The sequence below is a fragment of the Engystomops pustulosus genome, chromosome 3 (genome assembly GCF_040894005.1).
Source record: "Engystomops pustulosus chromosome 3, aEngPut4.maternal, whole genome shotgun sequence".
NCBI lineage: Eukaryota > Metazoa > Chordata > Amphibia > Anura > Leptodactylidae > Engystomops > Engystomops pustulosus.
The window spans coordinates 162977797-163266154 of NC_092413.1; the positions used below are offsets into that span (position 1 = coordinate 162977797).

Consider the following 288358-nt stretch of genomic DNA (forward strand, 5'->3'; position numbering starts at 1 on the left):
CATAATCCCTTTTGTGCAGAGTTGAATACGTAACCTCAAACTTCTTATAAACATTTTATTAAAAGAAAGCCAAACTTCAGGTACATCTCATGTCATATGTGGCGTTCATGAATACATGCAGACAATGCTACGGGGTACAGCTTTTCAGACAGTAAAACAAAAGGTCTGTACGTAAATGGAATAACATCTAAAAACGTCAAATTATACAAGATCTATTATACCCAGGAGACCAATCCTATCAATTCAAGTGGATAAAAAAAAAAAATTAAACATTTTCTAACATGAAAATAATTTACAGTAGCTCTTTCCCACAAGATACAAACAAGTTACGCTATCGGAGATTGTCCAAGACTGAGGAACCTCTGTCACAAATTTTATCTCATTTGACGTGAGGGATTACACGGACTGGAGTCATATTATTGACTAAGTTATATTAAAGGGGTTGTCTATTTTCCGCAAATAAATGTTATAGTTTGTGTTAAGAATAACTTACATTTTTCTAGATCTCTGCTTGCTGTCATTCTATATATATTAAGGTTCAATGTTTACTTCTAAAAAATGGTCCCTGGTCATGTGATGTCACACAGGTGCATGGCTCGTTATATATCACACCTCTGATTACTTTGCGATATACTGAGCCGTGCACCTGTGTGACATCACATGACCAAGGACTGGTAAATCCACAGAAAGTAAACAATGGAGCTTCCTATAGAATGAGAGCAAGCAGAGATATAGAAAACAATGTGAAATTTGATACAGAAAGTATATTAGAAAATTGTGAAACTAATTATTATGCAAACAGTAAAATTTATTTGCAGCAAGTAGGCAACCCCTTTAATGAGAATTTTGTTATGGCGAGCTAAAGTCAAATGAAACTGTACAGTGAATACAATAGTGTGGAAAGTGGCACTTACAAAGCCCCCTAAAATATCAATATTTCATTCCTTGTACAAAAAAAAAAGATAAACTGATGATCCCACATACATTCTACCACATATCATTAAAAAACATGAACAAAGTGAGTCAAGATACTTAAAATATAAAAAAAATAAAAAGTAAAAAGGAAGAAAAAAAAAGATCAACTACATCAATCCATGAACATACAGGCATCTGTCGGTGATATCGGCATGGATTGTAAGGCTCATAAATACACTGCATCTCATGGGCTTTAAGGGTTCCTCAGGTTAACCCTGAAAGCAGCATTTTTAAGAATTTGTGTGCGTCACTTTGTCATCCATAATAAATATAAAAAGGTTTGACAGAAAATATTCTGCGTTAGCTGATATCAGAGCTATCGGAGAAAAAAAATTATGTTATCCACATGCTGCAAGATTTTCTAATTTGTGATACTTTATCGCCCTCAGACACAGATGAAATCTACAAGTGTCGAGGCGTCATAAGTCCGGAGAGGGGCTAAGTACTAAAGCTTTGAATGCAAAAACCAATCATTTAATATATAGTGGAAAAAATCCATATAAATGCTGTTACAAGGACCGCCAGGCAGCACTACATGGAGGTGCAATCTAACGTTGTATTACTATTGACATGACACATACTTGGTTGCCACCCCTGCCCTAACACATCAAAATCATTATCCTGCAAGGCTGTGACCAAGCAAACACAATGCTAGGAATTTAGAAAGCTTGTCGTGTACCAAGTATGTTTATTAATGTTGCATTAATGAAGTCAGCATGCCACACTTGTCTAGGAACTGTGGCACTATTTAGGGAAACTCATTAGCACTTCTGCTGGAAATCTGACAGATTAAAATGGAGAAAATACCGTGTTTGATGGGAATATTTCCCTTCCCCCAAGTAAGACCAGTGATCCAACATGCTGTGCACAGTAATGATGCTGACATTGCCTGTGTTCCCCATCACTAATACACAGTATAGACAGAGTCTGCAAACCTAGAAATAACCAGGCTCATAAACTAAAAACACAACATCAGTGTACATTCATTGAAAGACCGGAGCAATAGAGCTTATACGTACACATATATACAGAAATATGAAGAAAATGGTGGCTGTTCTTTAACAAAATGCATTAATAAATGCAATTACTGTATCTGTTCTCTAGGGACACTCCTCTATAAAAAATGGTCATAAGGAGATCCATAGATATAATAAGCCCACTTAAGAAAGGCATGCAACACATAGTCCACAGAATAAAATACATCAGTAGTGGATTTGGCACCAACACAGATTTACAATAAACTCTCTTTCCTAGTAGTGTTCCCTTTTTTTTAACACTTACATGAAATAATGGGAATATAGCTTCCATTTTAAATGGAATTACAAACGCAGACTGAACAATTTGTATGGTGTCATTGTGTATATAAAGCAAATCCCCCCCCAACGCTTTTCCTGCTCAGCAGTTTGTACAATGTTGTAATAAACACACATTACATAAAGCAGACAATAGATAAGGTGGTCTCGGTGTCACTCTTGTATAAGTGGGTCATATCCAACTAATTAAAGGGGTGTACACGGTTCCAAATGTAAGTCACTGTTGGATAGGTGATCCATATCAGATTCTCATAACCTCCACTTACCAGCTGCTGGAAACGGATGCACCGCTTGCGCTTCACAGGACAGTGATGTCACACCCATACGCCATGGTCAGTACTACAATACAAAGCGCAGTCGCTGTATGGCAGTGTGCATGATAAGAGGTAAAGAGATCTCCCAAGATTCTTCACTCTACTGATCACAGAATACCCCAAGATATATGAAGATTACTATGACTGATACAATACTCGTGTTTTCTCAGTTTCTACACTAGACGTACGTGTACCGCATGAACACAAACGGTTCAATATCACTGAAAAGAACATCAGGCCGTATTTGTCGGCGCCCAGGCCTCAATCTCATTAAAGACACAGGTCAGCGTCATTCTAGTAAGGAAGGTGAAATGCCATTACATTCAGGTATTGATATTTGCCGCTGAAGGAAAAGCACTTGAAGACATGTAAGGAAACAAGAATGAAAATACACATGTATCCTGGTTAAAGTGTGAAAGAGCTGTAACTTAACTTTTATGTCCATATGTTAAATAAATGGCATTATAGTAACAGGGAGATATATAGGTATTGAATCCTTGGTATAGAGTAGTGCTCGGCTGGGTGCCAGTACAGTAAGAGGCACTGCAGTGTCAGTAGCGAGGTACAGAACCAGAGCGTCCATCATACACATTCTTCTGCTGACATTAACAGGGGGTTAATGTATTCAAAACCCTCAAACTCTGACTGGTCAATCTTTCTCACCACATCCCTGTAAGAAAAAGAGAGAATCTCAGTAATGAGCTGTAAATACAGAGCGTAAAATACATTGCAATCACGCCAAGCAGGGGGGCTGATACCGAGATCAAATGCAAGCTTTTATCAATGCTAGCAATTACTGGTGTAAGGGAGTTTCCACTATCCAGTCAATCATTACACCATGTATGATTATAAAGGAGGTTAACATGAAATGTATTCTATCTGGGGAATAAAGTCTTGTTTGCACTGAATAGGACTTGGGGGAGGGGGGGGGGGGGGGAGAAAGTGCCAGCATGTGCTTATAGCTACAGACACTTTATTCGCCTTCATGGAAAAAGCTCTTACAATCGCGTCCGCACCACAAATAACCATTCTGCTTTGTGGAGGCCTCTCTGTAACAGTCCATGTAAGGTTTATGGGGGGGGGGGGGGGGGGGGGTGGATAAAAAGCCAAGGTAAAATATACAGAAAGCAAAGAAAAAGTTTACAAGAGAAATGCAACATAACATGTATTTACCTGTAAGAGAAAGCACAGAGAGCATTTAACGGGCGTCCACCACCTCCCAACTCACCCACAAGAAAAATATAGAATTGTGTAGAATTCTTAGAAAGCTTTCTAAACCTATATTTTCAATTTTACAATTATGTGTAATTTTGGGCAAAATCTAGTTTTTATCTTTAAGCAAATAAGCTTCTCTGTGCATCTGGAAGCAGGACTATGCTGCTGGTGCACCTATTCTCTTCTTTCTATGCTGTCCAGAATGAACCAGCCCTTTAACAAGGACTGACATATTTTGCAGACAGAAGGTGAAAAAAAGAAGAAGACGGGTAAAGTAGCACAAATGGCCACTTCTAAGGTGCACAGAGGAGCTCATTTGCATAAAGATAAAACTAAAATCTTCTGTAAAATAACAGATTGCTGGGTAACAGGGAAGGGGTGTCTGGACTTCTTATAATGTTGCCTATACAATGCAGGATTTACTTGTGGGTAAGCCGGGAAGTGGCAGACTCCCTTTATAACAACATTCATGGAGAGGCTTAGATATTGTGTCCGACTATCGACTATTACTCAGATCTGTAATTGCCGCTAATTCTACCTTGTGTACATACCAACAACTGAATGAAAATGTAAGCATATTATATAGTGTGTATGAGAAGATAATATCCTTAGATTCTCATTAAAATGCAAACATTCACTTCTACTTTATTATTAATTCTTGGTACAGGTTCACTCGTCTGATAAGTCAGGTTTTCATATCAGGCGTTTTTCATTAAACTCCTTCCCTTCTTCTTCCCACCACCTTCCCTGAAGGAGAATATTATATTGCTGAACAGTTGAGTTCACAGGTAAAATATTGTTTTCTTGCACTACCTGGTGTATATTGGAAAAGGGATTTAAAAGGCTGAATGTACTGCAGAGATTCACCCCGTAGGGTTCCTTATAAAAATCCTAGGAGCATGTGAGCCCCCTGGGAATCGGGGTTTTCTCATCTTATACTCAGTGTCTCACTAAGTCGTTCTGAATAAACCTTTACAGCCTAAAAAAGGGTATGAATCATGTCCTTCTAGCAGATATAATGTTAGCACTGATGTGTTGATTCTTGCATCACACTACTACATATGTTAAGTAATTCATTGTCCATGATCCGAATACGTCAGCAATTATTCATATGAAGAGCTGCCATCCAATAAAACATTTTCAGTGAAGGAAATATCAGACTAGATGCCCCAGTCATTTTTTGGAAGTAAATGTTATGACACTATCAATTTAATTGATTGCATAGTTATTTAAACACCAATGGTAATATATTTCATGAATTTTCTGATCACAGACTATTAAGGCAGTGTCCTAGATGCAGGCAGCATGTTATAGAGCAGTAGGAGCTGAGCAGATTATAAATAGTGTCCTAGATGCAGGCAGCATGTTATAGAGCAGGAGAAGCTGAGCAGATTATAAATAGTGTCCTAGATGCAGGCAGCATGTTATAGAGCAGTAGGAGCTGAGCAGATTATAAATAGTTTCCTAGATGCAGGCAGCATGTTATAGAGCAGGAGGAGCTGAGCAGATTATAAATAGTGTCCTAGATGCAGGCAGCATGTTATAGAGCAGGAGGAACTGAGCTGAGCAATAAGAAGAATGAAGGAAACATACTCATCATCAGGTGTAAGCTGAACAGGTTCATTTGTGAACTGTGCATCAAAATTATCCAAACCAAATTCTCCAGATATGTTGGGCTTGAAGGGAGGAACCACTTGTCTCTGCTCCATCTAAAAAAAATAATAATAAAAAAATCAATATTAACCGATTTAGTTTTAATTTCTTGGACATGGGTAGGACACCAATTCAAACACTACATTACCAACAAACTTTTACCTACAAATACGCTTTTAGGGAATTCTGAGCAAATAAGGCAAATTTCAATCGATCTGCCCAATTTAAGAGCAGGTATAGTCCAGTGCTAAATAATGCATCCACCTTTTCATCATACACTGTGGTTGTCCTGAAGGGTAAACAAGCATTTACTTTTGGAGTTACCCTGAGATTATAAAATGCAAATGTGACTGTACACGGAGTTTATATTTTGGAAATCATATTTCCAAATCAGCAAATTTTTTATTGACCTCTGGAATACTTCTAATGCAAAAACTATCAAAAATGGAGAACCCCTTTAAAGTACTTTAAAGAACCACTAAGTGCTTCCCTTAGTGGTTCAAGTAGAAAATTGGACAGTTTTTCAGCCTCAAATAGTGGAAAGCCTAGAAGCAGTGGTGCAACTGGACACTAACCGATGCCACTAAAGGTCAACTGAAATCAAGGACAGATTTACGGACACCTTAGTGATGGAATAGTTATGTATCCCATGATCTGTAAAGTGCTGTGGAATTTGATGGCTATGTACTATTTATCTCAATAGGACTAGGAAAAGAGGCTCTCTAGGACTTGAATAATCCTGATTATAATTTAAATCAGTGGGTTCATACCACTGTGACCCCATCAATAAATATAATGAAGGATACAGCCAGCAAGGTTTAAATTATGGAAAATCCCATTAAAATACATTTTACAGATAAAATGTGTATTGAAGAAACTTATCACAGAACAACTTTTGGGCAACAAGGAGTTTTTCTTTTACAAACTTTTCAGAACATTGTCCTATTGTTGATGAGCAGACATTCTAGGACAGTTGTATGATAAGCCACTTGGTTTTAATAACAATAAAGACTGAATGACCCCAAAAAGGTAAAAAAAAAAAATTAAAAATTTAACATGGATTACACAGATTGATAAAAATTCATGTACGTACCATATCCCAGTCAACATTACGGAAGAACTGGTGTCCCTGGATATCAGCGAATCCTGTCTGTGGATGACAGCCAAGACGGTCCTTTGGTTCCTAAAGGGGATAAAATCCAAAATACATTAATATGTTACTCACATATACATAGATTTATGAAACTGTTTTGTGAACAATGATTCTACGGTATAGAATATGAAGATACGGATGTTCCTTGGTCGGTAGGCTCACCTTATTCAGAAAGCTTTTTAAAACACTTGCTGCCTTTACAGACAAAGATCTGGGGATGCGGATTTGTTTTTCAAGAATAACTGGGGAAAAATATTAAATAAATGTTTAGAAGTAAATATATATTTCCTCCTATTGAAACATTCCACTTATTAAAAGCAAATTTACCATCAAAATCTATCATACAACCAGGCATCGAAATGATGGTAATTTTCTGTGGGTGTTTCCAGAGCCCCCCAGTGAAGTCTTTTCACTTGGTGTTACAATGGACAGAGCTGTTTTCCTCTCCCCCTGGCTCCCTCTACCTGTGTAATCTAGCAGAAGCAGGAAGTGCTGGGGGAGGGAAGACCTGCTCTGCTCATTGTAACAACCAGTGAAAAGGCATCACTAAGGGGCTCTAGAAACACCCCCAAGAGCCCTTCAGGATCATTAGCACAATTTTAAAAGTTTATTTTAGAAGGAATGAGGCCTTGAACAAATATAAGATTACCACAGTCACGGTGCCTGGATCTATGAGTAAGTGTCACTGGTTTATTATAGATTTTGATAAACATTTACACTGAAGTTCGAATTTTTTCCAAAGGTCTATAAGAAGTGATTGCAGCTGACAGCTTTCCAACATATTTACCCTTCCCTAAAGATAAAAAGTGGTGCAAATTCTACACCATCTCATATCAGATTTCATTCTCAGTCTTCTGGGAATAGCCACATACACACAACCGTGATCTGTCTTTGACTCATGGACTGTGGGATTTTACGAGTGACCACAATACAGAGGTTGGGACATCATAGAGACATGAGTCACTTCTTCCCTGCCGAACAACAGCACGAAGTGTTGTCATTACTGCAGGTGTCTGCAGGGACTCCTTGTATCATACAATTATCACGCTTGGAGTCCTATCCCTGACACAGTGGACAGTCCATGAACTCTGGCTAGTGCCTGGTCAGTACTTCCAGGACGGACCCTGGTCCTGTGTTTCTGGACCAAGACTGGTGTAAGAAATGGCAATTTAATAAAACTCTCCCATGAGATTCCCTTGAAGAAATGATCACCACAAAAAGATAGAAGTAGCACTGTACAAATACTTGATACTGAGACAAAGGTGCAACTTTCTCCTACAGAATCTACTGTCGACCCCCTTTACAACTCTAAGTTATCCAGGATTAGAAAAACACCTGCTTCATGTAGTATTGCAGCTCAGTGCCATTCACTTCTATAAAGCCATGGTTATCCAGCCCTCAAAGAGCACAGAACCTCTTTTGACATGTCAGAGCATAAGTGTTATTATCCAGTCACAAGTGTTGACATGGCTTGTACCTTGAAAAAGGAAATCCTCTGTGTTTTGGTCTGGATTGTCTGAACTCCCCACAATGTCGAAAGGTGACCGACCAGCCATCATCTCAAACATCAGGACACCCAATGCCCACCAGTCCACACTGAAACCTTTAACACACATGAATTAAAAGAGCAAAATCATAGGTCAGGTCTCCTACAGCCTATGTTTTTTATCACCAGCCTTATATAATGTGTATTCTTACCATAATCCTCTCCACGCAGGATTTCAGGTGCGATGTAATTGGGTGTCCCACAGAAGGTGCTCGTTGTGTCTCCAGGCCGTAAACCTTCCTATAAAACATAAAATCCATATATCCATGTATCAGAAACACATGTACAATCCATACCGGCACTTTAATGAAGTCTAGAGATGACATATGCTCCATGCATATAACTTGGCCATGGAAGAGGAGAGGCTTTAACACCAGACAACCATACTAACCATGTCCAGGGTTGGTCGATATTTTACCCAGTGCTGGCTGATAATGTGAACCCGAGAGTGACATAGGACCCTGTACTACACACAAGTATCCACCCACAGCATAATGGGAAACAAACCTCTCTTGGTTGTGACACATTAGAGTTTGTAGTTGACCATTTGAGTGGCAGAGCTGGAGCAGGTGGACATTTGGGTTATTTTTATCCTAAACAGTTTTTCAAATTAAAGAAAAACATTTGAAAGAGCAAGAAAAGGAACATCCATAATCTTTCTCCATCCTGTACATTTAGTCCACAGAGGTCTATAAATATCTGCAGTATTTACAGCGTGGTATATGCAGTGTGAACAAAGCAGAGCCACATAACAGCAACTAAATGACATAGGAACAATGCTGCGTAATGCCCCGTTTTCTCATTGCTGTGGAACATGAATAGGTTACTGCAGTCCGAGTACTAAGAGACAATGCACCCACTGGACTACAGGAACGCTGCATTAATGTGGTAAAGTACCTTCAGCAGGAGAGGGTGAGGGTCAGAACAGAAGATAAGGTGGTGATATCAGGAGCACAGCAAGGGAGATGTCAGGGAGAAATACAGCACAAGCAGCAATCTACAGCTGGAGAGCAGAGCTGGGGGTGGGGGTGGGGGACATGTGTGCACAGGGCTGTATTAATAAACCTGCAGGCACCTGACAATGCCAAAGGAAGAAAAAAAGAACAGGGACCATTAGAAGGTTATAATACAGCACGTGAAGGGGGATTCTCCTGAACAGGTCCTAATACTGAAGTTGCAAATATGCCATTAACAGAAACCTGAATAGGACAGGATTTATAGAATCCACAGAAATCTACACATGGGATAATAATCTGGCAAATCGGTGGATTTTCCAAGACTGTCGTTTGAAGGATTTTATGCAATGGCACATGTCAGCATTATCAGCTCCGAGGAGCCAGAGGGCCCAGTTAAAGGTCTCATCTCCCTTATATATGTGGAAGTATTAGATGAAGTGATGGTGACAGGTCTGGGTGGGCTTAGGAAACGTTTGTAACGCGACGTGGATGTTATTGATCTGGACCCCTGGAGTGACATACTGGCTTCAGTTGCCGCCATATTCCTCCCAGGTACTCCCAACTCTTTGTTCCATAGGGTTTATAATAACAATTCCTTTATATATATAGCGCACACAGATTATGCCGCGCTGCACAGAGTTTGCTAGTTCAGTCCCTGTCCCCATGGGTCTCACAATCTAATCAACTTACCAGTATGTTTTGAAGTGAGGGAGGAAACCGGAGGACCTGGTGGAACCCCATGCAAACACACAAGAGAACATACTAACTCTTTGCAGATGTTGACCTGGGTGTGATTTGAACCCAGTACCCCAGAAATGCGAAGCTGTTGTGCTAACCACTGAGCCACCGCTTACTACAACCCTGAGCTGATGCTGAAATTAGGTTATCGCACAGATGCATCTGTTCCCTTCTGCTCAGCTATTACACATGTATTGGAGATGTGCTGCACACAGACCTTCTGCAAATAAGGTCTTCTGTTTGCAGCAGAGGGTTTACGATTGTGGTTCCCAACACCTCCCTGGTTGGCATACTGGGTCTTGTAACCATCTTGCCACTTGCTAATCACTATAGACTGTGAATGCTGGATGCTGCACCCCCGAGGTACCTGTAAATCATATTAAAACTGCCGATGGGAAAAATACGGTATGTTGATTTGAAACGTGGTGCTGTGAAAAAAATTACAAAAAGAGTGGGGTGGCTATCATTTACCTTCTGTGTCCCTCCCTTGGCCACGTTCACAAAAAGGGTTTTTTCCAGAATGCATACACATTTCCCCCAAAACGCATGCTTTCAGGAGTGAACACATTTATCATTAGGTCAGCTGCTTGGGACAGCAAATTCATTAAAGTGGCTTGGCCCTTTAATAAACATTTTGACTTTTAAAAAACAAATGACTTTTCTGAGATTTTTCATGCCAAAAAAGCCTAGCATAAACAATGACAAATAACCCCCCTTCCCCAATATGTTTTTCATATTGGAAGAGATAGATAAGTGTAAAGGTATTGAAGTACAAGGCTAAAGACAGATACAGAGTTGCATATTTCCCACTTACACTAACTTGTATTGATCCCCAAAGTTGACCGCAATAAGACTACCAGAGTAACACATTGTTACATTAACCAATTATGCTACGCTAGGGGGAAATATAGTTGGCTGATGAAATGCAATCACTTCTGCTTCTGGATCAATAATCTTTTAACTTACTGAAGTGCAGATATAAAGAGTAGCCATCACAACCTGTTATAACAGAGTGATGTCATCTCATTGCTAACAACAATGAAAACAATGAGGTGAAAATTCCTTTCCAAGTACAGGGGCTAATGTAGAGGTCGGAAAGATACTCCCCATTTTCTGAGACTACCCTTTTCTTAAAAGCCAAACGTTTACTTACCTCTCCCTCTCCAAAAAAAGATCTACCATAAAAAAAATAATGAAAAATTGCCTTGTATGACATCTATAACCTATGCCTTCTGCTAAGGCATATTATGAGAGATGATGCCTCCTGAGAATAGCAAGTCAGATGATGCTTCACAGATATCAAGTTTCACTCATTTTGGTAATAGAATTGGGGTGTCTCTAGCATAAAAACACTTGGATATATATCTAGGAATTCATCCCCCATCATAAAAACCAATCTATTCTTTTCCATTCATAACTACTACTACCCGATCGCTGACATAGTGCTTGGCTTGCTTGGAGTGATTGTGGACACAGAAAGAGTTCGCTTGAGTGGACAAATACCATAAAGCATTTTCCTCACCTTGCACATGCCATAGTCAGTGAGTTTTATGTGCCCTTCAGAATCCAATAAGACGTTGTCCAGCTTCAAATCTCTATAAATAATTCCTCGCTCGTGGAGGTAGTTTAATGCCAGACTGATTTCTGCAGAATAAAACCTGGAGGGAGGAAAGCGAGAGTCTATTAACACTAGGAAAAACGGGAAACAAATGGGCTGATTTTATACCCCCAAACAATATATATTTCAATAGAAATAAATGGGAAAACGTTAGGTTTCTGTTAGAATGATACAAAAACGCACAATGCTCAGAGATGTGTTTCTCTCAACTGCAACCAAGATCATTCACTGGGCTTCCTCCATTTACAGGCCCATCTGAAGAAGTGCGGGCCTATAAAGCCGACCACCAAAGATGCTGTTACAGCCGATCGTGGCATTAGATTTGTGTCTCTATATACTTGATAAAGCTTAAAGAAGAGTAACTGTAAAGGTTTCCTTTTTTTTACAAATCAATAGCTCTTGGGATGTAACTTTGCCCATTATCTTTGTTACTTTTATGCCGCAGTTTCTCTGCTATCCCCCTCAGATTACCTCAGAGCTGCAGGAGCTTCCTCCCCATATGCTGACAAGCCCTAGAGTCCATAGTATAAACATTAGATAAACAAATGTACAGTTTCATGGGATACAGGAGCTGCTGCTCCCTGCTCATAGGGGAGGAGGTCATGTGACTGCAGATATCTCCTGCACAGAATAGTGAGGTACAAGATATCCATTGTTCCCCATCAGTCCATTCATCTACAGAACTTTGTTGGTCTCTCTCCTTTCCTCCTGCTCCCATCATGTACACAACAGTATCAGCTCTGTGCAGATAATCTATTAACCCTTAATGCTAACACAGCACAGGCTATACACTTCATGTACTTATGATTTCTACTACTTATTACATGCACCCTGCTCCTCCATGTGATGGAAGCTTCCAGCCTAGTCACTATATACGTATGTGCACTGTACAGTGTTGAGTGGATTTATTTGTGGGAAACTAAATGGATTTAATGCTAAATTACTTTGAGAGAGAACACAATGCATCATGGGATCTGTGGGCAAGCCTGAGGGCATAGACTGACAGACATTAGTCTCCGCCCACTTCACCTGTGGTGAGAAAGATTTTTGTCAAACACTTTCAGAACAGAAAATGCCATAACTTTGGAAAGAAAAGGGCGAACTGCACAAAGTAGGCATCATTCTGTTTGTTTTCAAAGGGGGAATCACAAAAAAATAATTTGGTAAAATCACTATAACTTTACAGTTAAGCCTTATAATAATAGAATAATAATCTTTATTTATATAGCGCCATCAAATTACATAGCGTTTTACAAATCATAGGGCACATATACAAATATAATATTTTATATAATAATTTTTTTCCCCATGTATTTTGTTCCCAAAATGCCTCAAATCTTTTTTACTGCTAATTATTATGATATATTTTTTTTAAAACATTCAGCAGAGATTCTTCTATAGAGAGTATATATATATGTGTCATCAGTTATAATGGGTGCTGTAAAGTGTAAGAAGTATGTTGCTGGCAACAGTATACGAGCTCTATGCAATGTCTGGTTAGTTAATGTTGCTCTCTGTGACCAGAGGAACCTGTAATGAGGTGCACTGTACTAATGCCACCAGAAAGTGCCATACTATTAATATAGATTTGGTGTTATCAGTTTTATTCAATTATCTTTATCACAATTTTAACCATGGCCACTAAAGTAGAAAAAGAAGATGATATTTCCATTTTTGTGCAGCTCAGAAAGCTGCTCACTAAACTAGGACAGTGTCAGCAGAAAGCGCAGGATTTCATGACAGGTCTATTATACTGCTGGAGGCTAAGATAAGGCAAAGAAACAATATTACACAACACAGATAAGGCTCCGTATACAACCCTGCTGTAGGTACCAGGGGTCTGTACTCACATCACCGGCTCGGACACTCTAATGTGAAAAATGCGCTTTAACAAATGCCAATCAAGACTGTTGCTTATCTACTTAAGAAGTTTTCATCTCTCTCAAAAGATTGTTCATCAAAAGACGACACTATGTGCCCATTAAAGTCGAGATCATCTGCAAATAAATGGCCTGTGGAGATTATCGTCCTGTGCATGAGACTATATCTGGAATATTTACCAACTACTCCAAGTGTGAACCCCGACTTGTAGTACTAGAAGATAACAATATAAGTTTTCTTTTTACTTAATAGCTAAGAAAAACAAACCTTGCGTGTTCCTCTGGAAGTTTCCTTTGACGTTGCATGTGAAACATCAAATCTCCTCCATTTACATATTCAATAACGAAAAACAGTCTTTAAGCAAAAAAAACAAAACAAAAAAAAAGAATAAATATGCAAAGATATATGATCACTGCAAACGTGAGACAACCTCCCCAGCCCAGCATGTGAAAGGAAACCACTACACTTATAGATAGAATAATAGTTTTCATTTTCATGCTTACTGGATATACTCGAGTATAAGCAGAGGTACCTAGTTTTACCACCAAACACTGGGAAAACCTATTGACTGGAGAATATGCCGAGGGTGGGAAATGCATTGGTCACAGCCCCCTGTAGTATGCCGCCTGCCAGCCCCCTGTAGTATGCCGCCTGCCAGCCCCCTGTAGTATGCCGCCTGCCAGCCCCCTGTAGTATGCCGCCTGCCAGCCCCCTGTAGTATGCCGCCTGCCAGCCCCCTGTAGTATGCCGCCTGCCAGCCCCCTGTAGTATGCCGCCTGCCAGCCCCCTGTAGTATGCCGCCTGCCAGCCCCCTGTAGTATGCCGCCTGCCAGCCCCCTGTAGTATGCAGCCTGCCAGCCCCCTGTAGTATGCAGCCTGCCAGCCCCCTGTAGTATGCAGCCTGCCAGCCCCCTGTAGTATGCAGCCTGCCAGCCCCCTGTAGTATGCAGCCTGCCAGCCCCCTGTAGTATGCAGCCTGCCAGCCCCCTGTAGTATGCAGCCTGCCAGCCCCCTGTAGTATGCAGCCTGCCAGCCCCCTGTAGTATGCAGCCTGCCAGCCCCCTGTAGTATGCAGCCTGCCAGCCCCCTGTAGTATGCAGCCTGCCAGCCCCCTGTAGTATGCAGCCTGCCAGCCCCCTGTAGTATGCAGCCTGCCAGCCCCCTGTAGTATGCAGCCTGCCAGCCCCCTGTAGTATGCAGCCTGCCAGCCCCCTGTAGTATGCAGCCTGCCAGCCCCCTGTAGTATGCAGCCTGCCAGCCCCCTGTAGTATGCAGCCTGCCAGCCCCCTGTAGTATGCAGCCTGCCAGCCCCCTGTAGTATGCAGCCTGCCAGCCCCCTGTAGTATGCAGCCTGCCAGCCCCCTGTAGTATGCAGCCTGCCAGCCCCCTGTAGTATGCAGCCTGCCAGCCCCCTGTAGTATGCAGCCTGCCAGCCCCCTGTAGTATGCAGCCTGCCAGCCCCCTGTAGTATGCAGCCTGCCAGCCCCCTGTAGTATGCAGCCTGCCAGCCCCCTGTAGTATGCAGCCTGCCAGCCCCCTGTAGTATGCAGCCTGCCAGCCCCCTGTAGTATGCAGCCTGCCAGCCCCCTGTAGTATGCAGCCTGCCAGCCCCCTGTAGTATGCAGCCTGCCAGCCCCCTGTAGTATGCAGCCTGCCAGCCCCCTGTAGTATGCAGCCTGCCAGCCCCCTGTAGTATGCAGCCTGCCAGCCCCCTGTAGTATGCAGCCTGCCAGCCCCCTGTAGTATGCAGCCTGCCAGCCCCCTGTAGTATGCAGCCTGCCAGCCCCCTGTAGTATGCAGCCTGCCAGCCCCCTGTAGTATGCAGCCTGCCAGCCCCCTGTAGTATGCAGCCTGCCAGCCCCCTGTAGTATGCAGCCTGCCAGCCCCCTGTAGTATGCAGCCTGCCAGCCCCCTGTAGTATGCAGCCTGCCAGCCCCCTGTAGTATGCAGCCTGCCAGCCCCCTGTAGTATGCAGCCTGCCAGCCCCCTGTAGTATGCAGCCTGCCAGCCCCCTGTAGTATGCAGCCTGCCAGCCCCCTGTAGTATGCAGCCTGCCAGCCCCCTGTAGTATGCAGCCTGCCAGCCCCCTGTAGTATGCAGCCTGCCAGCCCCCTGTAGTATGCAGCCTGCCAGCCCCCTGTAGTATGCAGCCTGCCAGCCCCCTGTAGTATGCAGCCTGCCAGCCCTTTAGTATATATTGCCTGCCAGCCCCCTGTAGGGTATTGCTTACCTGTAAAAAAAAAAGCTCCTCTTCATCGTCATGCAGCAGGTCCGCGACAGCGCTCCTCGCCTGTCTTCACGTGCGCCGCCACCATGTCCACGACAGCTCCGTGCGCATGGCTCGGTCGGCGCATTCTTTGATGTCAGCAGCGGCTGTCATCACAGATGTGCGCCTGCCGGGCCGTGTGCTTGAAGCTGTCGCGGACCTACAGCCAGCATGAAGACAGAAGAGGCGCGGCCACGGAGCTGTTGTGGACCTGCAGCATGAAGAGGAAGAGGCGTTGCCTTGACCATCGGAATGGTGAGTAGTTTATTTTTTGTATACCCGAGTATAAGCCAAGTGGGGTTTTTTCAGCACAAAAATTGTGCTGAAAATTTTTTTTTTTACTCAAGTATATATGGTAATTATTTTACTCTTATTTGTCATTCTACAAGCTTTTTAAAAGGATTTGCTGGTCATTTTACCCTATTAAACAACTAGCACCGTTGGGTAGGGTATGAAATGTCCTATCTAGAGTTCCCCCTTATGTGTGAAACATGTTTACCGATAATAAAAGAATCTCCTCCAAATATATGTGAAAATGAACAGATACATATTTTGCCTTGGACAACACAAAGTTTAGAGGTTGCATTAGAAGAGTAAATTAGGACTTCCCCATCTTTGGTTCCATAGTGCCTAGAATCACATGTACCTATGCTACTATAGAACCCAATATAGGTGCACTGGAAGAGACACTGACCCTGCAGCCTCAAAACAGGCAAATAAAACTCTGCTTATTTTCACATGACTTTTGAGGAGATGTTTTGTTTTTATAGCTAAATGGGTGAGATTTAACATAAAAGAGGGAATTCAGGAAAGGTCATTTCATACTCTACTGAAGGGGGCTAATAGTATAATGGCGTAAAATCTGGTGATTCAAAGAGAACCTATCACCAGGTTTTACCTCCACTAAACTACTACCACTTTCATGTAGGGTATTCCCCTTTTATATGAAATCTTATCCATTTACCTATAAAAAAATACTACCCCAAAATCCAGCAAATATAACTCTTCTCACCTCATTTTCACATTAAATGAGTCACGTTTCATGGTTGCAGGGGTAGTATAATTCAGAAGCCCCCATCTTATGTTAATTAGTACCTATTAACATTGTTGACTCATCTAATAGGAAATGGGATGAGAAGTCATATCTGCCCTACTTTTGAGGAAATTTCACATAAAAAGACAAAATTCTATAAAAGGACAATTAGTTTATTGGGCTAAAAACTGGTGACAGGTTTTATCAACATAGTACAAGTTATACAATTGTAAGTAAACAAGAAATTATGAGCCAACATACTAAATAGCCACCTACAGACAGAAAGAGAAAGAGAAAGAAAGAGAAAAAGAGAAAGAAAGAGAAAAAGAGAAAGAAAGAGAAAAAGAGAAAGAAAGAGAAAAAGAGAAAGAAAGAGAAAAAGAGAAAGAAAGAGAAAAAGAGAAAGAAAGAGAAAAAGAGAAAGAAAGAGAAAAAGAGAAAGAAAGAGAAAAAGAGAAAGAAAGAGAAAAAGAGAAAGAAAGAGAAAAAGAGAAAGAAAGAGAAAAAGAGAAAGAAAGAGAAAAAGAGAAAGAAAGAGAAAAAGAGAAAGAAAGAGAAAAAGAGAAAGAAAGAGAAAAAGAGAAAGAAAGAGAAAAAGAGAAAGAAAGAGAAAAAGAGAAAGAAAGAGAAAAAGAGAAAGAAAGAGAAAAAGAGAAAGAAAGAGAAAAAGAGAAAGAAAGAGAAAAAGAGAAAGAAAGAGAAAAAGAGAAAGAAAGAGAAAAAGAGAAAGAAAGAGAAAAAGAGAAAGAAAGAGAAAAAGAGAAAGAAAGAGAAAAAGAGAAAAAGAGAAAAAGAGAAAGAAAGAGAAAAAGAGAAAAAGAGAAAAAGAGAAAAAGAGAAAGAAAGAGAAAAAGAAAAAGAGAAAAAGAGAAAAAGAGAAAAAGAGAAAGAGAGAAAGAAAGAGAAAAAGAGAAAGAAAGAGAAAAAGAGAAAGAAAGAGAAAAAGAGAAAGAAAGAGAAAAAGAGAAAGAAAGAGAAAAAGAGAAAGAAAGAGAAAAAGAGAAAGAAAGAGAAAAAGAGAAAGAAAGAGAAAAAGAGAAAGAAAGAGAAAAAGAGAAAGAAAGAGAAAAAGAGAAAGAAAGAGAAAAAGAGAAAGAAAGAAAAAAAGAGAAAGAAAGAAAAAAAGAGAAAGAAAGAAAAAAAGAGAAAGAAAGAGAAAAAGAGAAAGAAAGAGAAAAAGAGAAAAATAAAGAAAAAGAGAAAAATAAAGAAAGAGAGAAAGTGAGACAGAGAGAGAGATTGAGAGAGAGAGAAAAAGAGATTGAGAGAGAGAGAGAAAAAGAGATTGAGAGAGAGAGAAAAAGAGATTGAGAGAGAGAGAGAAAAAAAAAGGAGAGAGACATTGTGTTCTATATTTATTCAGTCCATATCTGCAGCAGGAATAGGTCTGGGGTCAGCACAATGCAGCATTACCTGCTTTCTGTCTGGAAACAGGAGTGCAATCCGACAAGGAAAGGGTGATTTGAGGCTTGCTCAAACACATGCTTCTCTGTTTGAACCCAGTCAATATCCTAGACACATGAAAATACAACAATGATGAAATATCTGTAGAAATAAATAGTGCAGCACAAAGTTATAATCCTAGGTCAAAGATCCAAACAATGAAATCCTGTGCACAGACAACATCCGGCTATTTAAAGGAATCAGATACTTTTATTTTATTTAGTTCATTGTATTAATGCTTTATGTTCAGTTGGAACCAGGATTGCAGTTTCTCCAACTGCGTAGAGCATGTGCTCACACTGCTGTGCTCTTATCTCTATGCATTTAGCTTTCCTCTCTGCTCCGAGTAACAGCTCTAGCAAGAGGGATGGGGAGCAGCTAAATGCAGAAAACTAAGAACACAGCAGTGGGAGGAGACTCCGCTGAGTGCTCCAAGTGCAGCTACAATTTTGGAATATAAATCCATTTTCCCCGTTCAGCTGTTTTTAACATGCACAAAAGCACAAAAGGTATCATTGTGTAGATCTCTATGGCTGCTACCTAACACTGCCTGCAGCTTCGTATGGTCAAAAGTGCGGACATATTCCCTTTTAAAGGAGTCATCACATTTTAAGGAAAGTGAAAAATTCTGAGAACCATATGTCACCTTCCCTATCTCTATTGTGTACTGTAAAGAAGTGCATGTATCACGTCTGTTAAAGATGTTAAAAAACGGAACCTTGAAATGAAAGTCTTAAGACTTTTCTACTCTTGCAACCTAATGGCCGAGATCTTTGATTAAATGCTATGTTATGAGCGCGGTAATCTATACAGCTAATATAACCCACATTTATCCTGTACACAGGTAAGGCAGTAACATCTTCGTCTATAGCAACTAATACTCCATTGTAGATATGCAGGGCAGCACAATTCACAGCTATACCTTCTTACTCCCCATAAACATACAGGGTTTTCAACAGACTAACCGCTTTAAAATCCAACATGCCTAATACCTGTACACATTAGTCAACCGATCCCCAGAAATTGTCAGGTTCAGTTAATAATTTTCTAGTTCTACATGTATAGGATACTACACAATTAAAACCCCACGCACAGAATTGCTGACTATACAGCTGAAGTCCTCACTTTGCATAGAATCAATATTGTCTATCAACTAAGCCTATCAAATAAACTATACAACCATTATAAGACCTCCAAAGAGAAATATGATCAAACACAGATGAATCCCTGCCAAACCAGACTAATTGTGTGAAATAATTTGTAACTGAATGTCTTATCTTTCCCAAGAGACAGAAGGACTGACCATGATGTATTCCACAGGAGAAGTGCCGGGTAGGGGCTCTCAATATTTGGGACATATAAATGTTTGGTAAAGCACAGCTCACATATGTACGGGGGGGCAGCAGTCTCTACAAAGCGTCCTGATCTGAATGAGCGGCCAGTAGAGAAATACTGGTAGTCAGATAAGGAACACTATGATGACACAGAAACATAAGTAGATGAGTGTACATGGATCTTCTAGATTAGTGATTTGTTTAAGAATACCTACCTCATCATCATTCACTAATTCCTTTTTTACCACCTTCATTGCATAAATGCGCTCAGTCTTTTTCAGCTTTACCAGCAAGACCTTGGCATAGCTTCCTCTTCCAATAACTCTCAGCAGGTCAAAATCTTGCAGTCCTAGGCTGGAGGGGGGCTTATCACTGTCCCTGCTGTTCCTTGCCTGTTATATTATCGTTAAAAAAAAGAAAAAGATGTGCTTCAGAGGGAGCAGATTAAAGCTGCCATTTCATGTTACAGCACCATTTTGTTACTATTCAATCTCATCAGCCAGAGAAGAAGGGGAAAGCGGAGGAAGAGCAGCTTTCATGAAAGGATCCAGAGGACCCATGCCTCAAAGCTTATAGGATGTCTTATTGTAGAGCCAGAAAGAAAAGGGATCCACAAAGACGGTATAGGACCAAAGACTGCACGCTCAATCAGCTTCATTCAACGTATTACCATCAAAACCCGGCTTTCTTCACAGCATGAATGCATCCAAGAAAAGGGGGTTACAGCATAATTTCTCATTGCTCTACGTAAAGAAGTTTCATGACTGTGCCAGTAAGGTGCAGGTAAAGCAGGAGCACCTGGCATTTTCCATTGTATACAGGCAGTCCCTATGTTATGTATGCAAGTCAGAACAAGTATATTGTACTGTATCTCTAGACAAAAAATATTTTTGCCCCTGTAACAATTAGGTTTTCAAAATTGTATCTTTTATAGGACAAGGAAAAAGGAACATGAAAATTTTCCAAATGTGTATTTCTCCTCAAAGAGCTCAATCACTAATCCAGTAAACTATTCTCTAGGTAAATAATTAGCTTTATATCCTTATCTCTATATTCTATACAGGACCTCAGATATACTGCCTCACTGCAGGAGAAAGAAGAAGAAAAAAAGCCAGAGAAGCATATTTTCCTTAATGAAGTATATTACAAAGTTTACGATTATCACTTGTTCTATGCAGGACTGAATAAACTGAATGACTGATTGACTATTTTTTTTAAAAATCAGATTGAGCTCTATTGAACATTTAAACATTTGTATAAAATAATAAAGCACAGAATAAACCATCCACCGTCCCCATCCTGCAACCTGATAACCCCTCCCTCCAGTTCCAACCCTCGATAGCTCGGCTATCATAATCCTATCACAGAACAGTTCTTAGGAACTTATTGTTATTCTCGCCCGACAGCCAATTTCCTATAATTCCTCCACACACCCCAGCACAAAGAGCAACATAGTTCTAGGTAAATGTATACAGAACACCTTATCTATATGGTTGAGAACCCTATACCAGAAATTAGTGAGGAGTGGACGCCACCATAGCATATGAGCCATATCTGCGAAAGAAAGCCCAAATTTCAGACAAAATGCATCAGCTCAGACCTCTAGATCACAGAAGAATTTAGGTGTACGATAAACTCTGTGTAAGGCCTTATTTACACGGCCGTGTGCGTGCCTAGACCAGATCCTGGTCAAGCACAGGGCTGCGTGGGAAGGGAGGTGGAGTGAAGGATCCTCACCCTTCCTCTTTCCACTGAAAGACGAGCGGCTGTGCCACCGCCCAGCTTTGTCATGGTGCTGTGAGACACCACAGTTAAGGCCAATAGGGCCCAAGATATACATAATAAATACTTCAGAATAGCCCCTTGCAGGTTACTCTATTACTCGTCACTCGGGGTCCTAGATCCCTTTCCTACTTTGACAGAAATACGAAGCGGGACATTCTCCAGGAACTTGTCCAACAAAAGGCAGATAACAACCCATTCATGTAAGTCCAAACAGCAAACAACAAAGCACAATTGTAGGTGCACGCCTAACAGGCCGGGCTTCAGGTCCTCAGTAATAGAAAATAGAAAGAAGGCAGCACTCCAGGAAGATCAGGTGAAAAATTAGTGGTCCTCTTTATACCGTAACATGTTGTACATCAACGTTTTGGCTCAACACAAGCCCTTTCCAAGCCCGCGGCCCTTGCTGGCCACACATCGTAGGACCACGCCCGTCTACGGCTCAAAAAATGTCACCCCCTGTTGTGCCTCAAAAACATAACAGCAGCTGTATGGAAACTAATAATTTGTCAACAGATTTCCAATAGGGGCTCTGCTTTAGAAAAACTTTCTTTTTCATTTAAATTTCACTTGTGTTTTAGAGCCTTACATAGTCTTGTGCAGATGTAGAAAATTGGTGCATAGACAATGAAAAATAATCACAGCGGGGGAGATTTATCAATCTGTCTGCGCCAGAATTGAAGAGTAATTTGTGCCCCAAAAAAACAACTGTCTAAAATGCCCTGGGCCAAATTTATTAAGGGTTTTACACAGTTTTAATGAGCTTTCCAACTAGTATAAAAAAAAGAGGACCGGAATTTTTTAATTTTATTTTGGGGGAATTCAAATAGAACGTGCAAAGTAGAAATCAACAAATATGACAACTTCAGATTTATAATCCAGCATCAGAAACAGTGATTAATCTGGTGCAGCCGTGCACTGGTCTAATGTGCGACACATTGATCTCCAATCTCCTCGGTGTGCCCTACACTGGGGCACAAGCTGCATATTCCAAACTTTCAGCCCCAGGAAAATATCAGACTAGCAGGAAGTGTGGTCTCTTTATGGGAAAATAACATCAGAAACTGTAAAGACTTCCAGTAAAGAAGATGTCAGGCCGAGCAATTCTGAAAGCATGATCTCGCTCGATTCCAAGAAACATATCCAATTTAAGGTGCGCGGATAATAAAAGCAGCAGATATATGACAGGTCACTGTCGTCCTGTACAAGCAATGCATTTTTCTTCTTGTGGTGCAGCAGTGAACATACAATTACGGGCACAGAGCGTGCTATTATGACCCATTTCTCTTGTATTCATCTGGAGAGATGTCATACTCCCACACAAATGACCAAGCAATGTCAGGCTGCAAGCATTATAAAAACTCAAAATACAATAAAAAGTAAAAAGGTAACGCAAGTAAGCTATACCGCACAATAAGTAGCGGTTAAAATTACCTCTTTCTCCTCGCCGTCCTGGTCTATATTATTCTGACTCCTATGTCTGTAAGTGGATTCTGCAAACATAAGAAATTGCTGGTTTAATGCTCTTCATTCCCAGATTGTTCTTAACATGAATGTGAACTGTGTGCCAACGTAAGAACACTTAGGGACTGCCTTATTTTCCTGGGCTATGGAAAATACATAGGGAATTACTATGCCAGATGTGATACATATATTCCTATTTTCCAACATCTGTCCTATAGTTACTAATTTTTGCAAATTGGTAATTTTATGCAGAGTTTTGTCGTGAAAGAGGACGCCACTGTTGCTGAGTTTTATGCTGAAGCCCCCTAGGGTTCATTTTTCTTTTCCAGTATTTAGTTTTATGATGTAAAGAAAAAAAACCTCACACATGCAGCCAGTACAAAAATGGCGCATTCCAGCTGTATAAAAACCTATGCGATCGGTAACAAGCACCAAGTGTTTCGCATGTAAAAATTGCAAAACACATGGTGCTCCTTAGTGACCAAATGCATTTCACTTGAAACGTATCTGTGATGTGGCCAAGCCCCTCCCTGTTCCAAAACTGGTGAATGCGGCCTTAATCCCTTAATGACCAAGCCCTTTTTCGGTTTTGCGTTTTCATTTTTCACTCCTCACATTCAAAATCCATACATTTTTTATATTTCCATGGACAGAGCTGTGTTTGGGCTTGTTTTCTGCGTAACAAATTGCACTTTATAGTGATTGTATTTAATATTCCATGTCATGTACTGGGAATACAATATACTGCAATACTACTGTATTGCAGTACAGGCAGTCCCTAGGTTACTTACAAGACATGTTCTGTAGGTTTGTTCTTAAGTTGAATTTCTATGCAAGTTGAAACTGTATATTTTATAATTGTAACCCGAGCCAAAAATTGCCATAAGGACCAAGATTAACTATAAATTTTTATTGCAGACACCTTTGATAACTGTTACAGCCAATCATTGTAGCCTCAGACTAAAGTACAGTAAACTTCTATAGGGCCGTTTGTAACTAGGGGTCGTCTGTAAGTCGGGTGCTCTTAAGTCGAGGACCGCCTGTATATAGCAATATTACTGATGATTTCTAATAGCCTGCCATCTGCTGGCTATTACAGATCATTACATAATGGAAGCCTACGAGTCTCAATGAGATTGTGGGCTGCCATGGGAAATGATCGATGCCCTCCGATGGTGTCACAGGGGGGCGGAGATTGGCAGAACCCATGTAATGGTAAGTTAGGTGCCACGGTCACTTAACAGGTTAATTGCCACCATCAGTGCCACCGATCGTGGCAGCAACAGGCGGGCGTCAGCTGTATTATACAGCCGACACCTGCTGTGTATGGAGAGAGCTCAGCCTTGCAGCAATAGGGCAATATAGTTTGTCCCCGTGCGCGGTGTTAAAGAAAATCTACCACCAAGATCACGAATTGTAAACCAAGCACCCTGACATACTGGTGTGTGCCCCCTTTGGGAGGATCTGATCATCTTTGAGCTTCTTATGCTCTTGTATTAGCAAAAACAAGGCTGTAAAAAATATGCAAATTAGCCTGAGGGGCTCAATGTTTCAAAACTGTTAATAAAGCGCAGAGCCACTCAGATGATTTTTAAGGCCTTTTTTTAAATAAAAACAAGGGCATTAAAAAAAATAAAATAAGAGCAGAACCTGCTAGAGGGAGAACACACCTGCACCAAAATCTGCTTGGTTTGCAATCCTTGATCCTGGAGATAGATTTCCTTTAACATGCACAATCATAGTTCACCGCCTTAGGAGGCTACCATATAACAGATGAGTGGACCCCATCAGGCAGGTCTCTCCCGACCTGGACATATTGCCAGATTGGCTTCCGAACAGCCAATCCAGTAAATTAACGCTTCTAACAACAAGCCAAGCCAGTAGTTTGTCCAGGTGTACCCCTAGCCAACTATAGCCATGGTTAGCTGTTAGGGAACGTTAATCTGCTAGATTGGCGACTCGGAAGCCAATTCGCTGTATGTGCAGGTCAGGAGGAATATGCGGGAAAGCTAAAACTACACTTCGGATCCGCTCATCTCTACTCATTAGTTAGGTGACTGGTCTAAGCAGGATCAGCTGATACTTCAATGTATGTAGGTCTTTAATGTGCTAAAGCAGAATGGCAAGCATTTGTTACCATAATATAGTTTAACGTCTTTGTTACATACCTGGCTCAATTTGTGGATTCATGTTTGGAGTCTCCATAGGTATAACTGGTTCCTACAAAAAAAACAAAACACAAATTTATCATATATGCACATCTAAACACATGTATCTGATATGTATAGAATTGGGGCAGTGTATGGCCAAGTAATAAATAACCCACATCTGAAAACAACATGAATGGCAAGACACAGAAAGGCAGATGTATATGGGTGAAAAATATCAATTTTTATTAAAGAATATGTGAATCTTAAAAACAATTAAAAACCCTGTAAGAAAGGGTAGCAAAGCAGACATACTCCCCAGCATGGCAAAATTCATTATATAGTACTGAAAACACAAGTCTAAAAATAGTACAAATGTATACAAATACGGTAACTACTGAGTGGAATAAGAAATGTAACAAACAAGGACACTCAAATAAATAATAGCAGCCTTATGAAGATAAGGCAATCACAATCATGTCCAATATTGTAAACAATATACTCAATAAATAAATAGTATTACCGTACAGAGAGTGAGGAGCTGGGGAGAGCAGGGAGGCCACACGCGTATCGCCCGATGCACGGGCTTCGTCAGGGGATGTCTACCTGTTGTAGGTATCTGGTTTAAATACCTTGCTGCTCTGACACGAAACAAGCCGGCCACCCCCCCTGGGAGGTCCCACCCCCACGTGACATCATATCCGGTCATGCGCGGAGACCTGATCCAAGATGGTGGTGCGTTCCACCGGACCGGAAGTGGGGTGTGTATACCCAAAAAAGAACGGGAATGCTGCTAGTAGGCTAAAGGTTCCTATCGATATAAATTTAAAGCGAGCGTGTCCATAGTCGGAATGCATCAATTAAGGTAAGTACAGAGGTAGAAAACATTTAGCAACACAGGCAGAGATGGTCAGTCAATCGTGTACTGTATGATACGGCGGCTATAGATATTATTCGGCGCATGGTATAATAGTATATGACCAATGAGAAGGTCACCCATGGAGGTCCTAAAAACCATATGGTTTTACTTTATCTATGTGTACATTTTCGTGCCTACGACAGGCGCCGCATTGCCAGGCTTTTTCTTGGAATCTATATGTAAGACGTCTTTTGATATTTATGCCTTATTGATATACATACGCCGTCTATGCAATCTGCTCCAGCCTTGTCTTGTAGGATGCGGTTTCTAAGGATCTACATTTTACCTATATTTTCATACAGTCCTATTTATATGTAATATATATTTGTGTTTGCATTTTTCTGTCTATTACACATTTTTCGTACTTATTTTCAATTAGCAGTTTTCTATTGGGATACACTGGGTTTTCACATACCGTTTAAATTGTGACAGCTTGATTCACATTTATTTATTTATTTTTTATTTTTATTTTTTTTATTTTTTTTTGTACAATGGGTTTTACGTTGCGCTTTAGTTTATAATAATGTTTTATGAGAGGCGCCACTCACTCTATTCAACAATAGTAGTACATGACTCTCCTAGTTAGGAGGGTTATGTAACTTTTTGCAAAATGTTTTTAGGACCTCCATGGGTGACCTTCTCATTGGTCATATACTATTATACCATGCGCCGAATAATATCTATAGCCGCCGTATCATACAGTACACGATTGACTGACCATCTCTGCCTGTGTTGCTAAATGTTTTCTACCTCTGTACTTACCTTAATTGATGCATTCCGACTATGGACACGCTCGCTTTAAATTTATATGGATAGGAACCTTTAGCCTACCAGCAGCATTCCCGTTCTTTTTTGGGTATACACACCCCACTTCCGGTCCGGTGGAACGCACCACCATCTTGGATCAGCTCTCCGCGTATGACCGGATATGATGTCACGTGGGGGTGGGACCTCCCAGGGGGGGTGGCCGGCTTGTTTCGTGTCAGAGCAGCAAGGTATTTAAACCAGATACCTACAACAGGTAGACATCCCCTGACGAAGCCCGTGCATCGGGCGATACGCGTGGGGCCTCCCTGCTCTCCCCAGCTCCTCACTCTCTGTACGGTAATACTATTTATTTATTGAGTATATTGTTTACAATATTGGACATGATTGTGATTGCCTTATCTTCATAAGGCTGCTATTATTTATTTGAGTGTCCTTGTTTGTTACATTTCTTATTCCACTCAGTAGTTACCGTATTTGTATACATTTGTACTATTTTTAGACTTGTGTTTTCAGTACTATATAATGAATTTTGCCATGCTGGGGAGTATGTCTGCTTTGCTACCCTTTCTTACAGGGTTTTTAATTGTTTTTAAGATTCACATATTCTTTAATAAAAATTGATATTTTTCACCCATATACATCTGCCTTTCTGTGTCTTGCCATACATCTAAACACATGCAATGACCAAGATAGGTTTAAAAAGGAAAAAAAACACTTATTACTTACTGCTATTGTATGTCGTCCACATTCAATGCTGACAAGTTTGTGGCATTTCTTATGAACCAGCAGCTTACAGTTAATACATTTATAACCTTGCCGCCCTAGGCCCCATATTCGGTCAGTGCAGATGGCACAATGTGCTCGCTGGATAGAGAGAGATAAACACACGTTCATAGCAGCACTATACACTACTTATACTGTTTATATGCCGAAATAGTATCGTAGGGCACAATTTTCAAAAACTGCAGTTGACCAATTAAAATATTTTGCAAGTTGTACCGACCGACACAATCTTCTTGGTTGTGGTATCAAAAACTCAATTCTGGTGCAGGATGCCACCAAATGTTACAGAGTTGTACAGGGGTAATACAAAAATATGTCACATATACTTCACAAACTTACACTAAGCACAGTTGTAACACTTTTATCTACAATCAAGTCTTAGATTACTCCAAAATACTGACTCTGTTAAATCTCTTTGCTTGGAACGTGTGTCCATTTGCACAATAAAGTTTTCGCCACCTCCTTGCTCCACGGCGATAGATGGACTCTGATAAAACAATTTGTTACAAGAGAATGCATATTAATTATACAAAAGTGGCAAATTTATGTGTGTTTATTATGTATTTTTTACATTAGTTTTTTTTAAGAATAGAAACATATCATGCAAGTTGACCATTTAGACCAAACGCAAAACAGGGATTTCCATATCTTCGACTTTACAATTTGTAATACATTAACTACTGAAAAATGTTGTAAAAGTAAGTGGCAATAAATAGAGAGTTGGAAAGTTCCTCATACCCCTAAAAACGACAGGTTTAGGCCCCTGAACATGGCCGCTGATTTTGGACATACGCTAGCTGTTTCCCCATGTTGTTCTATGGGTTTTTGTCCATGACTGTGATTTTCATGGCCATATGTATAGGCAGAGATTTTTCCCCCAATTGTGATTCATAAGCATAAGGTCATAAGGTCCCAAACAATAGACCATGAGTCCCCTTCTGTGTCCTGATATTGCACACATTTCTTGGGCAGGTAAGCTTACTTTAAAAAGTCAATCAAATATTCTTGTTAGAATTTTTATCCACTTGCAGTTTCTTTTCCTGATAAGTGTCTGCACCAGCTAGTCTGTGATCCAGCTTTGAAGTGTGGACTTGACAGCTGGAAGCACATGACACACATTTTTAACTGCACCCAAAATAAAATTCACCTTTCCTTAGAAAAGCCACTTTTAAGACTTTTCCGCCAAGCCCCTTTGAATTGTCATTCTTCACTCTGCACATTCACAAAATCTATATTCCATGCAGTGAAATTGGTGAAAAACCACATTTGCGCCATTTTCTTGTGGGCTTGGTTTTTACAGCTTTTATTGTGTGTGCCATATTACATCATCTTTATTCTTTAGGTCGGTACGATCACGAGGATACCAAATGTATATATGTTTAATTAGGTTTCAATATGCTTAAAACGCTCACCGGGCCCGTGAGCCCTCTCCATATAGCGGCAGCCGACGTGTGACATACTAATACGTCATGCGTCGGTAATGGGTTAAAAGGGGTTGCCCAGTGATGTCACAACATAAGTTCTCTAGTCTGGTATATGGACCCTGGAGGATCTCTGGTGACACCCCATTAAGCACTTCATTAGCGCTTCATTAACATAAAGATATTAGTTACTTTTTATCTAAAGTACAGGCACAAAACTCCTGAGTAAACTTACAGCTGTAATCAACCTACTGGGAGCTACCAAGCAACATAAAAAAAAAATCTACCATCAAAATCAAGCATGATTAACCAGAGGCACTTAAATCGCATTAAATCCAGACAGTGTTGCAATTTTCTGTCATTACAAAAGTTTTAATAGCTATAAGAAAACCATGATTACCCAATTACATAAAAGTAAACAAAATATATAAAAATCTGCTGAGATTTCCGATAAATTCCATTAGGGCAAGAACAAGGCGGTGAAGGCTTGTGTGTCCAATATTTATCATTACTTTGAACACGCATAAAATCACATAAAATCAACTTACTGTCCTCACCGGTGCAGGGCATTCCAGGTCTATCGGGTACACAAGGAAAAACTGGAAATAAACATAAGACATGTCAGTAGAAGTACTTGTACATTACATCCTTTCCAAGTCAGGAGCTTGTTTTCTATTCTATACCATCAGTTCATTTGAGCCACAATGTAATGTGCGTTATGAATAACTATCAATAATCCAACCACGGAAGTCCAGTTCTCTGTATTGATTCATGCGACGCCACTTGTTGTATTTTTCTCACCGTGAATTAGCAGCTCAGAATCTTTATTTAGTTCATACAACCGGAAAGCTTCTTCTAGCTCAAGCTGTGAGGATACGGTGCATGGATCGCCTGATATTAACAAAAAGGCAAAATTACATTAAGAACGAAATATGAAACCACTGAAAATTATTTCTGTGAAGAAAAAAAAAAAAAAAAGGAAAAAACCCTGGAAATTACATTTAACCCCTTAGTGACCAAGGGTCACTGCTGGGATTTTTGAAAATGTTGGGTTGTCATAAGAACCAGGATTACCAATAAAACTTAGTTGCAGACACCTGTGATAACTGTTATAGCTGTTTAGTGTAGCCTAAGGCTAAAGTACAGTAAATTACCAACACCCAGAGGTCCGTTTGTAACAAGAGGTTGTCTGTAAGTCAGGTGTTCTAAAGTAGGGGACCGCCTGTATTCATATAGATCTTCTCAGAGATCTCTCTATACAGGCAGTCCCCTACTTAAGGACACCCGACTTACAGACAACCCATAGTTACAGACGGACCCCTCTGCCCACTGTGACCTCTGGTGAAGCTCTCTGGATGTTTTATTATAGTCCCAGACTGCAATGATCAGCTGTAAGATGTCTGTAATGAAGCTTTATTGATAATTCTTGGTCCAATTACACCAAAAATTTTGAAACTCCAATTGTCACTGGGGCAAAAGAAAATTTTTTTTCTAGAACTTCCATTATAAAATATACAGTTTCGACTTACATACAAATTCAACTTAAGAACAAACCTCCAGACCCTATCTTGTATGTAACCCGGGGACTGCCTGTACATTACTTTATTACACTACATTATTTTTTCCTTTTTTTAAAGCACATAATTAATACAGTTGAATTAAAAAAACATTTATAAGACACAAAATAAATTACATATTTTATATTAACATTACCCGGACAACCTTTAGAACACATCTAAAGGTAAAGATCATAAAAAACTAAAGCTCTCCTAGCAAAACACTGATTGATTGGAAATGCATGTACGATTGGGCTGAGCCCCGCCCTCAGACGTTTGCATTACGTTTCTAAACACAATACAAATGTCTCATGTGACCGCACCCTAAACTTTGAATTCAGATAAAATATTTTTAAGAAAAAAAAAAAAAAAGGATTATCAGTACTGTGATACATCTCAAGATATCACATCGCACTTAAAATTCTGCTATCGGTGCAACCCTAGTAATGTCAATCCATTAGCATTTTCTAGGTTCAGAGATAGAGGGTGCATGTACTTTTGCAGCTCCTCTGCCTTTAACTGATAGGCTGGACAGGGGCGCACATCAAATGGTCACATCACCTACACCGTGACACCTATAAATCTATTTAAGAGGAGAATCTTCCCTTTAATATTTCTAGCTCAAACCGAACTGTTGTGTTTAAAAGTCACATTTTTATTGCAAATTCAACAGTGGATGTCACCGCTTCGGTTTCACCTAGGAACACAATCCTGATATTATATAAAAAGGGAAGGAGCTCCCACTTAAAGTGGAATACTGTCATGACGCGTGTATACAGGCAGTCCCCGGGTTACGTACAAGATAGGGACTGTAGGTTTGTTCTTAAGTTGAATATGCATGTAAGTCGGAACTGTATACTTTATAATTGTAACCCCAACCAAATTTTTTTTGGTCTCTGTGACAATTGGATTTTAAAAATGTTGTATTGTTATACGAACCAGGATTAACACTAAAGCTTCATTACATACATATTTAATAACTGTTATAGCTGTTTATTGTAGCCTGGGATTAAAGTACAGTAAATTACCAACTTCCAGAGGTCCGTTTGTAACTAGGGGTCGTCTGTAAGTCGGGTGTTCTTAAGTAGGGGACCGCCTGTACATGGTAGCTGCACAGGGCAGGTGCAAATAGGTATAATGTATATAGCCGTATGGCAGTCGTGATGGAATGAAAAGAAGACACTTCATTAACACTAGCATTTGATTGGTGAAAAACCCTTATTTTTTTCTGATGCTCCATTTTCTTAATAATTTGGGCACATCTTGATAAAAATCATTTGTTTCCAAACTGAAATATACAGAAGCTATGGACTATAATAGTAGTACCATTTGTCTGGAGAAAGTTAGAGTTAATCTCCACTCCATGCTCCAGTCATAAATGTATTTGGTTTTTTTTACATTTTTTGTATAGATGACTTGTACATGCCTTCAACCATCCCAAAAATTAAGACAATCAACATTAAAATGGCTATATTTTTTATTTACTTGTAATGGAAAAAAGTGTAGCTTTCCTGGAGCTCCACAAAAGAGCAAATCTCTGCTTTGGGGTATAAAGTGTCTGGTAATTGATTGACATGTGATAATTTGTGTGCAGTTTTCCCTCACCGTGATAAGTCCTGTTAACAAAGTTAGCAGGTAACGTTAACCCTGCTAATGTGACGCTGCATCGAACACCATGCTAAGAATCGCACATAAGTAAAACACAACCCCCATGTTTCATCTTCTGTTAGCACGATGTTTAGCTGGTGTCATAGGTAGAGCTTGATGTGGTGTTAAAGGGTGGGGGAAAATCTTACACTTCTGCTTCTAGACCCCTGATAGCAGGTACAGAGGCCGGAGGCAGATTGTGCGATGCAGGTGAACAGTGAAAATGAACATGACACATTCTGTTTGTTTTATTTCTTATTACATCCACATTACAATTAGGAAAGCAAAAGAAAAAAAAAAGCAGAGTGACTATTCCAGTTTTTCCATCAGGAAAATAAGAGATGGATGAAACTACAGTCACACGATCACAATTCCATGACTGTTCTGGGACGGAAGAGAAGGGACTACTACCAGCGGAGTACAGATTAGATGGGGGGTTAGTCTTGATGGATTCGGCGCGTTCCTGCCCCGTGCCTACGCACCAAAGGCCTGCTCTAAAGGCCACTCACCACTTAATGTTCAAAGGTTTTTACTAAAAACTACACCAGGTGGGACTGAGGCCCAGCATATGATAAAACCAAACCTGTAGGGGGAGATTTAGGTTGAATTTGTATGTACGTCAGAAAAGGCATATATAGGAATTGTAACTCCAGCCAAATCATTATTTTTGGACTCTATGATGATTGTATTTAAAGAAAATAAATGGATTTGTTGTCAATGGAGACACCAGTGTGGATCTGCTCTAAAGCTTGTGAATGTGAGCTAAGCTCTCCAATTACATCAGGACTGGTCCCCCATCTAATCTATATGAGGCGTTTATTTCAAGATATTGATTAGAAAAAAAAAACCAAAAACTAATTTGAAAAAGCCACTTCATAACAATCATATTCCTTTAAGGCTACACACACACAACCTTTTTTTCCTGGCCGTGTGCTAACCGTACCAAATGTTATTTTTTAAATGCCCCCCTGTTTTCAAATGGAAAATAAAGTCAATCATTTGATAAACCGTATTTCAGACTGAAGTGTAATTTGGCCGCCCTGCAGAATATAAAACATGTGCTATATTATACCGGATTTGCAGCACATCTTTCAAAATTTCAGCGTACCCAAGCCAAATTCTCAGACACGTACAAATTACAATAGCATTCACGGCCTCTATTCTAAGGCAGCTAAATCAGAAAGTGTGTGATGACAAAGTATATTCAACAAACATGATGGAACTGCTCAAAGCTATTAATATATAATCGGTTACAACCAGAGACAGATGAGAAGATGGAGAAAGCTGCTCCATGGCTCTTGTCATGCAGTGAAGACAAACTGCTGTGCAATACATGTGAATGTAGCAGGGAGCATTGCATTCTACACATGTCCTCAGCTCATGTATATGCACACCATAAATTGTCAGGGCACGGTACACAGCTGCAGGGAGTTATAGGCCCACAAATTATGATTTGTATAAATCACATCGGGGCCATAGGCAAAGACCAAGCAACAACTGGCTTGCTGCTACTAGATAAAGCAACATCCATTAACTGTGCAGAAGAAATGGATGGAATAAAAAATACAGGAAGATTCCGACATCCTCATTATTATACGATACAACCCAGAGACGGGGAAGATACTCAGGGCATGCCCTGGTCCACGATGACAAACAGCATACTCTGGAACGATCTACAAATATCATACATGAATAACGCTAAAAATATAAGTAGGGTGTAGTAAAAATTATACAATCACAAAGAAATAGAAAAGAACAAGGAGATGTTGCTTCTTCCTGTGCTTCTATATTACTTGCATCATTTGCAAAATATTATAGTATAGAATATTTGTGTATGTTATGTAGAATTTTATTGAGGGTGATAAAATCCCACAATGGACATGCATCCCATATTCACAAGATAGAGTATGAACATATGGGGCCCTTGGAGACCACAAGAATGAAGAACATGCTTAACCCCATTTCCCCGGAGATCAGACACTTGGGATAGGCGTCATTGGGGGAGGGAGGGAAAGGTGTATTATGGGGGTCTATGTACCACAAGGGTCAAGTTATGGATGTGTGCAACTATTACCTTCTTCATCAATCCACTTCATTGTGAAGAGCTGCTCGTTGTCAAAGGCGCACATATCCTTTACCTCACTACAAAGCCCATCAAAGGTGATGCTGGGGTCAAAATGGGTGATCATGATGTCTCTGTGAACATAAATAAAAGCATTATATTAGTAAACAGTCAGAAAAAGAAAATCTATAAGTAAACCTACTAGATCAAAAAAAAGGGCATGTTGTATATTTCCATGTAATTCACACCTTCTGTAAAAGGAAATCATTAGATATGGGACCCCCTAAACCCCTAGCATGCCCTGATGCAGCTGGGGTTTAGGGTCCCAAACCTTTTTATGTAACCTGTGTCAGTGACAGCGTTCTGGAGATTCAAGATGGTAAATGTAGTGGAGGTGATGGGCGTCCCCTTTGGTCCCCCCAGCTAATGTAGCCGATGTCACTACACCTAGTGTCACTGCACATGCGCCTGGTGCTCAGAGCATGCACAGAGGAGCAATGGGAACTGACCTCAGTTACAATATGTGCTGTGCGGTCACGCTAGGGGTCACAGGACCCATCACCTTTACCATCTTGAATGCCGCCACGGACACAGTTAAGATAAGAAGGTATGGTCTAAATCCCTGCTGCATGAAAGCATGTGGGCGATTTAGAGGCCCCAAACCCAAATGACAGGTTTCTTTTAAAGCCTTATTTACGTGAAAATGAACAAAAATGACACTATGTACTTTATCTATACTTTTTATTGAATCCATTCACAAGGCAGAAACATATACTTATGTACACAAACATATACATGTAGGGGGAATCATACATGACAGATGTGTGATGCCATGCCCCTCCCTGTCCCTTAGGCCTCTTGACACATCTGTTGGCCGGCCACACAACCGGGCAAAACTACGCCAAGCCCGATCTTGTGTAGTTTTGCGTAAAAAATGCTTTTAGAAAGTGTGCAGATAGGGTGCAGGAGTGCCCCATGCCAGCCCAGTCCCCTCTACCCCCACATGAAAACTGGCGGAGAAGCCCTGGTAACTCTCCCCCCCATAGTCTGTGCTCAGATGTAGCTTGTATGTCCAATCCTGGAGGCAAACAAGTCAGACAACTTGTTAGTATAAGCATTTGAATCTGATATTATCATGAAAGTAAAAATATAAAACCAAATAACATAAAACAAAAATCTTCATGTTCTTGCGTGTAAAGAACCAGGGAAGCGTACGTGTTCCTCCAACAATGTCTCTCTTATTTACCCTCATTAAATACATCTGGATATTCGGATGAAAAGCTGCGTGGAGCACTCTAGAGGCTGCCAAGATACTAGGCACAATAAAATTGTAATAGATAGGCTTATAATATGCACAGGTCTTACTATGACTATCTGCTACGCTGTAGGAGTTTTGTTAATCCCCAGACACCCAGCAGTAAATGAAAAATTATGTTGGGGGTTGCGGATGGGGGAAGGGAATCCAGGATAACACATCTCTAACAGAATATACAGAAGCTTCATTATATATTTCTAAATGCAGTAAAAATAGGTTGTAATGTGATGTATATGATGAGCAAAATTTCTGCTCAGGTTACGAGAACTTCATTACTACTATTTTCTTTACACACACACACACACAATCCACTATTCTTGGAAAACTTAAGACTGCGCAGCACAATGTAATTTTTACTTCAATATAGACAACACTGTTTTTAGGTCTTATGTGAGTAGGGTATTGGTTTAGCTAAGTGAGAGGCTCAGGACAAGGACCGGGAAGTGAGAAGACTCAAAAACATATTATTTGCATATTTCCCATAACCCCCTGTGGAGCACCAATGGCTGTAAGTTTCCCCATGCTTGCAGGGGCGGACTTAAAGGGAACTTGTCACCAGAGAACTCATTTTCACTAAAGACGGGTTGTAGAAGCCCATTACACCTTTCTTCCTTTACTAAGCATTCGCATTACAATATAATTGTGTGTTATAACTTACCTTGCACAGTCTCCCCAAGGTTGCTTTCACACGTTGCATTTGCATTGCAATTAGTGAGGCCACATTCACATTGCTGTTGCCCGAAGTACCGTAACACGGCGGGCAACGGCAGCGCGCGGGGAGAGGAGGAGGAGATGAGCGCAGCACATCCCCGCCCCTCTCCATATGAACATATGGCGCACGGCGCCGTACCAAGGAGAAAGATAGGACTCCCGTTGGGTGCCGTGCGCCCATTGCCGTCTGTGGGGGACGTATATCGGCCGTATATACGTTGGCCGTATGTGGTAACCCCCAAGTCACCAGGATGTGCTTTTATTACATATTTTACACCCACTACACATAATCTAAACCTTTACAGCTTATGACAAATTAGAGATTGTAATTCCTGACCAGTAAGTGACCCATGGGAGATGAAAATGCATCCTTATCAACAATCTCATGACTCTCCCAAGCAGGTAATTACATCCACAGCATTCAGGAGTGTAAAAATATTTCTCCTCCAGTCAGCCATTATATTACCACTTCTTACAAGCCACTGCCATAAATAACCTCTTCTTGTGCCATTTACTAAACTCTCCTATTTTAGTAATTCCTTATACCGGTCTTGTTTTTAGATGTCTATGTGTAAACAATGTTTCAGAATGGTTTTCACAGAAAATAAAAGCATGTACTAGTATATTTCAAGAGTGTTTGCATATTTGGAAAAAAAAAAAGGTTTTGGTTGCTACAATGTTGTTAAAGGGGTTGACTGGGAGTGATAAAAAGCTGGGACCGCAGGCACACAAGACCCCAAACATGGAAGATGGCCACTAGCTTACATGACTTACATGAATGAGCATCATGTCACTAATTTTATGACACCCATGATGGACCCCCACCAATCTGAAATAAAAATCACCAAGAATAGGTCATCCATTTCGAAAACGAAGAATACCCCTTTAGCTCACATGGAATTCACTGGCATTTAGGACAAAATTGAAGTATGAGAGTGCAGTGGGGTGAATATTCTGTACTTCCCCAAAGATGGTGTTTTCTTTTAGTGTCAGTCACTCTATGCACTAAAGCAGCTGAATGTGACAAGGATTACAGTACCTTTCCAGGTTGTTACACTGTGTAGGATGCTGTATAGTGTGCAATCTAAATGCAATAGCTATAGACAAAAAGTCAGACCCACACTGACCCAATATCGATAGAGTAGGAAAGTAATGGGGAACCTTTCAGAGACCTAATGCCCAAACTACAACCAAAATCTTCTCTTTTTTTTATCACAAAGGGTGGGTTACCACGCTCAGTTTTTCAGATGCAGTTCTCAAAGCCAAAAGCAGGTGTGGGTGAGAACACATCATTGAGGGAAACTACGCCTCCTTTTTTCACTCCACTCCTGGTTTGGAAATCGAGAACTTATTACTCCCTGCTTTGCCACATATTTCAGTTGTATCGGCATCCTGAAGGCACCAATATCATTGAAAAAAATGAGGGGAAATTCAGATTATTACAGCTCCAGGGTTCTTCTGATCAGGAAGGATGTGCAGGTCTCCAATGATAATCCATCCCTGTCCACACAGTCTTGCTTCTCCCACAGTCCCAGGAATAGCACTGAAAGAAGCAAATCCTGGGCCAGCCAGGCCTGGACAAGTGCCCTGCATCACTCCACCTATCTATACCAAATGCTCTGCTGGGGCCTGGGTGCCCATAGAGATGGCTCAGAGTGCCACTTCTGGCACCCGTGCCATAGGTTCACCACCACCAGAATAAGACATGACTAGCCAATTAGTTGACAATCCCTTTAATCTTATTAGAATTATGAAAGGTATATCCCACAGCTTTGTAGATGTCTGCATTTTGTACACCTTCCAGAAAAGACCATAAGCAAAAAGGCAGAGGAGACTAATTACCATCTATGTTATACAGCTACAAATACCCATATCAGTCAGAGACTCAAGCTGCAAGCCTTTCTGTAATTTTGCTGAAGGGGTTAATGTGCGTCCTCTTCTGGGTAAGGTGAACATGATAACACAACCATATGGCAATGTACATCCAATTACAGCAGCTCCCCGGGATACCAGGCCCGGTGCAGCACCAGCACAGCGTGCTATGACAAGTCTGTTTATTCTTTCCCACCAGTTTCCTTCGTGCTGTTCTTTTCCCCCCTTTCTTTACGAGTATCTGCCGTTCCAGGCAAAATAATTAGACATCATTTTGCATTTTAAAATAAATTAGAGCAGCCTCCGACGATCTCTCTTGGCAGCGGTATCTCAGCCATCCGCATCAGCGCCAAAGATTCCTGCACTAGTGACACACAGCTGTATAGTTACGTATATGTATACAGCACCGATACACAATTTAACAACACGGTTTACACATAGCACATTTGATGTCAGCAACGCACTTCGCCATCTGCTGACCAGACAGAAAAACCTTGCCATTAAAACAGCAGAGATGTCACAATAACAAAATGCTACAAAAATGGACATTTGGAAGTAAATCTGCATAAAAAACAACCATTTAATACATCAAAAGCCAAAGTTTCCTGATGCAAAATGCAAATCACCTCTCCTCAGCTGTTGTGGTTCAAAACGCAATAAATACGCAAACAAAACGCATTGTGTGAACACGCCCCAAGATAAATCAAGCAAGACCAAAATCTTACAAACAAAAAAATCCTTTAAACTAGATCCACATCTCCAGACTTGTGATAAATGTCCCCCACTCAGCCCCCAATGTTTTGCATTTATACAATCCAAAACAGTGGGTGCTACTTGCCGATCGCCTGTGTTTTAACCCCTTCGTGTCTATGCCATTTTAGACCTTTAGGACCAGGCCTGATTTTTTAAATTTGCCCTGTGTCATTATAGGAGGTTATAACTTCGCAACACTTTAACATATCCAGGGGATTTTGAGATTGTTTTACCGTCACACATTGTACTTCAAAGTAATAGAAAAATTTTGATGATATCTTTTGTGTTTAGTTATGAAAAAAATTGAAATTTGGCAAAAATTTCTGAAAATTATTCATTTTCAAAGTTCAAAATTTTCTGCTTTTCAGGCAGATAGTCGTAGCACCCAAGTAACTTTATAACTAACATTTCCCGAATGTCTGCTTTATATCGGCATAGGGTTTTATGCATCCTCTCTCTTTTCTAGGTTGTTAGGAGGTTCAGAATTTTGGGTGCAATTTTTCTCATTTTTATGAAAATCGCCAAAACCCTTATTTAGAGGCACCTGCTCAGGTCTCAGTGATTTTGAGAGGCCTAAACAGCAGTAAAACCCCATGTATCACGCCATTTTAGAAACTACACCCCTCAATGTGTAAAAAAATCAACTTTAAGAAGTGTGTTAACCCTTTAGATGCTTCACATGGGTTAAAACAATATGGAGGTGTAATTTACAAGCTGTAATTTTTTTAGACAATATATTAATTTTGGCCAAAAATTAAACCATTACGAAGTATTTAATGACAAAAAACTCCACAAAGTTTGATACCCAATTTCTCCCGAGTATGAGGATGCCCCATATGTGGTGGTGACTGCTGTATGGGCACACGGCCGGGCATAGAAGGGAAGCTGCGCCATTCAGAACAGATCTGCAATGTCACATTTTACAGGCTATAAAATGTTTATTTTTTTTTTGTAATTTGGACATATGGGAGATTATTTTTTTTGTGGATGAGATCCACTTTTCAGGTACATCATTTACGGGGGGGCTCAATAGCCAATAATCAGATATTATTAACTCTTTCTTGGTGGTGGTTGAAAAAATCATTAATTCTTGTTTATGGTTTTTAGCATTTTTTTCGCCGGACGTTCACCATACCTTAAAAATAATTTGTTATCTTTATTCTACGGGTCATCACGATTACGGCGATACCCCATTTATATGGCTTTTTTATGGTTAACTTGTTTTGCAGAATATAGAACTCATTTTGTGAGAAATTTGCTTGTTTTTGTATCGCCATGTAACAATGGGCAGAACATTTATATTTTTTTGTTTACAGAGCTGGTTTATAGCTTATTTTTTGCGGGACAAGCTGTACTTATTCTTGGTATCATGTTGGGGTAAATTTTACTTTTTGATTACTTTTTATGCGCTTTTTATGAGGTCAGATGTGTGTTCAGTGACGATTTTATTTTATTGTACGAGTTGTAACGGACGTTGTGATGCCCAATATGTTGTGTTTTTTTGGTGATTTTCACTTTTTTATGTTTTATTGTATTATTGCATGGGATGGGACTTCAAGGGACTTTTATTCTTTTTTAATAATTTTTTTTAATTGCACTTTTTTTTTTTAACTTTTTTTTACTGTTTTATTTTGTCCCAGGGTGGGACATGAACAAGTGATCATTTGATCACTTGTTCATTGTAATATACTGCAATACTAATGTATTGCAGCATATTACATAGTCAGCCTATGCATTCTGCATAGGCTGACATCAGCACTGTTAGGGTCGGGGTATAAGCACGATCCTAACAGGCTTCTAGTGAAGGCAACCCTGGGGTCCTTATCGGACTTATCGTCGCTGCGATTCACCATAGACGCTGCGGTCACAATGACCGCAGCGTCTATAGGGTTAAACAGCCAGGATCTGAGCCCGGGTGATCGCCTTGACGTGATACTACGTCAAGGTGCGGGAACAACCCACATCCTATGACGTAGTATCACGTCAGGGTGCGCAAAGGGGTTAATGCAAATGCAATGAGTGATTGCATCCAAATAGACACTGGGGTGGCACATGACAGAGCCGATTACAAGTAATTGGGCTCCACTGGTCACAAGTCCATAATGAAACATATGTAACACCACCTTGATGCTTTCCTACTACGACATCAGGAAATAAAATCCTCAGCATTACTAATCAGAAAGACAAACACGTAATTACAATTTCACAACACCCTGAGCTCATCCGCTAACCTATTACATGACTCGCCCCGGTTTGATCTGAACAGGATCACACTTTCAGGTGTACAAAACAATAAGACCAGTCTGGGAAGGGCTCCAATATTTAATGCAGCTAAACAACAGGATTAGCCATTCAGAGCATTTGCTTAGGTAACCCTGACAATGACATCGCCCAGAGAAGACTAGCACTGCATTTCCAAATGTCAGTAACTTGTAGGAAGGCACTTTACTGGTAGTTTTACCAATGGACACGTTATAAACCTTTATATAGAAATGAGATGCTGCCATCTCCACGTTATCTGCATGCCATGAAACAGTAGCTAAAACTATTTCCACAAGAGGCATACACCGTTTTCATACTGGAAAATGCCATTGTCCCATTGAAATTGTAGGTCGCACAGCTTTCCAATGTCATACAAGTTCCTATCCTGACTCATCAACGAGCCAAAGTTCACAAGAACTCGACTTCCACAACCCGTCATGTGCTGGTAATAACAGTGATGCGGTATTCAGTAACATCAACCGTGTGAAGCAGTCACTGAAAGGAAAAGTTATAAAACACAGTGTCATTTATACTGGGATAGAAGCGTGACATCCCAAATGCTGCTATGAGGTTGAGGGTCATGTTGTGTGCCAAACAAACAAACAATATACCGTATATACTGGACCCGAGTATAAGCCAAGGCCCCTGATTTTTCCACAAGTAACAGGGAAAATCTATTGACTAGCAATAAGGCGGCGCACGCTATTATGTCAGCAGTGGCGACACCGCCGCATTATAGTGTGGCTCTGGTGGGCAAAGTGCATGGACGAGTCTCTGGCCGCTCTGTTACATGTGAAGAGAAGAAGGAAGTGGAGCTTCAAGGAGCATCGGGGAGCACCGGAAGGCAAGCAAGTCTTTTTTTCAGACACTTGAGCAGAGGTCGCACTAACATTTTTCCAGAAGGGTAAAAATACTCCTCTCACCATTTTTGAGGAGTATTTTTACCCGAGGAGGAGTATGAAAATTTCGGTAAAACACAGCATGCACAACACTACACTCCACTCACACAGCACGCACACCACTACACACAGCACGCACACCACTACACACAGCACGCACACCACTACACACAGCACGCACACCACTACACACAGCACGCACACCACTACACTACACTTACACAGCACGCACACCACTACACTCCACTCGCACAGCACGCACACCACTACACTCCACTCACACAGCACGCACAACACTACACTACACTCCACTCACACAGCACACACAACACTACACTACACTCCACTCACACAGCACACACAACACTACACTCCACTCACACAGCACGCACACCACTACAGTACACTCCACTCACACAGCACGCACACCACTACACTCCACTCCACTCACACAGCACACACACCACTACACTACACTCCACTCACACAGCACGCACACCACTACACTACACTCCACTCACACAGCACGCACACAACACTACACTACACTCACACAGCACGCACACCACTACACTACACTCCACTCACACAGCACACACACCACTACACTACACTCCACTCACACAGCACGCACACCACTACACTACACTCCACTCACACAGCACACACACCACTACACTACACTCCACTCACACAGCACACACACCACTACACTCCACTCACACAGCACACACACCACTACACTACACTCCACTCACACAGCACGCACAACACTACACACTCCACTCACACAGCACGCACAACACTACACTACTCTCCACTCACACAGCACGCACAACACTACACTACTCTCCACTCACACAGCACGCACAACACTACACTACTCTCCACTCACACAGCACGCACACCACTACACTACACTCCACTCACACAGCACGCACAACACTACACTACACTCCACTCACACAGCACGCACAACACTACAGTACACTCCACTCACACAGCACACACACCACTACACTACACTCCACTCACACAGCACACACACCACTACACTACACTCCACTCACACAGCACACACACCACTACACTACACTCCACTCACACAGCACACACACCACTACACTACACTCCACTCACACAGCACACACACCACTACACTACACTCCACTCACACAGCACACACACCACTACACTCCACTCACACAGCACGCACACCACTACACTACACTCCACTCACACAGCACGCACACCACTACACTACACTACACTCACACAGCACACACACCACTACACTACACTCCACTCACACAGCACACACACCACTACACTACACTACACTCACACAGCACACACAACACTACACTCCACTCACACAGCACGCACACCACTACAGTACACTCCACTCACACAGCACGCACACCACTACACTCCACTCCACTCACACAGCACACACACCACTACACTACACTCCACTCACACAGCACGCACACCACTACACTACACTCCACTCACACAGCACGCACACAACACTACACTACACTCACACAGCACGCACACCACTACACTACACTCCACTCACACAGCACACACACCACTACACTACACTCCACTCACACAGCACGCACACCACTACACTACACTCCACTCACACAGCACACACACCACTACACTACACTCCACTCACACAGCACACACACCACTACACTCCACTCACACAGCACACACACCACTACACTACACTCCACTCACACAGCACGCACAACACTACACTACACTCCACTCACACAGCACGCACAACACTACACTACTCTCCACTCACACAGCACGCACAACACTACACTACTCTCCACTCACACAGCACGCACAACACTACACTACTCTCCACTCACACAGCACGCACACCACTACACTACACTCCACTCACACAGCACGCACAACACTACACTACACTCCACTCACACAGCACGCACAACACTACAGTACACTCCACTCACACAGCACACACACCACTACACTACACTCCACTCACACAGCACACACACCACTACACTACACTCCACTCACACAGCACACACACCACTACACTACACTCCACTCACACAGCACACACACCACTACACTACACTCCACTCACACAGCACACACACCACTACACTACACTCCACTCACACAGCACACACACCACTACACTCCACTCACACAGCACGCACACCACTACACTACACTACACTCACACAGCACACACACCACTACACTACACTCCACTCACACAGCACACACACCACTACACTACACTACACTCACACAGCACACACACCACTACACTACACTACACTCACACAGCACACACACCACTACACTCCACTCCACTCACACAGCACACACACCACTACACTACACTCCACTCACACAGCACACACACCACTACACTCCACTCCACTCACACAGCACACACACCACTACACTACACTCCACTCACACAGCACACACACCACTACACTACACTCAGCACGCACACCACTACACTACAGTACACTACTCACACAAGACTACACTCACACAGCACACACAAGACTACACTCACACAGCACACTACACTCACCCGGCCTTGATCTTAAGTCCCGTCGCGGGGACAGCCCCTCTGTCCACATGTCTCCCCTGTGGCCGGTGCTCTCACTCCGGGTCTCTCCGGCACGCCCCTTAGTCACGTGCCCCGCTGAGCGGCCCGGCGCGCGCTGCGATCGCGCTAGTGACATTTCCCTCTTTTGCAGCTCGCGCCGGGCCGCTCAGCCTGTGCGCTACAGGGAATAATTGCCATGCGTTCTTTTACGCATGGCAATTATTTTGGGGGGTAATGGCGCCTCATCACGCGTCTATGACGCGTGGTGAGGCGTTAATGCGACCTCTGCACTTGAGTATACGGTAGTTATTATGAGATTACTGAAAGCCACTCCTACATTTTGCAGTAGAAATTGGTATTCATATGTAATATAGAAAAAAAAGTTATTTCATAATTAACACCACATAATTTGTACTCTGTCGTAAGGATACAATCAGATGGATTCCACTGTAGACTCATACAATAGAATACGCTGCCTGTTCCCCCCGACCCCGCTCATGACAGGGATTGGCTGCGGACGATGCTCAGGGCGTTTGCCTCAATAATGTCACTGTCCTTATATAGACAGTTATATCACCTGGTACTTCCCTGAGCGTACGCTCAGCAGAAGCGGGGGGAGGAGATTACAGCAGGCAGAGGGTGGATAGTGCACTTTGAACTAAATTAAAACAAAGCACAAGAGCTCAGGGGGAATTGCTAGAGCCCTTGTGGCAGCAGGGAGTACCGTATATATACTTCAGAATAAGCCGAGACCCCTAATTTTAAACACAAAAAACCTGGAAAAAACTATTGACTTGGGGAACACTTATCATAAGTCGGGAAACGTGTGTGTAGTTTTGGGAATTTTTTGTAAGCATTTGGGCATACCCAATTTATCTTCGTGGTTGATAGAGGAGGCAGGTGAGTCTGTTTGTTTTTGAGACTTTGGGCAGAAAAGTAGCACAGAAGTCTCAAATGTTTAAGCAACCCCCCCCCTACACCTGCACTGGACTAGAGTTTATTTGTGCAAACATCTGCAATTTTTCAGCCATCCACACTTGCAAGCTCATGACAAATCAGGCACTTAACTGAAAAAAACAACCTGGGTGTCATGGTAGGCTGTGGCGTATTCTTGATTTGTATCACTACAGGCAGTCCCCGGGTTACGTACAAGATAGGGTCCGGAGGTTTGTTCTTTTATATTTTATGATTGAAGTTCTAGACAAAATTCTTTCTTTTTCCCCAGTGACAATTGGAGTTTCAAATTTTTTGCTGTAATAGGACCAAGGATTATCAATAAAGCTTCATTACAGAAACCTTACAGCTGATCATTGCAGTCTTGGACTATAGTAAAGCATCCAGAGAGCTTCACCAGAGGTCACAGTGGGCAGAGGGGTCCGTCTTTAACTAAGGGGTTGACTGTAAGTCGAGTGTCCTTAAGTAGGGGACCGTCTGTATTTGGTGTTTTATAGTGTGTTACATGTGCATTTGTATATAATCATGTGTGTAACATTGACCCCTGGAAGTTTGTAGTCCTGGAATGTTCTACACTCCTCCAGAAGTCTTGGTCATTCCACAGATCCAATGGGGGTTTGCTGTACTAGGGTAATAAATTCCCACCCCCTACTAGGTGATAATTAGATTGCATAGGAGGTGGGGGTGGATTTGGGGGTGGGGCTGTTGTTTTGAAAACATGTTTGGGGAAGGAGTTGTTGATGAACCTCTGTCTGGAGAGCAACCTGCGGCGCTCTACCATAGGCCATGGCTGATATGCAACTTGTTTACTATATTGAAATAGAACTCAAGAAATATTGCTCAGTGCTCGTCTTCTCTGATCACGAGGGCTTTTCCTGACGATGACGATCTTTGTGAAATGGCAACAAAAGTCGCAAAAGAAAAAATGCACAAACACGCAAAAATAAATTAAAAAAAAAAAAACTGAAAAAGAAATGAAAAAAGTTTGATAAATGCCCCATGTTTTACCTTAAAGGATATCTACCACCAGGATCAAGGATTGCGCAGCACGGTGGCTCAGTGGTTTGCACTACAACATTGCAGCGCTGGGGTAGGAGTTCAAGTCCCATCCAGGTCAACATCTGCAAAGAGTTTGTATGTTCTCTCCGTGTGTTCATGGGTTTCCTCTCACACTCATAAACATACTAGTAGGTTGATTAGATTGTGAACCCCATTGGGAACAGGGACATATGGCAAGCTTTGTGTAGCGCTGCATAATCTGTGTGCGCTATATAAAGGAATTATCATTATTGTAACACAATACATGCTGGTGTGCACCCCCTCTGGCAGGAACCACTTTTCTTTAATTTGCTTATGCCCTGGTTTTTACAGAAAAAAAGGCTTTTAAAATTATGCAAATGAGCCTGAGGGGCTCCAGGTAACGTAGATGTTAATGGAGTCTAGAGCCCCTGAGGCTCATTTTTCATCATTTTAAAGCATTTCTTTCTTAAAGAGAACCCGTCATGCAAAATAACCCCCCTAAACTAAATATATTTTCATAAACTGCCATTAGAGAGCATTGCCTCTATCCCTTCATTGTCCCTCTACATGCCTGTAAACCTAAGCAATGAGGTCCTAAAGCTGTATGCAAATGACCTGTGAAATGTCCAATGAAGCATTAGCATATTCAAGCTGTCCACCTTATTCATGAGTGGGAGGTACAGCCACACCCCCAGTGCATGACTGACAGCCTGTATAATGATGTGAGGCTGTATAATGATGTGCTTCCTGGTGCTGGTGGCCACACCCCCTGCAGCCTGTGTGTGCATGTGTGTGTGTGTATAGGAGAGATACAGCAGCTCCAGGCAGCCATGTTATAGCAGAACATGTCAGATTCATGTGTAGCTGATGTCTGTGTCTCTCACCTGTATATTAGGAGGATGCAGCATGTCAGCAGATGCAGCACACACTAGCCATGCTTTACTATACATTACACACAGACATGAGCAGGGGGAGGAGAGGGGAGGGGTAACAGTGGTGACATCACTGCCTCTGACCATGTGATCAGCCTCATTTACACGATAAAAAATAGATGATTTTACAATGAATAATGTATGAAATAACTAGATAAAGGCTGGGATGGGATCCTTGTGACCTGCTCCAACAGGTAGAGGTGACAGGACTAGTGACACAGACCTGATGACAGGTGTCCTTTAATAACAAGAGCATAGGAAGCTTGTAACTATAAAGCTATAGTGATTTTACTAAATTATATGTGATTCTCCCTTTGAAAACAAACAGAACGTGGCCTCCTTTGTGCTGCTCGTCCTTTTCTTTCCAAAGTTATGGCATTTTCTGTTCTGAAAGTGTTTGACCAAAATCTTTCTCACCAGAGGTGAAGTGAGTGGAGACTAATGTCTATCAGTCTATGCCCTCAAGCTGAGGCCAGTTAGCTTGCCCACATATCCCATTATGCATTGTGTTCTCTGTCAAAGTGCACAGAGCTAATACTGCAGAAGACAAGGTGGGGGAAGGGCTGCAGCATGAGGAATAAGAAACTTCTGTAGAATCACAGACTGGGATGGAGGTACAGATAGGGAACAGGGGAGATCTTGTATCTCAATATTCTGTGCAGGAGACATCTGCATTCACAGTTTTGTACACATCCAGCTCCGCTACATTCACGGTCACATGGCCTCCCCCTCTGTGAGCAGGGAGCAGCAGCTCCTCCCCTCCCATGAAACCGACCAAGAAACAAAGCGTGGATTCACAGGGCTACTCTTTTGCATAAGTGTCTTTTTACTGCCTTAATAATCCCTGGTTGTTTATCAAGTGATTCAGCATTCCTGATACTTACTTTTGTGATGTCTGTGGACTCCCCATGATTCTTTGTTTACATCTGTTAGCACTAATGAAAAGGAGGAGGGACAGTGAAAAGAGATACACAGAGAGAGACGCCATGAGGATGGGTTACAGCAGTGAGGGAGGAAGTTCTATGTTTATGCAGAGGGCAGCATAGTGGGAACAGGGAAAGGCTGAAGTACTCGAAGTAGGCAAAAGGTACAAGTACATATACATGCAGAGACATGTCTAATGAAAGATCTAGTGAAAAGTGGCCAACCCCTTTAAAGTATAAAGGAAACATTTGCACCTGTTCAGTGCATTCCATCACATCTGGCTGTAGTCCACAATAATTTAATACAAAACACTGCTGCACCAAAAGGTAAAAAAAAATAAATATTATTTCAAATCATCAAATGACAACACGTTAGGAGGAGCTGTCACAGCAAGATTATTTCATCAGTTAGGCCGGTGCTACACGCACCGCTTTGTCTGCGTTTGAAAACGCAGACAAAGCCGCGCCTACTGGGGAACGAGCCGCCGGTGTTTTGTGTTAATTTTGTGAGCCAAAAGCAGGAGAGGTTGAACACACAGGATAGCTGTAAATCTTTATTTTATATCGTATCCATGTGTAGTCTCCACACTTGACGGCTTAAAAAAACAAACCGACAAAACGGATGAAGCAACTGAGGTGTGAACTGGCTCTTATTCCTTTTAAAACCATCTGTTTTGAACTGGTTTAATCAAACACTGCAGACTCCAAAGGCAATACCAGAACCACATTGCATGCAGTTCCCGGGTTACATACAAGATAGGTTCCATAAGTTTGTTCTTAAGTTGAATTTGTATGCAAGTAGAAACTGTATATTTTATCACTGTAGATCCAGACAACAAAATTTTTTTCCCCAGTGACAATTGGAGTTTCAAAATTTTTTGCTTTAATTGGACCAAGGATTATCAATAAAGCTTCATTACAGAAACCTTACAGCTGATCATTGCAGTCTGGGACTATAATAAAGCTTTCAGAGAGGTCACAGTAGGAAGAGGGGTCAGTCTTTAACTAGGGGACCGTCTGTGTATAGATGCTTTGAGGACCTATCCTTATTAACATGTATGAAACATCAGCAGGCTCTATAGAATAGAATCTACACCTCTATCTTGACAGAATCCTGAGTGTGAACATGGCTTAAACCAGGGGTCTCAAACTCGCGGCCCGCGGGACAACATTTTGCGGCCCCCACCTAGAAAAGCACCGCCCGCCGTGTATTCACGGCGGCGGTCGGGAAGCGCTGCATGGAGAGGGCTCACGGGCTGAGCCCTCTCTATAGCCGGTAAGTCTTTGCTGCATATTGCAGCAAAGGCTTACCGGTAACATCGCGGGTGCTTTCACAGCGATGGCTGCCGGCGATGCTGCCGGCAGCCTCAAAAAGATAGCGGCGCATGGGCGCCGCCATCTTACCTGGGATCGCCGCTCCCCTTGACGTCATCGGGGGGGCCGCGATCTGTCTCCATGGTAGCCTCGGGTCTTCCGAAGACCCGAGGCCATTTCGTTTTAACCCCTTCATTACAATGTGCTGATAGCACATTGTAATGAATGAGGAGGAAAATCCCCATATACTGCCATACTGTAGTATGGCAGTATATGATAGGATCGATCAGACAACCTAGGGTTAAAGTACCCTAGGGAGTCTGAAAAATAGTATAAATAAAAATAAAAAAAAAGTTAAAAAAAAAAAATTATAATAAAAAAACATTAAATTTCAAATCACCCCCCTTTCCCTAGAACTGACATAAATATAAATAAACAGTAAAAATCAAAACACATCAGGTATCGACACGTCCGAAAATGCCCGATCTATCAAAATATGATAACGTTTTTACAATGCGTTTAACCCCGTTACGGAAAATAGCGACCAAAGTCGAAAATGGCACTTTTTTGCCATTTTGAAAAATATAAGAAAATCTATAAAAAGTGATCAAAAGGTCGTACAGTCCTAAAAATGATATCATTGAACATATTATTAAATTTCGCAAAAAATTACACCACCCACAGCTCCGTACACCAAAGTATAAAAAAGTTATTAGCGCCAGAAGTTGGCAAAATCAAAAAAAATAATTTTTGTACAGGAGGTTTTAATTTTTGTAAATGTATGAAAACATCATAAATCCTATACAAATTTGGTATCCCCTTAATCGTACCGACCCAAAGAATAAAGTAGACATGTCATTTGGGGCGCTCAGTGAAAGACGTAATATCCAAGCCACAAGAAAATGGCACGAATGCATTTTCATTGCATTTGGAATTTTTTTCCTGCTTCCGAGTACATGGCATGTAATATTTAATACCATCATTATGAAGTGCAATTTGTTACGCAGAAAACAAGCCCTCACACAGCTCTTTACGTGTAAAAATAAAAAAGTTATAGATTTTTGAAGGTGGGGAGTGAAAAATGGACATGAAAAAACAGGAAAGGGCCCGTAACCGGTTAATCCCCTTCCCTCCGGTACTTGAAGAAGATGAAGTCGCCGCTCTGAACGCACTTGGTGCAGGTCAGAGCGGCGACTTCATCTTCTTCGATGGGAGGGACACGGGGAGGCAAGTACCGGGGTGAGGGAGGGGGGGATGGAGTGTCCCTGACTGGGCTCAGTGCGGTAGGAGCTTGGGACCCCTCGGTGCACAGGACACGTTCATAGAGAAAACACGTCTCCCCGCTCGGGGCTTTCCTTGCGCTGGGAGACGCCATGACATTTGAATCTGAATAATGATATTTTGTAAGCGCATTTTGTGTGGAAAACTTGATGCGGCCCAGCCTTACCCAGAATCTACCTCCAGCGGCCCCCAGGTAAATTGAGTTTGAGACCCCTGGCTTAAACATTAGGTGAAATCTTGGCCAATAACATTCCAGTGCTAGAAGAGCATTTTATTTGCTTTAATACCACAGTATTTCACCTTGTGAAGTCATGTGCTAAGGAATGTGGTGATTACTGACAGACCACAAGACCAGCATGTCTCACAGCAGAATTCACTCCCACAAGACGCTCCAGAAATAAAGGAAACAAACTCCTTCATTCCGTAAGCACACTGTACTTCGAGGGTGCAGTCACACGTCGCGTCTGAGGGTGATGGCACACGTAGCGTTTTGAAACTGTTTTTGGCCCGTTTTTAAGCAGTCAAAAAAATGCATGCGTTTTTGACCAGTTTCAATTAAGATAATTGGTCAAACCTGTGAAAAATGGATGCCTTTTTTTTTACGGACTGCTTAAAAACAGGCCAAAAGCGCATTCAAAACACCACATGTGCCATCGCCCTGACGCATGCATTTCAAAACACATTCCAACAGCTGAGATTTTCCCAATTAAACAGCTGTTAACAATTGCATTTACAAAACACAACCATTAACATGATGTTTACACAAGTGTTAACATTTGCACTTTGGATAAGTTTTAACAGCTGTTTATTTAAGCAAATCCATCACCAGCTGGTGGAATGCGTTTGGAAATGCATGTGTTAGATGCTACGTGTGACTGCACCGAGGGCGCATTCACACATTCCCCTAGCGTCGCGTTCATAACACGACGTTAGTGTACAGGGGGGCGGTGCTTGGGGCGATCGCATATTTGTTTCCAGAGAAACGCATGCGATCGGGTTATCAATCCCAAAAAAAAACATATGCGATTGGTCCGAGCCCCGCCCCCCGTGCTCTGGTGTCGCGTTATGAATGCGAGCGACGCTAACGAAACGTGTGAACACACCCTTAGGGTGAAGACACACATGGCGGTTTTGGGCCGTTTTAACTAAGTGCGTTTTCAGATCGTTAAAGACGCATGCGTTAAAAAACGCATCCGTTTTTTAAAAACGCATGCGTTTTTGTCCGTTTTTTCCCGAAATTGCGCAATGAAAAAGGGACAAAAACGCATGCGTTTTTAAAAACGGATGCGTTTTTTAACGCATGCGTTTTTTACGATCTGAAAGACACACGATCTGAAGACACACATGGCGTTTTTGGGCCGTTTTTACTAAGTGCGTTTTCAGATCGTTAAAAACGCATGCGTTAAAAAACGCATCCTTTTTTTAAATAATGCACGCGTTTTTGTCCGTTTTTCCGAAATTGCGCAATGAAAAATGGACAAAAACGCATGCGTTTTTAAAAAACGGATGCGTTTTTTAACACTTGCGTTTTTAACGATCTGAAAACGCACTTAGTAAAAACGGCCCAAAAACGCCACGTGTGTCTTCACCCTTATTTATTATTATAAAATGATTTTTACTTTTTTCTCACACCAGCAAGACCCGGTGTCCCGAAATCTTCTTCTGACGCGCCCCGTAGAAAGGTGACGCGTCAGAAGAAGCACCCTTTATGACCGTCGTAGAATCCCGATAGGGTGGTCATTAATGGGTTAAGGTGTTAAGACATCATACTGCATTGAATTGCATTTACAATTTTTAAAAAAAGTCATGTGCGACTACGACCACATCAACCAGAATTTGAGGGCTTCTTTACACAAACATTCTTGGTGGACTTGCGCTAGCACACACCCTCATGTATAACGGGGCTCACACAACACAACCTTGTGAGGTGACTGGTGTCATTTCTCCGGTCATTGGCGAGTGAGAAGACCTCACACTGTGGTGGAGTCATATCCGATACGATTGAGGCGACTCATCCCAAAGAGCAGCACACCCCATTTAATCACAAAGGGGATTACACAACTTCTGAGGTGATGCGGGTAAATCTATACATTCCATTTGCGCGAAGTTCTTAGTAAAAGGTTAGATTCACGTTAACCATGACAAAGCCTTGTGAGAAGAGAATGGAAGGTTATCAAGGGCGTAAGACCGGAGTGGAGTTTTATTCAGTGCTACAATTTCTTGGTAATGAGCTGAATAAAAGTCATACCACAGTCAGCTGAGGTTTGCAGCCGCTTCATTTGCAAACATACCACACAATACATGGGACCTTGAAACATGACACCTACAATACAGCACCAAGATGTGTAAAAGCAGCAAGTCACCTCCTCCCACGGGAATGACTATCCCGAAACTTACATTCCAGAATATACAAGAATGCGGCAAACCTATGAGACACCACCAGGTCACATAACAGCGTGGTAGAAAGTAACCCTGTGGTGGTAAGTAATCTAAGGTATAGGAGACACCCGATGTGATCTTGGGACACCTCCACAAATGTTTGTTTTACATACATAATTGTCTCCAAAGTTTAACATTATATTGGAATAACCTGACAACACCTATAAAACTTCCTAGCGTAAGTAACCAGAGCTAAACAAAGCACTCAACATATCTTCCTATTTAGATGTAGAGACAAACTCTTTATTTTTATTCATCATATCAAAACCAGATGATATGGTTAAAGGGGTTGGTCACCAATAAAGGACTTTACCATGGTAAGTATAAGATCTTATAGGGTCTTGTATAAGGTTTTTGTGGACCCCGGCAGAAGGGCTTGGTACTTCCTGTGATGGTAACATGACCGTAACTTTATAAGGGCAAGTATATGAGTGACCCTATTAGGGCAAAATACTTACCATGGTAAACTTTTGAATTAGTGGCCAACAGTAGCATATTATGGGAACAACAGGTATCGCAAATGTACCAAAGGCTAAAAGATGATGAATCTCTGCTTGTGCAGGCACATTACTGCTTGCTTTACATAGGTGACCTAAAGACCCCATTCTCATGTTTGCTGTGGTCCCCGAAACATACACTTACGACCCTTTGATCGGCTTTTTATTTTTTGGTGAAAACACTCCAAAAGGAGAAGTATTTTTGGAAAACAAATATGCTTCCCACTCCAGAGCGTCTCCCGTGGTGACCATCCATTCTCTTATGCCCTCACTCCTGGTCATAAACTCAATCAATGACCTCCGCAGTCTTGCTTGAGAATAGGATTGGCCCATGGGTGTCACCACCTACAGAAACATTACCCTAATGCAATTTCATTACATGATAAGTCCACAATATGACTACTGGGCCTTTACAAAATGTGTAGTGACACCGTGAGCTTGTTCCACCCAACCATCCAAAAAATATGACGATAACATCACCTCCCTTCCCCCCAAGCTGGTGTTCAGCATTTTGGACTTGGGGACAGATTTTAGTCAAGCCGTGGGTACAGCCAAGTCAGTTCCTCGGTTCGCTTCAGATCAGGCAGTCATGCAAATCCCAGGCTTTTATTTAACTTTAATGCTCCAAGTGTTTGTTTTCTTCAAAGGTAAAGGTGCCTACAGACAAGTAATAAGTCCACAAGGAACGGAGCGCACGCTAGAGAGACAAAACTGTGCTCAGCTGTACTAAAAACCTCAGAATAGGCCATAAAATACCCACATGCAGAGACCCAAAACCATGACCCATGTAGTATGCTGACCCCACACATGACTCATTTGAAGTGGTAAAAAAGACGTACATGTGAGAAAGCTTCCTAGAAGGTTTGTTCAACATTGGATGACCTTGCTGATAAATTTCTTTCAGAAATGCAATCATTTTTTCCATAAGCCGATGGCACAAAAACACCCCAGAACGGGAAGACCATTGGTTCTCCAGTACAAAGGTTACAAGTCGTGAGGTAATCTGGCTGTTCTGAATCTTTAGATTTAGACTTACAAACTAGGTGACAAAATGTCTTCGGCTGGACAAGATGGCTAAATATAAGCATTTTCTTTCCATAATTCTTACCAGCCATACCAAGAAAATGTAAAATTAAATGACCCCCACATTCAAATGAATGACCAATCATCCAATATATAAAGATGCAGTATGCTTTAGTGTTCCCCAACACGGTGCCGCACATACCGCTCCATACATGGGGAAAAGATAGGTCATATCTTTCCCCCTGTGTTACGGTCGGTACGCTGTGCATTTCAATGGAGACGGGTCACCCCTCCTCCTCTCCATCGCGGCCGTAGCCGTGTGGGTATACGTCAGTGTGCATGGGGCCCAAGACATATGAAAGCTGCATGCAGTTTGCAAAATAACACATGAAGGACTGTGAGAAAGAGATATGCTGAATGAAAACCTCTCCCAGAGTGCTCTGGACCTCACACAGGGCCGAAGGTTCACCTTCCAACAAGATAATGACCTTAAGTACACAGCTAAAATATCAAAGCAGTGGCTTCAGAAAAACTGTGACCCTTCCTGACTGACCCAGCCAGAGCCGTGACCTAAACCCAATTGGGCATCTTTGGAGATACTTGAAAATGGCTTCCACCAGAGGTCGCATTAACGCCTCACCACGCGTCATAGACGCGTGATGAGGCGCCATTACCCCCCAAAATAATTGCCATGCGTAAAGTTACGCTTGGCAATTATTCCCTGTAGCGCGCAGGCTGAGCGGTTCAGTGCGCGCTGCAAAAGAGGGAACTGTCAGTAGCGCAATCACAGCGCGCGCCGGGCCGCTCAGCGGGACACGTGACTAGGGGCGGGCCGGAGTGAGAGCACCCGCCCCAGGGGAGACAGATGTGGGCCACGAAACTGCTGCTCCGCGCACTGCTCCATCTCTACCTGCCTGCAGCTGCCTGCGTTTGTGATCGACGGGGCCTAAGAGCAGTGCCGGGTGAGTGTAGTGTGTGCTGCGCTGTGCGGGGAGTGTGTGCTGCGCTGTGCGGGGAGTGTGTGAGTGTGTGTGTGTGTGTGTTGTGTGCGGTGAGTGTGTGCTGTGTGAGTGTGCTATGTGTATTACCGAAATTTTCACTCCTCCTCGGGTAAAAATACTCCTCAAAAATGGTGAGAGGAGTATTTTTACCCTTCTGGAAAAATGTTAGTGCAACCTCTGGCTTCCACCAATGTTCACCATCCAACCTGAGGGAACTGAAGAAGATCTGCAAGGAAGAGGCAGAGGATCCCCAAATCCAGGTGTGAAATACTTGCTGCATCATTCCCAAGAAGACTCCTGGCTGCACTAGCGCAAAATGTGCTTCTACTCAATAGTGAGCAAAGGGGCTGAATACTTCTGACCAGGTCAGGTTTCAGTTTTTCTTGTTCAATAAATTAGCAAAAATTACTACATTTTTTTTTCTGTCAAGAGGAGGTGTAGAGTGAACATTTATGAGCAAAAAAAAACTTTTTTGATCTTACCAATTGCCTGCAATGAAACAAAAAAAAAAAATGACAAATTTAAAGGGCTCTGAGTACTTTCCATACCAGCTGTATACTAAACTATGCTTGTCAGGAGAGGTGACAGGCATCTTGATTGTGAACTCTATTACCTGACAAGTTATAAAAAAACCTACATTTATAACATCTGTGACACAAAATATTCAGAGACAACATTCCAAACATTCACAAGATTTACTGAAGAGGAACAAAAATGCAATAAACACAGGAAGGTGGCAGGCTATCTAGGCACTTTGTTACCTTTCCTGGCATACAACCATATCCTGAGTAACTCAGAGGGGGTATGTCCTTACTCGTTACTATTTCTCCCCATGCTTCCTCCTCACCATTCAGCGCTTCATGTCATATGACCTGGGTGATGTCATCTACTGTCCTTTACCCACTAACGGTCAGTCACTGCCTTGAGAAGGCGCCGAATGGCCCGTCAGCTCTGTGTACACTTCATATGAATAAAGGACACTTGTATCGGTGAATGTCACTTAATTTTTTTCCTTACTGGATTTGTTCTGTCGTGCTGTGAAGTTTGAGCACAACCTATGTGAACGTGGACGTCTTCCTAACCCTCCATTTCACCTGCTGTGGGACGCTGACTGATCCTTATAGCTTGCTGTGTCTGTGTAGGTTCTGCTTCTGATTTAATGCCTTTACCCACTAACATTTGCAAACTCTACGCAATTTATGTATCTGATCACATGAAATCACAGCCTGTCTCTATGGAGGTATAAGGAAGAGTAGACTCCATGGAGGTATGCTGTGATTTTATGTGTCAGATACATACATGGGTAAATTTTGCAAATGTTAGTGGGTAAAGGACCTTAGATGACATCACCCTAGTCACATGACATGAAGTGCTTTATGTTGCTTAGGAGATATGGGGAGTAGAAATGTGTGATGACATGCCCTCTCTGACTTGCTCAGGATCTGGCTGTATGCCAGGAAAGATAAAGTTGATATTTTTGGGGATGTGAGGGAAATGATTTTAAAGGGAACCTGTCACCAGGGACCTCATTTTCACTAAAGACAGGTTGAAGAAGCTTATTACACCTGCAGTGCAAATATGTCTTTCGGCCTTTTCTAAGCATTTGCATTACAATATAATTGTGTGTTATAACTTACCTTGCACGTTGGCAAAATCCTGGGGTAGTCACAGAGGCTGGACATGAGATTTGTCTGTGTTACTCACTCCTCAGAGCTTGGCCCCTTAGTGCTCATGTTAAGCTCCACCTCCTGCTCCTTCTCAGAGGTCACAGCCTGGTGAGATAACATCAGTGGGGGAGGGACATGCTGTACAGGAGCACAAAGATGGAGGCAGCCTGCAGCTCAGACAAGTCACATGTTGTTTTTTCGAAATGCATCCAAACCAAAGTCCAGCCCCTGGAAGATGGAAGCAGAGCTGCCCGGGCCGTCAGAATGGTGTGTACAGAGTTTATTATTTTTAGGGGCTGGCAGGCTATATACAACGGGGGGGGGGGTCTGGCAGGCTATATACAACGGGGGGGGGGGGGGTCTGGCAGGCTATATACAACGGGGGGTCTGGCAGGCTATATACAACGGGGGGGCTGTGACCAATGCATTTCCCACCCTCGGCTTATACTCGAGTCGATAGGTTTTTTCCAGGTTTTTTTGTTTTAAAATTAGGGGTCTCGGCTTATACTCGGGTCGGCTTATACTCGGGTATATACGGTAAGTTATAACACAAAATTATATTGTAATGCAAATGCTTAGAAAAGGCAGAGGCATATTTTCACTACAGGTGTCATGGGCTTTTAGAATCTATCTTTAGTGAAAATTAGGTCCCTGGTGACAGGTTCCCATTTATCATCATTTTCTTGGTGGAAGACAGTCCTATAACGCACACTTGTTACCTGCAAAAGATGGGCGACCCATTTTCAGCTACCTCCAGAGCCTCCCCCAGAGCCAAAAAATAAGGTTCTAAAAATATGCAAAATGCCCAAATGTGCTCTGGCTCCTCCGCTACCTAATTTATGCATGCCTCGCGCTTCACTGTTATGCACTGCAGGTAACGCGAGTGCATTGTAGGACAGTCTACCACCGAGAAACTGGTGGATGTCCTTTCATCGAAAAGTGGCATTTAAATAATAGGGCTCTATGGGAACCTCTCAGTAGCTAAAGTGGTCACAGATTCCTTCCCTCAAAATCATGCATGATTAACCAAGGACACTTACTCATACATCCAGTGACTATAGTAAACTTCGTCGGACCTGGTGTAGTTTTAACCGATGGCCGTGTAGCCCAACAGTTACATCAAGCAGCTTAGGTCTCTTGATGTATACAGCGGGACACATGGGGGCTTGGCCTTTATCATCCGATTATAAATTCCCCTCTATAATATCTGTATATTGTGGTTGTCCTTGTCAGATTCGGTGTAGATGCAGTCTACACGGTTTATGACTTTTTTTGGAAACACAATATAACCCAGAGTGACACGTAATATGGGCCTCACTGTTTATCCTGATGACTTGTTCAGTCAGAGCTTGAAGAACCAGACTCAGCACTATCGTAGTAGGAAAGTTTGAAATTTAGTTCAACTGGATGGTCACAAATGCATAGGAAAAAAAAAAACAAAACAGAACAACAGGCTACATTTTAGAAAAATTATTTTTATATGAATGATGCAGAATAGAAATACAACACCTAACATTTCACACTGGTGCAACTCCCTAAATGCTGTAGCTTGTGCTTAGGATACCTAAAGTTATATTCACGTCATCACTACTGCACACTTTGTTTTTATCTTTATCACTGTTCTGTTTATTAGTGTATTACAAACATATAAATAGACAAATCAATTTAACTAAAAAAAAAAAAAAAAACGAATAGTGTATAAAGTAGTAGGGAGCCAGCTGTGGAACACACTGCACTGAATCACTGTGAGTTAGCAGCAGGAGAATTGAAGAGAACAGTCGTGTGGAGATTTCACAGTGTAGTAGATGGGGCTTACAGACTATGCACAAACTCTGCAGCGTCTCCTATCACTGAGGATTCCCATTGCAGATACATGACACTGGAAAGCCACTGTAGTTTTTGCTGCAGACATTTTGTAGAGTATATCCCAGGTGTTCCTAAGTGATGCCCTTAGGGAATTTTTTTTTTTAAATTGCCGCCAATTCTACAAAATCACAGTGAAATTCCAGTCACAAACAAAAACCACAACATTTGGTGCCAATAAACCACTGACTGCACTCTGTGAATATACTGTACATCCTCACGTAATATGTGAAATTTTCAGGCCACAAAAAAAGGGAGTGTGAACCCTTGTTTGTGGCCCATCTGACATCGGTGGGTACATGGCATTCACAGTCCATATTACATGTTTATGGACATGAGGAGATTGTGGCACTGGATGGTGTGTAGGGTATTATCATAACATTTTATACGTTTAATATTATTTCTCACAGTAGAAATAATATGTGTGAATAAAAAATATAATAAAAGTAAGGACACTGAAGACATCCACATAGATTCATAATACAGCATCAGCAGATTCACTCAGGGTCCTTAAAAACACATAATAAATGACAATCCGATGCACTAAGGAAGCGTCCTATATAGGGGCCCCCAGAGAATCTATGGATTGGGGCAGATTATTCCCTTTCGATGAGTCTTTTACATAAAAGCATTTTTTTCTTCTATTTTCAGTCTCAAGACACCAGCAGGAAACCTGAGATGTGGAATGTCGCCTCTTTCTGACAATACACTTGCACTACAAGTTCTGACATCCGCGGACCATCCCATTCTTTTACAATGCTCCTGTTCTGACATCCTCCAATTGTACAGGGGGGGAGGGGCACATGTGTATTGTGTACACTGTACAGGGTCCTATCACAATATTAAAAAGTGGATTCTATTAATTTTGTGTCACTGTTGGGGAATACAATAAATGATAACTGCTTGGAAGTGAGTACCTGGCATGTTTGTGGTACATTTCATGTACCATTTATTGTGCTGGTGCCTTCTTATGGTGCCCTAGGCATCAGGGTGTAAGTATAAAGGCTTCTCCTGTGCCACCGCTATAGCTACATCTTTGGAGGGCAGGTATAAACAACTTCTACCCCATTTACAAGACAGGAGAGCAGCCACTGATAATTGCAGGCACTGCCAAAACTATCTCAAGTAATTGTTCAGCTACTTACGTTGCCCACCAGTGCCTGTGCCCCTTTCCTATCCGGATGTAGTCACACAAACGTCCCACTACTTGTAAGAGCAACGCAGATCAAGTGACTAAAACTATATGTCACCTCCTGTTCTAGGACAAGAGTTGCTAGGGGTTATCCCTACTTTGGTGACCCCCAATATCCGCAAGGGGGCACCAATACGACCAACAGCAGCCGCAAGCATGCAGGAAGAGGTATCCAGAGGGATATAGCAAAGCCAACAGAACCCCCTGTTCTACTGGACCCGCCAGTGCCAGGGTGGTCCTGGATCCTCAGAGCACCGCAGGGGGTAAGTAGTCCCAGCAGCAGCCTGGCCACCAGTAAGCACCTGAGTCCCATCAAATTCATCATTACCATAGGGGCACAGGCTGATCCAGTACCACCCACTGGGAGCAGCCAGCAGTGCAGTACCAACCTCCACAGTCACCGGCACCATGTGCCCGGGCAACAAGTAGTCACATGTCAGCCCCGCAGTGATAGATGGCCGCCACCCGGGGGTAACACAGGCACACAAGGAATCCCACCGCTGCACTACTCACCCTTTGAAATACGCCTTGACCCGGACTTGGTGGGAGTTATCAGCGAGCTGGGACATGCTGCTGTCCCGCTGTGTCGGCATGTCCTCCAGTGGTGAAAGTCTCAGCGCCCGCTGGATGGCCGCCCCTCACAGACAGCCCGGCACGGTACCCGGGGCCTCCCACCTTGCTGCTTTTCCCTGTCCCGAATCCTAGCGCAGCCTGGAAGACCGTACCAACTAGCACACATCCGGGGGAGGGGACAGCCCTGCCCTGTGCGCGGCCTGCTGCCGGGATAGGTAGAGAGAGAAGCCGTCACACAGCGGCGCCTCGCATCGTCCCCTCCTCACACAGCAATGTGCCCGCAGCCCGCACCGCTCCTCTTGTTTACACGGAGGCTGCGGATAACGCACTGTGTGTACACGGCGCCTCTGGAGAACGGAGCGGATGTTACGTACATCAGGCTCTACCTGCAGCTGGGAGGATTTCATAGTTGAGCTACAGGTCACGGCGTGTACGCTGTCTGCTCTGTGCCCACTTTCCCACGCTTCTAGTGATTTACAGAAATTACTAACAGAGATTGTGACATGTGAGACCCAGTCACTAACATAGTAGCACATATTAGTAGGTAACACAACACGTTTAGAGGAAATCTACCACAAGGATAGAGGATTGTAAACCAAACGCATGTACATGCTGGTGTGTGCCCCCTCTGGCAGGATTTCCTCCTCTTTTGGCTTCTTATTTCCTGTTTTTTTCCAAAAAAGGGCTTTAAAAATTATGCAAATGAGCCTGAGGGGCTCCAGGCTCCATGTGTGTTAATGGATCCTGGAGCCCCTCAGGTTTATTTGCATACATTTTAAAGTCTATTTTACTTACAAACAAGCATACAAAGCTTAAAGAGGGGCAGATCCTGTCAGAGGGTGCACACACCAGCATGTCAGTATGCTTGGTTTACAATCCTTCATCCTAGAAGGATGTCCTTTAAGTGACAGATGTCCTTTAACCCCTTCCCGACGCGCGCCGTACTAGTACGGCGCGCGCCGGGTCCCGGTGCATGGGGAGGGCTCGCGGGCCGAGCCCTCTCCATAGCCGGTAAGTCTTTGCTGCATATTGCAGCAAAGGCTTACCGGTAACACCCGCGATCGGTGCTAGCACCGATCGCGGGTGTTTTCTCCGCATTGCCGGCGGCTTCAAAGAGATGGCGCCGCATGGGCGCCGCCATCTTGTTGTGGATCGCTGCTCCCCGATGACGTCACGGGGAGCGGCGATCCGTCGCCATGGTAACCTCGGGTGTTGCGAACACCCGAGGCTACTTCCTTTTAACCCATGCATTACAATGTGCTAATTGCACATTGTAATGCATGGGGAGTAAAATCCACATATACTGCCATACTGTAGTATGGCAGCATATGATAGGATCGATCAGACTACCTAGGGTTAGAGTACCCTAGGGAGTCTGAAAAATAGTAAAAGTAAAAATAAAAAAAAGTTAAAAAAAAAAATTATAATAAAAAAACCTAAAAATTCAAATCACCCCCCTTTCCCTAGAACTGATATAAAAATAAATAAACAGTAAAAATCATAAACACATTAGGTATCGCCGCGTCCGAAAATGTCCGATCTATCAAAATATGATAATGTTTTTTCACTATGTTTAACCCCGTAACGGAAAATAGCGTCCAAAGTCGAAAATGGCATTTTTTTGCCATTTTGAAAAATATAAAAAAATTAATAAAAAGTGATCAAAAGGTCGCACAGTCCCAAAAATTATAGTAATGAAAACGGCATCAAAATTCGCAAAAAATGACACTATCCACAGCTCCGTACACCAAAGTATGAAAAAGTTATTGGCCCCAGAAGATGGCAAAAAAAAAAAAATATTTTGTACAGGAGGTTTTAATTTTTTTAAATGTATGAAAACATTATAAAACCTATACAAATTTTGTATCCACGTGATCGTACCGACCCAAAGAATAAAGTAGACATGTCATTTGGGACGCAGAGTGAAAGCTGTAAAATCCAAGCCCACAAGAAAACGTCACAAATGTGGTTTTTCACCATTTTCACTGCATTTGGAATTTTTTTCCCGCTTCCCAGTACATGCCATAGAATATTAAATACCGTCACTACGAAGTGCAATTTGTTACGCAGAAAATAAGCCATAACACAGCTCTTTATGTGGAAAAATAAAAAAGTTATAGATTTTTGAAGTTGGTGAGTGAAAAATGGAAGTGAAAAAACTAAAAAAGGCCAAGTCGTTAAGGGGTTAAGTGAGTTTTTTAAAACTTTGGTTTTGAGCTCCAATGTTTAAATGTAGCCTGAGGGCGCCCTCACACATGATTTTTTTGGATGCTTATTTCACACTACGGTTCCTTCCCTCTGTTAAAAAAAGTAAAGAACTGTGGTTTCACATATCACTTAAAAATCCCATTGACATAAATGTAAATTTTGTGTCAACTGTTATGTTCCGTTTAGACAGGTATCATTTTTCCTCCATTTGAAAAGTACTAGCAGCTCCTGGAGTGCTATCTCAGGGTGAGCTGAGTGATGAGGCGCCTTGTGTTTTTCTCTCAATTTTTATGAAAATGAGGTGACAAACACATAGAGCAAGTCCTACTTCTGTAACAGCTGCAGTTGAACTGTAACTCAGCACCAGAAGGTCGTGCCATAGAGGGTCGTAACAACAGCCATAGTGGCTGCTATGGGGCCCGGGATGAATGGCAGAACCAACATTTATCAATGTCGTCCTCATGGGCCCATCCCGCTCTACTGACGGGCACCTGGGCGTGGCAACGAGGTGTGCAGGTGTGGCTGGTTAGCGCAGCAGGTGGGGCCCCATTACATAGGGGGTAGCGAGTCCCTGTTGCTGCTGAGCGCACAAGGCTCATCTGCACTAGGCATTTGCTGCCCGTCAATCACAGCGACCTGACGCACAAAAGAATAGCCGACCGGTTACCTGCCTGCTGCCACAGCCAACCTGACAGCATAGCTGCCCACCCAAAAGCGCAGTCTGCATGAATAAAATGTAAGTCCCTTTCTTTGTATATATATATATATATATATATATACACGAAAAAAAGGCAGCACTCCACAATATGTGAAAAAACGGGTACTTGTTTATTCCAACGTGCCAAACATCAAGGCTTGAGGAAGGGGCCAGGCCATCGGAACTGAAACGTAGCTGCTGTATTTCCTATTTTTATGTATTTATCATGCAGATATGTGCGTATATATAGTGAGTAGATAGTGTATGTACACACTTGAAAAGTATACAATGTATGTATATAATGTGTATTTAATATACAGTAAGTTTGCAAATTTGATGTGTTTATACTGTATGTGTGTGAATGTGTACATACTGTATGTGTGTATATTCTGTATGTATTAGTGTATAAATGTATATATGAGTACATAAATGTGTGCATAAGAGTGTATACATATATTTATGTGTGTACAAATATATAAAAGTGGGTGAATGAGTGTAGAACTTTATGGGGCTCATTTACTAAGGGTCGAGCTGCTTACTTTCCATGGACTGTGCACCTTTTTCAAGGATTACACGGCTTGCAAAGGTATTTAACAAATGTCTGTGCAGGGATTTTGGCATACACAATCCATTTTTGGCGCAGCTACACTGGCTGGCATGCTGCACAAATTGATGGACGTGCCATCGAACGATCCGACTGATTCGGACTGAGTGCGGGATTTAGCTTTCAAATTCTGTAAAAAGCCCAAGAATTTGGATGAATCACTAAAAAGATGGTGAACTCTGTCGGACCTGCATGGACAATGCACTTTTGGTGAACTACAGCGGGAATGTAAGTAAATGTGTCCCTATGTGTGTGTGTATAAATGTGTGTGTGTGTGTGTAAATATGTGTATATTTCTTTTACGGGGGAAAGGGGACCCCATGCAGAAATGGGAATGGTGTGTCAGTGCTCTAGAGTTATTGCATCGATTCTGTAACATAATTTCTGTCTAGTAAGAAGACTATATAAATGAAAGATCACAAAGACAAGGAGTTTATGTTTTAATTCAGATTTTATTTAACATATAAGAGTTGCTACCAAAATTGTATGACATTGTGAGCCAATTACAATCGAGGTCCAACCCTCGTTGACTCACGTACACACCAATCACAGGGGAGTCCATTCTAATGAAGGCAATGTCCTCCATCCGTTTCCAGAACATTTATGGGCCACTTAAATGAAAGGATCAGTCGAGCCGGAGCTGCAGACGGTTGTCTTCATCCTATAAATTTAATTATTTCTCGACTACACATTCTCGTCATAGTTTTATTTTTCCTGCCCACGTTTTTTATTACATTAACCCTGTGATAGCATAAACTTTTACAAATATCATTACTATACATATACTTTCACATCATCAGTACTGTCCCCGTTAGGGTTCACAATCTACTTGAGTACCGTTTGCCCATGTGATGCTAACAAACAGAGTCCACTCCAGGTCTAGGTTCAGGGAAATCACCATCCCGCTAGTCCTACTAGTAGTGGAGTCCAAGCTGCCTCAGCATCACAGGGGAGCCCATTCTAATGGAGACAATGGGGCAGATTTACTTACCCGTCCCCTTCGCGATCCAGTGGCGCATTCTCTGCGGTGGATTCGGGTCTTCCGACGATTCACTAAGGCAGTTCCTCCGACATCCACCAGGTGTCGCTGCTGCACTGAAGTCCGCCGAGGTCCGCCGGAGTTCACAATCCTATTCCTGGTGAAGGTAAGCGCGTGTCCAGCGACACTTTTTTTTTTTTTAAATGCGGCGGTTTCTCCAAATCCGTCCGGTTTTCGTTCGGCCACGCCCCCGGTTTCTGTCGTGTGCATGCCAGCGCCGATGCGCCACAATCTGATCGCGTACGCCAAAAACCCGGGGCAATTCAGGAAAAAACGGCGCAAATCGGAAATATTCGGGTAACACGTCGGTAAAACGCGAATCGGGCCTCTAGTAAATGACCCCCAATGTCCTCCGCCCGTTTCCAGAACATTGAGGGTCCACTCAAAGGAAAGGAGCAGTCGAGCCGGAGCTGCAGACGGTTGTCTTCATCCTGTATTCTTATTTATTTCCCATTATAGTTTTAATCCCCCCCCCCATGCTTGAAGCATCATGAATGCACATAGATTTACACTTTGTCAATCTCGTCCCCATTAGGGCTCACAATCTAATTCCATGCTTTTTCCATACAATACAGTATGTGTCCTTGGATATTGACTTGTCAGTATTGTAAAATAGATCTGTTAACAAATTTGAAATATTTTTCCTTCTTTATTTTCATTTATTTACTAACCACACAATAGTCCCACCTAGATGCCCAAACATCATTTATAACATTCACTAACTTAGCACCAACATATTCAGTCATGTTGTACAGAGATTGTCATCATTCACAACAGTTCTGTCCCCATGGGGGTTCACAATCTAAATTCTTGAGTACAGTTCGCCCATGTGTTGCTGATACACAGAGTCCACTCCGGGTCTAGGTTCAGGGAAATCACCACCCTGCTAGTCCTACTAGTAGTGGAGTCTAAGCTGTCTTAGCATCACAGGGGGGCCCATTCTAATGGAGACAATGGGGCAGATTTACTTACCCGGTCCAGTCACGGGTTCTCCGATGCTGATTCAGGTCTGGCCGGGATTCACTAAGGTAGTGCGACCGATGTCCACCAGGTGTCGCTGCTGCGCTGAAGTCCGCTGGAGTTCACGGAAGTTCACTGTCCTATCCTAGGTGCAGGTAAGCGCGTATCAAGCGACACTTTTAAAAAAAAAAAAATAATACGGTTTAAATGCGTTTTTTCCGAATCCGGCGGGTTTTCCAACAGGCACGCCCCCTGATTTCCGTTGCATGCATGCATGACGGCGCCGATGCACCACTATCCGATCACGTGCAAACCCGGGGCAATTCAGGGAAAATCGGCGCAAATTGGTAATATTCGGGTAACCTGATGGAAAAACGTGATTCGGGCCCTTAGTAAATGACTCCCAATGTCCTCCGCACGTTTCCAGAACATTGAGGGGCCACTCAAAGGAAAGGAGCAGTCGAGACAGTATAGAAAGGAGCAGTACTTTTATTTATTTCTCAGTATAGTTTAATCCCCCCCACCCCATGTTCTTTAGTAGAGCATGAACCCTTGTAAAGAATAAACTGCTTCAAACATCATCAATGTCCATAGATTTTCACATCATTAATCTCATCCCCATTATGGATCACAATCAAATTCTATGCTTTCCCATAGAATACAGTATGTGTCCTTGGATATGGACTTGTCAGTACTGTAAAACTGACAAGCAGTCGAGCCGGAGCTGCAGACAGTTGTCTTCATCCTGTACTTTTATTTATTTTTCATCATAGTTTTTGTCACGGGTGACCCCGCGATCCATGTCCTGGGTGCACCCCTGCGCTGCCCGGCCCCGGTCCGGACCTATGGGACAGGTGCCCCTGCGATCCATGTTGTGGATCACGGGTGCACCCGTGCTCCGTTGTCTGTTCCCGCTCCCCCGGTACTTACCTCTCTGGGCTCCAGGCTGTAGTCTTCGGCTGTCTGTTCAAGATTTAAAGGACCAGCGTCCTCCTTATTGGCGCTGGCATCCCGGCTCAGCTATATAGCCTGGCGACTCCCAGCATCCCCAGCCGGATCTTCAGGTCGTTCTACTGAAGAAAATGCCTTCCTGAGCGTTTCCAGACGCCTCTGTGATTCCCGAGCGTTTCCAGACTCCTCCGTGTTCCTGTGGCGGACCTGTAGTCCTGTGGCGGTCCCGTAATCCTGTGGCGGTCCTGTAATCCTAGTGTTTCTTCCGAGGTCCTGCCAGCCATCCTTCCGTGGTCCTGCCTTCCCGTGGTCCTGCCTTCCCATGGTCATGGACAAACTCGCAGCCACTCTTCGGATGATTGCTTCCCAGCAGCAAGTTCCTGCGACTCCTGTTGCTTCTGTCTCCCAGCCATGTTTTTTGGCAGCAGACTCTGGACCAGATTTTTTGATGCCTAACAAAGTGATGGCAACTCCAATTTTTGCAGGAGCTTTGTTGCCCAGTGCTCGTTGCACATCACATTTTTTTTCTTTGCTCTCTGGAGAGGCGCTGGACTGGGCTAGTCCTCTATGGGATAGTGGTGACCCAGACATGGTTACCCATACCAAGTTCCTGGAAAAAATCCAGTCCAGGTTTGAACCACCTCAAGTTCGGCTACCTCGCCTGTCCTGCTTGGTCCCGGTGTCCCCAGTGTCTCCTCAGCCTCCAGTGGCGCAGCAGCCTCCCAGAGCTGCTTCAGTGACACCCCAGTCTCCGCAGCTTCCCAGAGCTACTTCGGCTTCCTGGAGTCCCCAGTGTCTCCGCAGCCTCCAGCGGTGCATCAGCCTCCGCAGCCTCCCAGAGCTGCTCCAGCGGCGCCGCAGCCTTCCAGAGCTGCTCCAGCAGCGCCTCAGCCTCCGCAGCTTCCCAGAGCTACTTCGGCTTCCTGGAGTCCCCAGTGTCTCCGCAGCCTCCAGCGGTGCATCAGCCTCCGCAGCCTCCCAGAGCTGCTCCAGCGGCGCCGCAGCCTTCCAGAGCTGCTCCAGCAGCGCCTCAGCCTCCGCAGCTTCCCAGAGCTGCTCCGGCGGTGCCTCAGCCTCTGCAGCTTCCCAGAGCTGATCCGGCGGCATCCCAGTCTCCGCAGCTTCCCAGAGCTGCTCCAGTGACACCGCAGCTTCCCAAAGCTGCTCCAGTGACTCCACAGCTTGCCATAGCTGCTCCAGTGGCGCGCCCCAGCCTCTGCAGCGTGCCAGAGCTGCTCCAGTGGCGCCCCAGTCTCCACAGCTTCCCAGAGCTACTTCGGTTTCCCCACAAGCCGCTCCAGTGACTCTGCAGCTTCCCAGAGCTGCTCCCGTGACTCCGCAGCTTTCCAGTGCTGCTCCAGTGGCACCCCAGCCTCCACAGCTTGCCAGTGCTGCTCCAGTGGCGCTCCAGCCCCTGCAGATTGCCAGAGCTGCTCTGGCTTTTCCAGAAGCTGCTCCAGAAACTCTGCAGCTTCCCACGGCTGCTCCAGTGACTCCGCAGCTTCCCACGGCTTCTCCGGTGACTCCGCAGCCTCCCCTGAGGCCGCTTCGGAGTCTCCACCGGCCTCCCCTGAGGCCGCTCCGGTGTGCCAAGAGCCGCCCCAGCCAGTGGCTCCTCAAGAGTCGCTCCACCCTCTGCAGCTTCCCAGCACTGTTCCAGCATTCCAAGTGCCACTCCAGCCTCCGGCCATAAGACGTTCTCAAGATACCATTGGCTTGGTCCATGCCAGCTCCAAGCAGCACAAGGTTGGTCCTGTCATTACTGTTCCTGCTCTCCTCCTCTCTGGGCTCCAGGCTGTAGTCTTCAGCCAGGCACGCCTGTCTCCTCTGGCCTTGCGCTCCCGATGCTAGGGCGCGCGCACCATCTGTTCAAGATTTAAAGGGCCAGCATCCTCCTTTTTGGCGCTGGAATCCCAGCTCGGCTATAAAGCCTGGAGACTCCCAGCATCCCCTGCCGGATCTTCAGGTTCTACTGAAGAGAAAGCCTTCCTGAGCGTTTCCAGACGCCCCCGTGATTCCTGAGCGTTTCCAGACGCCTCAGTGTTCCTGTGGTGTTCCCGTGTTCCAATCCTGTGGTGGTCCTGTAGTCCTGTGGCGGTCCGGTATCCTAGTGGTCTTCCGAGGTCCTGCCAGCCGTCCTTCTGAGGTCCTGCCAGCCGTCCTTCCGAGGTCCTGCCTTCCCGTGGTTTCTACCTTGGTTGCCACCGCGGGCCTAGTCGCACCCGTGGAGCGACCTGGTGGCTCCCCGCCACAGCAAGACCATCTCGCTTTGCGTGAGGCTCTGGCGAAGACCAGGAGTCCACTTAGACGTTGCTCGGCTAGCATCGGCTAGCATCTTTATTCCCTGCGGTGGTCCAGGGAGTCCACTGACTTTAGTGCCAAGGGACTATTCCCAGAGACATTCTCATGATTAGGTAAGAATTTCAATTCCAGAACATTGTAATATTACATCACTGTATACAACTAGTGTAAACAATAGATATGTACAGCATTACTTATTTATTGACAAGACAGGATATGTGTTCATATCATTACATCACATCACTTTAAGCTCCCTATTATAGCACCTGGGAACAGGAGACATTTACAGGCGGTCCCCTACTTAAGGACACCCGACTTACAGACAACCCATAGTTACAGACAGACCCCTCCGACCTCTGGTGAAGCTTTCTGAATGCTTTGCTATAGTCCCAGATTGCAATAATCATCTGTAAGGTGTCTGTAATGAAGATTTATTGATAATCCTTGGTCCCATTACAGTAAAAAATGTTTAAACTCCAATTGTCAATGGGGCCAAAATTTTTTGGTCTGGATCTACAATTATAAAAAATACAGTTTCGACTTACATACAAATTCAACTTAAGAACAAACCTCCGGACCCTATCTTGTACGTAACCCGGGGACTGCCTGTACTAAGAACAGTGCAAACGCTCCTGTCCAAGTTGTTTGGATTAGAGAGAATGTACAGAAAGTCCGACAGTAAACTGTCTCACGTAGCTTAGTAAATGTGCTTGCTTACCCAGAGGATGAAGACAAGGGAGGTAAGAGAGACGAGTATTTTTTTTTTAATTTTTTTATTTTTTTTTAAATTCTGCTGTATGTACGTAGGCACGTGGCAGGGTGGGGGGTCTTTAACCCTATACCGATGTGTGCGGTATCCGATGTCACACGTCGGCTCCCCGTGAATGGAGAAGGCTCACAGGCCGAACCTTCTTCATACAAGGTGGGAGTTTGCTGCATATTGTGGCTTATATTAGTTGCTAGCTCTGTAAATACCATATTTACATATTGGATTTGATCGCCGCCCACTGTGAATTCATTGGAAGCCAGCAATGACAGCCTCGGTTATATATACAGCTCCCCTAGCAATCACTATATACAGCTCCCCCAGCAATCATTGCATACAGCTCCCCCAGCAATCATTGCATACAGCTCCCCCAGCAATCATTGCATACAGCTCCCCCAGCAATCATTGCATACAGCTCCCCCAGCAATCATTGCATACAGCTCCCCCAGCAATCATTGCATACAGCTCCCCCAGCAGTCATTGCATACAGCTCCCCCAGCAGTCATTGCATACAGCTCCCCCAGCAGTCATTGCATACAGCTCCCCCAGCAGTCATTGCATACAGCTCCCCCAGCAGTCATTGCATACAGCTCCCCCAGCAGTCATTGCATACAGCTCCCCCAGCAGTCATTGCATACAGCTCCCCCAGCAGTCATTGCATACAGCTCCCCCAGCAATCACTATATACAGATCCTCCAGCAATCACTTTATACAGCTCCCCCAGCAATCACTATATACAGCTCCCCCAGCAATCACTATATACAGCTCCCCCAGCAATCACTATATACAGCACCCCAAGCAATCATTATATACGGCTCCCCTAGCAATCATTATATACGGCTCCCCCAGCAATCACTATATACAGCACCCCAAGCAATCACTATATACAGCTCACCGAGCAATCACTATATACAGCTCACCGAGCAATCACTATATACAGCTCCCCAGCAATCACTATATACAGCTCCCCAGCAATCACTATATACAGCTCCCCAGCAATCACTATATAGAGCCTCCCAGCAATCATTGTATAAAACTATAATAACTATATACAGCCCCCTATAATAACTATAAACAGCCCACTATAATAACTATATACAGCCTCCCTATAATAACTACGGTATATATACAGTCACCTATAATAACTATATACAGTCCTCTATAACTAACTATATACAATCCCCCTATAATAACTAACTATATACAGATTCCTATTATAAATATATACAGTTCTAGGTAAAATAATAAACCTGTACTCACCTTCCATAGTTCCCCCGATGCGCACCGGCCTCCTTCCCTTGAGGTGTCCGGGTAGTGGATATTGGAGGTGTTCCAAGATGGCGGAGCCACCATCTTTGTATACCTCCGACGATCGTCTATGGCAGATTAGGGAACTTATAGTTCCCTCGCTCTGCCATAGACTGAAGTCGAGGGAACATCTGCAGGACACGGCCCGGGAGCCCAGATCCAAATACACTGTGGGCGATTCGGGCGGTCATGCAAAGGGCAAAGTGGTGGGGGCCGGGGCTGCCCCCCCTATAATCTGGCCCTGCTCATGCACATAGAGAAGCTGTTATTTCATTGGTCAATACACATGCCCATGCATTTAGGGACATATTTTTCTATTGTCATTAGTGTGTGATTGGACTTTAGAGGCTGCTGAAACAAGGCAAACAAACAACAGACCATGGCTGTGCAGGAAGCCTTACCGTAAATTTTTGACTGTAACATTTTTAAATAACAAAAAAACACCACTAGATGATTATGCATGCATCAGTCTTCAAATTTGGAAGTTTTCCCTTTACATTGAAGTCACTAGGTAACTGTAGAAATACAGATTCACCTTTCCGAGTCCTCTAGACATTTCATATGACAGGTCAATTTGTCATTGATGTCTCTTTGATACAGTTGGCAACAAGCAATTGACAATCTTGTAAAGTCAGTGAGCTGTCCTGCTGCCGCTACCCTTGGGCTAATTATAGAAAACGGATATATTCAGCAATTTTACACCTGGCTCTTGGCATTGCTGGATGCATATGATTAATTACAGTGCAAACCATATAGAGAGGAGGCGTCATTAACCATATTATCTAGCTTTCAGTGCCTAAAACCTGATATGCTAGAATAATCCTGGGAAATAAAATTGTTAATACCACTTGTACACATATTATTAGCAAGAACCACCAAATCACAACACAATTCTCTAAGCTGCTGTGCAAAAAATGCATATAAATCTGTAATGTAGAGTAGCTGTGAGGGAAGCAGATTACTAAAATATACATACAATGTAATACCAAGGAAATGTTGGGTCTAAGACAAGATGTCTCCCTGTAGTACTTAGAATTCAGTTAAGGAAGATTAATTATCAGCTAGGGTCCAATAGGCTGGTTATAAGTGTAAAATACACAGGGTATTGCAGGGTATTATATAAGCAATCAAAGTATCCCATGTGTAATTCCCCTAGTGCAGTGATGGCAAACCTTTTAGAGACAGAGTGCCCAAACTACAACCAACTTATTTACTGTGAAGTGCCAACGTGGCATTTTAAGCAGTAACTTATTGCTACCTGTTCTTCCACTTTTTTCAATTCTATCGGCCCCCTGAGGCAACCAATACAGTTGAAAGAAGGAGGGCAAATTCAGATTATCAATATAGCTTCTCTCCAGGCTCTCTCTGTACAGGAGGAATGGTGGGTCCGGCAGGGTGACCTCCAAAGATAATGCACTTCTTTCAACACCTTCTCACAAACAGTCAATGAAGTGTCGCTGTAAAATACCACTGAGAGCAGCATCTCTTAAGTTGCCTGGGACAGCAGGAAGATTTGCTGGATTTGGTCCTGTTTGGCAGTGGCGTAACTTGAGGGGGTGCAGTGGTTGCGATCGTACCGGGGCCCAAGAGGCTTAGGGGCCCTTAGGGTGTCACTTTCCCATATGAGAAGACTAGTACTATATACCATACATTATAGTTGGAGGCCTGGCACAGACTTTGCACTGGGGCCCATCAGCTTCTAGTTATGCCACTGCTGTTTGGTGAACTCTGTACTGGGGCGATGGCCTGAGTGCCCACAGAAATGGCTCTGAGTGCCACCTTAGGCTCCCCTCCCATCCCATAGCTTCGCCACCATTGTCCTAGTGGGACATGTAAGAACACTAATAAATACAATACAATAAAAACCACAATGCCAATTTAGTGCTTTCTGCCTCCCAAAACAAGGTAATAAAAAGTGATTGAAAAGTCAGATGTACCCCAAAATAGTACCAATCAAGACATTATGTTATATCACACAGAAGAAAACCCTAATAATTATCTTTTGATTGAAGTGGATCTGTCCCTGATTTAGAAAACTTGCATCAAACTCGCATTGTGTGCCTATAGGTTACATTTTGCAAATATCCTTCTGTAAATTGATAAAACATAGCTGACCCATAATTTTCTTTCTAGCCCTTTCCTTTGAGTGCTATAATCCCTGGAGCCCTATCATTTACCTGCTGACTGGAATCTGCACCTGTGGGCCAGTCCGAGCCTTTGTGTGCTTGCTCCAATGTCCAACCCGAACACTCAGAAACCTGAACTTGCAGCAAGCACACAATGGGGCAGATTTTCTTACCCGGTCCGTTCGCGATCCAGCGGCGCGTTCTCTGCGGTGGATTCGGGTCTTCCAGCGATTCACTAAGGCAGTTCCTCCGACGTCCACCAGGTGTCACTGCTGCGCTGAAGTCCGCCGAGGTCCGCAGGAGTTCACGATCCGTTGCTGGGTGCAGGTAAGTGCGTGTCCAGCGACACTTTTTAAAAAAAAATACGTTGGTTTTTCAGAAACCGTCGGGTTTTCGTTCGGCCACGCACCCCCGATTTCCGTCCCATGCGCCACAATCCAATCGCATGCGCCAAAAACCCGGGGCGATTCAGGGAGAATCGGCGCAAAACTGAAAAATTTGGGTAACCCGCCGTAAAAACGCGATTTGGGCCCTTAGTAAATGACCCCCAATGTGAAACTTGCTCTTAGGCAAGAGGTCTTAGACAGGGGCATATTTACCCGTAAAGCAATCCAGGCAATTGCTTAGGGCACCAGTAATCAACGGGCCCCATACAGTGGTGGGTTGCAACCAATTATATCTATGTGCTTTGAAATGTATTCCATAGGATGCTAATATAATTTAAAGTTATTACAGATTCCTTGCCCACCCATTCCAAAAACTGTGCCTCAGGGGGCCCATAGACATAACTTTTTATTTGGTCAGTAATGCAAAATCTGCCCATAAGCCTGGATCTTTGTACTAAGGATGTTACATGTTGGCACTGCTGATCTGGGAGACATTAACCCATCATGACTGGTTAATGCAAATAAACATTGCCCCGGTCATGAAGGAGTTTATGGAGGAGGGAGGCTCTTTTTCGCACTTCAGTTTTTTTTCCATAGATAAAAATGTAGAACCAGTCCTTTTTGTGTTCATACTGTAGTATGAAAAAGCACATTGAAAGAATGGTTCAGTAAGACATCAGTGTAAAATCACTGAAGCCAGGAATCGAAAACCAATCTGTATGTGTCCATAAGCAGAAACGACTTCAGTGAAAAATCCCTGATGTGAAATAAAACGCCAATGTGAATCTGCCCTTAGACTCCAAACTCGTATTCTGTGTCAGATAGATCATGTTGAATGATTCATGTGGAGAAGTTTACAACTGTGGAGTAGTACTTAAGACCAGCTTAGTCTAGTTACTGAGTTGGGTAGTTGGGCAGTTTGTTCTCATTCAAGTAAAGAGAGCTGGACTGCAGTAACCTGACCTAGCACCTATACAGTGGACAGAGTTATTGCTGCTCCTCTATGAGTTCTGGTGTAAAAAGGCAGCTGATTGCTGTGAGCCTAAATTTTCAGACCCCCAACTGATCAGATATTTAAGTCACTCTACCTATTGTGTGTCGTTTTGGTGTCCAGCCTGGTGCCGTAGGGTGACGGCACACGTGGCGTTTTTGATCCGTTTTTAAGCAGGCTGTTAAAAAAAGCATCCTTTTTCAACATGTTTGACCAATTATCTTATTTCAAACTGGTCAAAAGGGCATGCGTGTTCAAAAAACGCACGCGGTTTTGGACGGACTGCTTAAAAACGGGCCAAAAAGGCGTTCAAAACGCCATGTGTGCCATCAACCTTAGGTGTTCTGTGTCCTCATAGAGGTCTTACTGTGCTCTCCACGGGAATATCTAAAAAACAGATATATACAGTTTCATTATTAATGAAGAAATAGTGACTGTGATCATGTGAACGTATACTATGAGCCATACATTTTTCAATATACATTTTTCTTTTACATTGCTGTGAAAATATTTTGGTGCCGCTGAATTTGAGAGCTCAGCTCTCATTTTTTAGAGCAGTGGAAGAAATAAAAACTCAGCTCTTAACGGTTGCGTAGTTGTCTAATCTGAAAGTATGATTGTGATCTGTTGACCAATAACAGCTCAATTCTCTGTTATCCAGATCAGTGGAATAAATGAAAGCTGATCTCTGATTGGTTACTTAGAGGTCTGTGAGCTGAATGAATGTAGTGGTTTATTAGGGGTTATTGGGAGTGGATCACTTTTTCATAGCCTAATCTATTTCCCCCATTGTCATGAGTGCACTATCTTCACATGTTGTGCATAACAAGAGGCAGATGAGAAGTTACTGTTAGCTCACTCTAAGAAAGCATCAAGTTTAGTTGCTAGGTGGTCACATGATCCATATTATTAATCCATGGTAGTCACATGATCCATTTTATTAATCCATGGTAGTCACATGATCCATATAAAACATTGTATGTCCTCATTCATAGAAAAGGCATAACCCAGTGGTGGCGAACCTATGGATGCTTTAAATATAAAGATATTTTAAAGTGACACTTCATTGGCTTTTTGGAATTTCAGGGAAAGTGAGAAGGAGTGGACAGGGTTGCATTATCTTTGGAGGTCATCCTGCTGAACCCTTCATTCTTCCTCTACAGAGAGACCCTGGACCCTATAATGATGTTCTTTCAACTCTATTGGCTGCCTCCGGGGGCCAATATGATTGAAAGATGTGGAAGAACAGGCAGCAATAAGTTACTGCTTAAAATGCCATGTTGGCACTTTATGGTAAATAAGTGGATTTTGGTTGTAGTTTGGGCACTCTGTCTCCAAAAGGTTCCCCATCACTGGCATAACCCATAACCCCCACACCATGAGAATCCTGAATGAAGATTATTACATGAACTTGTGCATATTTATGAATCATTCCACATAACTTGATCACTAGTGTATAGTCACTTAAAGGTATTCTTATTACAGCAAATTAATGTTATTGCTTGTATTACAAGGAGTTATACAATTTTCCAATCAATTCCTCATAGATCTCTGCTTGCTGTCCTACTATAGAAAGCTTCTATGTTTACTTCCAGTGGACAGAAATTTGACCATGGTCACACAGGTGAACGGCTCATTATATCATAGAGAGTAATCAGAGCTGTGTGATATAACGGGCCACGCACCTGTGTGACCATGGTCAGATTTCTGTCCACTGGAAGTAAACATAAAAACTTTTTATAAAATGAAAGCAAGCAGAGATGTAGAAAACCGTGAGGAATTGATACAGAAAGTGTATTGGAAAATTGTATAACTTTTTACAATACAAATAAAAACATTCATTTGCTGTAATGTGAATACCCCTTTAATGACATTAATCCTCTACAGCCTGCTATTGCCACCCACTACCATCACTAAAGAGTCTGACACATCCTTGTATGATGCTCTTGTGACATTGAAGTCAGGATTTGAGATGTGTCCTCTAAATTTCCTCACAAAGTAACAGTTTGGCGGCACACGTGGAATTTTGAACTTATTTTTGTGCCGTTTTTAAGCAGGCCGTTAAAAAAACACATCCGTTTTTGACTGGCTTTTACCAATTATCTCAATTAAAACGGGTCAAAAAATGGATGAGATTTAAAAAAAACAAACATGTGTTTTATAACAGACTACTTAAAAACGGCCCAAAAACGGGTTCAAAAAGACTGATTCAAATTCTGTATATGATATTAGGCTGGTTCACATGTTAGCTTTTATACATGTAGTATACTTGGCACTGTTCCCATTCTCAAATTTTAAAAGGGAACCTACCACCACCATTCTACCTATAAAGTTATTACAGGTGGTAGGTGGATGTATGGGACGTGAGGATAGCCCCTTTTAGAACTAATCCTCATGTCCCCGCTATCTTTTTAATACCCTAATATGTCAATTTTCTTAAGTGGCTATTGGGGCGTGGAGTAGCCGGACATGAGGCTACACGTCGCGGCTACTCCACGCCCAAGTAGCCACTTTTCTCCTTCTACCTACCCTGACATTGTTGGCCACTGCTCCAAAGCCGGAGCTATTGTGCATGCGCAGAACTCCGGCTTCTTGGACAAGGGCGCGCGCCGAAGATGTCAGGGTAGGAGGAGAAAAGAGGCTACTGGGGCGTGGATGTATGGGTAGAAGCTTTATAGGTAGAATCGTAGTGGTAGGTTTCCTTTAAGTTCGGTTCCATAGGCCTTTTCACTATGTGCGTTCCCATTGACATTAATGGGATGTGAAAACCGTGCAAAAGTAGAGCAGGCTAAGATTTTGAAAAAAAACGCAACTAAAAACGAGACCTTTGAAAACAATGGGACAGAGTGCAATGTAAGTACTGGACATCAAAAGCACACACAGAAATCGTGCATGAAAAACGCTAATGTGAAAGGGGTCTTACTCTGTGTAGCTTGGTTCTGGTACTGTAGTGATTTAGTAAATGTTGGTCAATGGTAACTTTGGATCCATTCGAGTTCATGCACAAATACATCATTGTTGGCTATATGTGGTCTGCAGAAATATAGCCCAGTTTAATTTTTTGTGGATCAGACTTCCTATTGTAAAAGCACAGGAACACATGTGCGGATTCTCTGCATGGATGGGAAACATGATGGTGTACACCGAGTCTTACTAGAGGCGGTCGGTATAGTGAGTACTGGTGTAAATCCTGTAGTAAGTGCATGAAGAAGCCACCCTCTATGTACAGCTCCGGTATGTGGGCATGTGTGCCAGGATGGGGCAGCTCCAGCAGAGCACGTGTGGGGTTAAATGCCCTCACCAGCTGATAGTCACACGGCAGCACGACGCATGCGCAGCGACACCTAGTGACGAAGATAGAAAATGGCGGAAACTCAGTGAGTAAGTGAGTGTGAGCGTCCAGTGTGGGGTATGGAGATGCTAGTCGGCGGCAGTGATCGATTAGAAGCCGCGGGAAGTCACATAACATCTGGCTGAGCAGGGCGGGTCAGCGCCAGGAGGGGGAGGGCAGCAGTGTGACCCCTCAGTGAGGTGAAGGGCTGTCACTAGGACAGCTGACAGGGAAGACGTGTGACGGCGGCTGGGAGTCACGTGGTGTGCTGTGAGCCGTTGCGTGTGTGCACCGGAGGGTCTGCACTGGAGGACGGTGTGTGGTGGGCGGGCACTCCGTGCTGTATACACTGACACACGTGATCAATGTGTATGGGGACCTACTCCTCATAGTGTCACATCATCCATGTCATCAGGACGTATCCTCATAGTGTCACATCATCCATGTCATCAGGACGTATCCTCATAGTGTCACATCATCCATGTCATCAGGACCTACTCCTCATAGTGTCACATCATCCATGTCATCAGGACGTATCCTCATAGTGTCACATCATCCATGTCATCAGGACGTATCCTCATAGTGTCACATCATCCATGTCATCAGGACGTATCCTCATAGTGTCACATCATCCATGTCATCAGGATGTATCCTCATAGTGTCACATCATCCATGTCATCGGGGCGTATCCTCATAGTGTCACATCATCCATGTCATCGGGGCGTATCCTCATAGTGTCACATCATCCATGTCATCGGGGCGTATCCTCATAGTGTCACATCATCCATGTCATCGGGGCGTATCCTCATAGTGTCACATCATCCATGTCATCGGGGCGTATCCTCATAGTGTCACATCATCCATGTCATCGGGGCGTATCCTCATAGTGTCACATCATCCATGTCATCAGGACCTACTCCTCATAGTGTCACATCATCCATGTAATCGGGACCTACTCATAGTGTCACATCATCCATGTCATCAGGACCTACTCCTCATAGTGTCACATCATCCATGTAATCGGGACCTACTCATAGTGTCACATCATCCATGTCATCAGGACGTATCCTCATAGTGTCACATCATCCATGTCATCGGGACGTATCCTCATAGTGTCACATCATCCATGTCATCAGGACGTATCCTCATAGTGTCACATCATCCATGTCATCAGGACCTACTCCTCATAGTGTCACATCATCCATGTCATCAGGACCTACTCCTCATAGTGTCACATCATCCATGTCATCGGGACGTATCCTCATAGTGTCACATCATCCATGTCATCAGGACGTATCCTCATAGTGTCACATCATCCATGTCATCAGGACCTACTCCTCATAGTGTCACGTCATCCATGTCATCAGGACGTATCCTCATAGTGTCACATCATCCATGTCATCAGGACGTATCCTCATAGTGTCACATCATCCATGTCATCGGGGCGTGTCCTCATAGTGACACATCATCCATGTCATCGGGGCGTGTCCTCATAGTGACACATCATCCATGTCATCAGGACGTATCCTCATAGTGTCACATCATCCATGTCATCAGGACGTATCCTCATAGTGTCACATCATCCATGTCATCAGGACGTATCCTCATAGTGTCACATCATCCATGTCATCAGGACGTATCCTCATAGTGTCACATCATCCATGTCATCAGGACCTACTCCTCATAGTGTCACATCATCCACGTCATCAGGACCTACTCCTCATAGTGTCATATCATCCATGTCATCAGGGCGTATCCTCATAGTGTCACATCATCCATGTCATCGGGGCGTATCCTCATAGTGTCACATCATCCATGTCATCGGGGCGTATCCTCATAGTGTCACATCATCCATGTCAGCAGGACTTATCCTCATAGTGTCACACCATCCATGTCATGGGCACGTATCCCCGTAGTGTCACATCATCCATGTCAGCAGGACTCCTCATAGCGGGTTTTATAGTACATATTCCCTCTCTGCACATACCCTAATAGATGGTGGCATTGCTTTTTACGTAGCAGATTTACTCACTAGATCAGTGGTTCTCAACCTTTGTAATGAAAGTTACTCATGTTGCGGTGACCCCAAACCATGCGATTTGCAGTAAAAACACAATAAAATCGCGTCTCCAAAGGCTTTAGGCGACCCCTGTGTTTTGGTCGTTCGACCCCTGCTGGGGTCACGACCCACAAGTTGAGAACCACTGCACTAGATCATGCTTTACCATGTAATGTTAAATTGTTCTAAGGTAGATGACTCCATAAATCAGCAGTTTCTCAGGCTGGAAGAAACACAGGGAATGGCTCAGATGGAATTTTTTTTCCAGTTTTTGGAGAAAGCATTAAAAGTTAACATTTATATGCCCCAAAATTTTGCTGTTGAAAAATATATTTAGTCCCAAAGAAAACAAGCCTTCATATAGCCATGAAAAGCAAGACAAATTCACATAATACTGGGAGTATTTCCTGTTCCGAAACTCCACCAATCGCCCAGGTTGCATATTTCCGAGCAGATTTTATTCCTGCCCATGTTTGCGGCTTGGGAAGTTTTTTTTTGCAGTCATTGGCACCAATGAAATTAGACATGGGCCATTGAATGCACATTGCTCCCATTTCATGTGCCAGGCACCATCCAGGCAGCACTAGAGTGAGATGCGTGTATAGCGCTAACATGCAACAAAAACTCATGTATGAAGAGCTGGTGTGGAAGGGAGCAAAAATTTACACCAATTTGTGGGATAAATATAGTAAATGCCTCTCTGGAGCTGAGGATGTGTCACAGGTGCCAGTTGGAGTGACAGGCAGCAGGGCCACTTAATTTTAACTCAATATGGACTTCATTCAGTGCTTGTTAGATAATAAGTTTTGGTTTGGTTATCTGTATATGCTAAGTGCAGTCTGTGTAGCTGACCCTTAGCTTGCATCTTTGAGCATTCTTTACCTTATGATTTTGTACTTCTCTTGTTTGTCTGTCTTTCCGTTCTGTGCATGAACCCAGAGTAGGGACCATCACCCAGTTATCATATGTAACTTACAACAGGGCCAGAAAGTAGACAGGGACAGAGATTGTGGGAAGCACAGGGATTACACTTCTTCCCTGGTATGACATCAATTTCGTAAACCTTTCAGAAGAGTAGAATGGATGTCTATTATTTGTTGAACTGAATTTTTTTTATCTAACTAAAAAAGTCACTTTTTTTTTGGTTTTCATGACAACGTTCAACATTTTTACCCAAGAGAGTAAGTAGCAAAGGTTACGGTAAATTACTTTGGTATTCATATGCCAAAAGGTTAATCGAACCTAAGTGTAGGATAGGAGATGATTATGCCAAGGAACTGTGAGTAATCCTCTCAACTATATTAGGAAATGCATCACACAAGAAAAACAAGAGGAATGACGTACAAGCTATGTAGAAAATGAATAAATAAACTTTATTAATCACAGAACATGATAAAACATATCCATTAAAAAGTGTGGCTACAGGAGAGACATAAGTTTACATAGCCAGGAACCATAGTACATAAGGTCAATCAGTTATAATAAAGGGCATGATATAGTAACACACAATTATTAGATTTGCCCATCCGGATCACAGTAGTATTCACCAGATCACTACAATAGGATAACTCTTGAATTGAGGAATGGATACATTTAGTATGTAACTGTGAGCCGGATAACTATGACCATGGTTTACCTGGCGTGTGAGATCCCCAACGCGTGTTTCAACCCACCGGTCTTTCTCAAGGGGTAACATACCATGTGCATACCCAGACATATAAATCGGACCTGACCAATGAGCGATCGGCAACTGTCACTTGCAGTGATTTCACCTGTGTTATCGGCGCATGCTCGGTGGCCCGTAACCACGTCATCGGCAGGGCCGGACAGTGTCATCATCGAGGCAGTGTTAACACCATGTCATGTGATGCCAATGCCGTGCCTCCTGCCCGAGGACAGTAGGACGGGAAGAACCGAGCATGCGCACACTGGGATAAAGTGGAATAGAGCAGTGCCGTGCTGGATGCAGAATGACAGGTAGTATGTAACTATACAAGACCATCAAAGGATCCCGAAAATGTAACCACTAAAACCATATTGTACTAAAGAATGCCGATGGACAGAATAGTATGGGGGCAGGTCCACTTAACCATACAGAAATTGTACATAATATTGTAATTTCAACAGATCTGCCCTTTTTATTGTAAATATATCACATATACTAACTTGCATCTCAAGACATTTGGTTAGAGAAAAAAATTCAACTTTATTTTTTTATTTTATTTTTAGAATCCAATTTTAACCAGAAACCATGGAGGGTGAGCATACTGTCACCACGTCGTCACCACCTCCGACTACCACAAGCCCTCCTGCTGCCCATCCTCCGCCTATCTCTGTGTACAGCTCAGACAGACATGCTGTGCAGGTATGGGAGATCAGTGCTGGATAACAACTCTCAAAAGCAGTTTTGTTTTTAGGGCTGGAGATGAAACAACCAATAGTTGATATGTTTTTTAGACTTTTGTGTGATATAGATGCTCTATTGCTTTCATTTTGGATTGTGACACACAGGGGGATATTTATCATACGCTGGCGTATGAAAAGTCGCTGGCAGCAGCAAGTGCGCAGGCGCGGGACAGTAACGCCCCGCGCCGGCCCACTCCCGGCTGCGCCCCACCCCTTTCACGCCCCACTGGCGTGAATGTGGCGGATCGGGGGAAATAATCGATAAAGCTAGCAATAAGCTAGCATTTGCGATTATTTCAGGGCCTCTGCGCCACTGGCGGTGCGCAGAGGTCCTGATAAATATCCCCCACAGTCTCAGTCACAGAAATGTACTTTTACTATGGTTTGTGTGAAAATGACCAAAAGCAAATTAGATATCCAATAAAAAAGGGATCTGTCAGTTCCTGTTAATTTTTATTATTTTTATTTAGTAAATTATTAACTGGGTAAGACTATGTAGGGACACAAATTTTGCTTATGTCTAAAATGGATATAAAAGAACAGTACAAAATAGAATGATAAGAAAATTTGGTCCATATCATATAAAGCATGGATAACCCAGGGACACTTACTTATAGATCCAGGCACTGTGACTGTGGAAATCTTCTGATATTTGTTATCTATGGCCTCCTTCCTTCTAAAACTCTTCCTTCTAAACTTTTAAAAGTATTCTAATGAACCTGAAGGGCTACTGGGAGATGTTACTAGAGTCCCTCTGTGCTGTAGCTTCAGTGGCTGTCATACTGTTTCCCCCGCTGCCTGATGTAATCTCCCACAGTGGAAGGTGGGGAAATTTTCTTCTCAGTTTAACAGCCTGTGAAGCTACAGCTTGGGGGGGCTCTTGCAACACCTCATGAGCTTTTCAGGCATTTATAAGTTGATTTTTAAAGGAAGAGGGTTATGGATAACACATATAAGACAATTACCACAGTCACATTGCCTGGGTCTATGAGTAAGTGCCCCTTGTTTATTATGCTTGATTTTGTTGGTAGATTTCCTTTATAAATGCAGACATTTAACACTAGAGATAAGCAGAATTCTTTTTTAGGTTGGGGTTTGGATGCATCCCGACTAGTCACCAGCAATCACAGCCATGACTGGTCGGTAGGGCTGCATGGCCACCAATCCAGCAATATGTCCCACGGGACGCACCTAAACTTAAAGTCGAGGTCTGCTTATCTCTAACACTTCATGTGTCACATTCATGAAAAAGCCACTATGAAACCACTATGATAAATCTTACATGCATAAATCCCTCTATGACAAGTTTGGATGGACATACCTGATCCATGTCTGTTTTTTGGCTGACATACCACATACGGCATGCGGGTTCAGGCTCGGAAATCTGTCTGACACACATTCCACTATTATTCCACTAAACTCACATGGATACAGCTGGAAGGCCTGAAACATTTTTGTACAGAAAATGAATGTATTGTTATTTTACTAAAACATTCAGAGCCTGTTATATGTGTAATATATGAAAGTCACCACTAGGTGGTGACAGAAATCTAGGTAGTTGGGATGGAGTAAGAGCATTCCAGCTGAATATATCTCCATATTCAGAAGCAAATAATAGATATAAATAACCGTTCTGCCTGAAATATGGAGACATATTTATAAATGTATTGGCGATAGAAATATAGCTTTCTATCCATGGGTTTCCAAGATATTGTCCTGGGTCTTTCTCCACAGATAGATATAATAGAACATCCCCACCCGCGTCTTGATATGCTTATTTAGTGATGACTGTATAAATGTGAGGGGTCTGTTTTTATAGCAATTGTAAATGCTTTTCTTGCAGGTTATTCAACAGACACTGAATCGTCCTCCGAGCTCTGCTGCCCAGTATCTTCAGCAAATGTATGCAGCCCAGCAGCAACATCTAATGCTGCAGACGGCAGCACTGCAACAGCAGCATTTGGGCAGCACTCAGCTTCAGAGTTTGGCCTCTGTCCAACAGGTACTGAATATCCAGAGGCTTGACATTACTTGGCTCTAACATCGACTAAGACTCTCAGCTTTGCAAATCATTTATCTGATGCTCCTTATTGGACTGAAAATGCACACAGGGGGGTCAGGACAATGTTGGACAAGGGTAGATAATAAACCACAATTCAAGAATCAGGGAAAAAAGTAGTGTGTCACTGACATGATTTGATTCAAAAAAACATAACAAATTTTATTAATATTCAACACTGAACACAAACATGCATATAAAATCAATTAAAACTGTACCAAAGTACATACAATTGTCTACCATGTAATGCACTATGGTCGGTGCAAAAACAAGACACCTCCTGAATGGGTGGTATCCACCCAAAACCACCCCTAAACAATGAAAAGACACATATAAAGTGCAAGTGCATCTGTCAAGCTGCCATGGAAGTAAGGGTTAAAGGGGTATTCCAGGAATCAGCATAATTCATATACATGTGGGCACTCAAAATATAAGCTAATGTGTAATTAGTTGTTATTTAAAATTTTGCTCCCCTTAGCAGAAAATGCTGGTGACATAGACTGTAATGAAGAATTAAAATGCTACTGGCCCTTTAATTAGTCCGTTAATTTCCTCCGCTCGGTCCGTTGCAGGACAGAAGATGGCCGCTGGTCACATGTCCACATCACATGTCCCGCACCTGCCTGGGCAGGTCATGTGATCAGCACTATGTTTGGCTGTAGTCGGTTGGTTGCAGTGCATCCAGTATGGCCGCTGTTGTGGTGATGGCAGTTACACATCATTACTATGGTAACAGAGCAAGAAAACCTGTTACATCATCACTGGGAGCAGAGCATAAGAGGGAGGAGGAGGAGTTACTGAGAACTAAAGGATCATGGAACTTGTAGTTTCCAGTGGCGGCCATCTTAGTGATAACTCCACCTACTTTAGAGAGGCCATAAATTTAGTAAATCATAAAATAAAATTATTATAGCTCTGTTTTGTGACTAATGACATTGAGTATTGTTGTATTCATTTATTTATATCATCAAGGGTTTTTGTGTCAGACGTTCATATTCCCGGAATACCCCTTTAAGGGAATTAATGCGTACAATGTAAACATGGTAAAAAGTCGATAAAGGTAATGGAGGCAAACCCTAGTACATATAACAAGTGACCTGGCAAACAAACCAGAGTAATAGCAGCATGCAGGCGGGGTGGTGGAATGATCAGGAGGTGGAGGGCTCCCCACGCGTTACGTCTCCAACTGGAGACTTACCCAACTGGAGACTTTCTTTCATTAAGCAATGGGTACCAACAATTTTGTCCAAGTGTGTAAGTATGCTTGGTTTAGAAGCCCTGCATTCATGGGGTAAATTTCTTTTAAGAGGGGCGATAATACTATATGGGGGCACAAAACTTGAGATGTTAATGTATGAATTGTTTTTTTCTAAATTGGTGGAAATCTACCTACAAAATCAAGCATGATAGACCAGTGGCCCTCACTTATAGATCAAGGCATTGTGATTGCAGGGATCTTCTTATATTTGTTATCCATGGCTTCCTTACTTCTTAAATTAACTTTTAAAATTACGCTAATGAGCCAGAAGGGTGTTACCAGAGCCCCTCCTTGCTGCAGATTCACATGCGTTTGCACTGTGCAGAAGCACTTCACCCTCCTACTGTGTGCTGGTAAAAAGTCACCCTCCTTTGCTGCTCGGAGATGGGATGTGCCAAGGGAGTACAGGGGGAGGGGAGACAGTGTACCAGCCTGTGAAGCCAGAGCAATGATGGGCTCTGGTAACACACCAGGCTCATTAGCATAACTTTAAAAGTAACTTCCCCTGGTCTATAATGCTTGATTTTGATGGTGGATTTCCTTTTACATTTCAGGATTCAGGTTTGATTACTGCGTTGGCATGTGGATTTTGGGTTGAAGTGTGGGCATCTTGTATTTCAAAGGTTCGCCATCACTGCTCTAAGCCGGAGGTAGCCAAGCATTGTCATTGGCTTTCCATGGCAGTCCTATAGAAAGGAGTAGGGTTAAAGGGCACATTCTCAACCTGTCACTGCATTAATTTATATCATTTGTTTCTCTGCAGCATTCTGCAGACTATGACTAGCATTTGTCTTGGTAACTGATTCCCCTATAGTTGTCCTAAATTAAAGGGCTTGTGTGACTATATTAAAAAATCTAGAGGTGTGGCGGGGGCTGTAATAAAATTAAAAAAATAAATGTGTACTTACCTGATACAGCGCCATTTGATGTGACATTCCCCAAGCAGCCTCTAAACTGGACTCATTTCAGCTAAAATAGGACGTGATGTATGATATTTCACATGCTAGAAAGTATATTTCATACCCTACATGCCAGGTTCCCTTTAAAATATTGATTATGATGTATAATGGGGACCATTCGACACCTCTCCTTATATTTTTTGCTATCACTGTCCATATTATTACTTGTTTTTGTTTTTAGGCAGGTGTATCTGGTGACAGACGGTCCGTCTCCCCTTGTGCTGTCAGTCAGCAGTCCGCAGTTCCCCAGACGTCTGTAAGTTTCTCATTCATTATCCAAAAACCTTTATGTTGTTTTACCTTAGAACATAAGAAACTAAAAATCACTTTCATGAATCAGCAGGGAGCAAAATCTACTCATGACTTCAGTTGCAGGGATATTGACTACTTATATACTGGTATATTTTCTTGCAGACTTTGTATACATGAAAATAGGAAAGTTGACATATGGCATGAACAGCTGCTGACTGCAGAAATGAGTAACAACCTCTATTTCATTAGGCTCCATTCACACAGCCGCAAATGGCGGCTGCTAGTTCACGGCAGCCCCTTTGAGGGGTTTTCCCGCTAAAAAAAGTTAGGCCCTATCCACTTGCGCTCTGCGATCTCTGTCGGCTCCATAGAGATTAATAGAGCAGAACGGTCATACTCTGCTGTCTGCTCCATTAGTCTGACAGAGTGACGAGGGGTCCAGCGGAGGTACGTTTCCGTGATCTGTGGGGGGTCTCGGCACTGAGACCCACACTGATCAGCAAGTTAGACCCTATCATGTGGATAGGGCCTCACTTTTGTTTGTGGGAAAAACCCTTTGAAAGTTAGGGCAGGTCCTATTTCTGCCAGAATGACCACTCCCTTCTCCACACATCCAAAACCGGGTGTGTCATTTTTATGGCTGTTATTATATGCGTATTTTATAAAGAGTACTCAAAATATTAAATGAAGTAGAGCTCTTGTATTTTGGGGTTAATATATTAGTGGAGCTATCCATGGTATTGTAAAGTACTTTTGGGACTTTCTTTAGCTGGTGTTTTCTCGAGTATAAGAGTATAACTATAATAAGAGTATAACTCTTATCCCTATTTGAAATGTGTGAATAAAGAGGCTTTGGTTGTATGTGATTGTTTGCCGTAGATCAAAGTTAGAGAACAATGTATGATCCATTTATTTATAAGGGATGCACCACGCCACTAGAACAGTGTTTTACAAAATTACTAAAGTACAGGCAGTCCCCAGGTTACATACTGTAGGATTGTTCTTAAGTTGAATTTGTATGTAAGTCGAAACTGTATATTTTATAATTGTAACTCCAGACAAATGTTTTTTGGTCTCTATGTGATTGCATTTTAACCCCTAGGCGCACCAGGACGTTATAGTACGTCCCCGGGGCTAGATGCTTAGCGCACGGGGACGTTCTATAACGTCCTGCTTCTGGCACCGGCTCACGAACGGAGCCGGTACCAGAAGCAGCGGCTGTCAGCTGTATAGTACGGCTCCGATCGCGGGTGTTAACCCCTTACACGCCGCGGTCAAACATGACCGCGGCGTGTAAGGGTGTTTGCGCTGTGGATCGGATCCCCTGTGCCGCTTACCGGGGGATCCGATCCACTTCCGGGCAGCTCTGAGGACTGGCATGTGCCCCGGAGCTGCCCGGTCTCCATGGCAGCCAGACCCCTTCCGGGTCTGACTGTAAACTGTCTGAGCATGCGCCTGCCTGCTCAGACAGTTTACACTGCTCTACAATAAAATAGTATTGTAGAGCAGTGTATTGAACTTGAACCAGTGATCAGAGCATCACTGGTTCAAGTTCAAGTATGTATAAGTAAAAATATGCAAAAACACTTAACACTACACATTATAATAAATAAAAAATAAATACATAAAAATATAAGCCCCTAAAATGTCACTTTCCCATAAAAACACTTAATAAAGTATAAAAAACACAAAAAACCCCGCATATTTGGTATTGCCGCGTCCGTAACAATCTGTATAATAAAACAGAATCGTTACTGGACCCGCACGGTACACGCCGTAGAAAAAAAAACGCAAAAACGTTCCGAAAAAAGATAATTTTTTATTAATACCCTATAAAAAAATGCTCTAAAAAGTAATTTAAAAAATGTTATGCACTCCAAAATAAGCCCACTAAAAAGAACAAATCTTCTCGCAAAAAATAAGCCCCTAACTAGATTTGTCAGCCGAAAAATAAAAAAGTTCTGCATATGAAAAGATGATGATGCTAAGATGAACAAGATTTTCTCCAAATTGGTTTTTATTCAGTACAATTGAATAAAATACACAAAACCCCCACATATTTGGTATCCCTGCGTCCGTAACAATCTGCATAATAAAACAGAATCGTTATTAGATCCGCAAAGTTAACCCCGTAAAAAACAAAACAAAAAAAAGCTCCAGAAAAAAGATCATTTTCAATTAATACCCTATAAAAATGCTCTAAAAAGGGATTTAAAAAATGTTATGCACTCTAAAATAAGACCACTAAAAAGAACAATCCTTCTCGCAAAAAATAAGCCCTTAAACAGATTTGTGAGGCGAAAAATAAAAAAGTTATGCATATGAAAGACGGTGATGCTAAAAGTAACAACATTTTTGCCAAATTACTTTTTATGCACTAAAAATGGGAAAAAAATAAAAAATCTATATAAATGAGGTCTTTTTGTAATCGTGGCGACCCATAGAATAAAAATAATATACTATTTTTATGGTATGGTAAACAGCCAAAAAAAAAACCCCATAAAAATCTTCCTGAAAAGTGATGATTTTCATTTCCTCCACCAACAAAGAGTTAATAAAATCTCACCAATTAGCCTATAGATTCCCCCAAATTCCCCTGGGTATCTCAAAATCTCAAAATCCCCTGGATATCTCATAGCGTTCCAAAACTATAACCACTTACAGTGACACAGGTCAGATTTGAAGAATGCGGCCGCGTCCTTAAGGCCAAAATAGGCTGTGTCCCCTAGGGGTTAAAAATGTTGGATTGTCATAAGAACCAGGATTAACAATAAAGCTTAAAGCTTGCAGACGCCTTTAATAACTCTTATAGCTGTTTATTGTAGCCCAGGGCCAAAGTACTGTAAATTACCAAAATCGAGAGGTCTGTTTGTAACTAGGGGTTACAAGGGGAAGCCCTTTGGCCTTCATCTGGACTACCTGGTGCTGGAGGGTTTCAGTCATTTTGGAAGGGTACGCCATTTTTGCAGTCAGTGAAAACTAATTGTTATTATTAGTGATAATAATAACTACTAAGGATGATAATTAGGGAAATTAGTTCCAGGTGCCAGATTACCACCAATTACTTGCAGGTATCTGAAAGGGTTCTCTAATTTTGATCAGTGTTCTTTTACAATGATGTAGTTTACATTTTTATTCTGTGCTTAGTCTGAAAAGCTTCCTGTATAGGCCCATACATTTACCCACCTAACTTCTTACTTTCATCACCACTGCTGGATATTGTTATCAAGTGTGGCTATTGTTATGGTTGCTGCTTTATTATTTGAACCTCCCTATAAGTATCAGATCCTTATTTTCTCTGCTTTTATTTCCTTAACATACATATGACATGCAGCATGCTGTTTATTTTTCTGGTATTGAAGTTTCATAATTCTAAACTTGTTTTATCCCTTTTCCCCCACAAGCTCACTCTCTCCACTTCACCTCCACCAACACAAATTGTAAGTCGATCTCAGACCTCCAGTAGCACAAGCAGCAGTATTACACAGAAAACAATGTTACTTGGAAGTACTTCTCCATCTCTGAGCGCAAACCAGGCTCAGATGTATCTACGAGCTCAGATGGTGAGATTATGTATTCTTATCCAGTACTGTGGTTCTTTGTGGTTTTGTGTGTGTTTTCTTTCTCCTTTTGTTATTTTCTCTTTATAGCTCCATATAGTTTTTTTGTCTTGAACTGAATAATAATAATAATTTGATTAATTGTTAAGGATTTTTCATTTGTAGGAAACAGGTTTTTTTTCCTACCCTGAACCGCTCCTTGCATCAAGTCATGGCCTTTCACTAATACTTATGTTGGTAAAAAATATGTTCAAAGCTTTTAAAATTGTATTTCAGTATATACAGAATTACTCCGACCTGTCACAGGCACAGGGCACAGCTTTATCTAGTCTTTGGACTACATAATGCCCTATGAGGTGTGATTTGACATGTGTCCGTCAAATCTCATGAGATTTAGTTCAGTCACTACCAGACTAAGAAACTATCTTCCCCCATAACTACGATACATTTATGAATACATATTTTCAAAAGCTTGTAACTTGCATTTTTAGCATAATGCTACATATTCTGTAGGGTAGAAAACTACCTCACTGGTTGCTTTGATTCAAATTTATGATCTTAATGACCTAAACATTTTATTGTCCTCCACTGCTCTATTCCCAACACTACAGAAATTTCTCTCAACTTAATTTAGCAATGACACAGGGTCCTATATATTTTTTTCAATATACCATAGTCAGTCTTTACTTCTAGCAAATAGTCACAGCGGTTCTCCACAGAGTAGCCAATAGTTATAGCGGCTACCCCCACAGTAGCCAATAGTCACAGCGGCTACCCCCACAGTAGCCAATAGTTACTAGAGCCTTCAGTAGCCCATAGTCGCAGCTCCTGTCCCAAGTAGCCTCCTCCCACTATTCTTACCATAAAGGCGCTCTTCATTCTTCTCCGGCATCTTCCACTGCTAACCAAGATGGTGTTGGCTTACCCCTAGCGACAAGCATTGCTTAGATGCATGCATTCCTATGTACTGCAAACGACACATACCATGTGCCATGTCATTAGAAATGGATTAATATTTTTATACATTTTTGGGAAAAATTTATAATCGATTTTGATTATATGCATTATTGAAATAATTAAAAAAAAAGTGGTGGCAGTTTCACTTTATGCCTAAAACACTTGGTGACCAGGGCAGATAACAGAGGCAACTACGAAAAATTGAAATTTCAGACTGTAAAACTGTGTCAAAATCCTCTGTGTGAATGTTGCTAATTTTTTTTTTTTTTTTTCATGATTCTGGATTGTATGCCTGATGGTTTGTACTGCCTTCAAATGTATTATAAAGTGTGCTGGACTGTGATCTAAACTAGAGGATCTCTCCTTTTCCTGACTTCTGTTAAAAGGTAGTTAAGGAGAACCTCCAGATTTTGGCTTAAATATTGTTTCTTACTGGAATATCAATCAGAAAACACAGCCGTGGATTGCTCTTGCTCTGGAGCACTAAAGGGGTTGGCCACTTTACCTAATGTTTTGTATATTGGGGCACATTTACTAAGGGTCCGAAATCCAGTTTTCCGTCCGGTTTCACGAAAATTACCGGTTTGCGTCGAATTGCCCTGGGTTTTTGGCGCACGCTATCGGATTGCGGCACATCGGCACCGGCATGCATGCAACAGAAATCGTGGGCGTGGCCGTCGGAAAACCCGACGGATTTGGAAAAGCCGTGGTATTTAAAAAACAAAATTGTGTCGCTTGACACGCGCTTACATGCACCGGGAATAGGTTGGTGAACTCCGACGGACATCGGGCGCACTACCTTAGTGAATCGCCGGAAGACCTGAATCCACGACGGAGAACGCCCCGCTGGATCGTGACAGGACCGGGTAAGTAAATCTTCCCCAAAAAATCGTATCAAAGAAAGTTAGAATATTAAATTACACCAACTGTAAAAAAAAAAAAAAAAAAATTTGAATACAGAAATGTTGGCCAAATGAAAATTATGTATAGTAAATGCACTCAAAACTTGGTTGGAGCTCCTTTTGCATGAATGACTGCATCAATGTGGTGCAGCATAGAGATGATCAGCTGGTGTTATGGTATGGAGGGATCAGCAGATGGCACTGCACAGGTGTTATGTAAGCCCGGATTGCTTTGATAGTAGCCTTCAGCTCATCTGCATTGTTGGGTCTGGTGTCTCTCATCTTCCTCTTGCAAATACCCTATAGATTAGGTCAGATGAGTTTGCTGGCCAATCAAGCACAGTGAAACTTTGGTTATAAAACCAGGTATTGGTACTTTTGGTAGTGTGGACAGGGGCAAAGTCCTGCTGGAAAATGAAAATTCCATTTCCAAAAAGCTTTTTGGCAGAGAGAAGCATGAAGTTCTCTATAATTTCCTGCTAGACAGCTTTGCTGACTTTGGTCTTGATAAGATTCAGTGGACCTACACCAGCAGATGACATGGCTCTCCAAACCATCACTAATTGTGGAAACTTCACACTAGATCTCAAGCAGATTGGATTGTGCCTCTCCAATCTTCATCCACTCTGGGACCTTCATATAAAAAATTAGCAAAATGTACTTTTAAATGTACTTCTTAAAACAACACCTTGGATCACTGAGCAACAGTCCCGTTATTTTTCTCCTTCGCCCAGGTAAGACGTTCTAGCATTGTCTATTGGTCAGGAGTGGCTTGACAGCAGACCCCATATTTTTGAATGTCCTTTTCTTAATCCTATGAAGGCTATGATTATCTGGGCTGCCTGTGCACCTTTTTCTTCCACTCATTTTCCTTCAACCTTCCATTGATACACTTTGATACAGCACTCTGTAAGCAGACAGCTTCTTTAGCAATGACCATTTATGGCTCACCCCTTTTGTGGAGTTTGGTAAGACTGGCTTCTGGATATCTGTCAAGGCAGCATATACGGCCGATATACGTCCCCCATACACTTCTATGGGCTCACGGCCCTGTACGGGAGCAGTACGGTGCAGCACATGTGCGGCACCGTACCTCCCCGTATTACGGCGCCATGAGCCATTAATTCCTATGGAGAGGGGCAGGGGTGAGCTGCGCTCACCTCCTCTCCCCGCGCTGCCGTGTGCTGCCGTGCCACGGTGCGGCGGGCTCACGGCAGTGTGAATTTAGCCTAAGGGTGCATCCACATGTTCAGTTTTTCAGATGCCGTATTGGATGCACAAACCTGGAATGGAGTAAAAGTAGGAGCAGCACCATTCAATTATTTGTCTAAACCCATTATCATCCACACCTGCTTTTGGCTTCAAAAACGGCATCTGAAAAACTTAACATGTGGACTCGCCCTAAGGTTCCGTTAAAAAAGCCTTTGCAGGTGTTTTGGGTTAACTATTCTAATTTTCTGAGATAATGACTTTTGAGTTTTCCTTGGCTGTAAGCCATAAACACTTTAAAAAGTTCTCTCTGTAATGACTTTCTATAATTCACTTTTTTAATTAAAGTATTGCAAACACCTTTTTGCTGATATTCTAAGTTATTAAGAAGCACTTGGACAATCCAAACAATTTTTTTTTAACCCAATTTAAATGCATAACATTTCATAAGTGTCATTCACAGATCAATATAACGTTTTCAAAATGTGAAAGTTTGAAAATAAAACATTGTTGTAATATGGACTCTGTGCTGTTTGTATATAGCTCATTTTCACTCCGGCTGCCACCGTTGCAGCAGTGCAGTCTGACATTCCAATGATCTCATCATCTGCCTCTTCAACCTCCAGTCAGTCATCTGCCAGCCAGGTAAGCAAGTGTAAGCAAAAACCATCCTTACAAAATAAATCCTTATGTTATCGGGCATGGGGTTTGTGTACGTTTTAAGAGGCGGTTGGTGATACAAAAATCACCAGCCTTGTTGTCTGGTCTAGCGTCGATGTTCTGACAATGGGGCTCGTTTTGAATGAAGCAAGTCGCTGACTGTATAAGTAACCTGCATTATTGTTAAACTCCTTTAAAGGGAACCTACCACCACAAATCTACCTATAAAGGTAGATCGGGTGGTAGGTGGTCAATAGTCTGACGATCCTGCCGTCTGCGCAAGCGGGCCTGTTGCTCTGCGCATGAGCAGATGGCAGGATCGTCGGACGATGCGCCGAAGATTGTGAGTAGGAGGAGAAAAGAGGCCACTGGGGCGTGGAGTAGCCGCCCCGTGTAACCTCAGATGCAGCTACTCCACGCCCCAGTAGCCGCATAACCAAATTTGCATACAAGTTTAATAAAAGTTACCAAAAAAGTGCGGGGACGTGAGGATTAGCCCTTAAAAGGGCTATCCTCACGTCCTATTCATCCACCTACTACCCGTTCTACCTTTTATAGGTAGATTTGTGGTGGTAGGTTCCCTTTAAAATTTCAGAATTGTTAAGTGACGTTACCATTAGCTTAACCACTCTACTTGTTGTGACAGGGTAACATCTCCTGCCAAAGTGCATACAAGTAGGATAAATAATGGCCTGAAGTTGATTGAAGGTGGCCTAAATACTGACAAATATGTGTGCTTTTCACCGTCCTGTGGTCTGTTGTAGGTGGCTCACGTGGCATCGGTGGGGGAGTTCTGCTTACGTGCTGATAACGGTAGAAAAATACTGGCCACCTGCAAACATGGGCAGGAATAGGACCTGTTCTATCACTTGCACCCTTGATAGCTAGAAACTACGGCCATGTTTGTGATCCCATAGAAAGATGAAAATTTCTTTTTAAGCATGATGGGTCCAAGTGGATTGAGGTGGAAGTGGAATACTAAACCCCATAATAGAACATTGAAGGTAATTTAGCACTTAGTTTTACCTCCACAAAGCTCCACCACTGCTTTATAGAGGTGAACATCTTGATGTAAATGAGGCAGAAGTGTGGGGGGTATTACAAGAGCTCTTCCCGCAACACTTCTACCGCGCCCCTGCAGAACTTCTACAATGTCTTTGGCCTTCTCTGGCGGTGATGTCACATGGCTTTCTGGTCTTCTCGCGCCACACTCTCTACTTCACTATTGTCTGCTCCTCACTTCTGTGTGAGCTAGTGCAGTAGATGGCAGTGCAGAAGAGAGTGAGGCAGGCATACATGAGAAGTCCGTAGAGACAAGTGACGCCATCTACTAGGGGCAGTGCTGGAAGAGATAAAGCTGTAAACCAAAGCAGACTTCGGATCAAAAATGTGAAGTTATGGCTGCAATGCCATTGTTCACCTTCAAAAAAGCAGTGGTGGAGCTTTGTAAAGTTTAACTGAAGTGGTAGATTTCCTTTAAGATAAATAGGAACCTCTTTTGTGGTTGAACAAATGCAAATCCTGGAGTCACATGATGGAGTTTATTGGAAATTCTTCTTAGAAACCACAATGGGAAGAAAAAGTAAAGGCTGACTTATTAAAGGGACACTTACCAGAAGGGAGGCAGAGGAGGTCATTCAGTGCAATTAAGAATGAGGAAACAGTTTTGTTTTTTTTTTTTTGCATAAAGATATAAAGAGTAATTCTCCTAAGAGACTCTACTGAGAAGAAAATATGAACTTTTTAACCCCCTAAGGACGCAGCCATTTTTTGCTATAAAGTTCAGGCCATTATTTTGTAATCTGACATGCATCGCTTTTTAAGGTTCTAATTTTGAGCACTTTGGGCCACATTTATTAAAGTGTTTGCGCCAGTTTTGGGTCTGACTTTGCACTGAAAAGAACGTGCAAACTTCTACCACATGTGTATATAAAGTGTCTGTGCCAGTATTGTGTCCGGCTGCACCGTGTTCGACGCACCACAAGATTCTGCACCTAAACGGGCGTTCTGGTGCAGAGTCAGACCGTGCACAACATTTATTCCTGCGACTAAACAGAATTGTGTCGCACCCTCTATGTTAAAGGAGCACCCAGTACAGGGTGTGACAGATTATTGAAGAACGTGCACCAGTTTTATTTAATCTGGCGCACTCTGCACTACTTTTGATAAATATAGCCCTTTAACTAACCAAAGTGATTTTGAGTGGTTGAGAAATTTGGCGTTACCGTATATATTCTCGAGTATAAGCAGAGTTTTGCAGCATAAATGTGCTGAAAATCTCAAACTCTACATATACTCGAGTCAAGAAAAAAACCTAAAGTCAAAACTCACCTTTCCTCCCCCTGCAGGTCACCTTCGAGGGCGTCGGAAATGTGGGGTTTGATTTTATATTTTTTTCAATTGGGAAAATGGGGGCTGGCTGACGACAGGGGCAAGGGGCTGGCTAACTGATGGTTGATTTGTAAGCCCCGTGACATCAAAATAAAATATCTAGACATTTAAAAAATTAGGAAAACATAAAGCAGATATAGGGAAACCACCTCAAAGCTGATTGTAATGCAGTTTTAACTGCAACACGTGACTGCACCCTAAGGCTTAAAGATATGCAAATGAGCTTGAGGGAATTTGGATTCCATTAACAGCTATGGAGCCCAGAGCCCCTCAGACTCATTTGCATAATTTCTAAAGCCTTTTTTTGTAAAAACAAGGGCATAAAAAGCTAAGAGAAGAGCAGATCCTGCCAGAGGGGGCACACACCAGTATGCCAGTGTACTTGGTTTACAATCAATGATCCTGGTGGTTGATGTCCTTTAACATTTTTTATCTGTAAAACTCGCCCACAAGTGCATGCAGTTTCTACTGCAGTTGTGATGAACTTAAAACATAAAATGCATCTCTTATCAGAACTGTAGAATGTCTATATATTCTTAGAAATGTATGAATATATTCACAACTGTGTTACCATTCCCATTGTCAAACGGGTTAAGATGCTTGCAAATTGCATGATAAAAATAAAAAATACATGAATGGGCTCCCAAAAAATGTGGCTCCAGCTGAAGGTGCTCTCAGGAGCATACACCTCCTTCCTGCTGCGATTAGTTAGGTTGTGACCGGAAACACAAGTTTCCTGTCATTAGTATTATGGATTTGGAATAATTGTGCTAATGCCTTTAAAATGTGATTCAAGAGATTGTTTTGGATAAACCATGGATGAAATATATGAGATTCAGATTTAGTCATCCAAAAAAAGTAAACATATATTTTGCACCAATTAAAAATTCCCTGTTGGTCACACACAACCAGAGCACACAGAGCTCTCCATATCCATATAGTCACTCACAGCACTACTACATCTATTCACTCACTCAAATCTTCTACATACAGTGGGTATAGAAAGTATTCAGGCCACTTCAAAATTTTCATTTCTTCAAAAAGAAGACAAAAAAAAAATAAATCCTATCCTTTCCTTTCCTCTTCTCCTCCCTGCTCCACACTAACTACTTCTCTCTTGCCGCTCTGTGTCCCGTGGTGGTTGTATGCAATGGCATCAGGAGCCGGAGAAGAGCTGCGCCAGGAGCAGGAGAGAATCCGTGAGCAGTGCAGTACAGCTGACAAGTACTTACCGCTTCTAGGTTACTCTACTCTGTGTCCTTACCCCGACGGATGCAACTAGTTTCAAAAGTTATGACAGAATGAAGCGGAAGGACAGACCTTGGGAGCAGTAAGGACTTCTCAGCTGCACTCACCGCTATCTGCTACCATCACCAGTTATGGAAGTGCTTATTGGACTCTAAAGCTCCTCTGCTACCGATCAGTAGGAAAAGGCAGTGGGAAGGAATGGCCACATTTATCTCAGGAAAACAGGACTGTGGAGTCAGAGTCTGTGAACAATTTGATGGAGCTGGAGTCAGAGTTAAAGTCAGAAGTTTGGTTTACCGACTCCACAGCCCTACCAAAAAATACATAAAAATCCACAATTTACTAAACTCACTGCTGGGACTGCCACAATTCTTAAAGTATTAATTTCCTTTGAACTTGTGTACCTTTTCAGGCTTCAAACATAAAGATAGAAAATTGTAATATTTTGGTGAATAATCAACAAGTCGGACAGAATTGTGAAGTGGAGCGATATTTATTGGATATTTTAAACTTTTGTAAAAAATAAACTGAAAAGTAAGGCGTGCTATATTATTCAGCCCCCTTAAGTACTTTTTAGTGAAACCTTTTGCTGCGATTACATCTGCAGGATTTGTGCAGTGTACGAGTGATTGTTGTCCTATGGACAGACTCATTACAAAATGATCGCTTGCACCGTGCTCCTTGGGATGTTTAAAGTTTCTGAAATCTTTTTGTATCCAAATCCAGCTTTAAACTTCTCCACAACAGTATCACAGACCTGCCTTGTGTGTTCCTTGGTCTTCATGATGCAGAACCCTGAGAATACAGAGACCTGATTACACACAAGTGCATTATATTTATCATCATCAGTCATTTGGCACAACATTGGATCGTTCAGAGATTATCACTGAACTTCTGGAGTGAGTTTGCTGCACTGAAAGTAAAGGGGCCCAATAATATTGCACGCCCAACTTTTTGGCTTATTATTTTTTACAAAAGTTTAAAATATCCAATAAATTTAATTCCACTTCACAATTGTGTCCCACTTGTTGTTAATTCTTTACCAAAGAATTAGAAAAGGTAGAAAAGTTCCTGGAGGCCGAATGCACATGCTCTTTGCCTAACCTTGTAAAAGAATATTCTCTTAGATGGTGTGGTGTTACCTGCACAGCATATAATATGCCATAACATAAGATCTGGATATCCTGGTGGGTAAAATACCTAGGTCACCAGATATGAGATACATCGTATAACCTGTAAAAAAAAAAAAAAAAAAAAAAAAAGTATAGATAACGATATAATAAATCTTTATCTATATAGTGCCAACATATTCCTTACACATCATGGGGTACATATGAAGATAGACTATGACATTACAGGATAATAACATGTTCAGATGACACAATAGGAGTGAAGGCACTGTTCCCAAGAGCTTACAATCTATGGTTATTTTATTGGACTTTGTAATTATATTATTTTTTTCAGTTGAAACATCTTCTTCTGATCAAATATATTTTTTACCTGTCTTTGATTAGGTTCAGAATTTAACACTGCGGAACCCACCGATATTGGAAATATCATGTCCTCAAAACAGTCCTCCAAAAATAAATAACCATGACCAGCCCCTCGCTATGTGTCACAAGACTACCGTGACAAGTTCCAAAACCATTCACACCGATTCATATGAAGCCAATCGTAAAGGAGAGTGTCCTGGATCAGAATCCCGCTGTGTAACACGTACAGCAAGTTTACATCAGCTGCTCACGCCAGGCATGTATCAGGACTGTAGTATTTGCAATCCTGTTTTTCATTGTAAATATAATAGATGAATGTAAAATTGATCTAGAATCTGGAGGGATTTAAGGAAACCTGTCAGTTAAACTAACCCACAATAACTAAACCTATAGTTAAAAATGCTATTATACTGCAGTACTGCTATTATCCTCCACTTGGCCGGCCGTGCCCCCCCCCCCCCCCCTTCACGCCCCACTGGTTTGAAGGTGGCGGATCGGGGCAAATAATCGCAACTGGCCACTGGCGTTGTGTAGAAGTCCTGATAAATTTGCCCCAGTGTCTCTCTCATTCCTGAGGGAAGGGGTAATGAGGGAGATGAGCCGAGTCACATAGTGACTCGCCGAAGAGAAAGTATGCCCCTTATCAATCTGAATGCTGCCGGCACAGCTGAGCTGTGAGAATATGAATATGCTAGACTTAGCTCAAAGAAAAGACGATGATCGGACTTGCATGAAGTCATTTGTATAGATGGTGAATCAAATTTTTGAATGGACTGTGGAACTTTACAGACATGGGGAAGAACAATATAGGGATAGTTGTGCTGCTGTATAATAGCAGTTTTCATAGATAAGTTTAGTTGGTATGGTGATGCGTCGTGTGCTCACCGTGCCATGACAGGGAGTCATAGAAGTCCCTCTGACCTGGTTGCAAATCATGAAAACGGCGATGTGAATGAGCCCTAACTGACTGGTTCCCTTTAGTGACTGAAATTTAGGGGGACATTTATCAGAGCCGGTTTGCTCTGTTCGCTTGGTGTAATATACCGGCCCTGGCCACCAGCTGACCACAACACATAAGTGGTTTCAAAGAGGGGGGACTCCCTTTGACCACCATTAAAAACTACACACAGCTCAAATGGAAGAAAAATTTAAAACAAAATCATCTTGGATGGCAAAAATACAAAAAGTATATTCCCCCACCCCCAGAAATTAGAAAAAAAAAGTAAAATGCAGAAGAATTGTGCTCTATAAATTTGGAATTGCTTTAATCTTGCTGACCAAGAAAATAGTTTTTAACTACAATTGGTCCCATAGAAAACAAACCCCAATACAGCTACACTGAAAAATGTTATTGCTCTTGAGAGGTGATGATGGAAAAATAAATGATTATTGTCACAAAGTTCTGTTAACAAAAGGTGAAATAATATGCAGTGCTTTAATATTTAAATATCGTACAATATCTTCATAATATTTATTAAGTTGTCTTGTGCACATTGTTGCAATTTCTTTTCACAGTATCATATTCCTCGGTCCAGCCACATTCTTTGGTTAAACACCCAACAATCCACATCCACCCAGATCCACCAAAGCTGCCACATCACCAGATGATACTACAGCAGCAACAGCAGATACAGCATCGGCATCAGATCCAAACCATTACCTTACATAACCCACCCCTGGACTCCCCATCTGCCCAACACTGTGTGCCAATACAGAGCCCGGCCTTCCTGTCGCTTCCCAGCAGCGCTCACTCCCACCACAGTAGCCCTGCTCCAACTCCTCCATCTCCAACTCTCACACACTCTGCTCAGCAGTCTGTAGTAGTGTCCCCTTCACCCGCACAGTCTCCATGTCAGTCTCCAACCATAATCATTCACCCACAAGCCCTACTTCATTCACAGCCACCGCTGCTTGTGCAGAGGCCACTTCCATCCATCGAAAATACACAAAACATGCTGCATGCATCACCACACGTGGTACTTCCAACACATCCTTCATCTATAGTCACTCCAGGAAACCAAACCGAATCATCCCATCAGCAGGTCATAGCATCCACTGCACAGCAGCTCATGTCTCCTGTAGACCCTGTGCAGTCATCACTCCAGTCCTTGCCACCACAAATACCTTCCTCCCCTAATTTGCCTGCATCTCCTCCTTCCCAGCTGCAGTCATTGCCTCTACAGTCCATGCAGAGCATTTCAGTACAGCCAGAAATGTTATCCCCAGGCCAGGTCCTGGTGCAGAACGCGTTACTGACAGAAGAAGAACTTCCTGCTGCGGAAGCACTCGTTCAGCTGCCTTTCCAGACACTTCCACCACCCCAAACTGTTGCAGTTAACCTGCACATACCCCCAGCACAAGTGGAGTCACCAGTGGTAAGCTACATGATGCTTATGTCTTAAAATGTGCAAGAAAAACAAACATTTCAATCCTTCATAGATTGCCCAGAGGTTCTTTCTAGAACAACTTCCCCCTGACTATGAGTATTGTGTGCTATTGCAACTAAGCTCAATTCATTTCTATACAGCTGAGGCTCAATACTGCCAAATCACAGTCGGATGTGGCGCTGTTTTTGTTAGAAAGCAGCCATGTTTCTCAATCTCTAGACAACACCTTTAACGCTTGAACACTATAAGGGGCCACTATAGGTGGGGGTACAGTAAAGGGGGTACTGTAGGTGGGGGGTACAGTAAAGGGGGCACTATAGGTGGGGGGGGTACAGTAACGGGGGCCCTATAGGTGGGGGGTTCAGTTAAGGGGGCCATTTAGGTGGGGGTACAGTAAAGGGGGCCCTATAGGTGGGGGTTTCAGTAAAGGGCCCTATAGGTGGGGGGTTCAGTAAAGGGGGCCCTATAGGTGGGGGGTTCAGTAAAGAGGGCCCTATAGGTGGGGGGTTCAGTTAAGGGGGCCCTATAGGGGGGGGTGTACAGTAAATGGGGCCCTATAGGTGGAGGGGTTCAGTAAAGGGGGCACTATAGGTAGGGGGTACAGTAAAGGGGGCCCTATAGGTGGGAGGTAAAGTAAAGGGGGCCCTATAGGTGGGGGGTACAGTAAAGGGGGCACTATAGGTGGGGGGTACAGAAAAGATGGCAATATATGGAAAAGGGGGTTCATCATAAATGATGCAACTACAGGAAAGGGTTTTTATTAGAGGGGCTTACTTGGAAATAGAACCATAAGGGGGCACAGCCCCTAGAATCCCTAAACAAAATTGTATGAAGCCGGCCCCAGTTACGAAAAGGTTTGGGACCACTGTTTTTAAAGTAAACATATTAGCATTAAAATATCTGTAAGATTACTGCTAGCCCCTGTATGAGTACATCCATGTTATGCTGTTTTCCTTGTCCTTCTGTAAAAGAATGCTGGCAGGGTGTGAGGTGAAAAAAATATAAAGGAAATGTTTTGATTGACTGCATTGTTCCCAGGGTGATTCCAAGTGATTTCAGCTATGAATTTGGAGCCTGTCGTAGCTAAAGCTTTCTTCATCCTAGGTTTACCAAGTAGAAAATTTGTGTCCAGGAGAAGTGCCAATGGAGCAACAGGAATGTGTGCGTGTCATTACACAGACCCCCACACCTCCAACGCTGTCTCCCCCTGCACTTCCTTTAGGGAGTGGTGAGGAGCTTCCTGTAGATCATATAATGCAAGGTAAAAATAACTTCTCATATTACATGGTATCATTTATTCAGTTTCCCTGATCCCAATGCCTTAGTGCAGCAATGGCGAACCTTTTAGAGACCGAGTGCCGAAAATACAACCAAGACCCACTTATTTATCGCAAAGTGCCAACATAGACATTTAATTTGTGATTTATACTCCCTCTGTCACAGCTTTCATTCATATCAGCACCATGAGGACACCAATAAAGAAGAATATAGAAGAAATTTGGATGATCATTGTAGTTTCCCTCCAAGGTCCAATAAACAGGAAGAATTATCAGGGCCGGAGCATGAGCTACAATGATAATCCAAATCTGTCCACACCTTCCCACTCCTCCAGTAGTCCCAGGTAGGCCTGTCACTTTAATATAGCTCTGTGGTCAGCAAGTCATGGGGTATCTGGGACTGCAGGAAGATACCTGGAGTCATCTCTGGTGATGGCCTGAGTGCCCACAGAGAGGGCTCCGAGTGCCACCTCTGGCACTAGTGCCATAGGTTCGCCATCACTGCCTTAGTGTAATCATCACGTGCGGATTAGCGTAGAACGAGTCCACAGTATTTTGTTGGACTTCTGGGAAAATAAGTTTATAAACATTTTTTGGAAATCCAGAAATAGGAATAAAAATACTCTTTATTTAAATTATTTCCTGGAATATGCGTAAATACCTGGAGAAAAGTGGTCTAAACAAGACTTTTATATGGTGATGTTGATTTGGGATAGGTCCACTCTACTATTAGCCCAAATAGTACTGGATGCAATGTGGCACTGTTTATGGGTCCAAGATTACTGAAATCTGTTAGTTGTAAATTGCCTATTATAATATTCAGGTAAATAATTTGAATTATCATTGAATATTATAATGAAAATATGTTTTTATGAATTCTAGGTCTCCCAACAGCAGTGTCTTCAGTTAGTGCCTCAGTTATTAAGTCTCCATCTGACAATTCCTATGCCTCAATACCAGCACCACCGCTACTTCTACCAGCTGCTACTACACAGAGCAATAGTACGCAGAAGCCGAACAGCATTCCAGGTCTGGATAACAAGCTTCCCCAAGCCATAGTGAGACCTCAGATCCTGACACATGTCATAGAGGGATTTGTCATCCAAGAAGGCCTAGAACCATTTCCTGTAAGTGTAAGCATCATTATCTTTATAGCCAAAACTCTTAACTAATACTGTATATTGTAATTGTTATGTTACATTATACAGTATAGGTAAACAATAGTTTCCTGTTCTGTAAAATCTTAAAGGGAACCTGTCAGCAGAAATTGACCTAAATAACCCTTGCCAGTATGTTGTCACGTACCTTAACATCTTCCAGATCATGTCTGTTTCATGACATATCATGACGTCATCCAGAAAATCTATTTTGATGTGAGATATAGATTGATTGTATAAAGTCATGGAGGTAGAGATTTTAGCATTGAAGTCAAAATTTCTTCCTCAGAACATCCCCTCTGCCGTGATTAACGACATTTTACCAATTTTCTGGAGAGTTGGTTACTTAATTCCCTGGAAACAGACATATCAATTATAATAAAGAGGTGGGGAAAGCTTGACTACAACACTGAGCTTGTGGTAAGATGTTTCACAATGTCAGTATATCTGCTGACAGGTTCTCATTAACCCTTCTATTGCTAAGAGCGTATCTCAAAATGTCCTCACAGGCTGAGGTACATAAGATACATTCTAGCTTCTAAGAGTCCTAACTTTGGAACCCTGGAACCTAGAAGCTATTCTTTCATATTAATTTATTTAAGATTGTTTTTCTAGGTGCCAGGGATACAGAGAAATTAATTTTTACAATTTTGGGTGCAATTTTTATATATAAATCATCCCCAATCTTACACATCCTGATTTATTATATAATTGCCTGATTGTATCGTAAGTTCCTGCAACTTCGAAATTTGCTCCACAACTAAAGGCAACAATATGCATACTATTTAATATTCTAGGTGAATCGATCTTCCCTACTGGTCGATGAACCTGACAAAGGGCATCTGCCACTTGATGAACAGGTTGTGAACCATACTGACATGGAGTCAGAGATTCAGAGCACAGCCAAGCTTCCAGACAACTCTACTGATACGGATGTGGATGACCTAACAGCAGAGGGTCAGTCATAGTTTTATTTTCTTCTCTTATTTGCTCATTGTCCCAAGGGCTAATGGTACCACCAAAGCTTTTCTCATTTCTACATGGTCCTAAGTAAGGCTACATTCACACCGTAGTACGGCGGGCATACATCGGCGCCGCGGAGAGGAGCAGGGGATGAGCGCAGCTCACCCCCGCCCCTCTCCATAGGAAGATACAGCGCCATGTCCTATCTTTTCCCGGGCTACGGAGCGGTACGGTGCCGCACGTGTGCTGCACCGTACCGCTGCCGTACAGGGCCGTGAGCCCATAGAAGTGTATTGGGGACTTATATCGGCCGTATATACGTTGGCTGTATATACATCCCCCATACATGTGTGTGAATGTAGCCTAAGAGCGATATAGACAGATCTCAGTTCTCTGCAGCTCTTAGTATGTAGATTATAGTTTTCTGTTTGTGGTTATACTCCCATAGAATTCATCCCATCAGTCTAAATGTTTCCCCATTACTTAGAAACAACAAAAATGTTGCTGCTTTTTTTTTTTTTTTTAGTAAATACGTGGTTTTTTTATTTGCCCCTTACAAAAAGTAAATTTGTGATTTTATTAATACGAGGAATGTTACTGTAAACATGCTGCCAAAACTTGTTTTTCCTGCTGGGCACAGATTATCATTTCTTTGCACGTTCCCTGTGGATAAAACTCAAGTGTATAATGTGACGATGTAGAATTGAGAATCCTCTTCACAGACTACGCCACATCAACTATTCGTAGCTTTATTATTTTCTAGTATTCTTTAAGGAAATTTAAGTTCATTCTTTGATAAATATCATTGATATCCATTACGGTACTTTATTACCTTGTTTCCACCATTAGGCTTTTCACTGACCTATGGTTCCTATGAGTGGCCTTTCTTCCCCCTAAGAAGATCTCTTCAGTAATATATATTAGATGGGCATAATTACAGCTTTATTTTGGGTTTCACAAACAGATTAGCTTGAGAAAGACGCTGGTTGTGTGTGACTTGCAGAAGAGAATTCCTCAGGGAGGGGGATGAGGGAGCGGCTTTCTCATTAGCAAGTCACACACAGCCAGAGTCTCTCTCATTCCTTAGGAAGGGATGAATGATGATATAACAGACTGTCTTGCTCTGTTACCATAGTAATGATGTGTGTAACTGCCATCACTGCCTATTGAAGTGAGTTTTTTTTTTTTTAATCTTTTTTTTTTTTTTGTTTAAAACCCCTTCATTGAGATTGGGACATCAGGATTCTACTAAACTGAGGTTTAAAGGTACATGTTATTTTTTTGAGCGAGAAACATTGATTTGGTTAAGTCTGTAGATGTTGTGACATAATCTGTAGAGGATATCTATATAAACTTGATATGTATTCATAGTTAATAATGCAAAGATCTGTTTCTGGCCCAAAGTATCCCAATAAATTTAATGTATTCAATTGAATTACTTTTCAAGTAAAGTGTAATTATTTGGGGCGGTGTTGTTTCTTTTTTAATTTTATGAGATATTCTCCCTAATCCCAGTCTTAATGGTGTACCCCCAAACAGAAGTCTCAAAATCAAGGCCCAGGAAAAAGCGCTTCTACTGTGAAGATCTTACAGCTGAATTTAGCAGGTGAGGTGCAGGCAGGTAATGCTGTGTTGTGAGCTCACGGGGGGTTTCATCAGGACCCCTGTTTATTGCTAGGAACACAGGACAATCTCACAAATGTCTATATCATTTATGAAATAAGGAAAGGCCTTATACCAACAATAAAATGGTTAACATGACTTGGTGTGTTAACTTAATTGGTTAATTCACCAAAGGGGCAAGTTATCGTGCATTATTATCCAGTGTTTGTTTTCTGTTTCTGAATGTTATTAAACAGAAGTTATTTTCTCATGTACAAGTAAAATCATGGCTGGAACTCGGCAGTAAACTATGGCAATTTCCTTACAGCTTCCTGTGACGAGGGGGGCGGAGGGGGCGGGGCCTTTATTATACTTTGGCGCACAAGCATCGGCATATGATATGCCCCTCCTGAAACAGTAAATTCAGAACATATAAGACCCTCTAGTCTAAATCCAAAAACACTTTTAGTAGAAGAGATGGAAACCACATGAAGCTCAGAAAGCTGTACAAATGTAAAAAAAACAAACTATGAAAAAAATAAGAAAGTTACACTCTGATGAAAGGCACAGAATGAGGAAAGCGATTGAATTTTGCAGAGACCGGAATCTAGAAGGTATGGGTGAGAATACGTAGGGTGACAAATGATTTTTTTTTTTTTTAGTATTAAAATTGTAGTAAATCGTGACATTAGGAGCAGAAAAGAATAAAGGTATCTAGCCATCTTCCATATAGGGCCTCAAACTTTTTTCACAATTACAAGAATCAGGGCCAGATTTATGGTGGTGGACACAGTGATGACATAGTCCAGGGATAAAACTACACATTGATGTATTAGTCCAGGGAATACACGCATAGTATAGTCCAGGGATAATACGCACAATCCAAATACACACGGTCACAGTACAGACATAATACGCACGTTGACATCACAGTACATACATAATACACACAGTGATGTCATGGTACAGCAATAATACATACACAGTGATGTCACAGTACATGGGTAATACACGCAGTGTTGTCATAGTATTATGAGTGCACCACTCGCAGAGCTTCACCACTTCATCATGTGACTCTGGCTCCTCATGCCAGTCAGACCAGGATAGTAGAAGGAGTTCATGACTCCCTGTGCTTTATAGAACTCAGTAGTATCAGTGCCCCATTACAATGATACTGCTGATTATGTGGCAGTAGATGGGAAAGTCATAGTGGTGGGGGTCCCAGGTCTTAAGCCCCAGATGCCCTTCCTATAATCTGTCCCTGATAAGAATAGTTGTATTCTTCAAAATGAAAAGAATATAACTATTGTAGCACTGTCTCCGGTGTACAAGAATATAACTACTATAATACTGGCACCTATGTACAAGAATATAACCACTATAATACTGCCCCCTATGTACAAGAATATAACTACTATAATACTGCCCCCTATGTACAAGAATATAACTGCTATAAAACTTCCCCCTATGTACAGGAATATAACTACTGTAATACTGCACCCTATGTACAAAAATATGACTACTATAATACTGCCCCGTATGTACAAGAATATAACTACCATAATACTGCCCCCTATGTTCAGGAATATAACTACTATAATACTGCCCCCTATGTACAGGAATATAACTACTATGATACTGCCCCCTGTGTACAAGAATATAACTACTATAATACTGCTCCTATGTACAAGAATATAACCACTATAATACTGCCCCCTATGAACAAGAATATAACTACTATAATACTGTCCCCTATGTACAAGAATATAACTACTATAATACTGCTCCCTATGAACAAGAATATAACTACTATAATACTTCCCCCTATGTACAAGAATATAACCACTATAATACTGCCCCCTATGAACAAGAATATAACCACTATAATACTGCTCCCTATGAACAAGAATATAACTACTATAATACTGCCCCCTATGTACAAGAATATAACTACTATAATACTGTCCCCTATGAACAAGAATATAACTACTATAATACTGTCCCCTATGAACAAGAATATAACTACTACAATACTGCCCCCTATATGCAAGAATATAACTACTATAATAGTGCTCCCTATGTACAAGAATATAACTACTATAATACTGCACCCTATGTACAAGAATATAACTACTATAATACTGTCCCCTATGGACAAGAATATAACTACTATAATACTGTCCCCTATGAACAAGAATATAACTACTATAATACTGTCCCCTATGAACAAGAATATAACTACTATAATACTGCTCCCTATGAACAAGAATATAACTACTATAATACTGCCCCCTATATACAAGAATATAACTACTATAATACTGCTCCCTATGAACAAGAATATAACTACTATAATACTGCCCCCTATGAACAAGAATATAACTACTATAATACTGCTCCCTATGTGCAAGAATTTAACTACTATAATACTGCTCCCTATGAACAAGAATATAACTACTATAATACTGTCCCCTATGAACAAGAATATAACTACTATAATACTGTCCCCTATGAACAAGAATATAACTACTATAATACTGTCCCCTATGAACAAGAATATAACTACTACAATACTGCCCCCTATATGCAAGAATATAACTACTATAATACTGTCCCCTATGAACAAGAATATAACTACTATAATACTGCCCCCTATGAACAAGAATATAACTACTATAATACTGCCCCCTATGAACAAGAATATAACTACTATAATACTGCCCCCTATGAACAAGAATATAACTACTATAATACTGCCCCTATGTACAGGAATATAACTACTATAATACTGCCCCCTATGTACAAGAATATAACTACTATAATACTGCCCCCTATGAACAAGAATATAACTACTATAATACTGTCCCCTATGAACAAGAATATAACTACTATAATACTGCTCCCTATGTACAAGAATATAACTACTATAATACTGTCCCCTATGTACAAGAATATAACTACTATAATACTGTCCCCTATGAACAAGAATATAACTACTATAATACTGTCCCCTATGAACAAGAATATAACTACTATAATACTGTCCCCTATGAACAAGAATATAACTACTATAATACTGTCCCCTATGAACAAGAATATAACTACTATAATACTGCCCCTATGTACAAGAATATAACTACTATACTGTTATACTGCCCCTATGTACAAGAATATAACTACTATAATACTGCCCCCTATGTACAAGAATTTAACTACTATAATACTGTCCCCTATGAACAAGAATATAACTACTATAATACTGTCCCCTATGAACAAGAATATAACTACTATAATACTGCCCCCTATGAACAAGAATATAACTACTATAATACTGTCCCCTATGAACAAGAATATAACTACTATAATACTGCCCCCTATGTACAGGAATATAGCTACTATAATACTGCCCCTATGTACAGGAATATAACTACTATAATACTGCCCCCTATGTACAAGAATATAACTACTATAATACTGCTCCCTATGAACAAGAATATAACTACTATAATACTGTCCCCTATGAACAAGAATATAACTACTATAATACTGTCCCCTATGAACAAGAATATAACTACTATAATACTGCCCCCTATGAACAAGAATATAACTACTATAATACTGTCCCCTATGAACAAGAATATAACTACTATAATACTGCCCCCTATGTACAGGAATATAGCTACTATAATACTGCCCCTATGTACAGGAATATAACTACTATAATACTGCCCCCTATGTACAAGAATATAACTACTATAATACTGCTCCCTATGAACAAGAATATAACTACTATAATACTGTCCCCTATGAACAAGAATATAACTACTATAATACTGCTCCCTATGAACAAGAATATAACTACTATAATACTGCCCCCTATGAACAAGAATATAACTACTATAATACTGTCCCCTATGAACAAGAATATAACTTTTGTAATATTGTATTGTAATGGTTACCACGGACAACAGTAATATTGGTTGCAGTCCTCTGTAAGGTAATATATTCACAAATATGTTGATTACTGCTATTTTCCTTTTTGATTTAAATGTGCAGAACTATTTTTTTAAAGTAATTTTACAGAAGGCCTGGAGCAAATGTGAACATAACCTTAGTAAAGAAAGGAGTGTCAGGAGATATTGCAGTGATACAGCTTCAGTATTCAGCTCAGTATAAAATTCTACCATGTGCAATTTTATTTCCTAGTTCGTACGACCTTTAAGGAACTAGGCCATGGAAATTAGTCAGACAACATTTGTCTTACTAATTTCCATGTGATCTAAACCCGGAATTTTCGGAACTTCCGGTTGAGGACTCCTTGTCCCCTATAAATTTCGAGCTTGTGATTATATGTATAGGAATCTGAGGAAGCACTTAGTCCAAGCCCGAAACGTGTCATTCTGTTTTTAATTTTTAACAACCTTTTTATTGTTAAGCAAATTTTAGTGGCATTTATGGTTTAAATAAAAGATTTTTTTTAACAAAAAACATCTCGAGCAAGCCAACGCCATTTTTACATCCCGGAATTGAAGGAGAGGATAATCGCACCCTGATTGGATGATTTACATTACTAACATTAAGGCAGTTCCTTTGCAAGATACATCTATAGTTTATTGTACAATCCCAAGGTTGTTTCCAAATGCAAAATAGAAAGGGCCCGATTGTGACTCATACTACTTTTTTAATGGTAAAAAAGTTTGAAAATAAGCGTATTTCTTAGCCGCATGTTCACCCATAGCTTCTCATTTTATGTTTAAAATTTTTGCGTAGCAGTCAAACACCTCTGAAAATCTATATCCACAGCCTTAACCAGGCTCAAATTACGACTATCTTCCTCAAAGTCTCATAAGTCCATGCTAGTGCTATTGTACGGTTATCATCATTAAAATACTAAAATCTACCATCAAAATCCATCATGATAAACCAGGGACACCTACTCATAGATCCAGGCACTGTGACTGTGGTAATCTGCTTATATTTCTTATCCATGGCCTGCTTCTTCCTAAAATCTACTTTTGAAATTGTGCTTATGAATCTGAATGGCTTTGGGGATTTTAGCAGAGCCCCTCAGTGCTGCTGATTCACAGGTCTCTCCCTTCCCCTGCTCCCTCAGCGCCTCGCCCTCCCTCTGCCTGATTTAATCTCACTGCAGTACAGGAAGTTTCATCACAGTGGGAGCAGAAAACTGCTTCTTGCACACTGTAACAGACTGTTAAGCTGCAGCACAGAGGGGATCTTGTAACACCCCCAGAGCCCTTTAGGCTCATTCGCATAAATGTAAAAGTTTGATTATATAAGGAAAGAGGCCATGGGTAACAAATTTAAGAACATTACCACAGTCACTGTGCATGGGTCTGTGAGTATGTGTCCCTGATTTATCATGCTTGATTTTGATTGTAGATTTCCTTTAAAGCCTTTAAATATGTTACCCAAATTAGAGGTCAAACTTACAGCTCTGTAGTTACCTGGTCTAAGGTGTAATTTTCTACATGTATTTTGGTTTCAATAGTAAAGGTTTTATTGTCTGCATAGCTAGTTGTCCAGATTTTGTTAATCTGGATTTTAAAAATTCTTTCTTACTCTAATGATTTCCCTGTTTCATTGAAGGTAATATGTTGCCACCAATCAATCAACCTAGCTGAACTAACTGCTTTGTTGTGTAGCACAATGTCCTTACATACCACTCGTTTCATTGTTTTTATTTTCCAGCTGTGCCAAAACTTTACTTTAGAAATAGGCAAATGAGACTGAAAACAACACTGTTACACTCCTTCTTCTCTTTCTAGCAAGATCTCGTTTAGATAGACCTGAGGCACCTTGTCTATTTCATTTGAATATTTCTAAAGTAAAGTCTTGCCACATAAAGGTGACATGTGTAGGCATAGCACTGCATAATATACAGAAAGTATTCAGACCCCTTCAAATTTTTTACTCTGTTTATTGCAACCAATTAGTAAGATCAAAAAAGTTATTTTTTGTCTCATACAATCTGCACCCCATCTTGACAGAAAAAAATCCCAGAATGGAGATATTTGTGCTAATTTATTAACCAAGACTCTTTGCTGTGACACATATATTTAACTCGCATGCTGTCTACTACCTTCTGATCCTCCTTTAGATGGTTCTACTCCTTCATTGGAGTCAAGCTATGTTTAATTAAACTGATTGGGTTTTATTAGGAAAGTCGCTCATCTGTCTATATAAGACCTCACAGCTCACAGTGCATGTCAGACCACATGAGAATGATGAGGTCTAAGGAACTGCCCAAGGAGCTCAGAGACAAAACTGTGGCAAGGCACAGATCTGTCCAAGGTTACAAAAGAATTTCTGCACCACTCTAGGTTCCTAAGAGCACAGTTGCTTTCATAATCCTTAAATGGACAAGTTTGGGACGTCCAGCCAAACTAAGCTATCGTGGGAGAAGAGCCTTGGTGAGAGCGGTAAAGAAGAACCCCAAGATTTCGTCGTTTTTCAAACGTTGGGTCAAGGCTCGACATTTTAGGGTGTGTCACTTTCTGGCGGATGGGAAATGGCATAGAGGGGACGTTTTGGTCTCTCCACCGGACTTGCCATGAGCACCTATTTGGCAAGGTCTTCAACTATCACACTATCTGGGATCTATCACACCACCTCCTGATTTCAGTCGGTTGTTGACGGGCTTTGAAGGTGCATGCACGCAGAAGGGCCATATTAGGGGCACTCTCTCACTGTTGTATAGCCTCCTGGTATCTCCCCCGCAGGACCACATCCCAGCCATTATGGCCAAATGGGAACGAGATTTGGCATTGAATCTCTCTGCTGAAAAGAGGAGATTACACTCCTACATGTTTTTTGGAGTTGCCCCTCACTTGCGTCATACTGGACAGGGGTTGCTTGGGGTGTTGGAGCTGACGGACAGGGAGTTGCGGGATGACCCTGCTTAGGTTTTGCTCCATCATCATGAGATTACCCTTGCCACGTACAGAAAGTCCCTACTGTGCTTTCTTCTTAACTCAGCAAGAGCTTGTATCCCAGCCTGCTGGTATTCTCCTGATCCACCCTCCTTGCATCAGTGGCTGGGTCGTGTCGGTGAACTGCAGCGGATGGAGAGCCTCTTGAATACCAATTCCTTGGTTACATTGGACCACCTTTGTGGCATCCCCTCGTTATCTGGAATTGACTAGTACAATTCTGGTCCAGCCACGTGACTGTGAACCTACAGAGTCCTGAGTACCAGGTAGGGGGAGGCACGGCTCCTTCCTTTTTCCCTTTCCTCCTTAATCCTCTCCCTCCTCCTTTTCTTCCTTCCTCTTCCTGACTCTCCACTTCCTTCCCTTAATTGTCAAGTTAGTAATGATATTCTGGATAATTACACTATTACTGCATGACAATTTTATTACTGTCACTATGTATTTTTTCTCCCAATTGGAATGTTAATGTTATTCTTACTTGTAACCCCCCTCATATCAAGTACAATCTTGTATCCGAGATTCTTTTCATCCCCTGTATTCCCTCCCCTTCCCCTCCCTCTGATCCTTTTACTGTTTTAAAAACGTAATAAAAATTTAAATGCGAATAAAAAGAAGATTGCTGTGGCTAAGCTCTGGATGCTGTAGGGAGAAAGTTCCACAAAGTCCACTATCACTGTAGCCCTCCACCAGTGAGGGCTGTATGGCAGAGTGTGCTGACTCTTCTCAGTGCAAGACGTATAAGAGCTGCATACAGATTGGAAAAAGACTCCCAGTCTATGAGAAATACGATTATCTGGTCTGGTCAGACAAACATGATACCTCTTGGTGTTAATTCTATGCAGTATGTGTGGTGAAAAGCAGGCACTGCTCATCACCTGCCAAATACACTCCCAACAGTGGCACATGGTGGGGGCAGCATCATGATACGAGGCTGTTTTTCAGCTGCAAGGGCGGGATGACTGTTTGTAATTGAAGGAAAGGTGAATGCGTCCAACTACAGAGCTATATGGATGAAAACATTTTCCAGAGTGCTCTGGACCTCAGGCTGGGCTGAAGATTCACCTTCCAAAAACACAAAAAAACAACAGAGCAGAAGCTTCAGAACAACTTTGTCACCATTCCTGACTGGCCCAGCCAGAGCCCTGACCTAAACCCAATGTCTGGAGATACTTCAAAATGGCTTCCATCAACGTTCAACATCCAACCTAAGGGTGCTGGAGTGGATCTGCAAGGAATAGGTAGACGATTCTCAACTCCAGGTGTGAAAAACATATTGCATCATTCCAAAAAAGACTCCTGGCTGTACTAGCTCAAAAGCTGCTTCTACTCGATACTGAGCAAAGAGCCTGCATACTTTTTCCAGTCAAGATGGGTTGCAGAGTGTACATTAACCCCTTCCAGCCAAGGCCCTTTTTCTTTTTTGCGTTTTTATTTTTCAATCCCCACCTTCAAAAATCTATATATATATTTTATTTTACCATGTAAAGAGCTGAGTGATGGCTAGTTTTTTTGTGGAACAAATTGCACTTCATAGTGATGGTATTTAATATTCCATGCCATGTACTGGGAAGCGGGAAAAAATTACAAATGCAGTGGAAAAACACATTTGCGCCGTTTCTTGTGGATGGGATTTTACAGCTTTCTCTGTGCACCCCAAATGACATGTCTGTTTTATTTTTTGGGTCGTTACAATGACGGAGATACCAAATGTGTATAGGTTTAATAATTTTTTCATACATTTACAAGAATTAAAACCTCCTGTACAAGGAGGGTGATTTGAATTTTTCTTTTTAATATAATAATAATAATTTTTTTTTTTTAACTTTTACTATTTTTCACACCCCCTAGGGTACTTTAACCCTAGGTTGTCAGATGGGTATATGGTTAAATCAAATGTGTTTTTTACTGTTTATTTATATTTATATCAGTTCTGTGGAAAGGGGGATGATTCGAATTTTTATTATTATTTTTTTTTATAATATATATATATATATTTTTTTTTTTAACTTTTACTATTTTTCAGACCCTTTAGGGTACTTTAACCCCAGGTTGTCTGATTGACTTTACCATATACTTCCATACTGAGGTACTGTGGGGATCTTCCTCCTCATTCGTTACAATGATTGATTGTAATCAATGGGTCAAAATCTTTTTGAAGCCGCCGGCAGCTTTGCTGGCGGCGATGGAAAGGTTAACACCGATGGTGGGTGTTACTGGTAAGTGGAGAGGGCTCAGCCCGTGAGTCCTCTCCATGCAACGTATGACATACTATTACGTCACATGTTGGGAAGGATTAATGAGCCAAAAAAACTTTTTTTGATCAATTGACTGCAATCAAACAACAAATGAAAAATGTTAAGGGGTCTGAATACTTTTAATCCCGCTGTAGCAGTTAGTTCAGGTAGGTGGATTGTGGTGATGGATTTTCTAAGCCCATAGTCATGTATTAAGTCCCTATTTCACTCTAGGACTACTGTCCCTAATGAAATCATGATTACTCAGTGACTGACAATATTATCAGTGATTATGAGGAGTCTAAGTCCCCACTGTTCTGGACTGAAATCAGTGATTCTGTCTTGCACAATTGATTGCACTTCACTTCTCTCCTTTAAAACTATTGTGGTTGATTTCATGCAGAATTTCTGTGGGTGTGGTCGCATCAGTTATGTAACTTCTTGGTGGAACTGAATTCAAGTTTAATGAACAATGTTTATGTAAGGAAGGAAAATAACAGTGTTCTGTTTTCTTGTTTGTTCTTGTTCCGCAGAAGGCGTCGACGAGCTGGAATGTGAAATCTTGGAGTGTGAGTTTTGTGGAAAGACTGGTTTTCCAAACAAGTTTCAGAAATCCAAAAGGTTCTGTTCACAGCTATGTGCAAAAAGGTAATATGAACTCTTTAATATGAAATACTTTATGAGGACATGATCTTTACTGGATGAATTTTCAGGAAAAATGTTATAATTCTCTCTACCATAATATTTAAAACTGTAATTGCTACAATGAATGAACTTTGAAAGTTTTGTAAAATTATAATAAAGTCTGAATGCTGACAAATATTTTCCCAACCTGAAGATTCTTTCCAACTAGAATCAGTGAATGGAGATACAAGCAGATGTTCAAAGACACCATTATCTTCTCATAGACGCGCTTGTGTATAAATTCTGTCTAAAATCATTCACAATATAAGCCCTTCTTTAAAGGGGTTTTACCACAACCTAAAGTTAGGCCTTATCCATGGGCTAGGGTCTTACTTTCTGAACAGTTGGGGTCTCGGTGCCGAGACCCCCAGAGATTGCGAAAACGAGGGGTCCATCGGACCCCTCACCACTTGGTGAGACTAATGGATGGCTGCGCATGATTCTTCTGCTCCATTAATCTCTATGGAGTTGACCGAGATCGCCGAACAGACCCCTTGTTTTTCGTGATCTGTGGGAGTATTAGCTGAGACCCCGCTTGATCAGCAAGTTAGGCCCTATCCCATGGATAAGGCCTAACTTTAGTTTGTGGGAAAACCCCTTTAATGCATAAATCTGGTCTTTTGTTTTAACATCTTTTGTGTCATGAGGATGCTATATTTAATAATCTGTAATCATATACTGCCCAGGTTCCTTTAATTGCATACCTTTTTTGTCAATATAGTCATAACAACTTGTACTATACAACTATAAAGTAATGTAAATGTAATAATTACCTTATATACTCGAGTATAAGCCTAGTTTTTCAGCACAAAATTTCTGCTCAAAAACCCTAACTCGGCTTATACTCGAGTCAACTAAAAACAAAGACAAAACTCACCTTTCTGACGTCACCCATAGGTCCTCTTCTGTCTGAGACAGAAGAGGACCTATGGGGGACGATGGAAAGATGAGTACAGTGTTATTTTTTTTTCCTACTACAGGGGCTGGGCAGGCTGCATGCTACAGGGGTTAGGCATAACATGGGGGGGGGGTGAAATTTGGAGCCACATTTTTCCAAATAGGGAAAACCGCAAAAAGTGGGGCAATCCCATAATAATACTGATTATTATAAATCTGTACCTGTGATGATAGCTAACTCGTTAGAAAAGGAAAGGAAAAAGACTTTTCTGCTGTTCTCTCTCACCTCTCCCCCTGACATGAGCTATATAGCTAAAAGAAGTTTTAAATCAAACCTTTCAGGGTGATTTGGGACACTAAACCAACTGCAGGTCCTTTATAGACCTGTGGTTTAGTGTCTTAAATCGTCTGCCCTTGGTTCAGCCTTTAAAGTCTGTACTTAGCAGATGGATAAGGAGTGGAAGTTAAAGGGAACCTTTCTTGAGTGTTGCACATTTTCACGTAATGACAGACTCTCAAAGACTATTTAATACTAATTCCTAATCTGCTTTTATGATAAACATTACTGATTCTACTCACTTTTAAAAGTATATACAGTCCCTGACCAGAACACCTGACCCCTAGTTACAACCAGACCTCGCTCCCAAATGTGACCTCAGTTCAAGCTCTATGGCTTCTGGTGCAGGGGGCCAGGTATATTTTTTATATTCTTTTAAAAGTGAGAGGAACCAGTAATGTTTTTTTTTTTTTTTTTTTTCTCTTAAAATGATCTTTATTTTATCAATGAAAAAATACAGACATTTATATACATTTGGCTACCACAAACAATAATGCATAATTTCATCTAGATACATAAACTGTGCATTTTTTTTCCCCTTTCCTTCCCTCCCCTCTACCCCCCCCCCCTTCAGTACATAGTACAAGCACATGATTAAATAAATCAGTAATACAATAAATTCAAACCACAATGTAGCAAATAATTACATGGTACAATAGCTCATTAGTATCCAGAATCCTTATATTACTTTAGAAAAACCATCAACTACATATATTCATCTGATATTACCCTTTGAACAATACATGCCTTCTGACTCCCCACCAGGCCCCCCCCTCCCCCCCGAGGACAAGACCATATCCGATAAAGGAAAAGAAGGACCAGAAAAAGAGAAAGAAAAGAAAGGAAAGATAAAGAAAAAAAAAAAAAAAAAAAAAAAAAAAAAAGAAAGAAAGAGAAGAAAAAGGAGCTCTCTGTTTACTCACATCCCCCACCCCCTCTCCTACACTCCCCCTGCTGTCTCCATATAGTGCAACCACTTATACCATTTCTTATCCCATACCACTTTACTTTCTTTTGTCGCCAAGGACATTCTTTCTAATTTGATCATTTCCATGACACTCTGTTTCCATATTTCGATTGTTGGTGAGGTATCCTTAATCCACAGATTTAGGATTACTTTCCTAGCCATGAATAGTAATTGAGATATAATTTTCTTAGCACATTTACTCAGTTTCTTTTTTCCAAAATATCCCAGTATAGCCAACCATGGATCCTTTGATAATGATATTCCCAGTGCTTCATTTATAGCCCTAAAAACCTCTTCCCAATATTTAAATAATTTAGGACATCTCCAAAACATGTGATACCACCCAGCCCTCTCTTCAAGACATTTCACACAAACATCATTATCTTTATAACCTATTCTATAGAGCCAACTTGGCGTCCTGTGCAACCTATGAATAATGAAAAATTGAGTGATTCTGTGACTGCCATTTTTAGAAACCCACAATGGTGACTGTAATACCTCTTTCCATTCCTCCACCTCTACAGTACGTATCCCCAATTCTTCATTGCATTTTTGCATTGCCTTAAACCTAATTTTCTTTGAACCCTTTTGTACAAGTGCTTCATAAATGGATGATATCTTTTTCACCCTTATTAAATTTCTAAACTTCCCATACTCCTGTGACTCCAAATGTGAATCATGTAAATTTTTACCAATCCACCGTAACTTTATGTACATAAATCTATCCCTTTGAACAATATCAAATTCGTGTGCTAATATTTCAAAAGATTTAAAAGACCCATGCTCAAATAGTTGAGATATAAATCTTACCCCTTTGGCTATCCATCTTTTGTATCCTGTAATTATATCCCCTGTTATGGTAGTATTATCCCAAATCGGAGCCTCCTCTGTCCAAGCCTTTATACCAAATATTTTCTTTAATTTAAGCCAACTCTGTCTTGAAGTTTCCAACATAGAAACAGTTCTAACATTATCTTGCACTGGGGAGAGTCCTGTCTCCAATATGTTTATGAACTGTAATTTCCTATCCTGAAGTTTGAGTAGTTCAGCATATATACTAGCGATTTCACCAGATGTTTCTTTTAGGGCCGCTGCTACTTGGGCTGCAACAAAATAAAATCTCCAATTTGGGAGTGATACTCCTCCATCCTCCCTTAAGCATTGTAGAACTTTCTTCTCAATTCTGGCTTTTTTTCCCCCCCAGAAAAATTCAGTACATATTTTATCCATAATATCAAAAATCTGTTCAGGAATCTTCATAGGGGAATTTCTAAAGAGGTAAAGCGCTTGAGGAAGAAGAACCATTTTGATCAGGCTAAGCCTAGCCGCATATGTCAATTTTAATTTGGACCAGATCTTGATCTTCATCCTCCATTTTTTAATCAAAGGGAGTATGTTCAGTTCCACAAACCGATTCAATGAATCTGATAAAACAATGCCCAAATATCTAAAGGATTTTTCTCCCTCAATAACCTCCAATGGAAGATTCAAATCTGCCCTGTTTACTCCCAAAAACATCGCAGCTGATTTTGCCCAATTTATTTGCAGCCCGGACATCTTCCCATGGACACTCAGAGTTTCTTGTAGAACATTCATTGACACTTCTGGGTTTGCTACAAATAATAATACGTCATCTGCGTATAAAGATATTTTAACTTCTGTCTGGCCAAATTTAAATCCTTCTACTCTCTCCTCCCCTCTAATCCTTGCAGCCAAGGCTTCAATAACCAATGCAAAGAGGAGAGGAGAGAGCGGACATCCCTGTCTGGTCCCTCGCAATAACTTAAGTGGGAGGGATCTCTCCCCCTCGATACACACGCAGGCACTAGCTTTCTTATACAATATCTTTATCCACTTTATAAAACAATACCCAAACCCCATTTTCTTAAGGGTTTGCCACAAAAAGCTCCATTCTACCCTATCAAAAGCCTTTGTGGCATCGAGGGAGAGAACCACCCCCCCCGCCCTTCCTGCTTCCGTCAACTCCATACAGGCATAAAGTTTCCTCAAGTTGCATGTGGTAGTCTTACCAGGCATAAACCCGCACTGATCTTCCTCCACCACTTCTGAGATTACTTTTATTAACCTACCAGCTAAGACCTGCGCCAGAATCTTGACATCTACATTCAGTAGAGATATTGGCCTGTATGCATCTGGATCTAGCTTATCTTTACCTTGTTTCAATAACAAAATTATGTCTGCCTCATACATTGAGTTTGGGAGCTCTTCTTGGTTGTAAGCCCCCAAGAATACATTCAGGAGCTTCTCTGACATTATTTCCCTATATTTTTGATAGACTTCACCTGGGAGCCCGTCCGGACCAGGAGATTTATTATTAGGAAGTTTCTCAATTACTGTTTTTATTTCTTCCTGCGTTAAAGGCTTGTCCAAGTATTGCTTACTTTCATTACTTAATCTCTTCATATTGATCGCGTTGAGATAGTCCCTGATTTCATTATCTTCTACTGTTAGTTCTGATTCATAAATTTTACTAAACTGATTATGAAAGTACTGTAGTATCTCATCTTGTTTATTTATTAATCTTCCTCTTTCATTCTTTATCGCCACTATATGTGTATCATTCCCCTTCTCTTTCACCAGATTTGCCAATAATCTACTTGGTTTCTCTCCTTCAGCGAACCACCTACTCTTACAGACTATAGAAGAACTATATACTTTTTGAAGAATGTGTAGTTCATAGTCCTTCCTTGATTGTTCCCATGTCTGTTTATTACTTTCAGTAGGAGCCAATCCATATTGCGCCTTTTTTTCCTCTTCCAAATATCTCAACTCAGATTCTTTTTTACTAAATTCTCTCTTTAGTCTTAATATTTCTTTTGAATATTCCTTCTGTAATACAGCTTTACCCTGGTCCCAACCCCAGATATTACCCATTTCATCTGAAGTGTGGGATAGTGTGATCCTAAATTCATTTATTATTTCCTGATGTGAGTCTATCTTATTTAGCCAGAATGAATTTAACTTCCACCTCCTCGTTTTCCATCTATCTTCATCTTTCAACTGAACCATAATTGGAGCATGGTCTGAAAATGAACGAATACCATATTTAACAACCTGTGTTTCTTGAAGTAGTCTACCACTCCCCAGTGCAAGATCTATTCTTGAAAAGCTATTATGGGATTTAGAAAAACACGAGAACTCCCTCTTTTCTGGGTTTCTCAACCTCCACAAATCCAACCATTCTAATTCTTGACACCATTTACTTAGACTTGTGCGTGATTCTCTCTCACTCACTACCCCCTCAGGTCTAAATCTATCTTTTTTCAGGTCCATCACGGCATTGAAGTCTCCAATATATAGAAAGGGAAGATCACTCACATTATTATCCTCTACAATCTCATGAATCTCCCGACATACCGCTAGCCCAAAAGGGGGGGGACATATACTGTAGCTAGAATGAATTCCAAATTATTCAGCTTACACTGTAACAGGATATATCTCCCTTGATTATCCGTCCACTGTCTAAAACAGTGAAATTTACAATTTTTTTTAATAAGGATACATACACCTCTAGAATACGTTGAGTGCCCTGAAATATAAACCTCTTCCACCCACCTTCGTTTAAGCAAAATGGCTTCTTCTGTCAGAATATGTGTTTCCTGTAGACAGACAATATCAGCATTGTAATAAGCGATTGCTTTAAAAATTGCCTGTCTCTTAATCTTATCCCTCATTCCTCTCACGTTCCATGACACCACCCGCCCCATCCTTTACCTAATGTGGCTGCCAAAGGTAACTATCTAAGATATTAAGGATGATAGAAAGTTAATAAAGGAAAAAAAAAGAGGGCGCTAAGAGAACAGGAACCCTTGGACAAGGTAACGTGAGGGAGAGTACGTGTGGAAAAACAGAGAGCCAAAAATAAGAAAAACGTGGAAAATAAAAAAAGAGAGAGAGAGAAAAAAAAAAAAAAAACCAGAACTTTTCCCCTCTCCCCCCTCCCCCCTTTCCCCCCTCCCCCCTTTCCCCCCACCATACAGTCCCATCCCCTTCCCTAACCCGTATTATCTCAATGCTTACCATTGCTGGTTTGAGCTTCTTCCCTAGCATGACCTACCCTCCCCTTCCGTCATTTTTCTTCCCAGATTTGGTACTGGAGCTCAGCACTCTGTCTAGCCAACTATTAGCCTCCTCAGGATTGGTGAAAAAGTGTGTTTTATCACTATAAATTACCCTCAATTTGGCAGGGAACAACAGCGAGTACTGAATATTATTTTCCCTTAGTCTTTTTTTACAGTCCCTAAAGTTGTTGCGCTCTTTTCTTGTCTGTAGGGCATAATCCGGGAACAATCTAATCACCTCATTATTCCATGTTTGATCTCCCTTCTTTCTGTTTTCTAACATTATTCGGTCTCTATCTCTAGAGGAAACCAGTTTAATCAGGAAGGGCCTAGGATACGATCCAGGTGGTGGCGCTTTAAAAGGGATTCTATGTGCTCTTTCAATAAATTGTTTATTAGAGAAAAAATCCTCTCCCAACCAGCCCATAAACCAACTTTCTAAGAATTTTATGGGGTCCTTTCCTTCTACTCCTTCTGCAAACCCCACACACTTGATATTTCCTCGTCTTGCTCTGTTTTCCATATCTATAAGTTTTTCTTTTATCTCTTTGTTATCCACTTTTAACTGTTTGATTTCCGCTTTCAATACTTTTAATGACCCCTCCATTTCATTAACTTGTTTCTCAGTATTACCCAACCTTTCCTTTACATTGTAAACATCTTCCCTCAGGCCTCTTATTTCATTACTCAAACCACCCACCTCTGTTACTAAATCTGCTACATTTCTGTTACAGATATCCAAAGCCTTTAGTATTTTGTCTAATCCAGTTTCTGAGGTTTCTAGATCTTTCAATTGTCCCTCCTGTTCTTCCCTTCCATCCACATTCTCTTCTTTATCCGAATTGCCTGCTGCTATGCACCACTTCTCTATAGTTTTACCACCACTTTTTCCTTCACATTTTAAGTTTTTCCCCTTTGGAGGGCTTGTTTTTGCCGCAAAGGAGCCTGATTTCCGCCCTTCTTTTTGAGCGCTAGTATGTTTCTGCATATTGGCACCACGTGTCATCATCTAACCAATGGGTAACAATCTCAAAGAGAAGGGAGCCTAACCCTATGACATAAATAATTTCCTTCCAAGTACAAGTTTAAAAAAAACTTAATACCTAGTGTGTATTATATGATTTCTCAAAGACTATTTAATACTAATTCCTAATCTGCTTTTATGATAAACATTACTGATTCTACTCACTTTTAAAAGTATATACAGTCCCTGACCAGAACACCTGACCCCTAGTTACAACCAGACCTCGCTCCCAAATGTGACCTCAGTTCAAGCTCTATGGCTTCTGGTGCAGGGGGCCAGGTATATTTTTTATATTCTTTTAAAAGTGAGAGGAACCAGTAATGTTAATTATAAAAAAAAAAGATAGACTGTTTAATACTAATTCTCAATGGGAACCTTGTGAAAATATGTGATCATGATGACAGGTTCCCTTAATGATTGACACCTTACAGATCTGTAGAATATATCTCTTGATAATTCTGCTCTGTAAGAAGACAAGTCTATGAATATATTGTAATGGTCTAAGTCACTACAAACTTAAACACGTAATTAAACTTTTTTTTAAAAATGTATGCAGATAATAATGAACTTTGTATTATACTTTAGCAAACAAATATGTGCCTCTATTGCCCGCTGCCTTTCTTGCTTTTTTAAGCACTTTGTGTAAGCCTGATAATGTGTTTGATGACTTAAAGGGATTGGCCACTTTTCCTCATGTTTCTGTAACATGTGTGTAAATGTGGGGAGCAGAATATTAGGTAAATTACCAATATACATCTATTAATAATTCTGCTCCGCTTTCTTGATATGTAAAGTGAAGCCTCCTGTCTTTTACCTCATTAGCCGGACATTCCTGTCCATAAAATGGCCACCGATGGAGGGTCATGTGATCTCTCACTTGTGATGGCCATGGACAGCTAGAGATCACATGACCCTCCATCTGAGGTAAAAGACAGGAGGCTTCACTTTACATATCAAGAAGGCAGAGATGTAAATTCTTAAATTGCCTAATATCATGCCCCCCCCCCCCATACACATATTACAAAAACCATGAGGTAAAGTGGCCTACCTTTAACTCTTTACAGGCAGCCCCTGGATAGTCTAATCTTCTTACATAGATTAAACATCTAGGAAAAAATTCTCTAGATATAGAAAGAGATAATCATTAGTCTCTATCTTTCTGAAGTGGACAGACCTCCGAAGGCTTTCTTCTCCCTACAGAAGGAAGCACAAAATAAAGACAACAACGTGAAGCTGTGTTTGTTAATGAAGTATATTACAAAATATATAATACAATATAATATAAAATAATATTTCCTCCTCTGTTTTGGAAATAAAAAAGGTTTAGTTACTCTGACAACTCCTCTCTGCCTGTGTAATATTAGCAATGTGATCACTGTAAGAAGAAAGGCTGAAACAAAATGGAGATGGATTGATAAGTTGTATGTTTTTCATGACTGGTTTGTCATATGACAAATTATTTAAGGTATAACATAAGTGGTACGAAACGACTTGGGCTTTACAAGGCTGAAAAGAGCAACAGATGGAGTAGAAAGTGCGAAGGAAATCTCGGACGACGTGGGAGACGTCCACACAGCTCTGATGGGTCAGCGCGAGACCACTACTTAAGACAGGTTTGTTTATCAACCTTGACTCCTCACATAATCTATAGGAGTTTATTACTATATATATATATATATATATATATATATATATATATATATATATATATATTATTTTTTTTTTTTTTTTTTTTTTTTCTTTGTGTCTTGCAGCTGCCATCTTCATTTTCGTGCACAGAAGATCCCCTCCCAGGGCCTATGACCACTCGTCTTCGGCGGCAGAGTGAGAGAGAACAGGAACTGCGTCGTCTCCAGTTAAGGAAGACATCCTCCCCGTCTGGGTCCCCACCTGATATACACGCTGAGCCATTCTTGTGGACTGTTGAAGATGTATGGGCATTCATACAGTCTTTACCAGGTATTTGTATTTCTTAGGATGCAGAAAGGATAACAGATAAGGTTCTTGCGTTTTAAAATTGAACAAACAAGAGAATGAGAACATCAGGGCATTTTATGGTCATACAGACAGGGCAAAGGCGTACTAAGGCAGGCTACCTGAGTAAAGTTACATGGACAGAATGTAACCTGAGCCCATATTGATTTCATTTTTACACACAAACGCATGCTATGCCCGGGCCGTCCGTATGGGAATCATAGGGGTAGCACAAAGCCGTATAAAACCATTTGTGTGCAAGGGGCCTAAGATGAAGCTAGCAGAAATCAAAGTGGGCATGCAGTTTATGAAGCAGGGGACAAGGAAAGAAGCGTGATAAGAGGAGAAAGAAGCATTTTCCTGTTGCACTATATAGTTTGCCCAAATACAAGTGCACACTGAAACACACTGATTAAAGGGGATTATTGCACACCAAATCAGTCCCTCAAACTAAGAGTATCTTGTTGTTGCTTGTCTCCTCAATAAGCCCGGTATGCCTATTTTATCCACGTCCTCTTTTGGGATCCCACTAAAAAAAAAAAAAACATTTAAAAATATGCCGATCAGTCTGAATTGTTTTTGTGGGGCAATACTAGAGCACCTCGAGGCTCCGGGTAATAATCAACACCCAATGCTTCTTCAGCTCCACATTTCAAACAAAGCCATCGGAGCGACAAACAGACTGTGTATGTGTGGGATCGCAAGCGAAGGAGAATAGTGACATTGACAGGTTGTCTGGATGAAGTGCTGGGGGGAGCAGGAGCCTGCAGGGGCTCTGATAATGCCCCTAAGTATGTCAACACAATTTGAAAGCACAAGGTTTCAAATACCTGGCTTATTGAGAAAACAAGCAAAAAGATGGTATTCTTACTTTAGGAGTTGATCTGGTGTGAAAGATTCCCTTTAATACTTTACAGTAAATCTACCACTTGCCTGTTTTCTTATTGTATGTCATAATGATAACCAGAACATACCACTTCTTGTATTTGTCCAGGCTGCCATGAGATCGCTGATGAATTCAGAGCACAGGAAATTGATGGTCAGGCTCTTCTGTTACTGAAGGAAGATCATCTGATGACTGCTATGAATATCAAGTTAGGACCAGCCCTTAAGATTTGTGCTCGCATCAACTCACTGAAGGAAACTATGTAGACGGCACAGTGGCATCACTCTTTGCAGGTAGACAGTCAGTACATAGGATAGTTTTGTAGTCATTTATTCCTTGAATCAGTGTAAGCCTGTGACATTACAGGCCGGTCAGTGGTCCTCTATTTTACAGGTTGGTCCTCTACATGATTATCATGGTTATATCTCATTTTAGTCTCCTGCACTTCCTGTAACCTTAAAAAGCTTATTGAGATTCTGCAGAGGAAGCTTCGGTGCATCATGATAAACATTTCCCTACATACACAAGCTGTTTTCTATCACTTGTATTTTTCTATCTTACTGACAGTGAAGTATTGCACAAATTGCTAGTGTTCTTTCTAATGTAAAACCTCTGTTCTATGGAAGCAGCTCTGTGTGTGGTTTACTTACCAGGATTGCTCCCTCCAATGTATTATTATATTTCTGCTGTCTTTGGGTACAAGAAGGTATGCGCTATAATGCAAAGATGTGGCAAAAGTGAATTAAAGTTGTATTTACCTTAATAAAATATACTTCCCCCTTCATGCATACACTGCTGCCTTTATAATGGGCCCAATGTACGGTAATTGACATCACTCTATTAGAATAGACAGAATGAATGAGGTTGCAGCTATTATGGCTACATATGATAGACTGTTTAGGTAATGTCCACATATAAACATTTTACCTGTAAATGAGAAACAATACATTTTTGTTTGCATTTGTGTTGCTGTGGCTTCATTTTGATGACAAACACATGCAAACTTTAATGGGTTCTTCCACTAATGACATTTATACTCTTTGATGGTGATTACAGAAGGTACCACGACTGCTTCTATGTGTCCCTCATGATGGAGCAATGGGTTGTGATTCTGTTCATTATTATGAGACCTCTAGAACGATGATCTTATAACAGATTGCAACACAAATGGAGCACTATTATCCAACCTTCACTCCCCAAAAGAACAGACTTTTATAAATATTATTATGGAAAAATCTCTTAAGAGTCTTGATCCCCTCTCCTATGTATAAAGTGAACAAGAAGGCTACATTCACACGAACATATGCCCGCCATACCTAAGCACGGCAGGCACACATTGGCACCCGGGAGAGGAGGAGGGGTGAGCGCTACTCACCCCCGCCCCTCTGCATAGCATTGTATGGCACACAGCGCTGTATTACAGGGAAAGATAGGACATGTCCCATCTTTCTCCTGGCTACGGAAAGGTACGGCGCCACACGTGTGCAACACCGTACCACTCCCGTAGGGTGCCGTGAGCCTATTACCATCTATGGGGGGGAAGGCGTACATATGTCCCCAATACAGCCGTGTGAATGTAGCCTATGTGTTATAATTTGTCATGTCATAGACACATACACTCACCGGCCACTTTATTAGGTACACCTGTCCAACTGCTCGTTAACACTTAATTTCTAATCAGCCAATCACATGGCGGCAACTCAGTGCATTTAGGCATGTAGACATGGTCAAGACAATCTCCTGCAGTTCAAACCGAGCATCAGTATGGGGAAGAAAGGTGATTTGAGTGCCTTTGAACGTGGCATGGTTGTTGGTGCCAGAAGGGCTGGTCCGAGTATTTCAGAAACTGCTGATCTACTGGGATTTTCATGCACAACCATCTCTAGGGTTTACAGAAAATGGTCCGAAAAATAAAAAAACATCCAGTGAGTGGCAGTTCTGTGGGCGGAAATGCCTTGTTGATGCCAGAGGTCAGAGGAGAATGGGCAGACTGGTTCGAGCTGATAGAAAGGCAACAGTGACTCAAATCGTGGCCCGTTACAGCCAAGGTAGGCAGAAGAGCATCTCTGAACGCACAGTACGTCGAACTTTGAGGCAGATGGGCTACAGCAGCAGAAGACCACACCGGGTGCCACTCCTTTCAGCTAAGAACAGGAAACTGAGGCTACAATTTGCACAAGCTCATCGAAATTGGACAGTCGAAGATTGGAAAAACGTTGCCTGGTCTGATGAGTCTCGATTTCTGCTGCAACTTTCGGATGGTAGGGTCAGAATTTGGCATCAACAACATGAAAGCATGGATCCATCCTGCCTTGTATCAACGGTTCAGGCTGGTGGTGGTGGTGTCATGGTGTGGGGAATATTTTCTTGGCACTCTTTGGGCCCCTTGGTACCAATTGAGCATCGTTGCAACGCCACAGCCTACCTGAGTATTGTTGCTGACCATGTACATCCCTTTATGACCACAATGTACCCAACATCTGATGGCTACTTTCAGCAGGATAATGCGCCATGTCATAAAGCTGGAATCATCTCAGACTGGTTTCTTGAACATGACAATGAGGTCACTGTACTCAAATGACCTCCACAGTCACCAGATCTCAATCCAATAGAGCATCTTTGGGATGTGGTGGAACGGGAGATTCGCATCATGCATGTGCAGCTGACAAATCTGCGGCAACTGTGTGATGCCATCATGTTAATATGGACCAAAATCTCTGAGGAATGCTTCCAGCACCTTGTTGAATCTATGCCACAAAGAATTGAGGCAGTTCTGAAGGCAAAAGGGGGTCCAACCCGTTACTAGCATGGTGTACCTAATAAAGTGGCCCAGAAAAAAATGTAACACTTTCGCTACCATGTAGAGGAAAGTAGAAAAATAAGCCGGCTCACCCAACCATTAGACCGTCCTGGTTGTCCACACTCCGTGAGGGTCCTCTGGTGCTCGGATAACTAGTCCATAGCCATGTAGCAAATCCAGGGAAAAGGCACAAAATACCGGCACTTCAAGAAGGACGTCACAAGGTGCGATAACGAAGTGTTTCCTTTATTGTTTTACAACGCCATAACACGAGGACTGATAGGTTGACGCGTTTCGACGGAGACCGTCTTAATCATAACCTGCCATACGCTCTCTGAGCTTGCACCTTTTAAATTGTGCCGTTGTCACGTGGATCGAGTCACGCCCCCGAATCACGTGACGGAAACTCCTCCCACCATAGTCACATGACCGGGAGCGCGGCTCGAAAATGCACAGCTCAGGTGAGTGAATACATACTTAAAAACCTTAGTTACGTAAAAACATTTTAGCAAATCCATTGGTATCAGTTGTTTACAATGTTTACCAAATGGATATCAGTAAATCTGTACAAAGGGAACAACCTATGATATAGCGGTGTGTAGTGTAAATTATTCTTAATGCAGAGTCTCTTATTCAGAAAAAACCTTACACTTATATCATTCTGGTTATCAAAAAGGTATATAAAAAGAGTATATAATGATATACTATAATCTGTTCTTTAGTGACATTCCTAGAAGATTTAAAGGAAATAGGAATTGGAATTAGAACATCATGCAATACACATAGAATGACATATAAACCCAAATGTAAATCTCATATATCCCATGAGCACTGTGCATTATGTTTGTGTGCATACATGACATATCTATGATACTCCAAATACATGTAATACATAACCATAGCCCTAGGATCACCTAAATTTATAAGGTGTACTGGAAATTCTAGAAGGGCTGAATCAGAGGAAATAACATAACGTTGTCTAATATGTTAGAATTATATCCTGCCTCTTGTTCATACCCTGTGGAGTTCTACTTTCCATTATGAAGATCCAGTAACTTTCCCTGTTTATTAATTTCCTCTTCATATTGCCTCCTCTAATTGGTTGACTGACTTTTTCAAACCCAGTCCATGTGAAAAAATTTGTAGATTTTTTATGTGACTCTCTAAAATGCCTAGAGGCTGCTGATATTCCTACTGCTTCATTAGTGATGTCTGATAAATGACGACGTATTCTGACCTTAAGGGGGCCTGTAGTGTGTCCTATGTATTGGATATTGCATTTAGTACATTTAATGGAATATATGGCATTGCATGTATTGCAGTTGAGATATGACCGGATAGGATAACTTTTATTGGTGGTACTCGATGTTATGTTTGTGTCTACCGTGATGTAACTGCAGGCTTTACACTGTGTATGTCCACATTTAAAGCAACCTTTGGTATTTAATAAAGTGGCCGGTGAGTGTATGTCTGCACAGTCTGCCCACACTGATTGGAAGCTGACCGATTGTGTAGCGCCAATTTATTCATACATTTCTGGTAGGAATAACATAGGAACAGCAAGAGAAGATGCTTGTGCATTGCTATGGCATAGAAAATACAATCATTTAGACATGGAGAGACAACAGGTCCTCTTTTTAACATTTTTTGCTGATGTTAAATGTTAAGATTATGGAGGAGAATTATTGTGCTTCCGCCTATGTTAAAACCACGGCGGCTACATCATTAGCGTTAGATCTCATCATGTATCCACTGGCTGCTCTGGCTGGTGGAGAAGGACCTGCCATAGTTTTCAGTGGTAATCACCGAACATTAACCAGTGAATCACCAAACCAAAAACACGAAAGATAGAAGCATGTTGCAGCTACTCCAGCCTTCTTCCATGATGGCTTATTAGGTTATGGAATAGATAACATTTTGGAGTAAATATCAGAGAAAAACTCTATGTCCAATAAAAAAAATATCCTCCATTTGCAGAGTATGTCCGTAATTTTAGGGAATGAACGTACCTGCACAGACCTGTGCCAGAAGAGCTGGGAGAAGAAGAGATTGCAGCGATGTGGGAACAGGTAAATATTAATTTTATTACGGTAATTGCCACATGCACTTTCCAGGGGGATTGAATAGAATTATGGGGTGAGGGGCACATATATATATAATTAATAGTTGGGGATGTATATAAACAATGGAGGCTGTGATCTCATGATGCATTTCTATGTGTTTTGAAATGCATTGGAGGTGGAGGGCTGCAGTGATAGTTAACTTTGTGGAACTTTCTCTGGAGCTCAGCAACAGTGATCTTGGGGTTCTTCTTTACCTCTCTCATCAAGGCTGTTCTCCCACAATTGGTTAGTTTGGCTGGACGGCCATGTCGAAGTCATCCCAAACTTTTTCCATTTACGGATTGTGGAGGTCCCTGTGCTCTTAGGAACCTTGAGTGTTGCAGAAATTGGTTTGCAACCTTGGCCAGATCTTTGCCTTGCCACAATTCTGTCTCGGAGATCCTTGGGCAGTTCTGTTAGACTTCATAATTCTCATGGGCTCTGCACTGTGAGCTTTGAGGTCTTATATAGACAGTTGTGTGTCTTTTCTAATCAAGTCCAATCAGTTTAATTAAACACAGCTGGACTCCAATGAAGGAGTAGAACCATTTTTTTAAATAAATTAGCAAAAATATCTACATTTCATTTTTTTTCTGTAAAGACTGGGAGCACAGTGCACATTAATGAGCAAAAAAAAGAACTTTTTGATCTTACCAAATGGCTGCAATGAAACAGAGAAAAATATAAAGAGTCTAAACACTTTCAGTACCCACTGTAAATTAATCAGGATCCTAATAATAAAGGGCCCACCCATTGTGGGGTGTGTGTATATGTTACAAGAACTGCAGTTTTCCATGCAGTGCTCCCTGCTAAATACAACATGCAGTGAGAGGAACAGCATTCTGCTAACGACAGGGAGAGGACTACCTGTCTGCTTGGGCTGAGGTATGAAGTGCTACTGCTATTGGTAGCCTGGAGCAACATGACTCTTCTCTTCAGATTGACTCTTTATTTACTCATTTGTATATCAGAAAAACGGCTGTAATTAAGGTACAGTGCCTCATTGGCAGATCCTTTTTGGTGATATACGGAGGCCTTTTAACCCTTTACCAGCAGGTATTACTGATGCGATAGGTAAAATTCTGGTGATCGGTCTTCTTTAACCCCTACAGGACTCAGCCCTTATTTGTTTTTGGTTTCTGTTTTTTACTCCTCTCATTCCAAAAGCAATAACTTTTCTTATTTTTACGTTTGAAGAGATGTGTTAGGGCTTTTTATCTGCAGCATAAATTGTACTTTTTGTGGTGCCATTTAATATTCCATGCAATGTACTGGAAAGCTGGAAAAAGATTCCAAATGCAGTGAAATATTTGGCGTTTTCTTGTTGGCTCTGTTTTTACAGGTTTTATTCTGCGCTCCGAATGACACTTATCTTTATTCTTTGGTTTTATGGTTTTGGTTTTAATGATTTTTTTTTAAAAGTCAATCTTTTGTACATAAAAATATATTTTCCATTTTGCCAAATTCTGAGGCCAATAACTTTTACACTTTGGTATATGGACCTATGTAAGGCTACATTCCCACTGCCGTGAGCCCGCCGCACCGTAGCACGGCAGGCACACGGCAGCGCGCGGAGAGGAGGAGGAGGTGCTGCACCGTACCGCTCCCGTACAGGGCCGTGAGCCCATAGAAGTGTATGGGGGACGTATATCGGCTGTATATACGTTGGCCGTATATACGTCCCCCATACTGTAGTGTGAATGTAGCCGAAGGTGAAATTTTTTGCGGAATGTTCAAGTCTATTAACCCCTTAAGGACGCAGGGTATTTTCGCTAATTTCTCGCTCTCCATCTTCAAAAATCCATAACTTTTTCATTTTTCCGTGTACAGACCTGTGTGAGGGCTTATTTTGTGCGTAACAAATTTTACTTTCCCACAATGTTATTTATAATTCCATGCCATGTAGTGGGAAGCCGCAAAAAAATTCCAAATGTGGAAAAATTGAAAAAAAACTGCATGTGCGTCATGTTCTTGTGGGCTCAGTTTTTACGACTTTCACTCTGCGCTCCAAATAACACCTCTACTTTATTCTTTGGTTCGGTACAATCGCGGTGATACCAAATTTATATAGGTTTTATTGCGTTTTAATACATTTTCAAAAAAAATAACGAATGTGTACAAAAAAGAAAAAAAAATTTTGCCATCTTCTGATGCGAATACATTTTTCATACTTTGGCGCATGGAGCTGTGTGAGGTGTCATTTTTTGCGAAATGAGCCGACGTTCTCATTGCTACCATTTTGAGGACTGTGCGACATTTTGATCATTTTTAATGTCATCTAATAAGGTGTAAAAAACGCGTTTTGGACATTTGGGCGCCATTTGCCGTTCCGGAGGTCACTGCCGTCAATAACCGTTTTTATATTTTGATAGATCGGGCATTTTGGGACGCGGCGATACCTAATGTGTTTGTGATTTTTTACTATTTATTATATTTTATATCAGTTCTAGGGAAAGGGGGGTGATTTGAACTTTTAATATTTTATTATTTTTTTACACTTTTTAAACTTTTTTTTTTCCCCCACTATTTCTTACACCCTCTAGGGTACATTAACCCTAGATGGTCTGATCGCTCCTGCCATATACTGCAATACTACTGTATCGCAGTATATGGCATTTCTGCTCACTATACATTACAATGAGCCACAGGCTCATTGTAATGGATATGCAGAAGCCATGTATCCTCGGGTCAAACGAAGACCCGAGGCTACCATGGCAACCGATCGCCGCCCCACGATGACGTTCGGGGGAGCGGCGATCGGTGGTAAGATGCCGGCGCCCACGCGCCGCCAAATTTAAAGTGCCGCCGGCGACTTTGCCGGCGGCAAAGAAAAGGTTAACACCCGCGATCGGTGCAAGCACCGACTGCGGGTGATAGCGATGGGTCTTTGCTGCGATATGCAGCAAAGCCCATCTCTGTATGAAGAAGGCTCAGCCCGTGAGCCTTCTTCATACAACCTTCACAGCTCCATGGCGGATATATCCGTCACGGAGCGTGAAGGGGTTAATTTATATCAAATTGATGGCCTGTTTGATCATTTTTTTATTCAAATATTCATGGATGGAAAAATGGGAAAAAAGTGGCGATTCGGACATTTGGCTGCTATTTTCGGTTATGGTGTTCACTGCCAGGAATAATCTTTTTATAGTTTGATAGGTATCGCCCCATCCCAAAATGCCTATTCTATCATGTTTATGATTTTTACTGTTTATTTTTACATGTAATGGAAAGGAGGGGGACTTAAATTTTTGTTCTGATTGCTAATAATATATACTTCAATAATGTATTGCAGTATATAGCAATTTTACTACTAATCTCTAATAGCCTGCCATCTGATTGCTATTAGAGATAATTACAAATGGCAATGAAACTGTAGGCATCCATGGCAACCAATCACCGCCATGAAATGGTTCGACCTCGGCACTTAACAGGTTAACTGCTGCAATTGGTGCCAGCATCCACCGCCGCAGTAACGGTTTGATACAGCTAACACCCGCTTTGTATGGAGAACTCAGCACATGAGCTCTCTCTCCATACACCCCCGCAGTACCAGGACGTCATAGTACGAAGGGGTTAAACCCTAAGTGTGCTATTCGAAGATTTATATATCTCACATCTATCTACCTATCACATTCTCCTTAAATACCATATTACTGTTTGGAACCTGCAAAGTGCTAATTTTGTGCAAGGCTAAAGGGAGATTTTTACTGAATGTGACGGTTCATATAATGGTTTTATTTTGGGGCCTCCTTTTAGTCTTGCCCAGGACCCTGCTTTGTCTAAGGCCGCGGTCACACGTACCGCTAGACGTCCGTTCATAACGCGACGCTAGCGCACAGGGGGAGGTCCTCGGCCCCAACGCACATGCGTTTCCCTGGAAACGCATGTGCGTTCGGGCCGAGGACCTCCCCCTGTGCGCTAGCGTCTCGTTATGACGGACGCCTAGCGGTACGTGTGACCGCGGCCTAAGACTAACCCTGCCTAAATCTTAACCTATTTCTCTTATTTCCCTCATTTAATGGGTGATGAGGATGGATCCCCCATTGGTTCCTGTCGGAGCTGTTGTGGAGGTAGTGACCCTCCTTGGAAGCTAAAATGCAGTTTTGTTTTTACTGGAAGAGAAACAGAAGTCTATTAGAGTAATGTGTCTGTAAAAAAACACACCTGTGTTGTACCCATATACATTTTTATCATGTTCGTATAGTATCTGTTATTTTTACATTTACAAAAAACCTGTTGCCTAAAAATAGATGGCACAAAGGATGGATTCCCAGAATATCAACGAGTCCGCTCATGGACACTAAAAAAATGCTATTTTGGAAGAGGCCTTGATATTAATGGACCATGGTCCATACTGATGGAACATCATGAAGCGCCTGTTATAGGTTTACTTGAAAAAGGAGAATCTATATTATCATCTATGCATTAGTTCATCTGGTTTGTTATCTTTTGTTATGGGCAGCATTAGGTTAGGAATATCAAGGCATGATTGTACATTGCCAGTTTCTCATCTTTTATCAATCCACACATCATATGAATATCTACATGTGCCCCACACTCTGAAGTGATGTGACTCAAAACAAAAATACCACACATTCTGGTTGTGACATTGTATTATATTCATGGCTGCTGGAAGGCATTCTCTTGTGATTCTTAGCTATGTGACATATATAAAACCTTTTATAGCACAACCTCAGAGGAAAACAAAACAGCTGTTTTTTCATAGGAGCGGCTGTAATTGTTCTCTGCAGACCTGTTTATTGTACTAATGTAGGGCGCAGCCATAAGCTTATGCTGAACCTAACTTACAGGTTTTCTCCTAAAGACCACTTCCTCATTCTACTACAGCTATGGCAACACCTTTCTTAAAAAGCAGATTTTCTGGTTTGTTGGAAATGTGGAATATTTACATAGATAATTATCTCCAACACAGTCAACACATAGTATGTACTGTTCCCATGCTGCGTTAATAGTCTACAATGGAGACCAAATCCCAGTTTTGTAAAGAATGGATTCTGGAGGCAGCTTCCCAGTGTACATTTACATTGAGAGGCAAACAAACACAGCCTTCAGCTTATCTACGGTCAACATACATATCTAGCAGAGAAATATGAGCATAAGGCCGACTTCACACACAAGTTTGTTGCGTCAAACACGCCATGGGAGCTTGCCAAATGAACGTACCAAACACTGAGTGACGGAACGGATTCCATTCAGTTCCATTGCTCAGAATTCAGTCATTCCACAAAGTGCTCACAGTGCATTTGACTCAAAAAACCTGCCCATGTGAATGTGGCCTTAATAGTAAGGCAAATCTGTTTGTTCAACCATAAGCCAAAAGTTGCCAAGTCTCTAGAGGGCTAGCCTCTCATCTTGCATGTATAAATCCTTGTGCACTGCAGTAAAATGTTATTTTATGATCAACTTACGTAGACCATGTTGTAATGGATGTGGAAATAAACAATTCTTTTTTTCAAACATTTAAATTAAAAAATTTTTGTAAACTTTATTCACATTTTTTATCATCACACATCTGAGAAGAGGAGATTTGCCAGATTAAATTGCTGTCAACATTGTGTTAACAAAACGCACCCTATCACCTTGATGCATGCATTTTATAAACGCAAAATCGACAGCAATTTCTTCTCAGCTGTTGTGGTGCGTTTGAAAACGCATGTGTTAACTCCATGTTTGAATGCACCCTTACGGTGCTGGCAGAGATGGGGCCCAACTTCCTGATCGGTAGGGGTCTCAGTGATGAGACTCGCACAATAACGAAAATGTGGGGTCCCTCGTCGATCTGTCATGGAGCAGATGGTCGCCCATGACCGATCTCCGTCAGCTCCATAGAGATTAACTTAGCAGAACGTTCATGCGCGACAGTCTGCTCCATTACTCTGACGGAGTGACAAGGGGTCCGACAGAGGTATGTGGGACCCTCATTTTCGTGATCTGGGGGGGTCTCAACACTATCCACACTACCCTGTGGATAGGGCCTAACTTGTGTTTGTGGGGAAAACCTCCTTAAATTACTTACCTCCCCTATAGAACTCATTTAGACAACATGGTCCCCACCATCTAATAAGTTATCCGCCGGTATCAGTTCTCCTACAAAGCTCCCTGAACACTGTCAGCATATTACTAGCAGAGGGTAAGGAGTTTGGTAGATAATAGACCTTTAAATAGGTTACCCCCTAATAATTGTGTTTGCCTATATATCGAGGCACACAGAGGCTTTTATTCACACTCTGCAAATGGAGAAAAAAAATGTGGGCCAATTGATCCAGAGCAGCAGCAGATACTGCTAATTTACTAGACTGGATACAAAATCAACTTCTGAAAATCAACTTTCTGAATGAAATTATGCGTCGAATATCAGCTGCCAAATATAGTCATTACAGTAGAAAATGTGGATTCTCAGCTTCTCCTGCAGCAATCTTTATGGTAAGGCTTCGTGTATGTAGATCCAGGATCCAATATTCCAATTATACAGATGTGTCCTTTCTGGACTTGCAATAATCACATTAGGAAAAATAAATACGGGTTACTTTACACGGCAACTATTCATGTCTACATAAAAACAGCTGAATGTGACTCTTCCACTGTTGTACATACATAGTGGTTGAATGTACAGAAATGCGCATGTATTTTATGTTATAAATAGGTTCTTTATTCTAGATAACCTGAGCAGTTTAGCGTATGACAGATCAATTAAACAATCCTAACTGGAGACAGTGGCTCTTTCAGGAGAGATGTGTCCATGATCTGTTCAGAATACATAAATGGCAGAACACAGTATTTCCAGGCAACAAATGGGTCCCTTGACAAAGTCTTCTCTGACACCTGGAAGTCTGGATATTTTAGTCCTAAAGACACTCCTAATAGGAAACTGTTCATAAAATATAACCAGGGCACATTCATGTCCATATATGCTGGAATAGGTGCACTCAGAACTAATATGATTACTTGAAGAACAACAAATGGGACCCAAGAGCCCAAAAAGGTGAACAGAAGAGCAGCCACGAGATGCTTACCTCCTTGGATAGGCCCTTTATCTCCTGGTGTGAGGGAAAATAGGACTACGGTGTTCTCTGCAAAGGAAATCACTTTCAGTGACTTTAAGAAAGCCGCCATTTCAGAACAGCAGAGCACAAGCCCAAAGACAATGCTGCCGACTAAACAAAGGGACAAGTAAAATGCTTGGCTGCTAATGTAAAAACTGCACAGATATGAAGACTGTTCAGGGTCCACCTCTGGAAGTTCAGCAGGAGACAGGAGAACATAAGCAAAAGCCCCAGCCCATAAAAGAACAACACAAGCTGTATAAAGCAACGCTGACCAACCATATGAGATATGGATAGACTTCACAATAGTCAAATAGTAATCCAGTCCAGATGCCAAAAAAAATGGCAGATGTAGAATACCGTAGGTATGAGATGTAATCTGTGTAAACAGGCAAATGTGGTGACTGGTGACCCTGAATCCCAAAATGGTAAAATCCTGGAAGTAGTGAATAGTCGAGATGGCACATAAGAGCAGTAAGTCAACGACTGCGAGAGAGAGGCAGCAACATGCCATTAGGCTGGCACCCACATTCCTGCATCTTGCCCCAAATATTAATATGTTCAGCAGGACTTTTCCAGTCATTATGAAGAGGAGTATACAGCTGGGTTCAAGACTCTGCAAGTCTGCGAGGAGCAATTCATGTCCATCCATAGTGTCCAGGCCAGATGTGTTGTCTGCCACAGCAGCGTCAATGAAAGTTAGGTTATCATACATAATGGAAACGTGTGGGGGTGTCCTTCCTCCTGCCAAAAAAAATAATAGATCAAAGGCAAGAAAAAAAAAGTAATGGAAAACAATTCACTCTTTAAAAGGGGTTGTGGCAATTATTTAAATTATGAGAACAAGCTGATTAGTGGGGTCTGGTTGCTGGACACCCCCCACGATCACAAGAACGGGACTCCAAGAAATCCAAAGAGCGGAGATCCCACTCTCACCAAGTGATGGAGCTGCAGGATGAAGCCTCTTGCTGCTCCATTCAATTGCAAGAAAGTGTCAAAGTGCTAAGAACAGCACTCAACTAGTTAGGGCACACCCACTGATTGTCTATTGGTAGTGGCAGTGACACCTGTGCGCTGTGATCGGCAGTTTCCCACGCCGCACTCCCTTGCAACTAAATGGATCAGCAGAAAGCATGCTATAGCAATCTGGACAATGGGGTTCCTGTTCTCAGTAATGGGTGGAGTGGCTGGATAAGCATGCACCCTGCTTCTCCATTAAATTGTAAGGAAATGTTGAAAACTGCTGAGCAAAGCACTCAGGTATCTCCTGCACTCACATAGACAGTGAATGGGAGTGCACAAGGCAGATGAGCGTTCATTGTATGGACTAGCAAGACGCAATGTCCAGCTGCTCCACCCATCAGTCAGGACAGGATCCCCATTCTCCATATTGCTGGGTACCCCTTTCTCAGTATTCATGTTTTTAAAGTGGTTGTATCAACTAATTTTAGCTATCGCCTATTCCCCACTAAGTCTTTGCTTCAGAATATAATCTGTATGGCTTTTATTCTATCTGCATTGTTTATTTCAAGGTCTGTGGAATCATAAGAGCAAAACGAACTAAAATGTCAGCAGTGCCAGGTCAGATGGCCGACACCAATGATGCACAATGGATCACACGCTCTATGCCACAATTACTATTTTTTAATACGACAAACCTCTAATGAAGCCTCCAAAACAACCCCCATATCTCTACAAATGTGCACAAATAAAAAGCAGTTTTGTATGTCAGAATGGGGACGTTTCTGTAACAGATACATGGTCTGGGAACAGATGTAGGAAAAGATAAAACAAGATTTTTTTTTTTACTTCCTAAAGACAGATTTGATTATAACAAAATCATTATAATGACTTGTGAGGCTTTCTGTAACTTATTGCTCCCCGTTCTTCCACAACTTTCAATCATATCAGCGTCCTGAGGTTTCCAATACAATTGAAAGGTGGGAAAATTCAGCCTTGTAGCTTCTCTCTAAGGTCCCCTTCTACCGGAAGGATCGTGGAACAAGATTTGGCAATCTCTGTGTAGCGAAATATGTGTGTGCTTTATAAAGCATATATAAGCAGGAGGGGCTCCAAAGATAATCCGGCCCTGTCCACAACTTCTCATGCTTCCTGCAGTATGACAGCCAAAGATGCGTCACTTTAAAATAGCTTGAAAGCAGCATCTTCTAAGTTGCCTGGGACTGCAGTAAGATGCTGCGAGTTCTGTATGTGAACTCTGTGCTGGGGCGATGGCCATAGACTCTTATAAACATACCTCATGGCTCACAGACAAATCTAATAAATAGTGATTGGTGTAGTGTGCTGTTGCTGCCGGCATCATTACTTAGGCTCTGGCGCCTGGGTCATAGAGAGGAGTGGACTCCCAATGCCAGCGTTCATCCCTCTCTAGGACCCAGACGCGTTTGTCTAAGCAATGATGGCTTCATCTGGGTCATAGAGAACAGCAAGGGAGTGACAAGGTACCAGCTGCATGGAGCATAGGTAGGAAAGTATTAATTTTTTTTTTTGCTGTGGCTACCTATCTACAGGGGGCATATTCAAATTGTATTGCTCCCACGGAATTACACTTTAAAATATGTGGCATTCAAGGCTCTCTCAGCCAAAAAGGTTCCCAATCCCTGCCTTGTGTAGATTAATTATAGTGCAGTAGTATATGGAGTGCCCGAAGCTGTTCAGAAGTCACAATAGCTTGTAATAAATTAAAGGACTAATTTTTAAGTTCTCACAAACCATCTGGTTATTTCTCAATCGATCTCTTGGCTTTGTAATACACGCAATTATCATATGATAAAACCCTACCCCTTTGGCACTGGGCTGCGCAGTGTATACTTAGATTTGTACTACTAACCAGCAACCGTTCAGCTTCCATGGTCGCAGGCTATGGCGAGTGAGCGGTGCAAGAATTGCCCTGTGCTGGTCCACTTTGCCGCTGGCCATGCCCCTTCACGCCAATTTGGCTTGTAGGTGGTGTAAAAGAGGAAAATAATTGAAATGCTCAAGACGTATTTTGCAGGACCTGGAAATGCTGACACTTTGCCCCCCAACAAAATAGGTCTATATAATTAGATTTACAAGCATTGTGAAAGGCAGACATGTAGTATGTATACTTACGTGCATCTAAACGCTGTAGTTAAGGCCAGGATGAATGCACAGGGGAGAAATCTAAACAAAAAAAAAGCTGGAGATAAGAAAACTGCAGGCAATTAGAGGACAATGTTTGATCAACTCGTTAACAAACCAGTTTTACGGATTTGCTTTCCAGGAAGCTTTATTCAAATGTCAGAAAGTATACCTAAGCTTCCCGACACACTCATACTGCAGTATCACCACAATTACAAATGGGGAGTACTATACTAATATGTTCCCTGACAGTTCCTACTTTCTGGTCCCATCGCAATACAAAAAACCCTGCAGTCACAGGTTTGCCGAGTGCACAGTTCCTGTGTGGTCAAAATGTGGAGACCTGAAGAGGACCTGGTAAGTGACAGGAAGGAACAAGGCAAATGTGAACTTATTTTACTTAATTTATAAACCCACTCTGCACCTAATACATCCCTGCTAGAAAACTCCTACAGATGTAATGTATTATATGTAGGCACCTACACATTGTAATTGGATAATCTGGACAATCATGTATCAGCCACCATCCATCACTATATCCATGATTTAGCCGAGGCAGGTGGTGGTGGTGGTGGTTGTAGAACCCAATTTTTGCATTGAATAGGACATAATCCACAGCAGTACGTGACATGTTACTTATTTACTGCAGATCAGAAATCCACAGCGGAAATGTAATTCCGCTACAGATATTTTCTGCAATGTGTGTATGAGATGATCCCAGAAACTTTGTGTATTATGTGCAGATTTGTCACACAGCGTTTTTGTACATCATACATTAATGTGAGCAGATAACTTCTCTGTAGAAAATGTAGGCTACGTATTTAACAAATAGTTCCCAAATTCTCCAAGGTAAGGAGGAAAAAAAAAAAAAAAAGAACTTTTTCGTTTGGGATTTCCAAAATAGAAGGTAATAAAAATTTTATTGATAACCAACACATCCCATGCCTTCGTACTTTAACTGTAGTTATATATTTTTACAACTCAAGGATATATGCAAGCGGAGAACGAAAAGAGGGCCGTCTAGGCTGAATACACTGCGTTTAAAGGAAATCTACATCCTTACCTTTAAAATCAACTTTAAAACTTATGCTAAAGAGCCAGAAGGACACTTGGAGTGTTACTAGAGCACCTCTTTGCTATTATAAAATGTTACACAGCAGGCAGAGGAAGGGGGAACTGCTAAGGAAGCAGAGGGAAGGGAAGATCGTGTAAAGCTACAGCAAGGAGGGGCTCTGGTAACACCCCCCATAGCCCTTCTGGCTCATTAGCGTAATTCAAACATTTATTTTAGAAATTAGGAGGCCATGGATAACACATATGCATCACCCCTTCCAACTTGTAGGCAAGGGGGTAGTTGTGAATAGGGCCCTCTACCTGTCAGGATCCATCTAGGGAGCCTGCGCAACTCACACAAGGCGACTCACCCAATGAAGGGAGATGTAGTGTAATTGCAGCTGTAGATTCTGCCTGGAAAGGCAATAGTCAAGTGGGTGTAAGATGTTATCCAATTATGTGCCTGTATTGTCAACTGGAGTGTGGTTGGAGAGGTGCTACCACCTGACCAGGGGGAGTTATAAGACCCCTGTTCAGTGGCAGCACATGTTCCAGACCTCATGCTCCTTTTCAGGAGTCTGTCCTTCAGAGTCTGTTGGCAGTCCAGACCACATAGACAGAGTGAAGAGAAATAGAGTGGAGTACACCTTAAGTGCTGCCACATAACCCAATATGAGGAACTGAGTCAGGAGACTCCAATCCAGAGCTGCAGCTTCCACAGTTTGGACACAGCTCAATCTCCATTATTCCAGCCTGCATCTACTACCAGGCTGGTGCTTTATTCCTGAGGACCCCTCTCCAAGACCACTCCAGTACCAGAATCCAGATCTGCTGTTTGACCGTTTAGGCCCGTTGCCTGCTACCTGTGGTTCAATAAAGAACCGAGAGTTGATTTGCACAACATGGCCTCCGTCTGAAAGGCTGTTACCACCACAGGCATCCCCATCCATTACCCAGGGTCCCATCTTACAGACACTCGGGGTTGCCTCAGGGAGAAACCAGTACATCAGCTTCTCCCTCCATATTTCTTGCACATACCACCTGTAGGTCAGCCCTCCGGTCCCCATACCAGGCACCGTGACATCAGCGCGTCCTAGGCCAGAATCGCCAGACACTCTGGTATTCTGGGCCATGGCTGCCTCCAGGCCCCAAGAAAAGGCTAGGCCCTGGTGGGGGATGTTGCATATACAAGAAGATTATTACAGTCACCCTGTCTGGATCTATGAGAAAGTGTCCCTGGTTCATCATACTTGATTTTGATGGTAGATTTCTGAAACACTTGTGTTCTTTTATCTCCCAAGATGCAGCCAAGGATCCTCACCCACAGCTGGACAACAATCACATTCCCATCATAGTCAGCTCCATTAGTACTGCAGCGCCATCACCACTCAACAACAAGTTTATTTCCACTATTTGGCTCTATACAAATGGACATTTGCACATTCAACAATACAAAGCTCAAGTTTCACATATCTCACACATTTCTAAACACCCACACACCTGAAAAACTGGATGCACTCAGCTTACATGTACAGCAGCCATGGTGTCCATTTACATACAGCCCCTTCCAACTTTTCCACTAAGAGTTTTATTTTATGTATCCAAACCCCATTGTGTTGTATTAGTGTGTAGGTAAAACAGCAGTCATGGGACTCTTTAGGGTCACAAGTATTTTCGCCCCTAAACTAACAGGAGAGGGTATCCTTTTTATTGTTTTTATGTTAGTATTAGTAAATATTACAAGGGGAATTTGTTACTGCCTTTGCACAATAACTTAAGTTTTTACAGCCAATAAACTTCTGCTTTTAACACAATGGTATCCTATAGAAAGGGCAGATTTGCAGGTCTCAGTATCCCATCAGTTATGAGAACGGGGGTCCTATTTACACCTGTTTGAAAGAAGGGACAGTTGTGCATTTGTGCCATTTTATTCCTCTTAATGGGGCAGCTGGAGATGGCCAAATGCTGTGCTCTGTTCTCTTTACGGGTACCATAGCAGTGTACAGCTATAATAATAATAATACATTTATTTATACAGCGCACACAGATTATGCAGCTCATCAGCCTTGGAAACAGGAGCACATAGAGCAGCCATTTTTGTGATGGAGTCCAAGCATAATTATAACTTGTCTTTTCCATAAATGGAGGGTCAGTATCGTCATTTAGGGTTGATTCAGAACGGCGTTTTTGAAGTCTGTATGCAATCCTATTTTGAGGTTGGCATGCTGACCCATAGATTTCTATGGGGCTGTTCACACAATTTTTATTTTTTTTTACAGATGTGCAGACAACGAAAAAAAAAATTGCAGCATGCATATTTTTTCTCACATGCAGACCATGGACCTCTTTAGGAGTCAATGGAAAAAAAAAAAAAAAAGACAAGTTTTTTCTCAAATGTTACTACGCAATCAACTGGCAGGGCAAAAAGTAGAGGGATGCAAATACAATATGAACTGAATATGGACATCACACGACCACAGCGGACACCCCTGTCTAAATAAGCCCTAACACTGTAAAATTTCAAGAGGTGAGCTGGATCTTTTTCACTTGTATGTGAAATGGACACAAAAATTTGCAACATTAAAGCACACACATATTGTGCAGTATAGATCCATATTACATTACATAGGCATAATATACATTACTGTCATCACAACTGTTATGTGCCATGAAGCAACTTATCGGAGTTTCCAGTGTTAAAGGATATGTGCACATGGTTTTAGGTTACGAGTCACTTCTCATTTGGCTAAGGTGTTTCTGGAGGTCAGTTTCACATCCAGTCAGCATGTTCTTGGTATTTACCTACTGCTATAATGACAACTGGTACACTGGATGTGTGGTTAATTCCCCCACCCTCTTCCTCATTGGATGTCACAGGTCACATGAGCCCATTTAAGTCTGTAAACTAGCTAGCAAGTAGATACAACGTGGACATTTATCCTAGTAACTGTGCAAGGTTTTAGGCATTAAGTTGGTCGCAATATTGTGGCATTTGTTCTTTTAACAATGTACTCCACTTACACATAGTTGCGCATCTTAATCTAGCTGACACAGTGGTCTATTTATAAAGTTCCGGAGTTGGAAAAAGGTTCGAGCCAGTTGTGAACAATCTGTGACTTTTCAAGTTGCAAATGGACTTCATAACTTAAAGGAAATCAACCATTTGAAAAAAAAAAAACCTAGAAATACTCACCGCTGCTCCTCTTGATCCCGGCCCTGTCCTCCGATAGCCTTGACACGCCGGGATCACCTAGAAAAGAAACTTCTAATTAGCTGCACAGAGAGCAGGAAAAAGAGGTCCTCTGCTCCAGACTGCTAATTATGTTCACCCCGTCACCTCCCAGCCCCTCTTCCACATCACAACCCTCACATGATGTCACCTCCCTCACCCAACATGGCAGCGTGCCAGAAGTGCCAGGGCACTCAGAGCCCTTTCTGTGGGCACCAAGGCCTTCACCCCAACACAGTTTTCCAGACAGGACTCAAGGCTTCCTCCTACGGTCCAATACAGCCCAGGACTTGCCATGCTCAGCACCATTTTAAATCCACATCCTTGTGGAACGGCGAGTATAAGCAGAGTTAGGGTTTTTCAGAACATTTTTGTGCTGAAAAACTTGGCTTATACTCGAGGATACGGTATCTTTACCGACGCACTTCTAAATGGGATAACTCCTCTTCTGTGTGCCACCACCTGTGGTTTAAATACATTTTTAACCATTACTATTTGCATATTCTAATTGCAGATGTTTCTTTGACTTTACATACCCGATTTGTATTTGGGGATAGAATGTGATATGATATTTCTTCTTGACAAGGATGTTTGGTGTTATATGGGAATGTATTGAGCCTTCAGAGCCGCATTTTCCTGCATAGTTGCAGGGTTACATACCAGATTTCCCTCCTTTTTTGTTTTGCTTGGAATTTTGGATAGAGGGAGAGAGACTGTTTAAAGAGAACCCGTCATGCAAAATAACCCCCCTAAACTAAATATATTTTCATAAACAGCCATTAGAGAGCATTGCCTCTATCCCTACATTGTCCCTCTACATGCATGTAAACCTAAGCAATGAGGTCCTAAAGCTGTATGCAAATGACCTGTGAAATGTCCAATGAAGCATTAGCATATTCAAGCTGTCCACTCTATTCATGAGTGGGAGGCACAGCCACACCCCCAGTGCATGACTGACAGCCTGTATAATGATGTGCTTCCTGGTGCTGGTGGCCACACCCCCTGCAGCCTGTGTGTGCGCATGTGTGTGTGTGTTTGGAGAGATACAGCAGCTCCAGGCAGCCATGTTACAGCAGTACATGTCAGATTCATGTGTAGCTGATGTCTGTGTCTCTCACCTGTATATTAGGAGGATGCAGCATGTCAGCAGATGCAGCACACACTAGCAATACTTTCCTATACATTACACACAGACATGAGCAGGGGGAGGAGAGGGGAGGGGTAACAGGGGTGACATCACTGCCTCTGACCATGTGACCAGCTTCATTTACATGATAAAAAAATAGATGATTTTATAATGATTAATGTATGAAATAACTAGATAAAGGCTGGGATGGGATCCTTGTGAGCTGCTCCAACAGGTAGAGGTGACAGGACTAGTGGCAGAGACCTGATGACAGGTGTCCTTTAACAGCATGTTAAGCTACAGCACAGAGATGCTCTGGTAACAACCCCAGAGGCCTTGTGGCACCTATGGAGCCTGGAGCCCCTTAGACTCATATGGCATTTTTTAAAAGCCTTTATTTTGTAAAAACCAGGGCATAGCAAACTAAAAGAAGAGCAGATCCTTCCAGTGGGAGCACACACCAGTATGTCAGTGTGCTTGGTTTAAGATCCATGATCCTGGTGGTAGATTTCTGTTAAAGGACACCTGTCATCAGGTCTCTGTCACTAGTGCTGTCACCAATACCTGTTGGAGCAGCTCACAAGGATCCCACTCCAGCCTTTATCTAGTCAATTCATACATAAATCATTCTAAAATAATATTTTCTTTATTATGTAAATGAGGCTGGTCACATGGTCAGAGGCAGTGATGTCACCCCTGTTACCCCTCCCCTCTCCTCCCCCTGCTCAAGTCTGTGTGTAATGTATAGTAAAGCATTGCTAGTGTCTGTGCTTTATCTGCTGACATGCTCTCCTCCCATACACATTTGTGAGACAGACATCGGCTACACATGTACCTGACATGTTCTTCTATAACATGGCTGCCTGGAGTTGTTGTATCTCTCCTATACACACACAGGCTGCAGGGGGCGTGGCCACCAGCAAGCACATGGAGCAGCCATTACATGGAGCAGCTGTCAGTCAAGCACTGGGGGTGTGGCTGTGCCTCCCACTCATGAATAAGCTGGGCAGCTTGAATATGTTAATGACTCATTGGACATTTCACAGGTCATTTGCATACAGCTTTAGGACCTCATTGCTTAGGTTTACAGGCATGTAGAGGGACAATGAAGGGATAGAGGCAATGCTTTCTAATGGCAGTTTATGAAAATATATTTAGTTTAGGGGGGGTTACTTTGCATGACGGGTTCTCTTTAAAGTGTATGGGGCTGTGTGCCAGCCAAAAATACGACGGTATGGAATGGCTCTGAAATAGTTATGTTCATGGGGCCTCGGGCTATATCCACATGAAAATATTTCTACATATGTTTTGTGATTTTTGGGGGGAGAATATAATATACATCTACTTTGTGGTACTACAAAGTGCTGAAACTGCTTCATAATATACCTCCAGGCGGAGTCTCTCGACCAGTTGGACATCAGGCATGGAGAAGCACGGCTTCATGTTAGACATTACTGTAGATGAGTTAACCATATGATTCCCAGTGACCCCATCCTAAAAAAATGGTACCTGAACATGATACCTGTTATGCCCATCAACTTTGCCTTGGCAACTGTATGGCCCAGCATTCAGGCGATTCTCTGCATGTCCAGCGTCATACCCTTGACAAAGTCCTGTGGGGACGAAACATGTATCGGGGAGGTGCTGGGTAGCGCTCCCCTCCATGCGCCTCATTATGTCCTACCTTCAGGTATACTTCGTTATTTTATTCTGTGCACTCTATTTACTGATCTTGATCTGTTTATGTTGTGATGCACTTCAGGCTCTGCACTATGCACTTATACCATTTATTATTTGCCTATTGTGCATGCTCGCTCCTCGGCACCTGTATGGTTTTGCCATGTAACCACCTATGTTTGTTTAAAGGGAACCTACCACCCCGATTCTACCTATAAAAGTAGAACGGGTGGTAGGTGGATGAATGGAACGTGAGGATAGCCCTTTTTTGGGCTAATCCTCACGTCCCAGGTGTCTTTTAGAAAAACTTAATGCAGGCATATGTAAAAAATTTTTATGCGACTACTGGGGCGTAGTGTAGCCGGACATGAGGCTACCAGTTGTGGCTACTCCACGCCCCAGTAGCCTCTTTACTCCGCCTACCATTTAATCTTAAATGATAGGTGGAGTAACGTGGCTACTGGGGCATGGAGTAGCCGCGACTAGTAGCCTCATGTCCAGCTACAGTATTGCACAAATTGCTAGTATTCTTTATAATGTAAAACCTCTGTTCTATGGAAGCAGCTCTGTGTGTGGTTTACTTACCAGGATTGCTCCCTCCCACGCCCCAGTAGCCGCATAAAAATTTTTTTTACATATGCCTGCATTAAAGTTTTCTAAGAGACACCCGGGACGTGGGGATTAGCCCAAAAAAGGGCTATCCTCACGTCCCATTCATCCACCTACCACCCCTTCTACCTTTATTGGTAGAATTGGGGTGGTAGGTGCCCTTTAATGCTCTATTTTTAAGTGTACCCAATAAACTTTATATTTTTTTAGTAATATGTGCTCATTATGTCTCTTTTCTTGGTATTGTTTGCTTCTGAAAATAGTCCCATACTATTGGTGCCCTGCCCCATTTGAGCATTTTGCTCTTACAATTTTCACTTTTTGGTTCATTTTTCTAAATAGGATTTACCAGCGTCATATCAGCCAGGAGGTTCCCCGGAGGAACACAAGAAAGAAAAGCTATGATTAGGTTTTTCCTGTTTGTTCTAGCTACATGTCACTATTCCTTACACATAATAAGGAAGAAGAATTTATTTTTTAAAGAAAATGTTTTCCTGCTTCCCTCTAATGTGACTCAAACCAGACAGTTTTGGAGGCAGACTACATCATCGCCTCTCCCCCTGCTTATTTGGATAACTACTATCTATCTGACTCTCCCCATATGCTATATATAATCAATCATACATTTGTTGTCTGCCTCAGTTCAATATGCGTTATTCATGGTCTCCTTCTTTCTAAAATCAATTTTTATAATTATGCTAATGAGTCTGAAGGGCCCCTGGGGGTGTTACCAGAGAGTGCTGTAACTTCACAGGCTGTTACACAGTGCCTTAGTCTCTCCCCCTCCCACTTCCTGCTGAAGCTTCCTTTGTTGCAGTGAGATTACATCAAGCAAAGGGAGGGCAAGTGCTGATGTAGCAGAGGGGGAGACAGTCTGAATCTGTAGGACTCTGGTAACACCCCCAGGAGTCCTAGCGATTCAATACCATCATTTTAAAAGTTAAAAAGGAGGAAGGAGGCCATAGATAACAAATATAAGAAGATTAACACAGTCACGGTGCTTGGGTCTATGAGAAAGTGTCCCTTCCAAATGTTTTCCAAGGAAACCTACCACGTTATTCTGCTTTTATTAACCATTCTTGCGCTGGGTAGCTCCCAGCAGCGTGAATATGGGCATAGGTTCACAATGCAAAACATGCAATGCTTATTACCGATCACAAAATTTTTTATTAAAATGCATAGCATTCAAGCCAAGACCCTCCCCATTGACTTGGGTTCCTAAATGCGAGACAATTGGAATGTACAGTAGCCCTAAAGCATATGGCGCCTTTTCCTTAGGACCCAAAACCACTTGGTTTTCATTTTAAGACATACAAAATCTTAACGTGGAGACACAGCTTAAGGGTACATTCACATGGCTGTCCGGGGAGATGTATATGCGGCTGCAAATTTGCTGCTGCATATACGTCCCCATAGGCGGCCCATAGACGGTACAGTGCCACACATGTGTGGCAACGGTTCCGCTCTATCTTTCCCCATGTGTGCGTCCGTGTGCTTCTGTTCTCAATGGAGGGGAGAGGGGAAACCAATTTCTCTTTTCCAGTGCACAATGGTATGCCCGCCGCATACAGCTGTATGAATGTACCCTTATGCTACCCAAATACATTAGATGCTTGAACCTGCTGTTTCAACCAATGGCCTAATGTCGCTCCCACACATTAGGGCTTATTTACTAAGGGTCCGCAGAATGCATTTCCACTGGACTTCCCAACATTTTCCTGATTTAGGTGCAGCGGAGCCGGCTTTCATGCGACAGAAAAGGGGGGGGGCGCCGTCGGACGATCCAACTCATTCGGACTGAGCGTGGAATTTAACATTCAATTTGTGTCGCAAGATAAAGCACTTACATGCACCAGGAAGAAGAAGGTGAACTCCGGAGGACCTGAGTGGGGAGGCGACACATGCAGGATATCAGGCGCACGATCTTAGTGAATCGCTGCACAGTGCATTCCAGTTGGACAATGCACTTTCGGGGATCGCGCAGGACGGGTAAGTAAATGTGCCCAATTATTCTTGGGCAGGTAAGCCATTGCCAGGTGTTGTGGCAACATCTAGATCCCCTCTCTCTGTACAAATCACAAGCGTACATGGCCAAACTGATTGTCCAGGAATATTTGCAGCCTACCGACACACATAAAAGTACAGTAATCATCATCAGCCCCCACAGAGGGTGATTTCCCCTTGTGACTGGGGCTCTTACAGATACTCCAGGTACAGGTGAAAACTAGAAGCAATAAAAATGAAAAAGGAAATAAAAATAAACAAACAATGTGGAAATGTCGCCCAGGGGTCTTTTAGGACTTAAAACACACAAAACACACATCCCATATTAATACATATTTAAAAACACACATAATTATTCCCCAATAAAAATAAAAAACACTACGCTATATAAAAAAAAAAAGCGCCATAGTCGCCCTGTTCGCCCCAGACCATACATATTATATATCAAAACGACCGTCACACACTAAAGAATTAATGTAAGGTGGTCAAACACCTTAAAAATGGTCCCTTAACTTTTTATTTTGAACTATCCCTATGCGTCACTAAAAAATGCACCCAAAATTCAACAGTATTGCACAACAAAAGGAAGTTATGGCTCTTTAGCCAATAAGTATGACAATTCGTTAGAAATGCTCTGCTCAGCAAGGGGTTAACTATAGGATCATATTGAAAAACCTAGTGGGATTAGCACTGGAGTGCAGCGGTCAGGTGGGACACGTCCTGCCATATACATAGAGCATCATATATGTGGTGGAGGCGCGGACATGGCCGCACTGCAGGAGCTTACCTGAGGAGCTGTGCAGCCCGCACCTCTGTACATGGCCCCGGCCGTCACATACTAATGCTGCTGCTTCCCAGCGCTGAGCCGTGGGTGTGCGCGGGCTGTGCTCTGCGGGGCGGGGTCTGCTGTGCTCAGGTGTGTGAAGTGTCTCCCCGCTGACGGTATATGTGAGCGCCATGGCGATAGCTCTGGATTCTGTGTATATGGAGCAGCCGCCATGTGACAGTGTGTGATGGTGTTATATGCCGGACAGGGCTCGGATACTCAACCATTAGAGTCTTTTCATAAAAAGTGCACTTTTTTCAGTGCTTTAGAAATCACAGGTCACATTTATCAGTTTAATGAGGGATAAATGATTCTTTGGGGTAAAAGGCACATGAAACACGAAAAGTTTACAATATCAGAGCGCAAACAATGGACGCTTGTACCATCCCCTGTCACCAGTGTGTGAGGGTGCAGTGTGTGAGGGTTGCATCATGTTGTGCGTTGCGTTTTTGATGCATTCCACTGGCTTCAGCCTTGATTACATGCTAAGGTTACATTGTGTTTCCACTGTATCTGCTAAAACGCAATGTAACCTTAGCATGTAATCAAGGCTGAAGTAAAAAACGCAACGCATCGTGTGAATGCGCCCTCAGGGTTGTCTGGGGGCTGATGACCGTAGATGTGTAGAGAAGGCGGCTCAGGCTGTTGCCACACGCACCGCTTTGTCTGCGTTTGCAAACGCAGACAAAGCCGCACCTAACGGGGCGGGCTGCGGCCCGATCGCATCGGCGTTTCTATGGAAATGTCTGCGATCTGGAACGAGCCGCCGGTGTTTTGCGTTAATTTAATGCAAAACGCCGGCGGCTTGTTCCCGATCGCAGGCGTTTCCATAGAAACACCAATGTGATTGGGCCGCGCCCCGCCCCGGTAAGCGTGCCTTTGTCTGCGTTTTCAAACGCAGACAAAGCGGTGCGTGTGGCAACAGCCTCAGGCTGGTGCCACACGTGCCGTTTTGTCTGCATTTGCAAACGCAGACAAAGCCGCACCCACCGGGGCGAGCAGCGGCCCGATCGCAGCGGCATTTCTACGGTAATGCCTGCAATCGGGAACGAGCCGTCAGCGTTTTGCGTTAATTTAATGCATAACACCGGCGGCTCGTTCCCGATCGCAGGCGGGAAACCAGACAAAACGGCATGTTTGCCACCACCCAAAAGCCGTATCCCCACGTGGCGATTGCATTGCATTTTAAAATTCAACACAAAGGCTCTTCCTGCGAACACCAGTTGAGGTAACAATGGGGCACATTTACTAAAAACAGTGCAAACTGCTGTGTACAGAAGGCGCCAGATTCAGGGTTTGTGACTCCCGCTCTTAATGTATCTGGCACCCAACAGAGCGCACCAACTTTTTGTGGTGCACCTTTAACATTCGGCTTGTGACACACTTCTGGTAAATGTGGCGCACGGTCAGACTGGAACGCCCCTTTCAATGAAAAACTTTGTGTTACGTGAAGAATAGTGCACCAGCGACACAAAAGGGTGGTGTGTGACACAAATGTGGCGCAGACACTTCTTAAATACATGTTCAGTTTGCACATAAAAGAACGTGCAAAGTCTGACAGAAAACTGGCGCACGGCCCTTGGTAAATGTGCGTGGGGAGGGAGGGGGCACAACTCGGCCACATGAAATGCACGCAATTGTTGACCAGCCCTCTGCGTATTGCATTAATACGATACAAGACACTGATGTCTGGTCACCAATCGCATGGGTTTCCCTGCAACTGATCCACAATACGGACAGCACACGGATGACGCTTGTGTTGTATCTTTGTTTTTCACATTCCCATAGTCATGGTAGGACAGAGCAGCAAAGTCACACGTACCGCTGGGCCTCCGTCATAACGCAACGCTAGCACACTGGGGGAGGTCCTCGGCCCGAACGCACATGCGTTTTCAGGGAAACGCATGCGATTGGTAAGCCGATGGCATGCGTTTCTCTGAAAACGCATGTGCGCTCGGGCCGAGGACCGCCCCCTGTGCGCTAGCGTCGCACTATGACGGAGGCCCAGCGGTCACATGTGAGACTGTGTTGAGGAGAAAATTTACTTACTTGCATCGCGTTAACATTGTGTTTATGTAAAAATGTTAAGTCACCATTGTGTTTATGTACATGCAATGTGGAAGGGGTATTCCCACAAAGACAAGTTTCTTATATGTACTCTGGATAGCAAAATAACACCTTCTCTAATTCACTGTTATTAACAAAAATACAGAATTTCACAGATATAAATCCAACCTGTCTCTATCAGACCTGGTGTTCACAATTTTGGTTGCCAGTAGACCGGACCCTGGAGTTTAGGGTCAGCAGCCATCTTGTTATTCTGTCTGACGCTGTGGTGAGGTAAGCTCCTCCCTGTCAGCTGCGGTGGCCCCCACCCTTTGTATTCCAGGAAGAACTCAAACACACACACTGTCACTTCCTGCCGGCAAAGGCGAGTAAAGCTACGAGCTACAGGCAGATAAGGTCCTTAACCAAGGGAGGGGGAGGATGGCACAGCAGAGATGACAGTGTATGTTATGGCTGTGATAGTACAGCTGAGATTGTTGTGCGATCTAATGGGTCTCATCATCTCTCATCTCTGATGTGTCTCATCTCTTTTTCTATGTGTCAGATGCTAGTGAATGTTCAAAAGCCAGATAAAAGTGTATATACACCTGTAACCTGATAATCTAACCACATTGTCAGCACACAGCACTACAGGGATCATAATGTGTCTGCTTAGATAGTCCCAGCCCCCACACTCTGGAACTTTACACTGAGCAGCCTAGGGAGTGATAGGAGCTAAAACAGTAATAAAACTGAGTAAAATTGTAAAGTAAGGGGATACAAATTATCTTTTTTGTGTGTAAACATCACTAGGGGATTAAAATTTGAGAATTTTCTTTCATGTTCAAACCCCTTTAACGTTTGTGTTTACAAAACACAATGTCAACTGAATGGTAACACTATGTAAATGCAAATGTTAACAGCAATTTATTTAGGCAAATCTCCTCTTCTCAGCTGTTGCATTGTGTTTCAAAACGCAATATAAACGCAATGTGTGAACACAGCCTAATACATTTCTTCTGTGTCATTTCTCATATGTAGCCTACTTCATGGAAACCTGTGGTTTGAAAAAAAATACATTTTGTTGAAAAATTAACTGGTAAAACATAAATATATAAATTACATTTTGTCGTAACTGTACTGACCAAAAGTATATAAATTATAGAACAACAGTGAATGGCAAAAAAAAATCGAACTATTAAATTCAATGCTACAAATGAAGGGGTTTTTCCCCCCCTAGAAGGTTAGTAATAAAATGTTCTCAATAAATTAAAGACACCCCATTATTGTGTAATTACCATCACAATCCTGTAATATACTTGTTCCTAATAATAATAATTCATTTTCATGGTCTGGATTTTCCTAAAAGTTAACTTTAAAAAAATTTTTTAGCGAGCCTGGGGTGCATCATCAGAGCCCCTATGGGCTTTTTGGTCTCATAATTATTTTTTTTTTCGTATTAAATTTTTATTCAATTTTCAAACAGAATTTTAACAAACAGCGCTCTTTGGTAGCGATTAGAAGTGAAAAATAATCCAACATTTACAGTAATATACTCAAACATTTATGAATTAAGTAACAGAATCCGAGCCACCTCAGAAAGATATGAGGCACACTCGTAACAGGTGATTCATCAAAATTATGTAAGAAAAACAGGATGGGGGGAGGAAAGAAAGAAAAAAAGAAAAAGGGGGTAAAGATAAGGAGGGGAAATAGGGAAAGGAACGAGCACGAGGGGTAGAGGAGGTTGGGGAAGGACCAGACTCCCCAACCTCACCTGCCCAGCAACCTATCTAAGATCAGATCTCCTCTATCTCCTCCGCGGCATCACGTATCAGGGCATCCTAGGCCGATGATGATTTAAAGATAAACCAGTGTTGCCAAGTCTTCTGGAAACGTGCCACGCTCTTAGGATCTGAATTCAGCAGACTCTCCATCCGACTAATCTACTCCACTCTCCTCAACCACTGGAAGACTGTGGGTGGTTCAGTAGAGAGCCAACAGGCTGGTATACATGATTTAGCCGCATTCAATAACTGTCGAACCAGAGATCGCCTGTATGTGGCAAGAGAAACATCGTTATGATGTAATAGAACCCAAGCCGGTTTTTTTTGTAATGTTTTCACCTCGCGAACCATCTCAAGAATGGGATCCCAATAATGGGTGAGCTTAGGACACTCCCAAAAAATATTTAAGATTGTTCCTTCCTCCACCCCACATCGCCAGCAACATGAGGGGACCTCTGGAAACATCTTGTGTAAGACATGTGGAACTCTGGTCTCATAATTATTAACGCCCCCAGCAGAGCTTACTGCACAATTCCGGTCACCATGGCATACACTGTCGTGTTTTCCCTACACAGCCAGCTGCTCCTCAATGTGGCTGCATCCGGAAGAGACGACCGCACATGCCTGGGAATTGCAGAGTCCCAGATGATTTCACCAACTCTCTGAGTGACACGAGGGAGAAATCACTAAGGATTGAAACTTGAGAATTTTCTTTCATGGGAAACCCCTTTAATGGAATACCGTTAGGCAAATTTCCTCAAAATAGCCTTTTGGCATTTTGTTTTAAAACACAATTTAAATGCCACGTGTAAACGCACCCTTTGTAGCTTCCTCTAAAATGATAAACCAATTACCGTATATACTCGAGTATAAGCCGACCCGAGTATAAGCCGAAACCCCTAATTTCAACACAAAAACCTGGGAAAACCTATTGACTCGAGTATAAGCCGAGGGTGGAAAATGCATTGGTTACAGCCTCCCAGTATATAGTCTGCCAGCCCCTGTAGCATACAGCCTGCCCAACCCCTGTAGCATACAGCCTGCCCAGCCCCTGTAGCATACAGCCTGCCCAGCCCCTGCAGTAGGAAAAAAAATAACACTGTACTCATCTTTCCGACGTCCCCCATAGATCCTCTTCTGTCTCAGACACAAGAGGACCTATGATGTCAGAAAGGCGAGTTTTGACTTTATTTTTTTAGTTGACTCGAGTATAAGCCGAGTTAGGGTTTTTGAGCTTAAATTTTGTGTTGAAAAACTAGGCTTATACTCGAGTATATAAGGTACCTTTCTAACCGATGCACTGAAAAAACATTGAGGTGGACACAGGCTAGGTTTTCATCAATAAAGATGCCAGTGTCCCGGGGCTGCACGATCCTGTTCTGGGAGCCGGGTCCTGCCAACATGCTCACTGTGTTTCATTACACAGTGTAATACATCTATATTACACTGTGTAAAGTTACGAAGAGCTTGAACAAGCGATCAGTGGATCGCTTGTTCAAGCCAACCTGTTAAAGTAGAAAAAATAAGTTAAAAACATTAAATAAAAGCACATTTTAATAAAAAGAATTAATTAAAGTTAAAGTCCCATAAACATACCCTATACACATGTAATAAAGTAAAAAAAACACAATATCACCAAAAAACCCCACATATTTGGTATCGCTGCGTCCGTAACAAGGGGTTAGAGAAAAAAACATGTAATTAATAAAACTACCCAATGAAGTTAATGGGTCACAATTCTTAAGGGTCCGCGGACTGCATTTCCGTTGTTTCTCGAGTATTTCCAATTTGCACCGCATTTAACAGGGATTTTTGGTGCACGCGATCGGATTTTGGCGCAATCGCTCCAACTTTCATGCGACACAAATCGGGGGGTGTGGCCGTCGGACAACCCGACTGATTCGGACCAAGTGTGGGATTTAAAATTCAAATTGTGATGCAAGACATTCACTCACATACACCGGGAAGAAGATGGTGAACTCCGGCGGACCTCAGCGGGGGAACGACACATGCAGGATATCAGGTGCACGATCTTGGTGAATCGTGCCGGACTTAACCTCGTTGGACAGTCTGGATCGGGGAACGCGACAGGACCGAGTAAGTAAATGTGCCCCAATGTCTCACTTGTCATGAAAAAAAAAATGGTAAAAATTGTTTTGATATGTAAAGTGTTTCCAAAGATATTGTCATTTATAGAAGAGCAGAGCAGAACTGCAAAAATTGACCTGGACATTCAGGGCACGTTCACTTAGCGTTAACAAATGTAAATAGTAATGTAATTGGGCAAATCACCTCTCCACAGCTGTTGTAAATGTGTTTTAAACGCAAAGAAAACGCAACCAAAACGCAATGTGTGAATGCGCCCTCAAACACTGATGACCCTCAGTCACAAAGAGGTTAATGTTCTGAAAGTTCACAGCTTTGCTGGTGTTCCACAAAAACTGCCCCTTAAAAATAGTTTGTTGTATGTAATATGTAATGTTTATTGTTGTTTATAAGTTGTTGAGATGTTCCTAGGAGAACCTGACATTTGTATATCACTTGTTGCACCCAAAGCAAACTCAGTGATTCAGCTGCAGGCACAGAGTACTGGGTAACAGCACCACAGCCTGTGTTTATCTGCTTACTTAGTGGTTTTTACCTACAATCAATCTTTTACTTCTTTCACCCTGTCAAAGGTGTACGATAAAACCTTTGTGAGAATATGACTTCATCCCATATCTTTCCCTCCCACGCTTTAATTTGTATCATTATTTTCTTATTTGTCTTAAAATGGATGATTAATGGAAGTTTATTATTATTCTGCCAATTGAGAAGATTGTAATTTCGGTATTGCAGAAAATCATGTAGTAAAAATCCATATTTTTACTATTCACTCTCCTTTTTTATAAAAGATCATTTAATTTAATTAATTTTGTCACGTAAAAAAGTGTAGCATCTGGTGAGTGGTTTTTGCATTGTAGAAAACAAAATCCTTTACCTCTTGTTTCACTGCTATTTCCTCATAGATTGTAAAATCCTCTTAAAGTCCCCACATCCATTGCTTTACCCCCCTTCTTGCCTCTTATGGCTCATGCCCTGAGCTGGCACCAGTGGCAAACTTAGGATATACCTAAATCCTCACAGTCATCCCCAACCCGCACATTATAGATCAGAATACACATACATGCTACACAGACATAAACACACATACATTATATGCGCAATACATACATATACACACACACACATTTATTATTTATATGCTACAATTACACACATGCCATATAGATGTTACACACATATTTACATATAGTATATATACGCAACACACACACCATATATATGAAATGCCTTGTTGATGCCAGAGGTCAGAGGAGAATGGGCAGACTGGTTCGAGCTGATAGAAAGGCAACAGTGACTCAAATCGCTACCCGTTACAACCAAGGTAGGCAGAAGAGCATCTCTGAACGCACAGTACGTCGAACTTTGAGGCAGATGGGCTACAGCAGCAGAAGACCACACCAGGTGCCACTCCTTTCAGCTAAGAACAGGAAACTGAGGCTACAATTTGCACAAGCTCATCGAAATTGGACAGTAGAAGATTGGAAAAACGTTGCCTGGTCTCGATTTCTGCTGCGACATTCGGATGGTAGGGTCAGAATTTGGCGTCAACAACATGAAAGCATGGATCCATCCTGCCTTGTATGAACGGTTCAGGCTGGTGGTGGTGGTGTCATGGTGTGGGGAATATTTTCTTGGCACTCTTTGGGCCCCTTGGTACCAATTGAGCATCGTTGCAATGCCACAGCCTTCCTGAGTATTGTTGCTGACCATGTCCATCCCTTTATGACCACAATGTACCCAACATCTGATGGCTACTTTCAGCAGGATAATGCGCCATGTCATAAAGCTGGAATCATCTCAGACTGGTTTCTTGAACATGACAATGAGTTCACTGTACTCAAATGGCCTCCACAGTCACCAGATCTCAATCCAATAGAGCATCTTTGGGATGTGGTGGAACGGGAGATTCGCATCATGGATGTGCAGCCGACAAATCAGCGGCAACTGTGTGATGCCATCATGTCAATACGGACCAAAATCTCTGAGGAATGCTTCCAGCACCTTGTTTAATCTATGCCACGAAGAATTGAGGCAGTTCTGAAGGCAAAAGGGGGTCCAACCCGTTACTAGCATGGTGTACCTAATAAAGTGGCCGGTGAGTGTACATTGCCCACTCACCTGTACAATACTGCAAATATACCAGCAAAGAATATACCACACATAAATATATACCAGCAGGGACTATACATAGCATCAATAAATGCATTGAACATCAGGGCTGCAATCAGGAAGATATTGACATCACTTAGAGGCCCCTCCACACTTGCGTTGCAGATCACGTCAGAGTTTGATCAGGATGCGATCAGGGTTTGGTCAGTGAAAAACTGACATTTTGCATCAGAGTTCAATCAGTTTTCAGTCAGAGTTTGTTCAGTGTCTCAGTTTTTCATGCACATTTTCAATGCAATTTCAAAGTGTTTTTCACGCGCAGATAACGAGCGTGGAATGGACTCAGGACTGAGCTCTATCTTTTCTATGGCAATTGATGCGTGAAATACACATTGGACTTACATGTGTCTCAGAGTGCAATGTGTTTTTGATGCGTCTCCATAGACTTGTATGGTGTGTTTTTTTGGTGTGTGACTTGCAAAAGTAGAGCATGCAGAGATTTAAACGTGCTTTAAAAAAACGTGTGTGTGCACGTGAAAAAAAATGCAAGTCTGAAAGAGCCCATTGATTACAATGGGTCAGAGTGCAATGCAAGTTCTGCGTGTCAAAAGCACGCGCAGAACACGCATGTGAAAAACGCAAGTGCGGAAGGGGCCTTACTGTTTAAATCAGTCCCTGCTTCTGCCTCTGTGCTGACCTGGTTCATCAGGGTCTTCATCCTGTGGACTCACAGATGACAATTCTTCTCTATCCGGTATAAAACTTTTTTTCCTCTGTCCATTATTTTTGCTGATGAATTTGCTCCACACTCCATACTGCGTCCCTAAAGATATCACTGTATAGAGTCCCATATCAGCACTCCCTCATAAATTCCTTTGCAGCATCAGCACCTTCTCTGCTTAATTAATATGTAGCAATCCTAATAATTAAATGTAGCACAGCAGCACCACCTCTCAATTAATATGTAGCACAGGACCCCCTTGATTAAAATGTATCACAGCAACCTACTCAGTAATTAATATGGAACATAGCAGCCAGCCCTTATTAATATAAAATTCAGCAGCCTCCCTTATCTTTTTTTAACTTACATTTTTATTACATTTTTCAAAGTTTTTAACATAAAAAGCCTGAGCAAAGTCTGTGACCAAGAAGGGCCATAAAAAGTCCATCCAGAATATCCATCAGGTAGTGACCATTGAGACCAGAACTGGATGACACGATAGACATGACAGAGCATAAATAAACTGCTAAAGATGTCAATAGGATAAAGGAACATAAAAGAATAAAATGTGTATAATAAAATAAATAAATTAAAGAAAAGTGTTTCCATAGGTACAAAACCAGAGTCACAGCAGCTAGAGGAAGTCATCTTATCAATATATAGATTCCAGTAGGTCCAAACTTCATAAAATATTGTAGCCTTCTATGTAGGGAAACAGTAAGTTGTTCCATTTACAGCATGTCTTGAGTACAAGAATATAGGTCAGAGTTGTGGCCTTTGGTAGCCAACCTGCTAAGCCATATGTGCTCAAATGGGGAGAGGACAGGTATGGTTAGGGAGCCCAGTACTTCCATATGCAGGTGTAATCATGTCTAGAAGCATGAAACTCAGATGAACCCCAACATAAATCCTTAAAAGTAGAGTAAGCCTGGCGTAGGATGTCGGAAGAATATGTTCATCTGCTGCCACATGTGTATAAAGGTAACAGCAGTACCTGAGAGGAAGGTGAGGGGGGAATGTAATATAATCACCTAAAATAGCACATGATGTGTGGATTTACTAGATCTGATGTCATCCAATACAGATATATGGCGGACGAGTCAAGACTAGAGCAGGGGGTCCCTAGAGCAGTTCTGCTGTGCCATCGTTTTTTTCCAGTTGCATCAACTTATTTTTAGCTCTAAGAAAGGTCCAAAACACAATATGGTGGAGATGGGCCATGTATAAATAGAAAGATATATCTGAGAGATCAAGGCTGCCGTGAAAGGGCACTGATATAGGGACCTGGCGACGTAAAGAGCCGCATAAAGTCTATAAACATTGACTGACTAGTTCAGAACCATCACCAGCAATCTCACTAGCTGGGTCTCAAAAAGATTTTGGAAGGATAAACATGTTGACAGCAGTTATTCTACCCATGAGGGACATTGGTAGTTTTCTTTGTACAAAGCCGAATTTGTCGGGGAGAGGCAAGCACCTAGCTATGTAAAGAATGTTATACGAGTAGGGGAAAGAGATTTAGAACCAGAAAGGAGTCCGTAGGTAGCCATTTTAGAATAAAATTTCCAAAGGGAACTAAAGGTTCGGTCAAAGTCAACAGGACATTATAATTGCACTGTGCGCAGTCCATGGGACCTGACCTCCTAGGGCTGTCAATAGGAACTTCAGGGCCCCTGACTGGCATATCTTGTGCCCCCCTCCCACAAGTGTATTTGCGATGTGGTTTAGGAGAACTATAAGTACTCTGTAAGACTATCAAGGGCCTTGGGAATATTACATAGGATAGTACCAAAAAAACTATCTTTCTACATAAATGAAGCAGCAGAAAAAAAAAGCTTAATACAAAGATTTGTTACCAGAACCAAGACTAAATAGCAGCAGGACCACCAATGGCTATAAATCTCCTCATCCCTTCAGAGGTGGCCTTTAATGGCAAAGTCGCATTTAGCAAAACCAGTTCCATTCTGTGCTTTTTTTTTTTTTTTTTAATTTTTATTGGTTTTTCCAACAATACAATCATAAACGAGCGATGGTAGTTACATTACAAATCTGTGCTATTGAGTTGCAACCACAACACTGAAACAGTGCTGTCTACAGTTGTGGATCTGTTTCTTATGGAATACATATACTGGTTTGTCTATTATCCAGAATCATGTATACCAACTTGACCCTAAAACCACATTTTAATACACCCTGAAAATGCTGAATTGACATTGTAAGGTTCTTTTCTACAACCCAGATGAAGTTTCTTTCCGGCTCTTGAAGCGCTTGTCATCTAAGGTGAAAGAACGTAAGAGCAAGAGAGAGGTCAAGAGCATTTTCAATAAAAATGTATTATACTTGATTTATTATTTGCATTGCTGTGTGGTTTACTGTTTTATACTGTATTAATTGTGAGCACAATCTTTTACAATCCAGTGGTTGGCATGGATACTCTGAAGAAATGTAATCAGTTCTTCATTTTCTGTAAGACTAATTGAAAGATGGGTTTGAAATAGTTTATTCAATTGCTAAGGACATGGCTAAAGTAGCAGGGATTCAGTTTTTATTTCCCATTACAAGAAAACAAACAAGAAGAAGAACAATGTTTGACTATGAACATGTACATAAAAAACTAAATCTAATATAAAAATGAAAAGGGTCTTCATACCCCTAATTGGTGCTGCAGTTCTGAGTAGAAATGAAAGGTTTTCCCAAGTCAATAATTTTTACCTTTTCCGTTTCCTTTTACACAATGGAGATGAAGGCTACCAAAGATGCTGAAAGACTTCTACAAGCACTTTTCAGTTAAAGGAAACCTACCATTTAGAATGGTAGGGCTAAGCTGTAAGTACCGAGCTTCAGCTCAGGGTGAGCTGGTGCCGGTACTTACTTCTTACCCCTACCATTCTAAGTGGTAGGTTTCCTTTAAAAAGGGTGAATTCTGTAATATCTTCTACAGTAATAAGCATGTATCTTATTTTTGTGACTAAACATTCCTAATAACATTTCCTGTATAAATGTGTTTGTACCCAAATCTAAGCATAGCAATACAAACTCATGAGTGTACCCATTACAATAGCCTAAGGACAGAATCTTATTACATCTTAAATTAAAAGCAGATTGTCTCTTATAATGGATTTTAGATCCAATAGCATAGGTGACACTATAAGGGCTCTTTCACATTGGCGCTGTTTTTCGATGCCGTGGTTCAGTGATTTCCACGGATGCCTCACAAAGCCATTGATTTCTATGGGTGTTTTCACATTGGCTTGTATTTTCACTGATCTGTGGTCTGTGAAAAAGATTATGAAACATGTCCTATATTTTTCACAGATGCAGATCATGGAAGGCAATAGAAGTCTATGGGTCTGCAAAAAAAAAAAAAAAAAAAAAAAAAGAAAGATGTAACATCCCAGGTGTGATGTTTTCAAAGCAATGTTAAACCTTTAGTTTTGTTTTTTTTGCAGAGACTAAATGGATGCATCACGGAAACAAAATGGAAGAAAAACGGAGACACAAATGGACACAAAACTAAACGGATTTGCAACTGAAGTTAAACATCAATGCCAATGTGAAAGAGCCCTAACAGTATGTTCATCACTGTTACAAGGTCACTCTATGGCTGAGATTGAAATCAGGATTCTAAAATGTAATTATACACAACTAATCCAAGAATGAATATTTGTCACGACAGTTCTGATGGAGGTCTTTGCTCAAATTTATTGGTATGAGGCCCCTTTCACATGAGTGTTTTTCACCCTTGTATTTCTGACGAGTGAAACTTGGCTTGGACTCTGACCATTTGAATTCAAAGAGTTATGTCAGACACTAATTTATTTTATTTTAGCATGTATGAAACTCACAGAACGCTCTAGTGAAAAACGCTGATGGGGACACATCAAAAACATTGCACTATGAGATAAATACAAGAGTTTTTCACTGATCCATTGCCGTGGAAAAGATAAAACACTGTGATCAGTCATACAATGCACATGAAAAACACCATAAATACTAACATCAAAAATGTGGGTAAAAACCTGACACACTGAAAAAACTATGATAGAAAATGTCAATTTTTCACTGATCAATCACTTTTGTAACCTCAGTGTAAACGCAATACTAGTGGAGTGTGTGTGTGAACACAGCCTTTAGGTGAATATACAAAAAAAAAATCACAGCTCACCACTGTTTATAGTAGTTTATCTGATATTGACAGTATGAGAGAAGATTAATATAACACGCCTCCAGCTCCTCCTCTCTGACCAAACATAATTATAATGGTCAGATACTGGGTCTGATATCTCCACAGCGGTGGGGGCTAGAAAGATAAGTAAGTGAAAGGTTCTCTTTAACTGTTGCACGTACAGTCATCCCCCCCTTACTGGCGATAAACCTGCAACTCCAACCTTTGCTGACAGGGTACAGAAATTGTCCTATATGGCCAATTGTCAAAACTATCCACTGAGACAGCACAGAACACTGAGAAATATTTGCTTATCTGACAATCATGGTTACTCTTTTAGGGTACTCAGCTGTTTGGATAAATATAATGATTTGATGGTGAGTTATGTGTTTCCAGACTACTAATTGCCTTTGTCCCCCCCTTCTCCGAACCCCTACCTACCCCAGAGCTGTTTCTGTGGACTACTCCATTCACTATTTCAGTCATTGTCTTCAGTGTTTCATTGCTTCATGTAGCCTGTTTTATTACTTTGTTATTGTAGGCCTGCAAGGGCCTTGATCATACTGTGTCACTTGTCCATCCCCTTTATAAAAAGGATCTTATTCTTTCTTATTCAATGGGCGATCTCATGCTAAGAAGCATTCATATGTCTCATGTTTTCTCATCATTACCATATACTCCTGTCTCATGTACCATTCCCCACAGTTAGGGTTGGCAACAACCTTAGATTCTTCTTTTCCTTTCTACTTTCCTGGGAATAAACAATCATGTGTTTCGATTTTTAGTTTCCCTTTTATGGACAGGTGTGAAAGACCACTTATTTAATGTAAACACCTGATACATGGTATCTTGAACAGATCCAGCCTTCTAAACATCTTCTTTGTGCATAGTTGCATGTACTCCTAGTTGTTCTTTGACCTTAAATATTAACTTTCCTGCTAGTTCCATCCTTACAATATAGGTTTTTTATCTTTTTATTTCTAACCTTCATCACTGGAGATATCAGACCAACTATGTAGCAATGGAAGTTAATGGGAACTGGCTTAGAATATGATATTTGGCATCTTTATCTGGTAAATGGCACAATCCCTACCCTTTCAACAGCCATCAGTCCACACCTATTCCTCTCACCGTACCAAAAGAAATAGCAGGAGAGCAGCACTCCGTGTTGAGTAGTGTTTATTCAAGCACCAGTGGCAAAGACATGTGCAACATCCCCCACCAGGGCCTAGCCTTTTCTCGGGCCCGGGAGTCAGACGGGGCCCGCAGTACCTGAGTGGCTGGCGGTTGCGGCCTAGGCACGCTAGTGTCACGGTGCTTGGAATGGGGGAACCGGAGGGCTGTCCTACAGCCTGGCAGGTCTCCAGCAGGGTGGTGTTGGCAAGAAATGATGAGGGAGAGGCTGCTATAGCGGATCTTCCTGGGGCAACCCTTTGGTGTCTAGAGTATGAGTCTCTGTGTAGTGGACAGGGTGCCCGTGATGGTGACAGCCGTAGTAGCAGGGACCAGACGGAGGCAGAGGTTGAACAAAAACAACTTACAGTTCTTTATTGGAACCGACAGGAACCGCAGCAACGTGCCTTTAACAGAATGGTGGATTGCTGAGTTGCAGTTGGAGGGAGCCACAGGAGGTAGATCGCCAGCCTGGATGCAGAGGGCAGGCTGGGAGGTAGCTGTGTCCTAATAGGAAGCTTCAGCTTGTCCTGGAGTGCTTCAGGTATCACCCTTGAAGGTAGGATGATACCCCTTTCCTCTCTCTCTAACTCTTAGCTATTAGCTCCACTCTTCAGGCAGGGGCTAGGCTCTTCCTGCTCTGGTCTGGTATGCTAGCTGTATAGAAGTTAGACTGGGGTTACTCCAGTCTGCTTACTGCAGACTCCTAGGTCTGGCTAGAACTGCTCTCTTCTCTCTCCTGAGAGAGACTGCTCTCTAGTGTCCTGCAGACCCTCTGGTCTGACTGGAACTGAGCTCTAGAACATTCCTGGCCAGGGGTTTTGTAACTCCCCTGGTCAGGTGGTGGCTGCTCCTCCAATTACATCTCAGCTTACATCTTAGCTCACAGAGATAAAGTATAACAAAGGTGATTGGCTGACACATCTTAAATCAGACAAAACACTTAACTCCTGACTTGCCAGGCAGGATCTACTACTGCAGTGTTCCCCTGTGTCCTATAAGGACTATGTAGTGTGATGTAGTGACATGCTGTGGGACGTATTCGCAACCACTCCTCCGCCTTGCATCGGCGAGGGTGTTGCATACCCCCGGGGCAATTGAAAGAGCCGCCCTCGGCTCGACTACAGACTGATTGGGGCGCAGAGGTAGATAGGGGCACTTCTGTGAAGTGCAGGCTACATGATCTGTAGGGACAAACCGCCCATGGTCCTGGAGACAGGCACCTGGGTTGGTGTCGGACTAAGACAAAGACATGTAAATGTGAAATATGACAGTTGGTCGCTAACGCCATTAAACCGAACTGTACAGTAGGAAAGGTGTGGTGTCATGTCCTGTAATCCACTCCTTGCACCAAGGCCTGTATATTTGTTATGTAAACACTTCTTCCCTGGCGACAAATATATATTGTGTATATGCATTACATTGGCATATGTGACACAATAAGACATTGTACAATGTACAAGTACCTGCTGACTGACATTCTTACCCTTGTATGAGCGGCATCCAGGTGCTATCTCTGTAACACCCCCGGTCCCCTAAAGACCCGCAGTTTACGGACTACCCCCTCGTGCAAACCTCGGTTTGAGGGATAAGGTAGCGGTCAGGGTTTTACATAGAGACGGTCCGACACAGTCACACTACAATCTGAAAAGCCTATCAAAGGTTAGTGCAAACTACTGACATACTTGACAGTGTGCAAACATCTTGTAAACTCACATTGGCTTAGGAGCCCAATGGGTACACATCTTAAAACGTTACAAACGTTACAGAGGTAGTTAGGCTACTCAGGGTAGCAGCATAGAATGTCTCTTTACCTGAAAAGGAAAGGCATAAAGAGTGCAAGCAGAATGTCCATACCTAAAAAGGAAGGCATTAAGTGCAAGACAATAGCATTAACATAGCAACTTTTCCATGGTAGTATCTGGCAAAAGTCTCACAGAAGGTCTCTAATGACAAAGTCCATCTTCTGGGTACAGCCCTTGATGTGGGGAAAGTGCCATGAAATATGCAAAGGGTCTCCTCTTTGTGTAGAGGGACAGAGTCCTTTGGTAGGAATCTCTGCGGTGGCAGAGGAAGGGTGCTATCATAGCACGTGACAGTAGAAAATCTCTTGACTGAGATAAATAAGGGTAAGAGTCTCAGGACAGTTTCTGGCTCTATAGGGCCAGGACAGAAATAAATATTTACAATGGACATAGTACCTGGAGAGGGCTACAGCCCTTCAGGGGTTAGTCGGATGCATCGCTGGGTTCAGCAAAGACAGGATCCAGCTCCAGCAGGGAATCCTGTGTATCCTCAGCGGAAGTAGGAGCCGGCTGGGGACACCCGGTGGCAGTAGCAGGTGCTGCAAGTTCAACAGCAGCCTCCCGACCTTCAGGGGGAGGAGCGCTGTCGCCCGGGGTGTCGGTTGTTCCAGCCGGGGGCTCAACAGAGCCAGGGACCACGGAGGGGTCCAGAAAGAAATAAATAGAGTCCTGCAGCAGCGCCGCGGCTCCCTCCAGCTCCGATTCTTCTGGGGCCGGGTCATCACCCCACTGGTAACCGGCAAGTGGAGATGTAGGCCTAGTCGGAGTCTCCGGACAAGGCTCACCAGCCGGGATGTCTTCTCCCACGGAAGAGCCGCGGGATCTGGCAACACTCCCGGCAGGGGAGACGGTGGGGGTGGCGCCCTGGATCATGCCCGGCCCATGAATAGCAATGGGGCCCGTACTCACGATCACCGTGGATGGAGCGTTCACGTGGGTCACCGCCCGGGGACTCGCCGCCGAGGAAGAAGAGGTGTTCGGGGACTCCTGCCACTCGTCGTCCTCATACAGCTCATCACACGATGCGTAGCGGTCCTCATTGGAGTCTGGGATCCGGATCACGCCAGCTGCCCACGGCCCTCGAGGTCCTTCCTGCAGGGAAAACTCGATGCACTCCCCTGGTTTCAGATTGTGAAGTCTCTCTGGCAAGTCAGGCCTCTTGACGGACCGGCGGGGAATAAATACCTCCCGTCCGGTATAGTCCTGAGTGGCAAAGCCATAGCCACGCTGCCGGTCAAAGTACCGGACCATGCCGGTGGTGCGATTCTGTTCCACCCAGGCTCCAGCTGTAGACCGGCCGGCCATGTAGCGCTGGGCCTCCTTTTCACGGCGCCGCTGTTCCAAGACAGCGTCCCGGAGTCGCCGGCGGAGGGCCTCACCTCGGCCTCGAGGCTGCGGAGGTGCCGGTGCTGAGGTTCGTCGCTCCGGTGTAGGCTCGGCTCTCGCAGGTTCCGGAACTGGAGCAGGAGCAGCCGGAGGATCAGGAACCACCACAGCGGGGCTGGCAGGCTGGTCGGCAGGAGTCGTAGGCCTCGGTGCAGGTTGCATGGCAGCAGTAGGCCCAGGCGCTGGCTCGACAGGAGTCGGGTCCTCCCCACGTGGCGCCTCCATGTGGGCCCGCGGCACCAGCATGGTAGCCGGGAGAGGCACCAGGAACCGCCCGGGTGGTACTTGGCGCTCCGTCACCGTCTGGAAGTACTCCTGGTGATGAAGGCTCGGGTCAGTCCACGATGCAGCCGGTGCCCAGCGAAGGGCCTCCGGACCGGCTGAGCAGAGACCACAACCATGGTCTCCAGAACCTCCAAGAACTCAGGTTGCTCCACGGAAGGGAATGGCCGAGGACCCCACATGGTGCTGACCTCACTGTCCAAGATCCACACGAGTTCTGGCGTTTCGTTGAGGCGGGGCAGGAAGTTCGTCTCATGCCAGAGGGAGGAGTCCAAGTCCTTCCCGCCAAGAGCTGTGGCGGGCTCTAATTTTACCTGCGCCACAGGAGGCGGGGTTCACGCGTGGGTGGAGCTTGGTGTGTCATCTGGGTTTCCCACCAGTGAAGGTTTTGCCGGGCTGGAATTACTTGCTGCGCCACAGTTTCGTGAGGTAAAATGCTTCAGACACGGCAGCGCCGGATGTAGCAGAGCTGACAAAGTTCTTTGCAGGGGTTTAACCTCTTGAGTGCTGGAGCGGTGCTCGACAGCACGTGGCAGCAGTAATACAGTTCAATGCAGAAACACACAATCACTTGGGGCCTAAACCTGAATGGCATCAGGGTTAGGCAGCACAGTCTTTTTAATAATGGATAGTCTTTAGTGCCAGAATAAGGCACAGAAGTGTTTGTGACGCCACTTGCAACATCCCCCACCGGGGCCTAGCCTTTTCTCGGGGCCTGGAGTCAGCCGGGGCCCGCAGTACCTGAGTGGCTGGCGGTTGCGGCCTAGGCACGCTAGTGTCACGGTGCTTGGTATGGGGAACCGGAGGGCTGTCCTACAGCCTGGCAGGTCTCCAGCAGGGTGGTGTTGGCAACAAATGATGAGGGAGAGGCTGCTATAGCGGATCTCCCTGGGGCAACCCTTTGGTGTCTAGAGTATGAGTCTCTGTGTGGTGGACAGGGTGCCCGTGATGGTGACAGCCGTAGTAGCAGGGACCAGACGGAGGCAGAGGTTGAACAAAAACAACTTACAGTTCTTTATTGGAACCGACAGGAACCGCAGCAACGTGCCTTAACAAAATGGTGGAGTGCTGAGATGCATTTTGAGGGAGCCACAGGAGGGATCCTCAGCCTGGATGCAATGGCAGGCTGGGAGATAGCTGTGTCCTAGTAGGATGCTTCAGCTTGTTCTGGGTTGCTTCAGGTATCACCCTGGAAGGTAGGATGATACCCCTTTCCTCTCACTGACTAATTCACTACACTCTACAGTCTCACTGCTTGGTCTGACTGGCTAGTCTTTCTGACTGAATCCTGTCAGACTCACTTCTCTGACTGAACTGACTGTTGGAAATCTCCAACCGTCACTTTTTCTCTGCTCTTGGTCATGTGGTGGTTACTCCCCCAATTACATCCCAGCTTACAATACATTAGGACAATACATGTGATTGGATGACACATTTTACATCACATAAAGCAATTAACTCCTGCCTTACCAGGCAGGATCTACCACCGCAGAGTTCATCTGTGTTATCTAGTGTTATGTAGTGACATGCTGTGAGGCTAATCAGACCCTACACAGGCTGCAAGCTACATGGTGGGACGTATTTGCAAACACAGCTCTGCCTTGCATCGGCGAGGGTGTTGCACATGCAACGTTTCGGCTAGCTCAATGCAGCCATTTTCAAGCAATGTGAAAAGTGATACAAGGCGGGTTTATATCCACTGCAGGATATGACATCATCAGCAAATTGTAAACAAACAATCAGTATAGTGATACATTTTAACAGTATTCAAAAACATACAGTGATAGCGTATCCGTGTCTAATAGTGATATATAGCAGTATATGTGACACCAATAATAAATATTTAGAAGAGAACTACCATAATACGCCCTTAATAGATAACAGGTATATGAGCACATGTCACAGGGTTGCTTGGCAACCATGGCAAACGCATAAATGCATGTTTCACGGCAAGATATCTTCGGGTCCCCTTCAGATCAAGGCGGCCTTGTCTGTCCGCGGTAACGGCACTTACCCAGTCCAGTCCGATCGCTGTCCGAGCTCCAAGCTGCGGGGCTGTGTGAAACTGGTAGCGGTGCTCGGAAGGTCATGTGCCACAGCGGATCTCGCGGGATTATCTCCCGTGACGGCGCGGCCATCTTTGTTTGGGGAAACCCGAACTTAGCCAGTGAAACTGTTGGGTACACCGAGGTAGGTGTCGGAAACGTGTCTCAGCAGAATTGAAAGGTGGTCACATTGGGGTGAACGCATTTATGCGTTTGGCATGGTTGCCAAGCAACCCTGTGACATGTGCTCATATACCTGTTATCTATTAAGGGCGTATTATGGTAGTTCTCTTCTAAATATTTATTATTGGTGTCACATATACGGCTATATATCACTATTAGACACGGATACGCTATCACTGTATGTTTTTGAATACTGTTAAAATGTATCACTATACTGATTGTTTGTTTACAATTTGCTGATGATGTCATATCCTGCGGTGGATATAAACCCGCCTTGTATCACTTTTCACATTGCTTGAAAATGGCTGCATTGAGCTAGCCGAAACGTTGCATGTCTTTGCCACTGGTGCTTGAATAAACACTACTCAACACGGAGTGCTGCTCTTCTGCTATTTCTTTTGGATCCTTTTGGTGCCCTGAGTCAGGCCCAAAGAGCTTGCACCCACCTGGACTTGAATCCACTCCACTGTGCCGCCCTCATCTCTCTTCTGTGCCTCTCACCGTACCAATAGACATACTTGTATGCATTTTCAATGGGGCCAGCTTCCCAGTTCTCAGTTTATGTGCCTAAAAATTCTTGGCCAAACACATCATAGAATTGTCAGGTTCGATAAACCCATATCTAATGTACTGTACATGTAATATTTTATTGAACTAAAATTTTTGTAATGCTAATTTCCTGCCACTTTCCTTCCCAGGAAACAATCTGGAACCTGACTTTCTGCATTTTTACCATTGTAATAAAAATAGAGAATATTTATTACTGTGCTTTCCCCTTTCCACCATTCATATCTGAAGTCAATCTTTAGAGTAAATAGTGCCTGCAGATGAGCTTATTGTGTACATGCATTGTAATTTACCTGAATACCTTACTCTCAATCAGTAGGTCATTGTGACACCAAATGGTAATTATATCGGAGCACAATTTCCTGACCTGAGCTGGAGCCAGATGGCAGGGCCAGCTTAAACCTGCAGAATCCCCTGACATTCGCCTCTTTCAGAAGACTGCAATTACCTGCTGTAGTTAACGAGTAGCAGGCGTGTAGAAGAAGAGCCGTGGACATACAGGTAGAAGTGACAATGACAACATACAAATCACCAAAGACTAATCCTACAAATTATCTCTATCAATAGACAGATGTACACTGGTTTACGGTTACACTACAACCCCCACTAACTTGATAATGTTCTAAAGATCAAGCATAAAAAGCATGACAAAATGTCATACATGTAGAGCAATACTTGTTCATGTTTGATGCTTATGATGGCCCTACACTTTTTATAGTGATTAGTAAAAACTTCTCTGGACAAAAGTATTATATAATCAGATTCAACATGATGAACCTTAATTTACCGATCATCATCATCATCTGTATGGGGATAGCCAGGAGGCTCACATACACTTACAATAGACAACCATAGCACATCCGTGTTCCCGCTCTGTGCACTTATCCTGTTTAATCGGCCAGACACAGCTGGGAAAGTTCCTGAGATCTAGGTTTCATGTGTGGTGGAGGCTCAGATCTGTGTCTTTCTGGAATACTGTGTTGAATGTTTATTACAATGGGGAACCGATACTGACACATCTGCTACCCCACAGCTTACCATCTTCTCTCTCCATTTCTCCTGTTAAAGGGAATCACCTCTCTTAAATAAGTTTCCCATATGCCTTATTGATAACCCTAAATGTTCATTAAGTGATTTAGCATTACTGCTACTTACTTTAGTGTTGTCTGCAAGCTCTCCCTGGATCTTTGTTTACACGTCTGAACACTGATAAATAGAAGGGGCTGAAGGAGGAGTGTAGTAATTCATCCTGTTCTCCCACCTCCCTGTATCTGTCAGACGGACTGTGAGAGAGAGGAACGGTGGGAGACGCCATTAGGACGGACTGAAGGAGAGAGAGAGAGAGGAAGTTGTATATATGCATAGGACAGCATGGTATAAACTGGGAAAAGCTCTTAAAGGAGGAAAAGGAACATATTCATGCAGATACATATACACATATACATGTCTAAAGATTTATTTAGAACCCATTTAAGAAAGGTCTTCTAGTGAATTTTTTTTGGCAGCTGCATGATTGGTCATACCATGGTATTATTAAGAGATCACTCACCCTCCAAGTTGGAGTGGATCCTGGAGCTCAAATAGATGAAGGATGGTGGCCAAAGATTCTCTGGACCCCTTTGAGTTTTGGACTCCTGATTGGACTTCTACAAAACTTCAGTGTTCCTGTCCGTTTTGTCTGATTTGCTGTGGGTTTTTTAGGGCTCCCTATGCTGACCTTATTCTAAAACCATGGAGTTTTTTTTTATTCTTTACTATCTTTTTTTCTCCTTTTTACTTGCTTTTCTGTTTTGCCTTAGTTTACCTGGACAACCTCTTCATCTTAGGCCCAATGTTTACCACCTTTTCCGTATCTACATCCAGCTGGCTCCAGGCACATGCAGGCCTTTGCTCTATGTAGGTCATAGCTCTATCATTTCCACATAAGGTCCCTTTCACACTTTGGTTTTTCACATGCAAGTTCTGAGCATGTTTTTAACAAGCAGAACTTGCATTGCCTTCTGACACGGGTGACGCTTGTGTGAAAAAGTCTATGGACTTTTTCTTTCAGTAAAAATTCATTTTTACTCATCAATTGCTATAGAAAAGACAGACTAGTCATCAGTCTTTTTCACTCGCGTGAAAAAACGCACTGAAATGCAAAAAAAAAAAAAAAAAGTGAAAAATGCAAAACGCTAAATGACTCTAATGATTAAAAACTGATGAAAATCACAAGCAGAAAAAAGTTTTTCCCACATTGTACCGATATGATCTGTAATGCTAATGTGAAAGAAGCCAAAGACTTACAGATTTCTTTCTAGTTAGATGCTTACATTTTCTTGCAGCACTGCTTATGGTCTTCTGTGACTTGTATGCTGAAATGTTTTGCCACAGGTATATCTGTCTTCTTTTACTCTAGTTCTCATTCAGACCAGTGTGTCAGTTACGCATCCGCATACAAAGTGGATGTATGAAGTCGGTATTGTATCCGCAAAAAAAAATCTCCCAAAAAACGGATGGGTTTCTAAATCTACTTTTTTCTCCGCCCAGTTGGTTAGCTAGCAAAAGTTGGACTGTATACAGATGTCATCCATGCCATCGTTTTTTTTTTTTTTTTTTTGGCGGATCAACTGACTACTGTGAAAGCCTGGTTGCATGGAGGAATACGTGTTCTTGATGAGGACAGTAAACTTCATATTGATGTTTTTTAGATTAGGAGCTTGTTTGCAACACAGAAAAGTAGAGCCTGGAAATATGTTTATGTGACATTGTTTACAGGATTGTTGAAGAAAAATGATGTACAAAATAAGATACAGTATTCCAACATGACTACTTCAGAAAAGGGGAGCTAAACGTCTTTAGAAAAAATAATAAGGGCGTAGTAATTAAACCAGGAGAGGAGGTGCAATAGTCATGATCTGACTACATAAAGATGTCGGGCTACTTACAGACACAAGCTATTACTTGCACTTACTTGCCTTCCCCCCCCCAAAAAAAACCCTGAAAAATATCCTACATGCTTCCAAAATCCTGTCTTACATTCATATCTTACACCTATTGAATAAACGTGATCCAGAGCCATGTGAAGCGTGTAAGATACATGGATCTTAGTTTCTATGATGCAGGTTGGCTGTTACTTGCTTTGATTCAACAAAGTATAAAGATGCTTTTATCTGTGGCATTGCTGCTCATAAGTCTTTTCCTTGGACTATAAATCTAATGCAGCCGGCAGTAGAGCATGGTGATCGTGCTTTTGGGTCAGTTGCTCTCGATCATCTTTTTGATTTCCGTTCTGCCATTGAATAAACTCTCTCAGAAATTGGTCCTTTAACCCCTTAGTGCTCCGCGCCGTAGCTGTACTGCGCAGCTTCCCACTATTGGCGCTCAGCGCAGTACAGCTACTGCGCAGAGACGATGCCGGCTCAGCGCTGCATAGCAGCCAAACCGACATCGTTAGCCGCGGGGTTTCAACGGTAATCTACCGCTGACATCCCCGGCTAACACCCGCAGTCGGAGTGGGCTCTGATCGCGGGCATTCAACCCGTTAAATGCCGCGGTCAACGCGACCGCGGCATTTAACATGCCTTCCGGGGGTCTTTACCCCCCGATCGGGACCCCAGAGAAGCCTGAAGGCAGTGCCTTTAAGATGGCGTCTGTGACGTCATCTTAAAGGCAAAGTGTCAGCCTATGCATCTGCATAGGCTGGCACTGCTCATACCCTGCAATACATCAGTATTGCAGAGTATTATCATGAACAAGCAATCAAATGATTGCTTGTTCATATCCCATGGTGGATCAAGTAAAAAATGTAAAAAAAAATGTTTTTCAATAAAAAATAACTTTATAAATCACTAAAAATGCCCATAAGCCCCAAAACATATAAAGAGACATATAATGCTCAAAAAAGTCTAAATCATAACACAAACCCCACATATATAGTATCACCGCGTCCGTAACAATCCATAGAATAAAACTAAATAACTATTGAACCCATATGATGAACGCCGTAAAAAAAAAAAACGTTAAAAACCCGTCCAAAATTATGATTTTTACCTATTACATCCCACTAAAAATGCAATAAAAAGTGATCCAACAAAACATATGTACTCCAGAATGATACTGTTGCAAAGAACAAGCCATCAACCAGCTCTGTAGCCAAAAACGTAACAATGTTATGCCACTTGGAAGACGGCGATGCAAAAATGATAGATTTTTCCCCACATTAGGGTTTTATTTGGCAAATTTAGTAAAACCTAAGAAAAAATATTCATGTCTGGTATCCCCGTAATCGTATCGACCCATAGAATAAAGATAACATGATTATTAGGCTATATGGTGAACACGGAAAAAAAAAAAAAAAAAAAAAGTAAAAAATCCAGTACAGAATTGATGCTTTTCTACTCATGACCTCAAAAAAAGTTCCTAAATTTTCAACAATAGGTGATACCAACCCCAAAATGGTAACACTGGAAAAAGCATCTCATCACGCAAAATAAATGCCATCACATGACCCAAATAACGGAAAAGCGAAAATTTTATAGCCTTCAAAAGGGGGCAACGAGAAAACTAAAATCCTGGCAGCTGCAGGGTGCTCCTTCCCTTCTGCGCCTCGCTGTGCCCCCATAACACAAGTAATGTCCACATGTGGGGGGGGGGGGGGTCGCTGCACTCAGGAGAAATTGTAGAACAAATTTTATGGTGGGTTTTCTCTTTTTATCTTTTGGAAATGTGTAAATTTTAGGGCTAAATGAACGGATAACCGACAAAATTTGACCATTCTAAATTTCACCGCCATTTTGATTCAATTACTATGAAGATCTCAAGGGGTTAACAATCTTTGTAAATGCTGTTTCTGATAGTTTGTGGGGTGCAGATTTGAAAATGGGTTGGTTATATAGGGGGGGTTTTGATGCTAAATATGTAAAATTTAATTTCAAACAGTATTTATCCCCAAAATAGTCAATTCTGAAAATACGGAAAATCGCTATTCGATTTGTAGGCCGCGTGACGTCAAAATAAATTATCCAAACATTTCAAAAATTATGAAAATGTAAAGTAGACAAATGGGAAATGTTATTCGGCAAGTTATTTAGGTGGTAAATCGATCTGTCTGAAAACGCGGTGATTTTGAATTTCCAAAAATTCATCATTTTTTTCCTTTTTTTGTAAATAGACGCAAAACTTATCAGCCAAAATTTACCACTAATATGAAGTACAACATGTGGGGAAAAAAACAATCTCAGAATCGCTTTGATAAGTAAAAGTGTTCAAAAGTTATAACCATATAAAGAGACGCAGGTCAGAATCCAAAAAATGGGACTGAGCCTTAAGCTGTAAAATGGCTGCGTCCTTAAGGGGTTAAACAGAGGTAACCATACGAGAAATCCTTTTATTCAGACCAGCATAGATTGCCAGACTTTCCAGGAAAGGAAAGGGATCAGCTCTGTGGTGAGGCCCACAAAATTGATATTTTAATATGAATATACAGCAAGTGCCATCATGGGATATGTTCTGTCATAGCAGACCTGTTGTTGAGATTTTTAGGATTTACCTGGGTGCATGGGTTTCCATCTGTCACATACCTGCTCTATACATACCCATAAAGGACTGGGCTGAAGGTTTCAATAGGAATGTCTTGTTGCTGCTTCTCTTCACACTACAAGGGCTAGTAGTAAAAATACAAATACATGAGATTTTGTCACCGTTACTTTTAATAAGCACAGATTGACTTATACTTACATACATGGAATGTTTGCACAAACCTATGCTGTGAGAATATCTATTTCCTTATTAACCTCTTGTAGGATTTCTTAATTCCTAATAGGGCCTGGGTATGACCTCTGTCCATTTTCTTTAAAAATCTTTAACTATAAACACTGTTTGTACAAATGAGTGTAAGACAAATGGGAAATGATCACATCTGTGTGTACAGAATACACTACATACAAAAGTTAGCAGAGAGTAGACGAACATAGTGCACACAGGAGAACAGTCATTTTGTGTTATCAGACACCAATGACAATTTCCATTTGCTCAGCTGATCCCAGTGTAAGTGAGGGATGCACTTTACCAAATGTTGCCTTTTGCCAGTATTCCAATATATTACATAACATTTTATGGCAGAGAAACAGTTTACTGTGGAAGTATCACCGACATATCAAGAGCCTGTGAAATATAGAGTTTAAGGCATTAAAGGTATAATAATTTAAAAAAAAAAAAGGCCATGGCTAGAATCGGCCTAGATATTTGACGAAGTGACTATAAAGGTTGGCAGTGCATGACTGTGGGAGGTCCGTAAAAAAACGGACCAAGCACTGGCCGGATTTAGGGAAGAGCAATAGTAGAGATGGGACCCCAAGCACCATAGTGATGCAGAACAGCAGCACCAAACTATTATTATGATTACAGCGGGGAAGAAGGGACTCATACTGCAACACATATCACCATGAATGGAGGCCGGTCCATGAAATAATGTGCCGCCGGCTAAAGCTTCTTGTGAAGTCATACCGAGTTGTACCGTATCAGGTTAGAGAAAGACATCAATTACAAGACCTGTAATAACCCTGCCATGTTACCAGCAACACTGGCCTACTACTTTATCATCAGGAGGATACACCATAGAGATAGCAGGAGCATCTTCCTAAATAGGGCAATGCATTTTAACAAACATTTTCAACAACCACCAATATTACAGTTTATTGAATCACAACCAACTTGAATGTTTGCACTGCAGTTTTTTTTTGCATTTTATCTTTTACAGGACTATACATATCAGAACGGTGCCTTGATAGATGCGCAGACTTGTACATATACATCATAACAATTCTCACTTTTTATAGTCCACAATTAATGTTTCATACAGGAAAGCCCCGCATCCCCCATCTGTTACTTTTCCCACCATCCGGTCCTGCTTGGTGACATTCATTTATACAAATAAGAGCTACGTATACTAAATTATAGGCATTTATAGTAGGGAATAAAGGAGAGAGCCGTCTAATTCTCCAGAAAATACATGTTATCTGCTCGAGTGATTGACATAAAATACCAAAGAGACAGGAAAAAGAGGTGCACAAACACATTCTTCTAAACAGTTACCTTGTGAAAAAGCAAGTGCACCTCTAACACACCAATGGTGCAAGAAAACATCAGCCGGCCGGCAGAAAAAGTACAGGATTTAGTTTGGTCGAGTAAAGGCGAGGATTAACAAAGACGACTTACACGTTCATCTACATTATATACCAACGCTGTCCAACTAACTCCACATTGACAGAAAGCCTCCAATATATGAAGTGTACCTAGAATAATAAAATGGTGCATGTCCCAAGCCTACAATATCAGCGTCTTTGTATGTATTGTGATGTGTAGGATTCCATAACATGTGTTCTTTGCTATACATATATATATACTAGGTTCAAAGGAAACCTGTAAGCAGCAATAAGCATACAAGGCCTGAAGCCCTAACTTATCCGGCAACTCATAAGCTTCCAATCCATCAGTCTGCTGAGTCTTGGGGTTACTGCATTGCTTTACAAATCAACCTTTATTCCCTCTGCTCATCCACAGCGTGTCACAGAGGTGAGGAGCTCAACCCAGAAGTCAAGTGCAACCCATGTACTGTGCATGTTAAAACCTGACCATCACACACCCAGATAATATCTGGCAGAGGGGAGCGATGTAGCAGAAATGAAGTGTCTGCTTTACAATGGAGGGAGCTAGACTTCATGTCTAGGAAGACCAGAGGCTATAAAAATGTATTTTAAAGACGCTGCAGCAACACAGACCTAACAGGCTGAATGATTTGAAGACAATAAGATGGTGTGTAAGGTAGTAGTCAAGGTTTTAGATTATTTATTGCGGTTAACAGGTTCCCTGTAAGGCTCTGTTCATAGAACTGTTGACACCAGTGTGAACAGAGCTTAAAATAATCAAAATGCCCTCAACCTAAATTTATTGCTGTCTGTTCTACCAGGCCCCATTGGTCCTTCTATAGCCCCAGTTCAACTGCAATTCTGCCTTGTGCCTAAGACTGGGATAATCCAAGACAAATTGATTGCTGATGAAGCACTGCCTGACAACCAACTACACTGCAGTAGTCAGGCCTTGTGCCCATTGTAACTAGTTTATCTCATGACTCAAACAACCAGCTCAAAAGCTACACCAACACTGTGCCGATACAGGAGATAGAGAAGGCAATCAACCCATAGTATTAACCAATGAGCCTTATATAAACTTAGGTGGAAGATATTTGACAATTATCTGCATCCACGTGACCAGGGGATGTATCATAAAAACATGTGTATTACTAATACTCTTAATTCAAACTTCAATAGAAGTTTCCTTTCAAAGTTTGTATGATGCAACTCCATAGGCAAGTGCCTTTTCTTTGCAGTCAGATTTAAAACATCATCACATATAAAGTAGATCCTGCATGTACTAAAAGTGTTGGAGATGCTTATGTTTTGTACTTTACATTGTAGGCAATGTTATATGTTTTCATGTGTAATACTATAGAAGGGAGACAACTCATTTATGGTAATGCATGACCATGCGGACAATTTGCCTTACTTATATTACATGAATAAAGTCTTAAGCATATGACCGCACCATTGATACCTTCGTGTTGGACAGTTCTGGTATATAGTCACCTGCATACTGATGGATTCCACTGCAAAAAGTACCAGTCAACAAAAGTGTGACAGTAACTTTCTTTTGCGCTTTAAAACAAATACAAAGATGGCGAGAGCTCAACTGTGACATAGGAGGGGTTGTCCACAATAGTTAATTGTTGTATTAAAAAAATCTAAACTTTAATATACATAAAGGGACAGACGGATTATGAATAACTTAATAGGGATCATCAAATTCAAAGAAAAAAAATGAAGATCTCCAGTTGGCAATGGTGGTTTAGCACTTGAATGGCAGCTGTGAAGGACACGCTGACCTGATCAAACATATATAAAAGAGAGTACCTCTTAAAAATATATTACTCATTAAATACTTTGCTACAATAGAGAGCTGCTGAGGTTACTTTTTCCTAACACTTCCTGAAATGAAGAGACCGTATTGCATTGCATGCAGTAGACTGACCACTATGCGGTAGAGCGCCATGCAGAGGCCAAAAAAAGCATCATCTGACCCAGTGGCTCATGTATAAAAGTGCAGTAAGAGCAGGCAGGAGCTGAAGACCCTTGCATTTTGGTCTTTTAACTGGAAAAAAAAGGGAAATCTTTATCATAATATCTGAAGCCGGGGGGGGGGGGGGGGGGGGAAGGGGGTCTATAGGTGTAGTGAATTTGATGATCCCTATTCATCCTGCATATTTGATAGAAGACAAAAGAGATGTTTGAATGTTTTGGTGATCACTCCACAGAAATCCTCTAGTATGCACATAAATCAGTCCTACAGCCCAGCCACGGCATTAAGATTTGTCACACAGAGGCTCTGTCTCTGCTGTTACGTCCTGGTCATCTTCCTCGCAGTCTCCTTCGTCCGTCTGCTGCTCAAGTTCCTCTTTCGTGATCATTTCAAAATCATTGCCATTGCCACTACTGTGCTGTGAGCCTTCGTCCTCTCGCCTGTCACTGTCTGTGTCTGACTGCCTCTCTGGACCAGAGCCGTCTGTGCCCGATCCCTCCGCGGCTTCTGTTCCCTTAGTCTCCTCTTCCTTTTTCTCGCTGTCAGACTTATCTTCACTGTCAGACTTGACTGGCTTTTTGGACTCTTGCTTATCCTCTTTCTTCTGCTCGGCCTTTGGTCCCTTGTATTCATGAGTATACAGTGGTCGGAAGGAGTCGATGAAGCCAACGTCAGCTGTCAGGTTAGGCAGGAACCAGAAGTGGTGTCTTCCTCCAGTCAAGAGCCAAATGATAAGGAACAAGATGCATCGAGCTGATTAAAAAGAAAAAGGAAACATTAAACCCTTAAGGAGTAACTAATTTTTTTTGTCCACAAATCAATAGCTCTTGGGATGCAAAACAACTTTTCCTATTATCTTGGTTACCCAATTCCAGGAATTTCTTTGCTATCCCCATCAGATTATCTCAGTGCTGCTTCCTCTCCATGTTCCGATAAGCCCAGAGTCTGTAGTATAAACAATCTCTACAGACTCCTGGGAAGGGAGGGGCTGCTGCTCCCTTCTCACAGAGGAGGAGGTCATGTGACAGAGCACTCTGTGTATGAAGCAGAGCTGAATGTGTTCAAGACGGTGGATACAGATGCCTCCTGCACAGAATAGTGAGGTACAAGATCTCCCTGTTCCCCATCAGTCCTTCCATCCCAGTCTGACTCTACAGAACTTTCTCGGTCTCTCCTTTCCTCATGCTGCGGCCCTGCCCCTACTTTGTCATCAACACTATCAGCTCTGTGCAGCTATTAACCCTTAGTGCTCACACATCATAGGCTATAGACTGCATTTAATTGGTGCACTAATGATTTTTACCACTTATTCTATGCTCTGTGCTCCTCCATGTGATGGAAGTTGCCAGGCTAGCCACTATATACATCCTGTATGTGCACTGTGCAGTGTTCACTAGATTTACTTGAGGGAAACTACAAGGATTGAATGCCAAATTACTTTGAGAGAGAACACAAGGCATCATGGGATCGGTGGGCAAGCTAACTGGACTCAGCCTGAGGGCATAGACTGAAAGATATTAGTCTCTGCCACCTCACCTCTGGTGAGAAAAATTTTGGCAGAACAGAACAGAAAAGCAGCACAAAGTATACAGTGTTATGTCTGTTTTTAAAGGGGGAATCACATATAACAATTTTGTAAAATCATTATAACTTTACACAGTTGTGCCATTTTTTACTCCCCACTTTCAAAATTACATAACTTTTTTAAATATTTCCATGTGCAAAGCTTCATAATGGCTTGTTTACTGCAAAAAAACTTTACTATCCCATGGCATATACTGGGAAGCTGAAAAAATCCTGAACATTGTGAAATTGATAAAGGAAACACATTTGCGCTATAATCTTTTCAGTACAGGCAGTCCCCGGGTTACATACAAGATAGGTTCTGTAGGTTTGTTCTTAAGTTGAGTTTGTATGCAAGTCGGAACTGTATACTTTATTATTTTAACCCCAGTCAAAAATATTTTGGTCTCTGTGACAATTGGATTTTAAAAATGTTGGATTGTCATATGAACCAGGATTAACAATAAATCTTCATTACAGACACCAGTGATAATAACTGTTATAGGTGTTTATTGTAGCCCAAGCTTAAAATACAGTAAATTACCAAAATCCAGAGGTCCGTTTGTAACTAGGGGTCGTCTGTAAGTCGAGTGTTCTTAAGTAGGGGACCGCCTGTACTGATTTTACGGCTTTCATTGTAAACTCCAAAATGACACATCCCATTTATTCTTTGGGTCTGTATGATTTGGAGATACCAAATATATATAATTAGGATTTAGTGCATTTAAAAAATGTTACTCTTTTGTACAAAAAAAAAAAAAAAAATCTTCATTTGGCCATATTCTTATGGCAATAAGTTTTTCATATGGAGCTGCGTAAGGTGTAATTTTTTGCGGGATGGGTTTTTTTCTTTTGCTTTTAAATTTTCCTACTGTATCTTTAGACCCCTGATCCTAACATATACTGCAATACTACTGTATAGCAGTATATGGGGATTTTCTGATCTAAAACAGACTGTGCTGAATGACACACATAGCCTCACATCTAAGTAGTCACAGCAACGAATCGACCCCCTTCCCCCCAATAGGGGACGATGATCCAGCCAAAGATGTCAACAAGCCGCCAACATTTAAATGTCCCCGTTGGCTGACAGGAAACACAACTGCAGGCTCCATGGGCAAAGCTTACACAAAACCAGAATCTAAGTATGTCTGGGGGAGGTATAGAATTGCACCTAAAAAGTTGCTAATTTGCACACAAATGGGGGGAAACAGAGTACAATTCAAAGTAAACATCTGTCTTACAAAGGTACATTATAAACAGTGCAACAGATGCCCACACATTCTCACCAAATAATCTAGGTACACCGGGGACACCCAGTGGTTGCATTTGGTAAAACAAATATCTCATATCCATATCATGACTTACCAACAGCAAGGAGTAAAATACTGGCCACAAAACATCCTGCTCCCACGCTGAGATAATAAACTCCAACACGCATTTCGGCTGGCCATAAAGGAAAGAGGGTGGCAGCGATCACAGCGATTACTGCAACAAGGCAAGATGCACATTATACACAATTATGTCAGGTGTAGCTGAAGGTTTCACTTTATTTTCCTTTTGGGTAATGATTGCCTGGAATGATTGCATAGTCCATTAAAGTTACTGTTATATCTTGAATCCCTGTGAAGGATCCTAAGCCTGCCCATCCTATATATACTATTGCACACTGCCTTCATATCTTGGAAATTGGCACCCGGGCACTTTTTTAGAGTGACATTACTGGACTATCATTGCCGAGCTTTCTTACCATTGCACAGTTTAACATTACCTTGTATTGTGGGTTTTTGCTGCAGCATAGGAAAATTTACAAAAATAATCTAGTACTGAACACTGCAGCAGTTCAGTAAACGAACCATCTCTTTTCACAACATTATAGTGGTGTGGATCTTGATGTAAAAATATAGGCATATCTTGCGATTAGAATAGAATGTTTAAAAGCCTTCATCATTGCTGTCTGAATGAGGCCTAAGAGGTTTAAACTTGTGAGCCACAGTCAAATAAATAACTAGAACCTGCCAGAACTTACAGCGAGAAACAGCGTTATAAGTGACAAATTTGCCCAAAAAATGAACTCCCACATTTTACTTACCAAGTATGAGGCCCATAGCAAAAGTTTTAAAATGGACAGGATCATATATCCACACATACACCTGGAAACAGTTCAAGAATTTAGAATCCAATATTAACAGATTTCTAAACAATAAGTAATATTAGACACAAACTAAATCAGAGCGATGTGATCAAGTGCGGAGGGGCTCTGGGCACCTTCCCTCCAGATCCCTTCAGGCTCATTAGCAGCATTATAAAAGTAGACTTTAGAAGGAAGGAGGCCTGGATCTACAAGTAAGTGTCCCTGATGTTGATGTGAGATTTCCTTTAATGGTTTTTTGTAACCATTAACACTTGTCTAACGTGTCTAATCACTAGAACCCAACCGAGAATTGTACACAAGACCCTACAACCCTAGCTACAAACCACAGCTGATTGTGGTAGGTGGCTTTTATGGCTGCCAACTCTAAAACATACATATTCGACTCCTTACACACAAACATATGCTCACCCGGGAGTCTGGATACACAGCATGTAATGAACTGTGTTGGAGCCTCATAATATTAGAGAATGCTGTGGATTTTCTTTACATTGAGAACATATGAGGATGGGTCCACCATGGGCACAATCTACTAATAGACTACAAAAGCAAAACATCATAATACCAATACCATTACTTACAGTGGAGAATTAACCCTCTAAACTATCTGTTCTAAATACATTTTGATAAATACAAATTATCTCTTGGCCTGACACGTACTGGCTCCCACCAATTTACTGACTGCTCACTGGTGGTCTATAAGCCCACAGGTCCGAGCACCCTTCTTCACACCTTACCTCATTACCATCCAGGAAAACCTGATCTTCGTGTGGCTCAAGCTTAAACTTTCGCTTGGTTTCCTTTTTCTTAGGGGTCCCAGGAGCCTCATCCTGTTGAGAACATAAATATATTTATAGATGCCAAATGTTAAGTTTTTGGGATTTAAAGGAAACCTACCACTTGAAGTGGCAGGTTTCCGATGGCAATACCGGGCACCAGCTCAGGGTGAGCTGGTGCCGGAGCTTATTTTAGTTAGTGTTTTAAACCGCGGTATCGCGGTTTAAAACACTTTTTAAACTTTATAGCCGGCGCAGGCAGGTACGCGCTCGGCGCTTACCATGCGCGCGGCTCTCATTCACTTCCTATGTAGCCGCGCGCACGGTAAGCGCCGAGGGCGTACCTGCCTGCGCCGGCTATAAAGTTTAAAAAGTGTTTTAAACCGCGATACCGCGGTTTAAAACACTAACTAAAATAAGCTCCGGCACCAGCTCACCCTGAGCTGGTGCCCGGTATTGCCATCGGAAACCTGCCACTACAAGTGGTAGGTTTCCTTTAATAGAAAAACCTGCATTGTTCCGAAAAAAGTTTTGATAGACTAGTTAAGTAAATATCTAGTACAGAATGACAGGATTCCAATACATGCTCTTTAGTCTACAGCCGTACAGAGCTGCTGCAGAACTTCCTAATAAATGCAGCACAGCAGCTGAGACCACAAACACGGGAGTATGGTATACAGGAAAGCTTCTGTCATAAATTTATATTTAATTTTCATTAAATTTATTAAGCTTCATTCTATGTATATTTTACTGTGTGATTCAGTGTGCAAGTGAAGACAGTTCGTTCTTCACCTTCCTTACATGTCCTGGTTATCATCCAGCACTCAAAAGCACAATTAATTACACATAAAATAGAATAATAAAGGCACAGAGATTATTTTTTTCATGCTTAATATGGATATTCAATAGCCGCATTTAGCTAAGCAAGAAGGATATCATTTTAAGAGGTTGTCGGATGAATATATTTTTTTCTTTTATGTGCCCCCATGGTATACATGGGCAGCATGTGACTGCTGCAGCCATACACCAAAGTGAATTTTTAAATTGTGTTTTACATTTGCAGCAGCATTATAGTGACTCCAGCACTGGTCTTGTGGTCCATTCAAGAGAAGATTCCAGTACACTTACCTTTTTGCTTTCTTCCTTCTCTACCTCCTTTTTCTTCTCTTTCTTGGCTTTATCCTCTTTAGAGGCATCTTTTTTGCTTTTTTTGTCATCTTCCTTGGCACTATCACCTTTGCCCTTCTCTTTCTTTGGATCTTTCTCAGGCTTCATCTTCATCACTTTTAATGCACGATGAAAAAACTGTTTCTTAAGAAGCCTTAGAACAAATAAATATCTCATCATTACTAACAATTCATCCAAATTTTGCATGAATCACTTGTACATTGTGTGTACGTAAAGAAATAGAACTATTTTTGGACATAAGTGAGACATTTTGCATTTTCAATAGTTTTTTCCATCCAGTAGACCTCTTCTGGGAAATAGAAGGCTAATGGGAAGGATCTCTCTTTACATCAATCAAATACCCTTAGGCCCCTGATCACACAATGCATTTGAATTACAATCACAAAGGCAATTGAATCATAGCGGAGAGGAGCTTGTACCAATGCGTTTAGACAGAAAAAAAAGTTGTAAATGAGCAACACGTTTTGCTGGTGAAGGATGGAAAACATGTATTGCCCCTTCCCAATCACAAGCGTTTAGGTCAAAAAGTATCTGTAACCAGGACAAGCTCCTCCTAGCTGTGAATGAATTGTAGCTCAAAGAAAGCGTGTAAACCCTTATAGTGCATGCAATGAAACGATCTCTACTCAACACAACCCTATTCAGGAGCACTACAAAATAACATTATTGGAATAATAAAAACTAGAAGCAACTTCCAGTTAGAAGAGGCACAATAAACATATTACAACTTCTATACTTTCAATCTTGAAGGCAGAACATACTTGTTGCAAAAGTCAACTACAGACTCCCGGTTTGTAAACAAGGCTTCTTCTCCTTTTTTCGCTTTGGCCCATTTCGAGTCCAGAAGACAGTCCACCGCTTTAGAAGCTGCAGAAAGAAATTGAGTGAATCTGTTAAGCCACAAACACTTAAAAAATAACATTTCATGGGTAAATTAAACATGTACCAAGCATTACCATTTTATACAAAGGTGTCAAATAAAAAAAAACTTTTGCCAAACCTTTCCTTTGCAGCACATAATGTGGCATTGCTCTAAAGAGACCCTGTCAGGCGAAATAAACCCTCTTGAACCATTTACTAAAGTAAACACCCCAGTTATAGCAGTGTTAAACTCACTAGCTTTATCAGAACATACCGATAAACTAGCAAACACTGCAGTATATAGCCCTCCGAACCAAGCTTACAGAGGTCCTGGAGTCTCAAGATCTCAACCCCATAGAAAACCTTTGGAGGGAGTTGAAAATCAGTGTTGACCAGCTACATCCCCAAAACATCACTGCTCTAGAGGAATGGGACAACATACCGGAAACAGTGTGTGCCAACCTTGTGAAGACTTACAGAAAACATTTCAACTCTGTCATTGCCAACAATAACGAAGTATTGAGATGAACTTTTGTTATTCACCAAATAAATTCTTTAAAAAAACTAGACAATGTGATTTTCTGGATCGGATTTCACATTTTGTCTCTCGTGGTTGAGGTCCACCTATGATGTCAATTACAGGCCTCATCTTTTTAAGTAAGAGAACTTGCACAATTGGTGCATTTTTAGATACAGTGATCAAAGTTCAAGAGTAAGCCGCTGATGTGCAATAGCACCTCAATGTAACTGATACTATGCACATTTTTATATGAAGGTTGAGATAAAAGTGTCAAAGTCAGATACTATGACACGGCCTGTGCACTTTATTATTGGGCCTAGTGTAATAGTTCCACGTAAAGGGGTATTCCCACAAAGACAAGTTTCTTAAATGTACTCAGGATAAATAACACACTCTAATTCACTGTTATTAACAAAAATACAACATTTTACAAATATGATTCCAACCTGTCTCTATCAGTCCTGCTGTACACAGTTTCAGTTGCCCCTAGACACGACCCTGTAACTTCTGACTTGGAGTCGGGAAGCCATCTTGCTTTTCTGTCTGACGGTGCATGAGCTGAGCTGCTCTCTGTCCTCTGGCTTTAGCCTCTCCCCCTGCAGTCCAGGCCGGTGTTCTCACTCATTCACAGACATGGACACCACCAGCAGCAGCCAGAGGAGAACTGCAAGCTACAGGCAGATAAATTCTTTTTCCAGGGATGGAGAGGTACAACAGATCTCATAATGTGTGTGTGTGTGTGTAGCTGACATGAAGCAAGAGCTGGAGAGTGTCATTGTGTGCAATACGCATCTCATCATCTCTGATCGGTCTCATCTCTCTTTCTATGCGTTGGATACTAGTAGAATGTTCAGAAGGTAAATGAAAACGTATATAAATTGTCAGCTCCTAGAACTAGAGGAATCATGAAGTGTCTGCTTAGAGAGTCCCCGCCCACACTCTAAAAATCTTACACTGACCATCACTGAGTGATCGGTGGCAAAACAGCAATATAACTGAGTAAAATGGAAAAGTAAAGGGTTAAAAATGATGTTTATTGTGTTGTATCACTGGGGAAGGGGGTGAAATTTGAGAATTTCCGTTCATGGGAAAACCCCTTCAAGTCCCAGGGGTTGGCTGTTCAATAAACAACAAGTGACTTGTCTATACTGTTCACTCCTCAGCCCCACCTTTGTGCTCCTGTACAGCTCCTCCCTCCACCACTAATGTCAGCTCACCATACTGTGAGCTCTGTGAAGGACTAAGAGAGAGGAGTTATAGAGGAGCACAAAGGTGGGGGCTGAGAGCTGAGCAGCACAGACAAGTCACATGTTAGAGAAAGTAGAATGGCATATTTGCAGTGCAGCTGTAATGGGCCTCTACAGAAGATTTAGTACACCAATTACATTTTTTTGCTAACGGGCACGCAGGCAAACTTAATCATTGATCATAAAAACTTACCAACAAAGTAGTCAACTCTGTGCCCCATCATGTTGGTAGACTTCGATGGGCAGTTGAAGCGCAGGTACTTGGCAATCGCTTTTTCATCTTTGGTTGGCTCACCCACCTCCTACGGAACGGAGTGAAAGTAATTTTCAATAAATTACCGTATGTATATTCACAAAACACCAGAAAGGGCTATAAAGAGAGAACTGCTGCTTAAGTACACAGGTTCAACACTATCAAAGGCTTCTAATAACACACGTAAGATGCTAGCATGAAGTGAAGCAAAGAAAGTTCTGCAAATGCTGCTGCCTACTCTCCTGGAGTAATGCTGTGATCTCTAGGCTTACTGGTGATAAAATTACCTGTGTGCTACCTAAGGAGTAACATTATATATATATATATATATATATATATATATATATATATATATATATATAAAAAAAAAAAAAAAGTATGAACAAGGATAAGAACTATGGGAATCATGCCGTGTTTTAGCACCTGGTGTTTAATGCAGGCAGTCAACACATTTGATAAGCAATTTGAAGGCTGCAACATAAGGAGAGTTACCGTAACGGTTCATCTCATTTTATTTCTTCAGGTGTAGAAGTCTGCAGACTGCGCAACTAACCCCCTCCCAGAGAGAAACAGTTGCCATAATAAATTAAAAGGGACCTATAGTGCAATGGACAGGAAGCATGTTATAGAGCAGGAGAAGCCGCTCAGATTGAGTACAGGATCTGATCTGCAGAAAATTCCCTAAACTCTATAACATGTCTCCCGCAGTTAAGACATTATATACAATCTCTCTTCTCTATATCATACTGCCTCCAGAATGCAAATTAAGAAAATTCAGCTCTTTCTATTATGCAACGTGCTGCCTGCAAATCGAAATGCATTTTTCAGGTGTTACGATCACTTTAAACTGAAATCGGGATTTTTAGTTGAGTTTTTCTTTATCATAACTGCGGCAGGCGAAAGCTCAGCCATACTTATCGGTAGTGGGTAAAATAAGTATTAAACACCTCAACACCAAATTTATTTAATATAAATGTAAAGGAGTCAAGAACTTCTCACCAAATATAAGTAACTACCCACCCAATTCATAATGGCAAATAAATCAAATCACACATATCCATAAAGTGAGAAAAGACACAGGGAAAATGTTTTGAACAGACATAATGGGAACGGATATGCGGCTGCACAATTTGTGGCCAGATATTGGTCCCCATTGACGCCTATGGAGCCTGGTCACTGTCCACACATTGTCTCATCCCACCAGGACCGTCAAAATATAGGACATGCACTATATTTCACCATGTTATGGCTCCGGCCCTGCACTGCTCTATGGAGTGGGGAGGGTGAGCGCGGCTCCTCTCCAGCATGCCCACGTGTGCCCATCCGGCAGTAGGCACACTTTTGTGTGGATGTACCTTTAGGTTGGTGTCAATTTTGGCATCTTTTACAGGAAGGCTTCAGACATACACTAAATAAATTCATAGATTTATCCTGGCAGGTGGGGGCGTCCTTTTTGCCCCCTGTTTAGTATACTTGATAACTTATTCGGTCAGAAGAGGCCATAATAGTGTATGGGGGACAGATGAAACTGTATTCGTCCCCAGACTCCACTGAACATATACTGTGAGTGTTTCCCCGGTGATGTAACAGTCCATATAAGAAAAGTTACATCACTCAGGAGACACCTTTAACATCATCAGCAGCCAATCACTGTCTGCGGCCAATGCTTATCCCTCTTCCTTCTTTCAGGGGGTAGGAGACAAACTGGAGGCCATATCCCACTATATGATCCTATAGAGGGATACACTTAACTCTGCTGTTGTACAGACCCATCAGGCGTATAAAAAAAAGAAAAAAAAAAAGGGGGGGCTAAATGTGAAATGCAATGTGCCTCCTGTATGGAGAAGCCATTTCCATACTTTGCTCGGGAGTGATTTAAGCCTTATTCTTCTACACAAACTCTCTTCAAACCCTGAAGGTTCGGTGGGCTCCTTCTCTGAGCTTTAGTTCCTTCCGTAGACACTTGATAAAAGGCTGCTACCATCTAGAAATGGAATAAAGCTAATAGAATGGCCCAGCCAATCACCTTACCTGAACATTTAATACTTTCTTGAATTATATATAATGTCTGCCAGTGCCATGTACTGAAACCCAGCCCCACACCATGATGTTACCGGCAAACTTCACTTTTGGGGTTATTTGCCGTACCTCCATACATGGTGTGTTTTGTAACACCTAGAGCGAGCAGTGGTAGCCTATGGCATGGGTGCCAGAGATGGCACTCAGAGCCCTCTCTGTGGGCACCCAGGCCATCACCCCAGCGCAAAGTTTGCCTGACAGGACTCAAAGAATCTTCCTACAGTCCCAGGCAACCCAAGATATGAGCTATTTTAAAGCAACACATCCTTGGCTGCTATGGACTGCAGGAAGAGTGAGAAAGTATGGGATTATCTTTGCAGGTTGTCCTGCTGGCCGCATGTTTCTTCCTACACAGAGGGACCCTGGAGAGATGATACAATGTGATCCACATTTGTCCTTTTTTTCAACTGTGTTGGCGTTCTCAAGAGTCAGAAACAATCGAAATTTGTGACACAGCAGGTAGCAATAATGCGCTGCTTAACATGCTGTGTTGGCACTTTGCAATAAATAAGCAGGTTTTTGAGCACTCAGGGGCATATTTATCAGGACCTCTGTGCTACGCCAGTTTTAATAGTGTCAATTTTTGCGAGAGGAGTTGACGTTTTCATTGTAACCATTTTGAAGTCTGTATGACCTTTCGGCAATTTTTTTTTATGTGTTGCAAAATGGCAAAAAAAAGTGGCATCTCAGCTGTGCGCCGGCCGGGCCATGCACATTGAAGTGTCGCGGACCTAGCGCCTAAATTTCAGCTGGTATCATGATTTCAGTTGCGTTTGCCACTTTTTCTTCATGCATTTAATTCTCTATCCCAGTGTCATTTCTCATCATTAATGATTGATTATGGATTTCTTTGCCAGTGTGGATTGGATAGGTTGTTCACTTCTGGGGAGAATTTCATGCCCATGGCACCTATAGAAATATATTTACTTTTATGTATTCAATACTCAATTTACCCTCTGTGTATGCAGAAAACCAAAGAGGATATAGTAAGGCCCCAGGTCCACAATGAGCAATGAGTCTACATCAGACAGAACTGTGACTCATTGATAGTCTATTGTACCATGCACACGTCAGATGTTTTTCACTCTCCGTTGAAACGACTCTTGGACTACTCTGATCACACATAAAACTTGTCCACAAAAAAAAAAAAGTATGTGACAAAAAAAAAAAACCTAATGACACAAGGGTGCCATCCAGAGAGGGTCATTTCAGTTATATTGTTCTTTTTCTTCCTCAAATTGGCAACTTTTTTTGACACATTGGCAACTTTTCCCTCCTAGCAAAGTCAGATAGACAAGAATTTTTCAGTGTTATGCACAATATATTTCTAAAATCCAAGTGTGGGTGTATAAAAATGGGCAATTTTGGCACAAAACACACACACACAATCGGACTAAAGATAAATGACCCCTTAGGACAGTGACGGCAAACTTTTTAGACACCGAGTGCCCAAACTACAACCAAAACCCACATTGCCAATGCCACAATTTAAGCAGTAACTTATTACTCCCTGCTCTGTCACAGGTTTAAAATCTATAGACACCTGAGGAGACCAATACAGAAGAAAGGAGAAGAAGTTAGGATTATCATTGTAGCTTCCTTCTAGTGTCCTCGGTGTGATTGCAAGAGGCCTTGAGTCCTGTCTGGCGAACCCTGCCCTGGGGTGATGGCAAGGGTGCACATATAGAGGGCTCTGAGTGCCACCTCTGGCACCCGTGCCATAGGTTCGCCACCACTGCCTTAGGACTACAAAAATAGATGCTCGGATGGCACTAGGATTGAAATGTATATACCTATATAATAATATGTATAAATCAGACAATTTGACAGATACATATTTTGAATCAGTACAAACAAAAACACAAAGAAAATGTTGCTGTAGTTTTAGTAGAGGAATCACAGCAGATACTGTGCTGGCTGGCCATATGCAGATGAGCCCTTTCATTTGGGCCTAATTCACATGCAGCAAACTCATAGAAACTGTCACGATCCACACTGTGTTCTATAATAACATACAAAGAATTAAGTATTCGTATTGAAAAAAAAATATGAAAATAGAAAAAAAACCCCTGTGAATTTACACATGGAGATGGTTTGAAACCACAAGAAGATGACTGTTATTTTCTTGGGGAAAACCTAAAGTAAAATTAAATTTTCCTCTTCACTAGCAGATAATCCAGTCCATAAAGGAAAAAGTTCTACTTTTATTTCCACTTTAAAGAAAAAAACAAAACATTCAGATAATACAATACTTTCAAGAAAACAAAACAAGTATCGGTAGCGAGTATTGCAATACCTTTCTGGGTATCGTATCTCACTCAAAGTTCTGGTATCGATGCAAGCCTAGACTGATGTATAAGGAAATATTCAGAACTCTGCAGCAGCTGTATACACTGAGGTGTCTCTATACTGCAGTATATACAGGAGAGGGGCCTGCAGCAGCTGTATACACTGAGGCATACTTATACTGCAGTATATACAGGAGAGGGGCCTGCAGCAGCTGTATACACTGTGGCATCTGTATACTCTAGTATATGCAGGAGAGGGCCCTGCAGCAGCTGTATACACTGAGGGGTCTCTATACTGCAGTATATACAAGAGCGGGGCCTGCAGCAGCTGTATACACTGAGGCATACTTATACTGCAGTATATATAGGAGAGGGGCCTGTAGCAGCTGTATACACTGAGGCGTCTCTATACTGCAGTATATACAGGAGAGGGGCCTGCAGCAGCTGTATACACTGAGGCATCTGTATACTGTAGTATATATATAAGTAGGGCCTGTAGCAGCTGTATACACTATGGCATCTCTATACTCTAGTATATACAGGAGAGGGGCCTGCAGCAGCTGTATACACTGAGGTATCTGTATACTGTAGTATATATAGGAGAAGGGCCTGCAGCAGCTGTATACACTGAGGCATCTGTATACTGTAGTATATATAGGAGAAGGGCCTGCAGCAGCTGTATACACTGAGGCATCTGTATACTGTAGTATATATAGGAGAGGGACCTGCAGCAGCTGTATACACTGAGGCATCTGTATATGAGAGGGGCCTGCAGCAGCTGTATACACTGAGGCATCTGTATACTGCAGTATATATAGGAGAGGGGCTGCAGCAGCTGTATACACTGAGGCATCTGTATACTGTAGTATATATAGGAGAGGGACCTGCAGCAGCTGTATACACTGAGGCATCTGTATATGAGAGGGGCCTGCAGCAGCTGTATACACTGAGGCATCTGTATACTGCAGTATATATAGGAGAGGGGCTGCAGCAGCTGTATACACTGAGGCATCTGTATACTGCAGTATATATAGGAGAGGGGCTGCAGCAGCTGTATACACTGAGGCATCTGTATACTGCAGTATATACAGGAGAGGGCCCTGCAGCAGCTGTATACACTGAGGCATCTGTATACTGCAGTATATATAAGAGAGGGGCTGCAGCAGCTGTATACGCTGAGGCATCTGTATATATAGGAGAGGGGCCTGCAGCAGGTATTATCCCCGGTGAAGCCTCCAGATGTTTCCACATCACAGGAGCAGCAATGACGTGTAGCAGCTCCCCCCCTCAGCATATCCCAAATACTCAGCCGGGCCTCCTGCTCTGTCCGCCATAGTACTGGGGTGGGGGGCTGGGGACCCCATAATCTCGCAGAACCCCAAAAGCAGAAAACCTCCTTCTATGTCCTCCTCCAGCACCACCAGGACCACAGATGTGCCCCGGCAAAGGGCGGGCATTTCCTCTGGATCACGGTTACCTGCATCCGCTTCTTGTGTCTCCTCCGCTCCGCCATGTCTGCCCCGGCCTGTCTGGTGACGTGGAGGGGGCGGGTGTACGGAGCGTGCGCGTGCCCGGAGCAGAGCGGGCGCGGGGGGTGACATAGCGGGAGCCTGGCTGAGGGGAAATAAGCGCGAGGTGCACTGCTCACACTGGAGGCTGCAGCAACCAATATGCGCGCAGCTTACATTTTTCCAGAGCGGGTTTGTTATTGAAAGCTTCGTTTAGATTGGTTGCTATGGGTGACAAGCACTGGAAGTATGAAGGCGCGTTCACACGTTCAGTTTTCTAAGATGCAGTTTTTGATGTCCAAGCATCAAAACAGAGGAGCAACACATTCTCTCAATGCTATGTTTTCACCCATTATTATCTAAACCTGCTTTTGGCTTCAAAAACCGCATATGAAAAAGTGAATGTGTTAACACCCCCTCAGGATTACAAAAAAACTGACTTAAAAGAGTGTTGGGTGGTTTACCGCAAAGTTTTATTATCTACTGCTGTCTACATTGAGTTTTTAGAAAAAGAGCAGAGAGGAGTTTCACCAAATTATATTCTACACTCATCACTTATAGATATAATGTCCAACAGCCATGATATAGCACTAGTTAGTTGGTAAAACCAGTCGAAAACGCATTCCTTTTTTAACGGACTGCTTAAAAACTGCCCAAAAACGGGTTTAAAACGCCATGTGTGCCGCCGGCCTAAGGGGAAGATTGAAGTAGTTCATAACTACTTATGCCTCTTTCTTTCTTCACTGCATAGTGTTGAATGTGAGGGCGCGTTCACACGTTGCGTTTTGACCTGCGTTTTCATTGCGTTTGAAACGCATATACAACAGCTGAGGAGAGGTGATTTGCCTAATGACATCACTGTTAACGCATGCGTTAACATTGTGTTTACAAACGTAAACGGTAATGTCATTAGGCAAATTACCTCACATCAGCTGTTGTATATGCATTTCAAACGCAATCAAAATGCAACGTGTGAACGCGCCCTGAGGGTCACACAGACAACTGGAAGGTACCTGGGAGTACCCGGGAGGAAAGTCTCTATGGGAAGAGTCCGGAGGGAGGAGTCTGTGGATCAGTGGACCCCCTGGACCACCGCGGGAGATGGGTATGAGGCCTGCGGTGGCATCCAAGGTACAGGGATGTGCAGGAAAAAGTCCAACAGCAGGAATACGGAGGAACACTGGTAACGCTGGCACAGACTGAAGACACCGCTGGACTGGAGCCCTGGAAGGCACAGCAGGAAGCGTATTGGAATGCTGGAGACACTGAGGTGTCTGGAAACGCTGGAGGAGCACGGAGGCGTCTGGAAACGCTGGAGGAACATAGAGGCGCCTAGAAACGCTGGTGGGCAATCACTTCAACAGGAACTGCTGTGGAAAGCGAGGTGTGGAAACCTTGGAAATTCCATAGAATGCTGAAGATCCACACGTGCGTCCTACACGCCGGGACCCGAAGTACAGCCAGGAGAGGTATGTCCAGGCAGGGGGACCGGGACAGGCACGCAGCGGAGCACGGGTGCACCCGCGATCCGTGACATGGATCGCAGGAGCACCTGTGACATTGAAGTAGTGTTATGCAGAAAATGCAGGTGCCCCCGGGTCTCTAGACGTCAGGTCTGAAAGAATTAAGCGGAGCTGCTGGGTCTTATCAGACCTATTGGCCTGAGACTATACATATTATACATTTCCAAGTCACCATCACACACTAGGGAATTAATTTATAATGGTCATTTTAAGTTAATTTAGACCCCCCCCCCCCTCAAAAAAAATCTTGTATCATACAGACAGATAAGGTCTTTATCCAGAAGGGAGGCATAGCAGTGCTGTGTTTGTTATAGGTGAGTTAGCAGAGCTGAGAGTTTCATGGTGTGTTATATCCATCTTATGGATCTCATCATCTCATCTCTGATCTGTCTCATATTTTTATATGTGTCACATAGTAGAATGTTCAGACGCTAAATGAAAGTGTAGTTAAAGGAAACCTACCTAATGGCAGATATAACCCTCAAATACCTTGCACAAGCTCAGGGTGAGCTGATGCCGGAGCATATCTTCATTATTTGCAGAAACCGCTGTATTCCTTTTTAAGCTGTTTTATTCTTTATATTTCAACCACGCTTCGTTGCACCATGTTATGTGCTCAGCGCACAATGCACGCGGCCATGTGTGCTCCTGATTAGGAGGTGCCGGAGAGCCGATGACGTCACCGAGCTCTGGGGCACACTCGCGTCTGCACAACTTCAAATTTTTAACCTGGCCGGCTTCACACGTGAAGTTGTGCAGGCGCGAGTGTGCCCAAGAGCTTGGTGACGTCACCGGCTCTCCGGCACCTCCTAATCAGGCGCGAGCATGGTCGCGCACATGGTGCGCCGAAGCGTGGTTGAAATCTAAAGAATAAAACAGTTTGAAAAGGAATACAGCGGTTTCTGCAAATAATGAAGATATGCTCCGGCATCAGCTCACCCTGAGCTGGTGCAAGGTATTTGAGGGTTATAATTGGAATTTTAAAGTGGTAGGTTTCCTTTAAACCTTGAAAATCAAAGCACATTGTCAGCACACAGCATCTCATCACACAGAGGAATCATAAAGTTTCCGCTTAGAGAATCTGGTCTTTGTGGGAATACCCCTTTAAGGAGGCACCAAACGTACAGGTTTTCTACAACTTTTTAATTTCTCAATGAAAAGAGCATTGTTTTATTCTACATACATTGATAGATTGGTACACCCAAATTTCTTATTTTATTACAATTTTATAAACAGAAAGCACTAAAATAGGTATTTTGAAATACACTCACCGGCCACTTTATTATGTACACCATGCTAGTAACGGGCTGGACCCCCTTTTGCCTTCAGAACTGCCTTAATTCTTTGTGGCATAGATTCAACAAGGTGCTGGAAGCATTCCTCAGAGATTTTGGTCCATATTGACATGATGACATCACACAGTTGCCGCAGATTTGTCGGCTGCACATCCATGATGCGAATCTCCCGTTCCACCACATCCCAAAGATGCTCCATTGGATTGAGATCTGGTGACTGTGGAGGCCATTTGAGTACAGTGAACTCATTGTCATGTTCAAGCTTTATGACATGGCGCATTATTCTGCTGAAAGTAGCCATCAGATGTTGGGTACATTGTGGTCATAAAGGGATGGACATGGTCAGCAACAATACTCAGGTAGGCTGTGGCGTTGCAACGATGCTCAATTAGTACCAAGGGGCCCAAAGAGTGCCAAGAAAATATTCCCCACACCATGACACCACCACCACCAGCCTGAACCGTTGATACAAGGCAGGATGGATCCATGCTTTCATGTTGTTGACGCCAAATTCTGACCCTACCATCCGACTCATCAGACCAGGCAACGTTTTTCCAATCTTCTACTGTCCAATTTCGATGAGCTTGTGCAAATTGTAGCCTCAGTTTCCTGTTCTTAGCTGAAAGGAGTGGCACCCGGTGTGGTCTTCTGCTGCTGTAGCCCATCTGCCTCAACGTTCGACGTACTATGCGTTCAGAGATGCTCTTCTGCCTTGGTTGTAACGGGTGGCGATTTGAGTCACTGTTGCCTTTCTATCAACTCGAACCAGTCTGCCCATTCTCCTCTTACCTCTGGCATCAACAAGGCATTTCCGCCCACAGAACTGCCGCTCACTGGATGTTTTTTCTTTTTCGGACCATTCTCTGTAAACCCTAGAGATGGTTGTGCGTGAAAATCCCAGTAGATCAGCAGTTTCTGAAATACTCAGACCAGCCCTTCTGGCACCAACAACCATGCCACGTTCAAAGGCACTCAAATCACCTTTCTTCCCCATACTGATGCTCGGTTTGAACTGCAGGAGATTGTCTTGACCATGTCTACATGCCTAAATGCACTGAGTTGCCGCCATGTGATTGGCTGATTAGAAATTAAGTGTTAAAGGGCACCTACCACCACAAATCTACCTATAAAGGTAGATTGGGTGGTAGGTGGATCATTGGGACGTGAGGATAGCCCTTTTAAGGGCTAATCCTCACGTCCCTGCACTTTTTTGAGAACTTTAATTTGATATTTATTCAAATTTACTTATGTGGCTACCGGGGCGTGGAGTAGCCGCATATGAGATTACACGAGGCGGCTACTCCACGCCCCGGTAGCCACTTTACCCCTCCTACTCACCCATCTTCGGCGCGCAGCTCCGCGTAGCTGCGCGCCCTCGTCCGGCGAGCCTGCCGTCTGCGCATGCGCAGAAGAGCAGGCCCGCGCCTGCGCGGTCACAACTCCGAAACAGGCGCGGGCCTGCTCTTCTGCGCATGCGCAGACGGCAGGCTCGCCGGACGAGGGCGCGCAGCTACGCGGAGCTGCGCGCCGAAGATGGGTGAGTAGGAGGGGTAAAGTGGCTACCGGGGCGTGGAGTAGCCGCCTCGTGTAATCTCATATGCGGCTACTCCACGCCCCGGTAGCCACAAAAGTAAATTTGAATAAATATCAAATTAAAGTTCTCAAAAAAGTGCAGGGACGTGAGGATTAGCCCTTAAAAGGGCTATCCTCACGTCCCAATGATCCACCTACCACCCAATCTACCTTTATAGGTAGATTTGTGGTGGTAGGTTCCCTTTAACGAGCAGTTGGACAGGTGTACCTAATAAAGTGGCCGGTGAGTGTAGTTTTCTATTTTTATTTTTTATGTACTTCATAATATGGGCACAATATCCTTTTAGCCAAGATTGCTGTGTACGTTACAATGCCCCTTTTAGGAGAAGGGGTTGCTTTATTTTACATTTTAAAACACTGTTTGCCTGTGTAGTGTGCAGGGGGAGCCAGATTCAAAATTTGTGGCGCCCGTTCCTCAAGAATTTGGCGCTCCCTGCACTCCCCCGACAGAGTGCACCAACTTTTTTTTGGTACATCTTTAACATGGGAAGTGCATCACAGTTCTGTCTGCATGATAAATGTGTCGCACGGTTGACTAAGCAACGGAAAGCCTCTCTATGTGCAGAAATTTGTGTTGCCTTGGGTATAGTGCAGCCACGACACAAATGTGTCTCAGACAATTCTTAAATACATGTGAAAGCAGACTGGTGCAAGGGCCTTAGTAAATGTGGGCTTATATATTTACTAACAGGGAAATTTACTAACAGATGTTTTTTATTATTATTTCTTTTTATGGTATACCATAATCCCTTTATACAATACATTGAGATACTTCTGTACTGAAAAGATTGTATCTGTCAATGTTTCACTGACAGTCCTGATTCCAGTCTTGGGGTCCGTACATGGCAGTAACATAGGTCTTGTTCACACCCCTGGCTGCCATGGCCGCAACTCTTTAGCAAGCACTCTGCAAGCATCATCACTACAGCTAAGGAGCCAGACAGAGAGAAAAGGCCTTCCCCGGCCACTGCAACACAATTAAGGGCTCATATCTCTGGCTCCTTAGCAGGCACAATCTTGATTAATGACGGAAGTTAAGAGGTTAAACTGCCCTGCACAAAGAGATCTCTTTGCTAGGCAGACGCATCAGGGACCAGGCTGTGTATAACAGCCGGTCTCCTGCTGCTGTTCGGGCTGGCACTGTATGCTCGTCCTAATTCTGGACATACTGCTAATTAGGACAAGTATTCTCATCCTGCGTCCTATAGTGGTTAAAGTATCAATGCAAGGCATGTCCTTATCAGAACAATCACGGATAACACATTGGGGGAGGGGGGGTTGTTTTAATGCTTTGTTCACTGGCTTTCTGGCATACAACGCTTGAAAATGTTGCAATTGGAGAAAATGTGACCCCTTAACGCCAATTTTAGGCGCATGACAGAATTACTAAGAGGCCGCAACTTCTCATTAACTACTGAGTGTTGTGCGTCAGTAGAGGGATGCCCTAGTCTTATTACATCTCTCTGATAGACTTTATGGGGATCTGTGAGAAACATGCCAGACTGAAGCAAATTGGCCATAAAACATGGACATTAACTTCTGTTTTCCATGGCCAATTTTGGCCACAGATTCTGTGCAGGTATCCTTATGGCTAGCGGGTGGCACACAAGTTTAGCTTTTTTGTGCACTCTGAGCCTGCAGTATCCCTCTAGGAGCCATGAGCACAAGGGATCTCGTGTATGAAAACTCCAGTGCTAGCTGCCTTCTGCAATGTCTGCTACAGGTCCTCTAGTCAGTGAGCTGATGTCTACCCTTCATCTGGGCCAAGATATATTTACACTCATCCAGCAGCTGTAAATGAAAGATGCGATTATAAAAGCAGTGACATATGACATGTCAGCTAAAGTACAAGGCCGCACATGAAGGCATTTGTCCAGAGATTAAGAGGCTGTGAGCTTAATGCGCTGGGGAGAGAGTCTGCTAGTGATTATCTCATTGTAGATAAAAGCTATTTCTTAATTAATGGAGCCCTGTACGTTATGCAGCACAACAATGCTTACAAGCAGTTTGACACCATATATTTATGAGGAAAATGGTCATTTAAAGGAAGGGAAGGTCTTCTCATAGGGGGCAGGTTCTGTAGAGTAAAAAGGGGAGGGGAGGTTGTTTGGTGGGGGGGGACTTCTTAAAGGGTTGGTCTTCCCGGAGAGGGCTTGCTGTATATATATATATATATATATATATACACATTCTGTATATATGTGCGTGTGTTGCATCTGATGTTGCTCAAGTGTGCCTGGTTCCCCTGAGAAGTGTGCTTGGTTCCTGTGGTTAAGTGTGCCTGGTTCTCATGTGTAATTTATTAATAACGAACAGGAGACCAGCACCAGACCTGAGCAGGGTTAGGACAGGAGCATAGGAATCTACAATCAAAATCAAGCATGATAAAACGAGGGACACTTACTAATAGATCCTGGTCGTGACTATGGCAATCTTCTTATATTTGTTATTCATAGCCCCCATCTTTCTAAAATGAAGTTTTAAAATTTTGCTAATGTGCTATGTGCCATAGAGCCTGATCACCTCTGTGTGCCATCTACTGTCTACATCTGGTATTGCATCTGCTTAACTCTGCCTGGCAAGAAAATGTTTATTCCATATTGTAAGAAGATCCCTGGTTGGATAAGCCCTGAACCCCAGGTGAAATTTATATCACCTCCATGGGGCTGGGAAATTCCATAATTGTAGAGTTCTTTCTAAGATGGAGTGATGAGCAGATGTGTCTGAGACCTGTCGAGACACGCCAGCCTGCAGATACCATGTCTGTGCCTGCAGCAACCTTAACATTACAGAACCTGCATAGACCCACTGCTAGAAGCAGATTTTCATCTATGCAGTCTGAAGCTACCTAAACCAGACTGTGATGCCAAACACAATCTAACCAGTGACTTGGGACCCGGACCAGTTAGACTGTTACCTTGGCCTGTTGCCTTTGCTAAAGTTGTTGTTCTGGAATAAAATAACCGTGAGTTGATGTTTCACATCCCTTGTTTCAGTGTGATCCCTGGAAGTTGCATTACATCACAGGCCTCCCCTCTATCATCTGTACAGGGAGTGCCCCAGGAAGAACTGTTATCATTTGGACACCTGCCCTGCATGCATGAGGCCTGTTCCACCTGTACCAAGCGACTGTGACCCAAGCGAGCACTAGGCCCGGCTCAAGCCAGCCACTCAGGTACCAGGGAAATCCAGCTGCAACACTGTGCAAGGAGTACTTCCCTTCCTACTGTGTGCTGGAACTTCCTGTGCTGCTTTCAGATTAAGCAGAGGGAGAGGAGAAGTGCTGAGCAGGAGAAACATCCTGGGAATCTGCAGCACTGAGGGGCTCTGGGAAAGACCCCTCATAAGAATAATTTTAAAAGTTGATTTTAGAAGGAAAGAGGCCATGGATAACAAATATTAGATGATTTCCACACAGTGCCTGGATCTAAGAGTAAGTGCCCCTTCTTCATCATGCTTGATTTTGATGGTAGATTCCCTTTAATTGGGTTGTCTGGGCTTTCATTTTTCTTTAAGAGAGACTGTTTTTGCTTTATATACAAAGAAGCTATACCTATCTCTCCAGTACTCCGTTCCAGTGCTGTTCCTCCCATCGGCCGGTCTCTGTATGCATTGTTACACTCAGCGGTGATGTCATGACCATAGCAGGCAAATACACAGTCCACCGCTGTAAGGTAAGGTGCGGGTAAGTGCTACGGTATTGACGTCACTGCTGAGTTTCTAAATACCTACAGAGACTGGGTGACGGGAAGCACATCACTTCCAGCACGGAGTGCTGGAGAGGAAAGTATAGCTTTATTCTTGTATTTAAAGCAACTGGAGCCCCCTTAAAAACACTTAAAGCCTGGAAATCCCTTTAATAAAAAAAATCCACCTTAAAATAATTTCTAGCTACTTGCCTTACCTGTCTATGAACAAGCAAGTCTGCGTGTGTTTTTTCAGAGTAACTGGCTACCTGAGCCTCAGTCAGCAGCTTATCTCCCACAGAAACAAAGGGTTGGACATCTTTCACCCAACAGCAGATGTTTAATGGCTTCCATGCAAAGAAGATCATTAGCCAATCTTTGTTCTTACAGGTGTTGCCTTCACTAGGGTTTAATTAAAACTTTCTGGTGGAGTTGTTCTTTACACATTTACTAATCCTCTCCTAGAATCTAAAGAGAAATAAAATAAGGTAAGCTAAAGTCTATGATTATGTCTGAATGATTGGGCACCAACTACCGAATGTACTGAGGGACAGCCTGACATTCTCTAATAGAAAGGAGATGATCAGAAGTCTGTTTTTCATTTGCGGTTATCCTGGTTTATTTTCTTCTCTTCTTTAAAATACAGTAAAACCTAGAATTTTAGCGGGAGAAAGGACATGGGGTGTCCAGATCCTATGTGTATGTCTGGCTTTACCGGGGCCATCATTGGTTTGTATGGACATATGGGTGGAGGTAGCATAGTAAATTGTTGGTAGATGGCCTTAATACAAAACAAGAACAGCTTTTGCTAATAAGTGAGTGTGCACTGCAAAATAATAACACTTTGTAGATTGAAAGCAGTAATGTGGTAAGGCAATCTGTAATATGGGGCTGTAGGAGAATTTTATAGAAGATATGTTATAGGTAGATAAATATGACAGATGATATAGATTTATAGATGCAAAAATGTAAAGTAGATTATATGTAGATAGATAGATGAGAGATAGATAGATAACTAGATGATAGATTCATAGAAAGGAGATAGATGGTCTTTACCCAGGTTTTCAACCAAAGGAGCAATATATCCTCTACCCACAAAAGTTCACATGCTGGGGGTGCCATTAGGACAGTTGGCAAATGCCCGACCCTGTGCTCACACACATCACATCATCCAATCCTTTCCCTTCCTTGGTTGAACTTGATTGGCATGTGTCTTTTTTCAACCGTATAAATTATGATACTATGATACGCTGTTTTTATAGCTTTGTGTGTAAGCCAAAAAACTCAGGTCCTATTCCTGCCCACTATTCCTTACACCAAATTTTAATTTTATTGTAATGGTAACCTGTTACAGTCAGTGTTGGGAGGCAGCAATCCTTAGTGTGGGAGGACAATACTTGACCCGGAAGTGCAGAGTGGTGAAGACCAGGTGGTGCTGATAATGGATATATGGAAGATCCATGAATGCAGCACAGATTTTAAAAAAAAATATTTTGATACATATAATTTAGATTTAAAAGAAGACCTTTTTATTACAACAAATTCAATTATCAAAACATCCAACGACTTCATCAAAAAACACAACTGGCATAGACTATTAATTAATATAAACAATTAAGAGTGAATGTGACTATGGTAATTATTCACAAGGTAAAAAGAATCATTGTATAATACACACAATCATCAAAATATGTTAAAACGTAAAGTTGAATGTAGAATTTTTGAATCTGCTATGCCTACCGTACATCTTTGTAACCACAACTTGTATATCTTTGAGAGAAAAGGACTTAAATGGGCTGTCCAGTAAGAAGAAGTTAGTGCTAATCCACAGGATGGTGGGGGTTTCAGTGGTGGAACCCCCACAGATCACAAGAATGGGATTCATTGTACTCCCATTGCATTCCAAAAGAATGGAGCAGAATTTCGGACATTCTATGAAAAGGAGTACTGCGCTCGGGCCATCTCAGTTGGTGCCATAGAGAGGAATAGAGCAGTAGGGCGCATGTGGCATTGGTGTATACTGGGGTTACAATGGTCCTCCCTTTTTATGATCGTTGTTGGTCCCACCACTAATCAGCAAAATAGCATTTGTATTGGGGCTAACTTGTTGTGACTTTTATTTTAAAGGCACAACCCCTTTAAATAAGAGTTATATATCTGTTGTATGGGTTAGCATATAGTATTTAGACTTTCAGCAAATTGACTGGAAAATCAGTTTGAGCAGATGACAGATCACATGGATTTTCTTTTGTTTCAGCTGTTGCTATGTCTGTAACTCTTAAAGTGTCAGATTCATGAGCACATGGACTAGGGGCAGTTGTATTGCTATTACTACATGTGGTAGGAGATATTATTTCAGGAGGTTGATCTGAAGGAACTGGAGCTGCCGATGACACAGGAGCAGGTAATGGCAAGCTTGTCATGTGAAATATGTTACCCAAGCGGCTGCAAATCTAGGTAAAAAAAAATTAGAATACTTTAGTTGCAGATATCATTGTATATATTATACAGAATAGGTTTACTATACATAGTAGTCATAGAAAAACTATAATAATTCTGTTTAGTAAGTACATTATTTAATTAAACCACAGTGCTCACACATATGGAACACTGTATAGTCTAATTATATTAGGAATATAATGCAATTGTCGGTGCTAAGTGCAGCAGGTGCAGTTCACAGTAGCAGTAGCTACTCTCTCCTACACTGCTGAGTACAGGGCATGATGCAGCCATCTTGTAAATCCCTACCAGGGGCGTAACTAGGAGAGACTGGGCACAATAGCCCAGCGTGAGGCCCATCCTTCCCTTAAACAGAAAAAAATACATATTTATACACACAATTATACACATCATATATATACATGCAGTATATACACATCATAAACATATACAATATACACACATTATTATACTTGATAATGGCTCTATGGATGAGCTGAAACGTTGCACTTTATTTTGCCATGGGTGATTAACGATCACCTTTATTCTTACTGGAGTGCTGCAATTTTTTTGGATACACATTATATACATGCACATACATTATATGGACATCAAGTTCACACAATACTGTATATACATCATAGACACGCATACAGTACAGTAACTATACACGTCAAATACACAAACAGTATATATAAACGTTTTACATGCACATACAGTGAATAGAAATCATTTATTCACATACATACAGTATATACGTATCAAGTACACACACATACAGTATACTGTATATACTACCACTGTAGTTATGCCTCTGATCCCCAACATTCAATATATGAGACCTTTGTTACAAACCTTTACGTTTATTCTTAAATTTATTTGGAATATAAGTCAAAATAGATAGATCTTGTAAATGTAACTCCAGACAATATTTATTTTGTCCCTGTGACAATTGGATTTTTAAAACTTTGCGTTGTCATGGGAACAAGGATTATCAATAAAACTTCATTGCATGACTCTTACAAGTGTTTATTGCAGCCTGGGACTAAAGTTTAGTAAATTACCAGCATCCATGAGGTTCACCAGAGGTCACAGCAGGGAGAGAGATCTGCCTGTAACTAGGAGCCATCTGTAAGTCGGGCGTGTTTAAGTTGTAACTAGTTGAACAGCATAAGCTGCTTTGCACAGAAGTAACTTGATCTTAGAGGAAACCGTCCTCCACATATGGCCACCCCTGTGCGTTAGAAGCGGATCTGCTTTGTACACAAGTCATTCAGCATAGGCCCTCTTCTGCTTGTTAGTACCCACATCACACTGTACATTCCCATACAGCACATTGATATGGACGCTAAATGCAACAGAAGCCGGGGAGATCTCTTCAATGTTCTCATGAAAAGGGATCTTTAAATCAGAGAAGGCGCTTTTTAAAAGTGGAAATGAATGTATTTCTGGTATTTTATAAAACTTTCAAGGATCAGATGAAAAGCTCTGTGTAACCTGCATACCCTGGTCCTGTCAGAGATTTATCTCTTCTCCATACCAGTCATATTACCAGCACATCGGGAGATGTGGGTCCCACAGGGATCTTTTTTCTTCAGTGTTTTTAATTGGCAAACACTGACCTTGTTCGACCTGTTAATCTGACTAAGAAAAGGGTGTCATGATCTTGGCCCAGGATTAATATTTAGTTTGGCTAGATTTTTGGTCTGTTAGTGTTATTACAGTTAATACAGGGACAGATCAATGTTTTACATGTGTAAAGCTGCTGTTAATTCATGGCCAGAGGCAGATTTACCCACAAAACAACCCATGAAATAAAGTCATAATTAAGTGAGACCCCATTTTGTGTCCTGCTCTTCTTTTCTGTTGAATGCCGTATGAGAATAATCATGTGATGTACTTTTTAATGTTGTATTCCTGCCATGCTTCTAGATCTGTAATACAGTGATGTACAGAGCAGAAATCTAACCTCCATCCTATTGATTGCTGACTCTATGAAGTATCTCCTATAAACATCCTATACATACCCAGTATTTGGATTAGGACACTTGGGTAATATTACATAAAAAATATTTACACCTAAAATAAAAATATGTATGGAAATACATCACGTACAATACAAAGTATTATGCACATGTAGCACAAGATGAGTTAGAACCACATCTGTTTTAAGTTGAGTACAATGTTTGTCACAGTTTCTCTGATTATAGCCAACAACATCTGAGTGAACTTAGCTGAGCAAGTGGAAAATACGTAAGTATGGCTAGACCACAGGATGTTAAGCACATGTATTTTTCCTCTGAAGATCTGCTGTGTACATGGTTGAGATATCCAAAAATGTGAAACACATAGGCCCACATTTATCAAAAATGTGTGACAGATTCATGAATCTGGCGCCCTCTGTGCTGCTCCGACAGAGTGCACCAACCTTTTTTTTTTTGTAAACTTTTAGGGGCAGGTTACACAATTCTGTCTGACACTACTTGATAAATGGGTTGCGTGGTCCGACTGTGCACCAAAACACCCCTATATGTACAGAATATGTCACAGACACTTCATCAATACAGTCATGGCCAAAAGTTTTGAGAATGATACAAATGTTACTGCATCAGGTTTTATAATGGCAATTTACATATACCATATTTTCTGGACTATAAGACGCACTTTTTAGCAATAAAAAATCTTGCTAAAAAGTGCCTGCATCTTATAGACCGGAGGTCAGGAGGATCCAGCACTGCCAGACCATCCTGACCGCTGTAATGGAGATTGGGTGATGTCCTAATTTAGAGCTGCACCCGATCTCCCAGAGAGGAGCCTCCGTACTGCTCTTGCCGATGTCCTACAGGTCCAGGACCTGCGGTGATGTCAGAATTATGTGACTGATCACATGCTTCTTACATCACCACAGGTCTCATACTGCCATGCTGCACTGGAACAGGGTGAGAAGAAGAGGGATGGGGAAAGTATGTGTGTGTGTGTATGTGTCTGTTTATGTGTGTGTGTGGGGGGGGTTCTGTGTGTATAGCAGGGCTGAGTGTGTATTTGGATGGATGATGCAGAGCTGACTGTGTGTGGATGGATGATGCAGAGCTGAGTGTGTATGTGGATGGATGATGCAGAGCTGAGTGTGTATGTAGATGGATGATGCAGAGCTGAGTGTGTATGTGGATGGATGATGTAGAGCTGACTGTGGATGTGGATGGATGATGCAGGGCTGACTGTGTATGTGGATGGATGATGCAGGACTGACTGTGTATGTGGATGGATGATGCAGGACTGACTGTGTATGTGGATGGATGATGCGCTTCTCATTACCTGCCAAATATAATCTCAACACTAAAACATGGTGGTGGCAGCATCCTGCTATGGGGGTGTTTATCAGCTGCAGGGACAGGATGATTGGTTGCTATTGAAAGAAAGATGAATGTGAACTAGTACAGAGTTATACTGGATGAAAACCTCTTCCAGAGTGCTCTGGAAGTTCAGTAGACTTGACTGAAGTTTCACCTTCCAACAAGACAATGACCCTAAGCACACAGCTAAAATAACAGAGAAGTGGCTTCAGAACAACTCTGTGACCATTCCTGACTGGCCCAGCCAGAGCCCTGACCTAAACCCAAATCCAACCTGAGGGAGCTGGAGAGAATATGCAAGGAGGAGCCAGAGGATCCCCATAATCCAGGTGTGAAATACTTGTAGCATCATTCCCAAGAAGACTCCTGGCTGTACTAGCTCAAAATGTGCTTCTACTTAATACTGAGCAAAGGGGCTGAATACTTATGACCAGGTGATAATTTTTTATATTTATTTTTTTTCTGTCAAGATGGGGTGTAGAGTGTATATTAATGAGCAATGCAAGGGAGTCCGAATACTGTCTGTACCCTCTGTATATGGTAAATTCCTCTTATTTGTATGGTAAAGATAAACAGCAAAGATGAACCACCGAAAGTGATGCCGTGAATTATTTACCTGTGTGCGTATTTTGAGTGCAGGTCCAAGTTTTAGCCCCATTGTGTCCAAGAGATGATCTTCAGTCAATAAAGGGAGGGTTAGTCCATCAATATCATGGTCTTTAAAAACCTAGGATAAAACTACTGACTATTAGTTTACAGAAGTCTTAGAGGAATATATATCTGTGTTCTGGTGTTTTATCATAGCAAAATTGTTCCATCAGCCTCTTTGTACCACATTTGCTTTTTTCTGGGTCTTTTGCCCACATCCTCCACTTTACACTTCCTTCTAATGCTGGATGTATTAAGGTAATGCAGATGTGCGAGTCTATTTTCTGAGAAATTTGGATGCAAATCCATTCTAGTCCCCTCCTGGTGTAGGAAATACTGTAGTTTAGAACTAGTTGCAACTAAATCTGCAACTTTTGTGAGATTTTATAAAACCAAAAAGTTGCAAATACACTACAGACCTTTACGCTTTATATGCCACATAGACCAAGCAGTCTAAGCCACCATGAAAAATCTGATGTGAAGACAGTCCCTAGTAAATTCTGAATACTGGCACCTAATGATACATCCCCCTTTATAGTCCATTAAAATGTAGCTATAAAGGCTAAGTGTTGGACATAAAAGACATTAAAGTGATGTTCCAACTATACAACTATCCCTTGGTTACACATCTTACTTTTAGCCACAAGTAATGTATTTCAGTCAGTACTTCTGCTCTATAACAAAGTGCCAGCAGATAGGATATGCTCAGCTCATCCTGCTCTTTAGTACACCAGCTACAGATAGGACACTTTGTAAAATCTGCTCACTTCCTCCAATTCTATACCATGCTGCTTGCATACAGGACACTATGTATAATGTGCTCATTTCCCTTTGCTCTATAACATACTGCTTGCATATAGGGTGCTATTTAAAATCTGCCCAGTTTCTCGTGCTCTATACCATGCGATCATCAGATAGGATACTAGATAATCCGCACCAGATCTATAGCATTCTGCCTACAGTGTACAATGTGCTCAGCTCTTCCTGCTTTATAACATGTTGCCTGCAGTTAGGACACTATGTAAAATGTGCTGGTATGCTGCCTGCAACTAGGACACTGTTGTTTTCCATTTCTAATCAATTTAAGACAATACTCTATGTTTGCTGTGTAAGAATTAATAGAAATGAGTGTTGCACTTTGGGAAAATCTCATTGGTGCTGGATACACTGTATTCTGAAGAGGTACTTCTCTTTGATCAATGGAGTCTCTTAGATAAACTAATACTGGAGATACATCTGGTACGCCACTAGACTATGAATCACCAATCTGCTTCCCTCAGCTCACAGACAGCAATGCTCACTGCTGAATTCAGCCTACTAATTCTACACACAAAGTGAATATTAAGTAGCTGGATACCTCCAAATGTTTGGACTAAGAAATACTGAAATCTGTGCTTGGTAACTTGCTATGTAGTTTGAGATAAAAGAATTTGACAGTATGTAACCTTCCACAGAGGACACACACCAGCATATCAGTGTGCTTGGTTTACAAGCCTTCATCCTGGTGGTAGACAACTTTTACATCTTCCACATCAAGTGCTGCTGTTACTTTTAAGTAACATAATTTATTTTAATATAATAATATACATTTAATCATTAAAAAGAAGACAGGGAGTAGGTGTTATCACCCCTAGGAGATAAGCTGATCAACAGTTTCCAAATGTAGACAAATTCTTTAAAAGAAGTGTCTTACCCTCTAATGCCTTGGCTTCAGCAGCTGGCGGCCACACACACATATTATATGCCACCAATCCATATACAAACCTGCTGCAGAAAGCCAAGGCCCAGCTAAGGTTTTCTGCCACAGATCTGCGAGGAGTGTTATCGGAGGGGATTTTCATAAGAATGGCTGCATTAAAGAAGTTCATACTAAGGAACTAAGAAGTTCCTTAAACTCTATATGCCTTGCTTACGTTAATATTTAGTTATAAAAGTTATGCTAATTAGTCTAGGGTGCCCCAGCTACACCACTGGAGAATGCCTTGTCTTTTAATTTATTCAATCCCCAAGTCCCAGCTCAGTCCCGCCTGTTACCTGCTCTATACACTGTGGACAAGCGGGACATTTATCGGAACGGGGGAGAGAATAAATTAAAAGACGAGGCACTCTGAGATGCTCCGGTGACGTAGCTGGAGCGCCCCATAGTAATTAGCATTGCCATAACTACGGCATATAGCATTATAATAAAAGAAGTTTTGAGGAACATTGTTCGTCATGAACTTCTTAGTAGGACAGGTCTACAGGTCTACCATCAGTAAAAACTGCTTCAAAAACTCTTTGCAAATGTACCCCAAGACTTCCCAGTTTCCTTTACATTGGATGTTTATAATCCAAACAATAAAAAAATTCTACCATTTCTTATACTTTGATGCTATATTTTTCTAATATTACAATTAAGCATAGAAATATAATCAGTAATTGTTCAGCTATGTAAGTAATTTCAGCTATGATTTTCCTTCAAGGACATGCAGTACATGCTGCCGACCTATTAACAGTGAGATTATAATTAATTTTTAGATTTTAATTTGTTTTACTACTGGTAGTAACTCTTTTACCCCATAAAACAAATAGACACTCATTTTTCCACTACCATTTCACCACAATAACTTCTCACTATGTAATGGATAACATAAATAGAAAAATATTCACCTGTGCATAAGCAGAACAGCCTGGAAGGCTGGACACAAAGTTGTATACATCCTGAGAAGACCATTTATGGATATCCTGAAGTGTGGGGATCTCTTCTCTATTCAAAAAGAGGCCATGTGTTCCTTTTAAAACACAAACAAATTAAAGATTACATTTAGTTTACATTTAAATTTAATATATAGAAATAGCAATAACACACAGTGATGTTTTACATATACCTAAATGTAAACTTAATGGGGCAAATTTCATAAGAACAGTGAAAACTGCGCTATATGCAGTTTGCCTGTGTATACTGAAGAGGGAGCCAGATTCAGGATTTCTGGTGCCCGTTCTTCATGAATCTGGCACCCTCTGCACTGCTCCGGCAGAGTGCACAACTTTTTTTTGGTGCACCTTTTACATGGGGCGTGCAGCACAATTCTGTCGAACTTTGCATGTTAAATCTGGCGCACAGTCCGACTGATCTACGGAACGCCCCTTCAGTGCAGAAATTTGTGTTGCATGAAGAATAATGAAGCCGCAAAACAAAAGGGTCACGTGCGACACAAATGTGGAGTGGATCCTTCTTAAATACATGTCCAAACAGTTTGCACTAGAAAGAACATGCAAATTCTAATATTGTAATTATTATTGTGAATATAGTGAATAAATTATTGAAGAAGAGGACGTAATACGTACCTGGAAGAAGCGTAGGATTCATTGTCACCGGGAAACTGAATGGACTTGTTGAAAGATGAACTGGAGACTGGTAAATGTATCTGTCTTCAAATGTTGGTCCTGGATTGGTAAGCTCCTTGTCGGCCCCTGTCCTGCTTCTGTTGGACATTACAGGAGTAGGATTATTAGATTTATCTTGGCTGTCTTGGGTATCCATTGCACTCTTGTCTGTTGCAGATTCTGTATTAATTTTTCCTTGGTCACATCTATTGAATGCCTCTGTATCCTCTTCTTTCTTCTCCTCTTTCTCCTCTTCAGTAGCAGAAGGTGAAGACTGGGGCTTATTGTCTGCTGGGATCTTAGGTACACCAATGTTGTTTTCTGTCATTTTTGGATTGCCAGTTCTTCTCCCTGGTCTGCGCACTCTTTCTCTCTGCAAGCTATTTATTGGAGTATACGGGCTGGTCTTTAAAATAGTACTACCATGAAGGATATCCAGAGCATTGCGATGGACAAACATATCTGTGGAGAGCTGACCTTCTGGACACATCTGCCGACCTCTGAAAGCTACTTGGTTGGATGGCAATCCGTGATAGAGGAATGGTGAGTCCATATCAACAAAACCTTTTCTATGAGACTTGTCCATCTCTCGTTGGTGATACATTGCATTAATTTCCATATCTATCCTGCACAGCAAAATAAAAATAGGCAATTTAGAGTAATGTAAAAGAAAGGAATTCTCATTACAGTGAATATATTCGTAGAAAGAGATGTGGCTGGGAAAATTTCCATCACCTGTTACTTTTTCCAAAAATCATCTGCATCAAAATCCGTATTTGACAAACAGCGGTTCTACATTGGTGGAATATGTCTGCCAGAGAAGGAGGCACTTTTTTATGTAGCTCCTTCCCAAATTGAAGATCTCTATCTGTGATGTCCATATAACATAATAGGGAATGTGGATGGGGATTGCTAACCCAATAAAGGGCAGGACCTTTTTGGACCTTGAAACCAAGCCTTATTTTTCCTTTTTCCATCACTGCATTCCAAAATCCATAACACTCTAATATTTCTTTGGCTTTTTTTTTGCAAAAAATTGCTGATTCATTTTTTTCCAATTTTCTAAGGAGAAGAGGGAAAAAAAGCAGTTCTGGTTTTAACCCTTTGGTGCTCTACTATGCTCACATGACATGCTTATATCGCAATGGAACTCGGCTGACGGAGGCAGAAGAAACTCCTACTGATATCACCCGGCCAATCGGATCGGTCCCACTCGCCAATTGCTGCGATTGGCCAGTCAAGTCTGGCTGGCCAAATGCAGCGTTTTGGGTCTGAAAAACTTGGTTTTATCTCCTGCCTCCTCCCTCCAGCGTCAACATTTTGGTTTGGTACTGCTAGAGAGAGGAGCTGAGCGTTACTGTTACACAAGAATTACTATTACCCTGTCTGATCCCTATCTGTTCCCTCCTGCGTCCTGTATATTCCCTGTGTGATCATCCTGCGTGATCACACTTGTCCTCCTTTTTTTTCCCATCTCCTGGAATTCAGAACCCACACGAGTCTCAGGAAACAGCTTTCTCATCGAAGTTCCGGCAGGGTGTGCTGGAAGAGGCAGGCTTATATGCATTTCTGAAAATGGCCAGCGCCAATTAACTCTAGAGAATCCCGTTCCCAACCCCTAGGGCGCGCACACGGAAGAGGGAGTTGAGACAGGACCCGGGACGGGTAAGGACCCTGGGCGACGCGCCAGCGGGGGCAGAGGGGCACGGTTGAGCCCGCGACCCATATCGGACATACCCGTGATAAGAGTCAGTTAGTGGGGATGATGTTCCCTTCTACCTCTCTTCTTCCTCATCTTCCATCTGCGGGAGAAGTGCCTGGGATTTCTATGGGAGAAGTGTCTGGGGCTTCCACTGACTCCACATGGGTAGCCCCAGATAATTCTAAATTATTTTAAATTATTTGAAGTTATGATCGTTTCTTTAAGGTCAGGCCGATATTAGACCATTTTAGTGGCAAGTTTGCCCAGGCATATACCCCTGCGAAACATGTGGCCATAGGAATTGCAAGGGGTTAGCCCCGCCGGCATCGGCTCCGTCCGCAGCTGCTCCGTCCCCTTCGGCTGTGCGCGCGCGTCCCCGACTACTAGGGCGCGCGCGCGGCAAGTTCTGCAAATTTAAAGGGCCAGCGCGCCACTAATTGGCGCTGGTCTTTTCCCTTTAAACTATTTAACCCTGCCTCTTCCTGTTACCCTTGCCGGATCTTTGTGCCTTGCGCCCTAGAGAAAGCTGTATTTTATGCCTTGTGCTGTTCTTGAGATTTCCTGTTGTGACCCCAGTTCCGTTTCTGACTACGCTCCTTTGCTGCCTGTCCTGACCTGTTGCTACGACTCTGACTACGAACCTGTGCTGCCCGTCCTGACCTCCTGCCTGTCCCCGACTACGAGATTGCCTGCCGATTCTGTACCTCGACCTTGGCTGCCACTGCGGACAAGTCACGCCTGTGGAACGACCTGGTGGTACCACGCCGCAGCAAGTCCAACCCGCTTTGCGGCGGGCTCTGGTGAAAACCGGGTACCACTTAGACTCCGGTCCCAGGTAGTGGCTTGTGCCATCGTCCGCAGTGGTTCAGAGGATCCACAACCTCTAAGCCTACAAGTAGAACATTTGTAACTTTGAAAATTGTAATTTTAAAAAAAAAAAATCCTAAATTATTGAATTTTTACCCCCCCCCCCCCAAAAAAAAAGTAACTAATCAGCGAGATGATACTACTAACATAAACTACAATGTCTCACTAGAAAAAAAATCTCAAAATCACAGGGATATCTTAAAGCTTTAAAAATGTATTACCACAGGAAGAGACACTGGTCTAATTTTTAATAAAAGGACTGAGCCTTAACGTACAAACAGGCTGCGTCCTGAAGGGGTTTAATATTTAACTACTTTTACACAAACATTTTTATTAAAAAAAAAATGTCTTTACATATTCTGAGAGCAATAATTTTTTTTTCATTAACAAATCTATGTGAAGGCAGTCATCACTGCTTTTACAGATCTCTATTGCCATTGTACAATATCAATTTTAAATCACAATGTTTTGGGATATTTTGATAAAAAAAGTCATTTTGGTCCTGTAGGTAAGTAGGTAAAAGAATGCACTAATTTCATAGTTTAGGTAATTAGAAAACCAGGATTACAAATAGTTTTAACTAAACCTTTGAAAGTATTTTTTAATTATTTTAGAAATTAATAGAGCAACAAATAAAGTAAATGTTGTTATAGTGTGAAGTGTATCTTCTGAGGTCCATCCACTTCAGGCAGATAAGGAGGCTATTGATTAACTATTTCCATACCTAGAGAAAATGTCTGTCTCTCTCAGGGGATTAGACTGTTTGTTAAAAAGAGTTAAAACATTAGAAACTTTATGAGGTTAATTTATCTCTCAGCCATCAGTGGGAAACATGACAACCTGCTTAAATAAGGAAGAAAGGCAGGTATAAAAGAAGGACACAGGAACATACAAAGCTTACTATCATCATCTGAACTATAGATTAAAGGAATTTTGTAAATTTAAATATACTTAAATATTACTAAAAATATGCAAATATTGAGGGCATACAGGAAATTAAAATGACAGTGAGTTTTGTTACATTAATTTATTTATGGCATTATGGGTTTTTGTATCAGATGTTCATATTCCCGGAAAACCTCTTTAAGCCATGATGAAATTAAGTCGATAAGTAGATAAGATTCAGTAGTAGGATCAGGTTTGCATTTAAAGTGTGCTTGGTGTAAAAAACTGCATCCATGTGGTAGATTTCCTTTAAATATAATGAACATACAAGCTTGTTGAAAAACTATTAATTGTTAAAATAAAATATATAACATTGGCCAGCTTTTAATATTCTTATTTCCACCTTTATAATTAATAAAATGATGATGTTTTTCGTAAGCTGAAACTTGTAAATACCTGTTTATGTTTTGTTTTTGCAATAGTTCCTGTCTCCTGGCCAAGAAATCCAAAGGTTCTGTGTGTAAGAAGTTGCTGTAACCTATTCGGAAAATAGAGAAACTGCTTAAAAGATTTAGACATTAGATTTTAAGGGGCTGTCCCATTTTAGCAAATAAATACTATTGTTTGAATAACGAAAAAGTATAACATTTTCCAGTATATTTTATGTATCACTTCCTTCTTTCTATTCAATGTTTACTTCCAGTGAATAGAAATCTATCCCTGGTCATGTGATGTCAAACAGGTGCCCAGCTTGTTATCACAGAGAGTAATCAGAGCTATAGTTTTATTTATATAGTACACACAGATCGGTCCCTGTCCCCAATGGGGCTCACAATTGAATCAACATGCTTTTGGAGTATGAGAGGAAACCGGAGGACCTGGAGGAAATCCACGCAGAGAACATACAAACTCTTTGCAGATGTTGACCCAACGCTGCAAGGTTGTAATGCTAACAACTAAGCCACCATGCTGCCCAGTGATATAAGGAGCTGTGCACCCGTGTGACAGCACACGACTAGGGATAGAGTTCTATTGACTGGAAGTAAACATAGAGGCTTTCCATAGAATGACAGCATTGTACAAACAATAATATTTATTTGCTGAACTTGGAACACCCCTTTAGCTGAGTGAGCAAGAGTGAGCTATAACACACAATTATATTGTAATGCAAATGCTTAGAAAAGGCAGAAAGGAATATCTGCACTGCAGGTGTAATGGGCTTTTACAATCTGCCTTTAGTGAAAATGAGGTCCCTGGTGACAGGTTCCCTTTAATATAGGAGAGCTAGGGACCACCGTTCCTTTGGTCAGTGGGGGTCGCAGCAGATAGATGATATATTTAGTAATATATAGTATAATAGTTAAATAAATGTGGTGGATTTGTTATAAATGCTATTGTAACATTACCTGGGGTAGAGAAAGCTCTGTTGGACATGACACTTGAATGACCCGGAACAGATGATCCAAAGTGTGGGGTCAAATGCATTTGTCTTGAGTCGTTGGAAATGATCAGATCATTTGATGGTAATAATTCTCCTCTAAAAAATAATAATACTAACATATAACATATAATTATGTTGAGCAAATCCTATTGTATACATAGGTTAGATAGGACCATAATGGAATTCTATTTAGAATGTTTGGTTTGAGTTTGACTTCTAAATAACAATCAACTTATTTTACTGTTACTTTTCGCTTCTGCCCCACAAATCCAGGTTGAGAATAAATTTTATATACATTCCTTGCAGAGGACATGAATACTGGCACCTGTCTAACAGTCGTGTATCAAACTGCGTTGGAATAACTGGCATTCTTTGCTGGACCGGCACCACGACTTGAGGGTTAACAGACATCATCTGGTTTCTCATCATAATCTCTTGCTTTTGCCTCAGTTCTAGAAAGTGGAAAAAGAAAGCAAAAATGAAAATGTATTGTCTAAAGAGGACCTGTCACCCAAAATTTCGCCCCCTCATGAATACGTCTGACAGCTTTGCGAGCTGTCCGACGATTACATTGTACCCCGCTGCAGTGATAGATAGCGTTATCCAGTGATGCAGTGATAGATAGCGTTTCCAGTAACACTATCATCTAACACTGCGGCGTTTATACAAGCACTAGGAGCTGCTTACTTTAGTAAGCAGCTCCTAGTGCCGAAATTTTGGGTGACAGGTCCTCTTTAACAATGTGAAGTTAAAGGGAGCTGTTTTGACCATTAAAAGCTGTAGAAGCAATGAAGAGCTCGGTAACATGCCTTTCTGTGTGTTGTTAGTAGCTACAAAAAATGCATTTATATTCCAGGATTGTAGCTGGACTGGTGCTTGCCTTTGTGAGATCTCTTCATTGAGCATATTGCAGTACACTCCCTCTACTCTACCCTGAGTAAGCGTAGTGGAAGACTGCTGCAGGGAAGGATTAAGAATGCCATGGGCTCTGGGCTGTATGAATATTATATCCCTACCTAAAATTCACTTACCACACATAGTATTAGTAGTTTCTTGGAGAATGGAGGATTTGTCCCTTCTGCCCGCTTTCAATCTGCGGTTTCAGGACCTTTGGAGGGACTTCAAAGGTTTTGAAATGACACATTTGTACATGTGTATTGAGAGCAGTATTAAATTTGGTGTGTGGTTTGGGTGGCCATGGGCTTGGGCCCGGGCTACCACCCAAACTGCCTATATCATAGTCCACAACTGGACTACGTGTTCGATATTACAGCAGAATTGAGGAGGTTGGCAGTAGTTTGAATCTAGAGATGAAAGAACACATCTACAGCTACCGTCCCAGAGTATAGATCTACATCCACAGTCCTGCAGCTACTAAAAACATACACATAGGTATGGTGTATGGCCTAACTGCTGATAGACCAGTAGATCCAGTAGAACACAAGCTAATAAATATCAATGTGTAAAATTCCTGGGGAATACTTAGAATTAGAGTAATCTATGTATCAGTCACTTGTATTAGTGTATTGTTTACCTGCTGATGGGATGCAGCCTGTGAGCTGATAGAGATGCTTTCCTTCTAGATTGGCCTGGTCACTGATCATGGACATTTCTTCACATTGATCTACAACAAAGAGATAAGTAGCAGCATAATGTACAGAAAAATGCAATTGAAGGAAATTGCATTGAAGAAAATGTGAAAAAAGCTGTGTTATTTAACCCCTTAAGGACCAGGATTTTTCTCTAATTTCTCGCTCTCCACCTTCAAAAAATCCATAACTTTTTCATTTTTACCTGTACAGAGCTGTGTGGGGCTTATTTTACAAATTTTACTTCCCGTCACATTATTTTTTATGCCATGCATTGGAAAGCTGGAAATAAGTTAAAAATGTGGAAAAATTGGAAAATAAACATGTTCATGTAACGTTCTTGTGGGCTCAGTTTTTACGACTTTCAACGTGCGCTCCAAATGATACCTCTGCTTTATTCTTTGGTTCGGTACAATCACGGTGATACCAAATTTATCCAGGTTTTATTGTGTTTTAATACATTTTCAAAAATTAAACAAATGTGTACAAAAAAGAAAAGAACATTTTCACCATCTTCTGACGTTAATAACTTTTTCATGGTTTGTTGTACGGAGCTGTGTGAGGTGTCATTTTTTGTGAAATGAGCCGACGTTTTCATTGCTACCATTTTGAGGTCTGTGCGGCATTTTCAACACATTTGATTCCATTTTTTATGTGATGTAAAATGGTGTAAAAGTTGCGTTTCGGACATTTGGGCGCTATTTTCGGCTATGTGGTTCACCGCCGGCAATAACCATTTTTATATTTTGATAGATCGGACATTTTGGGACGTGGCAATACCTATTGTGTCTGTGATATTTACTGTTTATTAAGTTTTATATCAGTTCTTGGGAAAGGGGGGTGATTTGAACTTTTATTTTTTAAACTTTTGTTATTATTTTTGAAACTTTTTAGAAACTTTTTTTTTACTACTACCCTCTAGGGTAGATTAACCTTCTTGATTATTAACATAATTTTAAGATTTAAAAGAAGCCCGGGATAGCAAATATAAAAAGATTACCACAGTCTCTGTGCCTATATCTATGAGTAGGTGTCTCTGGTTTATCATAATTAATTTTCATGGTAGATTTTCTTCAGTCATTCTTTGGCGTTTCCACTTTTATAATGACTATCCAGCTTTAGCTCCTTATGTGCTGAATTTATCCATCTTTTTACGTCTCAGATTTCATATTCTACCACGATTCACAGAGACATTCATATGTATGAATATGTATTGCATGTTCTATGCAGTCCTGTACCATGAGAATATATGAAATGCTGCCTGGATTCTCTTTTCATAAATTACCGAAATTGTCCAAAATTGATTCAGCCTTGTGGGTTTATTACTCTCTGCAGATGTTGTCTAACTGTTAGTTAACTGTCTGGCCCAAGTCTTCTATAATTAGAATGTAATAAGTCACACACAGAATGGAAAGCATTGGGTAACTCACTGCTATCCCACGTCTACATGTGGGACTGCCAGCGCTCTGACAGATAGATATTGCAGCCAGTCAGAGGGAAAATGGACAAAAGCTGTCTGAGGACAATAACTATGCACTGAAAGAGACAGAGATTCCTTTTGTCAATGTATGCCAAATGTAATGTCCATTACATTGGAGAGTACACAATAAACCATCATCATCATCATTCATCTATCTGTATATGCACTTTTACTAAGTAACTATTTACTATGAGGCCACTCAAGGATTATATAATTGTGTTGTCCTGGTAGCCTAAGGGTTAAGAGAAGGCATGTAATTACCTTTACTGAAAAAGAAGTATGGATCAAATATTTGCCTGATGCATTTTAATGCAAACTCCATCTCTGAAAACAAATGAATGGACCTAAAGGGCAGGCCAGGAAGCCCTATTGATGACTTATCCATAGAATAGTCCATCCAGCTTTATCAGTGGGGGCCCTCATCCCAGGTCCCAGGATTATTAAATTACAGATTAGGGCAGATGCAGGCAGAAGGCATCTACAATCAGATCTACCTCTGATAGGTTTCCTTTAAACTATTGCATATTTCCCTTGATGATTCAGCACTATAAGATTAGGCACAATCTGTAAAGAGTTAAGTCATTAGACACTTTATTAGTTTCTTTCATCTCTCAGCTGTCAGTGGATACACGATAGAAAACCGATTTATGCCAACTACTGTAATCTCTCTCAGACGGCCCGCTGGCTTTAGATGGAGTTTTCTAATGCTCCTGAGCTAGCCATGGGAGCAGGACGGGGTCTCTGGGTGTCAGAGACAGCTGGAGACCCTAGGGAGATGCAGTTTATTATCGCTTCTGCCGTCTTCGCTTACAGCATTGAGCTGAAATAGCGCAATGCACGGAGTGCTCCCAGCAGTGACAGGTGGGGGATTTCCTCTGTAACTGAGGCTCTTACAGTTGCCTCAGTTACAGGGGAAAACTTGTAAAAGAAAAAGAATAAAGTATCAAAAAGTATTCATAAAAATACAACGACATTTCCTGCGCTACACTATAAAAAACATTGCCATAGTTGCCCCGTTTGCCCGAGACTATACATATTCTATATCAAAATGACCGAAACTAAACAGGGAATTCATTAACCCCTTACCGACATGTGACGTAGTATTACCACACATGCCGGGTGCGGGTGCATGGAGAGGGCTCACGGGCATATTGCAGCAAAGGCTTACCGGTAACACCTGGGTGTTTTCCCGCTGATTGCCGACGACGAAGCATGGGCGCCACCATCTTTCTGATGATCATCGCTCCCCGTGACCTCATTGGGGAGCTTGCGAAGACCCGAGGCTACTTAGGGTTAACCCATGCATTACAATGTGCTATCAGCACATTGTAGTGTATGAGGAGTAATATCCCCATATACTGCCATACTGCCAACTGTTATGGGTGCGCCTGCAACCCGGGACATGGGTCGCAGGCGTACCCATAACAGTCTGCTAATACTCAAGTATATATGGTAAGTTTCACATCATTATAATGTGATGGCATCTATGCTGTGATGCACTTATGTAGTGTATATACTGCTATTCTTGTTATTGTTTACAGCTGTGTATCGGAACATAATAAATTATTCACTGTTATATTTATAAATTGTATTATGTTTGTTACTCTGTTGTGCTTTTTATAGCCGGGCACATAAAAACATGATACATTATTCACCATTTTTTTGTTTAAATAGAGTTTTAAATGGTAGTGGTTCTGGGATATTATTTTTACCTCAGGAGCTGTATTGTTTGTCTTACTGTTTTATACTTAAGTACATTACTTTTGGATTGGTAAAATACAGCTTCTGTTATTTGTATAGAAGAAATGAAAAGAGCCTCCATCTGCTTCGTCATGCGTTATGTAATGAAGTGTAACATCTATGTCAGTGTCATCCTCAAGCCGTTGTGTACGACTGAGGAGACGCTGATCTCTTTATTTATATAGCGCACACAGATTACGCAGCGCTGCACAAAGCATGTCAAATTGGTCCCTGTCCCCATGGGGCTCACAATCTAAACCACCGAACAGTATGTTTTGGAGTGTTGGAGGAAACCGGAATGCCCGGAGTAAACCCACGCAAACACAGAGAGAACATACAAACTTTTTTGCAGATGTTGACCTGGATGGCATTCGAACCCAGGACCCCAGCACTGCAAGGCAGAAGTACTACCCACTCAGCCACTGTGCCGCCCTTTCTTACTGACAGAGCTTTGCTCCAATCATCCATGTGGCAGAGTCTCTGGTTCCCCATAAGTATTTTGTTTAGTCCTTGTTAAAGCTCATCTTGGCTAGTTCTATACCATTTGAGAGAGAGAGATTTTGTTTTCTGCGTTCCTGGTGTTTTAATCATGGCTCTATTCAGACTACTCTTCTGCGATTTGGTACTTCTTTGCTATGTTTGTTGTGACCAGGCTTGTCCACTATTCTTTCCTGTTTGTGTTATTTTGTCTTGATATGTGTTTGCACTTTGGTTTATGGAAGGGCTGTCCTTAAGTTGTTCCGTATCGGTTAGGTTAAGAGTGGCAAATAGGTAGGCCTTTGAGTTTAGGGATCATTGTCCCGTTTGTCTTTACTGAAACTAGTCCCTTTATTAAAATAGTTAGTGTATTTCAAGCCCAACTTTGAATTAGTAAAGGCTGAGAGGGTCATTCCCATCCCAGGCATTTATGTGGCTACCTGCTTAGCTATTTTTGTCTCTAAAAAAGACTTTAATGGAGAGTCACATGTATATAACCACCTTGCCAATCTGCACAGCAATAAGGGGACACCCATTCTTTGAATAAGTGTGGGTCCCAGATGTCTGACCTATTTGTCATGTTCTGGTATGACAGAGTCTGTGAAATTCATAGATACCTAAGAAAAGATTTTACCCAAAATGATGAATGGTATCTCTGCAGATGTTTGACAGACACTCAATTCCCAAGGGGACAGATGACCTCTGGTTGGACTCTCCCCTTTAAGCCTTGTTAATGACTTTAATCACAGAGCTGTGTATAGCCTCAGCATTGGTCTTATGAACATGTATGTATCTTGGATTCATGTGAATGTGTGTCTTTGTTCACAACTTTAGCAGGCATTCAAACAGCAGATTCTTACTGAAAAAATTCAATGTTATAGGGCCTGATCTTTACACTGTCCGTATTTTGAAAAAGGGTCATAGTACCCGAAACGCGTTAAGTGGACATTTTATTTAGATTTTATGCTTTACATTTTATTGCACAATGATGCTTTGGTATTCTAATGTTTATTGAAGAATAAATTGCTATCTTTTGGACACAAACTCTGTTCCTGGATTACTCCCTAGCGCCCCATCAGTGCTCAGAGATTTTTTTGCTTTTATTTTCTCATCACCCACGGTTATCACTTACTGATGACCGGGATTCTGAGCCTTGGGAGCTGCTTTGTGTATCCAAGAAACTAGTGTCTGCGAACCCACACACTCCTTTGGACTGTTTGAGCTGGACCCCAGGTTGGGCTATATACGCGCAATTTTTTTAGAATCCACAAGGTGAGCACCCTATTGGCACTTTTACCTCAAGCATTACTCAAACGATATCACCCAGGGCGCCGCTCCCTGTGCCTTTTTCTCTCTTGTCTTGTAATCTCAGATGATGGGGGCCCCTGACATTGCGGGCCACATAGCAGCTGCTATGGCTTCTACCCCTATAGTTATGCCCCTGCTGCATGAAGCACTGTCACTTAGCACTTCATGAAGTAATAGTCTGTCAAGGAGCCAATGTTTCATCAATATTGCTGTGTGTTATAATGAACAAGAAATCAAAGGGTAAAAAAAATCATTTAAAATTATTTTAAATAAAAAATAAACTAATAAATTAATATAAATGCCCCCAATGCCCCCAGGAAATATGCAAATATGTTTTCCAGAATGTGATAAGGAACACATTGCCTCTTCACTCTCTAGTGTGTCAAGTCAGATGTCGTGGCTCCTTGACACTGCTACATGGGTAGCAGCCATAGCAGCTGCTTTGTGGCCTGCAGTGTCAGGGAGCCACGACATCTGACTTGACACAAGTCACAAGTGTGCAACACATTTCTGTCGGACTTTGCATGGTCCGACTTAGCACCTGAACACCCCATTCAATGCAGAAACAGTCCAACAGAAAACTGGTGCACGACCCTTAGTAAATTTGCCCCATTATACTGCACATTGTACAGCAAAATATGTATATAACATATATGTGATGTATATATGCTGTATGTGTGATGTGTATATTCTGTATGTGTCGCGGCTACTCCACGCCCCAGTAGCCGCGTTACTCCGCCTACCAGGGAATCTTCGGCGCGCAGCTCCTGGTAGCTGCGCACCCTCGCCCGGGTCCCCTGCGTTCTGCGCATGCGCAGAACGAAGGCCTTCGGCTGCGCGGCCGCGGCTCCGGGGCCGGAGCTACTGTGCATGCGCAGTAGCCGGGGGACTCGGACGAGGGCGCGCAGCTACCAGGAGATGCGTGCCGAAGATTTCCTGGTAGGCGGAGTAACGCGGCTACTGGGGCGTGGAGTAGCCGCGACTAGTAGCCTAATGTCTGGCTACTCCATGCCCCAGTAGCCGCATAAAATAATTTGCATATAGATGTAATAAAGTTTTGTAAAAGACACCCGGGACGTGAGGATTAGCCCAAAAAAGGGCTATCCTCACGTCCCATCCATCCACCTACCACCCCTTCTACCTTTATAGGTAGAATCGGGGTGGTAGGTTCCCTTTAAAGGTCCTAACCATATAAGGCAGTGGTGGCGAACCTATGGCACGGGTGCCAGAGGCGGCACTCAGAGCCCTTTCTGTGGGCACCTGGGCCATCGCCCCAGCACACCAGATAGGACTCAAATAATCTTCCTGCAGTTCCAAGCAACTTAAAAGATGTGGCTTTCAGTCATATATTAAAGTGATACTTCACTATTTGGGACTGTAGGAAGAGGGAGAATGAGTAAACAGGGCTGAATTATCTTTGGAAGACCTGGAAAGAAGCTAAAATGATGCAAATTTTCCAGCCATTTTTTTCTACTGTGTTGCTGTCCTCAGGAGGCCAATATGATTGAAAGTTGTTGAAGAACAGGGAGCAAAAAGTTACCGTTTTAATTTTTGGTTGGTAACTCACGATAAATAAGGGGGGTTTTGGGTTGCAGTTTGGGCACTTGGCCACTAAAAGGTTCGCCATCACTGATATAAGGCGATGAATGCCAGATTACAAAAAATGTGTCTAAGCCTTAATATACAAAATGGCTGCGTCCTTAAAACAACAACAGGGTGGGAATTGCTGCAAATCTAGGCATAGAAATTCTGTCCATCCATATGGAAGTTATAACAGACCCATACTGCCACCTACTGGTGACTGAATAATGTTATGTACCTGCTACAAAAAAAAACCACAAAGTAGAATTTATACTTCTTGGTTTTGCACTAGGTGGAGTTATCAGTGGGCTGGTATCTTACTTTAGTTTTTAGGAGTGTTCTACATTTGAATTACTTTACCCCTCAGGTTGGTTAGAATGGCTTAGGCAGCATGATAAATGTGCTTTCATTTTGGTACCTAACACAAAAGATATCATAAAAATTTCCCAACTACTTGGAAGTACAATCTATGACGAGAAAACAATCTCAAAATACCCTGGATATGTTAATATGTTAGAAAGTTAAAACCTCTTATAATGACACAGGGCAGATTAAAAAATCAGGCTTGGTCCTAAAGCCCTAAGAATACTTAGTCCTGACGGGGTAAATACGTATCTTTAGTTTAATTTCTTTACACTTTGCGGTAAACAAAAGCTTTTGGCCAGGATGAGATGGAAATGAAACTGTAAGGCCACATGAACACAAGCATATACCCGCTGGGGGGTATACATCTGGCGCCATGGAGAGGAGGAGGGGTGACCTCTCCCCTCTCCATAGCAATGCATTGGGTACGGGCCATAGAACGAGTAAAGATAGGACACGTCCTATCTTTTCCCCGTGTATGGAGCGGTACCGTATTGCTCTGTGTGGCCATTGATGTCTATGGGCGACGAATGTACCGTCGCAAGCTTGTGGCCGAACATACGTTCCCCATACAGTCGTTTGCATGGGGCTGACAATCTCCTGCCTTGTACCCCTATGGAGATTTATGAATGGAATGGTGGAAAGTAACGGTCCACTCAGGACCATATTCAACACTTGTATTAACATGTATAATATGTACATTATAAGCATTTTTCTACATTCGGTGAGGGAAATGTTTTTGATCTATAACCTCTTCTCTTCGTTCTACACCATCTGCTCAGCATTAGTCTGGGAACACCTGAGTCTTTTCTTATCCCATCTTACAAATCCAGTGTTGTTTAGTATTTGGCAGGGATGAGAACGCTAAGCTCCTCTTTCAGCTTCTTAGCCTCAGTGAACTCTTGTCGCCAGAAGCCAGAGATCTCACACCGAGTTAAAAATCTGTTCTTATTCTTTAATGGAAAGTGACAAGGTGCAGGCACCAGGAGTATACATCAAATATACATACATCACATGTCACTTCATAGCATTTCAGACCATTGTCAAAATTTTATATTAAAATTCAGTGTGATCATACTGGGACAATATTATATCTATATGGCTGCTATCCCTGTAATTGCAACCCTGTTAGATTAGAAAACAGGAATAAAGGGTTTTGTCTGTGAAAGAAAATTCTCAAATTTCAATCCCCTAGTGATGTTTACACAATAAAGATCATTTTAAACCTCTTACTTTACAATTTTACAGTTTTATTGCTGCTTTAGTTCCTATCACTCAGTGATGGTCAGTGTAAGATCCCAAAGTGTGAGCGGGGACTCTCTAAGTAAACACTTCATGATTCCTCTAGTGCTGTGAGATGCTGTCTGCTGACAATGTGCTTAGATTATCAGGGTACAGGTTTATATACACTTTTATTTGGCTTCTGAACATTAAATAGTATCTGACACATAGAAAGTGACATGAGACAGATCAGAGATGGGAGATGATGTTATCCATTAGATGCATATAACATATGACATCCTCAGCTCTGCTATCACAGCCATAACACACAATATAAGCACTGCTGTGCCTCCCTCCCATCCCCTGGATAAAGACCTTATCTGTCTATGGCTTGTATCTTTACTCTCCTCACACTGTTGCTTGCTGGCAGGAAGTGTCTCTCTGTGTGAGTGTGAGCTCGTCTTGGAATGCAAGGCTGGAGGCCACTGCAGAGAGGAGCTCAGTGAGGCGTCAGACAGGAGAATGAGAACAATGTGTCCTGTCTGACTCTAGACTTCCGATTTATGGTCGGATCCCGGGGCAACAATCACCAGGATTGATAGAGACGGGTTGGAATTATATCTGTGAAATGCTGTATTTTTCTTAATAACAATGAATTAGAGAATGTGTTATTTTGTTATCCTGAGTATATTTAAAGGGCACCTACCACCCCGATTCTACCTATAAAGGTAGAAGGGGTGGTAGGTGGATGAATGGGACGTGAGGATAGCCCTTTTTTGGGCTAACACTCACGTCCCAGGTGTCTTTTAGAAAACTTAAAGGAAACCTACCACTTACAAGTGGTAGGTTTAGACACATATACATGGCACCAGCTCAGGGTGAGCTGGTGCCAGAGCATATTTTTGTTAGGGGAACAAAGCCCCTATCGCCGTTTTATAAGTTATATTAACTTATAACTCTGCGCACCGCACTTGGGCTCGGCGCACCATGCGCGTGCCCGTGCGTGCGCCGGATTCTAACGTGCTGGAGACCCGTCGACGTCACCGAGCTCTCCGGCACACGCGCGCCTGCGCAACTTAGCACGGGGAAACAGGCTGAAATGGTAGGCGGAGTAACGTGGCTACTGGGACGTGGAGTAGCCGCGACTAGTAGCCTCATGTCCGGCTACTCCACGCCCCAGTAGCGCTTAATAAACTTTACATATGCCTGCAATAAAGTTTTCTAAAAGACACCCGGGACGTGAGGATTAGCCCAAAAAAGGGCTATCCTCACGTCCCATTCATCCACCTACCACCCCTTCTACCTTTATAGGTAGAATCGGGGTGGTAGGTTCCCTTTAAGAATCTTTTTAGGAATACCCCTTTAACTCGACAGGCAGTCATTGGATTATCTTAACTCTTATAGGTGGTAATTGAGGAGGTCATTGCAGTTATCATCCTGATAGCTCACAGGAATCACAGCTGCTTTTCTCAAACTAGTATAGTATTGATACTGCAGGTGCTGCTAACACTCAGCCCAGTCTGGAAACTAGACAAAACACTCAGTACGAGAGCAAAGCGTGTTCCTTCCTGCAGAGATTTTAACTTTTTTTTTACAGACTAGTATAGTGTCCTGTCCACATGTATTTCTTATAAACATTATCAGCGCTTATTATTTTTCAATTTCTCAATAAAAAAATGTCATCTGTCCAAGATTTATGAATACATTTTTCTTAATATATGGATTTAAAGGTAGATAATGATTGCATGTAGATATGAGACAAAAAAACAACATGACAAATACAGTAAGTGAAGTGTAGGCTCCAGGGAAAAGACCTTCTAAGATGTTCAAAGGAATGTGCAGAAAAAAACTTAATTTTTATGCAGAATGTGCAATGTTTCAGCTCCCCTCTCAAGCAGCATGGATATATAGATGTTATACAGATGTTATAAATGGGGTTTAACAAATTTTGCACTACACAGGACATATAAATAACAGTGGTGATTGTAATGAATATTGTAGTTTGTAAAAGCAAGAGCATGGATTTATATATATATATATATATATATATATATATATATATATATATATACACTTGTAGAAAATTCAAAAACAGCACACAAAAAAACGGAGATAGATGGGTGCACGCTCACTGAGATCGGGCTAAGGATCCTCCAGATAAAATAATGCGAAAGGTAAGCAGCACTCCGAGACGTCAGCTGTCAGATGGTGAAATTGGTGATTTTTATTATTCCATGTCTAGAAGTACAGCAGGGTACAACAGTGACGTTATGGCTCCCTGGAAACGTCGCTGTTGTACCCTGCTGTACTTCTAAACTTGGAATAATAAAAATCACCAACTTCACCATTTGACATCTGACGTCTCGGAGTGCTGCTTATCTTTCGCATTATATATATATATATATATAGGCGGTCCCCTACTTAAGAACACTCAACTTACATACAACCCCTAGTTACAAACGGACCTCTGGATATTGGTAATTTATTGTACTTTAGTCCTAGGCTACAATAAACAGCTATAACAGTTATGAAAGGTGTCTGTAATGAAGCTTTATTGTTAATCCTGATTCTTAAGACAACCCAACATTTTTAAAATCCAATTGTCACAGAGACCAAAAAAATTCTGGCTGGGATTACAATGATAAAATATACAGTTCCGACTTACATACAAATTCAACTTAAGAACAAACCTACAGACCCTATCTTGTATGTAACCCGGGGACTGCCTGTATATATATATAATATTAGAGACAACCATATAAACATAATTTGTGTTGCCAGAATAGGAAAATACATATTTTAGACTAAGAGCATCAGTGGTTATATCAGGAATTATTTCATAACTTCATTCATTATTTCCTTTTGCCCAATTCTCTATATTGCAGATTTTTAGATTATTTTAAACTTCCCATCTGGATATTGAATAAAGGAAATATAATAAAGCAGCATGATAATAGAAATGTAGGTTAGAACTTACATTTGCAGCAGCCTTTCTCCTTGAGTGCTAGGCAAATTATAGCAACTTCCCAGGAATCTCTGTTTTTAGTCCCATGCCATGATGACGAGCAGATTAAATGGCTTGTTGCACTAGGATTATTGGACAGGGAGCAGCTTTGGGATGAAAGTATGTGAGTATTCTGCTTAGGTTGCCTCTACATAGAGACAGTACATTGATTCACCATTGCAATCATCTGATCCTTTCTTATATTGTGGATAACAAGAAGTACGAAGATATACAACAACAGTGCCCAATGTAAATGTGAACACAGTCTTAGTAAATGTGTTACACTTTTTGCTCTACAATATTCTCTATAAATAACAGTGCTGCATATTTGTACAATATTGATAACAGAAGAAAGCTTACTATGTTGCCTTTGTTGCTGTTTCCCACAAGTGCTTTGTGATGTATACAACACTGGATGTAGCTATAGACTGGGTGTGATGCCATCATATAGCATCAGCAGAGGGCCCCATTTTCAGTTTTGCTTTGGCTTCCTCTCTACAATAAGTGAACCGTTGAAATGTTCTTGAACACACATGTTATTTTAGATGTTCTGAATTGGTATTTTAGAAGAACATACAAATGTTCATATCACAGTTTTTGCACGTAGCATAATTTTTAACCATGGGACACCATAGCAGAACTTGGAATGTGGGCTCACAACAACATGGCACTTATAGTAACACATTTCAAAATGTCTTAGATATTGAGATGCCACAAAAATAATAAAGACAGCAATACCCAGTACAGGCGTAATGATGACAGTGATGTCAGCACAGAGATAAATAATGTAGATATACACTCACCGGCCACTTTATTATGTACACCTGTCCAACTGCTCGTTAACACTTAATTTCTAATCAGCCAATCACATGGCGGCAACTCAGTGCATTTAGGCACGTAGACATGGTCAAGGCAATCTCCTGCAGTTCAAACCGAGCATCAGTATGGGGAAGAAAGGTGATTTCAGTGCCTTTGAACGTGGCATGGTTGTTGGTGCCAGAAGGGCTGGACTGAGTATTTCAGAAACTGCTGATCTACTGGGATTTTCACACACAACCATCTCTAGGGTTTACAGAGAATGGTCCGAAAAAGAAAAAACATCCAGTGAGCGGCAGTTCTGTGGGCGGAAATGCCTTGTTGATGCCAGAGGTCAGAGGAGAATGGGCAGACTGGTTCGAGCTGATAGAAAGGCAACAGGGACTCAAATCGCCACCCGTTACAACCAAGGTAGGCAGAAGAGCATCTCTGAACGCACAGAACTTTGAGGCAGATGGGCTACAGCAGCAGAAGACCACATCGGGTGCCACTCCTTTCAGCTAAGAACAGGAAACTGAGGCTACAATTTGCACAAGCTCATCGAAATTGGACAGTAGAAGATTGGAAAAACGTTGCCTGGTCTGATGAGTCTCGATTTCTGCTGCGACATGAAAGCATGGATCCATCCTGCCTTGTATCAACGGTTCAGGCTGGTGGTGGTGGTGTCATGGTGTGGGGAATATTTTCTTGGCACTCTTTGGGCCCCTTGGTACCAATTGAGCATCGTTGCAACGCCACAGCCTACCTGAGTATTGTTGCTGACCATGTCCATCCCTTTATGACCACAATGTACGCAACATCTGATGGCTACTTTCAGCAGGATAATGCGCCATGTCATAAAGCTGGAATCATCTCAGACTGGTTTCTTGAACATGACAATGAGTTCACTGTACTCAAATGGCCTCCACAGTCACCAGATCTCAATCCAATAGAGCATCTTTGGGATGTGGTGGAACGGGAGATTCGCATCATGGATGTGCAGCCGACAAATCTGCAGCAACTGTGTGATGCCATCATGTCAATATGGACCAAAATCTCTGAGGAATGCTTCCAGCACCTTGTTGAATCTATGCCACGAAGAATTGAGGCAGTTCTGAAGGCAAAAGGGGGTGCAACCCGTTACTAGCATGGTGTACCTAATAAAGTGGCCGTTGAGTGTATAAACCCTGCAAAACATTAGAACCTGAAGTATTGCATATAAAAGAATTTAACTCTAATGTTAAATTCATCAAAAATATTTTTTTAAAATAATCTATAACAAAGTAGACAATTCAATAAAAAAAACCCATTAAACATACATTCCATAAATTCCTGAACATGGACAGTGTGACCATATAGTAAATATGCCAGCAAGAGTGGTTGCACACATCAAACTTATCCTCCCATATAGCAAAACACAGATGGCCACTTTATTTAACAGTAAACAGTCACTATTTTAAATCAATAAATGAAGCTTAAAAGGGGTTACCACAAACAATATTATACCAGTAGGTTGGTACCCCCTAAAGACAACAATGTACAACTGAGAGGGTATAATAATACTAACCACTGGCCATTGTTACAGATAAACTCTCATGTGTGATGTCACAGTGGAAACATAATACACATAGCACTTAAAGAGAACCTGTCATCAGAAATTGACCTAATAAACCACTAGCAGTATATTGTCAAGCAACTGTACAGTTTCTAGATGATGTTTCTTTCATGGCCTATAATGGTGGAATCATCCAGAAAGTCAACTTTGAAGTCAGATGTTAATTGAATGTATGAAAGTCAAGGAAGGCAGAGAGATTATCACTAAAGTCAAGCTCTCACTGCCTCTGAACAACTCCTCCCATTTGAATAACATCATCCCCCAGACTTCAGGAGATCTGACCCATGATGTCCCTGAACACAGCACCATCACCTACAGTGAGAGGACATTCTAAGGCAGAGAAAGCTTGACTTCAGTGTTAACCCCTTAAGGACGCAGGGTATTTCCGCTCATTTCTCGCTCTCCATCTTCAAAAATCCATAACTTTTTAATTTTTCCGTGTACAGAGCTGTGTGAGGGCTTTTATTCTTTGGTTCGGTGCGATCTCGGTGATACCAAATTTATATAGGTTTTATGGCGTTTTAATACATTTTCAAAAATTAAACTAATGGGTACAAAAAGATTAAAAAAAATTGCCATCTTCTGGCGCTAATAACTTTTTCATACTTTGGCGCACGGAGCTGTGTGATGTGTAATTTTTTGCAAAATATATATATTTGCGATATATCTGCCACGGAGCGTGAAGGGGTTAATTAAACTCTCCGCCTCCTTGATTTCATAAAACCAATTTACATCTCACTTGGTTACATCCACACTGGGCCATGAAAGACACATCATATAGAAGCTGCTCCGCTGCTTGACAACATACTGGTAGTGGTTTATTACGCCAATGTCTGATGACAGGTTCCCTTAATTCATGGTTGTGTATCTCCGTCATTATCTACTCCATAGGTCCAGCTGAAATGGGCCCTCTGATCAAGAACATTGTCAACATAGTTTATTTTTACAGCAGTGCATATGATATGCACCTTTTTACTGCCCCTTCGAAAGAAGAACCAAACACAGTTAAGAAGGCTGAGCAGGTCATCCTACTGTGGTTGTTTTTTTTTTATAGATTTATACGGATATTCATTTTCTTTATATGGATTGTCCATGAATCACCTGAACTCCCAACAAATAATGAACATGGACAGCCCCAACTCCAATAATCTGAATACTGTTGAGGTAAGCTAACAAAACATTTCTCAGCAGACTAGAAATGCAAAGCTTCCATTATAGGAAGGAATATTGGAAAGGATGCTACACTGCGTGACTGATTTGTAGTGTATTTGGCACAGGACGTGTTTAGAGCCATCAAGGTACATCGTGAACTGCTGAGTAGATTGTGCTCAATGTTTAGGATTCTCCTCACAATTCCCTCCTGTTAAACCATTTTTCTGAACTAATCGTTCTAATGGTTTTAATGCCTCACAAAGCATGTCATATTAAAGAGTCACAGTGAGGCAAAGTAGGAAAATCCAAGTTAATCTTTTAACATTAAATACACGACAGGCTAATTATTTAACATTGGAGTTAATAGGATTGTTTCTACAAATTCTGAGCTGTTAATGTTACATTGTGATCAGGCAATGTGTGTCATCTGATGGCTGCAGGCAAACATATCATTATTAACTGGTGAGAAGGAAGAGGGGTCCTGCTCAGAGTAACAAGATTGATGTAGAATAATTCTGTTCTGTTACTCCCTTAGTAACGCGGCCTGAAAAGGCTCTAGTGACCGGGCATTTTTAGAGAATTTTCATAAGCGGCAGTTTAAGGGCTACCTGCATGCTACCTTTAATTTTTTTGCAGTGTTTTTTTCAGGGAAAAATAGAGGTAGTTAAAATGTAATAAAAGTTTAAGTTTGTTTCTTTTTTATTTGGTTAAAATTGGAAAAAGTCCTTTTTTTTTGTAATTTATAGTACATTTTTTTACATTTTCAAATTAACTCAAAATGAACATTTCTCATGAATTCCCTATTTTGTTTGCGTCATTTTTATATATAATATGTATAGTCTCGGGCAGATGGGGCGACTATGGCGATGTTTTTTGTAGCGTAACAGGGGATTTTTATGAATATTTGTTCATATTTTTTGTTTATGTGTGTTTTTAATTTATATGTCCCCCATGAGGTCATAAGAAAACCCTGGGGGCCATTTTCCCTTTTTTAAAAAAAATGTTCTTTTTTCTTTCTCTTTTACAAGTTTTCCCATGTAACTCTTGCATCCATAAGAGCCTCAGTTACTGGGGGAAATGACCACCTGTCACTGGTGGTGCTGATCACGGCTGTACTGGATCTAATTAGACCCAGCAGCTCTGATTAACTCTTGTGACCGCCAAATCTATAGGGCCGCCAGCATTGACGGCTCTGCCCCTCTGTGCTGTGAGAAGAAGAGAAGGGAGAAGCGAGAGCGCGGGAGCAGTAGAAAACTGCAGTGATGTCTAAAGTCAGAGGATGGTCAAAGACGAGTTGATTGACTCTATGACGACTATCCTATGGAGTAGTGTGCTTATATTTGCATAATTCAGCAAGGTTTGCATACTTGCAGGTGTTGGATTTGCCCATGTAACCGAGATAAGTGGGGCCAACACAGTGCTGGAATTCATCTAAACAGGTTATTTAGAATAGCTGGTTAGTGGTTAGAGGAACTGGGTAGACCCATATCATTCCTGCATGTAAACTGTATTGTGTCCACAGAATACACATCCAGTTTTACCCATTTTGTAACCTTAACAAGATTGTACATCATGGATTTATTTTTGTCCTACATGTGGTCACTTGACCAATAGTTATCTGAGGTGTATGGCACCTGAGTAGCCTGCCACATTGGTTTCAATAGTCATGATGAGGTTACATGGTTATCTAGTTACTCCTGTATATATTTTGTTATGGCGAATGTTACTGATACTTTTGTTGACTTTACCTGGGGAAAAGTCAGCTGCTTATGTAGATGAAGTATTGACTCCAAGTTAGGTTGATCAAAACATGAAATGTAAAATTATTTTATTTTATATACTTACGTGTTTTTTTTTATTGATAACAAGGTGAGATAATAGGGTTGGAGAAGAATAGCCTTGTCATAATGAACATATACAAGATAAAAGAGATGTATTTTTGCAGTGGGAATCTCCAATGGCTTTGCACTTGTGGCTTATGAATTTAAATATTAATATTACAAATATTTAGAATAAAACAGTATTATCTACACATACTATAATGCTGTTATATAGTATATGTTATGAATGCATTTGGTCACTATGGGGCAGATTTATCAAGCTGTCTGAAAGTCAGAATATTTCCAGTTGCCCATGGCAACCAATCACAGCTCCCCTTTGAAATATTCATGAGCATTGGTAAAATGAAAGCTGAGCTGTGATTGGTTGCCATGGGCAACTAGAAATATTCTGACTTTCAGACAGCTTGATAAATCTGCCCCTATATGTTTATAATAATTAATTACAGCATGGTGGTTCTCTATATATCGGGAAGTAAGAGTTCTTTGCCAATTAAGGTCACAGTGTAGGCGTGCTGATTCTTATAGCCATGGATGCTCCACTAAAGGGGTGCTGGGAAAATATGCAAAGTTTTCCAGGATTGGATAAGGAAAACCACGCCTCGTTTAGCTACCTTGTAAGGTAGCTCCCTTGATATCAAGCATGACCTAAAAGAGGCCTTATGACATGATTACTTTCCGACCCTAGTCAGAAGCATATTGCAGCAAAGGCTTACCGGTAACAACCGGTTAAGCCCCCGAGTGTTTAAAAAAAATTGGTGGCGCTTGGCAAAGATCATAGCTCCCCATGACATATATATAGCATTGGTTTTTAGAGGAAATCACAAAGGAACATAGCATAGACCAGTGATGGCAAAGTTTTTTGAGATCAAGTGCCCAAAATGTGACCCAAAACCCACTAGCTTTTCCCAAAGTGTCAACATAGCAGTAACATAACTGCCTGAGTGCCCTAATACCGTTCAAAGACGGTAGGGCCCCATGAACAGGAAGAATCGTGGGGGCTGGAGCAAGTTCTCTAATAGCTCTAAACCAACCCTAATCACACCTTCTCACTATTCCTACAGTCCCAGGCAGCCTGGCTCTTTTTAAAATAACACAAACTGTCTGAGACTGCAGTTTGCCACGTCTGGCAAACTCTGTGCCTGGGAAACAGCCTGAGTGCCCACAGGGAGGTCTCTGAGTGCCACCCCTGGCACCGGTGCCATAGGTTCGCCATCACTGGCATAGACTATGTTCCCCAAGCCCCTTGGGCATCGCCCAAGCACTGCCTGAATTTAAAGGAAACCTGTCAGCAGAAATTGACCTAATAAACCTTTTCTAGTATCCTCAAGCAGATTAACACCCTCCAATATGGCTTTCATGGGCTATCATGGTGGCATCATCTAGAAAATCAACATTAAATTGAGATGTAAATTACATGTGTGACGTCTTGGAGGCCGGAGAGCTTAGTGCTGAAACAAGCTCCTGTGCCTCACTATGTCTTCCTCTGACATCATTCACCAGACTTCAGCGTGCTAATGATGTTCCTGCTGGACGCAAGACCGTTGATTTCATTGAAATCCACTCTGAGGAATTGAGAGCTTGACTTTGGTGCTGAGCTCCCTGTCTCCATGACTTTATACAACCAATTTCCATCTCACTTCAAAGTAGGTTTTCTAGATTATACCACTATGCTGGCCCATAAAAGAAACATGATCTAGAAGATGTTAAGCTGCATGACTCCAAACTAGTAGTGATTTATTAGGTCAGTTTTTGATGACAGGTCCTTTATAAGAGCTGTGTTATAATGTTCAGTACTTCCAAATAGTAAGAGACAGAGAAAAATTATAGTGGCCCAATTGTTGCTGACTAATTTAAACATTAGATGATAGGGTATAATATATTCAATATTCAGTGTACTATAAGATGTTGGGGCACATTTATTATACACTTGCACCACCGTATGATGCACCCCCACTGCAGTCACCAGATTTATCAGGAAGCTCTAGCAAGGTCCTGCCTGGCATAGCCTGCGCCTGAACATAATCTGCACAAGAGGGGGCTAACTAGCCCAAAGGCACCATGACCAAGGAATAAAACTTAACCTTTATTCATATTAGTTTAAATATACAATGAATGTGAATTTATGACTAAAAACACAGGGTTGCATCAATGCCAAGTGTCTAAGTGTCCCAGTACTGGTTTCCGGATTTGCCAGCCTAGGTATTAAATGTATCACAAATGCATTAGTGGGGCAGACTTCTGTAGTGGGTGTGAATTTTGTGTCTCAAGTGAGACATTTTTTGGTGGGGTATACGTATTTAGGCTGTCCAGGTAAGTGAGTCCAGGAGAGTGCAGTTCACACTCCCTGGTCAGATCAAAGGGGTTTATCCACCATATTGTCCAAGTGGATTGTTAGATAGATATTCCTCTTATTACACTGTATCCCTACGTGGGATCCAAGTGAGGTGGATCAGTGTTATGCCACTGTACGGATTGTAAAAGTGGTGGAAACTGATACCCCAATTACCCTGTCTCAGTCATTACACCCAAATGTCTCATACACCTGATGATTAGCATTCACACCACACACTACTGCTCTATTTCTATGCTGCCTCCTATATTATTTTTAGATTCAATTCTACACTGGCATAGTGTACCCTGCTATTAAAACTTGCTACTCAAGCCCCCAACATGTTTCACCGAATACACGGCTTCATCAGGGGTAACGGGCTTAGCTTGCATTTGTGATACAGTTAATACCTAGGCTGGCAAATCCGGAAACCAGTACTGGGACACTTAGACACTTGGCATTGATGCAACCCTGTGTTTTTAGTCATAAATTCACATTCATTGTATATTTAAACTAATATGAATAAAGGTTAAGTTTTATTCCTTGGTCATGGTGCCTTAGGGCTAGTTAGCCCCCTCTTGTAAAGTTTAGAAATAGCCTACCAAGTGGAAATTCCCATCTCTCTCTTTTTGGATCCTGAACATAATCTGCGCCACTTTGCCTCTTGGCGTGAAGGTGGCATAATGGGTAAAATACTTCAGGCTTGTATGCCAGATTTCAGGCATACAAGCCCTAATAAACAAACTCCATTATGCCATGGTAGGTGCCATAAAACTGAAATTACAAGTAAAACCGCAAATGATTGTGAAAACAATGTCACCGTCTTCCTCATACCATACATACCCCAAGAACATACAAGTCTTGATTATGCAATACCTTTATAAAGTACACAATTAAACTATTTTAACTTTCTCATTCTGTAACCTGAGCTGACAACTGACTCAGCCTCTTACCAGCATTCCTCTTGGCAACTCATACTCAGAGGAAGTTTACAGCCAAAGTCCACCTGCTGATCTCCTGGGGTTATGTTCTGCGCTGCTGCTTTACCTGTTCTAGTGTAGAGCGGAGGAGCTTGTTTGGTTACATGATCACACCTTTTTACTTTAGTCTCCTAAAGCGGACAGGAATTCAACATGGTGTATGTGAAACTCTGTGTTCTAAAATGATTTTAACTTGAAACAATGAATGTTATATCACCAAAGGACACCAAGGAACAGAATTCTACAATTTGTAACATCTTGGAGTGCACTGGCTCTGTAGGGTGGTAAAAGCATGGACACTAAAGGTATGTTAGTATACACATTGTTGATCTGTATCAGAGATTTACATTTTGAGTGAATTGCATGGAAGGCTTGTGTAACAAGTTGGATGAATGCAGCACTAAGAAAATACAATATTAACAGTAAGAAAAAAATAGCTGTAAGTCTATCTGAAATTATTTACTAGAAAGTGTTGGTTATTAGTTATTCATCATTAAGGTATGCATGCGCTAGTAGTATGTTATGACATGTTTTAACATATATAATTAGTCGCTTTATCTAAGATTATTCATCTTTCATTTAGATTTTATTTTATGTTTTTAAGGGACATGATGTTATCTACCGCTATTCAAAATGTGTTTCGGAATAGTCAGTAATAAATATTTTGTAAAATGAATTGACTGTAACAAGCAGCGGTTTGAGAACCCACTATGCTATTTCACTGGTTTGGCATTGGGTCACACACTAAGGGTGTTATCCCAGCACCTCTCCGGTATTTACCATTTAATCCCTATACAGGGATCATACTTCACTGCGGAGAGATCGCAAGGCCACTCCCTCTTGTGGTGGTCCAGCATAAATAGCAGCTGGCACAGAGATACCGCTGTGTGGTACCAAGGGGTCTGGCAGAGCGGGTAATCAAAGTCGGTCCGGAGTCTAGGCATGCAGCCACCCAGCAGCACAGGATCAGAATACAAGCCGGGGTCAAATACCAGGGGACACGGAGCAGAATCAGAGAGTCGGAGAATCAGTTGGGGTCACACACAGGAAGACAAACAAAAACAGGCACCATTCAGCACGTTATACCAAACAAACAACCTTGTTCAGACTCAGGGAGCAGGGCATGCTTGGCAATAAGGCTGGAGTTGCTCCCAGATTGCCTGGGACACACCGCTGGAACCTTCCCCTGCTTCATGAAGCAGGGAGAGGTGGAGAGGAGCTGGAGCATGTACAGACACAGTGGGAATGGGGAATGCGACCAGAGGAAGAACATGCTGTGGATGCCATTAACTACTGCATGTGCTTAGGTAAATAGAGATTTTTTGTCTTTCCATTTTATCTGAAACCGTCATTTCATTTATCCTACATTTTTTTTTCCATTTTAAATGCAGCGGCCACAAAAAAACACAACTCTCAGGCCGTATTCACAAGCTGCATTTAAACAGCGTTTAGTTTGCTGTTACAAAGTGCATTCTTGGACCGTTTTCAAACCGTCTGAAAATGCATGCGTCTTTGTATGTTTACCATGCGTTTGGCTGGTTTGAATCTGTTAACCTTCATTTGTAGAACTGTAGGCAGCTGTAAAACCTGATAAATGCTTGGTAAACATACAAAAACGCGTGCATTTAAAAATGGACCAAGAGCGCACCGTGTGACAGCACCCTTAGAAACGCAATTAAAGCACCTAACACTTGCAATTGGGAAAGAGCAACAAGTGTTCTGCTAGTAAACAATGTAAAACACATGCTGCTTATTCATGATTGCAAGTGTTAAAGTCTAAACGCATCTGTGTCCTCCGCCCTTGGCTTGAATTGCGTTTATAAATGCAATTCAAATGAAGCCTGTGAACGCAGCCTTAGCAGAGCTGGTCAACTATTTTATGGGGCACATTTTCTGCGTGATCCCCGATCCGGAATGTCTGCTGGAATGCACATCAGTCGCGATTCAAGAAGATTCCTGCTTCTGTCGCTTCCACGATCAGGTCCTCCGGAGTTCACCATCTATCTCCCGGTGCATGTGAAATGTTAAATCCCGCGCTTAGTCTGAATCCATTGGATCATCCGACGGCCCGCCCCCTGTCTTCTGTTGCATGGAAGCCGGCGCCGATGCGCCAAAATTCAATCGCGTGCGACACAATCCCCGGCGCGATCCCCGAAGGTCGGGAAACCCGACGAAAATGTGGCCGTGGGACCCTTAGTTAATAAGCTCCACTGCCATCAGATTCATTAAAGGGGCTTTGGCCCTTGCTAAATCTGCTGGCAGTTTTCTTATGCTATGGGTGTTGTTGTCATCAGTTGCATAAAAAGCTGCCAAATACTATTAAAAGATGGATGCACATAGACCACTTTGGGTACTAATGGCAATCTGCACCTAAACGGAAAGTCGCTATTCATGAATTCAGTCATATTGTGAAATTTGCTCTATGCAAATAATGAAGCTGTTGCAAGCAAAGTTTATGTCTTTGCACTGTCCTATGTTCATTTGGTGTAATCGAAAGGTGAAAAACAGCATTTGCACCACAACTGTGCCACAAATAGACAAATAAATAATGATACATACCCTCAATGAATTTTACTTCTTCATACCCTCCTGAACATCAATGGTTCCTCTACTTGTCTTCAGAATAGTCCTTAGTACAGCCCATTACCACACTACCCCCTTATTAGGACTCCTTCTATTGTATTACATTGTTGTGGCTCAGAATATAGAGAGAATCATCTGTCATACTACCCAGTCCTGCCTCATATCACAGCCATTCTCTTTTGTTATGAAAGACGGCCCAGTTATGATTGCAACCCCTAAGAAAGCATCTGTTACATTATGATACCTTGTACTGTAATTAAGCCATGTTCACAAAATTGATTTTAGCAGAATGGGTAAGCATTCCACCATCAATGTGTATGAATGGGAAAAATGTACAGTGCCTCAGATTTTATAATCCATGTTCATGATTGATACAGATCATCCGCATTTTAACTAATTCCTGACCATGGGATGAATAATCTTCTATTAGCTTAATGGGGAAGATTTATCAGAAGTGTCTGAGAGCAAAACAGTTCTAGTTGTCCATGTAAACCAGTTAGGGCTCAGCTTTCATTTGATTATCAGCTGTGGTAAAATGATAGCTGAGCTCTGATTGGTTACCATGAGCAACTAGAACAGTTCTGATCTGATACTTCTGATAAATCTTCTAAAATTAATTCATCTGTGCAGAAGCAATTGTCATTGACACGATATATAATTATATTGAAAAGTTTCCAAGACAGATTTTTATATCTCAAAAAGTAAACAATAAAGGTTCCATTGATTCACAGCAATCAGAGATGTAGTATGGGCGTAATTTGTATGCAATTCATTCTTATATCTATAGTATACAGCACTAATATACTATGAAATGCTGTACACAGAAAGCAGTCATGTCCCTTTTTAATATGTAACTAGGATCAGAGAAGAAGGAAGGAGAAGTACAGAAAAAGTCACCATTTGATTTGATATTTAGTCAGATACAAAGGAAAAAGTTTGATAAAGGAAAAAGTGACATTTTCCAAGTAAAAAAATTCTTCAAGGCGTTTGATAAAGATTCTACAAAGAAAACAAATGAAAAGACCGAACAAGACTCTGATAACAAGCCTGTACCTGTGGATTATGGGGACCACAGAAATGGAAAAGAAGAGACCAGTCTTAGAGAAGGTCAGCAAATAACATTATCTATATCTATATTATATATGTTCCAATGAGTGTTCATGATGACCAGGATGTCCAACAGAGAAATTGTTTTCATAGATTAAAATTTATGCAAGAAAGCTCTACCCAATGCTCTATATATTGTACCGATGCCCCTTCTGATGCTACCACTATTCTCTTAATGGTGGAAGTTCATATAACCCTAAAGAAAAAACTCATTAAAGGGGGTTTTCCCACCAAACAAGTTAAACTCTATCCATAGGATGGGGCCTAACTTGCTGGTCTCAGTGATGGAACCCCTACAGATCACGAGAATGAGGGATCCAGTGGGGTCCCAGTTACCTCTTTCGGACCCCTTGTCGCGCCCCGAGATTAATGGAGCAGATGGCCGCGCATAACTGTTCTGCTCCATTCATCTCCGAGATTGCTGAGCGTCAGGAAGTGACGAGGGATCCAACGGAGGTATCTGGGACCCCAGTGGACTCTTCGTTCTTGTGATCTGTGGGGGTCTCATTAATCATCCTAAGGATAGGAACTAACTTGGTGGAGAAACCCCTTTAAAAAATGAAGGCGTTTATGGACAATTCTTGCCACAACCAATGGTCAATAACCCATGCAACATTTTAAGAATATCTAATTAAATAAAAGAGATGTATGGCGAAATAGAGTGTGAGTCCTTATGCATACCGCAACAATGCTATGCTATGTTGACATTGTGTTTTATTCTCAGGGTTTTTGCTAAATGTACACCTATTCTTACAGCAGTCAGCAGGATGAAATATCACACAATACAGACAGTCCCCGACTTAAGGACACCCGACTTACAGACGACCCCTAGGTACAAATGGCCTTATCTGCCCCATGTGATCTCTGGAGGTTTTAATTTAGTCCCAGCCTGCAATGATCAGCTGTAAGGTGTCTATAATGAGGTTTCATTAATAATCCTTGTTCCCATAACAGAACAAAATTTTGAAGATCTAATTGTCACCAAAAAAAAATTGGTCTACAATTATAAAATTTTCAAGTTCCGACATACATACAAATTCAACTTAAGAATAAATCTAAAGAACATATCTTGTGCAGGACTGAGTGAACTACACAATTTCATCCTACGTTTCCTGCTCAATGCCACCTATACTGATCAGACGGAGGGCAAAAGAAGGACTGTCATGTGATTATGTACATGTTAGACAAGGACGTCATAAGATTTCCATGTTAAAACTTCCATATTTCTTGTAAAAATACCCATATGTACCAGTGTTCTCCAAACTACACATGATCATTGGAACTGAAAATTACCAGTACAGTATTACTGTGGAACATATTTTAGGAATATCAATATAATGGAATTGTGCTCTTATATTTACTGGCATATATAATTTTGCCTGCAATATTTTGCATTGCACAGAGGATGAAGTGGATTCGGATACAGCTGGATGGTTGAAAGCAAAGCAGTTTATGGAGAAGTTTGGTAAAAAAGCAGAAATTCATTTCATAGACTTGAATAATTGTGGGCTGACAGCTGCTGACATAAAGGAGCTTGGTAAGTGAGTTTACTGCAGAACTGATGGGATATTTACCATTCATACTGTAGTATTGTACTGTGTCATCATTTTAGGCATTACTGTCGGCAATTGTTAGATTGTTATTAGACTTTGTATTGGCTACAATCTCCCAGGAATCTAGTCACTGTTGGCCATGTGTGTGTCTTGTATTGCTATTCTACCATATTCACTGTCTAAAATGTTATTTTCAGTTCCAACAGGGACATGTGTTCATTCTCCTATTTGTGTCTCTTCTAGAACCTTTGCCCTCCAAGCTTTATTTGTTAAAAATCTGTAACAAAAGGCAAAGATAATTTACTCCTCTTTACAAACAAACATCCAGACACAATTGCACTTATAGGGTATACATCAGATGTCATATGGAGGTATAATATCTTTTTTTCAGTATTGGCATGGGGGCATTTATTATTGGTTATGCTGACATACAAGCCATGTTAAAGTCATAATTCCTAGAGCACGACCAGGAATTGCAACCCACCTCCTTATGCCACCTACATGCCTTGTGGGTGTGTGGGTGGAGAGGGGTGTGCAGTGGATCATGCTGAAGGCACTTTGAGGGGGGGGGGGCATGGGATGCCTGCTCCTGGTGCAGGTTATAGTGCCATTCTGCAACACGTTCTGCCTGGAAATAATCCAGGCACACACTTCTAGTCTACCAGAACCTGCTTCTATGCTAAGGAAGTCATATAGAACACATGCATGATCTCTGCAGACTCTACTATGTACAGGAGACCTTGCATAAATAAAAAGAGCCTTTACTGGCAAATACTTTATTTTTAATACCACTGTTAAAATATGACAGTCTTAGAAAAGAAGAACAGATAGCTACAACATGTACAAAATACCAATAAGAAGATCTGAGGAAATGAGAAATGATTATAAATTAGATGTGATGTATCATTAGCAAGTAAATGATTATCTTCCATAAAAGAAAAACAGAATCCCCTAGTGGTGCGTCAATGGCTAAAAGTCTCCACATGCCTTTAAGGTGACCTTAATTGTAAGGAGAACTCTTACTACCTGACCCTAGTCAAAAGCCTCTCACGCAGCCAAACCAGTTCCCTACACTGTACTGAAGAGACCTAACCAAGTCGAACCAGTGCTGTCTACAGTTGGGAGTCCGTTCCTTCTGGAATAGATATACTGGTTTGGTTTTAATCATGCATCATTTCATTAGGCTTCCTCAAAGTCATGCTTGATGTCAAGGGAGCTGCCTTACTAGTTAGCAAAAAGAGGAGTGGTTGTCCTTATTCCATTCTAGAAGACTTTATTTGCATATTTTCCCAGAATACCCTAGTGCAGTGATGGCAAACCTTTTAGCTGCCAAGTGCCCAAAAAGCAACCCCCCCCCCCATATTTATGGCGAGGTGTCAACCAAAAATAAAAGCAGTAACTTACTGCTCCCTGTTCTTCAACAATCATATTGGCCTCCTGGGAACAGCAACACAGTAGATAGATGGAAAATTTGCATCATTTTAGCTTCTTTCCAGTGTCTCACAGAGAATCATGGGGCCAGCAGGAGGTCTTCCAAAGATAATTCGGCCCTGTCTATTCATCCTGCAGTCCCAAGTAGTGAAGTAAGTATCAGAATACGACTTAAAGCTGCATCTTTTAAGTTGCTTGGAACTGTCTGGTGTGCTGGGGCGATGGCCTGGGTGTCCACAGAAAGGGCTCTGAGTGCCACCTCTGGCACCCGTGCCATAGGTTTGCCACCACTGCCCTAGTGGAGCATCAATGGCTACAAGTAAGGAGAACTCTTACTTCCCGATCCTATCTTCTATAACAAATTCTGTTCCTCATTTCCTTTAGGTACATTGATGACCTTTCTCCCAGATGCTGAAGAAATTGATCTTTCTTGGAATGAGCTGATTGGTGGTTCCATGATGTCATTGACTCCACACCTCTGTCATGTCACAAGATTAAGAATACTGAGCTTAAGTAACTGTGGTCTGACATCTGTTGATGCTGGTGCTATAGGTATAGTTGAATAATTACAATTCATCTACTCTATGGGGTCCCTTAATGCAAATAAGTAAGATCATTTTACTTACTTTTTAATGGTTTCAGACTTTTGTGTGGTTAAATAGTAAAAGGTAACATGAAGCATTATATAATTTTGCAATATACCTTCTGCATCACTTTCTTATGGCTTTCAAAGCTACAAATTAACAATACTTGCAGTTAAATTTCCCTTCCTTCAGGTGTTTCTATCAGTGCCTGTTAAAATATGTGTGGCATGGTCCAGGTCAACATCTGCAAAGAGTTTGTATGTTCTCTTCATGTTTGCGTGGGTTTCCTCCAGTTTCCTCCCACATTCCAAAACATACTGGTAGGTTGTTTAGATTGTGAGCCCCATGGGGACAGGGACTGATTTGGCAAGTTCTGTGCAGCGCTGCGTAATCTTTGTGTGCTATATATATGCATTTTTTACACAAAACTGCCATTGGCAGAAAGATTTACCCATATCCATACACAAAATAAATCATAAAACATCCCTTTTATTGTTTATACATCATAAAGTGATAGTAGCGTTGCTACTGGGTGCTCCATGGAGCACTTTTTCCATGGAGCACCCAGTAGCAACGCTACTATCATTTTATGATGTATAAACAATAAAAGTGACGTGTTCTGATTTATTTTGTGTCCTGATATGGGTAAATCTTTCTGCCAAAGGCAGTTTTATGTAAAAAATTGAGTAAAAAATCCCTGCCGTGACAACTGGTCCATTTTTTGTGAAAACTATATAAAATAAAATATTATTTTAATTATTATTATTTATGCAGCTGATCACTGACTGCTGCAGACTGTGGATTATGAGACCACTGAGAACAGCGGACAAATACGCAAGAATTTGTGATTCTTATACTGCTTCTATGCAAGTGATAAATTAGCAGTGGGTAGCCTTGCAGTCCTGGGGTCCTGGTTTCAAGTCCCACCCAGGTCAACATCTGTAAAGAGTTTGTATGTTTTCTCCGTGTTTGTATGGGTTTCCTCTGGTCCTCCGGTTTCCTCCCACAAACCAAAACATACTGGTAGGTTGATGAGATTGTGAGCCCCATTGGGGACAGGGACCAATTTGGCGATCTCTGTGCAGCGCTGCATAATCTGTGTGCGCTATGTAAATAAAGAATTATTATTATTATAAATCTCCCCTACATGTTTAGTGCTCAGTTGGACTTCAACAGGATCAGGACTGTTGAAACCAGGACTTGTTTTTTGCAGTTGAATCTAATTGAAAATGCTCACAGCATGTAAATATCTACAAAATATAAAGAAACTGCAGCATGTTTTTTTTATAAATTTGTGTAACTTAGTCTATGGGTGAAAAGATGCCATTAAAGAGGCCCTGTCACCACTCTCGTAACTGGCTGTTTTACTAAATAAGTGCATTTTCTCTGAAATAACAATTCTTTATCATATGTTGTTGCACTGTTATTACGTCTAATAATTTAGCTATTGATAATCATAATAACAACATGTCTTCTGCGTTTCACTAATCCCACTAGATTGCAATCTCTTGTATCACTTTCTGCGTATGTCCCCATGTGTCTATGACAGCCTTTCTAGTTCCACATAATCAGACAGATTATTGTGTACTGTATTGTTATTGCAAAATAATAATGAATATAATATTAATCCTTCATGAGAAAATGGAGACCAGAAGGAGAATAATTTTTGCTGTGCTCTCCATATGCATATGTTTACATTCAAGGTGTGGGAGATGCATCTTTTTCATTACTCAGAATATCCAGCATGTTCCAATCGCCTCCCTAAAGATAAATATAGGAATGGATTACTGGGAGCTGCGTTCTACTTGTCAATATACTTTGGTCGCAGACATACAGTATTGTATATGATGAAACGATCATCACAGATCATTGAAATATGCTGCATTTTACTACATTTTCCTCTACACAGGAGAAGCACTTCCTCATATTCCTAATTTGCAAGTACTGGATTTATCCTGGAACAGTGCTCTTGGAGGAGCCTTGTCTACACTCACACAGCACTTCTCAAGCAATTGTGAACTAAAGTCATTAAATTTAACAGAGTGTAGCCTTAAAGCAGAGGATGGCGATTCTCTAGGTAAAAACACACAATGCGTGACTGCTTAGTTTTCACTTATAGTTTATAGTTATATATAAAGAACACATTTTATTATACTGCTGAATTTTTACACTTTTTTCACAAGGGATCTATCTATCTATTTACAGTATGTATCTATTTATCTGACCCTTCTGGATTCCTAGTCTCTTATGTAGACCGGTGAACACATGTTGTCAGTACTTCTTGTATTCTTGTATTTTGTTCTAATAGCTCTTGTTTTCCATATTTCAGCACAAGTTATTGGCAAGATGTCAAGAATGGAAGTTTTGGAGCTTTCAGAAAATAAAGAGCTTGGTAGTTCAATGAAGAACTTCACTGAAGAACTGAAACACTGCTCCTGTTTGTCTGTATTAAAACTGCGTTCTACTGGCCTGCGACAGGACACTATCAATTATCTAAGTAAGTAACTATAGCTCATTGACCATTTAGAGGGAACCTCATTTTCACTAAAGACAGGTTGCAGAAGCCCATGACACCTGCATTGCACATCTGCCTTTCTGCTTTCTCTAAGCATTTGAATTACAATATAATTGTGAGTTATAACTTACCCTGCACCCCGACAAAATCCTCTGTTAAGTAAATGGGGTTGGGCTTTGGTTTGTTTCCATTTCAAAAAACAACATGTGACTCTACTCAACTCCCTTGAAGAGGACACACTAATGGAGGATGCGGACCTGCTCTAACGCTCACTGCACATGACGGCTGATGTGCAGAGGCAGAGGCTAATGCGCACACACCAGAATTCGGCCAGTTGGCCAAATGACTTTGGGGTGGGAGGGGTAATAATGAGGAAATGAGGAAAAGCGTCTCAACTCCCCCGTACAGGACACTCCCAGTTCAATTTATTCCCTGCCTGGACACCAGGTAGGGAATTGTAAAAGAGACCGTTATCTAGGGCTCAAACCGCCATTCAGTTGTAAGGTGACTTTTGAATGAACCCTTTTAGCCAAAAAATGGCTACCGGTATCGGGATGAGAGCAGAAACCAAGACACACACTCCATTCACTTAGAAAATGCTGACTCACAGGGGGATATTTATCATACGCTGCCGCTCGTGCGCCAGCGTATGATAGCCCTGCCGCTGCAAATTCGCAGCCCGATACATCAAGAGGCTTCTGCCTCTTGATGTATTCGGGCGGGAGGCCGCGAAGCGGTTATCCTACGCCAGGCAGGGTCTGTCGTAGAAAAAAGCACAGCCGGCGACTTTTCACGTATGAAAAGTCGCCGGCAGCAGCAAGTGCGCAGGCACGGGGACAGTAACGCCCCGCGCAGGCCCACTCCCGTCCGGCCGCGCCCTCCGCTCGGCCGTCCGCCCCCCCCCCCCTCGGCCGCCCGCGCCCCCCCCCCTTCACGCCCCTTGAAAATAATCGCAAAAGCTAGCAATAAGCTAGCATTTCAGGGCCTCTGCGCCACTGGCGTTGCGCAGAGGTCCTGATAAATATCCCCCACAATCTTTATTAGTACGCAGCCGCATGTATAAAACACAGAAAATCATCTTCATAGGGAGGTGAAAAGGTGATAAAATATTGCAATGCTATAGGCCAGCTTAAATATCCCCACATAAATTCACTTGCCTAAAACATGCAGATGAACTTTACATATTATTTCTCACACAGAACACTGTCTCCAAGGAGACAGAATGTTTTTCCTGAAAGTCCTGAGAAGAAGACTTTGATGGCTCCTCGGTGAGGCCAAAACATAAGATAAGCAGGTGCTGAAGCAAAAATATAGGACAAGAGTCAAGGACAGAACTGTCTCTCAGCAGATTCAAACAAAATGATGTTTGAATCATGAGATGAATAGACAGTTTACAATATGGCTGACAGTGGTCAGCAAGACAAGTTGGTATCCGCTTGGCCCAAAATGGCATCTGTAGAGAAATATATCTTTCATAGGTATCAAAGTCAGAAAAGTTTATCATTTGTACAGATTTTTTTTCCTGAAACAACGGTGCCCTTGTCAAAAGGTGGTGACAAGTTCCCTTTAGGATAGGTCATCAATAGTAATTCCTGTCAAACTCCTATAAAAATATATACATTTTTTAGGGTCTTTTTTTCTGTGGTTGTTATGTTGACAAGGTGTCATGAGCAGTTGTTGTATCTTTTCCTTAAGGTTCGGCATTCCAGTATTGGCCTTATTTGCGAAGACTGGATTTATCATGTAATAAGGCAGCAGGAGGTGGATTTCGTGAAGCTGCAGCACGTCTGACGGCCTTCAAACAACTGGAACTGCTGGATATTCATCAATGCTGCCTTTCCAGAGATGATGTTACAGCACTGAGTAATAAAATTACTTTTTGTCTTGATATGCAATTATGGGAAAAAAGTACACCCCTACGAATTTTATGGTTTTAGGACCTTACAAGGTCTTAAAATTGCTGCATGGTCATGGAAGTATTGATGATGCCATGTTGCCCCACATGAAGGAGTTTCCTAAGCAGCTGAAGGTCTCATGCATATAGTAATTTCCTTCACAACCCATCTGATTTCATTAGTAGTTTATAAAGTTGTCCCGCTGCCTTATTATTGGTGTATTGGTTGTTCCAGATAATCTACATTTTTTCTATGTGCAAACAACATAAGTTGCTTACAGCTATAGAGATCAGTAGAGAATCTGGTACCAGACCTTACCTGCTAATGGTACAAAGGTGCTGACATGTAACATACCAAAATTGTATTTCCCCTGAGACATAACTATTTTAACGTGTATGGCCAGTCTTATTGCAGTATGCACATCTCATATAAGTCTATATTCCTATGGGGGGATGTTGGTGGGAGAGTAGTAACCCAAAATTGTAAAACCCAAAATTATTTTAGCTTTACAATTTTAAGCAGTCACATCCATCTCACTTGCACTCTAAACGAAACGAGGGAATTGTCTTATAATTGTTATTATTTTGTTTTTGCAGCTCAGGTCATACCACTCCTTTCCAACCTTCAGTCATTGGATATGTCATGCAACAAAAACATAGGCCTTTCTTCTGAACACCTTTTCAGTCGGCTTCGCTTTTTACCTAAATTGAAATCTGTGAATATCAGCAATTGCACATTAAAAACAGAATCCTTTGCAGGACTAGGTATGGATTTATATCTTTATGTTAAATATCTTTCATGTTATATTTTTTCAAAAGCAATCTATAATACTGTAAATGTTGTGTAGATATTGTCACTGACTATAAAATTATTCATCTAAATATTATTAAAAATGAAGCCTTAACGACAGGGGTTTGGATCTTCATAAACAAAGCAATTTTCACTTTTCAGTTTGCTGCAAAGTTTGTTGTTTTTTTTTACTGGCACTCATGGGGAATTCTGGTTACTAAATGATTTTCTTTAGTAAAAAAATATCAAAAACATGAAAAAAAAAAAGTTTCATTTTCCTACGCTACATTTACCCACTATGTAATGAGATTGTTTTTGGCAACACTTAGATGAACTTAGTGCTAGTCATAGGCCGTCCCTATGAACTTGACCTGCTTGATGATTTCATGTTACCAAAAAGAATTGTAAAAGTTCCAATGGCTAAAGTTAACTGAACAAACATTTTAAAGGTTGTAAACTACGGTTCTCTTGTCTGTATTTGTGGCCATTGTTTCACTTGAGTCTGAGTTGTATGGCAGAGATCTAGGCCCTTGTGTTGCCCCCAAAAAAGGTAATGTGACCTTTACCATGAAACCCAATACATATATAGGCTGCAAATATAGTGTGCTACCCTGTGCCGACAGTGATTATTTTTTCCGAAGAATCCTCAGCTGTGTGTATGAACCTATAGAAATACATGAGGACGTGAGCTGCAGTATGACCCTACGGCTATTTCACCTGAGGAAGAAATGGGGGTGTGCATGAAGGCTGAGACAGATGTAGCAAACCCACAGGGGTCAGCTCATATAAAAGAATTGGCAGATTATATTGCAAATTTTGGGTATAGGCTAGTGGCAGCGAACCTTTGGCACAGGTGCCAGAGGTGGCACTTGGAGCTCTCTTGGGCACCCAAACCATTGACCCAGCTCAGAGTTCACCAAACGAACTCAAAGAATCTTCCTGCAGTCCAGGGAGACTCAAGCTGCTCTCAGCGCTTCACATACTTGGCTACAGGAACAGTGAGAGTTGTGTTAAGTGCTGCATTATTTTTGGAAGTCCTCCTGCTGGCCCCACATTTCTTCCTGTACAGGGGGACACTGAAGAGAAGCAACAATGATAGTCCAAATATGTCCTTCTTATTTCAACTTTATTGGTGTCGTCAAGAGGCCGAAACAATTTGTTAGTAGTAACTTACTTCTCAAACTACTGTGATCGCACTTTGTGATAAATAATTGGGTTTTGGTTGTAATTTGGGCACTTGGTCTCTAAAAGGTTCGCCATCACTGGTATAGGCTCTGTCACATGCTCATCTATCGATTACATGGGCTGTATTGCTGCAGTTCATATTGTGCTTTCAGGGGGTGGATATAGTTGTCAGAGGGGACAACCCTTGCACAAGAGTAACAGGAAGATGGCCATATGGGGACATGGCCTTGGGGACAAGGCAATACAATTGTTAAAGGTGGTGCTTTCATTTACTGGTAGTTCAGTCACCTGCTAAAGGAACAATGCAAACAAACTTTTTTTTTTTTTGAGTGGACAACTCCTCTATTCACAGGTCATCATATATTTTAGTACATGACAGGCACATTTGACTGCACCAGTAACTATAACACTTATCCCTAGCTGACGCCTCGCATTACCTAATGGACCTTCAGATGCTGGACCTTTCTTGGAATAAATGTGTTGGTGGAAACCTGAAACTGCTTTCGGAAACTCTGAAAAGTGCAACAGACCTACAACGTCTGTATCTAAGCAGCTGCAACCTTGTCACCCAGGACCTGGCTGTCATAGGTAATTATATCAGCTTATATTATCAAATGGATAAAATCAATGCTAGGATTTATAGATAAGGCAAGTTAACTTTTAATCCTTGGCTTTATTGCTTATACTGTGTTCGTCTATAGATGTCAGTTGATGGCATTAGATAGCATAAGGGAAAGCAAAAGCTTATCAAGGATTTATAAAAAGTTCTTTTACAGGGATATTTACTATACAGCTACTGTGTTTCCCCGAAAGTAAGACAGTGGGGCAGATTTATCAAACAGTCTGAAAGTCAGAATATTTCCAATTGCCCATGGCAACCAATCACAGCTCCCCTTTAAAATATTCATGAGCACTGGTGAAATGAAAGCTGAACTGTGATTGGTTTCCATGGGCAACTGGAAATATTCTGACTTTCAGACTGCTTGATAAATCTGCCCCAGTGTCTTACATTCTTTTTACCCTCAAAAGTCCCACTATGTCTTACTTTCGGGGGATGTCTTATATTGGAAAAAAAATGTTGATTTTTGTTTTAACCATAAAAACCACAGTATCCCACACATCTCCCATAGGCTTACAGCCCCATACAGTATCCCACACATCTCCCATAGGGTTACAGCCCCATACAGTATCCCACACATCTCCCATAGGGTTACAGCCCCATACAGTATCCCACACATCTCCCATAGGGTTACAGCCCCATACAGTATCCCACACATCTCCCATAGGGTTACAGCCCCATACAGTATCCCACACATCTCCCATAGGGTTACAGCACCTGGTACCGTAATGGCGATCGGATCAATTCCTCTGCGGTGCTGGGTAGAGGTGTGGCTTCTTCTTCCTCGTGCAGGAGCCACTGGTCCAATCAGAGGCTGCACATGAGGGCACGGAGGCTGCGTGTTTCTGTATGCCCGGCCCCGTGATCTCCAGCCTCCGCCGGCATGAAGCTCCCGCCCACCCTTTGGCCGACTCCAACCCGCCCCCCACATAAAGTACCTCTGCTTTCCACCCCTCCGGAACCTGCATCGTGCTCCCGCCCCCGCCAGCCGACATCAGACTGCCGCCAGCAGCCACCAATCCCCCCTCCGCTCCCGGCTCCCCCCTGCTGTCCATGGTCCTGAAGCAGGTACCGTACAATTTGCTACGTCTAACTTTCGGGGTACGTCTTATATTAGACGTCCCCCCTTACACCCCCGCTACGTCCTACTTTCGGGGGTGTCTTACAATCGGAGAAACATGGTATTTATAAGAAGAACATAAACAGTGCTGAGTAGCAAACTAAGTAGCCTGTAGTGATTTGCCATATTTTTCAGACTATAGGGCGCACAAGATATCCTTATAGTCCAGTGCGCCTTATATATGAACTGTACTAACAGACAACAGCTGCCTTGAACTGCGCACAGGTCTGCCATCTGCTTGTCATTCATCCTTATAATCAGGTGCGCCTTATATATGAACCTAGACGTTTTAGCAGGCATTTATTGATGGTGCACCATATAATCCAGTGCGCCTTATAGTCCGAAAAATACTGTACTATTTCTGTATCTATTCTATTCATTTCTATGGGAATTACATATTTAGCACAGTGCAGCCTGCAGGCCATATCTGGGATTAACATAAGCACAGATATGCTAACGGTCCATAGATAACATTTTTGCATACTGCACTAATGAAAAGGAAATCTTTGAAATATTCAATGAAATCTGAATTTCAGTGGATGTGTATGTGTAGTAGCCAGATGTTTAAAGTATTCCTTCAATAGTGGATCCTAAAGGTTTAATTGCAAGATTACGACCATACTTAGTGATGACATGTCCATGTAATATGGTAAGGTATGATACATTTAATGTCATTGTATTGCATTTCCTTGTATTTCAGCATCTGCAGCACAAAATGGTCACCTGGAAAGATTAGAGCAGCTGGACATTGCCTACAATGATACAGTTCCTGATGAAGGGTGGTCTCTATTTTTTGAAACCGTGTCTTCCCTAAAGAACATTGTTGAATTAGATATTAGCTTGAGACCTGCTTCATCTCGTGAATGTGGACCTTGGTTCATTCATCTACTATCCAATCTGGTAAAGCTACCTAAACTCAAGGAACTGGGAATGCAACGCTGGGCACTGTCTACAGCAGAGCGCCAGCAGCTGAGCCGTATACAAAGGGAGACTAGTATCAATATACACTATGACTAATCTTTAAAAACATATACTGTATATGAAAATGTGCAGTCTGATCCATGTGGTTTGCGAGGCGACTAAGCCTTATGCTTACTGAAAATGACAAAGCCTTCAGATATTATGAGATTTCTCTGTTTGCTTAATACAGAACTGGTTTTGCAGGTATGAGAAACTTAAAAACATCTTACTGCAGGCAATGCAAAATGTTGAAATAAATTTAAAGTCTAATTGTTCTGGTTAAAAAAAAATGGCACCAGCATGTGTACAGGAGCATAACAAGAACTTTGAAGGAACATAAAGCTCTTGTGTCGCTTGATCAAGGAGAGAAGGTTTATAATAGCAAAACCCTTTACTTCAAGGATTTTAACCCCTTTAACAAATGTTTTTTTAAAGGGGTTATGTTTAGAGAAATCTTGTCATAAGACCTTTAAATTCAGGTAATATTCCTATTCTACCTTCTTCAGGGCTCCACCTAGTGGCCTGTGTCTGTTCTTAGATATAGTACAGTGAGTAGTACTGTACTTGATTTCAGAAGGGTTGTCTGGCATCCCATAGTACTTGTATGCCCAGTTTGTGTTAAATAGTCACCTAGTTAACTATTTCTAGTTAAGCATTACCAGTTACCATGTAGAAAAAAATATGGGTGAATGTCTGACTAAGCAGTGGTTTACGAGGCAGACTTCTATATGCAATTAAAACTTTTTTTGCTGCACATCCTTACCCCTCAACACATTTTGCCTTTCAATTTTAATTTGTGTCCCAGTCACACAGAGCACTGCCAGATATTTATATCATGAAAATGTAATAATATAGGGTAATAAAAGCAAAATGCAGTGTATAAAAAAATGAGATCAGATGCACGAATCAACTCAAAGATCCCCTTTAGCAAAGAAAAATTGTAGAATGAAGGAACAGTGTTTTAAAAAGTTACCTCTCCCAACCCCAGAGTATCAAGGTGGCTGCCTTTGACACCAAAGGAGAATGAAAAAGACTTGAATTCTTAAAGGGGTTGGCCACTCTACCTCATGTTCTTTGTGATGTGTTAAGGGCAGGAGGTTAGGTAATTTACCAATGACCTCTGACCTTGAACAATCGCCCTGTTGGAACCCTATGATAGGTGCTAGGACAGTTAGAGATCACATGACCCATCACCTGCGGTCATTTTATAGACAGGAATGTCTGGCTGATGAGGTAAAATACAGGAGGCTTCACTTTACATATCAACAAAGCGTAGCAGAACTTTTAATTGATGTATATTGGTAAATTTCCTTCTATCCTTCCCCCCACACTTACACACATTACTAAAAACAAGAGGTAAAGTGGCCAACCCCTTTAAGGTTATGGATTCTGTTTCTTTCTACAAATTTCATTTATTATTATACATAATACAAATATTCTATTTTTATCATTATAAATGCAAAGGATACATTGTATATTAATGATTGTTGCCATGATTAAAAATGTATTTCATAATATTGTTAGTATTTTTGGTTTTTTTATGTGGATCGAATGAAAAAAATTACTTCTGATAGAAGTGTACTGTAAAAAACTTACATTTAAAAGTCTATTTATATCAATGCCAGCCTTATTTTGCTCTACTTCGTACTGCATCTATGACAATATTATGACTATAACAATATTATGGATGCATTAAAAATTGTCTACTCCTTGTGCCAGGGAGTTTGCATGAAGGGCTATACACAGCTGAGCTTGCTCACCCCTAGTGGAGAGTCAATGGCTATAAGTCTCCACACACCTACAAGGTGGCCTTAATTGGCAAAGTCTACATAGGGAGAACTCTTCTGTAATGACCCTAGTCAAAAGCCTCTTACTTAACCAGTTCCCTACACTGTACTGAAGAGACTTAACCATGTTGAAGCAATGCTTTCTGCAGTTGGGAATCTGTTCCTTCTGGAATAGATATACTGGTTTGGTTTAATCCCACGTCATGTCATAAGGCTTCCTGAAAGTCATGCTTGGTGTTAAAGGAGCTGTCTTACAAGGTGGTGTCGTTTTACTTTTTCCATCCTGGAAAATGGTTTATAGGTCTCCACAAGCCTAAAAGACGGCCTTACTTGGCAAAGTCTCTGTAAGGTGAACACTTACTTCCTGACTGCTGTCGCAGTAGGGTTGGCTTGTGCATTTGTGGTACAGAAAAACAGTTGGATACATGTGACCAGGGAGCAATCGCCAGATTGAGAAAAGGCTGCAATTTGGAAATTATCATTTATTCATATCGGTGAAAAAAACAGTTAAGTGTATCTTATTTTATCTAGCAACATATATGTATATTAATTTTTCTTACACAAAGTTGTATATAACCTTTATGGCACATTACCTCTATATACATCTATCCCCTGTCCATATCTGTCCCTGTCCTCCCATCACTAGATGTCTGATTGCTGGTATCTTCAGGGATCATGTTAACAGAAGCCAGTGCTCCACACACTTCTATGACAGGGTGTGTTTGGTGTAGTAGGAATATGTCTACACAAACCATACAGTGTTGTGTAAGTTGAGACACAACTCCCGTAGAAACCTGTAAATTTGTTAGATGCACTGGTTCCTTGACTGCTGCAGCAAACTTCCTGAGTCTTAGGCCTCATTCAGATGGCTGTACTGGGGGCCATGATCTGGTTGCACGATTTGCTACCATATTATGGCCCCCATAAACCTCTACGGTGGCTCCCGGTCACGGTGAGGTAAGTATGTGACATGTCCTTTACTTTGGCAGATTTGTGGCGCAGCCGCTCGTCTGCTTATCGAGAGAGGAGGGGTGAAGAGTGGTCATCCCTCCTACCTCCTCCTCCAGGCCCTGTGCTCACCTGGAATCCGGTTGAGGCGTGCACACGGCCATGTGAACGATCAGATCAATCAATTGTAGAAGGTCTGGGAAAGCTAGGTGTTCAGAGTGTTTCGGACAGTCATGACATATAGTATATAGGTGTCTATGCAAATATTATCGAAAGAAAAAGGAATGTGTGTTGACATCGGGATCCTCTTCAGGTTGGAAATAATTCAGATTTGCATCTCCTTATTTAAAGAGCAACCACCCTGAGTCAATTGTACTGGCTCATCACCTGAGCTGAAGAAAAGATAATTCTGCTGCCGGAAAGCATCCTTTTAATAAAATCCACTTTGATACCTAATAGTGTAGTGATCTTTTTACACTGCGGCAATAGCATTGTAAACACTTCGCTTTCCTTGACCATCTACAAAAGAAGTAAATGGTGCACAACAAGCAGAAACACAAATGTTCCATTCACATGGAGCATTGGGGGTAACTTGAGATCTCTAACTTTTATGATGTCTGGTTATTTCTTCAGTTTAAATGATATGGCTTGAATGTCCAACAGATGCAGGACCCCTTGTGAGGCTTACACCAATATCGAGAACAGGGACACACAAAACACACATGGCTGCTTTTAGTGTACTTGTAGTGACATGTTCAAATGTACTGTGTTTAATAGTATAGTAGCCTTGTTATAAGCATTATTCCCATGAACAGAGCCAAGGAAAATCGGCCCATAATTCTTGAAGTGGATATTTAATGTACTTTTATTGTGGGGTACCACAAGCAGATCAGTTTAAATATCAGTGGAGAAAGAGGCATTTTACAAAAAACAGCCAAAGCCAAAATTATCATTAAGGCCATGAGAAATAAACACATGAAGAAAAGGAAAGGAATTACTGCAACAATAAGAAAGACAAAAATAAACAGAAATATTGCATGGAAAGAAAGCCTTCAGGGAACACTACTCTCCATGCCAAGTCTTGTCATCCTAGACATATCACCAGAAACCTGCCAGTGTGCGAATACATCAGAGCTTGTCGTTCTTGTTCCAGGTCTGATACATACGTCTGAAACGCGTCAATGGCACCCATGTGCACATAGTTTTTTAATCGTTTGATTAAAAGTAAATTTTTAATGTTTCTTTATATTTTTTGAATATTATATTTTTGTATCTTCGCTGGAGTCTCCAAACCCTTTTCTATCAGAGATGTATTGCATATGCATTATATGTACTTATTTCACCTCTTTATTCAACTGCTGTGGAATAGGAATAAGTGGGAAAACTCTGGCTAATCTCTAATATTTCTCGTCAAACTATGCTGATTATACAATTAGAAAACAAGAATAATTTGTCTTTTCTGCCATTTCTGCCTCACTTTTTACTTTTTCCTTTAATATCGCTCTTCTTGCCTTTACCAGTTCCCTTTTTTTCCTTTTTTGATTTTTTCCCCTTTTTTCCAGTCTGAAGAAGGTAACTAAAGGGTCCAAGTCCTTTGCGCACCATTACTCCACGCCATAAAGCCTGAATCTTAAAATATATAAAAGTAAAAAATTATGTCAGATTAAACCCCTCTTTATGTAGGACCAAGTGCTTAAGCTAGTGACTAGATGATTTTGACTGGATTACAGAATTACAGTTACCTTTGTTGCTAGTGCATGTTTTCGCCTTTTGTCTTGTAAGTATTCCCATATAGCACTTTTCCCAAGGCTGCACACCTCTAAGGGAGGATCTACCATTGGATTTCCATAAAGCAAGATCAGGTCCAGCTTTTGTAGCATGTCCAGGTTATCTGGAAGGCTGGTCAGCTGGTTATTTTGAAGAAGCAATTTTTGCAAACCTAAGTACAAAATAAGAACAATATGCAGATTTTGGGGAATTTTTTAATTATAAATATAAAATAACAGGTACTTTACCATGAAGCTGACATATGGTATCTGGTAGCTTCTTAAGGTTATTTGTGTGGCAATCTAAAACTTCAAGATTGCACAGCAAGTTCAATGTTGTCGGAAGGAATTCCAAATTATTATTTTCAATGTACAATTCTTTTAAATTCTAGAAAACAAAGACAGAACCCTGATTTCATTCAAAAAAATATACTACAGCATACGGTTAGATTTAGTATTGTGGCTGTGGGTTAGACTTGACATACAATGTGGCAAAAATGTAGACACCTAGTTTTAGACTGTTCGCATCTGACTACCTAAACACGGTTTGGCTACTTAAGAAGATTTTTTTCCAAAGTAATATTAGATTGGACAATCCAAAGACCACCTGGGTTAAATTTATCACCACCGGCGCACGATGAGTCCAATATATTAAAGGATTCATTCTATTCCAGGACCAGCCTGATGAAGAATTGCACTTTAACCTGAACCGGCTGCAGGCTATATTTAATGCCCGAACAAGTCTTCTGCTCTCTGTCACCCCACAAGCCGTGAGGGTGGAGTAGGGTAGAAAAAAATCACAATTGCTGTCCAGAGAACTGCTGTACAAGCCATGCTAACCCCCAAGTCTATTATATTAATAAAAGTGGGCCACAGTATTATAGATATTGAAAGCATTCTATTATTATTGTTTAATTATCGTTTCTTAGATGCTCTAAAATTTGCAAACGGTTTATTACAACATTATACAAAATAATAAAATTCATACCTTAAGCATGAAAAAGTTGTCTGGTAACCTTGAAAATGGCACACCAAGATCTTGTCCAATATAAAGTTTTTCCAAAGATTCAAGCTGCAAGACTTCTTCAGGAAAAGCAGCAAATCTGTTCCCAGTGATCCCCAAATAGGACAGTCTTTTTAAAGTTCTCACTGCTGGTGTAACCTTAAGTAAGAAGAAAGCTATTATTAACCATGACAGTTTTTTCTTAGAGGAATATTGTCAACATTTACACTTATAAGGTTAACTTCTGATTGTAGCAGGCCCCATCTCTGGTACCAGCACCTAAGTCTTGAAAAAGCATCAAAAGTCCACAATGTACATGGCTATCCTGAGAACTACCTTAGTGAGAGCTGCGCGTATACAGCCCCCTCTCTATTTACTCTGGCTATCGGATGGGGGATAGATGAGCTCCATTCCTGAAGTAAGGGTGCGTTACCAAGGTGTATCCTGCCACTATGGTATTTATGGTACATACTGTCATATGCCATAAATCTCAAAGATGAAAATAGGACTTTTCCAGCTCCAAAATCAAACCACATATAAAAAGAACATTGTGTAGGACACTTAATAAATGTTTAAATAACTTTTTTAAAAGATTTTGGAAAATTCTGTTTTTATCTATATGCAAATAAGCTTCTTGGTACACCAGGAGCTGGGCCATGCCATGCACTTCTTATTTTTTACTTTCTGTGCTGCCTACACTTCCCAAAATTATTCTTTTAGACATAGAAAGAAGGCTTAGACAGAAGATAATGGGTGCCCGTTTTGAATAGCGAGATAAAGTTAGTTTACGTAAAGATGAATGTGGGCTTTAGTTTTACTGGTAAACAGGACAGGCATATATGAAAGTCATATAAAATGCCTAGACAGTACTGATTTTTCTTCTGGGACAGGGTAGATCACCTGCAAAGCTTCTGCCTATGCTAGCATGAGTTCCTTTAAACTTCCAGTGACAATAGAGAATCATAGCCGTTTACTAGACCTTTGAAGATAACATATTTATTTTCATTTCAGTATAGAATACAGCATGTAATAATAGTAAACTTGTTAGAAACTTCATTGAGTTGAAAAGCTTATCTGTGCCTAATTCTTCTTATTCTTTCTCCTGCTGTGAGCAGTGTATATGAAATCCTTCTGAGGTCCATCCACTTCAGACATAAATATAAGTATGATAAAGAATAATTCTTTCTATAACTAGAGAATATTTTACTGGATGATTCGGCTCCCTGAGGAGATTAGACTATCAAGGGACTGTCTGTAAAGAGTGAAGTCTTTAGACACTTTATCAGGTTCCTTTATCTCTCAGCTGTCAGTGGATACAGGACAGAAAGCTGGTTTATACAAACTTCTTAAATAAGGAAGAAAGGCAGAAGGACACAGGGACAAATTTCTTTAATAAAGTATATAACAAAGTTTACTATTACCATCTGCTCTATTTCTTTTTTAATAAAATGTTGTTTCATGGTAAGCCATATATTTTAGATATCAGCTAACTCAGCTGACGGTCCCAAATATGTATTCTAGGCATGGCTGAGTAGGGTATGCCTTCTGAAAACACAGCCAAACACCTCGGCAGTGGTTTATCTCCCAAGTAGAATAGGTATGGGATCTGAAAACCAACTCCCTGGATTTATCCTGCCAGGGGAGAGTCGGGAGGGCTGTATATGTATCAGATTATCTAATGTGTATGGCCAGCATCACTGTTATCGTAGCTCAGGATGGGGAAGTAAAGGGAGATAAAAGCAATACCCGCAGTACTGATGTACTCAGTTGTCTTAAAAGTCCTTACCGTACTTATGAAATTGTCATCCATTGATAAAACTTGTAGCTGCTTGAGACCACAAATTGCAGATGGGAAGTTAGTAAAATAATTCTGGCTGAGATCTAGTATCTTCAGAGATTCCAGCTTTGTAAATGCAGAAGGTAATGTAGACAAGCCGGTGTTTTTCAGATAGAGTACACTAAGGGAACGCAAATGGCATATCCTGGATGGCAGCTTTTTTAGGTCATTATTGGACAGTACAAGTTCATTGAGTTCCCTCAGCTCACTGATACCACAAGGAAATTTATAAAGGCAATTTCCCGAGAGGTCAAGAACAGACAACTTCTTGCACTCACAAAGTGCATCGGGGATGATGGAAAGTTTATTGAAATTAACAAACAGTTTTTCCAGATTAGATAATAATCCAATCTCAACAGGTAGAGATGTCAATTTATTTTTCTCAAGATCCAGAACCTCTAGGGTCGTTAGAGCACATAGCTGTATGGGAAATGAACGAAAGTCATTGTTTTGCAAATATATTTCTTTGAGATGTATTAAATTGGTCATTTCTGGTGGGAGACACTTCAGTTTGTTGTTGGACAGGCCAAGTAATTGTAAGTGGTAGAGGCGTTTACACAGTTGAACTGGGAATTCTTCAAGGTTTACATTGTAAAGCCTCAGCTCCCGAAGCTGCTGAATGTTGCCTATGACGTCCAATGAGTTGTGATTGAGAGGGTTACAGCTGAGGTCCAAACTCTGAAGACTCTTGAGCTCTCCCAGCTCCTCACAGATGTTATTAATATTGTTGTTATTTAGGTAGAGGATCCTGATATTGTGAAAATGAGAGATCTCCTTTGGGATAATTTCAATTTGGTTCTTCTCTAAGTGCAGTTCTTCAAGGTCTTCCAGATCTAGAACAGAGACTGGAAACTCTGTGTGCTTTTGTTGAGCAGAATCCATGAAGAGGATGCGTTGTTTCACAGGACTGGATACTTCAGGTTCTTGCTTCACTTGAACAGTTTCCAATATCTCATTATTGTTCATGAAAACAGAGGTGATGGCGTTTGAAAAGCGAACATTGAACATTTTACCAAGAGGGTATTCAGCAAGGTCAGACATGGTGACGCTTCTGACTTAGATACAATGCCTAATAATCAATAAAAAAAATAATAACAGAATAATAATTTATATGTATAAAATATTTAAATTATGATGTCAAATCAAATGTATATAATGCACTAATTGTCCTGGTACTAATGTATAAAGCTATAGGAGTAAAGGGGTTTTCCCATGAAAGAAAATTCTCAAATGTCAATCCCCTAGTGATGTTAACACAATAAAGATTATTGTAAACCCTTTACTTCACAATTTGACTCAGTTTTATTGCTATTTCAGCTCCTATTATTCCATACGCTCGTCAGTGTTAAAGGAAACCTACCATTTGATTTGATGTATTATGAAGCAAACATACCTTGATACTGCTGTAGCTACACTGATGCAGGATCATTTCTTGTTTAATCCCTGTGCTGAGTGGTTTTGCTGAAAAAAAAAATTATAATATTATGATAATGAAGCTATGTTGCTTCTGTGCTGGGATTCTGCGCTTTTCCTTTCACATTAGTTATGCACTGCAACAGAGAATGATGCAATCATTGTTCTCCCTGCCAGGCAGAAATAATCAATTGCTGCACCATCCCTCAGCTGCTGTGTATGAGTGCTCCAGCTCAGGTTAATTAGTTATGTCTTGGCTGTTCAGAAAGCTTGTGTGTAATGTGGATCCAGCTTTCTCAAGGTCCTGAATTTTATAATCGTTTTTTCAGCAAAACCAGCTCAGGGATTTAAAAAATATGATTCTGCACCACTGTAGCTACAGCATTCTCAAGATATGTTTGGTTCATAATACATGTGGGCGGGAACTCATTATGGTCTATCTAGTTCTGTGAGCTGACAATGCGTTTAAATTATCACGGTACAAGGTTTAAATACACTTTCATTTACCTTCAGAACATTGTACGAGTATCTGACACATAGAAAGAGAGATGCCTATTATACACCATGACACAGCCAGATTTCCTACATCTCTGCTATTCCACAACACACTAGAACAGTGGTGGCGAACCTATGGCACGGGTGCCAGAAGTGGCACTCGAAGCCATTTCTGTGGGCACTCAGACCATTGCCCAAGTTCACCAGATATGACCAAATCCACCAAATCTTCCTGCAGTCCCAGCAACTTAAGAGATGCTGCTCTCAGCATTATTTTAAAGCAACACTTCATTGGCTGTTTGGAACTGCGGGAAAAGTGAGAAGGTGTTGACAGAACTGCAATATCTTTGGAGGTCATCCTGCTGGACCCTGGATAGAAGCTATAATGAGAGTCTGAATTTGCCCTCCTTCTTTCAACTGTATTGGTGGTCTCGGGGGGCTGATACGATTAAAAGATGTGGAAGAACAGGTACCAATAAGTTACTGTTTAAAAGCCATGTTGGTACTTCACGGTAAATAAGTGGATTTAGTTTGTAGTTTGGGCACTCGGTCTCTAAAAGGATCGCCATCACTGCACTAGAAGAACTTATCTACCTGTAGCTTGTAGTTTTCCTCATGCTGCTGCCTCGGGAACTCAGATTCTGTGAATCAGTGAGTGAACTCTGTCCTGGACAGCAGGGGGACGAGACTAGAGTGCAGGGTGCAGAGAGAGAGAAACTTAGCTCCACGGCTGTCACACAGAAATCCAAGATGGCTTCCCCGACCCTAATTTAGAAGTTGCAGGGGCACATTTACTAAGGGCTTTGCAACAGTTTTCTGTTGGACTTTGCACATTCTTTCTAGTGGAAACTGCTTGCACAGGTATTTAAGAAAGGTCTGCACCACAAATGTGTAGCACGTGTCCGTTTTGTGGCACAGCTTCACTAGCCACCATGTGACACAAATTAGGGGGCGTTCCGGCGCTCAGTGCACAAGATTTAACATGCAAAGTCTGTTGTACGCCCTATGATACAGGTGCACCTCAAAAAAGTTGGTGAACTCTGTTGGGCCAGTCCTGGGAAGAGTCAAATTCATGTTTTCTGGCACACGCTCTTAATAAATCTGGCGCACCCAGCATTATACATAGGCAGAGCATTTTTAGTGCAGTTTCCTACATTCTTAGTAAATGTGCCCCACAGGGTTGTGTGTCTAGGGGCAACTGAAATTGTATACACCAGGACTGATAGAGACAGGATGGACTTATATCTGTGAAATGCTGTATTTTTGTTAATTCTGAATTTCTAATTCAGTGAATTGGAGAATGTGTTATTTATGTATCCTGAGTACATTTAAGAAACTTGTCTCGTGGGGATACCCCTTTAAACTTTATTCATCTCTGATTTTTGGTGACTGTGCTTCTAAGAGTAAGGGTACATTCAGATGCCCATTTATGGGGACGTATAAGCGGACGCAAATTTGCGGTTGCATATACATCCCCATAGATGGCAATGGCGGCCCGGTATGGTGCCAAACATGTGTGGCACCGTTCCGCACCGTACATCAGGAAAAGATAGAGCCTGCTCTACCTTTTCGTGAGTGTGCGGCCGTGCGCCGCTGCTTCCTACGGAGTGGGAAGGGGTCACCTCCTCCTCCTCTCCAGCGCACTGTGCGAATGCACCCTTATGTGGAAACATATATCATCAGGACAGTCTTGACTTCAGCCTGTGAGGGGGATTTACTAGGATTTGTTTTCTGGCTTACAAGCCCTGAAATAATCACAATTCCTTTTAACCCCTTACCGCTCTGCGCCATAGCTGTACTGCGCTGAGTCCCGCGAATAGCGCTCAGCGCAGTACAGCTACTGCGCAGAGACGATGCCGGATCAGCGCTGCATAGCAGCCGAACAGGCATCGTTAGCCACGGGATTTCAGCGGTAATTTACCGCTGACATCCCCGGCTAACACCCGCGGTCGGAGTGGGCTCCGATCGCGGGCGTTTAACCAGTTAAATGCGACGGTCAACGCGACCGCGGCATTTAACATGCCTTCCGGGGGTCTTTACCCCACGATCGCCCCCCCCCCCGCACCGTTTTCGGGGGGGGGGGGGGGCGATCGCTGTTTTGGCACCTCTGGGGTCCGATCTGCATAGGCTGGCACTGCTAATACCCTGCAATACATGAGTATTGCAGAGTATTATAATGAACAAGCAATCAGATGATTGCTTGTTCATATCCCATGGTGGATCAAGTAAAAAAATTTTAAAAAAAATGTTTTTCAATAAAAAATTACTTTATAAATCACTAAAAATGCCCATAAGCCCCAAAACATATAAAGAGACATATAACGCTCAAAAAAGTCTAAATCATAACACAAACCCCACATATATAGTATCACCGCGTCCGTAACAATCCATAGAATAAAACTAAGTAACTATTGAACCCATGATGAACGCCGTAAAAAAAAAGACGTTAAAAACCTGCCAAAAATTATGATTTTTACCTATTATATCCCACTAAAAATGCAATAAAAAGTGATCAACAAAACATATGTACTCCAGAATGATACTGTTGCAAAGAACAACATGTCCCGCAAAAAAACAAGCCATCAACCAGCTCTGTAGCCAAAAACGGAACAATGTTATGCCACTTGGAAGACGGCGATGCAAAAATGATAGATTTTTCCCCACATTAGGGTTTTATTTGGCAAATTTAGTAAAACATAAGAAAAAATATTCATGTCTGGTATCCCCGTAATCGTATCGACCCATAGAATAAAGATAACAGGATTATTAGGATATATGGTGAACAAAAAAAAAAAAGTTAAAAATCCAGTACAGAATTGATGCTTTTCTACTCATGACCTCAAAAAAAGTTCCTAAATTTTCAAAAATAGGTGATACCATCCCCAAAATGGTAACACTGGAAAAAGCATCTCATCGCGCAAAAAAAGATGCCATCACATTTGGCCTAATGTCATGTGACCAGGGTGACATCTTCAAAGGTCCTTGAGCTACTTAATATGAAAACTATACCCCATGTACATATCTGACCACATAAAACAATCACAGCAGCCTCCATGGACTTCTACTGCTCTCCATGCTTCTGCTGTGATTTCATGTGATAAAATATGCTGTGATTTTATGATATATATATACATACCTCCCAACTTTTGGACAAGAGAAAGAGGGACAAAAGCCCCTCCCCCTTTTTCTAAACCACGCCCATTGTCCCACCCACCCACAAGCATAGTATAATATCAACCTTGACGGTCCCCACATAGTAAAGTGCCCCTTACTTTGGCCACCCCCCCAACCCCATGGACCCGTACAATATCCCATAAAGCAAATCTGCAAAGCAGATAATATCCCATAAAGCAATCCTGTAGCCTCCTGTCCTCCAGCCTCGTCCTGTAGCCTCCAGTCCTCCAGCCTCGTCCTGTAGCCTCCAGTCCTCCAGCCTCGTCCTGTAGCCTCCTGTCCTCCAGCCTCGTCCTGTAGCCTCCTGTCCTCCAGCCTCGTCCTGTAGCCTCCTGTCCTCCAGCCTCCTCCTGTAGCCTCCTGTCCTTCAGCCTCCTCCTGTAGCCTCCTGTCCTCCAGCCTCCTCCTGTAGCCCCCTGTCCTCCAGCCTCCTCCTGTAGCCTCCTGTCCTCCAGCCTCCTCCTGTAGCCCCCTGTCCTCCAGCCTCCTCCTGTAGCCCCCTGTCCTCCAGCCTCCTCCTGTAGCCTCCTGTCCTCCAGCCTCCTCCTGTAGCCTCCTGTCCTCCAGCCTCCTCCTGTAGCCCCCTGTCCTCCAGCCTCCTCCTGTAGCCTCCTGTCCTCCAGCCTCCTCCTGTAGCCTCCTGTCCTCCAGCCTCCTCCTGTAGCCTCCAGCTTCCTCCTTCAGCATCCTCCACCTGTCCTACAGTCCCAAAGTCCCCTCTAGAATCCTCCTGTCCTCCGACCTCCCCCTCAAGCATCCTCCTGTCCTCCCCCTCAAGCCCCCTGTCCTCCAGCCTCCTCCTGTAGCCTCCTGTCCTCCAGCCTCCTCCTTCAGCATCCTCCACCTGTCCTCCAGTCCCACAGTCCCCTCTAGAATCCTCCTGTCCTCCGACCTCCCCCTCAAGCATCCTCCTGTCCCCCAGCCTCCTCCTCCTGTCCCCCAGCCTCCTCCTCCTGTCCCGCAGCAGCCTCCACCTGTCCCCCAGCCTCCTCCTCCTGCCCTTTAGCCTCCTTCTGTCCGCCAGCCTACTCAAGCATCCTCCTGTCCTCAGCCTCCACCTGTCCTCCAGCATCCTCCTCCTGTCCCCAGCCTCCTCCTCCTGTCCCCAGCCTCCTCCTCCTGTCCTCCAGCATCCTCCTCCTGTCCTCCAGCATCCTCCTCCTGTCCCCCTGCAGCCTCCTCCTGCCCACCAGCAGCCTCCTCCTGCCCACCAGCAGCCTCCTCCTGCCCACCAGCAGCCTCCTCCTGTCCTCCTGTAGCTTCCAGCCCCCCCTGTCCTGCTCCTGTGCCCCAGCCCTCCCTGTCCTCCTGTAGCCTCCAGCCCCCCCCTGTCCTCCTGTAGCCTCCAGCCCCTCCTGTCCTTTAGCCTCCTCCTCCTGTCCCCTAGCCTCCTCCTCCTGTCCCCCAGCCTCCTCCTCCTGTCCCGCAGCAGCCTCCACCTGTCCCTCAGCCTCCTCCTCCTGCCCTTTAGCCTCCTTCTGTCCCCCAGCCTACTCAAGCATTCTCCTGTCCTCAGCCTCCACCTGTCCTCCAGCATCCTCCTCCTGTCCCCAGCCTCCTTCTGTCCTCCAGCATCCTCCTCCTGTCCCCAGCCTCCTCCTGTCCTCCAGCATCCTCCTCCTATCCCCAGCCTCCTCCTGTCCTCCAGCATCCTCCTCCTGTCCTCTAGCATCCTCCTCCTGTCCTCCGGCATCCTCCTCCTGTCCTCCGGCATCCTCCTCCTGTCCTGCAACAGCCTCCTCCTGTCCCCCAGCAGCCTCCTCCTGTCCCCCAGCAGCCTCCTCCTGCCCACCAGCAGCCTCCTCCTGTAGCTTCCAGCCCCCCCTGTCCTGCTCCTGTGCCCCAGCCCTCCCTGTCCTCCTGTAGCATCCAGCCCCCCCTGTCCTCCGGTAGCCTCCTGTCCTCCAGCCTTCTCCTTCTTCATCCTCCACCTGTCCTCCAGTCCCACAGTCCCCTCCAGAATCCTCCTGTCCTCTAACCTCCCCCTCAATCATCCTCCTGTCCGTCAGTCTCCTCCTCCTGTCCCCCAGCCTCCTCCTGTAGCCCCCTGTCCTCCAGCCTCCTCCTGTAGCCCCCTGTCCCCAGCCTCCTCCTCCTGTCCTCCAGCATCCTCCTCCTGTCCCCCAGCAGCCTCCTCCTGTCCCGCAGCAGCCTCCTCTTGTTCCCCAGCAGCCTCCTCCTGTCCCCCACGAGCCTCCTCCTGCCCACCAGCACCCTCCTCCTGTCCTCCTGTAGCCTCCAGCCCCCCCTGTCCTGCTCCTGTAGCCTCCAGCCCCCCCATGTCCTGCTCCTGTAGCCTCCAGCCCCCCCTGTCCTCCTGTAGCCTCCAGCCCCCCCCCCCCCGTCCTCCTGTAGCTTCCAGCACCCCCTTTCCTCCTCCAGTAGCCTCCAGCCCCCCTGTAGCCTCCAGCACCCCCCTGTCCTCTTCCTGTGCCCCAGGTCCCCCTTTCCTCCTCCTGTAGCCTCCAACCCCCCCTCCCCCCCCCCCCCCCGTAGCCTCCAGCACCCCCCTGTCCTCTTACTGTGCCCCAGCCCCCCTTTCCTCCTCCAGTAGCCTTCAGCCCCCCCTGTAACCTTCAGCACCCCCCTGTCCTCCTCCTGTGCCCCAGCCCCCCTGTCCTTTCTGTAGCCTCCATCCTCCTCCTGTGCCCCAGCCCCCCTGTCCTTTCTGTAGCCTCCATCCTCCTCCTGGCTCCTCTCCCTGTGGCCCCCCTGTCCCCTCAGTCTCTTACCTTATGTCATTCCATCTTCTCCCCTGGATGCGCGGAGGGGGCGTGGCCAGCCGGGGGCGGAGCTCGCTCCTCACATGATTGGTGCAGACATCATGTGAGGAGGGAGCAGGGGCTGGTCCCGCCTCCTACCAGCCCCCATGCCTTGGCTGCTCTGCAGCTCTAAACTACGGGGGCTGGAGGAGGCGGGACAAAGCGGAAAAAGTGGGCGGGGCCCGGGACATTCTCTCCCCTTTCCGTGGCAGCGTGACAGAGCCCATAAAACGGGACTGTCACGCTGAAAGCGGGACGGTTGGGAGGTATGTATATATGCTTAGTGCACAGTTCCTAATGCTACAAAAGCTATAGGACCTGCGATGATGTCACCCTGGTCACATGACATTATAGCAGCATACAGAGATAGGGATAGGGAGGAGCTGCTGGATTCAGCCTGAGGAGGCCACGCCCACCTGGACTCAATGTAGCCATGCTTAGTTACCAGATAAAACTATAAAGTTGAATATATGGGAATCTCAGGGGCATAATTTTTAGCTACAAGCAGGGTGTCAAATAGTTATTACAGCTCTGTCACTACCTGTATTTGGGAAAATATTCGTGACGGGTTCCCTTTAAGCTGTAAAATGGCTGCGTCCTTAAGGGGTTAAACCACTGTGAATTGCGATTATTTCCACAGTGGCATCCACAGGAATAAGTGACAAGATCTGGAAAGTGTGTATGGGATTATCATCATTGAAATGTGTTAATGTGGCAGATCCTCCGGTAATAAGTAACATGTAATTAACCTTAAAGAGGGTAATCACATTTTTATACATTTATGTGCAGTGTCATTTAACACAGACAGTGCATTTATCTATATAAAAAGAATTTGATGCTAAGTTTTTGTGCCGCAATTGAGGAACCCATAACATATTAGAACTTAATGTGCATTTTAGGCTGATGCACATGTAGTGTATTATGCACAGTATTACCATGCAGATTGTTGTGTGGAAATGTCACTACGTATCACATAAGCATTAAAGTGACTGTGATTTGGAAATAATGTACAGTAATGTTTCAGTGCGGAAAAGAAAATCAGTACGAGAAATCTCTATGAAATCTGGAGGCAAACTTTGTATTGATGCTGATTCTATCCAGATTTTTCCAATCAGATCGCAGGTGAAAAAAAAAAGATGTTAAAAACTGGACACAGAAAAAAAGTCTATGTCCATCAGCATCTATCAAAAACATTGTACACAAACCATAAATGTACATGAAATACACACATAAAGACACATAAAGGAATTTTTTGTGCAGATTTCTATGCACTTTTTCAGCATTACAAACTGCTATGTGTTATCCTTATATATAGTCTTAGTGCTCTGAGCTCTTGTCTATATGTCAGGGCTTTTTCATTGCTTTTGGGAGGATTTTAGGTTACAACTTCTAAGTAACAACCAGCGATAAACATCTCGATTTGCCTTCTGACCTCTCCAGCCAGTGACATAGTATAGGATCATTGTGGTCGGGGGGTGGCACACCCCATTCCTGTCACCTCATACAGTGTCAATGAGCAGCAGCCCCCCATTACACAGCACTACAGGTAGCTGTGGTACCAGGGATCACCCTACCAGTGTACAGTGCGCCCGCTCCTCGCCGTCCTGTGTGAATGGGGCTGTAGCCGCAGCGAGCAGTGTACACTTTACTGCCATGACAACCGGATGACAACACACAGGGAGCGGAGGAGAGACAGGCCGGAGCCTGCAGGTGTGTGTCCTGTAATGGGGGTCTCTGGGGATATATGCGGGGTATGGGGAGACGCACGGCTCGTGCTGTAGTAGGTGTAATGGGTGGTCATCCTGTTCTGATCTAGGGGGCGACATTGTGCTGCGTACAGTGTGACCCCCAGCCTGCACCTATATACTGTAAGGCTCCGGTCATTACATAGAATCTGCACTTGGGCTGCACATAAAACCACATCAAACTCATATCAAATCTGCATGTAGTTGTGAGCAATGTTTAGTCTTATAGGGAATGTGTTTTCTATTTCCCTGTAAAATAAATGTAAAGCAAATTGCACCAAAAATGGCAACAAAGCTGCAAACAATGTGAAATTGCCCTTTTTTTCTGCTTAGGACCTTATGAGAGTATAGATGAAAGAAAGATGAAAGAGGACCTGTCACCTGTAAAAACGGCCCGGCGTATTAATGAGGGGGTGGGACTGCCACATGGGGCTTGGCAGTCACCGTTGGCCTATGGAGTGGGCGGGGTGGTCCAGGAAGAGGCGTTTCTAGTGTAGCACTGCTGCGTCTGTTGTAGCACTATTAAGTAATCAGCTCCTAGTGCCGTTTTTACAGGTGACAGGTCTTGGCAGGGCGATTGCTCATGGACAGTTACAGATCACATGACCCTCCATCTGCGGCCATTTTATGGACAGGAATGTGTGGCTGATGAGGTAAAAGACATGAGGCTTCACTTTACATATCAAGAAAGCGGAGCAGAACTATTAATCTATATTAATTTATAGTATATTGGTAATTTACCTAATATCCTGCCCCCCAACACTTACACACACATTACAAGAAGCATGAGGTAAAGTGGACAACCCCTTTAACCTTAGGCAGGGTTTCAACAATTGCAGCAACCACTTGCAGGCAGCCCCACACACCATCTTGTACAGGAGCCAATGGCCACACAAGTGGGTCAGCTGAGTTATTACCTGTTAATTTGAGGAATTATTGGCGCCCGCAGTTGCTCGTGGAGACCAGGCCTCAATAAGGTTAAGATTTAAAATGTAAAACGACATGACTACAAAAGGGTTTATCAAGCTCCGCCCATTGCAGCCAAATCAGATGTGAACACGGCCTTGGTGGTCTACACTGTTGTTATATTATCTTTTCTTTAGTCATGGCTACAGGTCTGGGGCAGCAGTATAACGTGGCATGTACAGAGCTGAACCAACCAGTTAACCATTTCATTGAAGACGTACTCGCACAACTGGATCGACAGGAGTAAGTACCAATGTATAGTGTTTTACAAAGTATAAATTGTTATGTTTGGCTGCTTTGATTCTGCATATCCAGGCTTCTAGATACATCAGGGTCTTGATATATCCACTGAATAGATCCATCGCACTGAATTAGGTTTCCATTCAGCAGGACACATTGCAGTTTGCATCTTCTTGTGCTGTAGTGAATAACAGCAGAGCCTGCGCCAGGGACGGATGAAGGGTCATGGGCCCTGGGCTGTATGAATATTATATCCCCTACCAGTCTAGAATTACCTTCCTACATCTGATACTAGAAAAAAGGTTCATGGGAAATAGAGGATGTGTCACTTCTGCCTGCTTTCAACCTGCAGATAGCTAGAGGACCTTCAAAGGTCCTGAAAAGTCTCTTGTGTACATGTATATTGCGGGCGGGAACAGATGTATGAGGATTTCATGGTTGGGGGTCCTTTTCAGTATAAAACCATCAGGATGCCGGCTGTAATAGCTCTCTTTTATGTTTTATCTTAAAAAACTGATCTCCTAATGATCCCAGCTATTATGGGAGAAATGCATTGAGATGAGATGAGATAATATAATATAATATGCATGTATAAATAACCTGTGTACAGGATGCATACCTATATGTAACCTAGATGCTCTATCTGCAGGGCTAGAAAAGGGATAACAAATAGAAATTCACGGATCCAGCTCTTTGACAGAATAAAACCGCATTGTTCAATCCATGGCATCCATAGGCAAAATACAGGTATATGGGTCTAAAAAGTCAACGCGTTTCTAGCACTATTACGTGCTCTTACGCATACAGGTATAAAAAGTCAACGCGTTTCTAGCTCTATTACATGATCTTACTCAGTCATGAGTAAGAGCTCGCAATAGTGCCAGAAACGTGTTGACTTTTTATACCTGTATTTTGCCTACGGATGTTATGGATTGCACAATAAAGGCGGTTTTGTTCTGTCAAAGAGCTGGATCCGTGAATTTTTATTTGTTATCCCCTAACTAACTATCCGTTTTCTAGGCAGTTTACATCTACACTGAAGATATGTGGAAATAATCGACTAATGGCAGTGACTCGTGTTACAGATGAAGACTTTCTTGCTATTTCCCATGTATTGAAGCACAATAGTTTTATCACAGGTAGGTATTTTATAGATGAGAGACAAAAAGAAAATTAACAAAGAAAGAAAATTATATAATAACTTTCCTATTTTATATTGTCATTTAAAAAAAAAATCACATTATAATTTTATTATTTTTTGAAGATCTTGATCTAAGGTTTAACAACTTAACCAATAACGGTGCAGTCCACATTGCCAAATTTCTTCAGGTATGTTGCAAGGCGCTGAATTAAGGTAAGTATGTCTCACTTACTGTCACTATATCATATTCTCTTCTTGTCTCAGGATAATTGCTCATTGTTCCATGTAAATCTTATGGGGAACGACATTGAAACAGAAGGCGCAGAACACATTGCTAAAGCTTTGCATGTATGTAAATTTCATCAACATTTTTGTTACAAATTTCTTGAAGGGATATGATTTACAATTTTTTTTATATGTGTCGTGCTTAGAGGAATGACTCTCTTCGAAGCTTAAGGATGACTGGCAACAAAATTGGCAACAAGGGAGGAATGTTCTTTGCTGCAATGCTGCAGATAAATACAAGTCTTGAAGAATTAGACCTTGGAGACTGCGACTTGGTATGTGTGCGGTATTCTGTAACATATCATCACTGATATTTTGGCTGAATAATGTGTCGCCATGGTAACAGACTACAAACAAAACCAGTGGAATATGGTCATGTTTTGTTACAATGGTTTCACAGCCTAGGGCCCATTTTTTATACTGATGACCTATCCTGATTCAGAAATGGGTTGTCAAGCAGCTGAGCAGCTTCCAGTTCATGTTTCTTTCATGACCCAGTAAGATGGCAATAACCAGAAAATCTACTTTGTAGTTAGATGTAACGTGGTTGTATAAAATTATGGATGCAGAGATTTTAACAAATCAAATCAAGCTCTGTCTTCCTCAGAAAGCCCCTTCATTGTAATTGATGGTCCTACATCCAGAGACGTTACTGACCAGAACTTCTCCTGAAGTCCAATGCATGATGTCAATTACAGAGAAGGAGGAGTGTATAGGAGTATCTCATACACACACAGGCTCCAGGGGGCGTGGCCTCCAGTACCAGGAAGCACAGGAGTCGGCACCAGGAGTGTCACATCATTATACAGGCTGTCAGTAATGTGTATAGGAGTATCTCATACACACACATGCTGCAGGGGGCGCCAGCACCAGGAAGCACATAGAGGAGCCAGCACCAGTAGTGTCACATCATTATACAGGCTGTCGGTCATGTGTATAGGAGTATCTCATAAACACACAGGCTGCAGGGGCGCCAGCACCAGGAGTGTCACATCATTATACAGGCTGTCAGTCATGTATATAGGAGTATCTCATACACACACAGGCTGAAGTGGGTTTGGCCGCCAGCACCAGGAAGCACATAGAGGAGCCAGCACCAGGAGTTTTTTTCTTCAGTATGATTTCCGTTACTTACACAGAAACCATACTGACTCTTTATCGGCTTTGTGGCTATTTACATGTCCTTTTTTTCACTGGCCTACAGAATTGCTGGACAAGTATTTGAATTATTATACGCATTAATACTTAAAATATTACATTTATGTAATAAGTGTACATATTAATATATCTCTCACAGAAGTCAAGGAGGCCACAAAAAGAAACTGATGACATTTGTGTACAATTCTTTATTTTTCTTTAGATGGATGTGAAATAAAGCGCATCAATGGATACAATACTTATTCAAAACTTACTTAAAGGGAACCTGTCACCAGGAGTCCCATTTTTAGCACTCCCCCAGTCCCCACAGAGCATAGTACATACACTGCCAAAGTTTTTGTATTAAAAATTGGTTTTACAGAAAAAAAGATATGTTATATTGTACCTTTCATTAGCATCTACTGTGTGACTAGGCAGTTGCCAAATGGGAGGGGCTGGAAAGGAGCAATTTCCCCTCCACCCTTGGGGAACAGCTTCTCCATGTGACCTTTTCACATATATGAAAACACCCATCACTGGGCTTAGCGACGCCCCCTGCTCCTCTACAGCCAATCCTAAGTGTGGAGAGTTATTCATATATTTGAAAAGGTCACATGTTTCCCAAGGGTGGGGGGGCACTGCTCCTTTCCAGCCCCTCCCATTTGGCAACTGCCTAGTCACACAGCAGATGCTAATGAAAGGTACAATATAACATATCTTTTTTTCTGTAAAATCTATTTTTTATACAAAAACACTTTGTACTATGCTCTGTGGGGACTGGGGGGGTCTCCTGGTGATAGGTGCCCTTTAAAACAAAGGTGGAAGGCACACTGGTGTGAATGATACCTTATAGATAGTTCTACAAGGGAATGGTGTTTATGGAGGGTTGTTCATTCAGTTATGACCACATTGCTCTATTACCCGCCAGAAGTCCCCAGGAAGACCCAAAAGCAGCCGTCAGTGGCTCATGTGACGCACAACTCCTCCTGGCAGGAGCATAAGTTTACCAGCGTATTTAAAATATTGTGACCCTATTAGGGTATTTTACTTACCCTGGGAAACTTTCTTATGTGGCCATCTCTATAAAGAGTTAATAGTGTAATTTTTCTTTTAGACATATTCTTATAAGTATGGCCTCTTGTAAAAATGGCTCATCATTATACATCTTTTATTTTTACAGGGTATACAGAGTCTGATAGCATTTGCCACAGTCTTAAAGCAAAATAAGTCAATAAAATCAATAAATCTAAACCGCCCTTTATTCTATGTTTCACAGGTAAGTACTTTCCTGTTTTACGGGAATCTTTTTGTGCAACCAATATTTCCATATTTCTCTTATTTATTCAGATGAAAGTACATCAAACCAGCAATTATAATCCCTGGATCAACGTCCCATTAAAGGAACAGTCCAGTGACAGCAGATTCATTGAATTATTCCTTGTGCATGGCCTGAAGGAAGGAGCATGACTCTAGGTTCTAGCAAGGTTCTAGGAGTCCTGCTGCTCCCTTCAGGCCCTGCTCCATGTATTATTTAATGAATTAGCTTTGTTTGGAGGTTATCTGTACAAATAGCAGAATGACTGAAGAATTTACCCAGCGGAGGCCTTCCACGGGCGCCCATTACAGGTCAGCTATGTCCTGTCATATTGATTTGTATTTTTTAGGAGGATACTAGCATTCACATAGCTCAGATGTTAAAGGTGAACAACACTCTACAGGAAATCCATCTTTCAAAACATGAGATGACAGATTCTGGAGTTGAGCGTCTTTGCGAAGCCTTACAGGAGAACAAAACTCTCAGATATCTTGATCTAAGCTGGTGAGGTGTAATGTAATATTCTCAGCTGCTTTACTAAAATTCACATCTTGTTTTTGTGACACATTCAGCATGTTAGCCAGGGAAGGTCCAGATGTCGACGCTAAACCATACACTGTATCCATAGACATATACTGAGGGAATGAGGCATGCTGCTCAGTATACACTATATGCAGCTTTGTCTGGAGTAAGATTGGGCAAGATCAGCTGCTACTCCATTCATACAGAACACACTCATGAGAAGTAGGTTGCCAGCAGTCATACCAGCAGCAGTCACATCCCATTCTGTGAATGGGTTAAAATATGTATGTCACAGGTGCTCCTGCGAAACCATATCCAGGGTCGCAGGAGCACCGACCCCCCCACCCCATCGGATCACTCACCTCGCCTCGATCCAGAGCTGACTCCAGCAGTATGGCACGCACTTCCCAGCATCCTAGGGGTGCTGGCCGGCTGCCCTTTCTGCCTAAATTCCAGCACCTTCCTGCGTCCCCTGCTGGATCTCCGTGCCTTGTGCCCTAGAGAAAGCAGTGTTCCATGCTCTTTGCTGTTATTGAGATTTCCCATTGTGACCCCAGTTCTGTTTCTGACTATGCTCCTCCGCTGCCAACTTTGATCCCGTGCTGGCCTTCCTGAACTCCTGCCTGTCCCAGACTACGATTTTGCTCAACGTCTTTGTATCTTGCATTGGCTGCCACTGTGGACAAAGTTGCACCTGTGGAACGACCTGGTGGTACCACGCCGCAGCAAGCCCAACCCGCTTTGTGGCGGGCTCTGGTGAAAACCGGGTGCCACTTACACTCCGGTCCCAGGTGTCGGCTTATGTCATCGTCTGCGGTTGTCCAGTGGGTCCACACTTCTGAGAAACAGTACATGTGAAAGTCAAGTGACCTGACATCAGCATTGAAATGTAAGCATCTGCTATTGCATATGAAAAACTAATTAAACAAATATGCCTATGGTTTCACTTTTCAGTAATAAAATAACACGTGATGGAGTCAAGTGCTTGGCAGAACTCCTAAAGAATAATACAACCCTGGAGATCTTAGACCTGACATCAAACAGAATGGAAGATGAAGGTGCAATGTACTTGGCTGAAGCCATTCATTCATACAACAGCAGCCTCAAAGCGTAAGAATGACATTTCACATTCAATGTGGGTATATGTATAGGCATGTGCAGCAAGTGAAATAAGTATTGATCACATCACCAGTTTTCTAAGTCAATATATTTCTAAAGGTGTAGATATAAAAAAAGAATAATTATGTCATGGGATAACATAATAATTTTACTCTTTAACAAATATTCCTTTACATTCAAACCCAAATATGACGGAGAGTTTGAAAGTAGTAATCAATATATTGAGAATAGACACATATGATACGTGATTTTATTGCTTCCTGTTTGTTTTTTAGCCAAGATGAAGTGTGTGTTCACTCGTGTTGGAACGCTTCTCATGCAATGTAATTTTTTTTTTTAAACAATGGATTAATAAAAGAAGATTGGATATTAATTTGCAGGAGTCAGCAAAGTTATGTATAGTCTAGAAGCCTTATCTCCAGTAGCCTGATAGTGTCCTTTGCTTTAACCCTCTAGGTTAGCAATTGTTAGTAACAATATCACTGGGCAAGGTCTCAAGGCTCTAGCAGCTGCAACTAAACAAAATAAAGGACTAGAATACATCTACATTTGGGGGAATGTACTTGATGAAGATGCCTGTATGGTACGTATTATATTAAAGGTTATTATGGTGGGTTTATTTTAACATTTTTTATATTGGTAAACATTTGGTAACTTAAGAATGTAACATGTGAAGCTTTTCTTGATCCCAGTGGTGGCTGTAGGGGCCACCCTTCTTGTGCATGTAGGGGCCCAAGACTATTCTATCAGTGATATCAGAAATATTACAACTAATATGGCTGCTCTCTATGTTGGCCATTTCTTATGCTTAAGTGTGTCCTTGTACAGCTTGAAGCACCAGAGTTCTATAGTTGTGATGTAATTTTAGCATAAACCTCATAGAATGTATTCGCAAATGAAAAATTTCCTCTAATGATGTGAGTTGTTGGCATAAATAAAGTGACTTGTATGTGCCATTACAGGCATTTTCAGATCTTCTTTACTCTGGTCGCCTAAATGCCTCCACAACAGATGTACGGCCATATACAGTTGATGGTCGTGTCTGCCTTGCAGAACTTTTTCATGGTCTCAAGAAACATTACTACTGGTCTCCAACATATGGCATAGCCGACGATCCTGTAGGCAATTCCTGTCTTACTCTTCTAAATGATGATAAATTCTAAAGACCAAAATGAAAATAACTTGTATGCAATTTATACATTTTTTTATTTAACCTTGCACAAACATGTTAAAAAAATGCTAATTAGCTAAATAAGTGAAAATAAAAGTCTTATAATTTATCTTATAAACTTTTCAACAAATGTGTGTCTTTGTGGTGAATGGGGAATGGCAATTGTCTGGCTTACACTAAACCAACAAATAGCTGGTGCAAAGTTAGACAAGACAGTCAGATATATTATTCAGTTTTGAACAAAATTCTGGCACAGCATTAGGCTTCAAGCATGTGCCCATCCGGTCCGTAACTCGGAAAGCACGGGATGAGGGGCGAGAGCTCCCTCCATCAGGCTAGGCCCCAAACTTCTGAATGGGGTCCCCTTACCCTTAAATAAAATATACATATCTGTACACTCAAAAGGTTGCAATAATGCCTTTACAAGCTTCTATGATACACTTGGTGATTTTCTTGTATAAGTTTGGGCTGCCGGTGTTCACTGCAATCCTACAAAGGAGAAAAATAATCTTTTCAAGTCAAATGATGTTTTACAGCAGGCTAAAGTGGTGAGAAGCTCTGCCCATCCCCATGGCTGTGTGCAATCGTGCACACAGTGTCATCAACAAGATCGAGCTGCCTATGTGACAGCCCGATCCTGTACTGTGACAGGGGGCCGATATTATCAGCCCCCTGCCACACCTGCCCCTGTATACACAGTGATAGGCATGCTGGGAAGGTGCCATATGCATCCTCTCTGCATGTCTCTGTATACAGATCACTGATAACAGTGATTATGGGCTGTTAGAATACTGTTACTATTAGATCACTGTTATATGTGATCTATGTATAATATTAGCAGGGAACATATGTGCTCCTGTAACAAATTTGTAATTAAAAAACAAAAATGAAATTAAAAATAAATAAACAGTTTAAAAATAAGTAAAAAAAAAAAAATTAAAAAAGTGTTATGTCCTCAACCCTCCAAAAATAAATTAAATTAATTTTAGGGGCATCAGCCCCGGCCCCCTCTGATGTGAAAAAAAAAGGCCAATGTGAAACCCCCCTACATAGACGTCTATTAACACTATATGAGAAAATTACACAAAACCATGTGTCAAGTAGCAAAAGAATAATCTTTATTAGTAAATAATGCATGTAAAACAACTCGCTAAACAAAAAGTTTAAAAAATGTTAAAAAAGGGAAAACAGCTAAACCGCTGCCCTATAACAGTGGTGGTGAACCTATGGCACGGGTGCCAGAGGTGGCACTCAGAGCCATTTCTGTGGGCACTCAGGCCATTCACCAAATCTTCCTGCAGTCCCAAGCAACTTAAGGGATGCTGCTCTCAGAGCTATTTTAAAGTGACACACACGTATTGTATTTATAAATGATGTTATTGCAAATACAGTATATACACATGTATACAGTATCCACACATACATACAGTCATATAGCATATACACACCATATACAATAGTGCACATCCTCCAATCTTTAGTGCTGCATGTTGGGTTGCCGGACACTGTGGGCCCCATAGCAGCTGCTATGGCTGCTACCCCTGTTTTGCCTCTGCCCTTCATTGAAAGCCGAGCATACCGTACCAAGCATACTGTGACCAGGTGGCATAGACCTGTGAGACTGTGCTCCCCCGGACTGCCCCTCTGACTCCGTATGCTGCTAGTCCAGCCACCCTCATGGATACCCTCGACCACTTCCTGCGCGGTCCGGCGGTGTAACACTGCTACACATCTGTTGTAGCACTAGGAGCTGATTACTTTAGTAAGCAGCTCCCAGTGCCTTTTTTATGGGTGACAGGTCCTCTTTAAATAGTCGCAAGGCATTACAAGAAGCCCATTTCTATTACACTGTTCCGCCATTTAATAAATAGACTGTGACCACTTCAAATGGAGGAGATCAAAATAAGAATTAGTGCACTGTATCCACGTCACACTCTCAAACATGACTTTTCAGGTCCGGTACTTATGTCCTGTATTGTATAAAAATACACACAAGGGATATTATATGCTGTAAAAATGCACCTTTATTTAAAACAATAAAAATGCAGCTAACACACAAGCCGATGTGCAGGTCTGATGAGCGAACTTGGTGATAACATTTGAAACCTACAATTTACAGTTTATAATGCATTAATCATTTTTTATAGTGTTATAATTTATTGCACGTAATTGTATAAAAAAGGAAGTGTTAAACCTACTATAAATCCTAAAAATAGGTCAACGCACACAAAATAATATAGTGCATGGTGTAAAACTGATGTGATATAGTTCAGCCCTAACAGGATCATCAGATACAAACACATGGATAAGGCACCTAGAATGATCTCTATGCAGAGATGGGATGTGCCATTGCCAGTAATTTGCTACAGAGACTCTATATTGTTATACTATGTCAAATGGCTAAATCCTATGCATGAATACAGATTGCATGTAATAAATTTAGTATAAAGGGAACATAAGAAATGAGATTCATAGGTCTTGAGGAAGATTGTAATGTATAACATCTACCTATAGAGCTCGGAGACTCTTAAAGGGGTTTGGTATACAGCTAAGTCCATAGGATAGGCCACTAATAATTGATCGTGGGGTGTGTGGCACCCAGCACCCACACCTATCAGCTGTGTACAGCATAACTGGCGCGTAATGACCTAGATGGAGGAGCTGCAGACGTAGTTAACATTAACTACTGTGACAGCTCTTCCTGCAGCTATACCTTCCAGCCAATACACTACGGATGGTGCCGTCTGTACATAGCTGATCGGCTCTGGCAGATGATTAACTGTTACAGACCCATCCTATGGTTAAAGTGTCCTACATATCCATATAAAGGTACAGTAAAAGGTTTACCTTGGGTTGTCTGCATGGCACAGTAGTCCATGGTGCATTTCCATAATTGATAGCATATATATGGATGTGTCTGGGGAGGTGACTGCCATATATCTCCATTCAATTACTTGGTAGTTAATGAATACGCAAGCTAATGTGACCCCCATACCGGAGATGTATTGCCTTTCCTGTTATTACTCCTTGCAGAATATAATATATGAACTAATAATGTGAATGTATGCAAAACTATGTCTGTCAGAACTATCTGCCAATAATCACAAGATGTAACCACTTTTATTCTGTTAATGTCTAATGTAATGTCTAAAATGTACTGGTTCCCATTCTTGACCGCATGGATTAACTATAAGAAGTAAATTGTCGGATAATAAAGCAGAAGTCTTTCAAGGTAACACTGTGTGTGTCTCTATTAATTTCTCCGCACAGTGTACAGATACCTTAAAGGGATTGGCCTCTTTACCTCATGTTTTTTGTAATGTGTGTATAAGCTGTGAGGGGCAGGATATGAGGTAATTTACCAATATACATTTATTAAAAGTTCTGCTCCGCTTTCTTGATATGTGAAGTGAAGCCTCCTGTGTTTTACCTCATCAGCCGGACATTCCTGTCCATAAAATGGCCGCAGATTGAGGGTCATGTGATGTTATCTGTCCATGAGCAATCACCAGTCAGAGATCACATGACCCTCCATCTACGGCCATGTTATGGACAGGAATTTCTGGTTGATGAGGTAAAAGACAGGAGGCTTCACTTTACATATCAAGAAAGCGTAGCAGAATTATTACTAGATGTATATTGGGAAAATAACTTATATCCTGATTCCCCCTCCCCCCAACATTACAAAAAAAAAAAAAGGTAAAATGGCCAACCCCTTTAAGACTTCTTGATTTGGATCTCGTGCTGCAATACCCCCAGATCGATTAACCCTTACAGGCTAAAACAGTTTGTAAACATTTTCACATAACTCTTTCATCAAGTAACTGTCAAACTTGTGCTAGAGAGATTTTGTAAGGGAAATGTATACAAGGTATAAACAGAATGTCATACACCTCAACAATACATCAAAGAAAACTATTTTCTAAAAGGGAGAAAGTGCAGCTGTGAGACTCCAAGCTTATGTCACCCTACAGTGATTCTGTATGGCGTCGCTAGATAGAGGACACTGTAGTATCTCAGTACATTTGCTGTAAAAATATAAACTGTGGCTCTGAGTAGCCACCGACCGACGTCCTCAGCAGAGAATCCGAAGAGAGACCAGGATTATCTGGCACAGGTAGTAACATCTGATGGTCCTCCGGCCCAATGTGGAGAGTAAGAGGTAGGAAGACCTCAGGGGGCTTCATATCCAGACAGTCTGAAGCTGAGCTATTCTTGGCTGTGTCTTCCTCGCTGAGGTGTTTGTCGGTAGGTTCTGCTTTACTAGTCTCTTCATTCCCTGCAATGTAATAAAGGGCACCATTACATGATGTGTATATACTGTGTGTGTACGTGTATACTGAATGTCTATGTACTGTATGTGTGTAAGAGAGTAAATGTATGTCTATGAGCATAGAATTGTATGTGTGTATATGTAACTATATGTGTGTGCGAGTGTATAAATGTGTCTAATTATGTGTATATTCCGGCGTATAAGACGACCTGGTGTATAAGACGACCCCCCTACTTTCCTGTTAAAATATAGAGTTTAAGATATATTCGCCGTATAAGACTACCCCTTTTCCAACGCATACAAAACACCGGTAAAAATTAAAAAAAAAAACAGATTTGAATTTAACATTTAATTTGAACTTAATTTAAATTTAGCCAGCCCCCCCTGTATTTTGCCATCCAGTCCCCCCAGTATACAGCCAGCCTCCTGTATATAGCCAAACTGCCCCCCCTAGTATACAGCCAGCCCCCCCTGTATACTGCCAGCCAGTACTCCCAGTATACAGCCAGCTCCCCCTGTATTTTGCCAGCCAGTCCCCTGTATATAGCCAAACTGCCCCCCTAGTATACAGCCAGCCCCTCTGTATATTGCCAGCCTGTACCCCCAGTATACAGCCAGCCCCCCTGTATAAAGACAAAACTGCCCCCCCAGTATACTGCCCCCACACACCCCCAGTATATAGTCAGAAAGCTCTCCCACCACCAATTATACAGCCTGGCGGCCCCCCAGTATACATCCTGCCGCCTCCCCCTCTATATAGCCAGCCTGCTTGACACATTAAATTAATACAACAGCTTCTCACCTTTCCCGCGATCCACCGAAGCTCCGCTGCTACACTCCGGCCGGCGGTGACAGCTCATTGAGCGCTGGCGGCTCACAGAATATGACGTCAGCCGCGTGCCGACGTCATATTCTCTGCAACGCCGGCACCCACAGAGTTGTCACCGGCGGCCGGAGTGTAGCAGCGGAGCTTCGGTGGATCGCGGGAAAGGTGAGAAGCTGTTTGTTTTTTTTTTCGACCGGCCCCATCAGCCCCCGACCGGCCCGAGACTCATCGGCCCACCGGGATTTCTCCCGGTGGGTCAAATGGCCAGTCCGCCCCTGCCCGCATGTCAATTTCTGAAGGTCAAAAAACATTACCGGCTTATAAGACGACCCCAGACCAGACAGAAGATTTTCCAGCCTTCAAAAGTCGTCTTGTACGCCTGAATATACGGTATATATTATTTTTAAAGTGAAGGAGGGGGGCCCAAGCAGAAGTCTGCTATAGGGTCTAGCCTCTCCTAGTTAAGCCCCTTACGAACAATATAACAGTATATAAGATAATTGATAACACAACATCTAAACTTACCACTGTGCACCTTCATCTTGTGTTTCTTCAAATTTTTCACATCAGTATAAGAGTTTCCACATACTTCACATACAAAAGGCCTTTCACCTATAAGAAGAATAGTGTGAAAAATGTTACCCTCCTTACACACCAATACTCGCCCTCTCTTTTAATA

At 42.0% G+C, this 288358-nt stretch overlaps 9 protein-coding genes across 26 annotated transcripts in view; 3 read left to right on the plus strand and 6 right to left on the minus strand.

The window, feature by feature from the left end:
• Positions 1 to 3070: 3070 nt before the first annotated feature.
• On the minus strand, positions 3071 to 61453 carry PRKCI (protein kinase C iota). Of its 2 annotated transcripts, none has more exons than XM_072142833.1 (18): positions 61042 to 61453; positions 34000 to 34121; positions 29524 to 29613; positions 29280 to 29321; positions 27703 to 27788; positions 27245 to 27382; positions 24853 to 24904; positions 22655 to 22713; positions 19654 to 19830; positions 18075 to 18172; positions 13630 to 13716; positions 11386 to 11521; positions 8322 to 8409; positions 8101 to 8226; positions 6786 to 6865; positions 6564 to 6653; positions 5411 to 5526; positions 3071 to 3272 (listed from the first exon to the last, which is right to left on the minus strand). In XM_072142833.1, exons 1-18 carry the CDS (start codon positions 61119 to 61121, stop codon positions 3185 to 3187), a joined length of 1755 nt encoding a protein of 584 aa, XP_071998934.1. In that variant the 5' UTR covers positions 61122 to 61453; the 3' UTR covers positions 3071 to 3184. The 2 variants fall into 2 exon arrangements, with proteins under 2 accessions (XP_071998934.1, XP_071998933.1); XM_072142832.1 differs by having other exon boundaries at positions 29271 to 29321; positions 61042 to 61452.
• A 17275-nt stretch (positions 61454 to 78728) lies between these two features.
• PHC3 (polyhomeotic homolog 3) lies at positions 78729 to 128387 on the plus strand. 7 transcript variants are annotated; one of them, XM_072142835.1, is made up of 15 exons: positions 78729 to 78815; positions 83058 to 83193; positions 85078 to 85236; positions 87692 to 87766; positions 91167 to 91325; positions 94934 to 95035; positions 100204 to 100438; positions 101698 to 102557; positions 103674 to 103830; positions 104729 to 104979; positions 105801 to 105960; positions 117286 to 117400; positions 126209 to 126356; positions 126498 to 126702; positions 127712 to 128387. In XM_072142835.1, exons 2-15 carry the CDS (start codon positions 83080 to 83082, stop codon positions 127867 to 127869), a joined length of 2898 nt encoding a protein of 965 aa, XP_071998936.1. In that variant the 5' UTR covers positions 78729 to 78815; positions 83058 to 83079; the 3' UTR covers positions 127870 to 128387. The 7 variants fall into 7 exon arrangements, 5 of the variants coding, with proteins under 5 accessions (XP_071998936.1, XP_071998935.1, XP_071998939.1 ...); XM_072142834.1 differs by having other exon boundaries at positions 78748 to 78819; XM_072142838.1 differs by having other exon boundaries at positions 78748 to 78819; positions 104729 to 104973.
• Positions 128388 to 138783: 10396 nt separating this feature from the next.
• GPR160 (G protein-coupled receptor 160) lies at positions 138784 to 155539 on the minus strand. Of its 3 annotated transcripts, XM_072142840.1 has the most exons (4): positions 153178 to 153384; positions 146939 to 146995; positions 142684 to 142734; positions 138784 to 140313 (listed from the first exon to the last, which is right to left on the minus strand). In XM_072142840.1, the coding sequence occupies exon 4, from the start codon at positions 140282 to 140284 to the stop codon at positions 139217 to 139219; it is 1068 nt and encodes a 355-aa protein (XP_071998941.1). In that variant the 5' UTR covers positions 140285 to 140313; positions 142684 to 142734; positions 146939 to 146995; positions 153178 to 153384; the 3' UTR covers positions 138784 to 139216. The 3 variants fall into 3 exon arrangements, with proteins under 3 accessions (XP_071998941.1, XP_071998942.1, XP_071998940.1); XM_072142841.1 differs by lacking the exons at positions 146939 to 146995; positions 153178 to 153384 and adding an exon at positions 155452 to 155539; XM_072142839.1 differs by lacking the exon at positions 146939 to 146995 and having other exon boundaries at positions 153178 to 153383.
• Positions 155540 to 180239: 24700 nt separating this feature from the next.
• SEC62 (SEC62 homolog, preprotein translocation factor) lies at positions 180240 to 197255 on the minus strand. The gene is made up of 8 exons (XM_072142842.1): positions 197110 to 197255; positions 191206 to 191314; positions 189146 to 189251; positions 188325 to 188517; positions 187158 to 187250; positions 186361 to 186421; positions 185637 to 185756; positions 180240 to 183458 (listed from the first exon to the last, which is right to left on the minus strand). The coding sequence occupies exons 1-8, from the start codon at positions 197143 to 197145 to the stop codon at positions 182989 to 182991; spliced, it is 1188 nt and encodes a 395-aa protein (XP_071998943.1). The 5' UTR covers positions 197146 to 197255; the 3' UTR covers positions 180240 to 182988.
• A 9511-nt stretch (positions 197256 to 206766) lies between these two features.
• Positions 206767 to 232749, minus strand: SAMD7 (sterile alpha motif domain containing 7). Its single transcript, XM_072139575.1, has 9 exons — positions 232675 to 232749; positions 221473 to 221562; positions 220264 to 220390; positions 219904 to 220034; positions 218954 to 219035; positions 215005 to 215669; positions 214327 to 214448; positions 211646 to 211756; positions 206767 to 207690 (listed from the first exon to the last, which is right to left on the minus strand). The coding sequence occupies exons 2-9, from the start codon at positions 221546 to 221548 to the stop codon at positions 207421 to 207423; spliced, it is 1584 nt and encodes a 527-aa protein (XP_071995676.1). The 5' UTR covers positions 221549 to 221562; positions 232675 to 232749; the 3' UTR covers positions 206767 to 207420.
• Positions 232750 to 241416: 8667 nt separating this feature from the next.
• Positions 241417 to 259241, plus strand: LRRC31 (leucine rich repeat containing 31). 2 transcript variants are annotated; one of them, XM_072142844.1, is made up of 10 exons: positions 241417 to 241718; positions 244855 to 245103; positions 246506 to 246640; positions 248472 to 248639; positions 250581 to 250748; positions 251001 to 251168; positions 252882 to 253049; positions 253678 to 253845; positions 255476 to 255643; positions 257495 to 259241. In XM_072142844.1, exons 1-10 carry the CDS (start codon positions 241706 to 241708, stop codon positions 257809 to 257811), a joined length of 1722 nt encoding a protein of 573 aa, XP_071998945.1. In that variant the 5' UTR covers positions 241417 to 241705; the 3' UTR covers positions 257812 to 259241. The 2 variants fall into 2 exon arrangements, with proteins under 2 accessions (XP_071998945.1, XP_071998946.1); XM_072142845.1 differs by lacking the exon at positions 250581 to 250748.
• Positions 259242 to 260045: 804 nt separating this feature from the next.
• Positions 260046 to 274619, minus strand: LRRIQ4 (leucine rich repeats and IQ motif containing 4). Of its 3 annotated transcripts, XM_072142847.1 has the most exons (7): positions 274514 to 274597; positions 266489 to 266556; positions 265045 to 266164; positions 263244 to 263417; positions 262505 to 262643; positions 262232 to 262428; positions 260046 to 262118 (listed from the first exon to the last, which is right to left on the minus strand). In XM_072142847.1, exons 3-7 carry the CDS (start codon positions 266134 to 266136, stop codon positions 261963 to 261965), a joined length of 1758 nt encoding a protein of 585 aa, XP_071998948.1. In that variant the 5' UTR covers positions 266137 to 266164; positions 266489 to 266556; positions 274514 to 274597; the 3' UTR covers positions 260046 to 261962. The 3 variants fall into 3 exon arrangements, with proteins under 3 accessions (XP_071998948.1, XP_071998947.1, XP_071998949.1); XM_072142846.1 differs by lacking the exon at positions 266489 to 266556 and having other exon boundaries at positions 274514 to 274619; XM_072142848.1 differs by lacking the exons at positions 260046 to 262118; positions 266489 to 266556 and having other exon boundaries at positions 262238 to 262396; positions 274514 to 274619.
• Positions 274438 to 282710, plus strand: LRRC34 (leucine rich repeat containing 34). 3 transcript variants are annotated; one of them, XM_072142849.1, is made up of 11 exons: positions 274438 to 274649; positions 275788 to 275893; positions 276911 to 277029; positions 277155 to 277219; positions 277296 to 277379; positions 277463 to 277591; positions 279634 to 279729; positions 280118 to 280272; positions 281245 to 281400; positions 281866 to 281992; positions 282372 to 282710. In XM_072142849.1, exons 1-11 carry the CDS (start codon positions 274604 to 274606, stop codon positions 282570 to 282572), a joined length of 1284 nt encoding a protein of 427 aa, XP_071998950.1. In that variant the 5' UTR covers positions 274438 to 274603; the 3' UTR covers positions 282573 to 282710. The 3 variants fall into 3 exon arrangements, with proteins under 3 accessions (XP_071998950.1, XP_071998951.1, XP_071998952.1); XM_072142850.1 differs by lacking the exon at positions 275788 to 275893 and having other exon boundaries at positions 274439 to 274649; XM_072142851.1 differs by lacking the exon at positions 274438 to 274649 and having other exon boundaries at positions 276915 to 277029.
• A 3528-nt stretch (positions 282711 to 286238) lies between these two features.
• The window catches only part of MYNN (myoneurin), a 27692-nt gene continuing 25572 nt past the window's right edge, over positions 286239 to 288358 (minus strand). For all 4 annotated transcript variants that reach the window (XM_072142852.1, XM_072142853.1, XM_072142854.1 and 1 more), the window contains 2 exons: positions 288205 to 288291; positions 286239 to 286859 (listed from right to left, as the gene is read on the minus strand). In XM_072142852.1, coding sequence (XP_071998953.1) covers positions 286597 to 286859; positions 288205 to 288291 — 350 coding nt within the window. In that variant the 3' untranslated portion in view covers positions 286239 to 286596. The remainder of the gene's footprint in view (positions 286860 to 288204; positions 288292 to 288358) is intronic.

Coding starts and splice junctions, on each gene's coding strand:
- PRKCI (XM_072142832.1), bottom strand. CDS start 61,121: ATGCCGACACAGCGGGACAGCAGCATGTCCCAGCTCGCTGATAACTCC. Junction 29,614..33,999: donor GAAGTGGATTGATGAAGAAG/GTAATAGTTGCA, acceptor TGTTAATATCAG/GCGATCCATGCACCGTATCC. Junction 5,527..6,563: donor GTAATGTTGACTGGGATATG/GTACGTACATGA, acceptor TATTTTTTTTAG/ATGGAGCAGAGACAAGTGGT.
- LRRC34 (XM_072142849.1), top strand. CDS start 274,604: ATGACAACACACAGGGAGCGGAGGAGAGACAGGCCGGAGCCTGCAG. Junction 274,650..275,787: donor AGACAGGCCGGAGCCTGCAG/GTGTGTGTCCTG, acceptor TCTTTTCTTTAG/TCATGGCTACAGGTCTGGGG. Junction 281,993..282,371: donor TTGATGAAGATGCCTGTATG/GTACGTATTATA, acceptor GTGCCATTACAG/GCATTTTCAGATCTTCTTTA.
- PHC3 (XM_072142835.1), top strand. CDS start 83,080: ATGGAGGGTGAGCATACTGTCACCACGTCGTCACCACCTCCGACTACC. Junction 102,558..103,673: donor CACAAGTGGAGTCACCAGTG/GTAAGCTACATG, acceptor TCTTCATCCTAG/GTTTACCAAGTAGAAAATTT. Junction 104,980..105,800: donor TAGAACCATTTCCTGTAAGT/GTAAGCATCATT, acceptor TTAATATTCTAG/GTGAATCGATCTTCCCTACT.
- LRRIQ4 (XM_072142846.1), bottom strand. CDS start 266,136: ATGTCTGACCTTGCTGAATACCCTCTTGGTAAAATGTTCAATGTTCGC. Junction 263,418..265,044: donor ATGACAATTTCATAAGTACG/GTAAGGACTTTT, acceptor TTCTTACTTAAG/GTTACACCAGCAGTGAGAAC. Junction 262,119..262,231: donor AACATGCACTAGCAACAAAG/GTAACTGTAATT, acceptor ATATATTTTAAG/ATTCAGGCTTTATGGCGTGG.
- GPR160 (XM_072142841.1), bottom strand. CDS start 140,284: ATGTATGATAACCTAACTTTCATTGACGCTGCTGTGGCAGACAACACA.
- SEC62 (XM_072142842.1), bottom strand. CDS start 197,145: ATGGCGGAGCGGAGGAGACACAAGAAGCGGATGCAG. Junction 188,518..189,145: donor GTAGTTGACTTTTGCAACAA/GTATGTTCTGCC, acceptor ATTTGTTCTAAG/GCTTCTTAAGAAACAGTTTT. Junction 187,251..188,324: donor AGAAGGAAGAAAGCAAAAAG/GTAAGTGTACTG, acceptor TGTTCTCAACAG/GATGAGGCTCCTGGGACCCC.
- SAMD7 (XM_072139575.1), bottom strand. CDS start 221,548: ATGTCCATGATCAGTGACCAGGCCAATCTAGAAGGAAAGCATCTCTAT. Junction 220,391..221,472: donor AGGCTGCATCCCATCAGCAG/GTAAACAATACA, acceptor TCCACTTTCTAG/AACTGAGGCAAAAGCAAGAG. Junction 211,757..214,326: donor GCTGTTCTGCTTATGCACAG/GTGAATATTTTT, acceptor GTTTTATCCTAG/GTTTTTAAAGACCATGATAT.
- LRRC31 (XM_072142844.1), top strand. Junction 251,169..252,881: donor GGACACTATCAATTATCTAA/GTAAGTAACTAT, acceptor CTTTTCCTTAAG/GTTCGGCATTCCAGTATTGG. Junction 255,644..257,494: donor CCAGGACCTGGCTGTCATAG/GTAATTATATCA, acceptor CTTGTATTTCAG/CATCTGCAGCACAAAATGGT.